General features: G+C 38.4%; 29 protein-coding genes, 1 long non-coding RNA gene and 2 pseudogenes across 70 annotated transcripts; 18 read left to right on the top strand and 14 right to left on the bottom strand.

The window, feature by feature from the left end:
- The first annotated feature begins 8742 nt into the window (after positions 1-8742).
- LOC140763371 (abscisic acid 8'-hydroxylase 1-like) lies at positions 8743-11305 on the top strand. Of its 2 annotated transcripts, XM_073101537.1 has the most exons (7): positions 8743-8864; positions 9040-9518; positions 9691-10077; positions 10182-10359; positions 10583-10689; positions 10774-10892; positions 11054-11305. In XM_073101537.1, exons 2-7 carry the CDS (start codon positions 9054-9056, stop codon positions 11154-11156), a joined length of 1359 nt encoding a protein of 452 aa, XP_072957638.1. In that variant the 5' UTR covers positions 8743-8864; positions 9040-9053; the 3' UTR covers positions 11157-11305. The 2 variants fall into 2 exon arrangements, with proteins under 2 accessions (XP_072957638.1, XP_072957637.1); XM_073101536.1 differs by lacking the exon at positions 8743-8864 and having other exon boundaries at positions 8875-9518.
- Positions 11306-14047: 2742 nt separating this feature from the next.
- Positions 14048-22616, top strand: LOC140761990 (conserved oligomeric Golgi complex subunit 6). Its single transcript, XM_073099569.1, has 11 exons — positions 14048-14360; positions 14447-14499; positions 14788-14935; positions 15039-15146; positions 15552-15619; positions 17437-17560; positions 17634-17780; positions 17862-18125; positions 18201-18485; positions 19391-19534; positions 21893-22616. The coding sequence occupies exons 1-11, from the start codon at positions 14142-14144 to the stop codon at positions 22409-22411; spliced, it is 2079 nt and encodes a 692-aa protein (XP_072955670.1). The 5' UTR covers positions 14048-14141; the 3' UTR covers positions 22412-22616.
- A 145-nt stretch (positions 22617-22761) lies between these two features.
- On the top strand, positions 22762-29898 carry LOC140761991 (pentatricopeptide repeat-containing protein At5g15010, mitochondrial-like). 17 transcript variants are annotated; one of them, XR_012104673.1, is made up of 5 exons: positions 22762-24394; positions 25232-27741; positions 28194-28230; positions 28528-28598; positions 29012-29898. XR_012104673.1 is itself a non-coding variant. In XM_073099572.1 (2 exons), exon 1 carries the CDS (start codon positions 22920-22922, stop codon positions 24357-24359), a length of 1440 nt encoding a protein of 479 aa, XP_072955673.1. In that variant the 5' UTR covers positions 22762-22919; the 3' UTR covers positions 24360-24394; positions 28528-28815. The 17 variants fall into 17 exon arrangements, 3 of the variants coding, with proteins under 3 accessions (XP_072955673.1, XP_072955671.1, XP_072955674.1); XR_012104676.1 differs by lacking the exon at positions 29012-29898 and having other exon boundaries at positions 25232-25323; positions 27703-27741; positions 28528-28815; XR_012104679.1 differs by lacking the exon at positions 29012-29898 and having other exon boundaries at positions 27703-27741; positions 28528-28815.
- Positions 29660-37497, top strand: LOC140761992 (syntaxin-22-like). Of its 2 annotated transcripts, none has more exons than XM_073099574.1 (7): positions 29660-30097; positions 32117-32210; positions 33317-33456; positions 35137-35211; positions 36705-36862; positions 36946-37046; positions 37150-37497. In XM_073099574.1, the coding sequence occupies exons 1-7, from the start codon at positions 29922-29924 to the stop codon at positions 37213-37215; spliced, it is 810 nt and encodes a 269-aa protein (XP_072955675.1). In that variant the 5' UTR covers positions 29660-29921; the 3' UTR covers positions 37216-37497. The 2 variants fall into 2 exon arrangements, with proteins under 2 accessions (XP_072955675.1, XP_072955676.1); XM_073099575.1 differs by lacking the exon at positions 29660-30097 and adding an exon at positions 30122-30527.
- A 666-nt stretch (positions 37498-38163) lies between these two features.
- Positions 38164-40302, top strand: LOC140763099 (uncharacterized). Its single transcript, XR_012104801.1, has 2 exons — positions 38164-38784; positions 39932-40302. It is a non-coding gene; the product is annotated as an uncharacterized lncRNA (long non-coding RNA).
- Positions 40303-41485: 1183 nt separating this feature from the next.
- On the bottom strand, positions 41486-43493 carry LOC140761840 (benzyl alcohol O-benzoyltransferase-like). Its single transcript, XM_073099313.1, has 2 exons — positions 42928-43493; positions 41486-42623 (listed from the first exon to the last, which is right to left on the bottom strand). Exons 1-2 carry the CDS (start codon positions 43369-43371, stop codon positions 41682-41684), a joined length of 1386 nt encoding a protein of 461 aa, XP_072955414.1. The 5' UTR covers positions 43372-43493; the 3' UTR covers positions 41486-41681.
- A 3477-nt stretch (positions 43494-46970) lies between these two features.
- On the top strand, positions 46971-54085 carry LOC140763284 (rop guanine nucleotide exchange factor 14). 4 transcript variants are annotated; one of them, XM_073101405.1, is made up of 9 exons: positions 46974-47427; positions 47523-47682; positions 47791-47886; positions 51222-51638; positions 51997-52151; positions 52233-52307; positions 52437-52712; positions 52848-53195; positions 53481-54085. In XM_073101405.1, the coding sequence occupies exons 3-9, from the start codon at positions 47820-47822 to the stop codon at positions 53832-53834; spliced, it is 1692 nt and encodes a 563-aa protein (XP_072957506.1). In that variant the 5' UTR covers positions 46974-47427; positions 47523-47682; positions 47791-47819; the 3' UTR covers positions 53835-54085. The 4 variants fall into 4 exon arrangements, with proteins under 4 accessions (XP_072957504.1, XP_072957503.1, XP_072957506.1 ...); XM_073101403.1 differs by lacking the exon at positions 47523-47682 and having other exon boundaries at positions 46971-47190; positions 52437-52716; positions 52852-53195; XM_073101402.1 differs by lacking the exon at positions 47523-47682 and having other exon boundaries at positions 46973-47190.
- A 1235-nt stretch (positions 54086-55320) lies between these two features.
- On the top strand, positions 55321-65924 carry LOC140762259 (dual specificity protein kinase YAK1 homolog). 2 transcript variants are annotated; one of them, XM_073099955.1, is made up of 18 exons: positions 55321-55925; positions 56905-57104; positions 57954-58107; positions 58191-58300; positions 58395-58464; positions 58555-58637; positions 58746-58824; positions 58937-58977; positions 59205-59327; positions 59882-60032; positions 60120-60234; positions 60336-60418; positions 60496-60570; positions 60917-60991; positions 61194-61987; positions 62814-62999; positions 63946-64211; positions 65648-65924. In XM_073099955.1, exons 1-18 carry the CDS (start codon positions 55710-55712, stop codon positions 65722-65724), a joined length of 2898 nt encoding a protein of 965 aa, XP_072956056.1. In that variant the 5' UTR covers positions 55321-55709; the 3' UTR covers positions 65725-65924. The 2 variants fall into 2 exon arrangements, with proteins under 2 accessions (XP_072956056.1, XP_072956055.1); XM_073099954.1 differs by having other exon boundaries at positions 63943-64211.
- Positions 65925-67248: 1324 nt separating this feature from the next.
- Positions 67249-67419, bottom strand: LOC140764112 (U2 spliceosomal RNA; annotated as a pseudogene).
- On the top strand, positions 67401-71806 carry LOC140762110 (cleavage and polyadenylation specificity factor subunit 3-I). The gene is made up of 5 exons (XM_073099727.1): positions 67401-67971; positions 68065-68162; positions 69123-69168; positions 69247-69396; positions 69906-71806. Exons 1-5 carry the CDS (start codon positions 67816-67818, stop codon positions 71541-71543), a joined length of 2088 nt encoding a protein of 695 aa, XP_072955828.1. The 5' UTR covers positions 67401-67815; the 3' UTR covers positions 71544-71806.
- Positions 71807-72345: 539 nt separating this feature from the next.
- On the bottom strand, positions 72346-72949 carry LOC140762112 (uncharacterized). Its single transcript, XM_073099728.1, has 2 exons — positions 72721-72949; positions 72346-72648 (listed from the first exon to the last, which is right to left on the bottom strand). Exons 1-2 carry the CDS (start codon positions 72884-72886, stop codon positions 72452-72454), a joined length of 363 nt encoding a protein of 120 aa, XP_072955829.1. The 5' UTR covers positions 72887-72949; the 3' UTR covers positions 72346-72451.
- A 132-nt stretch (positions 72950-73081) lies between these two features.
- Positions 73082-80150, top strand: LOC140762109 (pentatricopeptide repeat-containing protein At3g22150, chloroplastic). 2 transcript variants are annotated; one of them, XR_012104700.1, is made up of 5 exons: positions 73082-73459; positions 74089-74475; positions 74560-74968; positions 75037-75219; positions 75322-75589. XR_012104700.1 is itself a non-coding variant. In XM_073099726.1 (5 exons), the coding sequence occupies exon 5, from the start codon at positions 77062-77064 to the stop codon at positions 79525-79527; it is 2466 nt and encodes an 821-aa protein (XP_072955827.1). In that variant the 5' UTR covers positions 73082-73459; positions 74089-74475; positions 74560-74968; positions 75037-75219; positions 76939-77061; the 3' UTR covers positions 79528-80150. The 2 variants fall into 2 exon arrangements, 1 of the variants encoding a protein (XP_072955827.1); XM_073099726.1 differs by lacking the exon at positions 75322-75589 and adding an exon at positions 76939-80150.
- Positions 80151-80749: 599 nt separating this feature from the next.
- Positions 80750-87780, bottom strand: LOC140762394 (alkylated DNA repair protein ALKBH8 homolog). 3 transcript variants are annotated; one of them, XM_073100164.1, is made up of 8 exons: positions 87289-87780; positions 86334-86672; positions 85260-85361; positions 85063-85149; positions 83790-83915; positions 82658-82942; positions 82368-82433; positions 80750-81282 (listed from the first exon to the last, which is right to left on the bottom strand). In XM_073100164.1, exons 2-8 carry the CDS (start codon positions 86631-86633, stop codon positions 81220-81222), a joined length of 1029 nt encoding a protein of 342 aa, XP_072956265.1. In that variant the 5' UTR covers positions 86634-86672; positions 87289-87780; the 3' UTR covers positions 80750-81219. The 3 variants fall into 3 exon arrangements, with proteins under 3 accessions (XP_072956265.1, XP_072956266.1, XP_072956267.1); XM_073100165.1 differs by having other exon boundaries at positions 87454-87780; XM_073100166.1 differs by having other exon boundaries at positions 87617-87780.
- LOC140764117 (U2 spliceosomal RNA) lies at positions 87737-87924 on the top strand (annotated as a pseudogene).
- Positions 87925-87929: 5 nt separating this feature from the next.
- Positions 87930-93206, bottom strand: LOC140762392 (pectin acetylesterase 8-like). 2 transcript variants are annotated; one of them, XM_073100163.1, is made up of 13 exons: positions 92728-93206; positions 91832-91945; positions 91600-91682; positions 91149-91278; positions 90505-90584; positions 90283-90369; positions 90086-90210; positions 89849-89909; positions 89433-89486; positions 89276-89353; positions 89008-89113; positions 88638-88783; positions 87930-88348 (listed from the first exon to the last, which is right to left on the bottom strand). In XM_073100163.1, the coding sequence occupies exons 2-13, from the start codon at positions 91902-91904 to the stop codon at positions 88226-88228; spliced, it is 1146 nt and encodes a 381-aa protein (XP_072956264.1). In that variant the 5' UTR covers positions 91905-91945; positions 92728-93206; the 3' UTR covers positions 87930-88225. The 2 variants fall into 2 exon arrangements, with proteins under 2 accessions (XP_072956264.1, XP_072956263.1); XM_073100162.1 differs by having other exon boundaries at positions 91832-91953; positions 92728-93205.
- Positions 93207-94694: 1488 nt separating this feature from the next.
- LOC140762391 (pectin acetylesterase 8-like) lies at positions 94695-99707 on the bottom strand. Of its 2 annotated transcripts, none has more exons than XM_073100160.1 (14): positions 99516-99707; positions 99197-99266; positions 98573-98703; positions 98424-98506; positions 97821-97947; positions 97079-97158; positions 96860-96946; positions 96663-96787; positions 96491-96551; positions 96180-96233; positions 96020-96097; positions 95650-95755; positions 95300-95445; positions 94695-95084 (listed from the first exon to the last, which is right to left on the bottom strand). In XM_073100160.1, exons 3-14 carry the CDS (start codon positions 98700-98702, stop codon positions 94965-94967), a joined length of 1197 nt encoding a protein of 398 aa, XP_072956261.1. In that variant the 5' UTR covers position 98703; positions 99197-99266; positions 99516-99707; the 3' UTR covers positions 94695-94964. The 2 variants fall into 2 exon arrangements, with proteins under 2 accessions (XP_072956261.1, XP_072956262.1); XM_073100161.1 differs by having other exon boundaries at positions 99197-99262.
- Positions 99708-102792: 3085 nt separating this feature from the next.
- On the bottom strand, positions 102793-124542 carry LOC140762390 (probable folate-biopterin transporter 7). Of its 7 annotated transcripts, XM_073100153.1 has the most exons (28): positions 124385-124542; positions 124122-124307; positions 123623-123703; positions 122532-122669; positions 121706-121816; positions 121551-121601; positions 121331-121431; positions 120618-120708; positions 119607-119741; positions 119237-119503; positions 118995-119073; positions 118801-118895; positions 118625-118708; positions 118408-118482; positions 118292-118339; positions 117992-118087; positions 117650-117879; positions 113765-117297; positions 113525-113598; positions 113279-113362; positions 111197-111268; positions 110941-111049; positions 110799-110862; positions 110190-110318; positions 109987-110104; positions 108971-109050; positions 107589-108385; positions 107272-107470 (listed from the first exon to the last, which is right to left on the bottom strand). In XM_073100153.1, the coding sequence occupies exons 2-27, from the start codon at positions 124284-124286 to the stop codon at positions 107950-107952; spliced, it is 6546 nt and encodes a 2181-aa protein (XP_072956254.1). In that variant the 5' UTR covers positions 124287-124307; positions 124385-124542; the 3' UTR covers positions 107272-107470; positions 107589-107949. The 7 variants fall into 7 exon arrangements, with proteins under 7 accessions (XP_072956258.1, XP_072956254.1, XP_072956255.1 ...); XM_073100154.1 differs by lacking the exons at positions 122532-122669; positions 123623-123703; positions 124122-124307; positions 124385-124542 and having other exon boundaries at positions 121551-121607; positions 121706-121787; XM_073100155.1 differs by lacking the exons at positions 119607-119741; positions 120618-120708; positions 121331-121431; ... (4 more) ...; positions 124122-124307; positions 124385-124542 and having other exon boundaries at positions 119272-119443.
- Positions 124543-125845: 1303 nt separating this feature from the next.
- LOC140763996 (xylulose 5-phosphate/phosphate translocator, chloroplastic) lies at positions 125846-127403 on the bottom strand. The gene has a single exon (XM_073102400.1). It carries the CDS (start codon positions 127169-127171, stop codon positions 125978-125980), a length of 1194 nt encoding a protein of 397 aa, XP_072958501.1. The 5' UTR covers positions 127172-127403; the 3' UTR covers positions 125846-125977.
- Positions 127404-128329: 926 nt separating this feature from the next.
- Positions 128330-129958, top strand: LOC140762647 (aspartic proteinase CDR1-like). The gene is made up of 2 exons (XM_073100521.1): positions 128330-128357; positions 128721-129958. The coding sequence occupies exons 1-2, from the start codon at positions 128330-128332 to the stop codon at positions 129956-129958; spliced, it is 1266 nt and encodes a 421-aa protein (XP_072956622.1).
- Positions 129959-131257: 1299 nt separating this feature from the next.
- Positions 131258-132556, top strand: LOC140762645 (aspartic proteinase CDR1-like). The gene has a single exon (XM_073100520.1). It carries the CDS (start codon positions 131258-131260, stop codon positions 132554-132556), a length of 1299 nt encoding a protein of 432 aa, XP_072956621.1.
- Positions 132557-133464: 908 nt separating this feature from the next.
- On the top strand, positions 133465-138370 carry LOC140762362 (uncharacterized). Its single transcript, XM_073100106.1, has 7 exons — positions 133465-133854; positions 133981-134135; positions 134578-134826; positions 135290-135424; positions 135664-135846; positions 135997-136158; positions 136748-138370. The coding sequence occupies exons 1-7, from the start codon at positions 133500-133502 to the stop codon at positions 137156-137158; spliced, it is 1650 nt and encodes a 549-aa protein (XP_072956207.1). The 5' UTR covers positions 133465-133499; the 3' UTR covers positions 137159-138370.
- On the bottom strand, positions 137937-141053 carry LOC140762361 (pentatricopeptide repeat-containing protein OTP51, chloroplastic). The gene is made up of 2 exons (XM_073100105.1): positions 140434-141053; positions 137937-140085 (listed from the first exon to the last, which is right to left on the bottom strand). The coding sequence occupies exons 1-2, from the start codon at positions 140965-140967 to the stop codon at positions 138280-138282; spliced, it is 2340 nt and encodes a 779-aa protein (XP_072956206.1). The 5' UTR covers positions 140968-141053; the 3' UTR covers positions 137937-138279.
- A 2410-nt stretch (positions 141054-143463) lies between these two features.
- Positions 143464-148170, bottom strand: LOC140763599 (uncharacterized). Of its 3 annotated transcripts, none has more exons than XM_073101868.1 (7): positions 147947-148170; positions 146721-146858; positions 144726-145595; positions 144463-144621; positions 144145-144254; positions 143955-144023; positions 143464-143811 (listed from the first exon to the last, which is right to left on the bottom strand). In XM_073101868.1, the coding sequence occupies exons 2-7, from the start codon at positions 146845-146847 to the stop codon at positions 143515-143517; spliced, it is 1632 nt and encodes a 543-aa protein (XP_072957969.1). In that variant the 5' UTR covers positions 146848-146858; positions 147947-148170; the 3' UTR covers positions 143464-143514. The 3 variants fall into 3 exon arrangements, with proteins under 3 accessions (XP_072957969.1, XP_072957971.1, XP_072957970.1); XM_073101870.1 differs by having other exon boundaries at positions 143464-143774; positions 147947-148169; XM_073101869.1 differs by having other exon boundaries at positions 144729-145595; positions 147947-148168.
- A 575-nt stretch (positions 148171-148745) lies between these two features.
- Positions 148746-159984, top strand: LOC140762002 (ATP-dependent DNA helicase Q-like 2). Of its 2 annotated transcripts, none has more exons than XM_073099588.1 (20): positions 148746-148909; positions 149769-149989; positions 150106-150252; positions 150336-150551; positions 150822-150926; positions 151031-151135; positions 151219-151341; positions 152212-152300; positions 152732-152768; positions 152902-152935; positions 153758-153810; positions 153872-153958; positions 154031-154096; positions 154188-154254; positions 154336-154389; positions 155323-155430; positions 156398-156480; positions 157779-157857; positions 158621-158841; positions 158925-159984. In XM_073099588.1, the coding sequence occupies exons 1-20, from the start codon at positions 148849-148851 to the stop codon at positions 159120-159122; spliced, it is 2154 nt and encodes a 717-aa protein (XP_072955689.1). In that variant the 5' UTR covers positions 148746-148848; the 3' UTR covers positions 159123-159984. The 2 variants fall into 2 exon arrangements, with proteins under 2 accessions (XP_072955689.1, XP_072955690.1); XM_073099589.1 differs by having other exon boundaries at positions 148747-148909; positions 153881-153958.
- Positions 159985-160125: 141 nt separating this feature from the next.
- On the bottom strand, positions 160126-164505 carry LOC140764064 (thylakoid lumenal 29 kDa protein, chloroplastic). 2 transcript variants are annotated; one of them, XM_073102521.1, is made up of 11 exons: positions 164347-164505; positions 163985-164092; positions 163485-163569; positions 163373-163407; positions 163225-163290; positions 163080-163120; positions 162852-162982; positions 162019-162125; positions 161499-161636; positions 160748-160882; positions 160126-160426 (listed from the first exon to the last, which is right to left on the bottom strand). In XM_073102521.1, the coding sequence occupies exons 1-11, from the start codon at positions 164437-164439 to the stop codon at positions 160316-160318; spliced, it is 1050 nt and encodes a 349-aa protein (XP_072958622.1). In that variant the 5' UTR covers positions 164440-164505; the 3' UTR covers positions 160126-160315. The 2 variants fall into 2 exon arrangements, with proteins under 2 accessions (XP_072958622.1, XP_072958623.1); XM_073102522.1 differs by having other exon boundaries at positions 163985-164096; positions 164347-164475.
- A 148-nt stretch (positions 164506-164653) lies between these two features.
- Positions 164654-169404, top strand: LOC140762922 (uncharacterized). Of its 2 annotated transcripts, none has more exons than XM_073100907.1 (7): positions 164654-164801; positions 165276-165391; positions 166462-166544; positions 167759-167845; positions 168012-168160; positions 168352-168483; positions 168997-169404. In XM_073100907.1, exons 2-7 carry the CDS (start codon positions 165283-165285, stop codon positions 169184-169186), a joined length of 750 nt encoding a protein of 249 aa, XP_072957008.1. In that variant the 5' UTR covers positions 164654-164801; positions 165276-165282; the 3' UTR covers positions 169187-169404. The 2 variants fall into 2 exon arrangements, with proteins under 2 accessions (XP_072957008.1, XP_072957009.1); XM_073100908.1 differs by having other exon boundaries at positions 164756-164829.
- Positions 169405-170706: 1302 nt separating this feature from the next.
- Positions 170707-174993, top strand: LOC140762405 (uncharacterized). Of its 2 annotated transcripts, none has more exons than XM_073100187.1 (4): positions 170707-171874; positions 172629-172829; positions 172956-173060; positions 173887-174993. In XM_073100187.1, the coding sequence occupies exons 2-4, from the start codon at positions 172643-172645 to the stop codon at positions 174414-174416; spliced, it is 822 nt and encodes a 273-aa protein (XP_072956288.1). In that variant the 5' UTR covers positions 170707-171874; positions 172629-172642; the 3' UTR covers positions 174417-174993. The 2 variants fall into 2 exon arrangements, with proteins under 2 accessions (XP_072956288.1, XP_072956287.1); XM_073100186.1 differs by having other exon boundaries at positions 170708-171884.
- A 104-nt stretch (positions 174994-175097) lies between these two features.
- Positions 175098-179276, bottom strand: LOC140762404 (probable tocopherol O-methyltransferase, chloroplastic). 2 transcript variants are annotated; one of them, XM_073100185.1, is made up of 7 exons: positions 178895-179276; positions 177616-177844; positions 176694-176863; positions 176435-176539; positions 175773-175976; positions 175536-175638; positions 175098-175460 (listed from the first exon to the last, which is right to left on the bottom strand). In XM_073100185.1, exons 2-7 carry the CDS (start codon positions 177833-177835, stop codon positions 175357-175359), a joined length of 906 nt encoding a protein of 301 aa, XP_072956286.1. In that variant the 5' UTR covers positions 177836-177844; positions 178895-179276; the 3' UTR covers positions 175098-175356. The 2 variants fall into 2 exon arrangements, with proteins under 2 accessions (XP_072956286.1, XP_072956285.1); XM_073100184.1 differs by lacking the exon at positions 177616-177844 and having other exon boundaries at positions 178895-179273.
- Positions 179277-182211: 2935 nt separating this feature from the next.
- Positions 182212-191812, bottom strand: LOC140762031 (uncharacterized). Its single transcript, XM_073099631.1, has 4 exons — positions 191253-191812; positions 188931-188949; positions 188264-188814; positions 182212-183646 (listed from the first exon to the last, which is right to left on the bottom strand). The coding sequence occupies exons 1-4, from the start codon at positions 191785-191787 to the stop codon at positions 183135-183137; spliced, it is 1617 nt and encodes a 538-aa protein (XP_072955732.1). The 5' UTR covers positions 191788-191812; the 3' UTR covers positions 182212-183134.
- A 2025-nt stretch (positions 191813-193837) lies between these two features.
- LOC140763526 (uncharacterized) lies at positions 193838-196867 on the bottom strand. The gene is made up of 4 exons (XM_073101747.1): positions 196776-196867; positions 196561-196670; positions 195957-196034; positions 193838-195672 (listed from the first exon to the last, which is right to left on the bottom strand). The coding sequence occupies exons 1-4, from the start codon at positions 196810-196812 to the stop codon at positions 193948-193950; spliced, it is 1950 nt and encodes a 649-aa protein (XP_072957848.1). The 5' UTR covers positions 196813-196867; the 3' UTR covers positions 193838-193947.
- Positions 196868-197124: 257 nt separating this feature from the next.
- Positions 197125-198409, top strand: LOC140763630 (uncharacterized). The gene is made up of 4 exons (XM_073101909.1): positions 197125-197264; positions 197351-197462; positions 197538-197610; positions 197747-198409. The coding sequence occupies exons 1-4, from the start codon at positions 197225-197227 to the stop codon at positions 198011-198013; spliced, it is 492 nt and encodes a 163-aa protein (XP_072958010.1). The 5' UTR covers positions 197125-197224; the 3' UTR covers positions 198014-198409.
- Positions 198410-202754: 4345 nt separating this feature from the next.
- On the top strand, positions 202755-207348 carry LOC140762003 (growth-regulating factor 4-like). Its single transcript, XM_073099590.1, has 5 exons — positions 202755-202933; positions 203044-203261; positions 204240-204618; positions 206343-206797; positions 206923-207348. The coding sequence occupies exons 1-5, from the start codon at positions 202854-202856 to the stop codon at positions 206928-206930; spliced, it is 1140 nt and encodes a 379-aa protein (XP_072955691.1). The 5' UTR covers positions 202755-202853; the 3' UTR covers positions 206931-207348.
- Positions 207349-215702: the final 8354 nt, after the last annotated feature.

Here is a 215702-nt window from a genome sequence, read left to right as displayed (position 1 = left end):
CTTAACTAGATGTGTCACATAAATGATGTCCCATGAAAAATGAAAATGTAACCATAATGCCCATATATCATAATGATTAATTATTTGAACTCTAGCTTCAAAGCTGGAGTTTTCTGATAAGATGAAGCGAGAGGATGTGATGGTGGACTCACCAGAGGAGGTCACGCCAATAATGTTCGGTGCTCGAAGGTGGTGACATTGGTACGAAACTAAGTTGAGGGTCTTCTACCAACGAGTTGATTATGGGAGAAGGATTAGGGATAATAAGAAAACGAGGAAGAAGAGAAGGAAAATGAGAGAGAGGGTAGAAAAAGGGCGTTTTAATGTGCGGTGTAAAAGGAGAGTGAGAAAGAAATGAGGGATAGAGGATAGAGAGAAAAGAGATAGAAGAGTAACAGAGGTGAGGAAGTCAGGGAAGCCTGCACACGGGGTTCTAGGTACCTGTGTACATCATCTTATATTTCTTTTGGTAAATATATATAAAAAAGTTGATTAATTCATGATTAATTTTTCCTTAGTATCGACCAACTATGTATACGTATACTTGACATTGTTTAGAGCACTATAAATTTATGGTATTTTTTATAACAATGGAGATGCAAATGCAGAAAATTTAGTACATAGTACAGATCGGCAGATAGAGGGGAATCATTTGGATTTCTAAACAGATAACGTACATTTAATATAGAGTACGACAATACTTTTGAAGCCATCACCAAATCCTTTGATATAGATATTGCGGGTTAATTCTCATTTGGATTTCTAACCACGTGGCGTAAATTTAATATAGAGTACGGCAATACTTTTTGATGCCATCACCAAATTCTTTCTATAGATATCGTACGCATATCTTTCTCTATCCCGATGTTAGATGACACGGTGTCAGCCGACAAGACGTTTTCCGCCTCCCTAATCTTCAACAAGAGATTAGAAAGGATCCGGTCTAATAGCACGGATAGGATGAGATAGCCCGTATGCTATGGACCGGATCTGAGCCCTGCGTTTGTACTGGGCTGTGCTCGTGCCGTGACGGCGAGTTGGGCCCTTATCGTTGCGTTCTATTCTTTGCATTCGCTTTCCAGATCGAATCGATGATGGTTTGAGTTCGAAGAGGAGAGAGAGAGAGAGAGAGAGAGAGAGAGAGAGAGAGAGAGAGAGAGACGATGAGTTGGATCAGCCGTAAGATCCATCTCTACAACGTCACTATGGAGTATGCTCGATTGGCGGGAGCGCCACATTTTTTCAGTATCTCTCTCTCTCTCTCTCTCTCATTTTTACCTTTCCTTTTCTGTTAATTTTTATATGGTTTTCTCCTAATTATTCCCTATTTTTGACATGCTATTTGGGTTGGCCCTGACTTGCTTTACCCGACCTGACCATCGGAATTGCTGCTCACTTTCATTGAGGAGAGGCAAGGCCACTTGAGAACTGATGACTCTCCCTTCCGACGACTAGGGTTAGATGATGGTTTGACACAATAAGCTCAGCACCTTGACGAGAAGAAGCCCCCTTCCTTCACTTTGACCTTACAAGATTGAGGCTTTTCGATGGGGGTTCTCTGGTTAGAGTAACATTGCGAAGACTTGTCATGCAGCAGCATCCTAGTACACTGCATTGGGCAATATCTGGTGCCTAATTTTCAGAAAGTTAAATCTTAATCTGACAGGTTCCAATCCGTAAGTGCAGCATAAAAAACATTGAGAAAGGTTAATTTGTCAACCAACTTGTACAAATAGAAATCGAATTAACTCGTCTTATGAGAAAAGGGCTACCAGGAATCTAAATATTTTTGTTGCCATGAAGTTTAAGCTTGTGTTACCATGTTGGCCACATATCTTCTGACATTAAATGATTACAAGTACTGAAGTCTAAATTAGGATATCTTATTGATGGAGCGACTGCTTTTTAATTAAACGCGTGCATTGCACATTGAAGGGAGCAAGGTATAAAGAAAAAGATACCATATTGCTTCTCCTCTAGAAAATTTTATGTGCATTGTGCATATGTAGGAGTAACATTAAATTGGTAGGTTTGTCCATCCATGGTTCAGAATTTATATTTCTAGGTTAAGATAGATACGTTATTCTCCTATCTCCAGTACTTGTTTCTCGTGATAATCTCACTCAGTTAGTGAATTTTGACTTTTTGGTGATATTCATTCTATAGAGTTTTTTTTTTTTTTTTTTGAAAAGAAAATTCGTAGATTGATAGATATTTCATTAAGCATTAAATCATGATTACAACGTGATACACAAATAAACAGAAGAAAAATGAAAAAATTTTAAAACAAGTCTTACTCTTGGCTAAAGACTAACTGGAACTATGGTATCAATATGTAATTAAACAAGTACTGAGAAGAGTAACGGAAGAGATAGGGCATCAACCGTGAAACAAGTCTCCCTTTTTGTCATCGGAGGCCAACAAGCAAGAATAGTTGCAAGAGATCTGGACTCTGAGCGCTTCTCAATAAAGGGTCGATGTCATATGGTTCTTCTCTTTCGAATTAGACCCAACACACATAGAGATCAACCAACCTAACAAAATCATCAAATCATGCTAAAGCCACAAGAGAAACCTAAAAAACACCTACTAAGTAACGACGAATCCACAGCCAGGCAACCACACACTAGAGAATCGGCAAGAGGGTGGAGCGACTAGGGGAGACAGTATAGAGAGGCAGAAAGAGATTGCTACCTAAATCTCTGGCTCACCGGAGGGGCCAGTGGTTGACGAGGCACAAAGGGCCTATGGCACGATGGAGAGTGAGGCCGGGGAGGGTTGCAGCTAGAGAGGTGGAATGAGGGGCCATGCCGATGCCAAAAAAGGTGATCAGAAAGGGGCCGGCTGAGATGGAGGCTGTGCCACTAAGAAGAATGAGAAAAATTTCGGCGGAGGAGAAAGCAACGAAGGGTAGAGCAAGGTTCCAGCGGAGACGAAGACGAAGGAGGGGGAGTGAGGTTCTAGCGGAGTTGGAAACAAAGGGGTGTCGAGTCATTTTTATTGTTGTTTTTATTTACTTTAGCGGTACTATATTTTTCCCTTGTAATGATTTTCTTTCCTCTCTTTTTTCTTTTTTTTCTTTTTATTCTGAGAAAGGTTTTTCCTCTCCCTTATACTTCCAATAAATATTTTTGTAATCGATGGTTTTCTAACAACTATCTAAAGCCAAAATTCTTGGTTGATGGAAAATTTGTGGTCTAAGAATAATGCGAAGACATTATAATTCAATGCGAGAATACCAAGATGTTGGTGTACTAACTTTCGATTATTATGTATGAGAATATTTAAGCAAGTTTTAGACATCTGAAGAGGAATTACCAAAATGTTTCCTAACACATTGTGTAATGTTGCGGTTTAGCTTGTCTATTACGATGAATATGTACAATGCACATGATGAATATCACTTTGCAAAGCTAAATTAAAGATGAGGTTAGTTATAAAAAAAAATTAAAGATGAGGTGAACAATGTTTTTGAGTTCTTGAGTTTAGGTTTTTGTTACGGAGAAAGGATATCCATGATTTTCATAAGCTTGTTTGATAGGTGGAGAAGATGAAGACTTTCTTACTCTTTATTAAATAAAATATTCAAATACTGAGCTGCTAGTCGCAAGCCTTAAATATAAGAAACAGAAAGCTGAAAAATAGAATAATAGAAAATATTATTAAGTTGTTCCAGCAACTGCACAGCAATAGATAAGAACATGTCTAATATTGTTGACTGCTTGAATAAATTATTTTCGAGCTTGTTTACTTATTCTGGTTAACCAGGGGATGTTAAGTATTCAATATTAACTTATTTCAGAAGTAAGCCTCTGGCAACTTTGGCTTAGCTTGTTTCTTTCACAAATAGCCGTACAGCGCTAATGCGGGGCATTTCATGCATGTCATGGGAAACAAAAAAGGAGCATTTATTTCGTGTCTTTTGTTTAATTCAAAATTTGGATGAGGCTGAACATTCATAATTACCTGGTTCTTGAAGTTCGACAGATTACTTTTGTTTCTTTGTTAGTTTAATTGCTCTTTATCTTTGGAGATCTCCTGTGCGGACACATACTACAGATATTCTTGTATCAGCCGTTGGTTTCCAATGCAATTTCTTATAAAGCAAATTAGCTGAGAGAAATCATACGTAATCCTTGCTTGGCTCTCTCCTGTTGATTATGCCTGATCTGATGGAGGAAGAACCGCGCTTAGAAATGTGAACGTAACCTTCGCTATTTCATCTCCGGCTATTGAGCCAAGTGGAAGAACTGATTGCACAATTGAAAGAATAGGCTCTGGCAAGTCAAGTCGAAAGTGCTTATATGCTTAACTCGTTTTTGTCTCAATGACAGGCCGCTCGAACATTGTCTGATCTTTTTTTTGATGAAGACACGATATCTGGACGCCGGTTTGGGACGAAGAGTACACTTTCCCATTAACCGTTCCCGAATTGGCTGTACCCGACCTCGAGGAACATGAGTATGATATGTTAGAGAAGGATGAGTTTGTGTGGACTGATGTGCTTGCCGGTATCTGAGCTGAGACCCGGAGTCCCTCTTTTAGATTGCAAGGGCATGTTCAAACCGGTAAAGCTTCTTCCCATGCAGTTTGAATTTGTTTGATGATTTGTAATTATCTTTAAAAGGGTGTGGGTTTCCTGATTATTTATGTTATGTGGGAAATAAGAATCATGAGTGGAATATACTTGTCTTCGCGTAAACCAAGTGCATCACGCATGTGTGACCGCATTATCGTTTATATTTATTCCATCCAAACTAATTAACCTCATTATTCCACAATTTAATTGAAAGCAATATGAAATCTTTTTATAGATATGCAGGTCGTCGATTGTATGAATTGAATCTAAAACGTTCTGTTTCTCATCGTTAAATAAGTACTGTATGATCTGAATTAACTTCTCAGACTAGAATTTTCAGAACCGCACTTCTATAATTTGACTGGTTTAACTACCTTTGCTGCATTATAGTATGAAAAATAGAAATAACTCTCGATTAATAACTAACAAGTCGTATTTCCAGTCTTTAAATTAAATTTAAAATGAGTGCTATAAGTTGTTAGATAATGGAAATGGTATGTAAGCAAGCGGTAAATAGAATCAAACCTATAGCCTTTATCATAGATTGGTAAGACCTAATAATTGAGCTACAGTAGTAACTAGATAAACTTTTATACTGAAGGACATTAAAAGGGAAAATCTTCCCATAACGAATTTCAGACTTAATGGGCTGGATTGGGTTAGATCTGACTCATATATATATATATATATATATATATATATAATATAAAAATATTTGTGTTGATGCTAATGTTATCTGTTTAGAGTTTTACATGGAGCAACTAAAATTGGCAATGTAAATGGTCTAAGATTAAGGTAAGGAGTAATAAGCAAATTGATGATACCCACACAGAAGTTTTTTTTTCCTGTTTTGAAAAAAAAATTATCACATTGATATGTTTATTAATTTCATTAATTAGTTACAAACTATATACATAAAAGAAAATGAGGAAATATAGTAAAAATTCTAAGAACAAATCTTATACTTAATTGTATTATAAACCGAACAATAATTAAAAGTAACGTATCAAGAATAAGCTCTCATGTACAATAAGAGAAAGACGAGACAGAGCAAAGCTACATAATTAAGTCTCTATTTGGTCAGGCGCATAAGTGATGGAGTCCATAATTATACAACAATCGCTTGAAGGTTTGTTATCCCATTTCAAATCGTTGTTAATCTCCGAAAGGTCTTATTGTCATGCTTCTTAGCACTTTAATTAGCACAACACAGATCCAATTCTAAGACAGATGAGTTGGTACTATCTAATATATCTTATAGTGATTAATGGACGGGGACGGTCAATTAATCTGCAACACAGGAATATTTAATTTGTTTCAGTCCAAACACAGCAATTGCCTATTTCCCTTAGCTGGATCCCCGCTACACCTCAATCATGAATCACTTCACAAATCCTAAAATATTGGCAGCTCAGCTACTGCGTGTGTGTCCGGGATAAGCTGCACGGGCTAGTGCGCTTACTAGATTCTCGGCCAAATGAATCAAGATAAGGGCTATATATATATATATACTCACTCTAGCTACATGCCCAACCAACCCATTTTAATTTATAGTTAAGGCACGTACTAGGCAAAGAACGAAATTTGTAGGGGCTGGGCCTTCATTACAATATTGGATTCAATATATACAACTGTAAAGCAAAGAAGCTTAACCTATGCATGCCAGGCAAAGATTCAGCATGTGCCATATAATATTAACGATCCTTATGCATGACTTCAATCAACTCCTGTTTCCTAGCATATATAAATTAACCAGCATGGATGGACTTGTTCAACATTGACCATCCGACATTAAGTGCCAAAGCATATATATATAACGTCAAATTAGATTTAGCTCGGTTTCAAATTTTCAATCCTATACGAATTCAGCACCTACGTGCTGCTGCTTTCTGTAGACTAACTTAAGTTTTGATTAATTTAAAAATATTAAATGTATAGAAACTGCTAGGAAGATTCGGGCTGGAATTTGCTCAGTGGGACCTCAAACAATTCTGTGGGAGCAAAGCCTAATCTTAATCTTAAACCGTGTACAGATTAATTAACATATTGATCGAGATTAATCGGTAGAAAGTAGTATTGAACAGGATGGGTGGCTGTGGCTGTGGCTGTGGCTGTGGCTTGCTTGTCAGATGATTGGGTAACGTGGCCGTCAGGATAGTGTTAAGTCGGGATGGTCCTCTTGTAAGAAGAGGACGCATGTACATGTCGGGCAGGCCAGAGGAAGATAATTAACTAGGAAATATATAATTGATCCGCTTGGCTGGCGAGCAGAAGAAATATATTAATGCTTGAAAGCGCCACAGAGCAACAAACTAGTACTGCACTAATTAAGTACCTGAAAATATATTAACTTTACCACCATCCACGCCTTGCCTATCTGGCAATATCGAACAAAAACGAAGCGCATATTTAGCCATTGATTAATTTGCATTCTGATCAAGAGAACCAGAGAGATAGACCAAATTTAAGGTGAATTTTAAATATCAGATTAATTGTGTGGCTTGGACGGCACAATAAAAGAAGAAAGAGCTACTCTAATCTCTCTGACCTCACCAAGTCAAAGGTACTAACAACATGCCCTACCGTACCCACAGTAGGCAATGCACGCACAACACTTCTTAAACAACTGGTTGGACTCCAACTTTCTAGGTGGTCGATCACTGTGGTCTGCATTTTCTATTCAGCTAGATGGCATAAAAGAGCCTTCTCTTCTAAAATGGTTTGAAGAATGATGTAAATCACCGAATTGTATAGTCCGAACTCAGAACAAATGAGTCTTGCATCATATAAATTCTTCGACTATTATAAAATTTTAAATAAATAATAGGAACTTTTACACAATTGTTAATTAAACCTAACTAATTATGATTAAAGATAAAACCTAGATTAAAGAATAGAGACTATTTTGCTCTTTCAAAAATTAATTAAATGGTGTATATTTTACCCAATATCACATTCTAATAAAAAAAAATTTATGCCAGATAAAAATAGTTGATAAATATTTTACGATCTAGACTTCACACAAAAATACTTAATCATTTATGTATATTTATTCTAAAAGTTATCAGTGACAATTATGTAAAAAAAATTTTAAAAAAAATAGACTAATTTTGCAGTGAGAAAAGTTATTAGAATAAAAAAAATTACTATCGACTATATCATACCCTGAAAAGAAAGTGTGTATTTCATAACTCGATTTTTCCGAAATTACTTATAAAAATTCAAAAATCTTCGATGTCATTTGGTAAAGCGCTGAATATTTACTACTGAGGTGGTCTCTAATAAAGATTATTTTATCTTTTACTGTTAAATAGATAATACTGTCAATTTCCTTTTTTTAAAAAAAAATTGACTTTGTTAACTAATTTCAAGGGCCATTTATGCAGAATAAAAAGCAGGCGTTTCAAAAAGGAATATTAATTTTAAAAGAGTATATAAACACATAGAAAAAAATTAAAAGATATACGTATAAAAAAAAAATCTTTAAGGAGAGAGATCTACTAAAGTGGCGGAGAAATATCTAAGATTCACGCGTTTTCACGAGTAAGTCGTTTGAGAAGGAAAAAAGCACTGCTTATATATTTCAGAGGCTGAACAGTCCCAATTAGCTTTGCATAATAATAATAAAAAGAATAGCAAGCACTAATAATAATAATAATAATAATAAAGAGTAGCAAACAAGAGTAAGAGTATGGAAGAGCATTGGACGTGTTAAATGAGTAAAATTAGCTTCCAAAATCCCCAAACAAAAAGGAGAGGCTGCTCCAAAAATGACTCCCTCGCAGTTTTCATACATCAGCCACTCTTGCTAGGATAATGGATTGCAATTACTACGCGACTGTTTTACCTAATAGTTTGGTAACCAAGATCGTTGTACGTTTTGGTGGATTTCCAGCTCTTGATACATCCGTTTTACGTACACTTTTGTTCAGTACAACAATTAAAAGATCCAAACGAAAGAAAAGTTGTAATCTCATACGTCCAAAACGCACCACCTTCCGTTACACCCCCGCTTAAACGCGCCACTCTCCTAGTTCACCTTTTCCTTTCTACGCCTTTGTTTTCAGCTCAACTCCCGGGCCTCTCTCTCTCTCTCTCTCTCTCTCGGGTTTTCTTTTTTCCCAGACCCTCCCTGTCGCCATGACACGTTGGTGTTCCTAGGATGCAGTGAGCTGGAGAAGAGATTACTTTGTTGCTCCTTTTAACACCGCCCCCGCCGCCCCCCTCTCTGCTCCCTGTAGATATTCCTCCACCGCTTATATAAGTACCCATCTCTCTTTATTGCGTACGTCTCCTACTCCTTATCACACCATTACATATAGATATTTGGGCAGTTGTATAGCTAGTTCTTCCGATTGGAACTAATTAGCAAGTAGCTAACATGAGTTCTGCCTCTAGTGTGGGTCCAACTGCCATCTCCTCCTCTTTCTTCCTCATTACATCTCTCTTCGTCTTATTAGGCTTCCTCTGCTATATGGCCTTAAAGGACTTCTCTTCCCCTGCTGCAAAGGGTAAGCTGCCCCTTCCGCCAGGTTCAATGGGTTGGCCCTATATCGGAGAGACCTTCCACCTCTTCTCCGGCAAAAATCCCAACAACTTCTTCGCCCTCAAACAGAAAAGGTATGGCCCTATATTTAAGACCCACATATTGGGTTGCCCCTGCGTCATGGTATCGAGCCCGGAGGCGGCGAGGTTCGTGCTGGCAACGCGCGCTCACCTGTTCAAGCCCACGTTCCCGGCGAGCAAGGAGCGGATGCTGGGCCCACAGGCCATCTTCTTCCAGCAAGGTGGCTACCACGCCCGCCTGCGCCGCCTCGTCTTGCGTGCCTTCATGCCCGAAGCCATCCGTTCGTCCGTCGCTTCCATCGAGGCAGTCGCCGTTGGCGCCCTCCTTTCGTGGGATGGCCGCACGATCAACACCTTCCAAGAAATGAAGACGGTGAGTAGATCGGATGCTAGCCCCTTGGCCTCCTCTCATGTATACAAAATTTGATCCTCTCTTCTTTCAAGAAAAAAAAGGAAAAAAGAAAATTTAAATTTAAAACAAAAGGTCATCTCGGGCTTAGCTTGTATGTATTAGTAGATTATGTGTTCGATCTGTTTTCTTGCAGTACGCATTAAACGTGGCACTGCTATCTATATTTGGGAAGGAGGAGATTTCGTATGTTGAGGAACTGAAGCAATGCTACTACACCCTGGAGAAAGGCTATAACTCGATGCCCATCAACCTGCCCGGCACCCTCTTCCACAAGGCAATGAAGGCAAGGAAGCAGCTGGGTCAGATTGTTGGCAAGATAATTTTATCCAGGCGGCAGAGGAAGGGAGAGGCCAATGACCTGCTCGCTTTTTTCTTGGAAGCCAAAGAGATCCTGACTGATGGCCAGATTGCGGACAACATCATTGGGGTCATCTTCGCCGCAAGGGACACCACCGCAAGTGTGCTCACCTGGATCGTCAAGTACCTAGGAGAGAATCCAAGTGTCCTAAAAGCAGTCACTGTAAGAACAACCCTTATTAATTGATGAGCTTTAATTTCTTCTTACTTACCTATATATTGCAAGTTCCATTTCAATGGCCTTAATTTAATAAATAAATCTCCCAGGAAGAGCAAGAGAAAATCATGAAACTCAAAGAAATGAGAGAGGGGGGCGATGAGGCGCTGACTTGGGCCGACACTGAAAGGATGCCGATGACCTCGAGGGTGATTCAGGAGACGATGAGGGTGTCTTCCATCCTAACCTTCACCTTCAGGGAAGCAGTGGAAGATGTGGAGTACGAAGGTTAATAATAATAATAATAATAATAATAATAATAATAATAATAATAATAATAATAATAATAATAATAATAATAATAATAATAATAATAATAATAATAATAATAATAATAATAATAATAATAATAATGATAATAATAATAATAATAATAATAATAATAATACCCCTTTAATTCGCGTTATGGTGATAGCTTTGATAAGTGGGGTCACATATATTCGTAATACAGGGTACCTCATTCCAAGAGGATGGAAAGTGCTACCTCTATTCAGGAACATTCTCCACAGTCCGGACAACTTTCCCGACCCAGAAAAGTTTGATCCTTCCAGATTTGAGGTGATTAAATAATTAAGAGACAACAAAAACACCTTCTGCTGTCTTGATCAATTCATTCCTCCTCTGGCCTCTCTCTCTTTTCAGGTTGCTCCGAAGCCCAACAGCTTCATGCCGTTTGGAGAGGGGACCCACTCTTGCCCTGGAAATCAGTTGGCCAAGTTGGAGATGCTGGTTCTGCTTCATCACCTCACCACCAGATACAGGTAACCGACCACTCAACACAAAGGCGAAAGGCATGCATGCATCCATCCATCCATCCACAATCTACGGCTTATACTCTCCTCTATCTCTGATATAAGAAGAATTTGGTCTCGTCTCTATCAACATCAACGACATCACTGATGAGATGCGCCTTCTCTTTCAGGTGGTCTATGTCGCGGTCCGGGGACGGAATCCAGTTTGCACCTTTCGTGTTGCCGCTGAAAGGATTGCCCATGACTTTCTATGGCAGGACGACTTCAGAATAGTTCTAACTAGGAGCATCGATCGACTGATCAATGTCAGTCTAGAAACAGGGAGAAGGCAGTTGATGGAAGAGATTGCCATTAGAGGGAGAGAACACCCAAACAGACGTATACATATGTATATTGGGGTGAATGCAGAGCATACAATTTGCATGTACAGATCGTTCAATTTCATAATCAACGAATATTGTCAAATCTTTATGCATTCTAAACTTTCAGCTTTCGAAACAGAAGACTGCGAGCCGACAAGACCGATTGCCTATTATTTTATACTAGTCTATCTAGATTCATGTGAGTTGCCTAGATGGTAACAGGGCAGCATCACCTAACACGGCTGAAACTCAATTCACATGCACTAAAGTTTCACAAATTTGGAGGTAACTTGATCCATACCCAATGAGAGGTGCTTTCGAATTACCACGTCAGAAGGGTCAGTTTCTGACAGGACGGCACCCTTCGAAGAACTTATTACATTTCAATGTTGGAAGAATGCCAGCAAAAACATACACATGATTGAGACCTAGAGAGATTAGTATTCCTCGTGGGCCAATCTGCCCAGAATCAATCACATTAGACAACTACATATAGGTAACTAATATTGCTGCTGGTTATCGCTATTTTTAACTATGGAGTTGACTGCTTCAGAATAGTTGCCAAAAGTTCCACTGCTGCGGATCATAAGCATCCGTGAAAATGTTGTTCTTAGAGAACCCGATGGGACTCGCAAAGGCGATGATTCTCCTTATTTGGCAACAACTACTGTACTTAGAAAGGTACGAATGCATGCCTAAGGATGGTACTCTTGACAAGCCTCACTTTCAGATTTATCCAATTCACTGAACAAGATTTATCCAATTCACTGAACAAGCAAAACAGAACCTTTGACATAGACGAGAATCACTGAAGAAGATACTTTTAATGGCACTCTCCTTTTCCTTCTCGATAGACATGGATGAGGAAACGGTAGGTAGCATATTGCAAGTCAGGTAACTCTTTTTTTTTTTCTTTTTTCTTCACTGTTTCATGGACAAAGAGCAGCGCACAGTGATGAGATACGTAGCATGCCAGCAGTCAAGGGCACAACAGAAGAGGACCAAGGTTCCATGGAACTACTATCACAACACAGATTACAAGAAATCCATTAAATGTCCGAAAACCTCCGATTTGGATATATTCGAGTAAATATATGATGGTTCTAGAATTACTCTTTTTATTTTTATTAAATAAGTAGATTTATATTATAAATATATTATTGTTATAAAATGCTAGTTATAAAATAAGAATAAAATGTTTACTCTTTTTATATAAAATTTAGATAGTTATAAATAAAATATAAGTATAACATAGTCATTGAATATTCAATCATGTATAATAAATAGGCAGTTATATTATTTTATTTATACATAATAATATATGTTTAAATTAGATAACTATGAACTTGAGTAGAAATATACATGAATTTGATTATAATTAATAAAACTATAAAATTAATCTATTAGAATATAGAAGTTATATATATATATACATGTAAACGATTGTAAATATAGTTAATTACTAATTTTACTAATTATAATCAACTAATAATTATAATAGTAAGTGCATAATCTTAAAGTGATTAGCTGCCCAAATAGTTAAATTTTAATTAACTAATTAATATAAAATGGATAATTAACAATAAATAAATAGAAGGAGAGGAGGGACAATGTAGAAGAAGAAAAGGAGAAGAAGGGAAAAAAGAAGAGTAATAAGAGAAAAGAAAAGGGGAGGGAGAGAGGAGGTGAATCCGAGCCAGCAAGAAAGGTATTGGGTGGTTTAGTTTCAACGAGCTTATTTAAAAGAGAGAGAAGAGAAGAGAAAAAGGAAGGAAGAGAAAGCAGGAGGAAACTCACCAGCGCTATTCAGTGGTGAGGACGATAGTGGGAAACAAAGGAAATAAATAAAGAGTTTGAGGGAAAGAAGAGAGAGAGAGAGAGAGAGAGAGAGCCAAATTATAGAATTTTTTTGTTAATTTTAATCTTTCCATCTTGTTTGTGTAACTTTTATTCATATTCTTATCTCTTTGAGTACTCAAGTCAACTTTTTAAGAAATGAAATCTAAACAGAAAGATAAAATATCTACATAATAAATAATCCAAAATATTATTTATAAATCAATATATAATACTATAATACATAAATATTAACAATGGAATCTCTAAATACTAACACTGAATCCCAAAAATACAAGTATACCAATACATGAATTCATAGATAAACTAACAAAAACTTACATAATTTCTCAGAGCACAATTACATGCATAAACTATAAAATCTATATAAACATATATATTCAAATTATATATATAAACTAATAAAATCTATAGATACATTAGCAAAAACTTATATAATTCTATATATCAAAATGTAATCATATAGATCAAAATTAAATAAAGAAGCAATAAAATCGATTGACAAAAAAGAAGAAAAAAGTGGGATTATATCTATTACATCACTCATATTGGGTTTGAAAGATTTTACTAAGGATGAAGATGATAATACATATTTAGGATTTTTTCAAGATTAAACACAGCTCTCAAGCAATGAGAGTTTACCAAGTAGAGATATTTCTCTTAGTATTTCAGATTGAAAAATGGGAGGAAAGAAGAGAAGATATAGTTAGAGAAAAAAGAACTGTTAAAAGCGAATGAAGAGATTGTCTAAATAAGAGAGGATATGAGGAAAATTTAAAACAAAAGTAAAAATAGGGGTAGATGCACCGGTAGAAAGAAAAACTTATGCTAGGATAAGAAGGAAAAGGAAAATTATATTGGATTTTCGCCCAATTGTATTTTGTTTTTCCATTTTATTTTTCTGTCGTCCAGTAGGAGAAACGCGGTCCCCTCCCCCCCCCCCCCCCCCCCCTTTTTTCCGGCTTTCATCTCTCCTCTTACCCGACTTGGAAGCAGGAGGGAAGATCTCGATCCATCCCAACCAGAGAGAGAGAGAAGAATGGCGATGACTACGTTGGCTCCGGGGCTGGCGAGGAGGCTGAAGAAGGTGGTGGAGACGCGGACAGACAACCCGGATCTGGTGGCTTCACTCGCCACGCTCTCCACCTTCTACGGCGACAACACCCCTCAGGCCCGAAGGAACCTCAAGTCCTCTATCGAGCAGCGTGCCCTCGCCATCAACCACCATTTCCTCCAAGCATCCCATCCCGCTCAGCAGGTCCCACCTTCTCCTCCGTCTCTCTTCTTTTGCTAAATAACGAGATCATCGAAACTTCCTATCTATCTATATCTATTTATCTGTAGGCGCTGGATAGAGTCGAGGGGGAGGTGAACGCGCTGACCAAATGCTGCGATCAGTACGTCCTTCAAATGCTTCCTCTACGTCTCCCCTCCTTTCTATAATTCATAAACCCTAATTCAATGAAATGATACTGCAAAATTGGTTTCGATTTTTACATTTTGTTGCATCAAATGGTTAAGATCCGAAAAAGAAAGAGAAGCACGTCAGACGTGGAAGACTAAATTTTCTTTTTTATCTACGAATTGTGACTACTATTCATAAAGATCTAGTAAATGTCATTGTCAATTAGATGGTCTAGCATTCCCTTGTATCCGATCTAGAGCTTACACATTTGTCTTTACAGGATTGAGAAAGTACTGAGCAGTTGTAGTGCAAGTACAGGGGATATAATTAGTACTACCGAGAGACTGCAACGGGAATTAGAGATGACCACTCAACGGCAAGAAATCGTCTCATGTTTTCTTCGCGATTACCAACTTTCTAACGGAGAGGTACTTATGGAAGCTTTATGATGCTTCTCACAATTATTTATCGCAGCTTTTTTACGTTTCCTAATTCATCTGTAACCTGTGAATAGCAAATTTATGATTTTAGATAAATGCACTACGGGAAGAAGAGTTGAATGAGAATTTCTTTAAGGCTCTTTCCCATGTACAAGAAATTCACGCCAACTGCAAGATACTCCTACGGACACATCACCAGGTAATACACTCTTCTTTCAGTCTTTCTGGTTATTTTAATTCGACTCAACAAGTTACATTAATAAACTTTTAAGGCAATGTTGTCTGCAAAGATTAAAGTAACAATTGAGATCTCATACTGCTCGGTTACCTATTTCTTAAGTTAATTTCCAAAATTTCAAGCACTCTACTTGCTAGAAGGATTCCTAGACAACTATCGTCATATAATGCAAATTGGCACAAATAGCTTGTTTTATCAGATTTGTATCCTTCATCTAGTTGTGTTATTATTACTAGTATTGTTATATTGTCCTGATTTAAAGATGAGATGGCTGAAGATATTGAAGTTTCAAGCAGCTTGTTTGCTAAATGATGCCTTTTCTGTTTTTTTCTAAAAATTAGCTCGATTGAGTGTTTTTTTCTGCAGCGTGCAGGTTTGGAACTGATGGATATGATGTCCGTATACCAAGAAGGAGCCTATGAAAGACTATGCAGGTATAATTTAGTATGGAGTCTCTAACTTTTTCCCAACCTATAGAATATTTTAGATCCCCACATGTTATAGCTTGACATACCTGCTAGAGTTTTGAGTCTTGATAATGTAGACGAACAAAGGAGTTTGATGGTTAGGCCTAAGAGATAGTAAAAACATTAAGGATATATAGGTTGAGCAGAGAAAGATGAAAGCGAAGAAGATAGTGTTACTCTCCCATAAGATAGAACGATATTAATTCATTCATTTCCTGTATGCGTTCAAGTTATATCATTTTCCCCATCCTACTTAATAAATAAAGTTGAAATTTATGAAAGAAAAGTAAATGTGAGCAATAAACAATCATTTAAAGTTGTGCCTCTCCATCTTCGCCGTGTTCTACTCTCGTCTCAAGTCTGTATGTCTACAAGATTTCTCAAGATCCCTTGATGTCTTAAAGATCTCCTGAAGATCTCTTTATTTTCTTTGTGACTTTGTCATTCTCTTCTTGTTTACTCTAGATGTTGTTCTGTGTCCTTACAGTTGATTAATTCCACCTGATTAATTCCACTTTCTTCTCTGATTCAATTACTTGAAACCTAATCCTATCAGTTCACTACTAGTTGCCATGTGGCAACCTTGTATTCTGAATTAGGTATCCCTTATTAGGCAAGTAGTCCTACATCATTTCTGGTGTAGGAGAAGGGGTTGGGTGTCAGGCTTAACAGACAGTATGAATGCGGTAAACCCAGTGATAGCAAATGTTGGTTTTGTTGATGTGTTTGGATGCTTAGGGTTCCCTGGCACTCGTCAGTCTAGTGAAACTCTGATGCCATTGTCATGGCATTCTACAATAAAGTAATAAACACATTTGGTTGACAAATGTTGTTTAATACTGGAGCGCACTAATATCGATAGTTATAAATATCACTGTCTGCAAGCATAAAATAGATGCAGTGTGCAAATAAGCATGTAGGGCAATGAAGATGTCTCATGCATGAGCATGAGGTCTGGGTAAATGCTATGCTAAGAATGCTAGAATCAAGTGTGTTGATGGTGGGAGCAATGATTCAGAGGACTGCATTTTGGCAAGCAAGGGGAAACTCATTCTAAGGCAGTGGTGGGAATGGATACAATATTTCTGCTTATTACTTTCAAATCACAACTGTCCATGGGGGATAAACATAAACATAAACATTATGGAAGATTATGATTTATAAATACTATCTCTTTCTTTTGACAAGATCAAGCTTGCTCATGTTTGAGGGAATGTGATCAGTTGACTAATTGGCTAGCCAATTTATCTAGAATTAGGGATACCACCTTTTTTTTTGGAATGTGCTAGGTTACCCTGATCTTCGATTCATTTTATCTAGGTGTTTGTAGGCATTCAATATAAACGCCTGAGACAGATGTAATGTGTTTTTGGGTTTCAAAAAGGCTAACCCAAGAATAACTACATTAGGAAAAAATGGTGAATCCAAGTAAGTTTGTGCATTTGGAACACAAGGGTGGTGCCTTGAGAGCCTAAAGTCAGTAGGTAGATGAGGCAATGGATATCGGTTAGGATACCCTGGTGTTGGATAATGACAGTAGTGTGATACATTAGGAAGAACATTTTGACAGAGACTGTCCAAGTAATTTTGTGCATTCAGAAGGCAAAGGTGGTGCGAATGAGAGCTTGGATGCAGTAGGAAGTAGAGGCGATGGGTTTCTTTAAGGAGCCTTTGTCCTTGAATAGTGATATGTTATCATTTATGAAGTTGACCTTGACAAATTTACTAGGCCCTCTCATTATGCATATGCATAAATATGGCTGACATTTATTTTGTCCTTCTAGGTGGGTTCAAATTGAATGTAAGAAGTTAGGTGATAGTGATAATCCTGAAGTAAGTGATCTTCTGAAAACAGCTATTCGTTGTCTAAAGGAAAGGCCTGTTCTCTTTAAATACTGCGCAGAAGAGGTACGAGATAATATTTTATTGATATCCTTTATGACTCAGACTTACTGATGTAAGACTGAATGCTTGCTATTAGGTTGCAAATATGAGGCACCATGCCTTGTTTAGACGATTTATAAGTGCACTTACACGAGGAGGACCCGGAGGGCTCCCTAGACCAATTGAAGTGCATGCTCATGACCCTTTGCGTTATGTAGGGGATATGTTGGGATGGCTACATCAGGTTTGCTTCTTTGATCTCACTTTTAGATTTTTGTTAGTATTTGTGGCTACACTAATGTGTTGATGCTTGCTTTGTGAGAAGGCTCTGGCTTCTGAAAGAGAACTTGTCTTTGTATTACTCGATCCGGATGCAATGACTGATTCAGGATCTACTGCTTGCCAATTGTCCAAAAATCCTGAAAGTGATTCGTTGAAGCCAGAAACTGACATAACTTTTGTTCTAGATAGAATATTTGAAGGAGCATGCCGACCATTCAAAATTCGAGTTGATCAAGTTTTGCAGTCTCAACCTAGCCTAATAGTTTCCTACAAACTGAGCAATACTCTGGAGTTTTATAGCTATACTGTAAGATTTGCATGCAGTAATTAGTTAAATGCAATATTTTCCTTGTCTTAAATTGATTTTATGCTTCTAACACAGATATCAGATTTGCTGGGTAGAGAAACAGCTCTTTGCAATACACTTTGGTTACTAAAGGATTCTGCTCAGCAGACCTTTTTCAATATTCTGAAGACACAGGGAGAAAAACTATTGAGGTATCCTCCCCTGGTTGCAGTTGATCTATCTCCACCATCAGCTGTTAGGGAAGGAGTTTCCTTGTTGCTCGAGCTTATTGATACATACAACAGCATGATGGTTCCTGCTTCTGGAAAGAAGACCGACTTTGATCCTGTTATTACTGCTTTAATTGATCCAATAGTTCAGGTGTGTCTATTAATTGTTTTCCTCGTTTCCTGTCATTCTATGTTGAGAAGGAGCATCAAAATATCATGATCATGCTAATATAATTATGCTGATGTGATAACCTTCCATGTTTAAATGTCTCGTGAAGTAATTTTAAGGTCTCCTCATGTAAGTACCAGATGTGTTTGGTAGACCTTAAAATAACCAGCGAAAGGAGCAATCGTATAGATGCAAAATAGATGTCTCAACAAAAGGAACTGTATCCATATCCTGTAGCCATATACTCTAAACAAAGCTGCCATAAAGTATGTTCGACATGTGACTGCCCATTTTCAGGTCTCATACAAGTTATCGTGATGCCAGTGTAAATATGTTCAAACATAGTACAAGTTATAGTGATGCTAGTGTTAAGCTGTTCAAACCGGATCACGGTTAAATGTAAGTTCTTTAGACCTGTTATATATTAATGTGTTGATGCAAATTCGACATATGCATTATGGGCTTACTATTTATTTTTTAACATGGTTCTTTGTTGGTATCATTTGATGCGTGCTGACTTGATAGAAACAGCTACCTAAAATCTGATTTCTGTGATTATGGGCGACATGTATGCAGGACTCATGTCTGTTATGTTATATTATGTGCTACTTATGTATTACATAATTTGCATAAACTAGGTTCACTTATTCAAAGATGTGCATAATTTGTTGCTTCATATCTAATCTAATCATCTTAACACCCTTCGTGATTTTCTGAATTCTGATTGAGTGTGTTTGGATGCTATACATAAAGGAATTTTTGAAGCACTGATTGCTACTTTCATGGATCTGATTATCTTTTCCTCTTTTACATGAAGAAGTTCAATTTGCCCCCCCTCCCACCCTAATTTTGTAAGTTTTATAATTTTCTTGATGCTACCTTTCTAGATGTGCGAGAAAGCTGCAGAGGCCCACAAGTCAAAAGGTTCACATTCAAGGAGAAGTAGAACTAGCTCTGATCTAGGCCCAGCTAATAGGGACTCTTTGTCAGTTGATGCAATTCTAACCAAAAGTGCTTCCACATCAACACAGGTTGGTAACTGTTGTTTTGTTTTGTATCATATGTTTAGTGTATTATCCTTTTAGTAATTAGTAAGTCACATATCCTAAAGTTATTCTTTGTTCATATCTAGTCAGAAATAAGCATGTTAATTACATGATTATGATAGAAATAATATTCATAGCTTCCTACTATATTCAATGTTGTAGTGCCCTCTATAGAATGCTATTGTTTAGTGATATTTTGCATGGCCCTAGTTAGAGGTGGCAAGCTGGTCAGTTTAAATTCAGGTCGGGTCAAATTCAACGACATGAACGTGATCCGATTATTAAGCGATTTAAATTTAATAAACATGAACACGACTCGATTATTAAACGGGTAACACAACATAACCCGTGTAACCCGTTTAATGAATTGGTCGGATACATGTGACATGTTAACACAAAATGATTAACTCGATTAACAATTTTTGCAACACAAAATTTGTCCCATGGATCAACCTTCCATTTTTAAAATATAATATAATATGAGATGAACTCAATGTTGCAATTACTCTCGAGGAAGATGATTGTTGATCCGAGTTGCTATTCTGGACAGAACAAAATACGAAACTTTTAAAGGTAATAGGGATCAATCTAACTATTGAAATGATCTGAGATTCAGAAATATTATTTCTCTAAAAGTTAGGAAACCAATGCAACTGGAGTCTAGTCGATCGGGTAGGCAAATCAAAAGATATGAGAGAATTAATGACCAAATGTCAGGAGATGGCGGGATGGACGTGGATGATAGAAGTTGCCGATGTGGTTAGAGTTACGAAAAATGATGATAGTCATGGTGGATGGAATAATATTTAAATAAGATGAGGAGGAAGAAAGGAGTTTATAGGAATGATTGGTTGCTGGAGTGAGGAAGGAAAAGCGACGGAGGATTAATCTCGACCGTAGAAGGAAGTTCGGGGTGGATACCAAGGGAAAGGAAGGAGAAGAAAAAGATTGACTCAAGCCTAGATGCAAAACAAAAGCTCTAATTTACAAAAGAAAAGCATCATAGAATGAGATCTACTTGTCAAATTGAACTTTAAATTGACAAAAAATGGAGAGTAATTTAGAGCATTGGAATGTGCTAGAAGAGGAGCTACATCAACAGGAAATGTAGTTGGAAGCACAGTCATGCACACCACCTTCATGCTTCCATTCATAGTTTTCTTCATTTCTTTTTCCTACTTAGTTCGAAGGAGTTGTCGATAGTTGCCGGCTTGAGCACTTCTAGGAGGAGGGGTTGGAGGAGGGCAGCTTGCAGATCCTTTAGGGCAGAAGGGGAGCTTGAAGGAGGAGGAAGAGGGGGTTGGGGAGACAAAAGTCTTTTGGGGAAGAAAGGGAAAGAGGGTTTGGGTTGGAGCCTTGGGGGGTGAGGGAGGAGGAAGGAGGAAGGAGTGAAAGAGGGATTGGGTGGGGTGGAAGAAAAGGTTTGGGAGAGTGAGTGGCTGCTGCTATTTGGAGATTGAGAGTGTGAGTCAGTTAGGAGTTAGGCATATTTAGAATATATATGGTTGCGGTTTGATCCGAACCAATTCGATTCAACCCGTATATTTAAACGGGTCAAACAAGTTAAAATGGGTCAATAATATAAATCCAAACACGATCCGATTAATAATTAGGTTAGGCGAGTTGACCCATTAAACTAAACTCAAACACGATTAAATGCCAAGTTATAAGATCAGGTCAATATTTGTCACCCTTAGTCTTAGTCATTTTCTGAACATTCTTCATATATCCTAAGTTATGATTGAAAATTTTAAAATATGATAGGAAATCAAAGCAGTGTTCAGATTTTGGAAGTCATTAAGGATGACAACCAGCACCAAGCCTGTAGTCTCCTTTACTTATGGCCGGGTATATAGGTCTTTTTTCTCCATTTATATCTATTAGTACAAAGGGCTGTCTCAAGTCTAGTGATATTTTGTCCTTTTCTGGAACTACATCCTGTGATGTTTTTGGCCTTCTCTTCCCAAAAGAATCCTCCTCTTGAGTGAAGCCACTCATTGCTTCACTGTGTAGTCTCTGAAAGCTATTCTCACATCACTTATGCTCCATGGGTGCTACACCTAATTTGTGTCTAATAGAAACATTTCTTATTTTTATCCTGACCCAGGTACATTTTTGTCCTGTTCTTCACAAATTTAACTGGAATTATTGATGCCAGTAACTCGTTAAACATTTCTATTTCTATAATGGAATCATTAAGTTAATAAAGCAAGGCAGATTGTGTTGACGAACTTGTGCATTTAATATTATTTTTTGTAGGGTAGTTCTTCTTACGTGTGAGTCTGTGACATTGACATTTTAGTTCTAATTCCAAGTTTTTTATGTATTATTTACTGAATGCAGAGTGCTGCTGAAACTTCATCTACAATCTACCTCATCAACTGTTTGTCAGCTATTCAGGAACCACTAATAGGACAAGAAGTAGCTGCAAATTATGTGCATAGCTTGTCCTCTACGATTGAGATGCATATAAATGTCCTTGTTGAGAAAGAAGTAGAAGCCATTCTACGGCGATGTGGGCTGTTGAATAAGATGTCTTACTTCCGGGACTTGATTGTTGATGCCAGCAATAATGAACCTACGCCCTTAGCAAGTTACAGCGACATGTCACCCCAGATGGTATCAGAATGCTTAAGAGCATTCCTTGGACTAGTGACTGGGACTGAAGGTTCTCTACCAGAGTTTGAGCAGTTGCAAGTTCCTCGGTTGCGTTCTGATGCATGTACCAGCATGGCAAGGGCACTTGCAGGATCTTATGAGCTCATATATAAAGCAGTAATGGACCCGAAGAACTGTTACCCTGATCCCAGGTCTTTGGTGAGGCATTCACCTGATCAGATAAGGACCATGTTGGAAATTTGAGGCTCCTCTGTAGGCTGCTTATATCTTTAATCAGTCTAGGCTTTCTATATCCGTGATTCAGTATGTGGTATTTGTTGTTATAAATTTAGAAGTCTAAATTGCTGTCGATTCATTTTTGTATGGTAACAGCGAAATGGTAACTAGTAATTGGATCTCTAGTGGTGGAATACAGTAGTAATATACTATTCATTATTCTGCCTGTTAAGCTTCTTTTCTTATTTGTAATTTGCCGACGATGAGGGTGGTTTGATCGTAGTTATGTTTTATTTATTTATTTGTTGAGGTAAATTGCAGTTACGAACTTCACTTTAGATCAGAATTCAGAAACCTGGAAGGGCCGCTGCAGGATTTAATTCCATTTCCCGGTGATTAAATATGAGCCGTGACAAATGAGTTCGTGTGGACTTGCTTTACAGATCGGGCTCGTTTTCGACCGACTACTGGGCCTGCAGTCCAAACCGAGCCAGTTGTTTTATTCCCCTCCGCTGGGGCGGAACACTGGATTGCGATGGCCGTGCTGAAAGCCGAAACCCTTCTTAGTAGGAACCCTCTCCCGACCGCCGCGGCGGCAATGGATGGGACGGCTCCGCCGCCGGCGTCGTCCTCGGACTCTCGAGTGGTCGCCTTCCGTCAGATCCTATCCCGCGTCCAGCCTTCGGAGGTGGAGGCGGTCCTCTCCGGGTGCGGTATACCCCCCACGCCGGAGGTGGTGGAGTCGGTTCTCCGCCTCTCCTACGCCTCCCCGGCCGCCGCCGTCCGCTTCTTCCGCTGGTCGGGCCTTTCGATCAAACACAGCTCCTACGCCTGGAACCTGATGGTCGACATCCTCGGTAAGAACGCCCTCTTCGAGCCCATGTGGGACGCTATCCGATCCATGCGTCAGGAGCCCATCGCCCTCTCCGTTGCCACCTTCGTTTCGGCCTTCTCCTCATACTGCTCCACCGGCCGCCTCAAGGAGGCCATCATGACCTTCGACGTCATGGACCGATACGGAGTTCCCCAAGACGTCGTCGCCGTCAACGCCCTTCTCAGCGCCATCTGCCGCGAGGACGGCCACACTGCCGACGCCGCCGACTTCTTCGACCGCGTCAAGGCCAAGATACCTCCCGACGCCGACACCTTCGCCATCCTACTGGAGGGATGGGAGAAGGAAGGCAATTTCGCCCGCTCAAAGAGCACATTCGGCGAGATGATCGTCCGCATCGGCTGGGACGCCCGTAACATGTCTGCCTACGACTCCTTCCTCACCACCCTTGTCCGCGGCGCCCAGGCTGACGAGGCCCTCAAGTTCCTCAAGGTCATGAAGGGAAAGAGCTGCCTCCCTGGCCTCAAGTTCTTTGGCGCTGCCCTCGACATCCTTGTCAAGCAGAAGGATCACGCCCACGCCCTCGCCCTCTGGGACATCATGGTGACCGACTCCGGCCTCGTCCCCAACCCCGTCATGTACAACTCCATGATCGCCCTCCTCTGCGACAACTGTGACGTCAATTCAGCCTACCGGCTCCTAGATGCGATGCCGTTCCACGGTGCCTTCCCCAACTCTTTCACCTACAACACCATCTTTGAGTGCCTTGTCAGGAACAAGAGGGCCCCTGAAGCTGAGAGATTCCTTGCGGAGATGAGGAAGAATGAGCAGGTGCCATCGCCCTCCAACTGTGCTGCGGCAATCAGGATGTTCTTCGACGAGTACGACCCACCGTCTGCACTCGAGGTGTGGAGGTGCATCATAGAGGAGTATATAACACCTGCAGACGAGAGCGCCAACGAGCTGCTCATTGGGCTTCGTAATTTTGGTAGGTTGAGCGAGGTGAGGAATTACGCAGAGGATATGCTCGATAGGGGAATCAAGCTGCATTCATCCGCCATGGATAAGTTGAAGAGTGCCTTCTACAAGGCCGGTAAGCACGAGTCATACGATCGCATCGCAAGGAGGGCAAAGCATCATTAGGAACGTCAACACTTGAAGATTCGGAAGTCGATCGGGTATGCTCTTTCTCTAGCTGATTGCTTCAATGATACTTTTGTCTTTGGAGTGCCATGGACGAGGCGGTGGAGGACAAACCGCATGCACGATGCTTTGGCGTATATATGCTTGTTTGGTCCCTTCTTGATAGCTGCCTTGTTCACTTAACAAGAACAATGGTCGTGATGCAGCTCATTTTGTTCCACTCCTGACTGACATGGCATGTCTTCCTGAGTTCCTTCATCATTTTCTTTATGTTCTTTCCGTCAATCTAGCGGTTGTTGCCATGATGACTGAATTTCATTATCTCCATAGTTCACTTCCTTGGAATATCTTGTTGCGGATACATCATTTGTTATTCTTCTTTTTGCTGATTTTGATGTCCTTTTGATTCTTCCTTGCTTTTCTAGGCAGAGAGTTGCACCTTTCTCATTTTGTTATAGCGGCTGCAACTCTTGATTTGAACCCATCTAGACATTGATCAATATTGACATCTATGTGGTCCTTTCTGCATATGTGCCCTTAATATTCCTATTATTCTATTTCCTTATGAACAGTTGCTCCATTGCAACTAGACTTTCTTGTAGTATGACTTTTTCTTAATGTAGATTGTTGATAGTAATGATCTTCCTACTTCAACGAGTATCAAGTTCCTTCTCCTTAATGGTATCAATTGTCATCTTTTATTAAGGTTTTTGAGTTTTGCAGGTACTTGTCCTTAGTCCTTATGGCTACTCTATTTAAGTCAAGTATTTATGTTCCTCCTAGCATTGCTCATGTCATCCAGACTAGATGTTTGACATTTGTACCAACAAGGGAGAGTTTTTTAAAAAAAAATCCCTTTTCATTGGTGCTAGATGGCCAAAGAATGAGCTTCTATGGAGGCACACAAAGGAAGAAGTAAGAGAAGAAGGAGCCTCTCCACTTCTCAAGTGAACGACAGCGGCAAGTATGTGGCTTCTCTACTCTCACTCTCATAAGCTTCTCTCTTGCCACCGCTTCGGGGACAATCAAGAGAGGGAGATCGATGGTTTTAGGGCCGATTGGCCCACCAAGACCGCCTTGGCGGTTCGCCCTCCAAGTGATGGCCACCTTCCCCATTAGTGGGGTGGTCAGTCCGCCGCCCCGCCAAGTCAACCGCCTTGAACACCTTTCAATATCGGTTATGAATATCAGCCAACTACATGTGTTGAGTACTAACTTGTGTTGGCATGGATCTTGATTAGTAAGGGTTGTGTGCTCACCCGTACTAATTGTTGTGTAATTAGCATAGGCATGTCGGCTAGCCATCGATGCACCCATTGTGCCAGATAATCTAGGTTAGATAGACGAACATCATGATGACAACATGCCAGTGGGTATTGCCATAGAGTGATATTGAGCTTGTAGTATGGGTGAAAATGATGAAATATAAATTGAATGGTGGTAAGATCATCTCTCTTTTTTCTGGATATATAAAAGCTCAACTGAATTACCAGTCAGCTCACTTACCATATCCGCAATACAGACACAGAATATAGGTTGTATATTGAATATATCTATACTTGTTTCGTGTATCCATAAAAAGCTTATTATATTATTGAAATCTATAGTATGATCAGTAAGTGTATATATATATATATATATATATGCAAATTTTGATTAGTGATTCATGCAAAAGTACAAAAAAATTATAGCATTATTTTCATAATATTTCAAATTATATGGATATTGATTCGGATGTAATTTTTCAACCTATATCCATATCCTCATAGATTTTATCTGGATCCTAGTACGAATATGAATTAGGATTTTAAGACGATATGAAAGTCCGTACCCGTATTATTAGAAGAACCCAGACCGGAAACCAAATAGGGTTGGAAAAAATTCTACCCATTTTCACTCCAAAATAGTCGATACTGTCTAGGTGTTTATCTCTTATTGGCAAGTTAAGTAGTGGGTGGCATGCCTCAACAATCCTTGCTCACCTATGTGAGTATTGAGTAAGATCCAAATATGATACTTATGTGTTATTACACGAGATGGAAATCAAGAGTATGTTCACACATGCTAGTGCTTGAGGTCCTGCCACCGAGAATCCTCTGAGGTTATCTATAAATATCCATCTAGTGTTAGCTCATGCTGTTATTGGATCACAATGATTGAGGGTTGTATTTTCGGAAGGATTGTTGTGTTGTTGGCCTGTGGATTGAACCTTTAGAATGATATGTGCCGACTGGAAAGGGGCAAAAAAAATGGTTGGCACACATCAGTACAGGTCATTATATCGGCACAGTGAGTAGCATCATATCCTATCAATTCTTTTTGTCCTGTGCTAATAAGTTTCAGGAAGACAGTAATGCACTATTATATGATGTGAAAATCTAGAGCATGGTCTGCCCCTGCTAATTGGCTACAACTACAGTAGACCCATAGTTCATATGCCATAGAAATATAATCAAATCCAAAATTAAGGGCCCAGATATCTTATTTTTCAAGATTAATTCGCTTAGTTTTGATAATTATTAAGTATAGTTAGTCTTTTTATTTATTTATTTATTAATCAGTGATTTAATTGACTAGCACTATTATTTGCAGTCATCAGATCATGAAAATTTCTTAAACAATAGGGCATAAGAAATCTGATTTGAATACTGATACTTCATAGAGAGGTGGTCTTTGAGGAGATTGATAGATTGTAACCAGTTTTGTCCAATGATTGGGAATCTTGCCAATGCTAAATTAGCCATCTCAGCCTGTTATGTGGTTATCATCATCTTCTTCTATGTATCATTCTTCTCTTATTACTTTTATAAATTCTTTCACTATTTTTCCTATTGAATTCCACTATCAACTTTGGGTCTCTATTTCTTTGTCATCTTCATGACATCATTAAACCTAAATTTAGTTAATCTCTCTTGTTATGTTAAAATTTTCTTCTTATATTGATTTGTAGTATTTTTATATTAAAAATTTTAAACTGTTGAAGTTGAATTTGCTGAAACCAAATCTGAAACTGTGAAAAATGCTGATACCTTTTCTTTTATGTGTGGGGTATGGAAACCGAAACTGAGAGACCATCCCTTGAATTATATTACTCTATTCAATCACATCATTAGATTCTTTGGAGTACCTGAGTCTGTTGTATTTTGATTTTTCACTGTTTGGCTCCTAAATTCTTTTAATATCTTCCTTTTAAGTTCTACCATCTAGTTCTGTAATGTCCTAATACTCAACAATTTCATTGGCCTAATCATTTTCATTTTCCATGAATTCTTCTTTCTTTCCAGATCTTGGTAAGTCATTCAGTTTCTTAATAACACTCGCGCCATCTTGTGATGTGTTTCAGGATCTAAAGACAGTGGCAATGCTTGATGGAGTTAATAAGGTGGGAACAGTGTACTATTTATATTGTGGGAATGTACTCTCTTAATGTCTTCTTTTGTTGGTTATCCTGCTTAATTTCTGGCCTCTTCTCCTTACTGTCATCAAAGTTTAATTATTCTTCATTGGGGAATTGGGTCGAGTTTTATGTTACTTAAATATCAGCAGCTCCTCCATCTACCCCTTTATCCATTCAATTGATTGAAAGATACATTCCTTAAGGGGCATTCAAACGATGTTCAAGTGATTTGGGTGAAGAACCTTAAGATATTTTGCTTCTACCAACTGTTTCAGCATGAGGCTTAGTGGGTGTCATGTTTGGTGATTTATTGAATACCTTTTCAGGTAGAACTAGTGGCCCATTTATGCGAGTCAAACCCATGGACTCCCTTTTAAGTTTGGTGTCTACTGTATCTGATCCTAGTTGAAGAAAGGACTAATTCGTTAATGTAACAGGTTGTATTGATGCGTACAAGGGGTGAAACATGGAAAGGTGAAATTTGTCAAATTTCAAAATGCATCTCCATACCTTGTTTATTAAATCTTTTGCAAGGAAAGGATATGTCTCCCAGTGTGCCTTAAGTTTCTCATTGTTTGGCAAAATTTTGTGCGTCTAGATTTTACATTTTTTCACCATTCTAAATAACATGAGATGCTACAGCATATATCTTATCATTAATATGATAATATCTGAAATTTGTCAATGCCTAAGGGAGTTTTTTTAAATATTCCTTACCCATCGAGTAAATCAATACCTGCTTGTTTCTTGCCTTTGCTTCCATTTTGACAGATAACTAAGGAGATTGATGAACTCTCCTTATGGAATGGCGCCGAGTGGCATCTGTACCAAAGTGAGAATTGGTAATTAATTTTCCTTGTAATATTCAGGACTAGTTTGATCAAGTACCGTTGATGGTGTAGCTTATGCAAGGCTGTAGTGTTCCTGTGCCCTGTTTAATATGTTTTACTAGTGAAAGCCGAGTATTTTGGGGGCTTTAAATTGTTGAGTGGAAAGTTTCAGTCATTTAACAGTGGCTGCGGCCTGTTTGGTCCCCAAAAATAAAATTTCAGTTATTTATCTTTGTTGGCGTTCAACTCTATATTATTTTTATTCGTTTTCTTGCCCTGCAATTCTTTTTTTCCTTTTTTTTTCCTTTTGTTTTTCGATTGCGAGAAAGTAGAAATTCTATGATGTTAACGTTTACAGAAACCATTTTACGGGGATTGAACCTTCCTAGGATTCTCATACAAAAGTTGTCTCCAACCATTTGCAGATAGTCCCATTGGCCCGGAAATGTTGTTACAGCCCACATCATTGAGAATGCCAAACTGTACGCTCTGCAAAGTAGGCCTGTTTGGTTTCTTAGCATTTTGTCTTGTTTCTGGGATCATGGGACATATTATTTGTTACATCACGACTAATTATATTTTATTTAGATAAAAAATCTGGTTTATTATGGTAGATGCTTCATTTATATACTTGTGTTATATAGACAGATGGACTAACATACACGTCCAGTGCTCTTCCAGTAAGCATAATTGCTATTCTTTTCTGTTTTAAACTCAGTAGAAATTGATCTATGGAACAGATAAGTATGCGTACGGTAACAGTAACGCACTGAACAAATTTGTTTGTTTAAGGAACTCCACGTAGAATTAAGCAGAGGGGTTATGGCTGGCACATCAAATGTACTTATAAGACATTGATCCATCCATCAAGATTTAAGAAAAGAAATAAATGCGGGATGGCGACGTGTTCGCGCGCACGTTAGCTGAGACGGACCATTGAATTAAATTATTGGGGTTTCATCCTTAGCCGTCCGACGAATGCGCGTGGCTGACCCGCCACGTTAAAGAACTCGGTCTCCTCTACTCCAGTCCTCTTCCCCCCCTACGAATTGCTTCTTTTCGATTCCCCCTCCTCCCCCACTCCCAACCTTCTTTTTTTTTCCTGATAGCGAACACTCCAAAACCCGAAAACCCAAACCATATCTATTCCTTCTCTCCAGCTAAACTACCGAGATCGCGAGGACGTTAGGTTCAGGTCTAGGGTTTCTTCCAATCGTCATCATCGTCTCCTTTCTTGTTCCTCTTGAAGACAGAGAGAGAGAGACAGAGAGACAGAGAGAGAGAGAGAGAGAGAGAGAGAGAGAGAGAGGAATTCTTACGAAGCATAAGAAAAAGATGAGCTTCCAAGATCTGGAATCGGGGCGTCCTGTCCCCGGTCGTAGGAATTTGGTGAATGGGTCGCAGGCCGTGGCATCGGGAGTCTTCCAGATCACGACCTCCGTCGGAACATTCCAGCGCCTTGTCAACAGCTTAGGCACCCCAAAAGACACTCCTGAGCTCCGCGCAAAGCTGTCAGCATCTCTTTTTTCTCCTGCATCCCATCCGTTTTTCTCTTATACTTTTCCTTTTCTGGCTATGATTTGCGTTCCCAAATTGTGTCATTCTATTGTTTTCTTGAGGTCGGTTGTTCCTGCTGGATCTTGATTCTTGAAAGGATTTATCTATCTCGCAAGATTGATTGGTCTATTGAAATCCAGCGATTTATATCTCAATTTTTTTTTCTTCTGGGTGCTTCTTATTGTTCCATCTTGTTTACGGCTTGTGTTTGTTGGATGGATCAATACCATAGTCTTGTAGTCAATTGACTTCTCATTGATAGGGGTGTAGGTTTCTTCTCTAATATATTACAGTGTCATTTCAATTGATGGCAATAGAAGTGGAAGCTTCAAAATTGGACTTCAAGATATCGTGCATGACATGGTCCTGCTTGATCACTTCTAGGTACTTGTAGGAAATTGAAGAACATGTCATGCTTACTTGATGTGCTCTTTAATTGCCTTTGCGTGATATCATACCTTTGTAGGATCAAAGCATATTACACCATAACCTTACTAGTAAGATCACCTGAAGTGAAGTCAAGCCTTGAGAAAAAGTGTAACATAAAATTACTGAATATTTGTTTGTTATACAAGCAACCTATGTGTCCGCATAGCATATGTGGTCTTCAAGCCATTGTACGTACCAAATTTGTGGCCCCTGTACATGAAAATGCTGCAAATGGAGGCTGCATAGGGTCAAGCAGATGTACATGTGGTTTATAGCTTCATATGGATCTGGGTGTGTCAAAATGGTAATATATGAGGATATACTGTTTAATTGCTAAATATATATGCCTACATTACATATGGTATATGTATACGTGTATGTGTATGTCCATATTATTGGACCTAAACTCAGTAGGTTTTTTTCTTTAATATTGGATATGACATTCAGTGTTATTTGGTAATTTAGAGTAGCTTTATTGCCATTTCTGAAGTAGCTTGTTGGCCATAATTTGTTATACTTTTCTTACGACATGTTATATGGCATTCTATACTTAAATATAAGACAATTCTAATAGTCTATCATTGTTATAGACGATATTATCCTACCTTATGGTTTGATTTTTAAGATTTTATTTGGCATTTATACATTTTTTAATATGTCTAAATGTCACTAAATTGAGAATATCATAATATCATAGTACAACCACTGGACAGTACAACATTTATCTATATAAACCTATGAAGAACAGAATTTGTGTATACTTTGGTTATGAAACTTTAAAATTACATATCTACTAATGCATGTCATTGCTTATATGAAAAATATTTCTTAGCTTTACTTTTCAAGGATGTATACATAAGCCTTATACAAGCAAATATTGTAACATTTATGTAATACTCACCGTTATACTTGTAATTGCTATTTTATTTCTTTAATGCAGGATTGCACACAGCCACACATAACATATATGCATGTGCAATGCGCATATGCACTATGCAGTAGCTTAACCAACTTCTGTTTCCGCTCTTTTAGGACACCACATATCCATAATGCAATCTACACTTACACATATATATCTGGTTCCTATAAAATTTTACATGTGGCCTAGCCTATTCTTATGCATTCAAACCCACATTTAGGTACATCGTGCAGTCAAGAGCATCTATGCAGGTATACTATTTGACTTGCTTCCTAAGCACATGGAGAATTAATACTATATTCACACTTTTGTACATATCATCTTGATTATTCATCTTTTTATGGTTGATTATTTGTTGTTGCTGTATTTAAAAATTCAACGCGTCTGTTGTCACATTGTCATATTATAAATTCCAATAGGTCTTCAAATTACTTCCTTCATTTTTCCTATTTTTACTTGAATCTCCTATTATTTGTCTTACTATCTTATTTGCTCTAGAAGCTCCTCTGTTTCTGGACCATGTGATGAGTCGTTCTTGTATGAATTATTTGTTATCACTTACTGCTATTTGATCTAGTTCAAAAATGCCATGAAATTGGTCATAATAAGGTTACTTTGCTGACAGACACAAGACAAGGCTACTTATCCTCCAGCTAATTAAGGATACAACTGACAAACTCAAGCTAGCTAGTGAAGCTGATAAGAACACTGGTATAAGCGTGAGTATCACACATGTGCTCCCCCTTTTCTCATCTTCAATCAGATCTTCTTCAATCTATCTGATTGCTCAAATGAATGTCTACTTGTTTAAATGATCTGTCAAAAACATAACTTTCTGGGGAAGTTCTGATGCAAGTGGGTTAGCACTACGAAATGATAATCCATGCTGTTAATAATAGGTTGTCCAGTTTATGTCATATCATCTTGCTTGAATTCACTTGTCTGGGAGTAGACCTGGATATGAACATGTCTAAAATTGTTCACTCAAAGTTGTATGTGCTAATATTTGTCCAATTTGTTGTCCGGCTTAACACATTAGGCAGACAAAAATATGTAGAAATATGCCTAGTCCTTTGTTTAAAATTTGTTGCCATCCTCCAGGATGTCCATATAGGTAAATGAAGTTCTTTCCTATTAGGTAAAGATTCTGAAAGGGGTGCATGTCCCTTTCTAAGATGGACTTCAGAGTGTGAATATGACCTCATTCTCAATATCTCTGTGGTTTGGGCTTGTTTTGATTAATGTTTTGCAATCTCCTTTCTTTTGACTCTAAATAGAATATTATGCCATTATTTGTACTACACTTCTGCACAAACTATATAGATGTTAAAAATAATGCCTAGAGGCCCTAGACTGTTAGTCAAGAATCTCTTATAAATTTGAGAATTTGGCACTCGAATACACATCTCTATGGTTGGGGCTTGTTTTGATTAATATTTTTTCAATCTCCTTTCTTTTGACACTAACTAGAATATTATGCAATTATTTGCACCGCACTTCTGCACCAACTATATAGATGTTAAAAATAATGCCTAGAGGCCCTAAACTGTTAGTCAAGAATCTTTTTTAAATTTGAGAATTAGACACTCGAATACACATCGTAAACTGATTTTCGTAGTCCAATTTTGTGCAAGGTTTATATTAAGTTGTTAACATCAACGGATATGGCATAAATTGAAGGATGAATGGCTTTGGCACTCATTATGGTTGAGTTCGCCCTATAAATTTTGACTAGCATGCAAACAACTTGCATATCTCTTCTTTTATACTTTTTTGGTGCTCCATATTTGGGTTTTTTCTGCTCAGACATTGATTTTTGCTGCAGGCAAGCAAAAAGATTACTGATGCAAAGCTTGCAAAAGATTTCACAGCAATTATGCAAGAGTTCCAAAAAGCTCAAAATCTTGCAGTTCAAAGGGAAGCAGCTTATGCTCCCTTTGTTCCCCAAGCAGTTCTTCCTTCAAGGTAATTGCAAGTTTATATGTTGCACAAGATCTTCAAGATTTTGATCTAATGCAAAAATTCAAGTATGCTCAGAATCAAGGTTCCAAAAATCGGTATCGGGATCGGGATCGGCCGTCCGAAAAAACGATACGTATCGGCTGTATCGGCCGTATCGGCCGTATCGGCTGCCTGTATCGGATCGGATTATTTTAATTAAATAAAATTTTAAATATTATTAAAAATGTTAGAGAAATTTCTAAAAATTTAGAAAAAATTATAAGAAAATAAGAAATAATAATTACTCACATATAAAGCCTAAAAAGTAAAAATATCTTTTTCTCCTTCTCTTCTTTTCTATTCATTCTCTCCCACATTCTTTTTTTAATCTTTTTCTCTCTTTCTTTCTCACATTTTTTTTAATCTTTCCCTCTCCCACACTCTCTCTTCCATTTTCTCTCTCTCATGCCCCATTTTTTTTAATCTTTCCTCTCTCTCTTACTCTCTCTCTTGCTTTTTCCCTCTCTCTCTCCTTTTCTCTCCCTTCCTCTCTCTCCCTCACTCTCTCTCTCCCTCTCTCTCTACTGCTGCTGACAGCAGCAGCTGTCTGCTGCCTGCTGCAGCCACCTGCAGCAGGCCAGGCCGAAACCGCCTGGATCGGCCAAAACTCAAATCCTTGCTCAGAATTCTCTTAGATGTCATTTTCTGAACAGCCAACACATTCTGTCTACTGATTAATCAGCACATCATATCTTAGATATCATATCATGCCTTCTTTCTTCTTTGATGTAGATTTAGGTTAATAAGAATGAACTTTTCTTCTTTTGGATGTATAAGTTGTATTTAGAACCATCCTTTGAAGTTTCACCTGAATTCACAAAATGAAACTAAAACATTTGGTTTCTGTGCAGTCTGAAGCTTGGGTTTATTTTTGGGCTTGAATGAAATATTTATGGAGCCAGATTTGCTTCTTAATTATGCAAATTTTTGCCAGCTTTCCATCATGAAATGTGAAGAGGCAGTTCTCTTGCTTATTTTTCAGATTCACCACTAGAAATATTAGGTGTGGCAGTGTGACCTTACTTGGGCACTTTCTTTTAGACGTACATGAAAGTTAAAGTTTATCATATGATATGAGAAAATTTTGATGTTTAGAGGAACATCAAATTTTCAGCTTTTCAGTGATATTATGATTAACGACCTATGTTTCCACGATATACAAGTTGAACCTTATGTTTTCAATTTTTGTGCACAATAAATCTTGCTTAGATTTAACTTAAATAGAATCTGTCTTGAAAGGCATCAATTATGGTATATTCTGTTTGTTTGGAAATTATTTGACTAGATAAGTAAAAGTCCCTTTCTAGTCTGTAAATAATTCCCTACAGAGTTGTTTTTATAATTATTGACAGATTGATACTTCTTTTGAAAATAAAATTAAATAAAATAAAATAAGAAGGCAAGTGCAGGATAATTGACCCATTTAATTTTGGATTTCATTACTTCTCTGGCTTCCCTTTTTCCTTTCCTTTCCCATCTTTTGGTAAATATTCTTTGTTCCTTTATTTTGATTGAAGCTAATGCTGTTCTCCTTTTAAGGGTACCATTGATTCTATATCAATGCTTTTGTATATTGCATCACTTATATTGTTATCCGACTGCCTAATATTATCCCAACTATTGGTCCTGGTCATTTTGATGCAGCTACACAGCAAGTGAAGTAAATGTTAGTTCTGATAAAACACCTGAACAGCGTGCAATGCTTGTGGAATCAAAGAGGTCAGTCTCTCAAATCATCTCATATTCTATGTAATTAAGTGCTAACTTTTTCAGCTTGTGTAAGTATGACAATAGGATTTGGCATTTTAGAATATTCGTTTGTAAAATTTGAATCTTGAACCACCATAGCATATATTATTGCCATAGATGTGTTGTGTATATCTTAATTCTGGCTGTATGAATTCATCTAATGGGCAACTTGGTATACTTTCTCCACACCTACTCCTTTACTTTTTCTTGAAAACCATGTATTATGTAAGATCTTATTTAGTTTGAGGCTAAGCTCCGAATTTAATTGGTTAGTCTTATTTTTAAGTCTTAATTTTTTAGAGCGTAAATTTGATTAGCTATGAAAAAGATAAAAAGATGTTTGTTTACTAAATCAGTGGGTTCCTAAACCAGTTCAGAGAGTCCCTAAACTCAAAACAAACAAAGCTAAATTATCAACAACTTGAGGTAGTTGTGTAGTCTTCTATGTTTAATTTATTCTAGGAAAAAAATATTTTGAAATTTAACTGATTATATTCCTATATTCCTATTTTGATGGCTTGTGTGGGTTAAAGTTTGCAGAAACATAAGTATCAGAGAAAGGAACTCGCTGTCCTATACTCTGGTTTAAATGAAATCCAGTTAACTGTGCTTTGTTTTCTTCCAACCATACGGGCTGTTTTTCTCTGAGTTTATGGAATAAAATTATCTTTTTTCTGAGTTTATGGAATAAAATTATCTTTCAGTTTTGATTTATCATTGTCGAAGGACTTGACATCTTTGGCAGTGATCTTTCTTCTGCATTGGACAGCAAAATCCAGTGATAATGGTGGAATGGTTCTCCACCTGCCTGTCTGGTGAGTCCTCAGTGCAACCTACTCGGCATAAAGTGCACTGCTGCAGGACCAACCCTTTCTCTTCATCTCTCTTCCTACTGTGTCCTTTTACATATTCGTCATCTATCCTATATTTTTTTCCTCTCAATTCACCAAAGTTCTATTTGGAAATGTTCACATCCTTACATTCTTGTTCTGATCCTCCTCCTTCAGAACCCACCTGTTGGTGTGATAGCAGTTAGTGTAGCACGTATTTCTCACTGACTATACTCTATCCTCTATTTCTTTTTGAAATTTGGAACAGCAGTCTACTTTCTTCTTGCTAATCTGCTTTGATTATTTCTATTTCTATTGATCTTATTTGTCCATAGATCTTGGACTATTGACAACATTAACACCAATTTGTTTTTTGAAGTTTGGTTTCCAGATGTCTGATAAATCTCTCATTTGGTAAAAACATATCAAAGTATATTTCTGTATCTCATTTGTGAAACTGATAGGCCTCTCATAGCGTAGTAGGTTTTATCCTCCATAGAACTGATTGCTCTTTGATTTCCCCCACTCCAAACATCCCCTTTTACCTTCTTCTGATTGAGGCCCTCTGGAGCTCAACAATGTACGAATGTACTTGTGAATTAGCCTTTTGTTCTGTTTCATGTGGTGTTGCAGACAAGAGGTGCTGCTATTAGATAATGAGATTGTCTTCAATGAGGCTATCATTGAGGAGAGAGAACAAGGCATTCAGGAGATTCAGCAGCAGATCGGTGAAGTAAATGAAATCTTTAAAGACCTCGCTGTACTGGTTCATGACCAAGGAGCTGTTATTGGTAAGTAAGTTTTGTCCCCTTGCATTTGGAGCAAAGTTACTTGTAGCTTGTAGACTAATGTGGCCAACTTCTCTCATCTTCAGATGACATCGATTCCAATATAGAGAACTCCCTTGCAGCTACTGGAGAGGCAAAAACTCAACTTACCAAAGCATCCAAGACTCAGAAATCGAATTCATCACTGGTATGGCTGGTGCAGTTTCTGTATTGTTCTTTGATATGATTTATATTGTTTCTCTGTTGATTCTTTTTTTTTTTTTTGGTGGGGTGGGGGGCGTTGTGTGCAGACATGCTTGCTTTTGGTGATTTTTGGTGTTGTTCTGCTTATTGTGATCATAGTCCTCGCAGCTTGAGAGTTGACTAGCTGATTGTCCAGCTAAGTGGTGTCCGAGAAACTATTTGCGTTGCTGTACATTGTTTGGGCTGTGTTCGTGTGGAACCTCATCAGCAGTCACCAGTATATATGGTATAGAGTTTTGGGCCTGTGTACAAGTTACTTTAGTTGGTGCTTTTTGGTTCATTTCCTATTGTACTTGGTCTCCGCGATATGGCTCGCCTATTTCTTGAGTGAGGAACTAACTGTCGGTCTCTGTAATTGGCACTTAGAGAATAAAATCAAGATTCTTTGATTGGAAGGATGAAACTTGGATCGGCGGCTGATGCAGTATTGGAAGATATTTTAGCGACTTACTGGCAGTCTTTATTTCTGCGCTGATTTATGATCTTATTTTTATTGTTGGTAAATTGTTGTCCATTGTTGGTTGGGATAATTGAGTGGTGATATAGCTAGCCAAGAGTAGGAATAGGATGTCTCTAAGGCTGCTCAACCAAAACTACTAGTTGACGTACGTGAGCCAAGTTTAGTTCAGCCAAAGCTTGAAGTTGAGTGTAATACGTGACGTGAGTCACCAGGCTCTCTGTTAATGCTGCTGCGTTGTTTAATCGGGTCCATTGCACGTGATAAGATTCTTTTACACGAAATTCTCGTGATACCTTTTTCTTTTTCTTTTTTAATTGCTGTCGTAACTCTCTTTACCGTTCGTGATCCAAGAAGGCAAGAATGAGGAAGAAAGCTAATAAACTTTAGCCTATCGTGCATGTGCAATTCTAGTTTGGTGGTATGGGATTGTCAGAGCCATGTTCCCACTTTAAAAATACTTTACAGAGAAGTGCTGAATGGGAGCGTATTAAGACATGCCCGTCTTATTCTATTCCCACCTTGAAAGATTCTATCCATCTATCAGACCAAATATTAAAAAAAAAAAAAAAAAATTTAAAGAAATGGGAATAAGCGTCTTTTCTATCAATAAGACATTGTTCAGCATAGCTCACAACAATAGCCAGTAGCCAATAGTCAATAGCCAATAGCAATGGAGACCCGATGTGATGTGAAACGACCAATTGCTTGCAAATAAAAATAGGACTTACAAAGATGAAGTCGAACGAACTCGAGTCCCGTCCCGTCCCGCGGACTGCCCTCTTTTTACCATGAAATTTAATAAAGTTAATGCCTACTCTCCTCCCTCATCCCTCCTCCCACTGCGGTAGCGCGGTGGACCGTCGATCATACACAGTACATTGTATGCACGAAGTTGGAAAGCCACGTGTCTCCATCTCCAACGTTCGTTAACATTACAAATAACTGACTCCGTGCGCACCGGGCCGGTGAGGAGGGCCCAAATGCAAAATGCTCATTTATCACAATATTTTATAATATTTGGATCCGTAGGATTCACTTCATCTCTGCCTGCCTGCCTGCCTTCCCTGCTGCTTAGGGTTTGGTGTGTGGTCGCCGCCGTCTCGGATTCGCTTGGTGCAGGTCGGGAACCACTCGATCTGCTCACCGATGAGCCGGATCCTGCCTTGCATCAACTGAATCCGAGCCGGAGAGCGACAATCTCCGCCCGTCTCGCTGCTCCAAGGTTAGATCTTTGCCTGGCCTGGTTGAACGAATTCCACTTATAATGAATGTCCAATCGATTCTTTACTTCTTTTCCTTGTGAGCCGGTGTGGTGTGGTGATCTTCATTGATGCTGATTTGTTGGGATAGACACATATGTAACTTTGATCGAATAGATTCTCCGATCTGTTTCATAGGTCCACGTACTTGTTTGGATAATGTCACTTATAGAACCCCCCCCCCCCCCCCCCCCCCTGTTATTAAGAGCTTCTCGAAATATTCAAATTGATCATAACATCGCAGATCAGAAGATATAAAGTTTCTTTCTTTTTCTGTTCTTTTTCTCTAGATGGATCCGGGGAGATATGTGGTGATTCTTTCTCTAGATTATGATATAACGAAACTTTTGCCAACTTTAAATAGACATATTCCCATTTCTTTATCGTCCTTGTGTTATTTCGCATCTTAGCTATAGCTGGTTCTAAACTTATCGATGTTTTTATATGAATCCTCCTGTTTAGTTTAGGTATCAAGTACTTTTCACTTAGCAAAGACAGCTTTGGCCTGATTGTGATGCTACTTCTTCCAGATGAATGTAGGTAGGCAGCCTTCCTCATTGCGCCATCATTGTTCCATATTCTTATTGTTCGAATCATTTTGTCCTGTGCTAGAAAGATCTTGCATGAAGGGGGGAAATTGAGCTTGTTGTCTAATTTACCTTCGCATCACGGCCATGCTATATTTACAAACGTATTTAACGAACCTTCACTCTAGTTTTCTTAAGAAGATAGGATACCCTGGCTCTAGAGTCTAGATTGTTGTTTTGGGCCCTTAACTATTGGGCTTCTAAGGCAAAGTCTATAATAGTCCATCTACTCTTTCCTTTGAGGCCAGCAGGATAGCCCGTGGGCTGGCTGTGCGTTTACTTTCGAAGGTGCCTGCAAGCCCAAGGGTCAAGTTGTTTATCTCAAAAGTCTTGTGTTTGGGATGGGCTTGGACTTGTGCCCAACACCTTCTGCTTTACTGCAAGTTTGCATTTGAGGTTTGGGCCCACTTGGGTAGAATCCTTGCTACTGAAATTAAGTCTATTTCCATTTCCAGCTTGATTTCCTGTAGGACTAATCTTGCATGTAGGGATGGGCTCAAATTGAAGGCTATCATTATCGCAGGTTTTTGGTTGAACTGGAAAGGCTAGAAACTTCTAGTGTTTGGAGGAGAGCATCAAACGCTAAGACAAGTTGCTTGGAGATGCTTGTGCGTGGCTGGAGAATACTTCGATGCAAACATGGGCAGTCTGGCAATGAACACCAAAAGAGCGCTTGTGACCAATTGGAGTCATCTTAAGCTGGACTCGCTGGAACTTGTGGATATTTTAAAGAGGTGCCAATATAGGACAGTGGCAGCTGTCTTAAGATTTTTACTCTTTTTTACAGACTACAAGATTCTGTCTGTTTATAATCAATTTAACACGATAGCAAATCGAGCTGCTAATATAGGACGTCCAATGGGTAGAGGCGTAGTGCTTCTATCTCTTATTAAAGATTTCATTTTGTTTGGCAATGCCGGTGCTGCTGTTGCCGGGGGATTCTGTATACAGCTGCTCCTATTCTTTCTTTCTTTTTTCTTTTCATAGAATGAAACTAGAGAAGGAATAAACTTGTACCGTTGTAAAGCAAGCCCCCTAAAAAGTTTTTTTTTTTTTTTTTAATTAAGGCCCCCTAAAAAATTACTCATTTTTCCTGAAAAGTTTTCTAATAATAGAGACAATCTCTTTTGTTGGAACTCTTACAATGGTTTTGTTATATTTTCTATTGTCATGCTTCTACTGGGTTGTACGGCAGTGCACGCACGCACGCACGCACGCAGCAGGGGGAAGTGGTCTATGTGTTGGCATGAGGATGATGTTTCTGTAGAATTATTCGGGAGACCAATCAGGTTTTCTCTTCCCGATTAGTAAACTTCCATGTTGCTTTTGCATATTCTTTATTTTCCGATATCTATTTGTAGAATTTCCTCAATAAGATGTGGATGAGTTTAGAAACATAAATAAGATTTGGTCCTACTTTAGAAAGAAAAAAACATTAGTGCATCACGTACGCCAAATAGATGCTAAACCAGTTTTCGTAAATTAAGAGGAAAATCAATATAGGAACTGTTCTCATTTTGAGCCTTAAAATATTCTAAAATCTTTCTTATTGGGTTGGAAATTTACATATATATATATACGGATGCTTATTCCTAAACTGCCGGTGCTGAAGCATATAAATATTTAATCCTGAACTCCCCTTCTTACTTTACTATGCTACCTATCAAATTTTGAATAAAGTAGCTGTGTTCAAGAGTTTTCTCGAAAACAGAAAAGAGCTGTGGTTTTGATCAGATAAGTTGTAGTGGTGTGCTGAGTCATATTGAGACTTTGTTCTGATCACATAGGTTGGGCATACTACGGCTCGTCCCGTTGAATAACTGAACCTTAAAACAGGATCAGAGCTAAAGACATGCGAAGATAATAAGACAGGTGAAGAATTCTTAAGTCTCTTGATCTAAAATACTTTCTGCGTTTTTTCCCTTTCCTTGATTCACGTACTGGGGATCTGATCTTAGGATTCTCCTGTCCTGTGGCCATGATGTATATATACACTATTTCGAGTCTCTTTGATTGAGCCGGTTCATAATTAAATTTAGCCTAAATTTATTTTTTAAAACTATTTTAAAGATCATACTCAACTTAACTCATTCTGGAGCTTAGCTTAATTATTTTGACAACAGCCCTACGAAACACATACGTTTCCAATCGGGATAAAGACGAATACAGCCAATCTACGACTTTTGTATTTTACAAGACCTTAGCAGGAAAAGAACGCATCACCTTGATCAGAAATTGAGAAAGTAAAAAATGTACGTACTATTTCTAGCTAGCTAGAGGGCAGACATGACGTGGGGAGATGTGGTAGAGTTCTCTTGGTTGGCCGCCGGTTCCTTGAGTAAGCCGTCGATCTCGGTCGCGAACTTATTCATGGCGGGAGCAGGCAAGCAAACAGGCACCACAATCCCTTTCTCCCCCTTGTCGTTCGTAGTGGGGATGTAGAAGCTGGCCACGCCAGGAATGGCCCCCACCCCTCCCTTGGCGGGGCCGCCGTACACCGCCTTACCCCATCCGAAATCGACGTCGACGAACCCAGCCCGCGTGAGATCCGACACGAGGTAGGCGCGCACAACGGCGAAGTGGGGCCGGCCGAGGAGCACCATGAGGTCGGCGACGGAGCGAATGTACTCGTGGTCTACCGCCGCCTTGGCCTTCTTCACCAGCTCCAAAGCGTAGCCTAACGGGTTTCGGCATAGCTTATCCGCGGTGGAGATAGCCACGGGTAATGCGAAGGCATTGCCGTAGTAGCCGTCGGGCAGCTGGAAGCCACTCCTGCCGCGGACGCTGACGATGCAGATCATGCGCATCTCCTCTTCTGGATCGGGGGAGATGGCGATGGTGCGGCACTTCCAGATGCAGGCGGTGAGGATCTCGAATGTGGAGGAGGTCTTGCGGAGTTGAGGGGGGACGTGACTCCTGAGTGCGGCCATCTCACGGGGGCCGAAGAAGAAGGAGCGGTGGACCATGTCGTCGAGGGGGACGACGGTGCCCTTGGTGTCGGGGACCTCCTCGTACTCGCGATGAGCGAAGGACGGCCGCGGCGGGTTGCGCGCCTCCAGAATCTCACGCCCCCACACGGGACGAACGCTCGGGGCGGGAAGGCCACGAGCTAGCTCGGCCACCGCGTTCATGAATTGGACCAGCCCGGGGCCGTCGCTCATCGTGTGGTTCAGCCGAAGGCCGAAGATGAACCCGCCGCATGCCAATCGGGTTACCTGCATGGACGGGCGCATGAAATGCACATCCCACATTAGATTAGAGATGCAAATTCATACTCTCAACTCTTTTGCTAATATTAATTTAGGCCTTGTTTGATAAATAAATCGGGATATATATATATATATATATTCTTTTTGTATACATACAATTATATATATATATATATATATATATATAATTCTATGTATATAAAAACAATTTTATATGTATATATATAATTGTGCATATATATATATGCGTAATTTTAGAATCTCTTTTTTCGTCTTAATTTAGAAACAATATATATATATATATATATACCTGGATCAAGAGTAACGGGCAGTTAAGGACACCAGCGGAAGCCTCAGAGTCGACGAAGATGAGCTCCTCCAGACATGGGAAGGGAGGCTCAAGTTTGTCACCAAACTGGTCGAGGCGAATGTCGGCGTCAGCTTCGATGAACAACACTCCCTCTCCAGTGCACTCCACCACCAGCTTCCGTCCGGCCTGCTCCCTGATCCGCCCTGCAAAGGGGTAGTAGAAGACGAGCGCCTTCGCCAGGGCCTCGCGGATGACCTTGGCTGGGTCTCGCCCTTCCATCGACGGATCGGCTCGGTAGAATTGGATCACCGGGATTTGGAAGCGCAACGCCTCTTGGTCGTCGATGTCTGACAGACGCTTCAACTCATATGGAGTCGCCTCCGCAGGAGCAACAAGAACGGCCTGCCGTCTCTGGACAGAGAAGCGTACTGACGACGACGCCATTAAACGTACTGTACAGTATTTGGGATTGAGAAGAGGGTAGCTACGCTAGAATACTAACTGATTTAGGAACTCTTTAGTTAACTGTTGTAGATAAATGTGTGTGGGTAGTGGTGTGCTCGGAAGTCGGAAGGTGCCTTTTATAGCCTGATGGGGGGGGTGGTGAGGTGGGAATTGCTGAGAAGGGCTAAAATTAAATTAAACAAGGTTGTTATTTGCATGTCTTGGTAACACCCGTGATACTTGCATGGAAATTGAGTAGTTCTCCTAATTACTTTAGTACGTCATGGGACCTTTAACTAACCACATTACGTTAGCGTTGAAAAACAGAGCAACCCTGTTACGCATAATCGATATTTATTAATTAAGACGCGAAGTAAGTCCTCGTCGAGTCTTAATTAATATCATTGAAATAGGACTAGACACATTTGAGCAACCCTGTTACGTATAATACTGTCAATCCCTGATCCAAAATTTGTTCCCCTGCTGTCCTTTCTATATTGCACATTCATTTTTAGTTTTACTTACATATTACATTTAGCAATATAGTTTTTTCCGTAGTGGACATATGGGACATATGGGAAAGAGAGACTTTTACTTACATATTACATTTAGCAATAAAATTCGTATATATATATATACACGACGAAAATGACTGAAATAGACTTGAACTGGGAGCATGTTTCACGAGCTTACTTGGTCTTGACTTTTCGATAATTCTAGTCCGTAGGTTAGGGATAGACAGTTAAACTAGTGGTTCCAAATATATATAAATAGTGGATGTGAATAATTAGGTTATATGTATAGAGAGAGAGAGAGAGAGAGAAATGAGCCACGACCGGTTACAATCACAAATCACAATACATAAATATTAGTACACATTTTCACTTGTGATACATACCAATATGGAGTAGTCTGGACTTGTCGCGCAAGTCTCATTTTTATTGGGGTGAAGTTGGTTGGCGCGTGGGAATTGCGGAGAAGTGCCATGAAAACTTCCGTGCTGCCCCCCGAGCTAATATAGTCAATGGGTGTTCGCAGTAGTTGACGACGCTGCTCTGAGAAGGAAATATAAGGAAATATATACGGTGACTAGTGAGAGTTATGTTACATTAATTAAAATTACTAAAAGTAAATTCTGTAAAGATGAGGCTGAGGCTAAGCCAGGCCACGTGGATATTATTTGATCCAAGAGAAAGAAGGCCTCTTCATAGCCACGATTGATCCCTAGCGCCAAGATAGGGCTTTCAAGCTACAATCTTGAATTTACTGTTAGCGGCCTTTCCACGCACTATTGCGTCGTGATTAATTTTATTGCTCTACAGCAGTCAAAGTCTCATGAAAACTTTTCAATCGTCGTGGTGCGTTTCTAGTCAGAGCATTTGCTTTCCCACTGCATCAATTACCAGTCAGGTGATGTACAATTTGATGGCAAGGAAGTGTGGAGGCTATAGACTCGGAAGAGTCTTCGATTGGTTACGGTTCTTTTTTTTTTTTTCTTTTGGGGGGTGTATTTCCTTTGCCGGATCCATACGTGCAATTTCCTACTCACCATCAGTCGTCTCCAATGAAATATAGCACCAATAATGTATATGCTAGAGATTCCAAAGTTCTCCAATGACCTTTGATGTTGCGTCCGAGTTAGGTGGCTCATCACTTAATTTCTCACCCTTAATTTCCTCTCACTCTCAGAGAAAGTTCTCTCTCTCTCTCTCGCGCGTTCTGTATATATATATATATATATATTTGACGATGGAAGGTGTCGTGAAAATTAAGAAGCTAGCAGTTAAGTTAAGCAAGAAAATTTAACTGTGATTTTTCTATATATTGGCTTTATCTCATTTTGAAAAGTCAATCTGGCATACCACTTCTCTTATTTGCATCTGTTTTTAAAACATAAAATAAAAATATCTGCACATGAGGGAGCAGATTGTGGTGGTCCTAAATTATCATTGTAGTAGTTTCCCATCAAGTTTGTCCTAGAATTAATTAATAATAAGACCGATAACTGAGGAGGGATCAATAAAAGAGAAGTTTGTCATAGCTATTTTATATTTTTATCTCAAAGAGGACGAATTCCTTCGACTCTACTACGCAACAATTAGGACTAATTAAGCCAGGCCATTTTTGCATATATATAAAAGCTTTTAGAATCTTGTAGTTTCGGAGCCCAGGAGTAGTGCAGTTTGACCCGAGGCCTAGTTTAATCATGAAAGCCCAATTGGCGAAGCCCAAAATATGATGAACCGATAAGAATTCTGAATCAGCATGCGATACGGACATCTTGAAATATATATATATATATATATATATATATATATATATATATATATATATATATCTTAATTATACATGGTTAGTTAATAAGCAAGCATCCCGGCATTCCCTCCTCTTTCTCGGTGCAACTCTTAGCTAGTAGCTTGACAAAGTGAGACATAGCGAGAGAGCGAGAAGAAGCTCTCTCTCTCTCTCTCTCTCTCTCTCTCTCTCTCTCTCTCTCTCTATATATATATATATATATATATATATGTGTGTGTGTGTGTGTTACGCTTACGCTCTTCCCGATATTATATATGTCGTTGTGATATTTAAATATCGAGACAAGTTGGTGTGAACTCTTTCTTTGAGTTTCACCTGCCACCCAGTCTGTGTAGTTACCTAGAGATTCGTTTTCATCCTGTTGGTCTACGAAAAGTCCTTCCAAATCCCAACTGTCAAAACAGCCAAATTGGAGGACAGGAAGGGAAAATTAAAAAACCAATCCAATCGGGACCAAGAGAAGAAGTACTGCAGGCCCTCTGCTGGGACCGCAGAAAAAAGGAGGAGAACTGGGAGGGAATGAGGATATTAACTTATACATCTCATCTTTCCTTTTCTTGTGACCTGGGCATGTCAAGGAATCTTCTTAACCATCCACCCCGCTCCAATTTGGAATGGGCGGGGGGTGGGGGACCTCCGGCCTGGCCCTTGCGATAGCTAGTAGCATTATCAATAATTATCCCCGCCGATGAAGGTGATGTTCCCGCCCCGACCAGTCATGCGATTTACTCGCGTCTCCAGTTGGTTACTAAATAAATATCCTGTTCACTATTCCCTCTCCCTCCCTCTCTCTCTCTTTCTCTTTCTCTTTCTCTGCATTATGTGACACGCCAACTTTATTCCTTTCTTTTACCTTTTCTAACCACTACTGCATAATTGAATCGAAAAGGTGTAAATAAAGCTAGCTACAAAATGCCAAATCCGAGAGTAGACTAGCACTATTTTCCGCTACTGTTCTGTTCAACTTCACACACCACCTCGTGATTCATGGTGAAGTTTTCAGATAAGTGCTTCGCAGGACTTCTAATAATATCAAATGGGCCGGGAAATAATGATTATGAGAAGTTGAAATCAGTGACCAACAATGTAATAATAAGCAAGATGCATCGTCCTCACTTTTCTTTTGAAATAAATAGAAAGAGTATAGAGTATATTAACAAATAAGGGATGGATTACCGCCGGATGATGGTAAGTTTATTTGGTCAAATAAAAAGGGGCCGAGCATGCCGGTCCGGACCGGAATGGGTTTGCTTTTCTACCTACATATATTATATTATATTATATTATATTTTCCTAGGATGCTATGCTGCGGCGAGAGATCTGAGGGTCGTACATAATGGAGGAACATTGGTATTGGTGGGATGAACTGAACCGATTTATTTTGGCCGAACCCGACAGTTTTCGTTACATCTTCCCTCCTATACACTCCCCATTCTTGTTCCACTCCAACAAAACTCTATACCCATGCATTTCTTTTTCCACTATCTCCTTCCTGTATGAAAAGTAAATAATGCTATGTTTTCCTTTCTTTTATTTATTGCCAACAATAAACAAATCGCTCTCTCTCTCTCTCTCTCTCTCTCTCTCTCTGAGGCTCAGGTAGCAAAGAATCGCCCTTCGTCTCTGCGTCTTTCTCCGACTCTTGTTCTTCGCTCTCTCGTTGTTTTCCTCGTGCAGATCTGGTGACCGTTAGAGATAAGTTAATACTAGAGGGGATCGATCTGAGTTCAAGACTTTAAGGTTCGCCTCTCCTCTCCTTTCCCCTCCTTTCTTTGACAAATCTACGGCATTATCTTCTTTTGTTTCCTTGACATTTTGTTTCCCCTCTTTCCCAGGAGCTCTCATGATTTTTTTTTCCTCTCTCTTTTCCTCGGATTCTGCTCCAAAAAGCTCAATAAAAGTTTCCAATCGTCACATTTAAATTTCAAATCTCCTTTCTGCCAACTTTACTCATTGTTTCTGCTGACGGAGCCTTTTGATGTAGATAAATCAAAAGTATTGCTAATATAAACAAACCAAAGAGAAGAAGAAAATATTGGAAGAGAGTTAGTTATTTGCAATTGAATTTTTAATTCTTATTTCGTTAATTTTTGGTGGGGGCAGAGCCGATAGGATTTGCTGATTCGGGCAAGATGAGGAGATTAGCGTGCTGCCGCCGCCGAACCAAAGACATCAGCTTGGACTTGGAAGAGCAAGAGAGTATGTATTCTCCACCCTCGATCCATGCAATCTTCCACCTGATCTTCGTGAATCTTGGCGCACCTTTCTTATTTTATGCATCGTAATGGCCGGATTACTTTCCTAATTAGTATCGCAATATATATATATATATATATATATATTATATGTATTTCGAGTCGAAAGAAAGAAAAGGATATATAACGATTGCGTCCGTAATAAGATTTCGATTCAAAGGTAGGAACTAGGAAGACGGGAAAAAAAGGTAAAAACCCCGAGAATGCTAGAGTAACTGCGCTGTATCCTTCAACACAGCGGACAGTGATCTCGTCCGATCCGAAATGACTATATCGACTGCTGTGCACTGGCACTGTGGCTGCCTTTTTAAGTCTACCTTTTAGAGTAGCTCCCAAATCCCCATCTCTGATGCGAGAAGAAAGAGGAGACGGATCAAAACAGGTTTTCATGGCTGGAGGAATACACCGATTAATTCGGCTCACAGCTAACAGGGTTGGGCTGCTGTCCGTACTTTTGGACGGCCTTTAGGCTTTAGCCCTGTACTACTCTTTATGGTTATGGCCCGTTTCATGTATAACTTGTGTGCATTTACTCTACTTAAAAGCAGAGCTTTTAATATGGTTCAGGCGGACGGGCTCTCATGCTTTCTGCGGTTTTGGTTTGGTCAAGTCTGCCTTCGCCTAGTTTGGTTGGTAAAAAACAATGCATTTTATCCTTTGTCTGACCTTAGGTGATGTAGTAGAGTTACACGTCGTTCTTTTATTATTGTAGATGGAAGCACCAAATGGTAACGATTAAAGTGTCACTAGTTATCATTTATAACCAATATACACTAGGGATAACGCTTAATTCGTACTGCCTTTAATTAAGTGGGTAGTGGGTAGTGAGTAGTAGGGAGGGGAGGGTAAGAACTAAGAAGCCTTTCAAATTTCCATAAAACGGAGAGGAATGGGGAAAAGCTGAAGATGCCACGTTTCACGGGGACTCTCGTGGTTGATATGGTGAGCAGACCATGTGCATCAAGAATGTACACCACTCAGACATACTATTGTTTATTCACCATGGGAAGGGTGGGTAAATGGTGTTCAACGGCCTGCCTCTTACTTGTTAATGCTTGTTTATACTCACCGTGATGCCATGGGGATTAATGGTAGTAGTTGGCTGGGAAATGCTTCTAAGTATATTCTCACCTTAAAGAGTATAGAAATTGTTTCTTTTTTTTTTGAAATTTTATAACACAATCTATATTTTTATCTATTATGTGATTCAAGCATTGTCACTGAGAATTTAACATATTTTAATATATTTAACATCTTGATATAACTGACATTAATCATGTCATATGGTTAGGGGTGAAAACGGATCGGATACGGATCGGATAGTGCTCAATCCATATCCGGATCCGTATTTTTAGTTCGGATACGGATTCGGATACAAATATTGGACGGATAGCAAAATTTAAAACCATATCCTAACTAAACGGATACGGATAATTTTCGAATAAAGGATCGGATCTTAAACGGATATTGATTAAATTTAAAATAATTATAATATTTTATTTAAATATAATTAACATAAAATTATTAAGAGTTTTACAATAAATAATTTTTTTGTATGTCAAATATATAAAATTAGAGAAATTAATCTCTATAAATAATATATAACGTATTATTAGTAATAATATTAATACTTACTATTTAAATAAGCAAACTAAAAATTGTAAATCATTTAAAAAAATATGCGGGTAAACGGATATCCGATATCCGTATCCGAATCCGAAAAATTTATTCGACCCGTATCCGAATCCGTATCCGGATTTTTTTCAAAAATTCTATCCGTATCCGAATCCGAATTCGAGTCGGATAGAAATTTTTTATCCGAATCCGATTCGAGTCGGGTCGGATAGCGGGTCGGGTCAGAGTTAATCCGACCCGTTTTCACCCCTACATATGGTCTATGTAATTCTATTTATCAAATTACTAAAATATTCTTATTACTTTCTCCCCTCCTCTCTACCCCATCCAACGGACCCCACTACCACTTTCCGTTGTCTTCTCCCAAACATCTCTCCACCCCATTCAACTGCCTTCGTTTTGGAGAAGATATTTAGGTATTTTATAATTTTTTTAAATTTATAAATTAGAAAAAAATAGGGGTAAATTAAAGATAAGAACAAAAGTAATCTAGGTATTCTATAAATTAGTTAGTATATTATAGCGGAATATTTTTTTACTAGTATCGTTTTGTTTAGTTACATTATATTAAATTAACTCAGGATGTTAAATGAACATTGTAAGAAAAAAAGAAAGATTGGATTATAAAATCCTAAGGTATGAATTACAAAATAGATAAAATATAAGGTGTGTTATATAAATTTTTTTTTAAAAATATTTGTTGAGATTGTACATATTTGTTTTAGATTTCTCTTTTTTACTCCCAACTCCTTTTTTTATTTTTCCATACAGTCATTGCTGTACATGTAGATTGTCGTTGCTACTTGTCAGTCAACATACAAGGTCCAGTGTCACCGTTATTACTTTTATTTGTGTGATCGTTCGCAGACTGCAAGTTTAGCCTGTTGTTGCCATGCTAAGAATTATAGATTCTTAATGGGCCAAGGTACTGTCTAGGCATGGGCTTGGATATTGAAGCTTTGGAGTATAGCATAGCATAGCATGGCATGGCTTGGATCTGGACCGGCTTAACATCTCAAGTGAACCTTTAATGGCGTGCCGTGGCTGAACCCTCAACTTGATACACTCTCCTTTCAAGCCTGAGCTGAAAAAAGTAGAAAAGAAGTTCTGGCTTGAACCCTTTTTTTTTTCTCTTTGTGGGTTGGTCTAGGTTGGGCTGGGCTGGCACAGTTTATAGGTCTGGCACAAACCTCAATAATTGTGTGTATACTAGTCGTATGATCTAACCTGAACATACTAGTTAGTGTATGCATGGTCTACGTCATCAAGTCAGATGACCATAATTAATTGGTGCAAATCCCAGATTCCAGGACAGGCGAGATATAAATTTGAAGGTAAAAAAACCATGCTTGAATAGTTGGAAGGAATTGTAATCCAATGAAACAGGGCTACCGACGTAGGCCCATCCAAAATGCAATGACTGTCACTCAATTTTAGTACCGATTAAAAGGCTCAATTAGTGGCCTGGACTTGTGTGGCAGTTCCTACAGTGGCCGTCCGTCCATGATATTTAGCTAGTAGGCAGCAGGTGAGGCCCAACATTGCTGGCTTTAATTTCTTTTAGCTGTCTAGATAGATGACACAATCCATCTTTTCTAACTTCTCATAGTAACTCCAATAAAATGAATACTCAATTTTCTGCAGGAGTGATGACATATAATGGCCTTGAGAGCTGTATTCTTAACAGTTGCTCCTATGATGATGTGAGTGGTCCTAGTGAGATGAACGCAACAGATGGTTGTGTTCCCACTGATTCACTTGATGACGAAACCTCGAGCTGTTCATCGAGCAAAGATGTTTCTGGCTCTTCATTTTCCTCTCAATGCCTCTTGTCATGCAAGCAAGAGGAGGATCATCCACTTGATGAATGGGACACCCTTCACAATCTTCGGCATCTCTCTGGCAAAGGGAAAGCATCAATCACTTATGCAATGAGTTCCTCAGATATTGAGACCATGAAGGAGAAGTTTGCCAAGTTGTTGCTTGGTGAAGATGTTTCAGGAGGAACAAGGGGGATCAGTGCTGCTCTTGCTCTTTCTAATGCTATAACAAATCTATCAGGTACTTCTTTCTCTGTATGGCTATTAAATATCGCACACCTGTGGCTGCTAATTAGTGCTTGATGTACATCTTTCCTCCCATGCAAACTACCATTGGGCCAAGCTTGTACAGCTATTACCAATTTTATTTTCTATCTCTCTAAATTTATTATCAAATAATGCTACCTTTGCATTCTAGGTTAGAGAATGATATGTTAAAATAAACGTGCTTATAAAGTGTAAACTCAAGTATTTACCTAATCCATATGTTTTACTCAGATCAGTAAAGGAAGATTGACATTTCTTATAGTATCTGATCCACTTCATGCTGGTGGTGTTCTTTATGTTCCTCGAATATGACAATGAGCTTTGCTTTTCAGCAACTGTATTTGGGGAACTCTGGAAATTGGAACCTTTATCTGAAGAAAAAAAGAGCATGTGGCGAAGGGAAATGGACTGGTTACTTTCTCCTACTAGCTATATGGTTGAGCTCGTTCCTGCAAAGCAAAATGGGGCTAATGGACGGACGTTAGAGGTAACTGATTGCTGAACAGAACCCAACTACAGTAACTTTCCTGCTTAAGGTCAATATCTTATGTGCATTTCTGATCTGCAGATTATGATTCCGAAAGCTCGCTCAGATGTTCATGTGAACCTTCCAGCCCTTCAGAAGCTGGATTCCATGCTTATCGTATGTTATCGTTTAACCTTTAAGTTATCAAGGACTGAGGTTCCCAGTCAGTTGGCATTGTGACTAAAGTTTCATGGTTCCCAGTCAGTTAACTCATCTGATTGCCATTAATAAACGAAATTTTTGCAGGAACTTTTAGATTCCATGGTGGACACAGAATTTTGGTATTCAGAGTGTGGTAGCCGAGCTGAAGGGAGGAGCCAAAATGGTGGCCTAAGACAGAGCAAGAAATGGTGGATCCCATCTCCTTGTGTTCCGGAGTCAGGGCTCTCCCACTCTCAGAGAAAACGGCTTGGTTTTCAGGCCAAAATTGTTCACCAAGTTCTCAAAGCTGCAAAAGCCATTAATGAACAAGTCCTAATCCAGATGCCTATACCTTCTGCTGTCATGAATGCCCTTCCAAAGGCAAGTAGTTATCTCTTATATATCTTGGACTTACTTCCTGTAGTCAGTTTTGGTGAAGAATTATACTTCACGAATGTATGGTACAAAATGCAATTTCTTTATTAAATCTTAATGTTGCCTGTTTTAAATTTGCAGTCAGGCAAAGCTAGCTTGGGTGAAGATATTTATCAGGCTATAACTGCAGAATGCATTTCAGTTGAGGAAATCTTGCTTTCTCTTAATTTTAGAAATGAACATAGTGTGCTTGAGACTGTGAACAGATTAGAGGGTGCAGTGTTTGCATGGAAAGTTAGAATATCTGAAGACGCAAATAAGAGGTCACCAAGGCGATTCCAATGGTACTTTGTGAAGAATAATGGATCAGAACTGGAAAAGATTGCACTGTACATAGAAAGAGTCGAGACACTCCTGCAGCTTCTGAAGACTAGATTTCCAAACATTCCTCAAACTTTTATCGATGTGACCAAAGTCCAGTATAACAAGGTAAGTTCATCCTTCAGCATCATTTGGGTAAGTATTCCAACTTCCCCACAACTAGGATATTGTGATTCTTCTGTTAGAATATCCAATATTATTTAGAATGTAGCAGGATCAGCTGATTTTACTTTTCATCAAAATCTTGGCCCGCATATTGTTACTACTAGAATAATAATATTGTTTGGCGTGACACTTTTCTTCTCGTAATAAAGTTTCCTATATTGTTCTCACGTCCCAGTTACTATGATTCAAGAATATACCTGCTAATTTAGATTGTCCTCTTCTATGTAGGATGTTGGTCATTCCATTGTAGAAGCTTACTCAAGGGTTATCGTTGGTCTGGCATTCAGTATCCTATCAAGAATAGCAGATATCTTGGTAGAGGATGACCTGAAGAAACCGACGACTCCCATTGCTACTCTCAAATTCGACTTCTCATCTGAAGTATATCTCGCTGGTATCACTGAGACTCCTCCCGGTCACATCAGGCGCTCTCTCATTGACCAGATGAACATGGTAGATGGGCGCTTAGATAATGATGCTAGCAGTAAGGGTGTCTTGGACTCCGAGTGCTTCTCGGATATCAAATGTGGAAAAATCACCATAGCCGCAGATAGCCCATTGAGCGGTAGAGCTGCATGGTAATTATGGTAAGCGAAGTCGGTTCTCAGAGCCTTCATTTACCTCTCCTACTGTATGTAGGAAGGTAGTTAGTTGCAGGGCGTCAGTATTTTTGAGCTGACTATATGTATAGGAGAAGATGGTTATTGCACCCCACCCTCTTTAAAATAAAAGGTCTTTTTGTTGTTACTAGCTTTAATCATCAAAAGAATCTGGTATATATATGTATGTGAAACGGTTGTTGAAAACCTCCTAATCATCTCCCGTTACTATTACGAGAAGCTATTTCTATCCTTTTAATTTTTTCTGTCTTTTTCTTCTGCTAATAATAATAATCAGTTGAACGCCAAAGGAATTGTCCTCTGTTTGCTTAAAACCAAGAGAAACAGATACTCTTCAACCGTACCTCATCATCGTTCTCCGTAACGAGGAATTTCATTTCAGACCCATCTGTACTCTAGAAGGATTTTGGTAGGCATGCATAAAAACGTACACCACCAAACGGCCAACAGGTTTAGCCTTTACAGGGAAAACTTGGTTTAGGCTTCCAAATTTTGTGATGTTTGAATTGAATTAAAGCTCGACTATCGGGAAAGGCTGCCAAATTTTGTGTGGTATCTAATTAAGACCACCTATAGAACATATATCATACAAGATGGTCAGCGGCGTAGCTTGTCTCATTGGCCCCGACCGTGGCGCACAATAGTGGGCTCCAGATACACCCTACCCTCCTCTCCTCTCGTCTCGTCTCGTCGATTACTTTGTTAACAACCCATAAATAATCCACACGATAATACAGGCAACAGGGACGTCACCTACACGTATAATCCACGTTGACTCACTCCTTGCCCCGTTGTATGGCTCGATTCTTCGAATTCACACACACACACACACACACACACACACACCTTTATTTAGGCTTTAGACTAAGGTGGACGATTTCAGCTCCCATTTTCAATTATTATTTAATCAATCGGATAATTATAAAACTCTCCGAGTGAAATTTTTACCAGAGCATATTCAGATTCTTAAGACATGAAAGCCCTACAACGATGACATGGGCTGGAATATATTGTCTCTCATCTCTTCGTCCATTTATTTATTATTTAGTGATTATGAATTATGATCCGACGGCAGCTATATCCGTTGATTAACAAATGAACAAACCTTAGAATTATACGTTAACTCCGATTTCGTAACAAGATTTTATTCTCTCTCTCTCTCTCTGTGTGTGTGTGTGTGTGCGTGTGTGCGTGTGTGTCTACAATGAGTAACCCAGAAGAAATCGCGTCTTCTCATAACTCGACAATACGGTCAACGTAACCCACAGCGCTAATCGCACTCAAATCTCTACTATTTACGAGCACTTGTGGGACCGGAAGAGACTTTAGCTATCTGCTACTCGACGAGTCTCTTTCTTTGGTCGAAACCGGTGTGCGGCTGTATGATGGGCGAGCTGCCTAACCAGGGTTAAATCTCCGGCGATATATTAACAATTTCGGCCATTAAAGGAAATATAGAGATAGAAAAAACACAAAAAGAAAAATTAAAAGAGGGAGAAAGAGGCGAAGGCGGAGACGGAGAAAGGAAGCTTTCAGATTACTCTCTCTGGCTCACGAATACCATCCTCCATCAAGCCTAAACCCTAATCGATTTCCCAATATCATCCAGAGCTCGGTTCTTCAATCCAATTCTTTTTATCGCCGCCGAGCCCCCGATCTCAACCATTGTGCGAATCGTCTCCACCACGAGCTCCCGTGAATCGCATGGCTTTGATGGTGTGAAAGGATGGGTGCGGATTCTTTCCATCGGAATCGGCATCAGCATTCGGCATCTGCTGGCGATCGGACTGCAATTCGAGACTCGGGGTGATAGGGGGATTCTCGGTTCGGAGATCGGATGGTTTTGGGCCTCCGATCAAGAATGGAGGATTCTGGGAACAGAAAAGAGGATGGATCTCCCGATGCGACCCCGCCCGCGGTGGTGGAAGAATCCAGCAGCTCTTGTTCGTCGTGGAGGCCGTCCGGAGGAAAGGCCTTTCTTCCTTATAGTGCCCCTTGTTTCACGAATTCGTCGATGAAATTTCGAAAAATCCGGGTCGATGGTGGCAAACCTGTATGTTTTCTGCTCTCGTAACTTTTATCTTTTGCTGGCGTGAAAATTGAATTAAGATTCCCTTTTTTCTAGGCTTTTGCTTGGTGATATTATTTTTCTTTAGATTGGAAATTCGGGTTGTGATTGATCTTGAACTCTTGTTCGTCAATGTGGTCAAAATATGAATTTGAGCCACAATCTATCGTTTTTATTAACAATATGTGCCATAAAAAAAGAAGAAGAAACGATCAATCTTGTTTTTAAGAAACTACATCAAAGTGAAGAGTTAGTGGTAATACACGAGCTGACTGCCTCTTAGCCTAGCTGGCGTGAGTTCCACAACAATACAAGGATGGAAGAGAATAATTTCCTGTATGGGATCTCAAGAGAATAGTAGGTTAACCATTATTCTCCACTTTATTTGATTGGAGTCTGGAGATCAGGGAAACAGGATGATGGCACATAACCACCAAATCGTAGGGGTGCTGTCTGCACTTAATAGTTAATTCCCTTACTGGAGAGACATTTCGTTACCTTTTCCTACATGATTGCAATTTAAGAAACGTGGGGAGTGAATACTGAATACTCACAGTCAGCATTCTTGGATTTGCATCTTTTTCCAGTTTTCAGAATGAACTAGAAATATGATTAAGATATAATTTGAGGATTATTCTTTATCAATTGGTACTTCTCCTAGAATGACATGTAACAATTATGAGCTATTTTAAGAGAGAAACACCATGCTGATGTCCTTGGCAAGCAGGTATGAAATGTATGATACGGAAGGTGGACACAGATTTATGATGAAAACACATATTTTATATCTTTATTTAAATTCTGTTACTTCCACTTGTCTATAATTTGTTATCCTTGGAGAAAACTAAATGAGCTGTTCCTGCATTTGTACTTTCACAACCTCCTTATCATATGTCAGTATATTGGGGGTACAATTATATGTATATAGATGTTGAAGAACTGAATGAGATTTTAATTCATGCAGCTAGTGGCGCGATTAACCAAAGATATTGTTGATACTTACCGAAATTGCAACCCCAATTTTAAATATTCAGAGGCATTGAACCCAAAGCGCTTTCTCACAAATCCATCAGTTGGAGTTTTAAATGATGGCCATGACAATGCAAATTCAGATCTCATCTTGCACGTGAACTCTGTGTTGGTCAATTTGGAATTGAAGCGAAGGTTTGCTTTTATTACTTTAATTTAGATCATGTTATTCTACGTGCTTCCGTGTCCTGCATTGCTTTTCTTATCACTTGATGGCTCTTCAAAAAAAGTTCCGCTTGTTGTTCTCCTCTAGAATAGCTGAATAGATGGCCTCTGAAGAATGCACAATGATTTGGTCAATTGGAACTTTGTCAATCCTTACTTGCGCTTGTAATTTTGTAGCCAGGTTGTATTATATGGCCCTTCACATTCATCTGTGTTTCGTTGATGTTTTTGGTTGTATTAGCTTGAATATTAGCTTTGCCTGTCTAACATATTGCTTTGACCCTCAAATTATGTTTGAAAGTACTGGAATTACAGAAGATAATTGAGAACAAGCAATATGAAACTTCCACGATCGCTGATAATCCATCAAATAATAGTCATGCTGCCGCCAGGTTTACCCTTATAAGCTTTACTTTTGGGTCATCCTACATTGGTTGGCCAGTGTGTTCATGTGCTCTTTTGGAGGAGATCTGCAGAGCATGGATGTTGAATACCTTAAAATTTACCATGCTCGAAAGTTCCTTCACATTACCTATCAGGATAACTTCTCCCACCAGCTCTGAAGTACTTAATGTAAATTTGTTTTGCTCTTCTTTAACTTAAGCTTTTTTTTTCTTCCTTGTACTCTATCTTTCCACAAATTTTGACATTCTTGTGTTTCCTTTTGCGAGCCTTGGTAAATTTCTATAGGAACTTCATCATGCTTGCAACCAACTAGCTTGGAAGACCTACCAAATGGCTTTTCCAATGGCTAAAATTGTAGAAGTTCCTTTTTAAAGCATAGAAGAACTGAGCAGTTAAATTTCTTTCTATATGTAGGTACGTTGTCAAAGATGTTTTGGGACAAGGCACATTTGGACAAGTTGCAAAGTGTTGGGATACAGAAACAAACAATTTTGTCGCCGTCAAGATTATAAAAAACCAGCCTGCATATTATCAGCAGGCTTTGGTTGAGGTCTCAATTTTGCGCATGGTAATGATCTCTGTGGCATTCACATATGTTCATGTTTAATATATAAGCAGAAATTGATTTTGCTATCTTGAACGTACTTGCAGCTGAATCAGAAGTTTGACCCTGATGATCAACATCACATTGTCCGTATACTTGATTATTTTGTATTCCAACGTCATTTATGCATAACGTTCGAAATGCTTGGCTCAAATTTGTAAGCTAGTGATGCTAATTAATTTTCTTTTTTCAATTTGTTGAATGAATTCTTTCCTCTGATTCATGATGGCATGAGAACTTCTCCATTGTAGGTATGAGGTAATTAAGATAAATAACTTCAAAGGGTTATCCTTGAACTATGTCCAGATCTTCTCAAAACAAGTGAGATAGCTCTGCTTTTGTTGTTACCATTCCATGCGAAACCCCAGTTCATTCGCTGTGACCTGAGCTCTGCTTTTGTCATGTTCTCAGATATTGCATGCGTTAGTTGTCATGAAAGATGCTGGCATAATACATTGTGATTTAAAGCCTGAAAATATACTTATATCTGCTAGGTGAGCTGCTCATTGACAAACACTGGCACTAGTATGAATTTGTTTAATTTGTTATACTTTTTTGTTTCTCTCCATTTGAATTTAATTGTAGCATCCTGAACTTTTCAGTGTGAAGCCACCAACAATAAAAGTTATTGATTTTGGGTCAGCATGCATGGAGGGTCGAACAGTTTACTCATACATTCAGGTCTACTTGGTTCCTTTTCTTGAGCTTACTTGTTACATACCCATAGTAATTGATATATGCATGATGGCTCTGGTGTCGTCTATTCTCAAGAAAAACTTGTTTTTTGTTGCAGAGCCGTTATTACAGGTCTCCAGAAGTTCTGCTTGGTTATCCGTATCCAATTTCTCATATATATTCAATCATCTGCCTTATATTTTGGGCAGTATCTGATGCTTTTCTACATTCTGATGTCAGAAGAGGCACAATTTCTTCTGCCTTATATGTTTGCTGAAATTATGTGGAAATGTAATAATTCCACAGGGAAAATCATACCCCTGAATACAATATAGAAACTTTAAGGTTCAAAGATATTCTTTGTTATGGTGCTTAACCCTCATCAGATATAATACTGCAATTGATATGTGGTCTTTTGGATGCATAATTGCCGAGCTATTCTTAGGTTTGCCTTTATTTCCAGGAGCATCAGAGTATGATCTTTTGAAGCGAATGATAGAGATACTCGGGTACGCCATTCTCTTTAATTGCAGCTCCTTTCATTTATCATCTATTATTCTGACATGAGAAGTTGGGTAAAGTGTTGAGAGTTATCATTGTTTCTGTCAAAGTTAGAGAAAAATCAGAAAACACTGAAATTCTTTTAAAAGAAACTGACCGTTGAATCTTGGAAGAACTTCAATCAGCTGCGACACATCCTCTCTCTCTCTCTCTCTCTCTCTCTCTCTCTCTCTCTCTCTTGCCTTTTCCCCCTCTTTGGCATCTGGATTTTTTTCGGCTGAGTGGCATGACAGGGGGAATACCTGTCGGCAAAGCCACTTCCCTACGTTTTCTGTACCATAAAATCATGGTGCCACAACACATATCCTTTATGAGAAGTTACATTAAGGACTAAAAGGCTGCTTCTCCAAATGACAACATTATGATATATTTTGGTTCAACATGACTGCTCAATTGTAGGACAAGAACTCTCGATCTAGTTGTGTATTCTTAAGATTTTATCCTGTCCTGTAGAATTCTGAGTATACAATCACAGTCGCTTTAATAAATTAATACTTTACAGTGGACAGCCACCTGATGATCTGCTTAGGGATGCAAAAAATACGAGCAAGTATTTTACACCTGTTGGACATGTTTATCGTGTGGAGGATGCTGTGTCCTGCAAGGGAGGTAGCAATTCTTACCGAATTTTAACTGAGGAGGAGTTTGAAACGGTGAGTCTTGGATATTTTTCTCATGAATGCATATTCAGTAGTTTTTACTTATTAATTTACTTTCTCTTGGTGCTGTATTGAGTTCAGAGAGAATCAAAAAGACCAACCATAGGGAAACGATATTTCAATTATGTAAAGCTTGAAGACATCATTGCCCATTATCCTTACAGGAAAAATTTGCCTGAAGAAGAAGTTCTTAAAGGTTAGTTGAACTCTCATTTGGTTTGATAAATATTGTTGGCTACAAAAATATACTGAGATTACAATGTTTACCTCTCACCTATTATTTTAATCATGTTCCAGAAAATTTGACCCGCATGGCATTGGTTGATTTCTTGAGAGGTCTTGTTGAGTTTGATCCAAGGAAACGGTGGTCACCTTTGCAGGTCTTTTTGCTAAAAGAATTGTCAGCAGAAGAAATGTATTTGTCAATGAAACTCTTAACTTTAATCATTCCTTTCAGGCTTCATGTCATCCATTTGTCACTGGGGAACCCTTTACAAGCCCTTATAAGCCTTCCCCGGAGACCCCAAGAATTGTAAGTATGACCTTTCATATTGAAACATTCATGATGGAAGATTTTAAGATTTTAGATTGGCAACTCTTTTTCATTCTACCAGGATTCTCTTTCTTCAATGTACTAAGCCTTTCTTGTTAGAAAGATTCATGCTTTGCTTCCACATAAAAACATGCTTCTGGCATAATTTTCATTTTATTTGGTTCTACTGATGCATGTATCTTAATCATTTTCGATGCTTTTTGGTATATACGGTAATATATCCAAGCATGTTGCGCTGAAGCAGGCTAAAGATGAGCCTGTTATGTATCTTTCTCCTGAAGACTGACTTTAATTTGTTGGATGTTACTAACATTTTCCATTGTAGCCTGTTTTTCATCCTGTTGCAGTTGATCACAATCCAGGAGGAGGTCACTGGCTATTTTCTGGTCTTTCTCCTCAGGTTTGTCTGCAACTAGTTTTGTTTGGTTTGCCCTATCTATTTGAACAAAGGCCCTCTTTCACTCTTGCTGATAGGGTTCTTGATCTCACTCTGCTTTTCTTGTTTCCCTTTTTCTCACTATTTGTCAAGCCTCATTTGCTAAGTCTCATATAATTGGATTTTCTTACTATTTGTTGGATTTTCCTTTTTATAATTTCTATAGGTTGGAAGTGTGAACAAGTGTGTACCGTTTAACAGCCCTCATCTTTGGAAGGTGCCCTTTTCTTATGGAAGTAGCTATGGCAGCATGGGAAGTCATGGTAGTTATAATGACAATGCTGGTCTTGGGAGCAGCTATGGAAGTTATGGTGATGTTAGTACTCCACACACATATTATTCACCATTAGGTCCATCCGGAGTCAACTTGCATGCACAAGTTGGAGGGTCTTTCCTTGGATCTAGTCCAGATACTAGACGGAGACCGCAACTGTCTCAGGGCAATGGTTTTGGCTCAAGTCCTGGAAATTTTGGGTCTATGTCTCTCGGTGTTAGTCCCTCCCAGTTTACTCCTCCAAATTCCCAGTATACTCCTCCGACTGCTGGAAAGTATGGTCCCACTTCTCCTGCAAGAGGTGGTGTTCATGGTTCCTCGTTGAGCTATAACAGAAGAACTAGTTGGGTTTATCCCAATATGTCTATGCAACCTCATGAAAATGCATCTCATCATGGTCCTGGGCATTATGGTAATGGCATCAGTAGTAGCTACCCTGATGCTCACATTCGCACACATATTGGTTCTTCTCACAGTGCAGTTTCTGCTTCCAGTCATTCTAACTGGAGGCAACAGGTAGGTGGATTGAATGGCTTTTCTTCAGGTTCCTCTTCAACAAGCCATAGGATTACTCCAGGATCCTGTGCACATGATGTGGTCTCTTCACATTTACCAGAGATTTTGTCTGATAAATCTGAATGCAGTTCGCTGATACCTAATCCAGCAGATTGGGACCCTAATTATAGGTAATATATTCTAGATTATTGCAGTATAGCACTTAATATTACTTTAGCTGATTTCTGCAAACCAGGTAAGTGGTAGGGTTGCACTATGGATGGAGTTTGTACATTTGCTTTCATAATGAAGCAGTGTTGGAGAGCTTGTTCTTAAAAGTTCAAGATTAAGAAACAAAAGCACTCATAGTTACTGCAGTTTCACCTTCACGATGAGAGTAGCAGAAGGCTTTCATTTCTATCATTGATACAGCTCGCCATTTCTTCCATTATCTCATATATAACTGGAATGCAATATAAATCTTTTCAGACTAGATTTTGACTTCTAGAAAAGTTCATGCCTAGTGTATATTCTTTATCTTTGTTGTCCATCTCTTAACATATTTTTGTCTTTTGTGGAAATAAATAATCATTACTTGTCTTACATGACATTGGTTTTCAGTCAAGTGAATCCCAGATTGCATTATTCTTCTCGAATCCCAAGGGATGATTTATGTTTTATGTTTTATTCTCTTATAGTTGATCTTTCTTCACCCCTAAAGCTTCTGTGGCATGTTCTGATTAATATTAGGATTTAATGAGACAATGATATATTAATAATTTTGAACACTATTCTCAATAGTCATATCCCTTCAGTGGTTTTTTATATGCTTGTTGTCTTTTACATGTTTGGCTGAGATTGCATTTGAATATAGTATTGTTGAAACGATTGGAATATTGTATATTATTGTTAAATTGAGATCTTGCCTCAAGTGTTGATTTATATTATGGTTGGGAAGTAGAATAATCTATTCTTGAAGTACTTTTGATTCTGAGTAGAATTTTTCTCTTTTACTAGTGATGAGTCTCTTTTGCAAGAAGAAAATTCAGAAGAGAGCTCCCTATCTTTTGAGTTTAATAATACCATTGCCATTCCCCTTGGTAACACAACGGATGCTGCAATTCCAACAAATGGAGCTAACAGATTTCGCCATGGCCAAAGCCAGGCTCATGCAAGCTCAAATATTGGATCATTAGATCAAAGGTATGAGCATTGGTTGACTGAGTTGTTGAAATCAGGATGTCAATACAATATTGCTTTAAAGTCATAAGAATGTATTCTTTTACCTTGTTTCCATAGTAGGTAAACAAGTTCTTTTTCCAACAGTCTTATCAACAGTTTCAGATAGTTTGTGCTGTTATCATACTAAATCTTCTAAGAGTTTCTCTGCTGGTTCAGAATATTTCAGCAAATCCACGTAGTACCGGATGACCTGTATATTTCTTTTCATAAGCTGTTTGATGCTCAACATGCATACAAAGCTATTCTATATCTGTCATTTTTTCCAGTGATAATAGGATGCTCGCTGCTTGAATCACTATGTATTTTAGCTTTTGGCCTTTTGCTAGTTTTTACATTTTTGGGAATTTGATGTGTATTTCTATGACACTATACCTCTATTGAAGAGCTTGAAAGATTCTGTCTCATTGCAGTCTACAGTTATTCCATTATTTTTTTCTTGAATAGAATTTGCATTACTGTATCAATATTTTATATGAACGTTCTTATGTTTATTGAGCTAATTTTTGTTGTACTGCCGATGTGCTTACTGATGTCATGTCTTCTTGTGGATTGGTCTGGATGCTACAAAAGTTTGCAACAATGATACCTCAACCAGAATTGAGATACAGAAAACCTCAAGTTTGTTTGTGTCAACACATTTTAAAGGTGACTTTGTAGTTTTGACAGTTTACTCTTAATAGACCACCCTGCAAACTATACCAGATTGTAGAATATTCACCCATACATCTGGCGGTGGTATACTCATTGTTTGCCTTTATTAGCTGTTACAGAGGAACAAGTGGACCATTATATGCATAATTCTTGGCTCCTAGTTGTGATGCTTGACGATATTATCAATTGTTAAATTTAGTGTCCGAAGAAAGTGTTTGTTGTTTCCTTCACTTATTCTCTTACTTGAATACAGAAGAGATCGGCAGTTCCAAGCATGTTCACTTGGTGAGAGTAGCCTTTCTACTGCATATGATATGCATGCTGGATATGGACGTTCACATTATTTTCAGCAAAATTTTCCCAGCCGGTTTGGACAGCAATCTGTTCAGCAGCTCAATCATATAAATTCCACTTTTATGAATGAGAGGACTCATCAGTTTGCACAACCAACTCAGTCAAATTACAGCATTGCAGATTCACATTCTTCTGCTAACACCATATTGGGCAATGGAATGCCCTGGGGTAAATTTCATAACTATACTCTGGGCAATTGATGATTATTTGACTTTTTTCTAATTGATCTTTATGATACATTGTCTTGCTCAACCTGAGATTATCATTCTTATCATGTTGTTTAGATCTTTTTATGATGTCACTTAGATGACACTTGAGAGAAGTATAAAGTGTCAGCACCCTCTACTGATGTCAGTATGGAATTTCAGTAGTGCAGTGCCAAGAAATTATGCTGTACTATTCTAGAGCACATTGATAGGAATAGAATCTGAATACAATTTAATGAGCATAGTGGAATTCAAATAGAACTTAAAAGATTGTACGGTTGGAATGTAGAGGGCAACTTGCTTCCTAATGAAAAAGTACCATCATTTCTGAAAACCTGAAAATGCAGTGTGAGTAACATGCCATTTGTCTCCATGTATGCAAAATTCTTATACGTATGCTAATAAACAAAGATGTAAAAAAGTGATAAAATGTTTACTGATGCATGACATCAAATTTGATCTTAATTCAGAAAACATTGGGACTAAGAAAATTCTGAATAAGCATAATTCCTGGAGGAGATAATATAATCACGGCCATTTTTATTTTTTAATTCTTCTTTTGGTGCTCATTCGAAGAGTTTAGCTTAAGTATTTAGCAATTTGCACTGCACGTCATCCATAACATGATGCTAGATACTGTTCCTTTCCATTCCCATGTAGTAATTTGCACTCCACATAAATAAAGCCAAAAATTACTCCCATAATAAAAAAAAAGAAAGAAAATGAGGAAAGAAATAAATGATGTAATGTAAAATGTTTATTTCTTCTGAAGTGATATCTATTGCTATAGATATAGATATTTGTGGGTAATAACATGTTCTGAGGCCTGAATTATCTAAGGTAACTGGCATTACCTGGAAATGTGCATTCATTTATACATATATGTTTCTCATCTTTCCTCAAGTTTCCACTCTTATATTCTGGAGAGCGCCTAGAACAGTAAAATCATGTTTAAAGATGAAATAACTATTTACATGAATCCTTTATTTTTCTAGATTATCTTATTGACTATGAAAAGCTGCAAAAAGTACTTCCACATATTGACCACTCTTTTTGATACAATTTAGTGTGGGATTTCTAAATAAGTTGGCAACCATATTATTTCCTTGTCAATTTTATTCTCTTTTGGCTAGCTGTTTACCATGCCTAACAATTAAATGAATTAATATGTCACATGTTCCTTTCAATTTCTTGTTGTTTCTATTTGGCGAAAGAAATAATCATCATCATTATACTGCAATCTGGCTTGATAAGGTTCTACTTCTAGATGCTCATCCATTATGTTTGAGTGCTGTTCTGCATGATCTTTTGTAGTACTGTCTGCTAAAGTTCTACAATGGAAAATGCCATTTGGGCATTGCCACTTGAGCACTTTTGACCAATCTAGTTTCATCGTAGGACGAAGGGCTGGACATTCCCTTACTACTACTCTACCAACATCCCGTGCAAGAAAGGACTATGGAAAGATCTCATGAAGCAAAGGCTGAATAGCAAGACTGCATATTTATTACTGGCTCAGAAATTTGTAATTGCAATTCCCAGTTGCCTTTCTTTTCTCTCTTTTGACAATCCTCATTTGGATTTCGTGCAGTGACTGCGCTCATTTGGATCTAATTTAATGCATTCTGCTTGCTAAATATAATAGGTTATAGTTATGGTATTTTCTGTTCTTTCATGTGCTGAGCTTCCAATTGCTTATATCCAGCAGGAGGCTAGGAGCTTCTATGCCCAACTACTAAGTTGACTTGCAAACTGATTATATACAAATCAGACTTCTCTAAAATCCTCTCACCATGGGCAATTAGTTTGAATTACTAGATTTTTAGGAGGTTGGGCTGTGTTCACTTGTGAAATAATAATATTTAGTTTAATACTAGCATAACAAGTAATAATTATATTTGATGTAACATAAAATTGACATGAAAGTATTGAGATCGGTGATGTTTTAAATCAAATGATGAAATTACTAGAGTAGACGGAAAATAATATTTAAAAAAAAAATTGTACCGTGCGGGTCTGTGAGGTCATAATCTTGTATTTAGGCATGCGAGGTTATAATTCCATACTAATCCCACACTCTCAAGTGTGTAGGGGTGTAAATGAGTTGAATCGGAGCGAGCCGGCTCTAGTTTAGGCTTGCCTCAAAAATTAGTTTGAAAGCGTAATTTGATGTTAGGCTCGACTCGGCTCAACTTGAGCCGAGCCTAAGTTGAGCCCAAGCTTGGCTAGAGGAGGACGGTGGCTTGTCGGAGGAAGAGGAGATTGATGGAGGAGGAGAAAGCAGCTTGTCAAAAAAGGAGAGGGAGGCTAAGGGAGGAAGCGGCTTGTCGAAGGAGGAGGAGGCTGACGAAAGAGGCAGAGAAAGACGATCAATCACCACCTAGAGAAAGAAAAAAATAATATTTATTTATTTATTTATTTTGATCGTTTGATTATTTGAGAAGTGTGAGAATTAGTGATGGGAGAGAGGAATAATGATGACTAAAAATAAAATAAAATGGAGGCTAGGTTGGTCATATCAAGAGAAAAAGAAGATATAAGCATTTAAAATGATTTTGTGCTCTTAGCCATATGACTAATGGAGATTTAAAAGGGTTGTCCTTTTAGCCACCTTTCGAATAGAGAGCAAATGAGTATATTAAGATATTAATATATATATATATATACCAGAATGAGAAATCTTATTGAACAAGTATATTCCTGTTTCATAGGTAAAGGGAGCTTAGTATATTCTCCTACATTGTAGAAAATATTCAGTTCGCCTGTTGTGCATTGAAAGATTGAAGTTCAAAAATATAAGGTTACTTTACGGAATTTTATATTTTGTTTGCGGTCGGTCGTCGGTCGTCGGTCGTTAGAAGCTTTTAAGTTTTAACCAAGTCGTGAACCTCTTTTCTGGCCACGGGGCAACAAACATCCCAGCTTATAAAGACCCTTGTTTCATGACTTGGAATGTTAACTCCAGTTGAGTTGAGGAGATTTTGTAGTCAAGAGTTGGTTAGGGGTGGTAGTGCGACATTAAATGTAGCAAGCTACCGGGGAATGGGCACCTTCGCCCAAAAGAAATTAATTTAATATCGTGGTGGGCCGATGGCCCACGTATCAGATATTAAACTGATAAGAACAGATACTACACTTGATCTTCTTAGCCAAAAGGCCGAGAAAGGTATGATTTGCTAAGCTGTAGTTGAACGCCGCTGTGCGTATTCTTCAATCCATCGATGTGGCACTAATATCGCATCTTGGAATAATAGTATTATACTATTTCGTTTTTGTAATCTGGGGATTAGTATAGTCCTAAGGTCGCGTTCGGTCGCGCGTTAGGCCGCATCCAGCAGATCAAAGGGTTTTAGATCCCTTCCAAAACCCTAAAAAGCTCAGTTCCGGGGATAGATTGCGGGTTCCATTTCCAGTTTCCAATTGCTCTAAAAGGAAGATTTCGAAGTCCTTGCTCATCCACTCGGACCGAAACAAACCCTAAAATTCTTGGGAATTAGTACTACGATTTGGTTGTTGATTTCTTTGCTGGTGTGATCAAACGCTGGATCTTGGGCGTTTGGGGAGAGATGGCGTCAGCCATTACCGGTCAGGGCTCGGCAATGAAGAGGCGGGACTCAACGGTGACGAGGGAGGGGGATCAGCTCATCATCACCCCACTCGGCGCCGGCAATGAAGTGGGTCGCTCCTGCGTCTACATGACCTACAAGGGGAAGACCATCTTGGTAGGGAAAAGCTAGTCTCTTTCTTACTCTATGTGATATCTTGGTTACATAGCTGTGCGCTGAGATGTGATGTCTGTTGGTTTTCTTTGGCAGTTCGATTGTGGAATACATCCGGCGTACTCGGGCATGTCTGCGCTTCCTTATTTCGACGAAATTGATCCTTCGACAATTGATGTGCTTCTTGTTACTCAGTACGCATTGCTTCTCCTTTTGTTTCCTTTCTCAATTTCTCAATTTCCTGTCGAGTAAGCACATACTCTGATATAATTATGTGTCTATATATATATACACACACACACACGTTATGTATTCTTGGTTTTTCTCAGGGACCACTATTAGAGACATCAACGACATTTTTGTGTGTTATGAGCTCTGAATAATTTGTACAAACTTGCATAGACATAATCTGAAAAACTACTTTGTAATGAATCTTAGCTTGTCCTACATGTAGATACTAATCAACCATTTGACAATGTATACTGTTGATATCTTTAACAACCCATATGATATTTAATAGAATGCCAGGTTGAACTGTGGCCCATGAAAATGTAGTCCTGTTGATTCTAGGATATTTCATGGTTAAATCCGGAAAATCAACTCTTGTGACTAGAAGTGGCAATGGATTGGCATACCTTCAATTACCTTTAGTGTAGGTAAAGGTATGTGTGTAATCCATACATAGATCTGGAACTTTGGACATCAGGTCGATTATGTAATGTATGTACAAGGTAGTTGATATAGATCAAGTTCCATTTGTTTGGCTAGTGAATCGGACAGACTGTCTATTGTAGCGCCAGCTAGGTATATTTCAGGGCAACAATCATTATCTCTTAGATAGAACTAGAATAGATATTTTTTGTTTCCTACTCACACCTCTGCGTCATTGACATTTCGCCATTGCTTTGCTTATTCTTTTTAAGGCTCTCTTGGAAAGATGATTTAACTCAGCCTTAAGGCACTCACCCTCCTCCTTTAACTTTCAATTATAAACCCTCCCAACTAGTTGCTTTATTGCTAAAGTCCTACCTTTGACCTTATTGAATCATAATATTATTTTTTGTTGAGTTTTTTCCCCTTCTCTTGTTATTTGGATTTTCTTCTCATATAACTGCAAATTAATCTGATTTGATGATGTTGTAACTTCTTTGCAGCTTTCACCTTGATCATGCTGCATCACTACCATACTTCTTAGAGAAGGTACATGCTTTTCCTTATGACGATAAAGGTCTTACACTTTTCTATATGCACATTCTTAAAGTTAAATCTGATGCACAGACTACTTTCAAAGGACGAGTTTTTATGACTCATGCAACAAAGGCTATTTATAAGCTGCTACTATCAGATTATGTCAAAGTGAGCAAAGTTTCTGTTGAGGATATGCTATATGATGAGCAAGACATACTCCGTTCCATGGATAAGATTGAGGTACATAGACATTAGTAGGAGTTTCTAGACTTCTAGTCAGTATCTCTAGCTTCTTCTTGAGTAATACTTTGTCCTTTCATCTTTAAGTTGCAAATTATGTTACTTTTATTCCATTTGAGGTGTTTATCTTATTGCTAACATTATTGCAACCTCAAGTAAACCGCCCTCTTGTAGGTATCTACACATAAAGTTCTCCTGTCCATCTTCGAAATTTATTGTTGAGATTTTAAGTATCTGACCATACTTCTTGGTTTCCTTTTAAGATATCAGCTGGTTGCCTTTGCATCTCTGTGTGCTTCGAATGCCTTCAGATGGAATTCTAATTATATCAAGCAGGGAACTTGTTTAAACATGCAGAAAAAAAAAAGTTTAACAAAGAAATTGCACTGCCTGAAAATAAATTTTATTGAACTGAGCAGCTCATTAATCACTAAACAGGATTCTTATTTTCAAGTGTTCTTTAGTACTGTTGAGAAGACTGTAAGACAATTTGCTGATGAATCCTACAGGTCATTGATTTCCACCAGACACTAGAAGTGAATGGGATTCGCTTCTGGTGCTATACTGCTGGTCATGTCCTTGGTGCTGCCATGTTCATGGTTGACATTGCTGGTGTGAGAGTTCTCTACACAGGGGACTACTCCCGTGAGGAGGATCGCCACCTTAAAGCTGCCGAAATCCCCCAATTTTCCCCTGATATCTGCATCATTGAATCCACCTATGGAGTCCAGCTCCACCAGCCCCGCCTTATCAGAGAGAAACGCTTTACAGATGTCATTCATTCAACTATTTCCCAAGGTGGTCGCGTCCTTATACCTGCTTTTGCCCTTGGGAGAGCCCAAGAGCTCCTCCTCATCCTGGATGAGTACTGGTCCAACCACCCGGAGCTCCATAACATTCCCATATATTATGCCTCCCCTCTAGCCAAGAGGTGCATGGCTGTCTACCAGACCTACATAAATTCCATGAATGAGAGAATCAGGAATCAGTTTGCAAAGTCGAATCCTTTTGATTTCAAGCACATTTCTCCATTAAAGAGCATAGAGAATTTTGATGATGTGGGCCCATCAGTGGTGATGGCCAGTCCAAGTGGTCTCCAAAGTGGACTTTCTAGACAACTATTTGATAAGTGGTGTTCAGATAAAAAGAATGCTTGTGTTATTCCAGGGTATGTAGTGGAAGGGACACTTGCAAAGACCATAATCAATGAACCCAAAGAAGTCACACTCATGAATGGGCTCACTGCACCTCTCAACATGCAGGTGTACTACATCTCCTTCTCAGCTCATGCAGATTTTGCACAAACAAGCACCTTCTTGAAGGAGCTTATGCCACCTAATATAATTCTTGTACATGGAGAGGCCAATGAGATGGGAAGGCTCAAGCAGAAGCTCATAACTCTGTTTGCTGATACCAATACAAAAGTCATATCGCCCAAGAACTGCCAATCGGTGGAGATGTACTTTAGTTCCGAGAAAATGGCTAAAACTATTGGAAGGCTAGCAGAAAAGGTTCCAGAAGTTGGAGAAGCTGTTAGTGGCTTACTTGTCAAGAAAGGCTTCACATATCAGATTATGGCGCCAGAGGATCTTCACGTCTTCTCGCAGTTATCCACAGCAAACATCACACAAAGGATCTCTGTCCCTTATTCCGGTTCTTTTGAAGTTATAAAGTATAGACTAAAGCAGATATATGAGAGTGTGGAGTCTCCTTCTGAAGAGTCTGATGTCCTTACATTGATCGTCCATGAAAGAGTGACGATAAAGCAAGAGTCGGAGAACTATGTGACGATGCAATGGTCATCAGATCCAATAAGCGATATGGTTTCTGATTCTGTTGTAGCTATGATCTTGAATATCAGCCGAGAAGGTCCAAAAGTGACTCCTGTGGCAGAAGCTACTAAGACTCAGGAAGAGACAGAAAAGATGGCACAGAAGGTGATCTATGCTCTGTTAGTATCTCTTTTTGGGGATGTCAAAGTTGGAGAGGAAGGAAAATTGGTTATTACTGTGGATGGGGATGTGGCAAGCCTGGATGGAAAGAATGGTGAAGTAGAATGTGAGAATGAGGGATTGAAGGAAAGAGTGAAGACGGCATTTCACCGGATTCAAGGTGCTGTGAGACCAATCCCTCTTTCAGCATCTTGACCAGGGAGCTTCAGCATCCCGTAAGAGGACTGGAGTGTTTTTATTAATATGTTTCGTACACATGGAGTTCTGCTATTGGAAAATGCTTGGTGGCTAAGGCCATTGTATTTTAGTGGGTTATGTGCTTTCTGAGGCTCTTCCATAGGAGCATAAATGTTAGTTGACTAACATCTGATGATGTCTTTTGAGATGCTGGACTTTGTAAATGCTATATACTTTTGGATATGGCAAAGCTACAAGTAGATCTCCTAGATTAATGATGATATTAACTCGACAACATTCAATCTGGCAACCGAAAAACTTCAGATCTTGTTTGTAATGCAAAATATGTTGCATCTATTTGTTCAATTCAAGTTGTGCCACCTTTTCCAATTGAATATGATTGTAGCAAGATGAAATAATTTATTATTTGCTTTGGATCCGATAATTTAAACTGCCAGTGGAATTCATTTTCTGTTTCAGCAAACCTTGCTTACTTTCTCTGTTCAGGATACAATCAGACTGAACTTGTTTGGGTGCTCAAAGTTTTTGCTTCGCTTGTTACCAAAAATTTTCAAGTATGACGAGGAAAGATGGATTGCTGTACATTAACCATTAACGTGCTTTCAAGTGAGCAATCAACTAACTGATCAGGTTTGTCACAGACACAGTATGCAGCTTCTGTAGACAATGATGTACTTTCTCGACTTTACTCTTGTTAATGTCTTCAAAACACATCTAATAAGTGATATAAATCCTAGTTGACCGAGACCAACCAAGCTTATTAGAATGCTCAGAAAGGAAGACGATGCACGGGCCGACATGCCAAACAGAAACGACGTTGATTACTCGATAACGAGGTTTTCGATACAACAAACCAAGAGGAAGAACAAGTAGAGATCTACAAATCACAGCGCTCGCTTGTTTTACTAGACACGACCTTCCCAGAGGCAGTCGAGCGAGGGATTTTTAGATCCTTGGAGGAGGCTGGCGACATCGGCCGGGGGCTTGAGTCCCATGGCGGCGGCTCGCTCCCATCGCTGGAGACGGGTGAGGCCGATGCAGGGCCCGTACCTCATGTCCAAGTCGAACTGCCGTAACCTCTCCTCCTCCTCCCCGTATTCATCTGCACCACAAACATGGGGTTACTGTTAGTGTTAGAGGGATTTAAAGAGGGAGGAGGTCATGTATATAGTACCGTCGAGATCGACGGAGCCGTGGGCGATGAGGGCAGGGGTCGGAGCGGGATCGGGTGCTCCGACGGAGGCGGCACCCGTGTACTTGCTGGATTTCTTCTTTGAGGGCTTGGTGACGCCGCCCTTCTTCTTCTGCCGGTAGAAACCCTTGATGTCACTCGATGCCATTCTCGTCCTTTTTCCTTCCGAAACCAAGGCTTTTGAATTTCGAATGCCACAGCCCAACCTCGCCCCCCTTTCATTTCAAACCTAAGGAAGACCACTCTCCGACGTGGATAGCTCAAAATCTCGCCACGTTTCATGTTAGCAGATTAAATTTTAATAAACACAGTTAAACAATTATCTTACTATATATATATATATGTAGGGTCTGTTTTTTTAACTTGTCCTTGTGAGTTATCTTTATTGATATTTATATAATATTTTAGCAGGACAAAATGCACCTTGGATTACTTCTCTATCTCTATTCATTTCTTTCCTTCCATTCGTGGATTAAACTCTTCTAGAGTTCGGGAGGCCTCGCATTGCAGATTAGGTCGGGGGATTGGAGCGGCATTGGTAGGTAGTAGGATCGCAATTGGGGGAGGGTGAGAGGAGGTGGAAGTGATGGGAACCGGAAGCAGCAAGAACTACTCGGCGGCAGCTGCGACGGATGGCGCTTGGAAGGCAAGAGCGAAGGGTTCGAGACTCTTCTTCACATCTTCCTGCTTTGGCTTCCCATCGACTCTTTCGGATGAGAATGTGAGCATTCTCTCTCTCTCTCTCTCTCTCTCTCTCTCTCTCTCTTTGAGAATATATAGATATATATATATATATATTCTCAAAGAGAGAGAATATATATATTGGGTTCCCTTTCGATTGTTCGTGAAAGTGTTGGATTTTGTTGCAAGTGAACATGTAGAAGAAGTCGGTAGCTTTGTTTAATCTTCTCCTTCCTGTTTGTTTTTATTTATTTTGTCACTGAACAAGCTAAGGGCAGTATGTATTCCCTCAAGGAAATAACACTATGCCTTCTTCTGCCATCGCTGTTCTCTTGACGATTTGCTGAGTTTGTCGCGTTCTGTTTGATAATTTATCCTCTTCTTCTTATGATCGAACCAACTCAGTATTGTTATGCGGTTTACCTTGGAACCCATCTGCAAATAGTGATTTTGATTAGTTGCAGCCACACCACAGTTAAATTCTTGTTTTTATCGTAAATCAGAATCTAGGAACTATTGACGGAATAAACTTCTCATAAATTCATTTGCAACCACTTGCTTCTAAGTGTTGCCTCCTGCTGATCGGTGAATCAGCAATAAATGGCAAGTGAATTGACCAAAAGTTCTCTGAGGTGTTTACGTGAGCGAATTTTTTTTACCCAATTTCAGAAGAAAGATGATAATGCATGGGAAGGCAAGGAGTGGTCCCGTCGCTGCTACGACTGAAGCTGATGATACATCCATTAGAGGGAATTACGAAGGTTGTCAAAAACACGGGCCTGAATGAAGTGGGTTTCCAATGTTGATTTCTGAAGATTGTGAACAAAGTAGAGAAAACTGAGATAGTAATATCACAAGATAATTCAGCTGCCAGTGGCAGCTCTGCTACCACAGCTGTTATTAGCAGGTCGAAGAATTTCACAGGCCAGCAACTATCTGGTATTGGTTTTAACCCTGATTATACTAGTTTCAGGTTAAACGGAGGTGCTCGATTGCGGTCACCAGGGACCAAGTCTCTCTTCTCAGTCACCTTCCCTGTCCTATACTGTGATGGAGGTAACAATGTTCATGAAAATGTTAGCCGTTCCTTCAATAGAAATAATACACAAGACCCTAATGTGGGAACTACTATTTCTCCAGATGCGCTCATGAATAATGAGAGAGATCACTACAAATTCTCGATATTCACATTCAGAACGTAGTATTGGATGGCTGCATGATAGGGTTGTTCTCAGAAGTGCTTCATTCCCTGAGTGAGGGATTATTAGCTTCTCAACTTCTTGATGATAGTGATGGGCCTACAGAATCTAGCTGCCAGGACAATGGAAGACAAGTCTTAGATAGTGCAGTAAGAGCTGCATTTTCTTCCAACAGGAACATTTAATTGCTACCAGTTTCTTCTGGCAACAACCCCTTTCCTATTGCTAGCTCTGTGGATAGCAGCAATTATCATGCCTCAGAAACTCTGCAGCTGACAGGAACTAGAAATCATGATTTACTGGAACATTGATCAACATTTCTTGAAAAGAGGAGAAGGATCAGATCTCAGGTAGTGTAAATTAGATTTGCCATTTCTACTTATTCATGCCATCAATTAAGGGTAACTTCTTTTAGCAGGTCCATGTTCTCCAGAGATTTGGTAGTAGATTTGAGAACTTATCAGGCCACGACAGATCAGATTGTGCATCTTGTCTGGACAACATCGAATAGGCAGAGCAAGTAGCCGACTTGGCAATTCTGATGATGAAATGTGGGCTAGCATATCAAGAATAGTTTTTGTTAGCAGAAGCACTTTTTAAGGTACTTAGAAATCCTCAGAAAGAACTTATTCTATGATTTTCATGGTTATAAATTACTTGTGAAAGAAGTTAAGTTTATTTCTGTATATATTCATTTGACAAGGGTGATTGCAATCTCAAACTCCACAGCATTAATCATGCTGCTTCATGCCAGAAATTTGTCTGATGGAAAGCAAACAATAAAGAAATTAGGTCCTCTGTGGTCTGTGGTGACCCATGTTGGTGCATTGCAATTAAGCATGACATTATCACAGGAAGCTAGATGTTTTCATCTCTAACCTTTAGATTGTGCTTCAGAGTTCAGATGTCTGATTTTCAATTTTGTACAACTTTCACATTTAAATTCTTTTTTTTTGTGTGTGTGCAATGACTGACACATTTTGGTACAACAGAGCCGTCTAATTTTTCCTTTAATAATCTAGATTTTAAAAAAAAAAAAAACTAAAACTTTCTTTATAGTCTGTTAGTTGACTCGTTATCATTTATGGCACTCCATGTTTGGCAAAATTTATCAGTTAGTTGTATAAAAGCAGCATGGATCTTAGATTTTTTTTTTTTTTTTTTTGACTTTTTACTGACAGATGCTGTATATGTCTTGTCGAGTATGAAGGAGATTGCATGGGAGCATTGCCTTGCAGTCATGAATTTCATCAAACATACGTAAATAAATGGTTGAAAGAGATTCCCTGGTATCTTCTTAATCCAATTATAGGCACATTGAATTAATGAATTTGTACTTAAATCTGCATATTTCAAAGTAGTGGCAATAATCTATCCATACTCCAAAGGAACCTACTAAGGATCTTAATATCGAAATCTCCAAGAGTCTACCACACAAACTGCTATATTTGTTAGATGGAAGGTGTAATGGGTAGGTCTGGTCCCGGCTTTTTTTAATATTTATTTATCTCTTAATCTTGCCACTTCTGTTCGCACCTATGAAACTGCATGGGTGGTGATATTCCATATGTCAAATTAACTTCAAAGGGACCTGCGGATTCTCTTCTTTTCACGAAGCAAAGCTTCCAGCGTTCCTTTGTTAGTGTTACTTGTTAAGAACTGCGTTTCTTTTCTTTGCAAGCATCCCCAGACAGATCTCACTCACTCTGTTGTGAGATGGAGGATTACAAACACTACCATGTAAATGTGAGGCCTTAAGAGCCTTTTTTCCCCCCATTTAAATAACCTTGTTTCGTACTTTCCTTAGCTATTGTGCAGCAAAGTTTTTACGAGTTTTTATTTTTCACCAAATTAAACTCTCTTTTTAAAAAAAAAAAAACCCAAAAAGACTGATTTATTTGATCAAATGAGATTTAATTTACTGTATTTCTAATAAAAATACTGATTAAATTCAACGTTGTTATTAGCAGATATTTTTTATAAAGTCTTAACTATTAAAAAACTAAGTTAAATTTTTTTTTATATGCATAAAATGCTAATTAATTTAAATAGGATAAGATAAAAATACTGAGATGTCACCATCTTTGCCTAGAAGAAAAATACTGATTAGTGTAATATTTTTATTAGGATTACAGTAAATAAAACACTATTTGATAATAAATTTTAGAGGACCCTATTTCGATAAAAAAAAAAAAAGAAAAAAAAAAGATTTGAAAAATAGGCTAGTTTGGTCAAAAACTCAGTTTTTACTCATTCGTCAATGAGTTAATTCCAGTCTGTTAACTTTGGTGAAATATTTACCATTATCACACACTCTCAGGACTTGTGGTGATGCTACCACACCACTTGGACCTCTTCCTTCCTGCTCTTCCTTTGGCAACAATAAAAGGGAGAACAAAACGAAAGAAAGAGATGGAGGAAGTATTATTGACACAGCCAAGCCATGACATCTCTCCTTCCGCCTCTTCTCCATCTCTCCTCCGCCCCTCATCCAAGCTCTTCCCAAGCTCAAGATGCCACTACTACCGGCGTTCCTGCCAAGCTCACCGTCCTCCGCTCCCGGCTGAGCCAGCTTTGCAAGGATGGCCGCCTCGACCTCGCCCGCCGCCTCTTCGACTCCCTACCCCGGCCGGCCCCGACCATCCTCTGGAACACACTCCTCATTGGCTACGTCTGCAACTCCTTCCCCGACGACGCCCTTCGCCTCTACCGCCTCATGAACCACCAGCATCCTATCCCCTCCGCCTCGGACCACTACACCTACTCTTCCATCCTCAAGGCCTGCGCCCACTCCCGCCATCTTAGGCTCGGCAAATCCATCCACTGTCACATCCTCCGCCGCTCCCCGGCGCCGCCCAAGAATCGCGTCCTCAATAATTCCCTCCTCAACATGTACGCGTCTGCTGCTTCTGACGCGGAACCAGCTTGCTCTGACGTCGTCCGCTTGATGTTCGACCGAATGCCCAAAAGGAACGTTGTCTCTTGGAATACGGTCATCACCTGGTACGTCAGATCCCGGCGCCCGGAAGATGCGCTTGCGCTGTTTAATTGTATGATCGAGGTAGGCATTAGGCCGACTTCCGTCAGCTTCGTCAACGTATTTCCCGCTGCATCAGCCGTTGTGGATGGTGACAAGCTTTCTTGTGTTCTCTACGGTTTTCTTGTTAAGCACGGACAAGGGTATGTTGATGACCAGTTTGTCATGAGTTCTGCGATATGTATGTTCTCTGATCTTGGGGACACGAAATCAGCTAGAAAGATGTTTGATCGAGCTGAAGAGAAGAACACGGAGGTGTGGAATACAATGATGAGTGGATATGTCCAGAATGGGCAATTCATTGAAGCCATATCCCTTTTTATCGAAATTTTGGGATCCAAAGTGGTTGCTGCGGACACTGTCACTTTCTTGTCCTCCCTAATAGCAGTCTCGCAATTGCAGGATGTCAGACTGGGTCGGCAGCTGCATGGTTATTTGATAAAAGACAAGTTCTTGATACTACCTTTGGTTCTTCGCAATGCGCTCATCGTCATGTATTCGAGGTGTGGTCACGTTCAAACTGCTTTTGAGCTATTTGATCAGATGACTGAGAGAGACATTGTATCTTGGAATACCATGATCACTGCTTTTGTGCAGAATGATTTGAACTTTGAGGGCCTGATGCTGGTTTATCAGATGCAGAAAGATGGGCTTGCTGTTGATCCTGTGACATTGACTGCCTTACTTTCTGCAGCATCAAATCTGTGCAGTCTAAGAATCGGGAAACAGACTCATGGATATCTCATCAGGCATGGCATCAAGTGTGAAGGAATGGAAAGTTATCTCATCGACATGTACTCAAAATCAAATTGCATTGAGACTGCAAGGCGACTATTTGATGCCGAGTGTCCTGATATACGAGATCAAGTCACTTGGAATGCCATGATTGCAGGATATACACAAAGTCGACAACCTGAACAGGCTATCTCACTGTTCCGTGCAATGCTTGAAGGAAAACGGGGACCAAATTCTGTGACTTTATCATCACTCCTCCCTGCTTGCGATCCAGTTGGAGGAATACAAGCCGGTAAACAAATCCATGGATTTGCCATTCGCCGGTATCTAGACACTAATCTTTTTGTTGGTACAGCTCTAGTGGATATGTATTCCAAATGTGGTGATATTTTATCTGCAGAAAGGGTTTTTGATGGTATGGCAGAAAAGAACACCGTCACCTACACCACGATGCTGTCTGGATTTGGACAGCACGGTCTTGGCGTGAGAGCTTTGTCTCTCTTCCAGTCGATGCAACAGTTAGGTGCAAATCCTGATGCCGTCACCTTTGTGGCAGTCATTTCAGCATGTAGTTACTCTGGGTTGGTGGATGAGGGTCTCATTGTGTACGAATCGATGAAGAAGTTTGGAATTCTTGCTACACCAGAGCATCATTGTTGTGTTGTAGATTTATTAGCTAGAGCTGGCAGGGTGGATGAAGCATTTGAGTTTGTTAAAGGGTTGGGTGAGGATGGGAATTTTGTAGTAATCTGGGGATCATTGCTTGCAGCATGTAAATTACATGGGAAACTGGAGTTGGTGAAGTTGGTCTCTGAAAGGCTCTTTCAGATGGAAAAGGAAGAAGGCCTTGCTGGCTATCATGTTCTGCTTTCAAATGTATATGCCTCAGAAGGCAACTGGGATAGTGTTAATAAGGTGAGGAAAGAGATGAGAGATAGGAGCTTGAGGAAGGATCCCGGGGCTAGTTGGATTGGAGTTGAGGCTGCGATGCACAGATTCTTGTCTAGGGATCAGAAACACCGGGAGAATGACCAAGTATACTCAATACTCCATGAACTGGCTTTGGAGATGAAATCTTCGGGTCACAAGACTCCAGTAGATCCTTGTCTTGTGGATGGGTTGACTGAATTTGATTAACGACATATATTTGGGGATTTGTTTTGAGTCGAGATAGTTGTGAGCATAAAAAGGCAGCTAGTAGGGCAGTGGTTGTTTTAACTTCTCCCGAGATAGAAGGCTTTCAACTAATTTGTCCCTAACGTCCTGCACTGTTGTTAGGTAAGTGCGGTTCTCCATGTGGTACCATGATTCATTCACTCCAGATCTTAAAACGGTCATGCTCCTTCAAGTATTTTGCAGTTTGAGGGATGCTGAATTATGATGCAGATGCACCCTGATTGTGTGTGGATAGGAAAGCAAATAATTCGAAGTTATTATTAAGGAATAAAGAATGGACAGAAGGGAATGAAGAATCATAATGATTTATCTTGATTGAGCTGGTTTGTGTTTTAGGACTATTGCACTTTTTAGTATGGTGACGTGTGTCAGACGCAAAAAGGAAAAAAAAAAAAAAGAAAAAAAAAGAAGAAGAAGTGAAAGCAAAAAAGCATAGAGACGGGAACTGAGAAAATGAAGGAGCAAAGCCTTTTGGAAATTGGCACAGCTGCACTAACAACTAACTTGATGCCATGCGTTTTATTGAAATGAATTAAATCAGAAATATTAATCAATGACTGAAGAAGAAGAATTTCCTTATCTGAGATCTACTATTGTTTGATTGATCGTAGCTGCGGAAGAATTCTCTTTATTTGTCTTTGACACTTTATTTTTTTTCTAATGCAGTCGAGGTATCAGATAATCATTACAATCAGCTGAATGGGGCAATTTTGTACTGTATTAGTTTTGAAGTTGAGTACAGAAGCAATTCATGTAAATTGCTTTCTCTTTGGAAGCCTTTAAGATGCTTGAATTATGAACTTGTTCACGGGATACAGTAAATGGTCAATAACACACCACCTGGTTGGCTTTTATATTTTCACTTCCAGTAGAGGATAGTATCTCTTCCATCAGCTTAGTTAAATATTTAATAAATGGGTCGTTCCAATTCTTAAACTGTTCTTGTCATTTTTTGTTGTTGTGAAAAGTTAAATTCTAATAACAAACTCAATTAAATAAATGTTGTTTGAATTCGAACTTAAGAACGCTTGTATATCATAAACCGCACTCACCCATTGGCCTAATTCTTTTGTCATCTCATGTTAACAATCTGTGATATTGGGTCAAGTACAATAACAGCAACAAGAATCTCGTTCAAGTGTGAAGTTCTAAATAGATTCCCAGAGTAAGATACATACAGGCCTGTTCCTTTCCTAAATAAGAAATTTTCATTTATGCGAATCCCTTTTCTCTGCTCTTCTATCAGACAATTGCTTGTTTCCTCTGCAGCAGGGAGCCGGTCAAGAACCATTGAATGTTACATACACCAAAATCAGTTCACAACAGAGAAACCTATTGAATGCCTCAGGAAATTGACCGCCTTGGGTTTTTGCAGCGTTAGCTCAAAAGTCCATAACGACAAAAATAAGAGTTTCCTAGAAATATAATCAAGTTTTACAAAAGGAATATGATCCAAACCGCCCAATGGGTTCGGGTGAATTGCTTCCTCTTGAGCATTGCCGTTTTCTCTGGTTATGAGAAGAGTCCTTTTTTTGGCTTAATTCACGACTTCTCTTAATTGAAGTTGCTCTGAGTGGTTGTTCAGCTTGACAATGTATAGTCATCAAATCAGATTTTTTTTTTGGGTACTCAGTAGCCGCGATTGCTCTACTTTCACCTGACCATCTGAGAGTCACAGTATTGCTTATATTTGCAGCAGCAAGGACCTCTCCTCACCTATAGCGTGGAAGAAGAAAAGCTTGTCAGAAGCAAAATCCTATATACATAAAAGATAACACAACTAACATACTGACAGTAAACAATAAAAAGAGCTTGACTATGTCAATACACATTTGGAAATCAATTACTAGATGTTGCAGACGATGATGATTAGCACACATAGGTAAGACGGAGCAAATCACATTATCTGGAAGCCACTGGCAAAAGCATAACAATTGCTAGCTGTTACAAAAAACAGTTTTCTCTAAAAATAAAGCAAGAGAAAAAGAGCCCAACCGTCAAAGGGTCAAAATTCAAATTAAAAATCAATATTACATCAGAAAAGTAAAGGAATGTGATTTTAAAAAAATGTATTAAACAAATTGACGTGTAAAAGGATAATAGAGAGAGGGGAACAGGCCCAAATCACACTGAAATAACTTCTCATTCAGTAACAACTCATCAAGCTTTGTTACAAAGCAAGAAAATATTGACTCTGTTTTTATCAAAGCAACTAAACTCTGTTTTTCTTATCTGCACCCATCTCTTGAAGGATAGCCATTCCATTCAGCTTTGGTTCCGGCATCCAACCCCTCCAGTCATGAATAAATTTTTTCTAACCCATAAAAGATCACTCAAGCTTCGTTTCCTGTTTCTAGTGAGGAAGCAATTAAGCAAATAAAAAGAAATTAACAATGCAAAAAACTCCTTACAAGGAAACGGAGCCATCTAAGAAAGGCAATACAAGGAAAATAGATCACTAATTCCATGTGTTCCTTCTACATTTACAACAGTATTTAAAATTAAAAGCAAGCATTGAGAGTAGTCTGCAATGTGAGCCAATTGTTTATATATATAAATTCACATGTTTGTGTATATATGCCGGAAAAGTTAAAAAGGGGAAACAGGTGAAGTCTAGCCAAAGTTCTATCAAGTAGCAACCTCATCTCTATAAGTATTTCAAGTGCAATACTCATCATTAAGAGGACACATTAAGCACAGAAAATTGAATCACAAAATACAGTGGGCACCTGCAACTTTTAGAACTTGTATACTACAAATAAATGGATATTCCACCAAAATCAATAAGCATATCTACAGACCTTCCGAAAGGTGAAGGAAACTCTTCTCGAATTCCGTCTTACAACATGATCTCCGACTGTATCAATCTATGAAAAAGAAGACATTTAAACAATCCATCAGAAACCAATTTCCGTTACATTGTTAAAACAGAATGCTAGAACTCTGTTTATGTATTTAACAGAAAATATTGGACACAATAAGAGAGAAAGCATGCCACCTAACTCCTTTCCTAGCTGCAGAGTTGCAGACATTGTGCTTCTTGCAATGTAACATTTGTAAAAATATTAACAGCATGCAGAGAGTTGTGTACCTTATGATGTGGAATATAGTGATGCCAAGCATATCGCCCTTCTCCAGATAATAAAAGCATCGAACGAGCAGGAAGGAAAATGGCTTTCCTTGCGAAAGTTGAACACTGGCTGCTGCTAACCCTATCAATAATCGCATCATCTGGAGGTTTCCAAGTGCCTTCAGGATATTTCCTGAATTCCATAATGCATGGTCCAGCTAAAGAAAGGCTGAAGATCAAATCATCAAATGCTGAGTGGGTGTCAATATGTGGAGATAAGCCCACACCAGATGGATATTCATTGACCTATATCATGAATAAAAGATTACTCCAGAGTTGTAAACAGCTACCTTTAGTAGTTAAAGCAGAAAGTAGGGATCTTACCATAGTAAACAGTGCTTAAGCACTCGGTTTCTTAAAGTAGTTCTTTTTGTTTCTTTATTTTTCTCTCCAGCAAGATTCAGGCAACAACAATATCAGAAACAAATTTAGGAGCTTAACGCAGTCAGTTATAGTTTCCAGACAATTATATATATATATATATATATATATATATATATAACTAAGGATTAGAGTCTCTTCTGTTCTCATCCTGTCACAGCTTCATGTTAACAAAATCATCTTGATGCCACTCCATTGGAATGCCAACATGGAATGACAGTCACTGTTCTCCCAGTCATATATAATTCCAATGGTTTGAAAAAGGCATACAAAATTTACTTAAATGAACATGATAAGCACCTCGGTACAGGTTACGTTAATGCCACTACTCCTCACTAATGTACCTATCTGTGTTTTATTCTTTCATCAACCCTTGCACCCTAATTAAAAGTGAATCAGCATCCTGTGCAGTGCACCTATCTGGATTTCCATCTTTATCATTACATGGGCAAAAGCTATAAAGCATCAGCAAACAGCTACTTGCAGAAAGTTGACACATTTTATATATTCAGCTAATACAAAATGCGTAAATCTAATTGGAACATATGTACAAGACAGGTTTCTCAGCGATCAAATACAGATAGGAAACTAACAGATGTATACTAGCTAAATTCGGGATTGTAAGTGCCAAGTTTTCAATCTAACAGCAATTCAGTAAGAACATCTTCTACCAAGTAATATATCTGTTGTATCAGACAAGTCCGAAATATACCGTCAACTGATCCATCAATTTGCTATTATTTTCATCAAGGCCAGGAAATGACATGATTTTCTCAAGCACATGGGAAACGAAGGATGGAAGTTCACCCAAGAACTGCTTGGAATCAACACTCCTTGTCTGCAGAAAGAAGTCAATATATCCCAGTTAGCATATGTTAGGCAATATTTAGATTAGCATGCTAACTGAAATATCATACTTTAGAACATGTGCGACTGAAATAAGAAAAATGGCAGAAGAAAATCAGGAACTGGACAAATGTATCCTATCTGTTCGACTGGTAAGTTAACACTTAACAGTATTGTCTTGTCATCTTAGATGAGCCATGAAGCATAGTGATGATGCCCAATCAAGTAAAGGTTCTAACAGACAAGTGGATGCAGGAAGTAGGAATAAACAGAGGAGGATGACATAATAATTTAAAAGTAAGAAAGGGAAAGAGAGACCAATTGAAGCACATGAACAGCCTGCCACATTGACAAAGCTCAATATACATGGTCCAAGGAAGTCTGGAGATTGAATGTCATGAATTTAAAGTTTGCATATGCTATTATTGGAATAAGCAAATGACCACACACAAGCAGAAGTCAGGGGATTTTGCATAAAAAGATGCTTTCAGTCTACAAGTTAACATGCAAGGGGCAAAAATGGAGTCATTCCAATGAAAGAACAACATACAGGACTATTGCTGTGCATAGAGTGGAAATCCCAAGAGACACTAGAGACATATAAACACAAGGAAGCTTAGACATTGGACAAATAGATCATGAAAAATTACATAACAAGATAAGGAGGAAAGTATTTCAGGCAGTTCCAAAGGTGCCCTCAATTGAGCAAATGATCAAATTGCCTCATCTAAGGGTCCAATGATAGGAGAGAAGAACAAAACTCTTTGTCAATGCACTGTCATGTCTATTTTTGCAGTGGTCCTTGACAATCTTTTATAATTTTAGAGGTAATAGTTATCTACATGTTCATATTTATGTAGATAGCTAAAAAATCCACAAGTGGCCATATCTAACTTTGGGAAATTAACATGTGTATACATGCTTTGATGTTCTGATGCCTTTTCAGCTATAAGGAAGCACCTAAAGGAACCACAATATACAGATGAATCGAAGGATATGGACTTCAGTGATCTGCATTCCACAAGAAAATTTCTTGTAAAGGTAGATAATTACAAGAATTATTCAAACCACCAAACAGAAAATTATGATGAAATGACCATTATATTCTTCAGATCAGGTACTTACAGGGTTCAACTTACTTCATATAAGAACTCATGACCATAATGCTGAACTCTTCTTTTTGACAGAATTTTCCAAGGCCTAATGTCCACTGCTGCAAGAAGTTCCTGAGAATGGGTAAAAAACAAGATGTACTTGTAAATTACAGAAATTATGGAATATAGTGGTCAAGAACACAGGAAGCAAACCACGGGTTCAAAGTCCTAATGAATCTAACCTCCTCCTCTTTTGCAGTGATGAATTCATGCACCAGATGAATTCCTGGGGTTGCCAGTTCTGAGGCCGAAAGAGATACTGGAAGTGAATAATCACTTTGAACCTATTAATATAAGCAACTTAATTAGAAAAAGTGAACAGCGCTGTACCAAGGGAATGAAAAATGCTAATAAAGACTGAAGAGTACTTATTCGACCAAGCATTGCACAGAAATTTATTTATCTGTCCTGAACACACTCAAATAAAAGCTATAAATGTTCAAAAGATACCCAATTCTGGTAGATAATTTGATAGAAATTTGACCTATAAGTACAAGACAGTGAAAACTCCATTTTTGGTACTTTATATAAAGAAAATTCTTGATCAATTTTGATGTCTCAACAGCAACATCAACCAAGCCTTAAGTTCCCAATTTTGGGCTGAGATAATAATTTGAACTTCACTTTCAAATTTGCATTCAATATACTTCTTAGACCTACTTATTTTCAAATCTTTATATTCTATGTTTTTCTCCATTTCTTATAGATTTATTGTTCAACCCTATTTAGGTACATAATTTAAAACAACATTAGCACTTAGCAGCACATGTTACATACATTATGTCATCACTCTTTTAGTTACTTCATTTAAAATTGAAAGAAAGAAAAACAACCTAGAAGCCTAGTGAAACTCTATGGTTATGGATATAAACTCAATCACTCATCTTCCTGTGATGCACTCAAACTAGCAGTAACTGCATCATATCAATTTTCTCTTTAATGTTATATTTACTAGAAATTCTATTCTTTTTTTATAGCATGAAATTAGAAGCATGGAGCCAATAGCTAAATGAAATAATAAGTAAATATTCACAGATCTTTCTAGAGATTGACAGATCACTTTTGGTGTATGACATATTTATATACAGTATTCAGGACAATGTCTATTGACATGGAATACCAAGGAACTCTTTCCGCATCAATGAACTGCAAAAGGAAGAGACAAAGAAAAAAGGTTGACATGCAATAGTAGATCTGCTTGCACCCAATGGAACAGAGAAAATATTTGAATTACAAAATTCATTTACAATTCAAACCTTCTGCTGCCGAGGTACTGAATAGCGTATATGCAGGGTTCGTCCTCGTAGAGCAGGGCAAGGAAACCCATTCAATGCTTTAATTGCTGATTGAGCAGCAGTAACTTCATGAAAGCAGACAATTACACGAGCACCACTATTGTCAGCAGCATGGACTCCCATAACTTCCCCAAAGGTGCCAAAAACTGATTTTATAATGTCAAAAGATAAACCTACAGCTGGTCCACAATTGGCTACATAGAGATTAGGACTAAATTGATCATCCAACCCCTTGGGACACGTGAATCCAGATTCAGTCATATATCCAAACAGTCAAGAAGTTAAAGTTGCTCTCACCCCCTAAAGAAGAAATATAGTTAGTAAAATTGCACTAGTTCTATCTCACAACATGCAGAGAAGCAAGAGAGCAGATCAAAGAATATGAATGCACTAGGCAAAAAAGAAAACAAAATTCAAAGGTACTGTTGTAATATCTAAATATGCAGTAAGTCAAGTTGTTTGGTGTCTGCTGGACTACCATTGTTGGAGAAAATAATTGCAAAGTAACAATCAAGTAAACGAAGTCATCATAAATGGAGCCAGTTACCGAAATTGGGAAAAGAAATCCAATTACCACTAGTCCACTTGCTTCTCGGTATATTGATATTCTATAGTAAAACTCTAAGATGGATCTTCATCTAAATCAAAGGGCTTGTAGATCAAAGTATCATGTAATGTGCTTCTGTTAATTGAGCAATCTACTCAGCAGGTTACAATGAATATATTATCGTAGCAATAAAAGCAATAGCGGCAAATAATGTGCGACGAATTTTACCAGAAGAAATACGATTCCAAAAACTTTATATGTATATTATAATGGGCTGACGATGACAAAATCTCCAATCGACCAACAAAAGTTATTTCTATGGTGCAAGAAAGAAATTTAAACCCAAACAAAAGGAGTAAAGATGCCTACACGCCACTTCTCCTAACAACACCCTGAGGATCCACACACATTCGCTTAGACGACCTCCGGAACGGGACTGACCTAGGGCATGATCTTGATTCTCGATATTGGGATATGAGATAAAGAAACGGTTAAGGTGGTCTTCTTAAGGAGTAGAATAGGAGATCTACGCACCTTTTCCTTATCTTCCTTGGACTCTTTCCGCGAACGAGGGAGGGAGGGAGGGAGAGAGATCGATTTAAGCAATAAGGAAAAGCTACTCGTAACTCATCGAATTGGGTCTAAAACAGACTGCATAGCCGCCCGCTAATCCTTGACTGAGCAAAAGTTTCCGCACCTTGGTGTGTATGGGTCACCATTCTCTAGTCTAGTCCAGTCCAGTCCAACATCGATGGATTATAGGATACGCACAGCGGCATTCACTGTAGAAAGGAGAGGCAGTATAGCTTAGCGAATCATACCTTTCTCGGCCTTTTGGCTAAAAGATCAAGTGTAGTATCAATTCTTATCAGTTTAATATCTCATACGTGAACGTGAGCCATCGGCCCACCACGATATTAAATTAATTTCTTGTGGGTTGGGGAGGCCCCCTCGAGCGTCGCCCTTGCGTTGCACACTACAGCCACGAGCCTGGCCGCACTCCAACCAACTCTTGAATACATAAATCTTTATTTATCTCGAAAGAATCTCCGTCGGATGTTTTTGTCCTACCGGCGGAATATAAATCAAGATATTCAGTCTGTTTGTGGACATGCTTTTCATCTATATGTATGTATGTATATATAAGCTCTAAGTTAGGCACTAGTACAATTAATTGCTAATGCCTTCCTTGTCTTACTTATTTCTAGGAGAAATTGTTGTTTATTGCATGCTCTATTTTGAGCATTGATCATTGCAACAGGTACAGTATGATGAATGGGAATAGGAGTGGAGGAGACTGTAATTGCTATGCTCCAGAATTGTCCTCGAAGATACGATTATGACAAGTTGAGTCGCAAGGGTAAGGACAGTCGATCTTCTGAACGCCACTGCGATCGTAAAACCAGTTTCCTACTGCCTTTGCAATTGGCTGCAAAACAACAATAATTTAAGGCCAATAAGCAGTAAGAAAACTTTTGGGATGAACAAGTATCTTCCATCTGATGCATAATGAACAATAACGTTTACATGAAAAGCAAAACAAAACGAACAATAACGTACAAAAAGATCTTTTGCATCCTTGAAGAAAGAGGGGAAAAAAACTGGCTTTCCGAATGATTCCAAAACTATACAAGGGTAGGGTGGGGGGGGGGGTTTGAAAAGCAAAGAAGTAAAAAGACTGCGAGTAGCTAGTCTTTAGGATGGAAGTTAAAGCTTACAATCTTGTCAAGCATCGGAGAATCGGATGCCAGCCATGTTTCTTGCATCTCTGACTGGCAGTGAGCATAGCAAGAGTTGATAAACATGCCTCTGGACAAAGAGTTTCCAAGTTCAGCCACAGCATTCAGAAATTCTGTTCTGAAACCTATCAAGCCAAATATAGCAGCATGAGCATTGTTACAATAACTCTAAGAGTCACTAGAAAATGCTGTAGTTTGCATTAAGCATTAAGGTCATTGCTCACCAATATTAAGTGAAATAACTAATAAGCTGATATATATATATAAACATGCGCTTATGTAGTTATATGCTCTTCCAGAAGGGTGTTAGCTTGATATATCTTTCTAAAGTGTCTTAGATAGCACAAACCTTGCATGATTTGAAGTTGTGATGAAGAGCATTGTTTTATGTCAAGCTTACAGTCATGCCAAGTACCATGAGGATCAGCAACACCTGGTGCCAAAATATTCTTTATCTGTAAAATAAATAGTCCAACAGCACTCGGTGAAACTACGGACTCAGATAACCATTCAGGGAAAATTCAAACTCTGTATATTTTCATTATTTGGCATGCATAAGTTGCCAACTCTGAAGATTGTGTTCTATGAATAGAAAATATTGCTGACAAGAAGAAAACCTGCCATGAATCATATGCTGCATTTAATATGAAGAGTGGTGTTTCTATCTGTTGCGCCACGTTTTGAGGAAAGAAACACTGCATTTGCAGAAAACTGCATTGTTGAGATAGTGTAGCAGGGTACCGCAAAGTGTACATGGCTTCATAAGGTACTTACCATGGCTGGAGGTAACCTTGAAGTGCACGAAGATGGCAAACTCTTGGCTGATCCCTAAAGAACATGCATGCAGGAGCTAAGTAAAAGGAACTAAAACCAGACAGAATAAGTTGTGGTGTCATATTCGTTTAGGCAACATTTGCACAAAAAAATGCATAAAGGCCTAAAAGAATAGGGCAGCAATGTTAAAAGAAAAAGATAAAACAACTGTCTATGGAGAATGACTCCAAAAATGACATAGATACTCCGTAATAATATGTTGTACTGGAGGAACTCTATGAGTAAAGCAAGAGTTAAATTACTAATCAACTTAAGGGGAATTGGTGTTGCACTGTCACTATTGTTTCTGCTTTTTGGATACCACTTCTTGGAAAAAGAAAAATAATCACCAGATGGTCGTATAATCAACAACATACATGAATTGTCACCACATCATTGTAGAAAGCTGCAATATGTTCTGTTCCAGTGATGTCCTTCCTGTCATTGAGAAGATGTAAAAGGATGGGGTCATAAGATGCTCGACACGATGAGCTGATAAATAGTTAAAGGCCAACAACCCAATTTGCACTTTACTTGGAGAAGGATTGTGCAAGCCAGGAGTTAAAAGTCCTAAATGAAAAGCTCATAGCAGTTAAAAAATGATCCTATCTTACGCATTAATAAAATAGCCAGCATCTGAGAGGCATTTAACTTTGGCACCCATTGGTAGAAGGGCATGAAAGCTGTCACAGTGTAGTATGGATGCCAATCCACCAGCTGAACATCCTGAGAGAAGAGCCTGCAAGCAATATCAATCTTCTAACGAGAGGAAACAATGGCAGCAAATAATAAGGCATGTTAAAAAGCATACATTTTCGGCCTTGTTCATTCCCTTGGCAAGCAGATCTTCCATAACAGCAAGCCACACCCTTGCTCCTCTGTGGTAAATATTCGTAGCCTAATCCGATTACCAGTTCAAAGGAAAAGTCAGTTTTCAAGTTTGGATATGATGTCACGGCAGCTTAATGAGTATTGCATTGTAAAGTTCATACATAGATAATATGCAGTAGGGAGGCAAGGTTGATCAACTCACAGGATCTACTCTTTCGACATCTCCAGTAAATGATGAACCATCACAGTAACGAACCTTGACCTTGTTCCAATTGTAGAAGTCTGGGTTTTACAGTCAAGGGAATACAAGTAAGAATAACAAATTGCTACTGAAGGCATATTAGTATCGCAAGAATATTATTGAAGATCAGAAAAATTACAATATATCCCTTATGTTATACTTGGGGGTTTGGAGGATGCAAATTTTACAAACAACTAGCATTTAGAGTTTTCTGGCCACACTTTTAGTGCTCTTCTTTTCTTAAAACAAAGTTGTGATCTGTGGCAGGCTGGTTTTTACCAACGTCAGCAATTTCAAACTGTCATGGCTAAGTGTTCAGGAGAAATAACTAGAACAAGACTTATTTCACATAGCGGAAGTCAGTAAATAACATTTTGTGGTTGTTATGCATTTAACAATTCGTAATTGACTAACAAGGATTTAGTTCAGAATGATGATCAAAGTGATTTCTCCAAGGCCCTAATATCTGGCTTGAGGAACCCCATTGTTATCAATATTTGCAGTGAGAAAATCAGAGAAGAAAATCTGTAGATCTTAGAATTAGAAAACAAAATGATATGATGCAGTGGACTTTTTAGTTTAGACATGGTTGCTATAGAACATACCTGGATTAAATGATAGGGTGTTGCTTAGAATCCCAGAAAATGCTAGCTGCTTCACCATTTGTTTGGATGATCCTAAACGGGTACTCTTGCGGGCTAGACACGTAGTAACATTATTGCACCATCCTCCTCCCTGAGATATGAATGGATATAGTATGATATTATTTCGATAAAAAAAAAATACTATTATTAAGCAAGCACAAGTCGTTCTGTTACATGAGAGAGAACAATATAAGTGTTTAAAATAACAAGTTGAGAACATTATTCATTACTACAAATTGGTATCTTGCATTTTACTTGAGACAAGAATGTTCATTCTACAAAATCTAAAAGATATAATCAGTTGGTAGGAAGTAAAACATTAATCCAACAAAGAGATATGCATTACAATGGAGTAGTTAGAATCTAAAAACCTCGGGATATTCCATTGCTACATCAGATATGACATACTGACCTCAATATCTACCAACCAATTGTTCACCCCTGATCCAAAACCCGGAGATAGATGATATGCTGGGGGACTTCCATCCAAACAAACTGCATGTCATACCAGCCACATAAGTAGATTATGGCTAAAAGGTAGAAGATAATTAGAAAATGAAACGAGATAGAGCGACACAAGAGTGGCAGGCTCATGTCACACAATTTTTCTGGGCAATTTGTGATTCCAAATATAGTTATTTCACCTGCTCCTTTTTCTATAGCACTTTCAACATATGTAATATCCACGAAATAGCCCTCTGCTTCCAGAAATATCATTACACAAATAAGGGCGTAGCTCCATGCCCATAATTTAACGTCTGCCATCCTGAAAAATCGGAAGTGAGAGAAAAATTGCACTAAACATAGAGTGCAGTATATAATGATTCATAACTTAAGCATGCAGCCATCATATTTCAAGCGAAAGAACTTGAACCATAGAATGGAAAGAATGAATCATCTCCAAAATTCAGGGGAAAACCGAACATCTTAAGATGCATCTACATTGGTTGTCTTCTCTGATACAGAGGTGAATAATAGATGAAGAATGTGTAACACTTGATATATTCTTTACAAACGTTGATGCTCTATCTTTCTTTGCTTACCATGTTAAGAAAAAGAAAATATTGACAAAATTTACTTAAGATGATACAAACATCATTGGCACAGATGAAAAGTTCTAATTAGTAACAGCAGTGGCAAAACCAGAAGTCCGATTAATCAATCTTATAAATACAACAAGATTCAATCAGGCGATACGAAATCGGTAGAAATAGCAACAAGCTTCATCCTTTTGGAAAATCATATATCCATCTCCAACAACCGAATTAATCCCATATCTCTAGAGACAGACAGAGACTCCCCATTGGGATATGCCTCAGTTTGAAAAAGTATCCAGAAACCAAACATAACTTCAGTTCCAAATCAATACAAACTCCTCCCACAACTATCAAAACTACGTAAAAAAGAAAGAAAGAAAGAAAGAAAGAAAATATGGCAGCGTTTTTTTTTTTAAATCTCACGGAACCCAAGAAAGCATGAGGAAAGGATGAGCAAAAGATTGAAAAGCAACTGAAACCAAAGTGAATCAACAAAGCCCTACCAGGAATTGGGGTGATCCCCGCCGAGATCACCAAACAAGCCTCTTTTCTTCCCGCCGGAAATCTGAAACAGAAACAGTGGGTCTACGATCCTTAACGGGCTTTTGTCCCTTCCCTTTCCTTTCCTTTCCTTTCCTTACCATACACCTATTACCGCATACTTAGAGCTATCAAATGAGTGATCCCCACCACTCACGCACTGCCTTCAAAAGACAAGGTTCCCTCCCTCGTATGATAATTGATACCGTATATAAAATATCTCAATAAATAAATAAATAAAAGACTTCGTCGCTCTTTCGCTTTCCTTTGCTTTGGTGTTGTAGAGGGGTGGTATTTCTTCTTCTTCTTCTTCTCCTCCTCCTCTTAAAAGCAAGCACGCAGGCAAAGTAAGTACACCTCTACAAGCAGAAACACAGAGGAGAGCATCTTTTTTAACTCTCTAAACGGTCTAGGAGGGACCAGGAGGGAGTGCAAGCAAGCATTTCCTTCAATAATGGAGTGCGGTTTGATTGGTGAATATAATCGTGGTGATTTATGTGGGCCCCGCCACACTCGTCCAAGTGACTGGCTTGATCTCGGTAAGGGTAAAAAGACTCAAAGGGGGAATGTCGGCTTAACTATAGGCCAATTAATTGGGTGGGGTGGGGTGGGGTCCCGACGGAAGTATTTACCTTTTATTAATAAATGACTAGGATCGAGATCCGGATTCTACGTTATTTCCAAGTTTTACTAATGAGATGCTTATGGCCCATTCGGGTTGTTGTTTAATTAATAGAGCGGCCAGGCCCAATCAACATCATTCGAGCGATATCTTAACTACCTCTGCTTCCTTCCAAACTTGTAGTATAGCCACTACCACTAGCCAGCCAGGCAGCCTGACGTCGGGGTCATTGTCATCGGTCAATGAACGCAGACGTGGGATTGGAATGGACAGGCTCGGGTTCGGATACTTATCAAGGACCCAAATAGAATCCGATCCGCTAGGTTTCATTGGGAAGGGAAGGGAAGGGAAGGGAAGGGAACTATTTCTATTTCATTTTCTTTTTCTTTTTCTTTTTCTTTTTTATAAGACTCTCCCATTGTAATATTCAGCTATAAGATATCATTTACCTTGGTACATTCGAATATTTTAACTCCTTGACGGGAGGGAGGGGCAAGAAAGAAAAAACACGAAATAGTTCAAAACCAACGACAAACAAGAGCCACGCAAGATCATAAAAAGGAAGAGGTCAAAAAGATGAGCAGTTCTGCTCTTTAGCTACCGTACAAAGTGATGTTTCCAAGTATTGTATAAACAAACATTCCCGAAGGGTTTATAAGTAGTAACATTATTTTAATAATATTGGGATGCATGCAATCGAGTTTGACATGTGATGGCATATACGAAATTATGTACATATATATATTCACCAATCACCATCCTATGAACAGCGACTGTGATAGAGAAAAACCTCATCTTAAAAGCTACATTAATATATGTGACCGACATGATAATTGGCGTGCAACATAGCACGTGACAGCGTGGCGGTGATTAGATGCGGCAGCCACTAGCGTACCCTACTTTATATAAGAGCTACTAGTACCTGACATGACACAAAGTCATACATATGGCTTGATGATCGAACCTCAGGCAGCATCGGCCATCGAGCGACTTAAAATTTAAGATGGCGCCGGTGGTGTGTCATATGTTGTGTGGTCCCCACTATTGTAAGCCAATTAAATAAGGGGAGGTGGCTGTTGTTTTGCTACAAATAAATTCCTTGTTTCCATTCACACGGCACCGACAAGCTCAAAACACCTACCGTCGCTCCCGCGGAACAACATAACGTGCGAATCTTTTCCGCGTCGACGCCTTCCTCTTGCCTCTTGGTACTCCGGGGGAAGTGAAGGGAGGCGCATACCAAAAAAATAAAATATATAGTTTATTATCTATCGGCAGAATGGGCATATGGATGGTGGACAATGGACATGGCCTCAAATCATATTTCTTCATTTATTATATATTTTACTCTTTATCAACGGGTGGATATATGTCCATATAAAATCATAAATGCATCATCCACATTAACCTATGCGCGCATTACCACAGTGAAAAGGGATAACCAGCTAGATTATTAAGAGAACAAATCAACAATTCCTTCTTCTTCTTTTTTATTCGGGTCCATAATTGATAAGCAATAGTATAGATAGTGTACTTTCCTTGTGCTCGATCATTCATTAGGAAAACAATCTCTGATTATTAATCCTGCATAGAATCGTCTTCGCGGTTGCGACATGTCGGGTTGCAAGGATAAGGGCAGTCAATCTTCTGTGCATTGTTTCGATCATAGAACCAATCTCCAACTGCTCTAGCAATTGGCTGCAGAAAGGAATATATACAACAGCATAAATATCTAAGCATACTTATTAATTGACTTTCTAATATACCCCTCTGGTGAATGGTGATACAGATTTAGCTTAATTAGGTGGTTAGGCAGCAATACAATTATTCTATTTGTTTACTTTAAAATGTTGAGAAATGGGTGGCCACTGAGACATCTATTTGGAATAACTAGTAACTGCAGAGGAGCTTACCGTCTTTTGAATTACAGGAGAACCATCCGCTAGCCAGGTATCTTGAGCCCCCGACTGGCAGTGGGCAAAGCAAGAGTCTATGAACATTCCTATAGATGATGAACTCCCAGCTCTGGGAAGTGCACTGAGGAATTCCGACCTAAAATCTGTGATACATTGCAGAATTAGATCTACGCCTATGCATAGCTCACAAAATCTAGTTGATGACAACCAGATTTGAATGTATAATGAGTTCCTAATGTTTTTTAAATCTCCGAAAAGATAAAATTAAACTGCACTTCAGGATGCGTTTCCTGTGCCAGATATATACTTCTGCAGTTCGTAATACTGTAAATGGAATACTATCAAACCTTGCATGGTCACAAGTTGACTTGAAGAACATTGCTTTATGTTCAGCTTGCAACTGTTCCATGTTTTACGGGGATCAGCAGCGCTAGGAGCCAAAATGTTCTTGACCTGCAATGCAGGGGCTAACTTATTAGCTATTCCAATGTCTTGATTACATTAAAAAAAAAAAAAAATATATATATATATATATATAAGAGAAGGTAAATAGTTTATTACTACTGCTTGCTTTTACAAGGGTCACCTTATATAACTCACAATTAAAATGTTTAAACAAAAAAGCAGAGGAGAGATATATGAAGATGCATGATATTCCTATAAGAAAAATAAAAAGAAGCATGATAAGCCAAAGGAACGTATGGAAGAACTAATCACCTGCCATGCGTCGTATGCTGCATTCAGTATAAAAAGTGGTGTCCGCATCTGCTGCACCACATATTGGGGGAAGAAGCACTGCACTTATATTCATATAGTTCAGCAGTCTGTGAGAAAGTCTGTTAAAATTCTCAGTAGATCAACATTCAACACTACTTACCAAACTTGGTGGAAACCTTGAAGTACATGAAGATGGCAAATTTTTTGCTGATCCCTAGAAGCAATGCAAGCACCATTTAGGCATGTTTAAATTGTATACTACTAAATTTTAAGATCAATATATCTATAAGAATAAAAATGTAACATGCTAAAGTATTTATTTGGCCTAATAATATAGTATGAGGCAATATATCTATAAGAATAATTTTTCTATAACAAAGGCCACCTTAGGACACTCTGTTCTTACTAATAAAGTGGAAAACTACTCATGTAAAAATCCTGGTTTGTGGTCTGTTTAAAAGATCGTCTTACATGTGTGGTCACAACCCCTTGGTAGAAATCTTTGATGAACTCTTTTCCAGAAACATCCTTCCTATCATGAGAAGTTGTAATTTATATTAGTCCAATAGTTTCTTTGTAAGGAGCTAAATACACTTCTAATCACTGAAAACATTATAAATGGGAATAACTGTCTGTAGCTTACGCATTGATAAAATAACCAGCATCTGAAAGGCATTTAACTTTCGCACGTGCTGGTAGGATATCTCGAAATCGATCGCAATGAAGTATTGATGCCAGAGCTCCAGCTGAACATCCAGAAAGAAGAGCCTGCATCCACATCTCATTTCGTTAGTAAAATGTGTTATTATATAGAGTACTAGCCACTGTAGAAGAACATACGTTTTCTGCTTTGCTCATCCCCTTTGCCAAGAGGTCTTCAATAACAGCAAGCCAAATCCTCGCTCCTCTATAGTGGAGATTTGTCGCCTGATCAAATAACAACAGGAAAACCACTGCCAAGTTTAAAAACCTTAGTTGAAAGGATAAAGATGCCCTTCTGTTTATGAAAATATCTACTCAAATTCAAAGCAGCTAAAAATAAGTATGCAGCGAACTTACAGGATCTACAGTCTCAACATCCCCAGTAAATGACGAGCCATCACAGTATCGTATCTTGATCCTATTCCAGTTATAGAAATCTGTATGTAGTCCAATCAAGATAAAATGTAAGACAATTAGATCAATTCAGATAGTGCATCACTGCAAATAGATACATGGATCAAACTGTATATCTCAGCAGGAATGTCTGTTGTAAAGAATGACAAGGACCATACTAGCATGAAGTTACAGTTCAAGTTTGTCAAGCAACTTAACTAACTTTTAATCACTTTGCAACTATTTGTGAAGCTCACGTGTAAAGCAACCTGCAAAGTACTAGTGCTTGTGGAGGCCAGTCGTTGTCATGGGAAGCATTTTACCCTTCCTTCAAGAAAAGACATTTTAATTGGACTTGTCTTATGCATTATAGGGATTTAGACTTTTAAACTCAAAGGACAACTAGAAGTTAACAGCAAGTTGGGAGACTATAAGATAATTTGTTCTTTCTATCTAAGCATAATTTGTAGCCAAAGGCATCAAACTAAGGGAATCATCGTGATATAAATTATTGTGTTAAATCTGCAAGCAACACTCTCTAGGCAACTAAGGTGATTCGACCAGAGACTGCTTCTTTTCTTTAGGTGTGCATATGTGAGTGCTAAACTTCCCATTTTCTCAAAACATTGGTTCCACGAGATTTACACTTTGCAACAGATAATAGGATCATTGTTAAATTGTCCAATAAAGGTGAGAGATGCCATACCAGGATTGGATTTTTGATTGTTGCCTAAGATCCCAGAGAAGGACATCGGCTTCATATATTTAGAAGAACCTCGAAAGGTATCTCTTCGGCCTAGACATTCTTGAGCATTCCTGCACCACCCTCCTCCCTGTCAAAGAAGCATGTGAACTAGATGAACCCCCGCTTTTTGGCAAAAATGTTTCATATTTCAGACAGTAGAATTTCACCTAAGTTGATACTTCTCCTAATTAAAGGCATTCCTTTTCCAACTTTCCTGGGGCTTCAACAGGTTAACAACTTAACGTAGTTGCTGGGACAATAAATTTTCAATGCATTCTCTATATTAGGGAGAATCATACTCGGTGGTCTACTTAAAAGTGTTTTAGCTCTCCTCACACAGACAGACATGGAACAATTAAAGATGCCTCTTTAACAAACCACAACCAATCTATCACATCTCCGATCACAACCATCAACCTGAGAAAAATCAAGCATATGGATTCTCGTGCCATTTAAGGATGAGATCTCCTATGGTGAAAGAACAGAAGAATATATATACTTTTTTTTTCCTAAGAAGGCTAGATGAAAATTAACAGTGCGCAAAAGATGAAATTTACCACTAACCTCCATGTGAACTAACCAGTTGTTCACCCCAGAACCAAAGCCCGGAGAGAAATGATAAGCCGGAGGACTTCCATCCAAGCAAACTGTAAAATGTTTTCAAAAGTGACAAGTCAAGTAACAAAAAAATGGAGCAGATAAGAGGGTCAAACCTGCTCCTTTTGCTACTGCACTTGTCAAAATGGTCATAGGTACATCAGCTCCATCCACCTTGACTGATGCTAGAAGATTGCATACAAGGATCGCAGGATAGATCCATGACCATGATTTACTAGTAACCATTCTGTGAGATAAATTTAAACTATTAAAACAGAGAATGCACCATATATTCCACTTTTACGAAACATGAATACATTTTTTTTTTTTGTACATATATTTATAAGACATTCAATGTATCACCATATAGGGTTGACAGGGTTTATCGAATATATAGGAAGAATGTATTAACTTTTTTGTACTAAATCAAGTAAACTAATTCCTTCGTCCTTCAAAGCAAAGGACAGAAACAATTTTCATTTACTTTAAGACGAACAATACATTTCAAAATGCAAGAGCATTCCACAATCGGCGATGAATTGTTTTGGAATTTAGTAAGTCATATCAAGTTCTTTCTGAAGATAGTAAGGAAAATTGATGAATTATGTAAAGTGCATCGGAAAAAAAAAACAAATTAAAAAGAAAAAGAAAACATATGTGACAGCCCATCTAAAATACAACTTTCCAATTAGATACAAGTGCCCATAAACAAATTATTCAAAACTTCCTTCCATTAGTACCTTGAAAGACGATCTTTGAGCTTCTATTCAGGTTTGGCCCCCACAGTAGTAGATTTTCTTTCCTTTCTTCCTTGTGAAAAAAACAATAGGAAGGTGAGTAGATCTAGATCGATCAATCGAAGTAGCAAACGGCCATTAATCCGAGAGTAAAGGAAGTTAGAAGAGTATCGCCCAATGTAAGCAAAAAATAGTAAGGTGAGTGAAACACACTAATAAACCTCAAAAAGGACTGGGAGATGTTTGAGAAGATGCAAGAAACAAATGCGGGGAGTCATGTAATACAAATAATAGACAACGCCATGGAATATATAGTTCTTACCTCACAAATCTCTTTGCTTGAAGCGCAGCTCCACAGCTCGGCAGAGAAAACAGAAGGTCCAAAGTCTCCACGGTACTACGAATATATTTTAATAGACAGCAGCACTAAGAATAGTGGTAAAGAATCTTTTGCACATACATACCTCAAAACCTTAAAATTTGCAGGAACCCCCCCTATTGAAGAGTGAAATTCATGGATAAGACATTTTCCGATAACACGTAGTATAGTTTAAGTTTTATGCATGCACACTTTTATGTTCTTCAGTATACTATATACTGTGGGCGGGGGGGGGGGGACTGGGGAGTGAAATAAGAAGTGATGATGATATGCCTCTCCTCTTTGGAAAGAAAAGAAGTAAAAAGAAAAAGAATTAAAAAGAAAAAGAAAAAGGATTAAAAAGGGGGGGCCATCTTGCTTTGTCGCGTAGTGAAAGCGACGTCTTGTATACGCGTTGGAGATGATGATAAGGTTCTCGTACTCACCCCGCGTTTATGCGTGTCGGCCATCTAAACAATTAATAATTAAAATTCTGATCCTGATCTGCTGTCCGTTTGGTCGGTAGGGCCTAGGTGGGGATCGGCATCGACCTTCGATGTAACGTGATTGGTAAATGTATGTGCTGCATTACGTTTACGATTCACCTATGCCAATTGTCAAGTTGCCAACAAAACAATTGGTAGCTCCAACTGTACGTGAAGCTGATGATGTCAGTAGACAGTAGTAATACAATCAAATCTAAGGCCCGCTTTGTTATCTGTGGGCATCGATACGCATATCCGTGCCGAAAGAAAGCAAGCAGCAATAGCCAATAGGCAGAAGAAGATTATTGGGCCAAATTAGTATATGAATGTAGAGCTCGGATCGAGAAGGGAACAAGCCCAGGAAATTAACCATAAAACGCGCTAGCTATACGCCGGGCTCAAAAAATTAATAAAGCCATATAATAAATACATCTAAGACTTAATATATAATTTACATGTACATCAGAGTATATATATATGAGTTCATTAGATAGATGTAGGTTTTCATGGGGTTTGGTCCATGTGTATATATGTATGTATGTATACATACATCGATGTAGACGACACCTACAGGCTGCAGGAGAATTAATCCGGCATGACGAGTGGAATTGAAAAGTAAGGCTCTATGCTCACCGCCCCTTCATTTAATCCAAAAGCAGTAGTAGTACCGAGGCAACAAAATCTCTTATTAAGCTTTCTCACCATTATTTTCAAGCAAGCTGCAGCTCCAGGGGTGAACCAGCTGATGGTGTTTCGAGCATTCACCAGCCATCGCTTCGACATCTGGAGATCATGTGCTTTCCTAGCTCCTTGGGTCGACGGGTATAAGCGCTGAGGGACGAGGACGTCGATGGCAGAGGAAGAGGAAGCCTTCTCTGCCTTGCCCTTGCGACCACCAACCGAGTTCGACGGCTGCAACCTGGTGGTGGGCAGTACTTGAACACCCATACTAATTTAGTATATATGAAATGTGGTTAACAGTGGTGCTTTATTTGAGAGATGGGGGGGGGCAGACCTACCTCTAGATCTCTCTCCCTGTTCTATATATATAGAGGATGGGATGTAGTGATGTAGAACGTACGCACGTCGTTGGGCCTGTTTAAGCATTAATTGTTTCCCCCAGTGAGTCAGTGAGTCTTGACTCTTAACTCTTGATGTCCACTATGTAACTCTTTGAGGTCAATTTAGTCATTCTCGGGTGATAAAGTTAGTTACTATTTGCGCCAATGAATTATGGAGTCGGTTACACTACCTAGGAGGAGGAACAGGAGTCGAGAACAGAATACGAAAGGGAACCAATATCGACCTAAATCATCTCAACCACTCCATCTCTCCTCACTACTGTTACTCTTACTGTTGCTGCTGTCAACTTGCATCAACGCAATCCATTTTTCTCCTGACCTAACGGGCATAATTTGTGTACATTGAAAAATCAAACCAAGCTTAGCTAGCTTCTTAATTAATTAATCGACGAAAATGTGATATGTATGTATATATATATATATACGTACTTGTTTTCTCTTGGGCCTGCTTAATCGATGAAGCACTCTCGTGGAAATTACATATATAATGAACAAGCTAAGCTACAATTACTTAATAATGTTCTTTTAATTAGCTCATAACAATGAACAAAATTTAACAAGCTAAGCTATATATATATATATAGCTACCACTTGAAATTAACAAAAGAAGCATGCGTACGTATATATCGATTGATACATACATAAAATAGTGAGACCTTTTTACATGAGAGAGACGTGTCACTGTAGTTAAGCTGTAAGATGACAGTGAAGGTACGTCGGAAGGATCGAGATCCGACCTGTGCCACATAAACCTGATCGTATATTGTAGGTCATGGCTAGTTTAGTACGTACGAGCGCACTTAATTTCTCGATCAATCGGCATCCAATTCAGCTAGCCTTGATTTCTCCTTTGGATTGATAAAGACGCGTTCTTCGGCTCCTGGTTGGAGATGTACGTTTCTGGATTCTAGACTTTAATTCCAGTACCTTCTTCTACCTCCGTGTCTTTAATTACCCCAACCGCTAGCAATGCTAGGGATCCATCTTTTATGTATACCATATGGTATATCAGTAATTAGTTCCCTTCTCCAGGCACAAAATTAATCCAAATAACACGCTAGCTGCATGGCATGCATGCAATTCTTGTATAACGTACTCCCCCTCCTCCCCTACCTTCTTCATAGTGTAAGCCAGTACGTACGTACCTTAAAAAGGACGATGTTTGAGGAACAGAATCAAATTAACTTGTCGACAACCAAATAGTGATCATGAAGGAAGGATGGCATTTTGATTTAGTTTCTGTGAAGCAAATGATGCAAGAGGAGCAACCTCTTCAAGTAATTTACTCTATTCATTTCATCTAGCCCTATTTAAGAATTGTCCACTTCAAGGACATGATGTGTATTGTGGTAGAAAATCCATCCAAGTTACAATGACGATGGGTAGAGGAGAAGCCTGACTTAGCATGCCTATAATGTTGTTGGTGGACGTAAGGAGCAAATTGAAAAGATGCCAGGAGTGGTAGGTCATGATGAATGAATCATGCACATAATTTTTAGGCGAACATCTTTGGGTATTTCATTTTCAATTATGGAGCTTCCTAGATTTGCGCGCTTCGTCCAGAGAAATTAATTAAGCTTGGGAATTGAATGAGGGGGTCTTTTGTTATGGTCCTCCTCCTGGAACAGGTAAAAGTAAAACACTACTTGCTAGAAGTGATGTCTGTCTGCTTGATTATAGGTGAAGGTATGTCTGTCTACTTGATTGTCCCACAAGGACAGGATATATGAAAATTATGACAAAAGTTTATATCATATCTCACATAATTGTAGACAAATTTCACATTGACAAATCCACCGAATCTATGTATCAGAACACATCTCTGACGAAATGAGACATTTTTTTTTTAATATAGAAAAAAAGGCATCTCTGATCTCTAGCCACCATTCCCTTGTTATTGTAACACTCACTCTTCTTTCTTCCTGGGTCGTCGTCCGCTGTCCAAGATCCACGACGACCAATAGAGGGGCAGCATAGTGCAAGCAGCCTCTATCAAGATGGCAACTGAGAGCCCTGAAAAGTTAGTTCCCGACACTCCTAAAAATGCAGCAAGTGCAACCCCAAAGTAGCCACTGACAATGGACGCAAGTGCCAATGCGGACATGGCAAAAGCCATAACAGAGCCCTCACATCCAGCAGGGCAGAGTTGTGAGATAAGAACGCTAAATGGCAGAACTTTGAACAAGAAAAGGGCCTCCAACAACCCTGAAAAGATCACAACATACAGGGAGTCTGAAATTCCAATCTTCCTGTATATTCCCTGTACAAACAGGGCATCAGACATCATTAAGAAAGCAGTGCTTAACTGCAATGCCGATAAAACCTTCCTCGCGGAAGTCCCTTGAAAGTACTTGTCATAGGCTACACTCCAAGCCAATAAAGCTGCCTGACCAAATACCTTGGACAAGCCAACAACTGACGAGTCCAGTTTTAAGTGCTGTGTCTGGTAGAAGAACATGGTGCTGGTCAGCAGTGGAACTAGCGCATAAGATGCTGAAAACCACACGATTGAACGGAAGATCTCTGGTTTACAGAGAGCAACAGACAGTTCCGATAGTTGTTTGCTGATGCTAGAAGATTTTGATGGTTGACCTGCTTTCTTAGGAAGGCCGAGGGAGCTCTCAGGGACGGCAACAGTTGTGACGAACTGAATCACAAGCAGGAGGGCAAAAAGGAGAAACATGGTTCTGGGAGAAAACTGATTAATGGCCATGCCGCCAAAGAGATTTCCAAGAGCGCCTGCTATGGAGGCAGATATCCAAGCAAAGGACTGGAGTTGTCCTGACGCTGATGGAGAAGAGGACTGCTTCCCAGCCTCAGCAACGATGGCATCATTTGCAACCTCCACTATGGATGCACCCAGATTACTGAGGAGGAGGAAGAGGGTAAGGATGCCTACAGAAATTGATGATCCGGGCAAGGAAGCGATTGCCAACCATGAGACCGCTTGCAGGAGAGCTGCACAATATCATAAAAACTCAAATTAGTCAGTGGTAACTTCTACGAAAACATGGAAGAAGTAAATTATAAATAGATAAATATAATCTCCTCCTCAAACAAAATCTAACTCTAGTACACTACAATGACGCAACCAGCCGTCAGCTTCTTAAAAGCACTTATAATTATATCATGGAGGTGAAAATGCAACGCATCAGTTCTAAAATTCTATTAGATAGACTGACATCGCAGAACTCTAAATGAAGGATAAATATCACTTCTTAATAACATATTACGCCGCATCCATTAGAATTTTTACACATTGAAAGAATTTCAGAAACCGAAGAAATATGTAGAAGATCGTATTCGGAATCTTCACACACCACAGTCAGCTATATATGTACTCAAAGGGTTACTTGTGTAAAATTTAATACTGGTGCAGAAACAGCTAAGAGAATGGATATAAATGCAAGAAAACTAATAGCAAGCTCAACTGGCTACTGCTTTTGCTACATCATGCTTGCCATTTGCCAACTTTCAGAGATACCAAAAGTAGAAGAAAAAGGATAAACTATTCAATAATTAATTGAAATTGTTGACCTGGACATTACATAAGTATCATTGCACATCTTAAATACCACAGCTGTTTGAGACTGCAACTTTCTCATGAATAAGATATGCTCAGGTTTATGTTGAAACCTCGTCTTTCTTGTCGTTGAGAAGTTATCACTCAGCGCCCTACTATTCATAAAAGAGAATATTTTAGGGAAGCCCGGTGAGGCCTCAACCGATGTTCTCCAGCTGCTGGCTTGCTTTCGCAGCAGTCCAAAACTGCGCTTCAATAATCTAATGGCCAATTTAATCCTCAATAAACATAAGCACAAGATTATGTCCTTTATCCAAGCAAGTCCTTAAATTATGAAAATTAGCTATTTTGGGCTCCAAATTGAATCCCTTTAGGGGCACTACATATTTCTCTCAACATTCTCATCTTAAACATAAAGAACTCTCTTACCGTGTTCATTCATAATCGTGCAACATTTGAACCAATAAACACTGAATCTGTGACACATAAGAAGGATATTCAAGAGCAACGAATGGAGCATAAAGAGAATGCCACTCGCATGAAAAGATCAGTGAGCGTTTTACAGAAAGATTGAGTGAAGTATCTTCACTCAACTTCATCATCAACTACCAGGATTCTATGAGTAGTAGGAAGGTGCTTGAGAACAAGCTTTTGTCAGCGTAAAGCAAATATAATAATAGTACAAACAATCATTCTTAACCTATTATGATTATAAAACAGGACAAAAGTACTTCAAACCCACTCAGAATCCAAAATCCATTACAAAGAACATATCCTAAAAAATCAGAATACAAATCTTACACGACTCAACAAACACCTAAGTTGGCAAGCTAGCTAATGACATATCTTAAGATTAATCAGAATCGAAATCCCCCAGTTGGGATTGCAGCGTCCATTCATTGTGAGATTAAACCAGCATATCGAACAAAATAGACATTAGACAAAAGCTTTCCGGTCATCACTAGGATCAATTAGCTAGTTTTTTAACTTGTCAAATGGGCCGTCAATGATGACGACAGCATCCCCCCCCCCCCCCCCCCCCCCCCCCCATATCACTAATCCCAATAACATAAGACCGACCCGCCCTCCTCAAGTCAGTCCTCTCCAACAAATTCGAGATTAGTAAACTAATAAGCCAATTTGGTAAAAACAAACAGTTCATCAATAAATGCGGATGCAAACTGGGCTGAGTTGCTCGGCCTGGCCCAAAACAAAGAAACGCGAGGACACCAACTCACACGAGGGTCGGCCGCGGCCGACCACATCCACATGGGATATTCTCGTGATTCCTCCTAAAGAGTGATTCCACGTGGCCCCTTAGGACAGATGGAGCCAGTTGCTCCGCAGGAACACCAGAATGCGCCTGGATCCCAGTTCCAGACCCCCGATGACGGAAGCGGCGGACGACAGTTTCAAAGAGACTCGGTGAGAGGAAGCGACAAAAGGAGGGGGGTTAGAGAGAGAGAGAGAGAGGCATACCTCCGATGGCGACGTACGGAAGGCGATGCTGGCCTCGGATATAGACGGCGTCGGAGAGGAGGCCATAGAGGGGCTTCGCGACCATGGGAAGATTGGCTGAGTTCTGAAGGATTTGGAGAGACGACGGCGCCACCCCGAGCCCATCCTTGAGGAAGAAATTGACGCCTAGCCATGGGAAGCATCGGAATCCTTGCATCCAAAACCCAACTCCCACCACGCATCGCACCCAATCCATATCTCTCTCTCTCTCTCTCTCTCTCTCTATATATATATATATGTGTGTGTGTGTGTGTGTGTATACCCAAAAATTCAAATGCACAGAGGGAAGAAGCTTTGGGATCTGGCTTCCTCGTCGATGGTACCTTATATAAGATCGAGTGAGTTTCCAATTAGGGTGCGGTGCGCTTTTCTCTTGTTTTTGTTAAATTTAATTTAAATGACACGTGTTGGCGTCCTGTGGAGATCTGGAGAGGAGAATATCTGAGTATACAGTTGTGGGCGTCGAAACGAGGAAACGATGCTTCTGGGAAGGAAAGTAATAGTGAGGATTTGGTATCGGGTCGGGTCGGGTCGGGCCTTAGCGGACGGAGGTTTCTTGCGAGGAGAAGGATACCATTTCGGAGAGCGACATTTTTCTCTTACCCTTTAGGAAAATGAAGAAATAATAATAATAATCAATGAATATGGAATAAGGTGTCATCTGTCTTAACATTTTTATGAGATATTTTAACACGGGATTCCAACCGACTTATTAAGTTTTTGCAATCTCATGATTACACATCACTACCAGATCAGCAAACCACTAGAGCCGCCTCCATATCAAAATTAATCATCGACTTCCCGCAAAGCTCAAGAGTTGGTTTACTATAATAGATATAAAACAAATAGTAACCACCAAATAATATACGTCTTTGAGATAAAAATAGAATCACAATTCACAGAAGCCGAAATGAGGAACCTGTTGGGAGGAGTCTAAATAGACTGTCGGCAGGACATCAATCCGCCCCTTCACTGTGATTCTGCGACGGAATTGCATGAAATCAGGGAAAGCGTAGAATTCTCTCATTTGCTGTTACAAGGGTTGGTTGGTTGGTTGGTTCGTTAGTGAGTTTCTCTCAATGATCTCTATCGTCAGGCACGGAGCAAGAAACTAAACAAAACCAATTACTCGTATAATACCTGCTTTTGTTACGAACTTTATGTATTCATTTTTACTTTACTATCAATAGTACAACGCACCTGGATTGTGCTATTTTTATTGCCCTATCCATCTGAGCATGCCCTTGTTATGAGTGCAAACATGAGATAGCAATAGGAACAGATGGCAATCCCCCAAATCCAGTGATTGACCTAGTGAACAGGAAGAATACTATCAGTTGAGATCCAGTTGCATGAGGGTAAGGGGCATCACGACGTAAAGTTTGCAGGAATAGAAAGGCATCCACAAAATGTGATGACATTTACTTACAGGAAAAGAAGTTCACACCATTGAGCATGCACTCAATAGTAGCACAAATCTTAGTGAAGCTGTCCGAAATTGTGATCAAGAGAAATCATAGGAAGTAAACAAAATGACAGGTAAACCTTTTCTCTCTCTTCCTTCAGGAACTCTTGTTCACCCCTGCATCTCACAATATACAAAGTTGGCACGCAAACTGATGTCCTCAGCCCCCCAAACGGAACCTTTCAGTGAAGATGGGGGTTTATGCGGCTATAACCACGAGGACAGAAGCATCCCTGACCCCATACTATAGATTTGTCACAGGACAGAGGCCGAGCTATATATCTGGCAACAATACAATCATGTAACAGCTTTGGCCAACAAAAAATCAAGAATGCTTTCTCTCCCATTTCCCCTCCCGCCTCCCATCCCGCTCTCTTCGTTCAACAACTTGCCTTGACTTGCTACCTCGTGACCCATGTCTCGATACAGACCCATACCCTCCTGCCAAGCCATCAAAGGCTGAGCCAAGTTCTGGGTCACCAATGCTACTCGCATCTCCAGAATCCTTACTCCCTTCAATGCTGTCTTCATAACAGACACTACGCTCCTCAGTCCTGTCCCTTGATTGTAGGATTGTAGGAACATGGCCAGAAAATGATCTGGATCCAGCAAGCACTATATTAGGCGATGGAGAGACGCTGGGATTAGAGGTCACCATTTGACTAGTGGCACTCTCACGGCCTCTGCTGCTTGATCTAATGTTCCCTTCTTGTCGCCCAGTTCTGACATTCTCTCGCTCATGGTATCTTTCCCTAGGCCGACTGCACGAAACTACGAAGCATGAGAAACAGATTTCAAAAAGATACTAGAGATGTTGTAACCTATGATAGTGCTATCCAAGAATGTCTCCATTTAATTGCTGAGATAAACTAATGACTGGTCTATCCAATATATTCCAAATGTTGTAACTGCTGTTGTTGCGGCATGAAATCCTAACATGGCGCATTCACATCTCAAATGATGCCAATATAATAACTAATAAGCCAACCCAATATTTATCACATTAACAACTTTGCAATCGAACAAGAAGTGGAAGGTAGTAACTCTCCTATTTGGCTTATCCATGTAGAATTCTCTAAACCAATATAAGTGCCCTCTCTTCTCCCATGAATGCATCCAAAAAATATTTGAATTACTTTAATTTTTAAAGTTTGAGAAAGTATTAAGTATTTGACATGTATCATGTCGAATATGGCATCCAATACAAACATAGGAAGTATCCATGCTTGGAAATGTTCAAATGAATACGTGATATGATGATCAATGCAATGTAATCACAACAAGACAAACACATCGGCAATGAATAATGCATTAGAATTTCAGAAATTTAAAATTGAAAAGACCACCTGTTGGCATTGGATGAGTAATCACGCCGTGATGACCGAACGCCAGATTCTACTTGCTCCAATTCCTGTTGAAGATCTCTCTGCAAACAGAGGCGATGAGCAATATTAGCCCATCTTCTATGATTTAGTGCAGCATAGTCTACTGAAGCAAGTGAATAGGACAAGACAAAAGCAAAGGATACCCCTTAACTAGAATATTGATATAAAGTGCAGAAACAATTACCAGAAATCTCAAATTCACTAGTATGAACTATGAAACTCAGTGAGTTCTTTACAATTATCAGATACATCAGATAATATTAAATTTAAGCTCTAAGTATCTTTTGGGATGATTTGTACAAAGATTCCGTTAAGTCCTACTTATTTATGATACAGGACAAACTCAAGTTAATTCACATAACCAGGATATACTCACTTGATTTTGCCATTCTCAAATATTATAGAACAAACTAATCAAGAAACATACGAGTCCAGGCGACTGCACTTCATAGTCAATGACCACCCAATAAGTTATAATATTTCATAGTACCTAACTTCCTGCTTCCAAGTTCCAATTACAATCACCAGTGAATCTTTAGCACAACTAGGTAATTGTTTGCTGCACAATTGGCACTAGCTACTTTCTTATTTCACATGTTAATTCTTGTACCATTTTACGTATCATCTCACAAGATGTATCCTTATATCATAGATATAGATTTCTCTCAAAAAACAAATGTCTCCAAGAAGTTGACTGGGAAGGAGATGGTGGGAGTATACTATCAAGTATGAAACTTGGAAAGGCAGTAATCTATCCAATAATGAAACAAATCAGACAATAGCAAGGCATACTTGGCACCTAAATCAGACACTTTTAAACCAACTAGAACACATTTAATCCAGAAATCAAGGTCATTTTGTTGTCATCAACACACATCTGTGCCAGCACATCAAAGGACTTGTAATCACAATAAAAGTAACAATGAAAGGAATATCTGTATTGAATGCAATATCAGGGCAGGTTTGAGCAGTAATACTTGAGTTTGCTTTTCTCTTTCCAGATCAAGATTGAACTGCAGTTCCCTAGTCTTTGCACGCTCAAGCTCCAATTGCCTCTGCCTCTCTAATTCACGTTCCATTTCCCTGGCTCTTTCCCTGGATAGAGCTAAAAATGAGTAACATAACAGGATAAATTTCATATTATTTCCAAGAGAACACAAAGAAGAAATAAGAGCATAACCTGTCAAGCTCTTGTAGAAGTTCCATTTCTCGTGAATTTGCCTCTTCCAAATACTTTTGACGAGCATGTTTAATCAGAAGCTTTTTTTGCCTGCGGACTATTATTTCTTCTTTGAGCTTGGATCTTTCTCTGCAAAGAAAAGTTAATTATATGGGTAATTTATACATTCTAAAGAAATTATGCCTACATAAACAAAGCTTAGATTTGTATCTAACTAGCAGAGAAAGAATATGCTACCAATAGAAGAAGTGTCTAACATCAACATTCACATTCTACCAGAGAGTATAATGATACTTTTCTCATGAAACAAATCCCAGTAAAGAACACAAAAGTGCATCAGCACTCGAGGACTGAAATACTAAACATACAGGCATCCACCATCATATTATCTACCGTTGTCTCTGTAGATAATGTACAGACTGAAAGTCAAACAGTGAACATGCAGAATGTTTTATTAATGTCCAAAACTTCTTTCTGAAAAGTACTTTATTCAACAAAGAGACATGAAGAGTGCATACAAAACAAAACAAGCAGGAATGGAGATAGCTATTAGTGCATGTGACTAGCATCCAAGTACTTTAATGACTATTGAGATTTCTAGACACTTACAAGGATCTAATGTTATCCTTAATTTGTTGAAGACGGTCATTAGCTTTTATATCAACCTTATAGTCTGCCAAACAAAAAGAAATGTTAGTCAAATAAGGATAAAAAGAGTAATGCAAAACCAAAGATGATAACTACAGCTTACTTGGTCGAGTTTGATTCTGAAGGGCATCTTCCTGGGTGTGGTCAGATACTTCTTGCAGTGCTTTTTCTTTCTGAAGAATTTCCATTTCAATTTCTGCTTCTTCTATCTCCTAAATATAATCACATAGGATACTGAGCTAAGAGATTTCCAAACCAACAAACACCAAGAAACACTGATGAATGTTCTTGTTGTTGCTGTGTTGGCTCAGAAAGCAAAAAAGCAAAATAGAATAAACTAATAAAGTGAGTTGTGTAACCTGAGATTCCTGGTCAATTCTCCTTGAGAAGAAATCGAAGTATGATTTGACAGAAGTCAGAGAAGATAGGACCTGTAAGAAAAATACACAGTTCTCTATGAAGTGAGTAGAACAGTAGCAATGCAATAAGCTGAAGTTCTCACCCAGCATGTCTAGTAATGGGGATGTTAGTACCCTTGATGAAATAAATTTAACAAAAATACAAAAATATATTGTGCTTCAATCTTGAATCAACAATTTACTTACGACTAAATTTATTTAGGGTGTCTTTTGCTTATTTCTATTGTAAATCTATATATAGACCCGTTGTACTTTATTTTGAGATTAATGAAGATAATTTGATTTGCTCTCCTTTATAAAAATTGGTGTGAAATTATTTTATGGGTGGAGATGTAAAACCATTTTAAGGATAGATGTGCGAAACTTTATTCTTCTTCTCTATTTGTTTCCTCCTCCATCTCCCTCTCTTCACCACGTTTTGCATCAAATATTCTTCCTAAAATTGATGTGGCAAAAAATATATATGCTTCAGCCATCTTAAGAAATTAGATTACAAATTAAAACCTCTTACTACCTTTTCCTAGTGTATATTTTTTGTTCTATCAATTGAATACTAGCCTGCTTTCCTTCCTAATCAAATTCAGTATATATGCTTTGAAAAATGTTTCTTTAATTGCACAACCCACAAATTCAATATACATAGTTGACCAATGCAAAAAAAAGGCTGAGAATAAGTTTAAGATTATCGATAGCATGGGGAAGTAAAAATGGGACAGATCACGTGGGCCATAGTGGGAGGCTATGAAGATTCTAGGGGTGTAAACGAGCCGAGCCTGAGCGAGCCGGCTCTAGCTCAGGCTCGGCTCGAAATTAGTTTCGAGCCTCACAATGTTGCTCAGGCTCGGCTCAGCTCAACCCGAGCCGAGCTCGAGCTGAGCCTAACCGAGCTCGAGCCGAGCCCGAGCAAAGCTCGAGCTCGATTAGAGGATAAGGCGGTGGCGACGTGGGCGGTTGCGACGTGGGCGGTGCCGACGTGGGCGACGGCTTGCCGAAGGAGTCAGAGACGAATGGAGGAGGCCGACGACGGAGGAGGAGGAGGAGGAGGAGGCCGACGACGGAGGAAGGTGTGGCGCCGTGGTGGTGGTTTGCCGTCGTTGCCGATGGAGACCGACGGGGAGGGAAGAATGAAGGTGATCGGGTGGATGAGGGTGAGAGTGAAGGTGAGGGTGGGGGAATTGATGATGGGGAAGGTGATGTGATGGGAAATGTGAAGTAATTAATGAGAGTGGGATAGGTGAGGGTGGGGTAGGTGAGGATGATGAATGTTGAGGTAGGTTACGGGTGAGAATGAGTTAGTGAAGGACACGTGGCAATATTTCCTTATGCCACGTGTCCTTAGTCATAGGGACTCAGGCTATCGAGCCTATCGAGCCGAGCCTGAGCGAGCCGGCTCCAGCTCAGGCTCGGCTCGATATTAATTTCGAGCCTATTATAATGGCTCGGGCTCGGCTCAGCTCTGATCGAGCCGAGCCGGACTCGAGCTTCACCCGAGCCGAGCCCGAGCTGCTCGTCAAGCCTGACAGCCCTAGAAGATTCCCTAGGGTGAACATACTCACTAATCATTAAGTTGGAAAGTGCGGGACATGGAGAATTCCATTTAGGCTAGCATTGAGTTAATCACCATTAACTACCAGAAAGTACCAAACAATATGTCCGTATCTAAGAGAAAATCTCAGTAAATTAAATGTTCTCCAGAAAATATCAAAGTCAAAATTATATTGTAAAGAAAATATCCAAGTCACACCTCATGTTCTCCTAGTGCTTAACCTTCTCTTATCTCCAATATTTAACATACTGAAGGTGTTCACACCTTCACTATTACTAAACTATGGAGACACAAAGAAGTGAAAAGAGTATCTAGAAGTATAGCTGACCCTACATATGTGATACACTATTCAAAGAAGTACATAGAATCCGTAGTGCAAGTGACACTACAATTTCATTGGTACATCACTAATCTACTTGCATCAAAGAAAAAACAGGTGCTTGAAATTTAAGTAAATCATCTGTTTAATAACTGACCTGAAGAATTGACTCACGGGTGTTCTTGAAGCTAGGATCAGTATGTTTAACAGTAGAGCTGGCTGAAAGTAATTGTTTCAGAGCCTACAAAGCATAACAAATAAATGTGAATCCAAATATATGAGATCAGTCAAAAATCACCCAAGGGCAGTGGAACTTTCAACTAGAAAAGAAAGCATTAGGTATAATAGTAAACAAATCTCACAGCTTCTAGTAAGTAAGACCAGCAAGAAAGGGAATACATACTGATTTTCCACCATCACATTCACTTCTCAGTTTGCAGAGAGCTTGACACAACTTTTTCTCCATATAAGCAAGTCCTGTGATTGATATTTCAAGAAAACAAATGTCCGATATTAAACAAAAATAAACTACAATATGAAAAAATAAATCCAACAGCATATGATACGACTTCTCCAAGTAATGCGGATAAATTATGTTAAGCCATCATCATCACAGACAAATTAGAGGAATATATTTAGGTACCAGTTCTTGATTTCCCCATTGTCTCCAAGTTCCTCCAAACACTTTCAGGAATCAAGGCAATATCTTCAGCAGGAGAATAAAGGCAAGCATTTGCAAGGAGAACCAATGAAAGTTGTGTCAAATAGCTTTCTTCTATAGACTGTGAGAGTTTACTAGTACATTGCAGTATGGTGTTACTTGACACAAGAAAAGTGCACAGTTGGTTTCTCTCTGCAAAGGGGATATAGCATGAAAGCAATGCCATTGCATTTAACCTTAACAGCATTGAGGGATCAGATAATCCTAATGCTGCCACAATATCCCATGTCTTAGAAACCAAGGAAGATATAGCTGATTCAGATAAAGAAATAGCCGAGTGAGATCCAACTAGTTGTTGATCGATTCTGTAAGATCCTGTGTTTACTTCAACATTACTGCTCACGTTAGTGATTCTTCCAAGATGGTGCAATGCAATAGAACGTTGTTCTGGTTCTGGATGACCCAACATTGTACAGAATAAATCAACCAATGCAGTCTCGCCATTTCTGAAGTTATCGATTCCCCTAGTGACTAATGAAGATAACCATTTATCAGTCTGCAGTCTCCATGAAATCCTTGGTGCATGGCGACAAAAATTCTTGATTGCAGTGCATATCTTGCTGAGAACGCAATCTAGAAAGATGTTATTAGGCAATTCAAGTAAATAGTCAAGCATGGAATTTGCTACTTGCCAACACTGATTTTGTTGAGTCATTAAGATAAGTCCTGCAAGGTCTACAAGAGCATTTGTCCAATATTGAGATGGAAGCTCACTGGAACCACACTGAAAATTGTGTCCCACATTGCTATTCCCAGAAAGTGTACCTGCTCGAAAGAAGTAATGAAGGCATCTTGAGAATAACATACATTTTGCCGCTGAAACAACGAGTTTCATAGACAACTTATAATGCAGTTTCCAGCTAGCCTCAACTGCTGGGACAAGCTGAGTAATGAACTTTTCTAGTACATCTGAGAATTCTTTCATTTCACTTGCAGATAGGGAATCAATCTCATGACCAGAGAAACCAGCACCCGGCTCTTTAATGTCAAGATATTCTGTTTGCCAAATTAGACTCTGGTCTGCACTATCTGGAAAATTAGAATAGAAGTGTAAGTTGTCATTGGCATTTAAGGAACTAACTGTCTCAGATAATTGCTCTCTCTCAAGTGGGATGTTAATGCCCAACAATTTTACATTTCGTTCTAATACTACGTCACAACTATCCATGACCTTCTGAAACGCAGAAAGATAATTATGAAAAGAAGATGTAGGCTCTGAGGTGGTAAAATCAACCCACAATAGCAAGGACTCCAAAATTTCAATCTTTGTCCTGAGAGACAGGTCAGGAAAGAGGTACCCTAAGATGAAGATCACTAATGCTACCTGAGTGTTGTTCTCGCCAGAAACATCCTTGGGTTCTTTCTTGCACCTCATACTTTTGAACAGTTCGTCAAAGTTTAACAACTCAAAATCCTGAGTGTTGGACCCATTAGCCAACAGCTTTTCATCTTCCGTCATCCTCCTTAAGAAATAAGAGATCAGTGGCCTCAGAAGACATAATACAGATTCAAGGAAGGTCACATCAGAGTAAGAAGCTTTAGTTAGTGATACCAAAATGTGGGCTACCCTGGGCATTTCAGGAATAATAGCTTCCATGTGCTCCCTTACGATTGATTCAATTAAGTATAGAACAACTGTTTTAGCATTGACTGCAGTGTATCTTTTCAAAGAATCAGCAGTATTTCCGTATGGTAGACTATCCTTAACACTTTCAACATATGGCCACAAGCAAATGTCAGAAAACCAACAAAGAACATCTGCTACAGCACTACAGGGAAGACATTTTAAATGTAATCCAACAGCTTCCAAAATGATCTCTTCAAAAGAACCAAATTGATTTTTCATGGTTGGGAAGAATAGATGCATGTCAGGATGCAGAACCTTAAACAAATCCTGGGTATCTGATGGACTAGAAGGCCTGAATTCCTTCTCAGATAGAAGACATTTTGTCTCAAAAGATTCCATATTTGCAGCCTCAACTTTCGGTCTGACTATATTATCTATAAATGCAAGCTCATCTGCAAAAATAGATAGTAACGAAGTAAGCTGGGAGAAATCAGAGGCAAGAAACAACCGTCCACTCAAATATTGCTTTGCATAACGAGATACTGCCATCCACCCGAGGAACCGAGGAAGTGGACAAGCATAGTTCGAAAATTTAGATATTTTTTGCATCCATGATGATGGTGGAACTAAACTTCTGTAATGGAAACCATTCTTTGTTATGTTGAGAAGCTCCATGACATCATCATTTCCAGATGACGCTAAAACTAAGTTCTTAAGAAGGCCCCAACGCCTCTGCAAGCCATGTAACTTTTCCATATCTAACTGCATCTTTCCTTCTTTAACTTGACTGTACAAAGATGCAAGTTGTCCATTAAGATTCTCAGCAGACTGCAGTATTATATCAATCACATTTTCTGGAGCACAAAATAGTTTAGTTGCAGACTGCAATAAAAACAGCAGGCTCCGGAGAAGAACTTCATGAGATGAGTGCTGCTCTCTCTGAAACTGCCGAACAATAAAGTGACAAAGCAAAGCCTGATTTTTCCTGACCAACGTTACAGCATCAGCAAATTGTATATCTCCCTGGGATATTTCGATGGACTGCTCGTCCTCTTCAAGATCATCTGCATAAGGTTCACCATATGATGTCCTTCCATGGTACTCACTGTCCAGCTTGGCAGCTTGTAGGAGTATATCAAGGACAGCTTTGTCTCTGTTTTTCTCAAGATGAGCTACTGTCTCTAAATCAATCTTTTTCCTCTGGAAATTGCTGCTAAGTTCCATGATGGCATTTTCTTGAGTTAGTTTGGCATGAATACTATTCATCTGTTTGATAAGCTCTGAATTGGGTCTGAAGGATATCATAAAGAAGGGATTTACATAGCATTCAGCAGCCAAAAGTAAGGCATCTATTCCAGCATCGTGTCCCTCTGGAGTAATATCATGCTGAGAGCACAAATCCAATGATAATCGTTGAAATTCTGCAGTCCTCAACTCACAGTCCTTGTGGACTATAAGCTGCAGATAATCTGCTTGCATATTGTAGTAATCAGCTGCGAAAACATTATCCAACTGAAAGATTCCAGTTAAGGTCTTCTCCTTGGTATGTTTATCATCTGCAGAGCCATTACTCGATTCTAAATTAATTTTATCAGGGCTAGTTCGAAAAGGATTAGCAAGACTTGTAAGCACACATTGTTTCAACTCTCTAGGAGCAAACAGGAGGTTGGAATCTCCAAAGACATCTGTCTTTAAGGTTCCTTCACATGTATCAATTTTTCCATCAATGTCTTCGCTACTGCAGGATATGCTGGATCCCCCATGAGGGTGGACTGTAGAGCCCGGTGAGGCGGTCAAAGATTCTGGATCAACCTTAGAAGGCGGACCTCTGCAGAGGTCGATGTCAGGAGGCAATGGCATATTTGGACACAGAATAGAAAGAAGCACACTGCAGAAGAGTAGGGAAAGATTCTGACATTAATCCTTTGTCAATAAGAAGGATAAAATCATGAACCTGCATAGATTTCCTAGAATTGAGAAAAACAACCATTATGATTATGATTATATATGTCAAGAGAAGATGATAAGCTATCTATAATACTTGGATATGTAATTAGCAATTAGCTCAGAAGCCCAAACGACTTTTCTCTTAAAGATAGTTTAAGAATAATCTATTTAAACTTTTGAGGATATTCAGAATTTCCATAACATCTTTCACTTTTTTATATTGGTATTTAACATTGGTAAGACTTTGTTACCGACAAAACCTCTAAAACACATAAGAACAGTCTTCAGTAAACCTTGGAGCGACTGATCCTCTACGCCACTCAGACTCCAGAGATGGAAGAACAGCAGGCCTTTGAACTGCCGTGCGAATAACATTTAGGGCAACAGCACATATACTCTCCTGCCTTTCCAAGAATACAGCTGAAACATCACCAAAAGCAATTGTATTCTTCATGGCAGTTATAGCAGGATCAAGAAAAGGTTCTAGCATCTCCAGAAGAAAAAGAAGTTTATGCTTAACTTCCTGAAAGTTAAGATCGAGAAACATAAGTTACAAAAGAAAGTGACACTTAAAATAAACAAGATAATTTCTGCAAGATATTTGCATCCTAAGGAAAAAACAGCAGGAGACAGACCTTATATTTGGCGAGAACATCATCCATATGCCCAGATATGGCTAGTATAACATATTTCAGAGCAGCACGGGCACGATTAATAGATTGTCGGGCACCCTGTCATGCAAAGTTTTCAAAAAGCATTTCGAGTAATTCTTTAATGCAAGAGGCTAAACACTTCTCCAGAGGACAAGTAGAGTACATCTAAAATGAGAAAACATACAACACCCCAGAACAAAAAAAAAATTGAGCACAAGCACATCAAAAGAACTTCTGTGCTTAAACATTCTTTTTTATGTATGTGAAACAAATGAACCTTACCTGGATAACACCCAAGAGGTCCTCCAAGAGTTCAATTGTAAGATCCATCTGCATTGGAGTCAGTAAGAAAAAAAAAATTGTAAAGAACAAATATGGATTTGATTGAAGAGAGGAACCTTTGCTATAATTATAGGTATCCACGGCGATAATGGCCCAGAGCACAAATCAATAAGCACACATGCTGCTTTTCCCTGACATGGCCAATAAGGGGGAAAAAAGAAGAAAAGAGAGTAAATGACTTTCTTAACTAAGCAACTGGTTCTATATTCTCTTTCTAAATTTAGAATAAGGTGACAGTATGTGATTTCACATTCAAAATGTCAGCTGACGAACATGTGATGACATAAATGATGAAAGATAACCCGCGCACGCATGAAGAAGAGGATGGTAAACTGATGACGATGACATGTTAACAATCTGCAAGCAATGTTGAGTGTCAAGACATTGTTGCTGATATAAATGACATCATGATTTCAAAAAAGAAAGATTGAGTTTTAAAATCTGTGAACCTGAGAAAAAGCATGCTGTACAGTAGGATGTTTCCATTGGAAGAAACTATCATCAACTTGATCTACAGGACTACTATTAATAGGAGGGCGAAGTGCTACAAGATGAAAAGTTAGGAATATTATGAGAACTATATTAACATGAAAACAACCATAAAGGAAAAGGGAAAAGGAATCAGAAAGAAGGAACCACTTACCTGGAAGCAAAGCCTGTATAAGTGGTAATATTGACCACAAATTTGAACTATTCTCAGCCAACTTGCAACAAAGGAGAGGCTGTGGATTTAGAAGAGACAAATAAAAAGGTAATCAATCATAAGTTCATAACTAATAAGCTCATAAGCTAAATCAAAGTATCTGACTAAACTATGACCGCTTGCTTTCAGATAACATAAATAATTATGCATGTATATGAATTTACATTTAAAAAATGCTTTACCTGTGATGCAGAAGCATAGAGGACATGAAGAATACCTTCTTCAACAGCAGCAATATCCAACACATTCAAATAAGAATCATCATAGCTGCTTTCTAGTATCTTAAATTCTTCTCCAAACAAGCTTGAGTAGTCAGCAAGATGAACATGATTGGTCACTTGAACTTTAGCTACTTCATCAGAAATGGAAGATACAGTCAGGTCATGATCAGGCACTGATTCATCTAAGGGTTTAATAGGCTCTCCAAGCTTCTGTAGAGCTCTTGATGCCTAAAATCGACAATATAAGCTATAAGAGAAAATTGTTCTGATAGAGGAGAAGAAAGAAAGATTATATAGATACCACAGCAGGAAGAAGATACTAAATACATACTCTACGACAAACTATTCCAAGATGTGCATCTTTATATGCCTTCCTAAGAAGTACAATGACTGCATCAGAACGAAATGCTATGGAGCTTGAAGCAGGTTGAAGTAACGATGGACTGCGCGATCTCCTGGGTTGTGCCTGAAAGAACAGGATGGATCAATTGAAAATTGTTCTGCTTGGAGCTCTACCAACAGGCAAAGTATGTGTACATCTGTCTAGCCAATACAAAGGTATAGCTGGTCAACGTCTTACCAATAGGTAGAGCAAGTTTGGTTTTGGAGCTTGCAGAAGCAAGAATTTAGAAGAATCTATAGGGGTTTGGCTTAAATATAAGGCATGAACTACAGGATTAAAATCAAAACTTGTGTCTCTCATCTCATGAACAAATAAGAGATATACACTAGATAGAAGCCAATAGACATTGTCACCTATATATGGAGTATACGACCAAAAATCAAAGAGCAGCTCAGTAAACAAGGATAGAGTTGGAATACATTGAATATGCAATTAAAGCTCAGGCAGAAAGAAGACTTATGCTACTCTTTGCCATCACTACCCAAAGATCAAATCAGTCTGACTTGAGTCACTTGACAGGTGCAAACTAGCAGCATAGTAATACAGATTTTCCTAATGATTTAGTGGCAGAAATATCCTCAAACTTATCTAGGTTATGCCTAGATTAGTAAGCTAAAGGTGTTATATTGTTATTACAATAGAGAGCAACTTGCAGCAATTTCTCAAAGATATGCAAATATCTGCCTCCTTGGGTTTGTATCTCTGTGGTTATCGCCAAAAGCACAATTATTTATATTCAGGTACATCCACCAGCTATGGAATTTAACTAGTCCTAGCAATACATGTAGCGGGATCAAATGTGGTCGTGATCAGTAACAGTAGGTGATTTAAAAAAGCAAACTATAAATAAACAACAAAAAGAATAGTGTATCACAAAGACGCATATCGTGAATTGCAAATAATTGAGAGAAAGAAAACAACAACGGTGTACTTCATTACCTCAAAATTTGAGGACACTGTTGGCATGGAAGCCTGGTTGCCTTTAGAAGCATCTGACTCAGAAGGGTTAAGCAGAGTTTTCACAGCTTCCCTACAAAATTCATATGAAGGATTGCTAATTATGACCATTACATCAGAGAAACTTGATAGACACTTTCCATCCATTGCAAAAAAAAGTGAGTTTGGGGTGATTTGAAAGTGGATTAACTTAATTTTCTGCATCCACTCACCTCCTAGTGAGAAGTGGCACTTTTTGCAATCAAAAGCTAACTAAAATAAAATAATTAAGATTGAAGAGCTTAGATATATTCTTGACCAAAAAGATACATATTTTACAACCAGTAATGACAAGTACAAAGAATGCATATCAAGTCTCATTCAACCCTTTTCAGATCTTCAAAATTTCTTTTTCTTCCTCATATTTGGTTAACTTCTAGCTCTCATTTGACATTAGCACATGCTTCCTTCTCCCCCATGTATAGGTTTGTGCATATTTAACAAGTATTAGTACATCTCAGCTAAGAAAAAGCCAGCTGATTGAACATGGTTCACCTTTTAGAAAAAGAGCAACTCAACCAAAAAGCATCTGTAGTCATAAATTTGGTAGATAATCCCAGGATACACAATGCATTGAAAATAAATGTCATACACCTTTTTACATAATGTTTTGAAAGAGCATCATTCTAAATTCTGAAAGACAATTAAATTATAACCTTTCATTCACAAGGCGCAGGATCGGATAAAATGGGCCAGCCAGCATTGCAAAAAGGCGTATATTACTCTCAGCTGCATCTGTAAAACTGTTAAGATCTGCCTGCAATAAGATGTAAAAAAAACTGTTAACTACTGCAAATCTAGAGTTCAGCGATAAGTAATAATGGCAATGATAAAACAATTAAATTCCACTTCACAAAAGCAAAACGATGGCTGTACCTCAAGCTGGGGAAGGAAAGGTAGCAGTCTAACTGCAATGTCTTGAAGCAACTACAACTAAATAGCATTAGAAGTTGCAGAAACATTTCAAATATAGCTTTCCAAAAGGGAAATAGAAAAAAGAGAAATATTATGTTATTTGAACTGTAATTTACCTGAAGATGCATATCATGAGCATCTTGTTTGTTGGTTACAATGTTTGGCAACAAGTAATTAACAATAGGTTGAAACTCTGGTTCTAGTCCAGCCACAGGAACTCCAATCAGCTGTCAATCATTTGTCAAGTATAATATATCAAAAACACAGGCGGCAGAGATTAAAAAAAATGACAACAGCGCAGCACATAAAATATCAACAGAAGTTACTAATCAACTTCCAGATGTTTCCTGTTGTACACCTTCATGTAGTTTTCCTTACAAAGGGGAAAAAATGAAGAAAGAGAAAGAAGATCTGGCATGATGCTGCATGCTGCAGAAGTTTTTGAGACCAACAAAGTGCCCCTTCGATGAAAAAGGAGACCATCGATTAGATGTTTCAAGAAATGCAAATGTGAGGCACCAAAGATAGGATTTATGCTGGAAGATCAGTAATACTTTCTTAGGTACTTAATAGTATAATTAAAATCTAGACGTGTTTGGCCTACCTCTGAAGCAGAATACATTTAATTGATCATATCCTACCAAGGAGAAGACAAGTTATCAACTCCAAGAAAATCAAAACTAGGCCAATAAGGCAATAACAGTAATAAAGTACATGAACCCTTTTGTCTCCAATCAGTATTATCTTGGGCAATATCTTCCAGCAATAAAAGGACCATAATTCTTTCTAACTGCTTCTAGCTTTCTAACTTGGTCTTGTTCTCCGCATTGCAAGGCCTTGCATGTAAATTAAACTAGTTCTCCTTATTGGTGCACATTGATGTGCATATCTATCCCCATATTCCATATTAAAAGAGTCCGTATATAAAGGCAAGAAAAGTACCTGTATAAAAAATATAGCTATTGGATTTCCCCTCAAACATGAAATTCGTACATAACGGCAAGGAGTGTAGTTCATGGGATACACCATATCACGCCTAGGTGCTTCACAACGTGGACGAACCTTTACAAATGCCTCAGGCTGGACCCAAAGAGAACAAAATTATTGAGAGAATATAAAATCAGATCCACCTAAAAGAATATTAAGAAAAAATTGACACATATAAGAACTATTCCATGCAATGTAACCTATTATTCACTAAAGAAGTAAAAGCATCTTAGATTTAGACAGAATAGACTAAGATGACTCCGCTGTACTAATGGTGAATATCAAATGATTCAAATCAATACTTTTTAAAAGTAAAACACAGTGAAAGTGAATTTCTGTTACTTCCTAAAGTTTGTTCATGCTTCAAGTAGATGGTAAATATAAATAATGTAATCATATTCACATATAAACGGGCCAAATATCCCACCCCACGAAACAACCCAATTGACTGACAAGCATATCTGTTAGGTACTTGATTCAAAAACCCAATGAAGGAAAAGAAAACAATAATGTGACTCGGACAGATATAAGATACTCGATGGGGTTCCACTATGAGATGACGATAATGAATTCTAGGACTTGCAAGCTAGATCATAATAAATGTCAAATCACAGTTTATAATTTTTGAGATGCCCTTATCATTTATATCGCCAAAATTTTATGTGTTGAGTATCAGTATTGCTTTTCATAATTGTACGAAATTGCGTGTGAATGATAGTTCTTCATTGACAAATAATATCGAGATGCTTGGTAAGTTATTCAAAACACAGAGTATACATTTTCTAGTGATAGAATCATACGATAGAATCATACAAGTAGATATTTTCTTATATTTTGAACATTTTGAACGACATTGCAGAAAAACTTGCTGTTTTCCTAGATTATCTTCTTCTCAACTGATTCGTTTGGTTGAATTCTCCGAATATGAAATGCACATAATCAAGTGAAAAAATTTTAAAAGTGAAACTATTCTATTTTATACTTATAAAACTTAACTAGGAGACAGACAATATTGAACAAAGAAAATATGAACAGATTCCTCAAACCTTATACCGCAATCCAGCTGTGATTTCCCATTCAAGAACAGATTTATTATAAATCCGAATATGTGAAAGCAGGCAAGCTTCCTGCAGGAAAAAAAAAAAGAATAGCTGGAGGAAATAAGGCATGTGCCATTGAGTTATTAATGCAAGCCCAAGATGGAAACAACTCCCGCATGCTTGTTACAATGACTAATAAAATTGAATCCAACAGTAAAATTTCATGAGAAGACAAGTCGACCAGCTGGATTTTACAAAAGTCGAAAGTAACAAAGCTTTGTGGAGAACGAAGAAATCGCAAAAAAACCAAAATAAACAGATTCCCAGGATCGAGATGGAGTGAAGGAAGGACCGAGAGTACCTTGAGAATTGATACTCTCAAAAAGAATCTTCCTCTAAAATAAAAAGGATACGCGTATGTGCAAGCTAATCTACTGAGTGAACCATAAGAAGAGGACAAACGGGCTTGAAATTAACAAGAAGAGAGTGTTCCTAGGTGACGTACGTCGAGTTCCAGGAGGATCCACTCCTTGGTGTTGGTGGCGGTCGACCAGTGGGTTCGGAGATCGGTCTCAAGAACGTGGGCCGCCTTCTGGGCGGGGTATTCACGCGACATGGCCTTCACCTTAAAGGTCAGAGACTTCACCCTTGGCTCCAGCTCCATCTCCATCTCCACCTCCACCCGCAACCCCTGGGATGAAGGTTTCGGAAAAGGGGTAGGGTTAGGGTTAGGGTTTAAGGGTAAGGATTAAGACAAGAGCGTATCACCTGTTTTTTGAACCACTTTATTGCTTTCGAAGGCTCGTGAGCGCGAGAGGAAGACAGAGGGAGGAATCGCCGCTCCAAGGTCACCCGTATTTTCCTTTACCTCTCTGGCTTCACAAACCAAGGGCCGTCGGCCGTCGCACGTCGCACGTCGCACGTGACAGTGAGTGAACGATAATATAATATTAGACACACTCTACTGGTTTTCTTGGAAAATGTGTCGTGTTATTATGTTTTCCATTTATTTTGTAGACACACTCAGACAAATTAAGGCTTGATTTGTTATTATGTAAATTTAACCTCATCACTTTTTAAAGGAACGGAAGTTGATTATAATTTAAGTAAGTTTAAATAACACTAACCCTTTTTAACAAAATTATAATTTATATCTTATATTCTCACTATCTATAAATCAAGCCTTATAATTTAGTAAATATATATTTAAAAAATATATATTATTAAATCTATTATATTCAAATTTTTATGTTAAGTTAACTGTACCAAAAATGTTATAAAATTATAATCGGCTAAGTTATACTTACCCAATTTATACTTAATTAAATCTAATTCAGCACAACCTAACTTAATTACCTAATATAATATAACTTAACTCAGTCTATACTAAAATCTTTTTGTGTGAAATATTACTGTTTCTCTTTATACAAACCAAAAACCCCTAAGGCCCTAAATGAATATTTAAACCTATATAAAATAAAAATACTAAGCTTTAACTATATCTAATGCGCGGAATAGGAATAGAAGAGAGAGTGGCTGAGAAGAAGATAATAAACTTACATTTTCTTAATTGAAAAAAGTAATCAAGTTCTGCCCAAAACGAGATAAAGAAAGAAGAAAAAGGAATTGTCAGTATTTAATAGTTATTTAAAAATATTTAAATTTAACATATTATTTTCATCTGCCAAAATAAAATAAAGGTCGACTAAAATTTGCATTTAAATATCAATCTAAAAGGCAGACCGTCGACATTCTCTAGGCTTTTAATTCCAACAACTGAAGTGAATATTTTATAGCTTATTCATCGTATTAATGGGAATCGTTGGTAAGTGTGAATAGAAATAGTTGTCCTCTAATTCAAGAAACTCCTTTCTTTTAAAGAAATTTAATATTTTTTACACCTCCAACTTATAAGATAAACTTATAAGAGAGGTATGAGATATCATAGAAGTTCATCCAACTCCTATCTAACAAAACTCTAAAATAAATTCTCTTTTCTTCTCTTAGTCTGTAAGATGACACCAAAATAAAGAAGATGAACTTAAGTTTTTCTTGACATATATAATGACTAAAATAATTTTGATAGTAATACACCAATTAATCAGACGAAATAGAATGAAAAAAAAAATGATAACTAAATTTATCACTAATATTTTTTAACAAGACGGAGGGAAATATCATGCTGCAGGCGTTCGACGGTTGGATATAAATCAATTGTAGGCAAAACTCTGCTAATTAAACAGTCAACTCTGCGGTTCATAAGTTTTAAAAAACTAAAAGAACTCGTTATCATCTTATTCACAAATCACAAACGGGAGTAGATTGCGAAGAAGGCTTCAAATAATAAGACTCTGCTAATTATTAGCTCTTCTTCTGGGAATCCCCATTGTCTTTCTTGGCCGTGGCCTGGGAGTACAAGAAGGTCCCCAAGACGGCGATAGCCGATCCCAGAGCATTGAGCGGCCTGATGGGATTCCTGAACACGATCACAGAGGCGACGATGACCACGACGCGCTTCATGGTGTTGCCCACCGAGAAGGTGAGCGGGCTAATGTTATCGAGCGCCTGGTACGACGACTGGTTGTAGAGATGGTAGAAAACCCCCGACACCATCACCCATAAGTAGAAAGTCCACGGCGATGCCACCCTCTCGAGCGCAACCCCCAACCCGGCTTTCCACTGCGACCCCTCGACGAGCACCGCCACGGGGAAGAGGTAGAGGAGGGACAGGAAGGTGATGCATCCGTAGAGGTTGAGGCCGTCGATTTGGCCGAACTCGCCGAGGCTCTGCTTGGAGTAGAGGTTGCGGAGCACGAAGGCGACGTTGCTGATGAGGGCGCCGGAGAGGCCGCCGAGGTCGAAGGATGCCTCGGTGACGGCGGCGAGGGAGCATCCAGCGACGATGGGGAGGACGGAGAGCCAGACAGGAAGAGGGTAAAACTGGCGGAGGAGCGCGGCGGAGAGGACGACGGAGAAGACGGGCTCGGAGGATTTAATGACGTGGGTGAAGGATACAGCGACCTTGGAGAAGGAGACGCAGGCGGAGATGTGGCCGACAGCATGGAAGAGTGCGGGTCCGAGGAGAGCGACGAGAAAAGGACGGGAGATGACCGGGAAAGGCTTGAGACGGAGGAACCAGAGGGAGAGCATCCAGAGAGCGCCGGCGAGGAGTTGGAAGGAGGCGAGGAGCCAGGGGTAAGGGAAGACGTTGAGGACCTTTTTGTTGTAGATGTTGAACACCACGTTCTGGGCGTACCAGAGACCGAACACCACCGCTAGCTTCACCTTGGTTGCGTCCGACTCCTTCTTCTCGACGGCGGAATTAAGGCTGGAATCTCCGACGTCTGGGCTGGGATTGGAAGCAGCAGCTCTGGGAAGGTACCTAGTGGCAGTTGGAAGGGTTTTACTTCTACACACTCTTATTAATTGACTGGTATTTGGGAAGAGGAGGGGGTGGGTTGTGAGGCGGGTGGACGTATGTGGGAGTAAGTGAGTGCGGAAACGGGTGGTGGTGGAGAGGGGAGGAAGCTGCAGATGATGGTGTGCCGAGAGCATGGCTTCAATTGATTGGGTTAGTTCGCACTTGTAGATCTAGTACTAGATATGTTCGATTCTTCTAATGAAGAAGAGAGCGGGGAGGAGGAAAGGGAACAGAGATGCACATCGAGGCTGTGGGAATTGTTGGAGAAAAATGGAGGATCTCTCGCCTTCTCCTTCTCCTTCGGGTCTCAACTTCCCAGTCCCAGCTCACACCCCGCTCCGCTACCTAAGCGAGTTTCCTGAATGGGAGGATAGATATTTTACTTTGTCAATAATATGGAGGAGCTAGCGCTAGCTAGCTAGCGCTATCACATATCTGTGGTGGATTTTGCACTTGGTTAGTTGACTTGTCAAACTATCATCCGTACGAATAGTCGCATAAATTAACAGGGGTGATTGGATGTCGATAGATGATGAAATTAAGAGTATAAAGGGAAGTTTGTGAATTTTGCAATCTTAAAACCGATGTAATTGGTGATTGATTTTTTATTTTGATTTTGATTTTGATTTTGATTTTGATTTTTTTTTGGAAATTAAATGGTGTTTGATATTTAACAACTTATCTAAAGTTAATCAAATTTAATTTGTATAATGCCAAGAGATCTGATTTTAGTTAGATTATCTTTTAAAAGATATACATGAGAGAGAGAGAGAGAAAGAGGGGAAATTAATTTCAATCAGATTCTCTCCTTATATTTAAATCAAATACCAAAAGAATAGGAAAGATAGTAATCAAACCAATAAAGACTTCATTAATTGACTAATCTACTCTTTAGTGGGCTCCAATGATGATTAAAATAGGTAACGAGAAATTGACACGTTATGTAATCATTATTTCTGAATGGCTAGTATAATTTATAACCCTTAAATTAGGATTTAAAATTTAACATAGGGTACATATTTTTGAAAAATATGTATAATGCATGATGCCTCACTATTCTAATCGTATTGTAAGAGTATTTGCTCAAGTTATCCAACAATTAATTTCATGTGAAGCTCCTAAGAGAAGAACTTCATCAAGCATATTAACACAAAATTAATCCAGCCTGCTTTGCCGGTGCATGACTCGGAGAAGTGAATTAGATTGGTGACCACAGAAGGAAACAAAACTAATTTAAAGGCATGGAAAGGAAAGATAATATTTGCTATGATCTCCTCATATGATTTCGAGATATGGCTGCAGGCAGGGAGTTATTTGCAAGTGACAGCTTAATTTATTATGTTGAAGCTCCTGTGCATGTTAGGAATAAAAGAATCCCATTTGTGCCCGCCAATATTAATTTCCAAGCAAAGCAGGTTTTGTTATATCCGTTACAAAATCTCCTGTTGAATCGTTTATCAACGTTGTTAATTACTACAACGCCACAAATGGAAGTTGAAAACCACCGCCCCTTCATGTCCTCCCCCCACTCCCTCACCAATATATAGACCAGAGCTCCCCCCTACTTCTCCGTCATTGTTCCAAACCAAAAGCCTTTGTTTGTCATGGCTTCATCCTCCTCTCTCCTCATCTTCTTCCTCTTTCTTTTTGGTAATATCTTCCTCTCTTCTCTTGCTACAAAAGGAGGAGGCTTCAGCATTGAACTTAACCGCCGCGACTCCATCAAATCCCCACTCTATGATCCATCTAAGTCCCTCTTCGATCGCATCCGAGATGCCGCACGCCGTTCGCAGGCGCGCGCCGAGCTCCTAAGCCGCTCGTTCCTCCCCTCCTCCTCCTCCTCCAATGGCTCGTTTAACTTTGACCTCATCGGCTTAGCAGCCGAGTACTACATGACCTTCCACGTTGGCACGCCACCGAGAGAGATTGTCGCCATCGCCGACACCGGCAGCGACCTCGTATGGGCAAACTGCAAGCCATGCGACCACTGCTACGAACAAAAGGATCCCTTGTTTGATCCCAGCAACTCCACCTCGTACATCAACTTGTCCTGTGACTCAGCATCCTGCTCCGATCTCCCCGCCATAGACTGCGCCCCGCGGACCGATTGCAAGTACATCTACTCATACGGCGACAGCTCCCAGACCATCGGCAACCTCGCGAACGAGACCTTCACCTTTGACGCGACGAGTGGAAACAGCGTTCGGATCCCAGACATCACCTTCGGTTGCTCGCACGAGACCACGGGCACGTTCAACCGAATGGGGGGTGGGCTCGTCGGACTAGGAGCCGGCGAATTGTCGCTCATCTCCCAACTTGGCCCCACTATCGACCACAAGTTCTCCTATTGCTTGTTGCCTTTCACAGAAACAAAGCCCAGCCAACTCAGATTCGGCGCCGACGCCGTAGTCTCCGGCGACAACGCGGTGACGACTTCTTTCACGCAAGCCTTCGCACAGAGCTTCTACGCCGTTTCCCTCAACGGGGTTGCCATCGGAAACGAGAAGATCCATATAAATAGCTCGAACATGATCGTTGACTCCGGAACAACGTTGACTCACCTCGACCCGAGAGTGCTGGACCCGTTGTCAGATGCGATCGTGAGAGCCGTCGGCCTCCCAAGTGTGGAGGACCCTGAGGGGCTATTTAGTGTTTGCTTCAACACTACCTCGAAGGCGGCTAATCCTTCCTTGCCGAGCATGACGATTCAGTTGGGGACGGCTGCGGTGAAGCTGGAGTCGTCGAACGTGTTCGTTGTCCGCACAACCAACGTGGAGTGCCTCGCCATCCTTCCCGGCCAGGACGGCCTCTCGATCCTGGGGAACATAGCTCAGTCAAACTTCCATGTTGGATATGACATCAAGGAGAAGACAATCACCTTTGCGAAAACTGACTGTTCCGCACTCGAGAGCTTTAGCTAGAGCTACTGCAATCTGCATGCTTGCATGTCTGCATCTTTGGATTGTCTAGGTTTCGTCGTGTCCTGAATTAGTTCTAGGTTCCTGCATCATGGATGGATGTGCCATTCCTTACCGTAGTTTGTTGGTTCTGTCTACCCATGTTATTGCTTGCATCTTTTGCTTTTCAATATTAATAACTAGTTAGTCAAAGCTATGTCATTCTCGCCAACCCGGCAAATCTATCTGCATCAACACGAATAGGCAGAAAATTTTACTTTAAAAGTTAGCACAATTTTTTTGGCAGAAAATGATTAAAATATTCTCTCTGTATTCAACCCATAAAATTTTCTTTTCTTTCAGTTACCCATCGTTGGGTCTTGCTCCGTTTGTATAGATTTCATTTTTCTCGGTTTGTTCTTGTGGTTTTTTTTTTTTGTCTTGGTCTTTCCTTATAGATTTATTTATTTTTCCTACGTCTACCATTGTGGATTTTGTTTCTTCCTTCTTGACCTGCTCTTGTATATTTTCATTTTTTTTTTCTTTTTGATTTACTACTATCTATTATCAGGGAGGTTTAGCCTTTTCATCTTCTTATTGACTATACTATTCACAGCTTAATAACCAACCAAAATTTCTTACATAAACTTATATAAAATAATAATTATATTTTTATTCATATTTGTTAACCAAATAATAAAATTTAAATAACTTATAAAAATATCTTATTTATATTTATGAGATGCGAATAAAATGTCCTTAAAAAAACCTTATGTATGAACCAAATCCCTAAATTGTCTGAAGAAAGAAAGTAAGTTGAGGCGTACGCGGAAAGATATTAATTTCGCATGCACCTGATTTTTGCGGTATGCCTTTTAAGTCGTTGAATATATACCCGTACCACTCACCCTATCTCTAGTTGTATCACTTCTCTTCATATATATGCAATGCTGTTTATGTCAGGAATAATAGAAATCCTATTTGTGTCTCAGGCCACTATTATTGTTTCATCTTCTGAGTAACGACCCTTCAGAGATTACATATATATATATATATATATAAACTTACAAGGATGCCATGAATATTTCGGCAGAAATGGAAGGATTGCAATCAATAGTAGAATAGTTTGTTCGGATTCCGCCAGCCAATACTACCAAAGCTTCGTTTTCACGCATTAGTTAATACATCCCCTAACCCCCTTTAATCTCTTCCAGTAATCGAACCTTTTCATCTTCTTACACCACCCCTTCATTTCACGACCTCCCTCTCCTATATAGACGACCCACCACCCGTACCTCTCCTTTCTTCATATAGCCCACAACCATGGCCTTTTCATCTCTTCTCCTCTTCCTCTCATTTGTTGGCGCTCTCTCCTTCTCTTCTCTTGTGACGAAAGGAGAAGGCTTCAGCGTCGAGCTCGTCCACCGTGACTCCGTAAATTCCCCACTTTATGACCCTTCCCAATCTCCGTCCGACCGCATCAAAGCCGCCGCACTTCGCTCGCAAGCGCGCGTCGAGCTCCTACGGCGAAAGCTCTCTCCCTCATCGTCCTCCTCCTCGAACGGCTCGTTCCAGTTCGACCTCTTCAGTGCCTCCTTCGAGTACCTCATGTCCATCTACGTGGGCACCCCGCCTAGGGAGATAGTCGCAATCGCCGACACAGGCAGCGACCTCACGTGGGCCAACTGCAAGCCATGCGAACACTGCTACAAGCAAAACCCACCATTGTTCGACCCCAACAAATCTACCACGTACCAGAATTTGAGGTGCAACTCCTACCCATGCACCAACTTCCCGGAAAGAGTCTGCTACGAGGGGACCTATTGCAAGTACAGCTACGGGTACGGCGACCAGTCCGAGACCTCAGGTAATCTCGCGAACGAGACCTTCACCTTCAAGACGACGAGCGGAGGCAGCGTCGAGATCCCAGACATCTCCTTCGGTTGCTCGCACGAGACCACGGGCTCGTTCGACAGCAGCACCAGTGGTCTCGTGGGGCTCGGCGGGGGGAAGTTGTCGCTCATCTCCCAACTAGGCCCCACCATCGGGCGTAAGTTCTCCTACTGCTTGGTCCCACCCAGCTCGGACAACTCATCGAGCCAGCTCAGATTCGGTCCGGACGCCGTGGTCTCCGGCGCCAACACGGGTACGATCTCGATGGTGCCGGGGAAGTCGGGCACGTTCTACACGGTGACTCTGGAGGGGATGGCCGTGGGGGACACGAAGGTCCGGATGGGAAGCATGGACATCATCATCGACTCCGGGACGACGTTGACTCTTCTGGAGAAGGGGGCGCTGAATTCGTTGATCGATCTGCTGGTGTCCACCGTGGATCTGCCCCGCGTGGAGGATCCAGAGGGGATCTTCGATCTGTGCTTCAGTTACAAAGGGGAGTTGGCCATGCCGACGATCGCGTTGCACTTTGGGAGGGCCTCCATGCTGCTGTCGCTGTCCAACGCGTTCGTTTTCCAGGAGAACGGCATCGTCTGCCTTGCAATGGTTGGAGGGACCGACTTCTCCATCCTGGGCAACATAGCGCAGGCCAATTTCCATATTGGGTATGACCTCAAGGAGAGAACCGTCACCTTTGCTAAGACCAACTGCTCCCACCTCAACAGCTAGATCTATGATCTATCTACGGGATGGATAGATGGATAGATGGATAGATGGATAGATGGACCGATGTCTATTCTCTAGCTCGTCTTGTTTTATTCTAGCTCTTATTTATTCTACCCGCCAAATAATATCTGCATGGAATATAATCATATTTGAAAAAAATAATTGTAAATTTAAATATATGCTCTAATATTTAGACTAACTCTAATATATAAAGATGACGACTTACCGCAAAAACAGGCATATAGACAAAAATAATAATAATAATAATAATAATAATAATAATAGGAATCAAAGCAAACGCAAACTATTTTAGGTGAAAAACTCTAATTCAATTCTAGTTCGGAGTTTCAAATGCAAGGTTGTCCGACAAATGCTCTGTGATTTTATGCTCTCTATTAAAAGCATTCGAACGTCTAAGAATTCGTTTGAACAGCTGAGGGATAAATGAATATAGAGTGGCCGTTTTCAGTACCCGTGAGTTTTATTTAATATTTTTTACACGATTTGATAATTGAAATTTCTGACACCATTATACTGGGATAGGGTTAATGCGTAAACACAATTTTTGGCCTTAAAACGCAAAGGAAGAGAAATGGGAAATATTTTTATTAGCTCATGTTTCCTGTTAACATATTTCATTTTGGCTACGGATACCGAACACACACATGAAAGATATATATATATATATATTTGTAAAGATAATGTAACATTCATGGAGACTGACTGACTCTATTCTCCGTGGATGAAGCGGAGATTATTTTCAAAATAGATTGGATATTTATATATATATCACAAGGCCACGAGGATCTTTAATGGACTTTATCCAACAAGGCGACTCCGGCCCAATTGACAAGATTCGACTCGTTCGGCGACTCAACTCGGTTTGCGCATCTTTAGTCTCGACTCGTTGCTCCGCCTCTCGTCTTTTCCCCCAAAGCGCACTCGAATGGCTCTCCTCCTCCCACCACTCCCACTCTCCCCTCATCTACTCCTCCACCTTCGAAACCCTAACCCTAACTCTAGATTCCCCCTTCCCTGCCCCCGAAAGGTAATTCTATCGCATGACCGGAGCCGCCTTTTCCTGTTCTCCTCAAGCTTCCCACGCGCCTCTGTCGGCACGCCGTCGAACTCCAGTCCTTCGCCTTCTTCTCCATCTCCCTCCTCTTTGGATGCCATTAGGCGCAATTCCGCGTTGGTAATTCACTTGGTTGTCTCCACCTTCTTCCTCGTGGCCTTGGGAGCACGTGCCTGCACGCTTGGTTCGAGCCCAATACCCTCCCCTCCCGTCTCCACTGCCTCAGGTTTTTTAAATCTACTAATGCGTTTTATGTTTTCGGAATTTCTTTTTGATAGCTCTAGTTTTGATTGGTTTTGATTTGGTTGCTTCTGGATTGCAAATTGATCTCATAGTTGTTAGCTTGCACCAGAAAATGCTACCGTGAGCTCCAACTCGGCTGCGGAAGGAGTTGAGGATGAGGAGTGGAGGAAAGCCCTCGAGAATTGGAAGTCGAAAACTTACGCGTTGACTGTGCCCCTGAGGATTGTGGCCCTTCGAGGTTCCATACCTCCTTCGTGGATCAAGGTTAGTAGGGAATTATATTCTTTGTACTCGTTGTGTCCAGTTGATTTTGGTTACTGCATAGAATTTCTATATTCTCTGATGAGCCATTTGAGTAGGAACATTTGTGGCCATGGATTCTGCCATACATTAGATTGGAAGCAATTGACTGTCGCAGTATTTTTCTGTACATTCAAGTGTCTTGCTAATTTGAGAGGATCATGCAGCACATAACTTATAGGGTGTCCCTCGAGTCATGTAGGAGCACATAGAGAACTGTCGATCATACCATATGTTCTTTTGTCCAGCTATCCAAATACTCGATAAAGATGGCATGTTATCTTAGAGTTTACACTAATTGGTCGTGAGTTTATTAATTATCTAAGGCATTCTTAATAGCATTATGTTTCTTTCTTTTCTCATTATCCTTTATGCTTAATTTTCAGTTGCTTTCTGTTGCATATAGGATTTCAGTCAAGTGCAAGGAAGGAGGTTAAAGTTCAGTCCTGAATTCCGTGGAAGTCTTGATTTGATTATGTCTGAATTGTCCTTGGCTTCTGATAAGGGTCTTGTGCTGCCTAAGTCTGCAATGGCAGCTGATATTGTTTCCATAGGTGACTCTTGGCTTAGCTATGCCATTTGCAGGGGCTTAATTGAACCTATAAAAGATGTCGAGGAACAAGATTGGTTTAGATATTTAAGCGAAAAATGGAAGGTGAGGACTTGATTCTTCTTTTGTTCACTAAAATGTTGATACTCTGTAATCACCATTCATCTTTGGGGCAGAGGCATAGAATGAGGTATTGACATTGTCATATTCCATACGTGTTCTCTTGTTGTCCCCAAATTCTTTTCCTGAATTGCATCAAATATGTTCACACCCTATTCATATATCTGTTGTTACATGGGCCTATATGTATGTATCCAGTTCTCCTGCTCATGTAGTATTATCTATGAAATTGCAATGTTAGGTTTTTGTCTTTAACCAATTTAAGTTATTCACCCTTTTCTTTAGCTTTGCTCTTATTACATTTCCTAGCAGCTCAGTGAGCATACTAGATAACCATGATTATCGTTTTAACTTCCATTTTACAGGATCATCCATAAACTGCTATGACTAAGATCTTTAGTGTGAATGAGTTACTTCTGCAGTGTCGACTTTCATCAAAGTCTCTCAGGTTTATTTATGCAGGAACAGTAATGGAGAATTAGATTCTGGTGGCTATATATGGGGGGCTCCATACCGCTGGGGAACCATGGTTATAGCATACAGGAAAAACAAATTCAGGAAGCATAACCTGAAGCCAATTGAGGTAACTTTAAATTTCTCCATCTTGGCTTTCCGTTGAAAGATCCTGAATGCAATTCAATTTGTATCCCCATAATTATAAAATGAACTTTGTTTTGCGTCTTATATCTATTTGTTATTGGTCTGCTCAGAGACAGGTTGCTTCTGAATTTTAAATTTAGATTTTCCATGTATAATGAGGAAGGCTATACTACATGCTATTTCTGTTCTAAGTGTTCTAATAGGGTTTTGTTATCATTGCAGGACTGGGACGATTTATGGAGGCCTGAACTTGCTGGAAAAATTGCTATGGTTGATTCTCCTAGAGAAATTATTGGTGCAGCTTTGAAGCATCTGGGAGCATCATATAACACGAGGGACATTGAATCACAAGTTAATGGTGGGAGGAAAGCAGTCCTGGGAAGTTTAATGGAACTCCAAAGGCAGGTATGCCACGAAGAGTATGGCTTAATGGTTGTTGTGTTGCTTTCCACAGTTAATAATGTGGAGCTGTACGGTTTTTCTTTTTGTTCATCCAGTGTTCTCATTACATACTGTTTCATGGTATTCTTCTTGATGTTAAATTGTTTCTGGTAGGTTCGACTGTTTGACAGTGTGCACTACCTAAAGTCGTTTGGGATAGGAGATGTATGGGTGGCTGTAGGATGGAGTAGTGATGTTATCCCTGCTGCCAAACGAATGTCAAATGTTGCAGTTGTTGTTCCCAAATCAGGCACTAGTCTTTGGGCAGACCTTTGGGTATGATCATGTTTGCTCTAGTCTATTTGAGGATCTTAATTCCATGCTTGAAAGGGTGTTATGCTAGTGCTACCTGTTTTCATTTATTTGGCGTTTGATTATGCATAAGGAATATTTATTCATGAATTATGATTCCCTTAAATATGTTTTACAATCAAACACTCAATTACTCATATTTTAATCAAACCAGATAAGTCATGTGACAATTTCTCTACAAAATCTTATCAAAGGTAGGAGGTGTGATAAAATTATGTATATTTTCTAAGCCTGATTTTTCGTACAATTAGTATACTTATTTATAGTTAGTAATTAAATATAAATTTTTGTATAAACTTATTAAAGGTAATCATTACGTTTTACAACCAAATAACAAAATATAAATAAAGTTAAAGATAATTTATGAGACATCTACAAAGTTATCTTTATAAAATTTTATGTCGCATAATAATCAGCAGCTTAGTGCCTTACATTTTACCATAATGTTGGAAATATTCATTTTTTATTTCTAGAGTTTGAGATGTCTAACAAAGTACTGTCAGAATAGAAACTCCCTACTCTTAACGTGGTCTCTTTTTTCTTTATGTTCCAGGCAATACCCTATGCAACAAAATTTAACACAGATCGGATTGGTGGCAGAGTCAGAAGTCCATCCCCACTTATTCATCAGTGGTTAGAATTCTGCCTGCAGACTGATAGAGATCTGCCTTTTCTCCAAGAAATTGTTCCAGGAGCATCACCTGTGAATCTCGAACACCCTCCTCTTGAAGGGCCGAACCCAAGAGAGTCAAGTAAAGGAAAACCAAAGCTCGATACAAATCTGATGTACGGAGTCCCCCCAGCTGAGATATTGGACAAATGTGAATTTTTAGAGCCCTTGTCCGGAAAGGCATTAGAAGATCACCAATGGTTGATATCCAGTATGCAGAGAACGAATTCCAATTGGATGAGAAAAATAAGAGACTTCGTATTATCTATATATCCGACAAAACGGAGGTTATAAAATTCTCTTGTCATGTACTTTCTAGCTTGTACCATTTTGTACTTTTAGACAGAAAGGAATAGGGAAAATATTTTGCTTTTGTTTACCATGAAATTACTTGTGCAAAGCCGTGATTTTATCAGCAAATGCCCCGCCATCCGATTACCCTTTCTGGATTTTTCCTCTCTTCATGTGTGTTTGAGACAGTCAAACCATTTTTAAAGAGTGGCATACATAGTATTTCAGCTTGAAGATATTGAACTTTATTCTGATTATGAAAGATAATACAGAGAGCTGAGATGGCAAACTTTTCCAAATTTGTAGGTCAAAGATTCTCCGCCATGATTAAATTTTTACATGAACGCTCGTCATGAGAAATATCTTCTATTACTTGTATCAGCATACATAACAAAGGAAAACTCAACTTTAAGGCACCAATATGTCTTCTACATTTTATCCACCGATCCACCAGTAACCCAAAACTTGCTCTCCCCTTTTGTGAGTTTTAAAGCCTCAAAGCAAATTCAAGTCCAATAACATACCATCGTCATCTATTGCCTTCAGTTGAAAACTTTGAGGTGTCTTCAACTGAAATCTCCCGTTAATGAGAGTTTTGTCTATTGGGGTGTCTAAGAAAAATGAATTGTGTGACCTTGACTTAAAATGTACACACTGCCATAAGGACCAAATCCATGGAAAGACAATGGTAGGCCCTACTAGAAGTATGAAGAGGGGAAAACAAGATGGCACAATCTAGAAAGCATACTGGAAACCTTGCCTGGTATTAGGTAGACTCTGGTTCACTATAACTAGGTCCAGAACTTATATAAATTAGAGCATCATTTACAAGAACAAAGTTCAAATAACCCAACATGTAGCAACTGACAACAATTCGAACTTAATAAATTTAAGACATAGTTAATCCCTGAATCCTCTGGGGTTATAATCTGCACCGAAACCCCTCTTTTACAGCAGATGCTCAAGAAAACTATTTCTATGCTACAAAATTTGGGTCTAAATTTGCAAATTTTTCCACTCTTGAGAAGCCTCCAAAATTTTCTTTGATGTGATCAAATGATTTTCAATACCTTCTCATCAAGCTTCTGCTCATCAGAATCAGATTCAGCATAGGAGCTATCAAATTAGCCTTCTTCTTCCTCAGTGATACCCTTGTGCTCAGCTGTTGCATCTTTAACATTGCCCAAAACATAAGGTTCTATCATTTTCCAGAACCTATCTGCACTGCTTCCTTGAAAACCTATCCATAACACTCTACCTTTTCTCTTGATTTTACAAGCTAAGGACTTTGCCAGCAATGACTTGACAACCCTTTCGACACCCTCATGATTTCCACCCTTAAGCTTGAGCAACATATCACCTGATGAGAGTCTGAAGCCCCCATACATGTACCAGTATGCTAGAACACGGGGTGATAACCATCTATGGATGAGCTTAGGAATAACAGGTCGTCCTTTCAGCCGAAACTGGTCTGCGAAGAAGCCAAAATAAGAATGTGCAATCGTAGAGAACTGGTTAGGAATTTCACTATCAACATCAATCAACCTATCTGATGAAGTCAACCATTCATAAAATCGTTCATGAATGTGCATCTTTAGAACAGAGTGGACATCGGAACTTTCATGGAACTTAAAATGGATAACATGATTCCTTCTCTGCTCATCAGATTCTATCTGCAAACCACCGAGAAACAAACCAATCAATATCTCACGTTGTTCTTGGTCCAGTTTCATACTCACTGTTTTCTTGACTACCTTCTTGTCCAGGACAGGACCATTCTGAAGTTTTTCCAATGACTCAGACTGAATGTCATATTTCTTTTGGCGCATTATATCATAAACTTTTTCAGCCTTTTCATACTCTCCTACAGAAAGATACCCTGTCAAAATGATGTTGCATGACTTTGCATTAGTTCCTATCATTCTATTTGCATGCATTTCATTAAATATCTCCTCAGCCTTCTCAATGTTACTAACTTTTACCAGAGATTCCAGATAAATGTTATAGATAATTCGATTTGGACGGCATCGTGCAAGGCACTTTGAAAATGCCAATTCCAATTTCTCGTGCATGTCCAAATCAAGATACATATACATCAAATCAAGAAAAGCAGGCATGAGATGCTTCATACTGCTTCCAATGAACTCGTCCATAAGTGCTTCTACAATTTCAATCTCCTGAAATTTTGACATGACCTGAATTATCTTGTGATATGCTGCAATACTCAGGGGCACCCCTTGTTGCTTCATACCTTTGAATATCTCCAGTGATTTCATTGGTTCCCCAGCCTTTGCGTAAAGCTCCATTCTACAGACAAAAGCCTGCGAAGGAAGATCACAACCTAGCTGAAGTAGCTTAAGCCATGCCTTTTCTGTTTCATTGACATCTCCTTCCTTGGAGAAAGCTCTGATGATGGATACCAGTACATCCCTGCCCTCTTCAAGCCCTGCCAGCTTCATTTCCTCCCTCAGGGTTGTAATTCGTTCTCTATCAATTTCATCTTGATAGCTATGGAGCCATATCAACCCGGCGTAGATGTCCTTATGTATCTCAAGATCAGATGTTACCAGATTATGGAAAATAAATTCAGCTTGTTTGAGATAGTGTTTTGACGTCCCTCCCGTCTTGCTGATAAGTGCCCGGAAGAGGGAGTTATGCAAACTAAGTCGTGGCCTATAACCGCCTGACTGAATCATCTGATTGTAAATAGAGCATGCCTCCTCAAGGCAGCCATCAACAGACGCACTAAGATAAGCCACAGTCAGGATATGAAATGTAGACTCACTGGGCACACGACCCTGTTTGGTTATCTCATCAAACATCTCTCGGCATTTTGCAAACTTGCGATCTTTCCCCAGGTAATCCGCCAGCTTTGTTGCAAGAGCGAAATTAAAATGGTACCAGTGCTGCTGCGCCATCCACTTGTACACCTGAAACCACCACACCCATCCATTCAGACATGTGAAGATAAATGACTAAACCATGCGGACTAACTGTGTTTTGGAAACATATACAATTGGGAGACTTACCAAGCATGCAATCCTAACAACCCACAAAGTAGCCAACCTACCAAGTGATGAATACCAAATCGATACATATACTGAGTTTAGTGAGATGATAAAAATGCCACAATTTGAGACGACAGAAAAAAGAAGGTCTAGAAAGTGACTTCAAAATCACATCTTAAGACGAAAAATAGGGTTTCAGCAAGTGATATGTGTACCTACAAAGCAATTAAACAAACAGTTCATAGGCGTGCAGCGAGAAGCCATACGTACCCGGAATGCGGCTTCGTTCTCCCTGATTCGCATACAATGAACAGTGACATACGTGGCATCCTGCTGAGTGATCCACTTGCGCTGGGCGTTGAGGATTCTAACAAAAGTCGAATGCTTGTAAGACGGCAGCTCCTTGCAGAGCCACGCGATCTTGGACCTCCGCCACTGCTCGGGGAGATCTTCCAATTCTATCACCTCAAGCTCAGGGGATGGCAGGGACCTCATATCCCTCTCCGCCGACACATCCAAGAATGACCCACCCCCAATTCTATAACCCACCTCCTCCTCTTCGTCTTCGTCTTCGTCTTCTTCTGCTTCTTCTTCTACCTCTTGTAGGAGAGGCTCCATAGCGATCGGAGAGGCCTTGATAGGGGAGAAGATAAGCAAGGAAGAGGAGCGGGAAAGAAGAAGAAGGCGGCGGAGAGTAAGCGGAGGTGGGATTCTGAAGAGGGTGGAGGAGAATTGGGGGCAACGAGGAGCGAAAGGGAAGAGGAGGGTGGTAGAAGAAGAGGTGGAGCATGTGGCGGAAGCCATTTGGGGGAGGAGAGCTACGCGGCTACGCCCGAGAATGAGCTCCGTCGTCGATTGGATAAAATCATAAATGGCAGAGCTTGCTATTGCTATTGCTATACAATTGAATTTTATTATATGTAGTTTAAACTTTTCTTTTATACAGGGATAATTAAATTTATCATATCTCTTTTAACATGTACATCTTTCTTCTCTTTAATTATATTAAAACCAAATAATAATAATAATAATAATAATAATCTGAGATATCATCATATATACATATATTAAAAATAAGTTATATGAGTGCCATATAATTAATTTTAAGCCACCACTTTTATTCTTATTTTAATAAAATGATCATTTAAATAAATGTTTACAGAGTTTTCTGAAAAAAAAAAATAAGAATTTATCTAATGAAAACGAGCAATAGGCAATAGTCCATGTCTCCTAAGTTTTTATTAATCCTTAACCAAACGCCGTAAAAATAAATACTCTTTATACATTTCATCTTTTGAATGGTTCTATGGACAGACGTTCGATTTTATTTTCTCATCTAGTTTTTGTGTTTCAAACAGGGAATATACTCTGGGTTTAAAAAACTTTTTTGGTCAGTTACTAGCTATTTATTATTTATTTATTTTATTTATTTTTTAAAAAAAAATTAGGTACACAGGGCCACTACGACAAGATAATTAAATTTCGTTTTAAAGAAAAATCCACGTTTCGAATTAAAAAAAATAAAAAATTTAAGTTGTACAACGGAAAGTCTGACATGCATGCATAGTATTTTGGCATCCCGGAATTGAAGAAAGAAAAACAAAGTTTTAGGCCAAGGTCGACCCGGGTCCGGTCAATCTGAGATTACGGTTCGAACTAGCGGGCCTCCGACCACGGGAAGTAAATTTCCTCCTTTATTAGGAAATTAGCAACAAGCAAAATAAATTAGCACAGTAAGGAAAGAAATTGGCCGCAATATTCTAAGAAGGGTAATTCAACGAATTTGGTAAGTGAAACGGTGACGACCAGGATCTGGGAAATCTTTAGCATATATACAGTCTAAAAATATATGCCTACCTTAAATTCCTCCCTCCCAACTAAGTAGTTTACTTTCAGTCTCTGATCGACCTCAATACTATGCACTATGCATACCACCACCAAGCCCACGACGTCCCTCTCCCTCTCCCTCTTCCTCTTCCTCCTCTCAGTGTACATGATCTCCGACCCCTGGCTGTGTTCTCCCACTAACTAACTGATTTTTTTATTTTATTTTTTGTTGATCTTAATATTGTTATTATTTCTTCTCTTTTGTTTGTTTGTTTGTTTGGTTGGTTTAAAGATTGGTCCTGGTCCTTCGGGGATGAGGAGGGTTGGGCGTCACCTCCCTCCGAAGGGACACCTGGTGGTGCGCGTGGGGGCGGTGGGAGAGGAGCAGAGGCGTGTAGAGATACCGGTGGGGCACCTGAACCATCCCATGTTCGTGGAGCTGCTAGAAGAGGCGAAGAGCACGTATGGGTACGAGCACGAGGGTGCGATCGCCATACCATGCAGCGTCGAACACTTTCGACATGTTCAGGGACTTATCGAGCGTGAGAATAGCAGCAGCGGCGTGCAACACCAGCGCCGCCACAGTACCCATCTCCATCTGCCGCGCTTCGCTGGCTGTTTTAGGGCTTGATGTCCGTCCTCCTAACCTGACTGCCTTTTTTATTTTATTTTTATAAAATCTTCTTCTTCTTGGCAATGATGATGATGATGAAAGTTTTTGGGTTTGAATGACAATGTCAGTTTTAGATTTGTGTGATTTAGATCTCGTCTTGTGTATGCAGCAGCGATTGACTACGTGATGAAGTTATATATATATATATATATATATATAGGGCCTGTCCATAAAAGAAGCGCAACTATGGTGATTGCTGAGGGCACCAAAATTTATCCAACCAAACGACACGAGAGCCCCAGTTACAGACCAAAATTTCCGTGACCAGAAAATATTTAATATCACACGTAGTGATGACACCCACTAATTTCATGCTTAGGAAGAAAATAAGGAAAAACCTTGAATGTAGCTGTCCACAAACCTTCTTACGCATTTTCACTTTATATAAATATTAATAAATTTCCTATATATATATAAAAAGTAATAAAATAAAATACTAATTTTATTAATAATTTCTATACGTAAAATGCTAAACTTATTTAATTTATTTACATTTTCTTTTGGAAAAATGACACTGATAGATTTGACTAAGTCTATCATAATTTGTTATTTTATTACTACACATAGAACATCTGTCTTATATGTTAAAAGAAAAAAAAAAATTTATTGAACATATTAATATTTTCTCTTCTTAAATAAAATGCTGAGTATATATAATCTGATATTAAATTAGGTGTGACTAGTTTGGTTAAAAAAACTAAAAACTCCCAGCTGAAACCAAATTTGCGAGGATGCAACTTCAGTCTCACAAAGTTTGGAAACGGGTTCAGAACTACGTATGAATGATCTTGTACTCAAAATTGAGTTCGAAGGTGATACTTTCAACAACCAAATAAGTTTTAGATGGTTCTTCAAAAGCAACCAAGGAACAGTTCTCCCACACCCAAATAGAGCACATAAAATTTGTACAAAGTATTTTTCGAGGTTCGTTTTGAGTTAAATAACATGAAGCCTGAGATCATTAGAGACCAAGACCAACTGTTCGACCGTCTCTTCTGCGCAGTCCGGCAGTGTATTGCTTTTCTAAGTCCATATCGAGCTCCTCCCGCTTCTTGACTTTGACATTGTCGTCGACAGGCTTGTTCTCCGGAACTGTGTTCCCCTTCACACCCTACAATTGGCCATAGGTACCAAGGCAACCTCAGACTCTAAAAAAGTGTCAGTAAGGAGTGAAATACAAAAGAAAGGTTTACAGCTTGGAAATAGTCTTGTAAAGAAAGACGGCTATCAGCTCTCTTTTTAACCCTTTCTTTATAACTCCATGACTAGAGAAAAGGGAGTCAGAAATTACCATGAGCTTGTTAAACTTCTCCTGGCGCTCACGGTCAGCAAACAGATTTAAATCCCAGCGATTAGCAGTCTGCAACATTGTGTACGTTCAAGATCTAAATAAAAATGAGGTTCTTCGGAAGTGGTGATAAGTCATCAATATGATAAACTAACTAAACTTTGTATGCAATACAGCATTTTAGAGACATTACTTCTTCTGCTGAGTTGTTCTTTTTGCTACCCCACAGCAGCTTCTTCTTCTGATCAGTAGACAAGTATCCACTGCCTCCAACTGCTCCAACCCCTACAAGATTCCTATTTACTGCAGCACAGGGGCAGCCGGTCATGTAAACACAACATCAATGAGCCCCACATTACAAGGAAATGGTGGCAGGCTGTTCATTTAATATGCAACTTTTGCATGTTACAGAGAAACAATTATAGATTGATATCTATCTTATAATGGAAAATGGAAATCGTATATTTAATATGCAGACTCCATTTAATAGCAAGAAATAAATAATACCCACCTAATTCAGCAGCTTTCATAGCTGCAACTTTTGCCGCATCAACATCGCCCGAAGCTCCAGCCTGATTTGCAGTTGAACTCAGAGTTTCAGAAGTGACTCTCTCAGATCCCTCCTTGACCAGTTTTGAACGTGAGCATGGCTTGTCATCGATAGGATTTCCTAAAGTTGGATCATAAGAAATACAAGAAGGATCGATGGTTGTTAATGAAGAAAAGCTTTGAGCACAAAAGGTTAATTAGATTTAGAGCTGATAATCTTCTCACCACCTTCTGAAGTAGTAAGCTTAAATTTTTCTGCTGAAGAAAATGAACTTTCATTCTTATTGGAAGATTTCTCCAAGTATTTGTTTCTCCCATCCCCCTCATGGGAATCAATTAAACCTCTATTCTCTTTTTCTATTGCTCCCTCCTTAGTCCTGGAGTTATGCTTTTCACTTTCCTGGTCATTTTGCTTTCTCTTTAGCAGATCCTCTTGCCCGTCAAATTCCTTACTCTTTCTAGTTTCTTTCAAGTGACCCCGGGACTCCTCATGCGAAGATGCATGATCATTCCTGTATTTTCCCGGGCTCCTGTAACGATCAGTCTTGTCATCTTCAGCCCCTCTATCTCTGTATTGATCACGATCTCTGTTCTTACCATAATCTCTGGTTGAGTTCATCTGTCTGCCTCCAGGCATAGATTTCTCATACCCTTTCTCATCATATTTGTGATGCTCTTGCATAACAGGTTCTCTATCTCTATCCTTGCTCCTGCGCTCCATATTGTCAGACTTTTCTCTAGAGTGATCATCAATGCTTCGCCAACTATCACGAGATCTATCAGATATGGCATCATGCCTCTTGTTATCAGAACGTGTGTCAATCCTTGATTCTCGGCCTGATCGTGAAAACCTGTGATAACCCCTATCATCCTCATCAGCACGACGGTGGTACCTGCCATCATGCTTACGGGATTCACGGGAATTTCCATACAAATGCCTATCATTATGAGACTCATGGCCTCTGCTGGACCTGTTACGAGTTGACTCCCTGTCAATTTCTTTTTCATTATCTTTGCTCCGCCTATCATCAGACATCTTAGACCGCTCTTCCTTGGAATGGACTGGACTGCGACTCCTTTGACGCTTAGGACTGCCTGTCAGTGACAAAAATAAAATCAGTGAACTAGGTCAAAACCCATTGTTGAACAAGGTTAGCAACCATGACAGCAATGTCATGTAATCATGTTCTTGTCAACTGAGAGTAATAATTGACTAGCGCTGATAGAAGTTCAAAAGAGAGTGGCCATTTATTTTATGGTGATTTTCAAACAATATCGTAAAAGAAAAAAAGTTTTATTACTAAAAATGAACAGAAGACCTGCAGCATGATGTGCAATAGTCAACCAAGTAGGTAAGATTTTGAGTTACAACTTAAAATATGCTTGTTCACTAATCTTCCACAAATTATCCCATTTGATAGTAATTAGATCTCTCCACGGAGTTCACATGATAAAAGTTCCTATGCTTAGGGATGTCACAGAATTTTTTCAAGATACAACATGTTTCTTTTTCCTTTAAGAAAAGGATGGCAGTCTCACTGTTAACCAACACAAATTATCAGGCATATAAGGAAACAGAATAAAGAAGAGGCCACATGCAGATAATTCTCAAATAACTATGGCGATCAACATGTCCAAATTCCAATACAATGACATGATATAATATTCAATCACCTAGCTAACTCAAATAAAATATAGTAGCATCTAAGGCCACCCAAGTTATGTGCCTTTAGGTAATAATCAATGATGACCTTTCAAAATAATTCCTTCACATGTATTATCTGATTTCAAAAGCAGCCAGCAAGTGCATGTCGAAGCAAGAATTTAATTGTTGTGACACAGTAGAGTGCCAGCAATATCCAGCAACAACACAAAAAGCAAGCTTGTTGTAGGGAGTTTCAAATACTTACCCATTGGGTGCTAAGAAACAAAAGAAAGCAAATACGAAGGCCCCAGAACATTATAGAAACCACAATCTTTGAGTTTATACAGTGCTATTATATATGAATGCTTCTAACTTGACCAATAACAACAGTCCGCAAAGATCATACATGATATAAAACACCAACTTAGAAGGTATCTAACCTAGCCTAAACAATCTCATAAACAAATTAGCTAAACTGACACCTTAGGTCATACCAAAGCTGCATAACAGTTCAAAGATGGGAAAACAGGATTGAAAGTATGCTACAATATAGCAGTCAAAGTGGAGCAACTAACCATCAGAGGAAGATGACTCTAATCCAGCTGCAGGGGAATGGCGTCGGTATTTTCTGTTAGCTGCATCATTTGTGAGCTTACGAAATGATAGCTTATCAGGAGATGATGATTCTCTGGGAGGATCCATGGAATTAGCACCTAATTGTTGAAAAGCAAAAGTAAGATACTGACAACATAAAAAGAAAAAAATTCAAGAAACAATGCAGACAAATAACTAGGCACATAAGAAACAGCAAGAGGCTGCATAAAGTTATCCGTGATGAGATGATGGGGAATCAGGGAAGCTAAAATAGATATGAAATACAAATATTACATAACTAGTTGCTGCTATGCAGGACTTGTTTGTCCATATTTGAAACTTTATATCTTGTCATCAGGCTGCATGATTTCTAGATGTGAACTTCAAGACTTTGTCAAATCTAAACTCAGCATCCGTGTGCACAGATATATGTGTTCTATCTCATAACGTTATATCTTAAATTCCCCAAAAAGGAAAAGCCAAGAATTATCTCGCCAACAAATTCACATCATCAATATTCTCTGGAAGAGTTGTTTGACTGGATCATGGTCCCGAGAAGATGAGAACACACAATGACAAAGACAAATTGAACAATCCTTCATGGATATATAGATTGGAGTCACTCATATTCACACTTGTAAGCCTGCGGCAAGGCACCCATATACACATGGACCTTTATTAAACCTGATTATTACTTTTCTTGGCCAGCCACTAGTTAGTTGCCATACCCGGTATTAAACATATTACTCAATGTATGTGAGGTTTAAACCATTTATCAGCTACATAATATACAAGACCAACATTTTAAAACACCATTAAACGACTGACAGCTGATATAAACACTTAACCAACTCCAGTCATGACAAGTTCTAAGGAAGTTAGCAGACTGCTTGTGCCCTATGAAGCATTAGGGGAGCAATAGTCCCGTATTCGCCTTGTATGGGAAAATAACCATGCTTTTGGAAACTAAACGCACATCAATAAGCATTGGGAGGGATAAAAAAAAGGAGAACTATACATAGAAGGCTGATTCCTGATATAGATCAAATGATAATATAAAATATATAGCATATAAACGCTTGGGGGAAATAACTGAACGCTACCGAAATTTTACAATGATAACAGAAAAGGCACATATCTGGATCAACCACTAGGACCAAACGGAAACTTAGATGTGGAGAAAACGCAACCAAAAAAAAGAAAATACCAGGCTATTTGAGGATTGAGGTCGGATTCGAAAGAGTAGTGGTTCTTCCTCACGAAATCCCCATATAATCTGACGTTTACCACCTCTCGCGAGCGAGAGAAAGATCGGGTTAGGGTTTGAGAAGTAAAGAGAGACCGATAACGAAGGGAGAGAAAGTTGAGCCAATCCGAACGGTGGCTGTGCAAGGGATCTTCTTAGGTCATTTCCTTGCTTTTGTACCCCTAAATGTTTGCGTATTTTCTTATTGGTTATATTTACATATATCTATCCCATTTTTTCTTGGGTTAACCTTTGTTTTCTGATGAGTTGATCCGGACTACCCGATCATCAGATCCGAATCAAATTAGATGAATCCGGATCCGTTTACTAATTATTTTTAGCTTTTGTAATTTAATAATTTAATTTTTTAATTTATAATAATAGGCTCTAGTTGGTATGGTGTATATATATATATATATTATATTATTCAATTTCATATGTTGAATTAAAAAGTTAAATATGATTAAATTATGAAAGCTATCGTATAGATCACAAGTATTGTATGTTATAGTTATAAAGTAGAATCATTTTAAACAGTCCTAATTTACAAGTAGGCGTCCCTGATGTATTTATAAGGTTGATTTCTCTTGCATATGATTTATTTACTGGCTTTGCTAAAAGATAAATTAAAAAAAAAATCCTCTTTTTAATCGGAGCCCATAAATTTTAGATCAGGTGCGACCCAGCGTACCGCATTGACGGGTTATCGGATCCTGCTTCCGACCTGTACCTGTTTTAAAGTGTCGTCCTCATCGCCAAAATGCCAGAACAGGAGGCGTTCAGCGCGAACGGCCGTTTGCCGGTCGGAAATATCTTCTTCGAACGCTCCTTGAGAGATCCCCCGAAAGAGATTGACTTAGGTCATGGAGGCCGATATCGAGGAAGAGCTCCTCTGCGTCGAAGCCGAGCTCCAAGACGTCCAAGGTAACATCGATTTTTCTTCCCACAGATGAAAAACTAATAGGAAAATAGAGAAGGTAATCAAGGAGTTAGGACTTTTGTTTAAAACCACCGGGTTTGTTTCTTGTGTACTCTTTTTCTTCGATCGGTGGCAGGTAAAGAATAGGCGGATCATTGGTTAGGTTTCTTGAAACTCTTTCTTCGTCATTTAAAAGAAACTTGATATTTGATAAATTTCATCCGCCTCATGTCTTGTGATCTCTTTTCCTTGGCTTGGTGGCTCAAAGTGAGAAGGTTGATGACACTTGGGTGGTTTTCCTGATACCTTTTCCTCTTTAATTTGATCATTATGCCCACAATGCAAGAGGATGCAAGCTGATTTGTACCAAGTTCTTAAATTTCTATCAGAACTCGGTATTTCATGTGCATCTTTTGTGGGTGGAGCTGCACTCTGTTTTCGGTCACCCGAAGGATCTCATTTTGGGTCCATAGTTATAGAAAAGGTTGTTTCAAATATACATATTTTTTAATTATTCAAGTTTTGTAACTTTACTAGCATGTAGTTGTCAAATAAAGAAGGATCACCAACACGAAAGCAAATGTAGCATGAGAATGACTTGTATTTAAGAATTTAAGTAAATAGACAACTTAAACCAGTGATAGCAGACATATTGTGAATTACATGAACAAAATCAACCGTCTAGTTTCTTTTTTCAGAAAAAATTGTGATTTGTAATCATGAATTTTAGGTTAGAAAGTAAAACATCAAAGTTTCATGCTAAAGAAGATGGTGAGATGCCAGTTTTTGGAAATCCATAGTTTAAAGCAGAGATTCTTACTCCATGTTGTCTGGCAATATTCGTATTGAATCTGTGTTCTTCAGACCAAATAAAAGCACTACTTGATCGCCAAGAAAAGCTGTATGAGAGACAATCTGAACTGAAGACATTATTGGATGAAGTTAAATCATCTGAAGAAACAGGGAATACTACTGCTCCGGTTGCTGCAGAAGATTGGTCTGGGAGTTTTGAGTGGGATTCTCATGCTGATGATATTAGATTCAATGTTTTTGGTATACCTTCCTATCGAGCAAATCAGAGAGAAGTAAGTATATTGCTGCCAGTGCTTGATTTCTAGGTTCCTCATCTTTCTTTTAAATAAAATATTCATCTGAACTTTACATTCCTGAGCCGATGTGGTCTGTCTTCTACTACTTCCAGATTATAAATGCTGTTATTAGCGGAAGAGACGTTTTGGTTATAATGGCTGCAGGTGGTGGCAAGAGCTTATGCTACCAACTTCCAGCCATGCTTCACGATGGAGTTGCCCTGGTTGTCAGTCCTTTGCTTTCTCTTATTCAGGATCAGGTTTGTTTATGTTCTATTGCAGTATATCATCTTTTGTCCATGCTCTTTTTCTGGTTTCTTACTCTTTGAGTCTATTGTTTCAGGTCATGGGGCTGTCTGCTTTAGGTATTCCAGCACATATGTTGACTTCAACTACTAGTAAGGAAGATGAAAAATTTATTTACAAGGCCCTTGATAAAGGTGAAGGAGCACTTAAAATGTTATATGTAACTCCTGAAAAGATATCAAAAAGCAAGAGGTTTATGTCTAAAGTTGAAAAGTGCCACCATGGTGGGCGTCTCTCCCTTATTGCAATTGATGTGAGTAATGGTTTTCCTTACCTTAATTTAACTTAATTTATCATTGATCCATCATCATTCACGATCATTCCTGAAAAAGACAATTTTGGAGGCTGATTAAAAATATAATGTAACTGTACTTACATAAACACAATCCATTCACCTTCAGCATCTGAAATCCATTCTGCCATTCATAATTACATAAATAACCTTTTTTTTTATGAGTTCATGATTTTAAATTTTTATGGTCTTTATCTTGTATACATTTCATATTCTTTGGTTATCATGCAGGAGGCACACTGTTGTAGTCAATGGGGGCATGATTTTCGTCCTGACTATAAGAATCTGGGTATTTTGAAAATTCAATTTCCTAATGTTCCTGTAATAGCCTTAACGGTATGTTCCAACTGTCACAATTTATTTAAAATCACTGCAATTTATTTTTATGCAAAGAGAAGAATGATTGCTAATCGCGCTGATCGGTGACTTCCATTTCACAGGCAACTGCTACTTATAAAGTCCAAACAGATCTGATGGAGATGCTTCATATTCCCAAATGTGTCAAGTTTGTTACTACAGTTAACAGACCTAATCTGTTCTACAAAGTACACACTATTCTCTAAGGATTAAAACAGGGCCTTGTTTCTAGATTAGTTTAATGTATCTTATAAATATATTGGTTACTTAGGTACATGAGAAGCCATCAGTTGGAAAATTTGTTATTGATGAAATTGCAGACTTTATTCGTGGATCGTACTCAAATAATGAATCTGGGATTGTCTACTGTTTTTCCAGGAAGGAGTGCCAGCAGGTTTGAGAACTGGTTTTATTTCTTGTGTCAAATGATATCTCTTGTTCCATTGTTCTGTTCAATGTGATGATATGACTGCAGAAGTGCAAATAATAATATTAAATATTAACTTTTGGTGTTTGTGCATCACCGATATAATGTCCCAGTGGGTTTGTGTATCAGATGCCCTCTAGTCAGTAAATATGTTAAAAGTAAGGCTCATGCTTGTACAGTTCTTTGTAGACTTGTAGAGATCCTCTGTCACAATCTTTTTGCTTCTTATTTTACCTCCATGGACTGTATCAACTTTTCCTCTTCTTACTACAATATTGTTTAATTTCTTACATTTGATACCATATACATTAGGCTCATTGATCTTTCTGCAATCATTCTAATTACATAATTATCAGGTATAAGCCTGTCGAGTTGAGTTGGTTTTGCTTTGTTATTATTATCTTCTCTTTACATTTGCCGAGGGTGAATGCAGCAACAAAAGCTCCTCCATTCATATTCTAATGACTAGTTTACGTGGTGGTGTCAGCTTGCACTTAGATTGGAGTTTTATTCCTAGTCCCATAGAGGGAAAGCTTGTGTTCAAATTTTTGATTTTTTTTTTCTTCGCCAACTCATCGTCACAAAGCAATCTGCTGTTCCTTAAAATTTCTTTAGGAAACACAATCTTAGTTTTAGTTTTTTAGACCTTCAATAACCAATAGAGGTGTTACCGGTAATCAGATAACATCCTTTGCAATAAGTTGCATTTCTTTTATACTAGTTTTATTGCTAAAATTATATTGTTCTGCTATCTTCAGTGTATGCCTCATTACTCTGCATTTTGGGTAGTATTGTTGCAAGTGAAAATTTGAAGTTCCTTACACCGTATATATATAGGTTGCAAAGGAATTATGCGAACGTGGAATTTCAGCAGATTATTATCATGCCGATATGGAGGTAGTTGCTCGTGGGAAAGTTCATATGCTGTAAGTTCATCCTTGAGTGTTAGTTATCATTAATATAGCTTCTTTGTTTCAGTTCTTTTTGTTTCTAGGCCATTTCATTTCCACTGTTCACTATAGTAATTGAAAGTTATTTTGATATCTATGGATGATCAAGAGGAGTGGCTATATACTTTTGTAGCTAGCAAGATGCTATTTAGATTAGGTTTTGCTGCATGATTTTATACGTTTGCAACCAGCTGAGGGAAAAAAATATTCTTGGCAATTATCTATTTATGTACTCAAAAGAAGTGCAGATAATCTAGGTTACATTCTTTGCTGATGTTGCTAAAGTACTGCTTGTCACAAAGCGCGCGCACACACACACACTCTTTCTGTTATGAATGGGCATTTTACTTGGGAAGTCCTCCAAACCTCTCTTACAAGTGATGTTTTTGATTGTTTTCGTCCAACAGCTGGAGCAAAAACAAATTGCAGGTCATTGTTGGTACGGTATGTATAATCTCTCTCCCTCTCTCTCTCTCTCTCTCTCTCTCTCTCTCTCTCTCTCTCTCTCTCTCTCTCTCTCTCTCTCTCTCTCTCTCTCTCTCCACGTTATTGTTTTTATGAACACCTACTTTTGCAGGTAGCCTTCGGTATGGGCATCAACAAGCCAGATGGTGGGTTGATTGTGCACCTTTTCATTTGATGATTGTTTTATTTTCTCACATACTTGTGGTTATTTAATTAACTAAGCTACTTTATTTTTCATGGTCTATTAGAATTTGCTCTTCATGGAGTTCATAAACATTTTCCATCCTTGGTAGCCGCAGGTGTTACTTGCCAATTATTAGTCAAATGTTCAAATATGCAAATTTTGATTTTTTTTTTTAAGTTTTTTATTTCTTAGTGCATTCATACATTCAGACTATCTGATTTACCTATTGAATCAACTATAAATGTGAGTAAGCTGCTAACTTACATTCTATTTAGGTGATTTGATACATTTAAGTTAAGTGTTAGTGTGAACTCTATAAGGGCTTGCTGCCTGATCAAAATTTTCTAAGCAGAAGTTATATGTGGATTAATTTTTTTCTAAACTGTCTTATGCGGGTATTTATGAGTAGAGAGGTTTAGAGACAAAAGATACTAGAACTCTTAATCATGTGACATCAGAGTTTGCATAGTATCATTATGCATAATGCACAAGCATTCTGCTCACATGCCGGCAAGTATCTGTATATGCATATGTGCGGTCTTATTCATAATATCATCTCTTTTTTGGGGATTAAGATGATTTTTCCATCTCCTCGATTATGGAATAACTTGTTAACATATAAATAGCATATAGGTACAAGTTGAAGTGCAATATACTTGCATCCTGAAGCTGTTAATTTTATAATTTTGTGCTTAGATTATTCTATAGTTAGGATATGTTCTCTCTTTACGAGTGCTCCTCAATTAAGCTATTTGATGGCTAATTAATTCCTGATTTTCTCTAGTTAGGTTTGTGATTCATCATAGCCTTAGCAAGTCAATGGAGACATACTATCAGGTATACTTGTTTACAACTTTACATCCTTTGTACTCTAGAATATCAATTCATAAAATTATAGACATGTCAGGAGAGTGGTAGAGCTGGAAGAGATGGACTTCCTTCAGAATGTGTTTTATATTATAGACCAGGTGATGTTCCACGTCAGGTAAATTTTAATATCCCTCTTTACCATTAGGTTTTATTCTTCTTTCTTTCTTGACCTCGAGTTCCTAAACAGAGTTCAATGGTCTTCTATGAGAATTGTGGCTTGCAAAATCTATATGATATAGTGCGATACTGTCAGGTAGACTTACATAATATGTGCTTTGTTAACAACACAGTACTTTGATTAACTTCCAGAAAGTTGGCTTAATCTCTGTGTTCTTAATTTACAGTTAAAAAGAAACTGCCGTCGAAGTGCTTTCTTTCAGCATTTTGGGGAGACTATGCAGGATTGTAATGGTAGTTTTTAATGCTATTTTGTGGGAGCTGATAAACCGCCTCTATTTTGACAGACATAATTATGTAAATTTTATATTTCAGGGATGTGTGACAACTGTGCTTATGGATCTGAGATAAGGGAAGTTGATGCAACTTGTATGACTACTTGCATTCACTAGATTGCATTCCATTACTAGTTTACACACCTTTCTTTTTGGGAAATAGTTACTAGATTACTCACTTGATTTTTCTGTTCCTCTTCAATTAATTGGTTTTGGAAGAGCAACTTTTTGCCACTAGTAGACATATGGTTTCTTGAACTCAAATGGTATACGCTTTTCTATTTAATTCCCTGTTAATACTGTTGTTTATACTATGCCTTTATCTGAAAAAGCAGGTTTTGATTCAGCTTATTGAACTAGTGGAGCGTCTTTTGGGTAAAACTTCAAAAGACATCTTTTAGGGAGTTGAATAAGCTACACAGTAGCCATAAGCTGATCAAGTATAACTTATTATACAAAAGTGTTTGGCATGCCAGCCAGTTGATAGCGGGTATTATAGGGATGCCTTGCCCATAAAATGATCTTTCAAAATATGTTGATTCTGTATCACAAAGCATCATATCTTTTGACGGATATTCTATTGGTCCTGACAAATTAAAGATATGGGCATCCTAGCTTCTATCAATTGGAACAGTTAAAACAGGATAAAAATGTTAGATGCTATAATTGTTTTGCTTGTAGTATAAATGTATGTTCTATTTGATTCCTGAGAAGGAGCTAGTAGGAAAAAGTAGTTCTCCTTTTCACCCTGTAATAGAACAATGAGATATAAGGCACCCTAGTCCACAAGGATCTTGCCAATTAATGTAGGGTCTGGGAGGAAAATATAGAAGGTGTGCAGAAGGTCGGGACGCGTCTTATGAACCTTTAAAAATTTGATCAAGATTATTGTTCTTATAAGAAGCTCAACTGTATGGCATATATCATCATTTCTGTTTCTATAGATGCACTGTTTTTGTATTTCTTTCTTCAGCATGTCGATCCATAATATGAAGTGCTGTCTGATGGTTATCTATATTCTGTTCAGACCATGCAAAAATTATTGTCTCATTGTTACGTGACATGCAATTGAATGATCAAAAAGCAACGTTGTTACAACTAGTCGACAGATTCAAATCAAAAATTAAGGAAGTAGGTAAGTTTTCTTTCCAGGAAAGAACAACGCTGTTTTATTTATCATATAGTTGATAGATCTAGGTTAATCTTTTTTCCTATCGTATATAAAGAGGTTATCATCCTCCTTTATTCTTCATACTTCTAATACCAATAAAATTGACAAACTGAATTGCTAAATGGTCCATGGATGATAGATCTATTGCTGAGCTGTGAAAATATTAGATGGACTTAGGACTTTTCTTTAAAATATCATGATGGTGCTGTCTCTTTGAATAATTCTCAATTGTGCATAAATTATAGGACATCCCCAAAAAGTTTGGAGTTTTGGTGAAATTCTTTGTCAATAGATGTGTACAACTCTACATTTGATGTTTAATTTCTGTGCTTCTTTTTCCTGGATCCAGAATCTATAACAGATATGCTTTCAATTTATCTTTAAAGTTTAACAATGATCTTAGAAGCGGGAATCTAATTTCTGGGGCTACTGTATTTTACCTGTTCTTGGATACTATTAGACTTCTGTGATAGAATTTCTGGACAATTTTGACAATTTGAAACAACTTGTCTTCTACTATCATTTGGATTAGCATAATCTAATATTTAAAATTTAAAATTACCATGATTTAATAGTTTATTCCAATGTCTTTCTTCATTTTGTTAGGAAAAAGAATTTGAAATTCTACAGTTTATATGTTGAGTCAAATTTAATTTTAGGGGTCAACTGTACATTTTATACTAGAAAGTGAAACAACTAAAATTTTGTAAATGATAACCGGAATGCTCCCATCCAACCCCCCTAATCTAGCTTTCTCGCGTCAATCATTAAACTGTTTAATGACATTGCTTTACCACTTGTGATGCTTAGTTTGATTACTGACACATTCTGAAGCATGTTAAGTATGCCCATTGGGAACCATGTTTGAATAATACTATAAAGATGTATATTCTTACTTGACAACTGAGATTGGAAGACTATTATTTATCAGGTGCTTCAAATCCCCCAGTTTCTGATCTTAAGAAAGAGGAACTTGAGAAGCTGATAATTCAGCTTATATTAGACCGTGTTTTGGTAAGATTATCTCATTAATGTACTTAACTGAGTAATAGTTGTTGAAAATTGAAATAATACAATACCTTGTAGAACCTTTACATGGTTTGAGTCTTCATAACTTACTTTGGTCTACGTATCGTAGTGAATTAATTCCTTTCTTATCTGATTTACAATTCATTTAAGCATTCTATCTCATTTAATTCACTTCTTGCTTTAAAATATATTTCAGCTCTTAAATCTTGATCTAACAACTAAAATGCTTACATTCTTGCGATTAAATTGTGATATATAAATATGTTTTAGATGGAGTACAAATCGATCTGAGCCTGAGCTAGTAAAGCTGATTCTGCAGTTCTTACTGATAGTGTCCAAGTATATTTGATATGGTCCATGCCTCCATGGTTCATTTCTATTGTCCAATCCAGTCAACAGAAAAAAGAAGTTCAAATATTTTGCTAGTTGATTTACTATAATTTGTAATGATGTGAACAAGTAAATCAAAATAATCTGATTATCTGTTAACTTAAAAACTTTGTTTACTTCTAGAAATTCATGAAAAGGACTTCAACTTATGATGCTGTATCCTACTGTCTTGACGACTATTAGGATATCAGTGAATACTGAATAAGATGCACAGATCATCAATTAAGTAAATTAAAGTATGAAACAACTATTTGAAGTAAATTGTTGAGGTTGCACATTATATTGCAGACTTTTGATATAATATCCTCACTACTATTCTGGCTACAAATACACAAAATTAATGACATTACAAATATAATATTGAAAAGATTATGGGGTTTTATTTTTACCCGATAATAGACTAAATACACTTATATGGTTGCATGGATATATTTACAGTACCTATTGAATTAATATTTGACATATGCCATATCCACATATGTACACTATTATAAACAAATAAAAAAAATTGCAAGATGGATTAAATAAATGTTGTAGAAAAATATATGTGAATTAACATTCAGGTTATGTGACATTAAAGTCTTGGTTGATTCTCAATCTTATAGAATTTTTTAATTAAATACCTTAGCCTTAGATTAATTTATACAAAATTGCTTCCTCATGTACTGTAAGGCTAATTGTTTTGTTTAGTTCCTTGATAAGCACTTAATGCCCATCTTGACAGTGTAAATAACAATTAGATTAGATTCAGCTGCATAAGCTCCATTATGTATTTATGTTAGATTTGGCGCACAAATGCAATGTCCTTTTCTTCGTTTTCTTTCCTTTGTTGCTTTACTACCAGTTTTTTTAATATGTCCAACATATACTTATTAAAATTATTCCTCTCATAGAAAGAAGAATTTCAACATACAGCTTATTCTACCAATGCATATGTTGCTCTAGGACCGTTATGGAAGCTAGCAATACAAGGTGGTACCTTCTTCTTACCCTACTTCTGGAGCAAGTCTGTTAGTATTTTAGTCACAGTAATAGAAGATTTACTTCAGGAGTATGTTCTTCTGCTTTAGTTAAAATGCGTACCTATTGATTGTTATTCTTCTAGAACTTGTTTGGTTTGAAGCTAAGCCCCGAATTTGATTAGTTTATCTTATTTCTTAGTCTTGAATTTTTGAAGAACGAACATAATTAGATATAAAAAGAATAAAAAAAATATTTGATTACTAAATCAAATTAGGGGTCCTTGAACTGTAACCAAACGGCCCCCTAAGTTCTAACCAACTAGAGAACTAGGATACTTATGCAATCAACATTTTACGCACAGGCGCTTGGCGCTTCAAAGATAATTTAAATATCATAATGGTATTGTGTTACTTACTCAGGTACTCCATATGCATTTACTGTGTTGTAAAAGCTAATTTAAGAGGCATCTTCCTTGTCTTTATAAAAGTACAAAGAATTATTGCATTCTCATGAAAAAAGTAGAAGAAAAAGTCAATTGCTGTAAAATGTTTTGTGCATCATATGAGAATCATCTTGGGTTATTGAACCTGCTCAATTTTGTGCACAATCTAGGATCTCTCCCGGAGTTGCTTCCTTTTGCACTAAATCCTTGGGTTCCAATAAAATTGATTGATTTATAACCTACAGTTGAATTTAGGAGATCTATGATATCAGGTTGGCATATTTGCATGTCATTGTGGTATCTTAGAATCTTATATTAATCACTCCACAGGGAAGAAAGCAGTTATGCTTGAGATTAACATTGCTCCGCCCGGTAACAACACTAGGAGTCCTAAGATCGCCAAGCGCAGCCACCAATCTGCACTGGAAACTAAACTTGATGAGCTACGGAAAGAACTCTCTTCCAGCCATGGTGGAATATTCCCTCACGCTGTTTTATCAATGCAACAGATTAGCATGTTAGGCACCCAAAAACCAACCTCCATTGAAGAGGTGAGATTTATTACATCCTGAGGTACTGCTTCCAATTTATTACACCATTTTACCAATTGTGAAGTTTTTCGCAACTTCTGCAGCTAGAGAAGCTTATTGGGAAAGTGAAGGCTGAGAAGTATGGCTGCAGAATTATTCAGCTAATTCAGCATTACATCATGTCGGAGCAGCCTGATGTTAGTATGCAGTCCGCAGCCAAAGCTACTGAAAATGGTAGTAATAAGAGGCAGAAAAAGAATAAAGCTATTGTTCTTGTTGAAAGCAGTGAAGATGAAGAATAGGTCATTTTGGGTTGGTGGAAGGGTATGATACCAAGCTTCTATGGATGGTGGAACAATTTTGTGAATTGTCTTCAACTAGAAGCTTTGTAAAGGGAAGTTTTTGTGCCGAATGAAATTACAAGATTGCAGTATGAAAACGAATGTCCAGTAGTTCTAGAGACCAAGAACTATCTGTGACACTGAAAAGTAGAGGAGATCATTGATCTGCATTGTATTCTCATTTATTAGATGCTGATTTGCTGTCTGAAATGAGCATACTGGACAGCCTCTTGGTGGACTTCCCAGTTTTTATTAGCTATCACTCGTGACAGAGGTGAAATCAAAGCAGGAATTGGAAAAAAAATGGTGTAAAATCAGATAAGTCTTCATCTCAAATAGTGGAGAAAAGTGTTACTTATGAAGATGCATCCCTCATGAATCTTTCTTAAATTATGAATCCTATGCAACTAGGAAGGATGTCAAACTTGTAGCTACACTTGTTTGAGGTGCCATGTTACGAAAGACTGAAGAGTTGTACTTTCTTTGTTTAATTATTGCTAGTAATTTAGTTATCCTCTACTGATTCCAGCGAAGATTTAAGGCAACTATCTGAAACTGCCAATGTCTAGGTACAACTAACAACATTCCAGGTAACTGTTACTCTGTCAATTTGTCTTGTTTGAAGGTTATGTTTTTGTCCTTAGTGGCATGAACTATGAAGTTCATCGGAATATTTCAGGTCAGATATTGAAATCTCGGACGCTTTTCTTTTTGTCAGCTGATTCTGAAAGAAAATGTGTCTGTCTTCATAAAATTGATGGAAATTTTCTATTTTACTGGATGTGCTTGTGAATAATGTTCATGTATCAATCTTCAATTGTCACTATTCAATTCGGTAAAGAAAAGTAATTTCTCATACTTATCTTTTTAAGACATGGTTCATCATCTACGTATTGTGATGCTCGATTACCACGTTCTGAATATGGTATTTACGAGTAAAACATAAAAGAGCCTAAAAAAGATATTAGGAAGCAAAACAGGATTGAACTTTCCTATAACTTTAGATGTAGTGTGAGCATTTCAAGACTGCAATATCCTCAACAACTGTCTAACATGTTGCCAAGTAAAATGTAAAGAGAATTAATCAAAAACCAGTTTCTCAAAACTTGCAACTTGAATCCTCAAGAATTCACAAATGATATAACACCTGTTCCTCACAATTTTAGTTTACTCAATTCGATCTTTTTAACTGGGTATGTATAAGCTTCATAGTTGATTTGCTGCCCGAGGGAGCCTAGCTTTGTAAATGTGGTTATCAGGTCAACCTGCCATATGAGCATTAATCAAATCAGTATGGAGTCATAAGAAGAGAAATCTAGAAGACCACAAATCCTAAACGACACTAGAATTCAGGCCTACTGAACTGACCGAGGTATAAGAAGGCTCCAAAATTCGTTGCCAGAATCACAATGTTATAAAATTGTTTTTTATCAACTATTCTTGAACAGCTTTCTCTGATCTCTTTATTATGCTTGGAGTAGCTTATAAAACTCACCTACCAAACTATTTGGGGCAATCTTCTCTCTCTTATTTTCACCCTTTCAGATGGAACATATCTAAGATATTAAATAACTGATAATGCTTACCTCATAATCAGTTTGGGACACAGTCTCTCGGCTACGTTGATACTTCTCAACCCATGGACGAACATCTGGATCGGATGCTAAAAGACTCTCTGTAGCCAATTGGTCAGGACCGAGAAAAGCAGACATCACAGCAAGCTGCAATCAAGTGATCTTCACTGTTAAAAGTATCAGCACTGATCTAATTAAATTAACAGTTTGGGAATGAACTGTTAAATGAGATTCTCTTTTCTAACAATATTGGAACACAATTGAGTAGATTGATGTATCACGTATCAACTTCCCCATAAAAGTTGAATTCGCCAATCAGGTTATATAAGATCAAGTTCTATTTCCAATCCTCCAATATAAAACTGAACATACTGGATTTTATTTGAACTTACAGGTGGATATCTTTATATTGGCAGGAACAGAATGCAATTTTAAGCCTTCAAAGTCCGTCAGCTTTATAGTGAATTGGGATACTCACAAGTTGCTAGGGTAACTTAATATTAAACAATGGCTAAAAGCAAGAAATTAGGTGGAATAAAGAATTTACAAATGTTTTTTCCTTGATATATGAGAGCACAACACAGCCATTGATGCATGTGACAAAAAGTCCAGGTGTGCAAAATATCTTTATCTAGACTCCGGTACGCTCAAACTTTGGTATCGAAACAGTAAAATACAATAGAAGCTATAGAAAAAATGATTGCAAAATGAAATATATGAATGAAAATTAAATGTTATAATGCTCAGAATACTACAATGGTACCTGACGGGGACCAAAACCAAGAGCAGTGAACTTATCCTTCATTTCCTTAACAGAAGCTTTGTCCCACTGAGGGATCCTTCCCTCTGGATCCGGATCTTGAGCATCTGTTCTCCCAAATTGTCTGTCAAATAAGCCCCACTGTAGACATGGAAGGAAATGCAAATATGTTACACTAAGATTGATGATGAAATATATATGATTGGTGCCGTCTAGGAAAGCATATAGTCATAAGCTCTGTATTTCTGCAGTAGTGCTTGCATAACCAGCCTAAGAACTAATGCTTTCAAATAAAATAAGGAAGAAAATGAACACGGTAGGAAAATTCAAATTCCAGCAACTGCGTGAAGGAACTCTACAGTATATAAGACTGATTCATGCAAGATAAGCCATAGTATCAGCTAAAAGACTCTTAATATTAGCACCGCAACTGCACAAATAATTAGTAGAGAGCAGAAAAGTAAAGGTATTTTAGATTAGATCATAAAGTCATCAACTTATTTTATATACAAAGTAGTCATACCTGACCATTTGAACCATATGCAGTATAGAGTATTCTCCCCTTCTCTTCATTTCCACCACATTTTCTAATTGCAGAATCAAGAAAAGTCTTCTTTACAGCTGCTTGTGCTGTTCCAGAAGGAAGGGTGACTTAGAAGGACATGGTATTTGAGCAATACACATTATGGCACTATAAATAACTTAGATATAAGAAGGATTACAACGTAACTTAACAATTACAATTTAAAAACCAACAGAGTATAAGCTTTCAGTGTACATATATGTATGTTGCCATTTTCTTTGCATGCATGATGCATGTAAGGAAACAAAGTAAGGTATCTCCCCTGAACTTTTTAGAATTTAACCAAAGCAGGAAGGTGCCACAATTCCTGGAGGGCTTACATCAGGTAGCCAGATTGTAATGGAACATCATCCTACACGCTTTTATTCCCTCATTGTAGCCATACCCACATTTATTAGTAAAAGTCTTGCACGATAACAAGAAGGATCTCTCCCAAATCGTCAGTCAGTGATAATCTTTCTAACAGTAGGTCATAGAGGAATTTGAAATGCATATATACAGCTGTATTCTTCTATATTTACATTTTCCAAATTGAACCACAATAATCAATAAGCAAATTGTAATACCATTTATATGCAAGTCTTATTAGACAAAGTGCGATACAGTTCATTAAATTGTAAGTATGCAAGTCAGATAGTGCACCAACAGGTCCAACATTCTTATAGCACTTTGTTAGAAAATAAAACAGGAAAAGCATATTTACCAGTAAATCCTTATTGGTTCAGATAGAAACAAGATAGTAATTAGTTTCTGCAGCAAGAAATAAAACCTACCTGCACATTGGATGAGGTCTGCAAATGAAATAGGTCCTCCCTTGGAATAAGAATCTATTTCCTTTTTTGCTTCTACTAACATGTCCAGAGCGGCAGAAAGCCCACCATTTTCAGGTCTGCTCATTTCTGGACTTTTATTGAAAAACAGACAAAAAAAATAAAGAATAACATCAGGTTATTACTGCCGCAAATTACATAAGCTAGAAGGCAGCTGCATTAATTTTGTACCTTAGCCTGATCGATCCATTTGGGCCTCCAGATTTTGTAGCCTAGAAACTTATTTGAGTAAATAAGTCATTTATGAAATTGGTATAGAAGTCCACCCAAAAGGAAGGAGAAAAGTCCAATTCTGGGAAAATTTTGGTCAGCTTACCTTGTCATATGTTGTGGCATCATTTAGTGCTAAGGTCAATATGGATGTGACTAGCTCAGGATGTTCCTTCAGGTGGTGTGACAGATATTAGCCAAGAATAGATTCACTGATAAACAAAATGAATCTGCAGAGCCATGAATTTTCTTACTTTTATGGCTGTCGAGAGAGTGCCTTTGATACTGGCTGCAGGTGAGATTTGAAGTAAATTATTTTGACCAGTCAGTATATATCAAAAGATATCGTGGTGCCAAAGGACCTACACTGAAACTCAGAGCGTTGTCGACGTTGAATTAAATCAGCAGCATCAGCCGCTCCAGTGAGTTTCCCTGAGCTTGTAATGATTTCCTAAGAAAGCAAAACAAACAAATAGAGGCCAATGTCAACATTTTATCATTAATACTTTTAAGTTCCTATAGAACAGGGAAAATTGCTGGGATACACTTGATATAACAACCATTCATTGGACGATTGGTAAGTTTTTCACAGTTAGAGCACTTAAAAAATTCACAAAATTTGACAAGTTAACATCAGTTCCATAATTAATTTACTTTTAACTTAGAATGTAATAGGTAGCAGGTGAATATGAATTATACAGTGTTACTGTAATAAAAAGAAGCAACTATATGCTTGCATATTATGCAGTCACCTGAATACATGTATACACTTTTAAGCGAGTGATTCTAATGATGTTGATACCGTTATCCTTTTCGTATACATTTGCAAGAAAACATCTTTTGATGGTGTTTCAAGCAGCACATACCATGCCAACAACAGTTCCAAAGCAACTGAGAACATCCCTTCTCTTAATCTGCCATTGTCCATCAGCAACACTAGCTTTCTCTTCCACAAAATGGCAGCAGATCTCAACCTGGCTTCACAAGAACTACCTTACATGAATCCAAACTTAGGCTCAAAGGGAAACCAAACTACATTACATGAATCCAAACTAATTTTGCTCTCATTCCCGATTGTGTTGCAAATCCAAACAATAGCTAAGAAGAAGCAAACCGAAGTGCTAACACAAAACTAAAAACGGGCTGGTTTTAGAAGAAATTGGTAGTTTCCAACTGTAGCAAGTGATGAATGAGTTGCATGTGGAATAGAGAAGTAGCAGAGACATACATGAGCGCGTCTGGACGCCGGTAGCGAGAGCAAATGCTGAGGCGAGCGGGAAACAAGAGAAGGGAGAGTGGAGAAGAAGGAAACTCCCGCCATTTCTGAGATTTTTCTTCTTTTCTTTTTCACTCTATTTCTCACTCTCTCTCTCTCTCTCTCTCTCTCTCTCTGCCTCTTTGTATTAGGAGGAGAGGGAAGGATAAGGTGGCCAATAAAAAAGCGCTTCCTATCCATACGACGCCACATATCGTTCGGGTTTTATCCGGATATCCCATCACATATTAGTATAAGTTTATTCGGATTATTTGAATCCTGCTTCAATATCTTCGGATCAGGAATAGTCTGACCCGAATCCGCTAATTCCACCACGACCGATACCGATGCTTCTCGAACGCTACTTTGTACTTTCTTCTTCCTTTCCCCAAATTTTCGTTGCTGAGCTAAACCATCGGTACCCACAGGTGTGAATCCTCTACTCCTCTTATACAGGTTATCTCCATTTTCATCGTTCTTGACATTAGATCTTGTTGATTGACATCATTTCTCTGTATCTTAATTCCGCCATCTTAATACTGTGATTATGAACCTAGAATATTATGATGATTTTTCTCCATTCGTAAGCTCTTTTTCCACTTTTTCTTAATTTTATGACATAATCTAGCTGATAATGTTGACTAAAATTTTCCAACAGTTCTCCATAACTCTCTTGGCGCACTTCATCCAGACCTAATGTTAATTGAGTTTTGAAATGCTATAATTTTCGGATTAATCCTCGTTATCATGATATGTCATCATTGCATATAGATCCTTATCTCTGCTGTATATAGTGCACATGCAGACTATAGAGCTCTAGCTTTATGCAATTTATTTTCTTCTTTGTATTCTGACTTCCCTGCACCGCACCCTTTTGTATGACATTGCCTCACCAATTGCAGTACAAATATGGAACGATGGACAAATCAGCTTGAGCAGTGGGTTCGTCAACAACCAATTGAGCAGATATATATTGCTGTTGCTGTTTTGACACTAACAGTTGCTTTCTTTGTTCTCTGTAAGTTTTTTCTAAGAAAGTCATATATGTATATTAAGTTTATAGAACTTTTTAGTTGCCCTTTTTGGGCTAAAAGGCTATAAATATGACATAGAACCATTGAGAAGGCTTTTGCAGTAGAAATTGTGTTAGGATTTGGGTTAAGGAGGATAGCTGTAATGTGAGCCCAAGATTAGCAGGTCTGTTCACTCTGTGAATATATAAAACAGGGAATATAAGGAAATCTGATACAACTCTTGTAAATTTGCAATTAAGTGAAGAAGCATGTAATTTACTTGTTAGATATAGCTACTGGTCATCAGAATTTACAGTTATTTGAATTCATCAATTGTTATGTTCAAGTTTGGATTCATCAATTACAGTTATTTGAATTCATCTCTTATGTGTGATCAAGTTTCCCATTTCCCTATAAACCCCCTCCATGTTCAAAATAATCTCTTTCTCGAACTCTCCATAGGTTAAGGTTAATTTCCTGCTCAGCAACTTATTTCGGAATATTACCTATTAAATTTAGTAAACTTATAAAGCAATATTTAGATGCATATCATTGTGATTTTGGTCTTGCACATTATTGTTTGACCTACAGGCCAAATTATCATTTTCTGATGATTTGTTAATGCACAATTTGTGAGTCATATTGACCCCAAAATTTAGAAGAGAAAAGAAGAATCGAAATGCAATATTTTGATGGCCCAAGATGAAATAAATGGAGAAAATTGATCCATCTCACCTACCCAATTAATAGGGATACATGTGTTTATGTTGCATTCAGTGACATATTAGTTTCTAGGATCATGCCCCTTTGGCACTCATGGCAGATGGAAATTTTTATACTGGAAAGAAGGATGTTTAAGAATTAAGAGATTATAAAAGACCTGCAAAAAATAATAATTTGCAAAGCATGCTTTCTTAATATATTTTGTGAATGGATTCTGCAAGAAAGAATAGGAAAGTAAGTATCCTGTTGGATGAGATGTCAGTGAATCTTTTGCGCGAATTAAATGCAGTTTGTTCAGCAGTACTGAATCCAACATACAATTACTAATCTTTTTTTTCCTTTTTAATATTAGTCTCTTTTTTGAAGACCTCCAAGTCTAACACTGTTGTGCTTGCTGGACTAAGCGGCAGTGGAAAAACTGTTCTTTTCTACCAGGTAGCCATTTATCTCATCCAAAGTATCTGTGAGAAACTTTTCTTTTATGGCTATTAGTAATATGTTTGATACTTAAATCAGCCCATCAAAGTAAAACACTAGATGAATGAGAGCATACTACGCCAAGGCTCAAGTTTAATACATCAACAGTATTGAATTTAATAATTTTATTAGATCAAAATTTTAATGCTAAATGAACTCAAATATTAGAGCAAAGTAATGATGATGGAGATACTTGAATGACTTATAAGTAAATGACAAGGGATAGCTTGGAGAATATTTGTTTAGATTTGATTCTAAGTTTGATTGAAGTTGAGTTGCTTCTCCGAGGCCCGAAGGTAACAAGTCTAGTAGAGTAATGTTTATTCTTGATTTCAAATATGTGCTTTTGCATGCCTTCTGATCCTCAATTTATGTTATATTTGAGCATCATCATCTAAGAGCATGCAGAATAGTTCTACTGCAATTTTGACCATTAATCAGTGGCACTTCTTGACTTCAAAAAAGGGCAAAGCAATATTTAGATGCATATCATTGTGGTCAATAGTACATAAACTATGCTATAGAACGATAGACATCAATAAGGACCTACAACAATGCTGGTGTAACAGAACAAAACTCTCATACATATTCTGGAGCTTTCTGTTTCAACTTTCAACAACATATTTGGGCCTTGTTTGTTTTGAGTTTAGGTTCTTCTTTGAATTGGTTCAAGAACTACTAAATTAGTTCAGTAACGAAATACCTTTTTATTTTTTAAAAAAAATCTATTCAAGTGTACCCTTCAAAAAATCTACACTAAGAAATGAGACTAACTAATCGAGTTTAGGGCTTAACTTCAAACTAAACAAAGCTTTTGTTCCTCGATAAAGTTTGCAACTTATGATTTGTAAGACTCTTTTTCTATTTTCACTGGCTAGCAAAATTGGGCCTTCCCAAATATGTGAGAATTATCATGTGCATATCTAGGATGAGTGATGTTATCTTGCACAAGTAATCAACCAACACTTGGGGACACTAGAGGGTGTGCATAAAGAGATATCTTCAGCACTCTATTTTTGAGGTGTTCCTACTTCCTCGGAGAGACATGCCAGTTCTCATATCCCTTTTTTTTATGTATTTTCTATTTTATTATATTCAAATCATTATTAAATAGTTTTCTCAATTAGATCACTAACTTCTATGCTTTTTTTGTGTGCATGTGCATCTACTAGCTTCGTGATGGCTCTACGCATCAAGGTGCTGTAACTTCACTGGAAACAAATGATGATACTTTTGTGCTCCATTCTGAATTAGGAAAGGTAACAATATCTGATTCATTATAATCTAGATGCAGTAAAGAAATGAATTTGTAGTACTTGTACTGCCTCATTGTTCTAGAGGTAAGACAGATTCATTCATTCATCATGATTAATGAAGGTAGCATATGTTTTGTTGTGCCTGTGCTGATTACCATGGTTTTCACAGAAGAGAAAATCAAAATCTGTACATTTGGTGGATGTTCCCGGGCATTCAAGGCTCAAAACCAAACTCGATGAGTTCTTGCCTCAAGCAGCTGGAATCATATTTGTTGTGGATGCTCAAGATTTCCTCTTCAACTATCAAGCTGTTGCAGAGTAATTCATCGACCTGCTTTCTGATTTTGCATACAAAATTTTGTAGTCCTACTGATGGATGGTTTTGACAGTGATAAGGTTAATTGGATGGAAGCTTAAATCTTAAATTACTGATTGATGTGCTTAATTCTGTGCTCATCTAAGATGACAATAGTAATTGGTTTTGCATAATGTTTTTTCTTGTGTGGTAGGTACTTGTATGATATACTAACCAACACAAGCATAGTGAAGAAGAGAAGTCCTGTTCTCTTATTGTGCAACAAGGTGGATAAAGTGACTGCTCACTCAAAGGAATTCATCAAGAGACAGTTGGAGAAAGAAATGTATGATTCTAGTTTCTCTCATCTACTGTAGATGAACATGTCATGCATTTGACTATGAAGGGCATCTTTCAAAAAACACAATATAGATTTAGAAAATCCCTGTTTTGCAGCCATAAGATAAGAAAATCCTACATGTGTAAATTTCGGAGCTTTTGCTTTTGTTCAATTTGAGGATGTCTTCTGGGAACTCTGGAATGGCATGATATCCATGATATCTAGGAGATCTACATAACGTTGGAACCCTATAGATATTCCCCTTTAACATCATGGTTATGCTTTTGAGGGAACCACATAGAGTAACAATTGGACTTCAGATCTTTCTTATTTATTTGATAGGCCAGTTACAGTGAACTTGCCCAGCTTCATCTGCTATTACCCTCTGAAACAATGTTCAATGACCATCTAAATCGACATCTCATAATTAAATAAATCACTCCTTGTGAGATCTGGAAACAAATGTAGACATTTATAAGGGTTAGTAATTTTCTTAAGATTTTATGTTGTTTATGGCAGAGATAAGCTTCGGGCATCAAGGAATGTGATTACCACTGCTGACATTAGCACTGATGTTATGCTCGGTGTACCTGGAGAACCATTCAGTTTCACTCAGTGCCAGAACAAGGTAACAGTGGCAGAAGCATCTGCTTTGACCGGTGATGTATCACAGGTCGAACAGTTTATAAGGGAGAATGTGAAGCCTTGAGGTTTGGCTTCTTTCGAAGGAATTGCAACAGCTCTCTTTTCTGTTAATATGCTTGTGCGGTATTTTTTTGTCAGGCTTCATCTTTTTTATTTTTTTGCATTAAATGTTTTGCATTCTTTTCCTGCATCAGCTCTGATTCTTGAGCTGCATGTGATAAAACAAAACAACCCATACAGTGAAGTGCTCTACTAAAGAAGATCCATACCTATTTCCCTTAATAATGTCTCTGCTTTGCTTTACTTCACGACCAAACAAGTCAATTACTTTTTATCTCTGCTTTTGGTGAATTTTCTAATACTAATGTACTCTTATGTATAACACCTGGTATATATATATATATGATGTGTACTTGTGGGCAATAAATGTGGAGAGAACTGTAAGCTCATGTTCACTTGTGCATAGCTTGGCTTGAGGCTATGCTACTAACTTGATCAGTAGGTCTCATTTATTAATCTTGATATTTTTGGAAAGTGAACTTGGAGATATTTAGTTAGTGAACCGGAGAGGGGTGAGGAGATGTAGGCCTATAACTCTGCATTATCTTGTAGTGTCTATTTATATTTTTTAGTGCGTCGTTATTTTACATAGGTGTGGGTTTATAATCCCGCATAATCTCATAGTGTTTTTTTATATCTTCTAGTGTATGATTATTTATGTAATATGCATAGTTATTTTTTCGCACCGTGGACTTATAAACTCGTATTGCCTACATGGAATGATTATTTTGTCATAATGCTGGTATATAAAGTACTTTAACTCCATAGTTGTAATAAAAAATATAAGATTAAATATATTTTACCTCATGTACTTATGTCTAAAATTGTTTTACCCTCTTATAGTTTAAAAAGTTCCAAACCAGTTATCTACTTACAACTAAAGTGTGATGTTAGTTTTTCTATCTAAATTAATAGAGTGAGCCCAAAAAATTTCAAAAATTAAATGGCTGGCCGAATTGTCTCTAGTTTTTATTTTTTATTTTAGAAACAAATGTCCTCTTATATGAGGGTTTTCTTTTTCTCTCTCCAAAGAATACTCAGATATTTTATTCTTTTACTTTTTATATTGCGTTAACTATATAGTAAATTTTATTAAACTTAGATTTTTATGAGTTTAATAGTTATATCATATTTAAAAATAAGATAAATATGGGCTAAAAAATCAAATGAAGAACTCGCTTATTTTGCCTAATAAATATGATGAGGGTATTTTGATTATTTAGGCATGTTTTATTAACCTTGATAGAAAAATTGATAATTTTATTTTAGTTGTAAGTATATGAACTAACTTGAAACTTTTTGAAGTATATAGGGTAAGTGATTTTAGGTATAAGTATAGGAGGTAAATATATTTTATTTTAAAAAATAATATTATTTTAGAAAAATACTATTTAATAGTGCTTTTGACATAACTAATTTCTAATACAATTTTATTATTATTTAATATTTTAATGTTAATTTTATATCATATCAAATACACAAACTAAATAAAAATTAGAATAGTTGAGACTATTCCATCCTTATTTCACTTAATCGTAGAGTTGCAAGAAGAATAGTTGCGACTATTTCATTCATAGATCCAGTGGTCTGCTCTCCGAGAATGATCATGCAAGGTAATGTGGAATTTTTATTTTATTTTTTTGGCCTAGCAGGTAAGTTATTGCTCTCTGCTTTGGTAGCATTCTGGTAGCTTAAACGTAGAAAGTCGTATAGATAAGTCCACAGCAGAATCTCAAGGGCACGCATAGGATTTCTAAAGCATGAGCGTCGATAATCTGTGAGACATGCAGGGAATAGATGGACGGCATAGCAAGTCTTTCATCCTTTAGGAGCTGTATTATGTTTGATCAATTTTCGAGTACTTGTGCATGCAGTTATTCTACATCCTTTTATACCTTGTATAGGAACCCATATAGTCCAGTCTGAAGCATGAAAGCTGTGTGAGGTCGAGATTTTTATTCAAACCCTATTACATAACAGGATCCTATATACGTATTCTGCTAATACATAATTGTCTTTTTGTCTTCTTTTTTTGTGCTTATTACTTGTCATTAATACTCCATTAAAAAATAAAGTTTAGTTATTTTTATCTAAATCTTGGTTTAAATCCAACTTGAATCTGAGATTCGACGTGCAAAGTCATAATGGGATAATAATATTTATTTTAAATTTAAATTTAAAAAAAAAAAAAAAAAAAAGGAAGAGGCGGACTTCAAATCCAATATTTATATCCCATTACCTCGGTTCTTCCTCCAGAGGGAAAACCGGGAAAAGCCGGTCGCGCAAAGGGTTTAGGACTTGGAGGTTACGATGAGTCACGAGGACAGCGCGGCGAAGAAGTACACGTGTCGGTGCTGTGGTGCATCGGCTTTCCGAGTTGGAACCCTTCGCACTAAAAGGCCGCCAAATCGAACGGCAAAAGAGTTGAAAGGGTTCTTCCTCCTCCGGCCTCTCCCTTTCTTTGTTACCAGTAGCCCCAAAACCTTGGGAAAATCCAAATTTAAAAGAAAGGGGAAAAAAATAAAAAAAATAGACGGAATAAAGTAGTAAAGGGTAAAGTGGAAGATTGGCTAAAGAAATGCAAGCGGAGCGTAGAAGTAGTAGTCGAGAAGAGATCGAGTAGAGGGGAGCAGAGAAGGAAATAGAGTAACTGAGAAGCTTTCGGTGATCAAAATCCGATTTCTTCATGCAGGTTGATTGAGGTTAATCTTTTTTTTTTTTTTCTACTTTTTTCTTTTTCTTTTTATCCACCGATTAGCTGTTCTTTTTGTGGTCTTATTTTTTTATATCATTTAACTGATAGTTTTTTCTTTTCTGTAATAATTTTGTTTCATATGGATACATGGATTGGACTGTTTTTTTTTTTTTCTTTCAATTTATTGTTTATTTATACTCAAGTGTTTGTTAGTTAGGGTTTTACCACCAAATGGACATGACCGGAAAGAAACGAATGTCCGGGGTGGTTTTAAGACTGTAGTTAGAGGAAATTGGTGTTAGATTATAGTTCTGGAGAGAACTATTTCTTTTATAGTGTCTTGGGCTTTTATTTGGTTCGAGGCTAAGCACTCAATTCAATTAGTTAGTCTCATTTTTTTAGTCTTGATTTTTTTGAGAGTAAATTTAATTAGATATGAAAAAAAAATTAAAAGATGTTTGATTACTAATCAGTTTAGAAGTTTTTGAACTAGTTCAGGAGGGTCTCTAAACTCAAAACAAACAAGACCTTGACAATCGCCGGTGAAATTTCGCATAACTGTCTCTCTTTGTTATTTACAATATGTATGCACAAGGAGCATCCGCACTATGTTAGGAGCAATGCTTTAGTTGCTATTTAAGTCCTTATATTCATAATTATTTAGATCTTTCTCCCAAGTAAACCTATTTCCTAGCTCGTATGGTGGTAATGGAAACCTGAATTGATTTGCAATATACTTGATGTCCAACAGAATCTGCCCTTAAGATGAAAGAAAAGACAAATGGGAGTATGCAGAGAGCTCACCAGCTGAAGCATATTCAAAGGGAGGGACCAAATTGGGTGTTTATTGCAGGTGGTGCCTTGCTGAGCACATTGTCAATCAGGCTGGCATGCAAGCTGAAGCAGATCTTTGAAGCTAAACAATCAGATATCACTAATAAGGCTACCAAAGGTCTTGTCAATAGTTTTATATTGATCTGTTATAACAGGAGCTCAATTTTTCTCTGATTATTATCAACCAGCAGATCAGCATTGTTTTAAGTTTCAACTTTCAACTCCTTTTTGTATGCCCATGCAGAGAGAGGAAAAACAGCAGCTAGAAGGAGATCAGGCACATGTCAAGTACAATCAAATTTATATTGCTACATTCCAGAAGAAGATGGATGTTATGACTGCAGCTCAGGTGTAGTTTCTTACTTTCTTTGGTACTATTATGACTTTCTTTAATAGCTTTGACAAAAGAAAAGAAGATCTACGATCTTGATCTTTTATGTGCACAAATTGCTTAGATAATGTTCATAATTAAAAAGTGATTTGTGGGTCAGTATAATTTGCTGAAATAGTAGTCGAGCATTGATACACTAGTCATCCTTGTCCTGACTTTGTATCATAACATCCTTTGTCATCTTCCTCAACCTTTAGAATAGCAAAGCTACGACAGTCTAATTTGGTGCAATTTTCATCTCGTGCTTGAAATAGTGCATAAAAGATGCCACAGAGAGTTTGCTTATGAATTATGCAACTTAATATATCTAAGAATTATTGAAGATTTGAGCAGAGCTTCGTGAGAAAGGATAATCTTTTAGTGGAGAGGTTGGAAACTGGAGATTGCAACTGTTATTTGCTATATATATAAGCAGGGCACTTGTATGTGTCCATCTGAAGTTGTAGCATAGGTAACCTGTTTAGGCCATTGATAGTCAGAATTTAAGTCTCGGGGTCCTGTTAGTAGGTGGAGGCATCGGAACCACATGAAGATGAGATTAGACATCAGCATTGTTAGGCTTATTATGGGGAGGTGTTTGTCAGACTCTGGAGAACACAAAGGATGGGATCCTACCTTAGTGGATCATCTTTTATGGCATCTGTCATAAGCTGATCATTTTACATCTAACTAAATTCAATACTTGGCCAAAAGAAGAAAGAAAACAGCACATAGAATGGAAGCTTCCCTTAATATGGATTTCCTGCTGTTACTTAAGGCTATTGTCCTATTATGGTGAATTTAGATGTTGCATTGGATCTGAAGCTGGCACATACCAACCCGATGCCCAAAGAAGCAGATGTGTCCCTTCCACTAGTAAAGATAGCTACATATGAATCAAATAATGACAGCACTGTAATGTGGTCTTCTTCACCTGATCTCCTCGAGCTGCCTCAGAAGCCATTTTATCAGTCAAACAGTTCAGACTCCCCTTGTGTCTCAGAATCTGGGTCAGATATCTACACCAAGCGAGAAGTTATACAGAAGCTGAGGCAGCAGCTGAGAAGACGGGACGAGATGATAGCGGAGATGCAGGCTCAGATTACAGATTTGCGGAGTTCTCTGAGCATCCAAATGACCCACTCAGCTGATCTGCAGACTCAGCTTGATTCCGCAAACAGGGACTTGTTCGACTCTGAAAGACAGGTCCAGCTGTTAAGGAAGGTCATTGCTGATCATTGTGTTGCAGAGGCAGGTTCTCCAGAGAAGACTGGAAGCAGCCAAAGCTGGCGATTGGTGACTACCAATGGGCATGCAAATGGATACCTGTACTGATTACATGAATTAATACCTGTACTGATAATGCGACTGACGTAGAGGTGCCCTTTTGTGATGTTAGAAAGTGATGTAGAAGCATTACATGTGATTGAATTAATGCAACTTTTGCTTCAGAAATACGAGAAGGTAGAATTATGATCCTTGCAACTGAGACATCCTTCTCAGGTGCCTAATATTGTAGTAGACTCTGATGACACTGTAATTTGTTCTCCTGAAAATTTGACTCCATTCCGAGATTTTTGCTAAAGTTTTGTTTAGTCTCTTGTTTCTTTTATCGGATGTTGAGTTGTGTTGCAGTGAAGGAATCCGCCTGTGGTTGAATAATTAGCCTCATTTGACTTCACATCAAGCATGTGGCTGGCTGACACTATATAAGGTCAAAGATCATCAATAATGCTCCTGCATAATTAGCAAAACGGATCGACTCCACAAACCGTTCTTTTAATTTCTGTTCTCGATTAACAGCCAGCTTTTATTTGTTCCTTTACCTATTCTTATTTGATTTTTTTGCTGCAACTGCTCTATTTCCCTCAAGCCTTTTGGCTTACAACAGAGTTAAAACATGAGCTTTTTCACTACGAACCTATTTTTCTTGAAACTTTTCCAATAGTATTGGCAGATGAAGACAAATTTTTTTTTTTTTTCATTTTTTGGAAGGAAATGAATATGAAGCCAAAATTATGAGAACAGATTTGAAAAAGGTAGAACAAAAGTATAATGTTGAACAAGGAGGAGAGCCTTCTGAGTTCCATGGTGATGAGCTCAACAGAGTAATTTATTCAACATAAGTGATTTTTTTTTTCTCACTTAGTTAATTAATGATGCTTCTCGTATAAGCCCATTATCGAAGAAGCATCCACCAGTTTTGTTTCGTTCATACTACTGCAAGTGTCGAGCTGAAGACTGCACTGCCTTCCTAAGGTGAATGCTCTTGGGCTTATTCCGGCTTGCGACATGTAATGACGGCGAACTTGATCAGATCCTTCTTGAAACCCTCAATCATCAGAGGCATCACCAGTGCACCTTTTATGGTCTTCCATCCTGACAAGCCAAAAAAAATTAAACGCAGCAACCAGCAAAGTACTGAAAGCACCCCCTTACAGGGAAGAATTTTACCACTTCGTAACAGAGATGTGAAGCCCGTCCATGTCAAAGCTGATCGTATAACAGCAGGCCAAAATGGTGCCACATTCTCAGACCAATCTGTTGTTCTGATATCCTAATCACATAGGAAGAACCATGAGCATCAGAAACTAAGTATTACTTCATCATGTACGCTTAGCTCTATTCAAAATTCAATCCTTTTCAATTCAGTTGCCTATTCTTATAGTTACATTTGTATTAAGTATATACCTGCAGCGAAAGAGATTTAGCTATGTTGACATAATCAGCAGCTGAGCACCAAGCTGGCAGATAATATGCATTGCAAATCTTGTTCAACAGTTTCAGCTCGTCAGGTTTTAGCGAGTCTTCAGAGGGTGATAGATCTCTGTGGCACCATGTAACAATGATGATAGTGGCTCCTGGTGCGGCAACACGGGCCAATTCACTTACAAACTGAAAAAGAATCAGCACACTTCTTAGTGGGAGTTAGGTTATCCCATTAAAACGAAAGAATATTTAAATAATTACTTAAGATAATGAAACACATAGGAGCTGCTTGTTTGTTCGATTGAGAACTTGTTTAATGTATCTGAAAAATAGTATTTTGAAAAACTAATAAGGATCTGATATAATTTTTTGACATCCACTTGAATTAAATGGACGTCAAAAGACTGTATCTAATCATTTCAACTCTAACTCATCTTTCTCTTCTCTATTCTCATTTCCATCTTCAACTCTAACTCATCTTTCTCTAGATACAATATTTAGAAAAAAAAAATGTATCGACTTAATACGTATGCATTTCTAAATAAAGAAAACCACGCGATCCCTTAATCTATGATTTAATCTTGCAGTTCTGAAGCGAAACAAGGCATAATGTCGGCACGAAGATATGAGTATAGGATACCTACCTTCCTCTTGTCTGGCATGTGCTCACCACTTTCCATTGACCAAACCAGGTCAAACTCCTCGTCAGGGAAAGGTTGCTCCAAAGCATCTGCTACTTGAAACGAGGCCTGCTTACACAGTGAAGTGGAATCCTCAGTAACCTTTAACAAGTTGTAGATATTGTAACCACAGTGACCCAAATTTGTTTTCAAGAGATAACAAGCCTCTGTAACAAAGAGTAGGGCAGAAGAGGAATAAGAAACAAGCTAGATGCAAAAATACCTGCTCTGCTAGTCCCTGAGCAGCAGCAAGAGATGCTGCCCTCTGAGCTTGGACAGGGCTCAAGGTGATGCCTTGGCATTGGGCTCCATACTTCTTTGCCAGGTATCTCGAGCTACCGCCAATTCCACACCCCACATCAACTATTTTCTTGGGCATCTTCTTAGGATCGTCTGCATTCATAAAATTCATAAAGAAAAGGAATTCTATCCTAAACCTTCATATGACTTGGCATAACTATAAAATCATTAAATTACTATATTCGTCCCCAAAAGAGAAAAGAAAAGAAAAAAAATCCTTTGCATTAGAATTTGATTAGAGAAATCTTGATTAAGATGGATATGGTTTTCTTACATAAAATAGTATTCTGCTTCAACAGCACAAGCATGAATAATTGAGATGTGTAGCTAGGCAGAAGGAAGGCAGTAGGTAGAGTAATCCAAATCGACAGAAGGGGGCGAGAATTGTTTTAATACAATTAATGCTGATGATGAATGATCACATTTTAACAGCTGACAGTTGACGGATATAAATCTAAAGTACCCTGTGACATCATGCAACTCGACATAGATACGGATGCAACAAAAGTACACAGACTTCACGGAAGAAGAATATATCTGCAGCCTACTTTATTCGCAAATCAATCTTCAAATGGGTATGGGGGGTTGTAAATTAGATGGCCTCCTTTAACTGGTGGATTCTCTCTCTCTCTCTCCCCCTTTATATATATATATATATATATATCCGAGAAAAGAAAGGACTATAGCATTTATATGTTTCATAGAAAAGGGAAGAAAAGAACAAATGAGTTCAAACTCACACTCAAAAGCTCGTAACCTAAGTCCAAAAAAAAAAAACCTCTTAACCTGCACCCTAATAAATAAAATCCTATAGAGAGAGAGAGAGAGGAGGTAGAGAAGGTGACCTGAGAGGCCAGAGAAGGCGAGGGTCTCTTCGATCATGCGGACTTGAGCCTGTCGGTGATGGGAGAGGGGAGCCACGTCGACACCCGGATCGTAGAAGCCGTGGTGCATGTGCTCTCCCCACAGCTGCTCCCACGCCTCCGACGACTCATCGTACAACTCCGCGATCCCCTTCCGGAGCTCCTCCGCCCCACGCCCATTTTGATTCGCCGCCGCATCCATATCGCACGCCTACGCCATTCGTTTCGTTTCCTTTCCTTTGGTTATTCTAAGTGTATGATTGGTGGGGACTACAGAATATTTATTAAATAATTTCCGGCTAGGAGGAGCATATAACAACAACAATGCACGAGGTACAAGCTGGAGATTTCAGAGTTTTTGTCCAACCCACGCCTCCTCCCATACTCATCTACACAAATCATTTATCTCTCAAGTTTGCTGTCTAAAATGAACTATTTTGAACACGAATCCACATAAAAAATATTAGTAAAAGAAGATTTGATTTTATATTTATTTTATCCAAATCTAAATTTAATATTCTCTCTAGCTTATTATACTAATTGTGACATAATAAACAGGTCTAATTGTGACATAATTTTCTCTATCTTTTTGTATATTTATAATCGGAAAAAAAAAAAAGTCTTATTAGTTCATTTTTTTAATGCGTAGAATAAAGTAGTGAATTATAAGGTGACATTAACTAACATGTCTATATATATTAACTTTGAAAGATGAATAAATTCGATAAAAATAATTTTTGTGGACGTGGGTTTGGGAGGCCCACAAATCTAATTAGCCCAACAACTTCTTCCCAAAATGGTTGATCAGAAGGTAATTTTTGTGTTACAGGCGGAGAGGAGTTAAAAACTATGAAATTCTGTGGTAGAGGAAAGGCATCTCTCTATCTATCTATCTATCTATCTATCTATCTATCTATCTATCTGCTTGCTCTTGGTGCCTTCTCTTGGGAATTTTAAATGAAAGAAGATCCAAATACTCTCATGAGTGCGGCGTCTGGACTCTCCACCGTATCAGTATGTAACAAACAACTAGTTTTTTTTTTTTTTTTTTTTCTAATTAGCTAGCTACGAGTAGCGTACGATTACCTTAGAGAGCTAGCTAATTAATGAGAATAGATCAAAATAGAATAGGAAATCAATTGGAAGAGGGAGCGAACTAAACTAAATTTGTTTTGGGGCCTGCCGGGTGAAGATGAAATTAACGTTCCTCCCTGCGGGCGGGTTTATGTATAGAAAAAGAAGTAGAGGTAGGTTTGGTTACCTGGTACGGCGGCGAAGGCGAGGGCCTCCTCGATCATGCGGATTTGGGCGGAGCGGTGGTCGGCGATGGCGGCCTGCACGTTCGGGTCGTAGAAGCCGTGGTGCATGTGCTCCCCCCACACTCCCTCCCACACCCCTGACGACTCGTCGTAGAACTCCGCTATCCCCTTCCGAAGCCCATCATCCCCCGCCCCTGCTGATGCTGCTGTTGCCATCACTCGACCTCGCCGGCGACGTGTGCTCTGCGGCACTTGCCCCAAGAGATTTTTGGACGACGGCAGCTGGAACGCGTGGAGGAGAGCGCTCATTGGACAAGGCCGTTTAAGATAGACGACTCCTAGATATTTGTTGGGGCCTAGCCTAGGAGGGGCGCCCACTGCCCAATGACAGTGGTGGTACTCTATACCAATTATTACCCCCAAATAGGCCAGCACTATTACGAAGTTGCCCTCTCCCCTCTGCATGAGATCGGAGGACAATTGGGTCATCAACGACGGCCTATGAGAGGCCCATCATCATAGCATCTTGTTTTTCATTAAAAAAATAATAAATATATATATATATAGATAAGGGGCCACTCCCATTCACGTCACTTGACTAATTTGGAATAGTCGTTGTAAGCCAACTGCAGTTTCCAGACACACAACTAAAGCTAAATCTTTGTTTATTTGTTTAATGCTTCACATCATACTGCGGACATTCACGCACTCGCAAACCCTAATACAGACACGACGATTTCGTGCGCGCTAATGATTATAGCCTACTGCAGACACGAATGACACACAAACAAACGTACATATATTATATATAGAGAGAGACAGAGAGAGACGTCTGTCCATTGATTAAATTCCTACACCCATGCACTTGTTTAATTTCACGCAGATGGAGAGCAAATAATTAATTATAAAGCAATTACATTAGCGATTGCCATAGAAAACGGAAATGGCTACAGAACCTGCATATAAAAGCCACACTAGAAAGTCGACAGTCAAGGAGTTTCCCACCTGCGACACATTGTAAGTGAGCACCAGCAAAGTGTAGGACAGGAGAAAGGAGAGTTTCACTCGCCGTTATCCCGATTTGGTAGGTGAGGGCGGTGATGAGTGTGACCACCACAAGGAGAGTGCCCCTATCCAGGCTTCCCCACCCTTCCTTGCTTTTGTTCATCTCTTCTTCTTCTTCAGGACGCTCAACTTGCCTCCTCGCCATCTCAATAGCTTCGGACTCCATATTTTGCTCTTAATTAATTAGCTAGTGAACGTATGTAGTGCTTGGGTTCCATTCCATACTATTTCCATTTGATTTATAGAGATCATAATCTTCTTCTTCTTCTTCTTCTTCTTCTTTTTAAAAAATAAAAAATTCATTCTTTCTTTTCTTTTCCGAATTAGTCAAGCAAAAGTAAATGGGCAACGGTATTGTTTAGTGCTGCAGAAGGGCATCATAATGACAAGTCTACTCACGAATTTAAGAGCTTGCGTGTCTGCCATAAATTATTAGCAACCTGGTTTAGCTCTGAACACGACGGGTGATCTAACTAAACGACGAAGACTACAGGCAAATAAAATTTAAAGCAAATACTTTAATTCACCTTTAAAAATTATAAACTTAATCCAACAACTATAATAGTCATTTTTCATACACGGTACCTATTCCAAAACCACATTACGTATGAAAAATAGTATGTTAATTAAGAAATTTAATTATGTGTATCTAACTTCCTAATTTACTTATTATATCCTTGAAGATCTTAATAATTAGATCTTTATCAAACTGATTAATAAATAATTAACTTTATATTACAGAATAAGCAGTCTATATGTTTTTTTTTTCTTTCGTTAAGATTTCTCTCTTAAATATAACTATACCTTAATTATAGGAGATATTATTTAATATTAAATAATTTAAATTTGATTATTTATAGATAAATTTTAATTTAAATATAATTCTCTATCTCTATCTATTAAAATTTAATTTAAATCAATCTTAAACTAACAAGAGATATATGTAAATAATAAAAAATAATAAAAAAGTTAAAATATAATTAAATTTTCATCAAGTTAATTGTAAAAGACATCAATATTCTTCTTTTGATATATATGTCTTTTACTTGATAACATATTAAGATAATATAATTATCAAAAAAATAATATGCAAGATTATATATCTAAAAAAAATTATCTACTAAACCGGTAATATCTTTCATTCCTATTATACTTTTAAATATCTTAATCGTTAGATCTTCGCTGATAAAAAATTAACTTTATGTCACTGAAAAAATGCTCAAAATCTAAACATACGACATAAATAAAAATTATATTCTAAAACATAATTTAATAATTATAGTAGTAGAAATAAAATCTAATAAATTCATACGCAATGAAATCACCTACTACGTCTGCCGTAAAAGAAACATGCGGCATAAAAGGCGTTAGTATATAATTAAGTTATCTACGTACATATTCGGTGCTTTCACTTAGTTTCCTCTGATGGCTCGGCCGATGTGCCTTGGTAAGCTCCAACCTGAGACGTGGCTTCTTACTATTGGTCAATCTGATACCGCCCCCCCTTCCTCATCAACCTCTGCCACCAGTGCAACTTCTTCGCCTGATCTCGGCTTCTGGCGCTCCATAACCGAGCCGTCTTCCTTCCCCTCGTGCTCCACACGTGCCGCAGGACAGCCTCCAGAAGTGCGTGCAGGTATCCCCTTCGTTGTTGAGCTGTCGCTCTCTCGGCCGCACGTTCTCCTTCGATCTTCCTGATCACCAGCTTCCCGTGTTCCCCTTCGCCCATATGGCGGAGAATCCTCCGGAGGTACTTGCACGGTGCTCTGTGCTCTTGGTGGAACCCATTATCTCCCGTCGAACTGTCGCCTTCCATGTCTCCGCGATGGTGGTAGTGGTGGTGGTGGAGGAAGATGATCGCAAGCTTATTCTTGAGCTTCTTCAGCCGTCCCTCTTGGTGATCGCTCAGCTTGCGACGTGGAGGTACGACTCGCTTGAGCGGGCTCTTCCGACGAGTTCCAATCGGTCGACTGGTGGCGTACGCTGTAGTACGATCTCTCCCCCTCGATTTCTTAGTCTCCTTCTTCTAGCACTCGTTCTCTGACCCAGTGACGAGTCGGATGAAGCCGTACTCGTCATCCGAACTCTCGTCGAATCCGACCGAGTCGTATTGAACTTATTCAAGAGATTTTTGTGACTCGGAATTCTAGAATAACTCGGCGGCTTTGCTGCTGGTGTAGCGAGATTACGTCCACTGAGTCATCAACGACGGCCTATGAGAGGCCCATCATCATAGCATCTTTTTTTTCAAAAAAAAAAAAAAAAAAATATATATATATATATATATATATAAGGGGCCACTCCCATTCACGTCACTTGACTAATTTGGAATAGTCGTTGTAAGCCAACTGCAGTTTCCAGACACACAACTAAAGCTAAATCTGTTTTTATTTGTTTAATGCTTAACATCATACTGCGGACATTCACGCACTCGCAAACCCTCATACAGACACGACGATTTCGTGCGCGCTAATGATTATAGCCTACTGCAGACACGAATGACACACAAACAAACGTACATACATTATATATAGAGAGAGACAGAGAGACGTCTGTCCATGGAAAAAAAAATCCTCAGCCAACAAGAACATAGATACTAGAAGAAAAAATACAGAAAGAAAATAAAATAAGATGTGTCCAACAGAGGGAGTGAAGCCACAACCCCTATCGATGTCCTCCCAGCTCGGACTTCACCAGCAACGCATCATGGAAGAAGTGATGTTTCGTTCATTTTTTTAAACATTTCTTTTTCATGAAAAAAATTAGCATATCGTTACCCATCGAGAAATCTTTATGTTATTATTGAACTTCAAAACTTCATTATCTTTTTTTACCCGTTTTTTCTCATCAGTCGGGCTGACGTTTGTGCCTAAATGTTAGCTAGGGCATATAAAGGATCTAAGCTCTTAATACCCTTTCTAACCTCATGTGCATTTTGATTGTATAATCTTATTTAAAGACAAAAGAAACAAAAAGTAGAAAACTTAGCCAATCTGTTATTACTTGAATAATATGCAAGTCTTCTGGAGACACGGAATTGAACCTAAATCTTTGTTCATTTCAATGTTCAACCACAAGTAGGACATCAGAGCATCGATACATAGCTAGCTAGCTATCCCTCCAGTTGTTTTACGCTAAATGGAGCACAGCTAATTAATTAATTATAAAGCAATTGCATCAGAGACCACCAAAGAAAATGAAAACAGCAGCAAAAACTAACAAGCCGAGCCATATCATTAAGTCGTCAGTCAAGGAGGTTCCCACCTGCGACACATTGTAAGTGAGCACCAGCAAAGTGTAGGACAGGAGAAAGGAGACTTTCACTCGCCGCGACGTCACGGGGACTCCGACGAGCAGCCCTAAGGTAAGAATCATCGAGTTATAGAACCCTAACCAGTTAACCAACATGAGAACGCGGTACCTCTTCGGGTGCTTATCACGCATGACGGGATTCCCAGCTAAGTGGTGATTGGAACCACTTCCGTCATCTTGCCAAAAGCCGCCGGGTGGATTTGTGGATATTTGGTAGGTGAGGGCGGTGATGAGTGTGACCACCACAAGGAGAGTGCCCCTATCCAGGCTTCCCCACCCTTCCTTGCTTTTGTTCATCTCTTCTTCTACTTCTTCTTCTTCAGGACGCTCAACTTGCCTCCTCGCCATCTCAATGGCTGCGGACTCCATATTTTGTTCTTAATTAATTAGCTAGTGAACGTATGTAGTGCTTGGGTTCCATTCCATTCTTTTTCCATTTGATTTATAGAGATCATAATCTTCTTCTTCTTCTTTTTAAAAAATAAAAAATCCATTCTTTCTTTTCTTTTCCACATCAGTCAAGCAAAAGTAAACGGGCAGCGGTATTGTTTAGTGCTGCAGAAGGGCATCATAATGACAAGTCTAGAAACGAATTTAAGAGCTTGCGTGTCTGCCATAAATTATTAGCAACTTGGTTTAGCTCTGAACACGACGGGTGATCTAACTAAACGACGAAGACTACAGGTCTTCGTCTCGGTGTAGGATAGCATCTCCAAATATGGAGCGAAAAATGGAGCAAGAGATATTAAAAAATAATATAATATATATTATTATTTTAGTTATTTTAAATTACTTAATATGTTATCTTAGCGTTATTATTTTTTAATAAAAAATATATGGTTATAAAACTCTCATCGAGATTTTTAAAATAAAACTAATATTTAATATTTTCAGAAGTAATTTTAAATTAAACGTATCGAAATTACATTACATGAAATAAACATCAAAATAAACATTATATGTCATTAACTAAAAATATCAAAATTACATTACATAAAATAAGAAGAAATTAACCAAATATAATAAAAGCAATAGATGTTTAATATTCTGGTAAATCATCTCCGTAGCCACCGGTTTCGATTCCGTAGCCACCTTCTCTTTCTTGACTGTATCCACTTTCCTGCAATGAACCTCCGACTTGAAAATAAATATTGCTTCTTCTATAAATTATTTGTCTTTTTCTTCAAAAGAAAGCACGTTCATCCGGATCTTCAATTTTATTTAAATCAATTGACAAAATCTCTCTATCCTCGCGATCACGATTAATGTAATTTTTATTTGATATATTTCATTTTTAATGTATTTCATGTTTGATGTATTTTATATCTAATGTATTTTAATTTTTAATATTTACATTGGGAATAATTTTGAGTAATTATATTTTAGGACACATAATTTATTAGACTCATTTTTATAAATAATAAAAAATTTAAAATTTAAATTAACTCAAAAATAATTTAATATTATACTCATTTTAAAGGTCTTGATGAGACCTTTCCAATGGTATTATTTTTATTAAAAACTAATTAGTAAAACTAATTATATACTCAGTTTAACTAAATAAATTATTTAATAAATGATACAAAAAAAATTAAAATTATTGAATATAATAATTATTGGATAATTTTAGTATGTTTAAAATGTTGAAATGACAAATGGAGCCGAGCTCTATTTTCATGGTGGGGCTCCAAATTTGAAGCCCCACTACTCCTAACTCCAAATTTAAAACTAGTTTTAGAGTCTTATTTGAGCTAGATCAGGCTCCAAATTTAAAATTTGGAGCCCGGTTGGAGTTGCAAAAGTGACTTGGGCCACGAAGAACTAGGGCCACGAAGAACTAATTTTGTAGTAAAGGGACTTGGGCCACAAAGACTACTTCTTTTTCGTTCCCTATTTTCTACTACTTTAACACTATTTAAATACTTCAATAATAATTCTAAAATTATTTTAAATATTTTGATTTTAAAATTAATTTTTTATTTAAAATATCTCATGTCATAAATATATCTGTATACATAGAATCTAAACATATTACATAAATAAAAATTATATTTTAAAATATAATTTAATAATTATATTAGCATCTCCAGCCGAGTTCCAAAACTCTAAATTTGGAGCCCAGTGGGGCTCTACAAATGCTTAATCTAAAATATAAATTTCGTCTGTATCCTTTATTAAATAATCTAATTAATTAAACTGAATATATAATTAGTTTTGCTAATCAATTTTTAATAAAAATAATACCATTACAATGCTCTCATCGAGATCTTTAAAATGAGTCTAATATTAAATTATTTAAGTTATTTTAAATATTTTATTTTTATTTTATGTAATATAATTTCGATGTTTTTAATTAGAAAAATAGTAATTTAAAATTATTTCTGAAACTATTGAATATTAGTCTTATTATAAAGATATTAATGAGAGTTTTCTAACCATATATATTTTTATTAAAAAATAAAAAACATTAAGTAAACTTATTAAATAATTTACAATATAATATATAAATATATATTATATTAATTAAATAATAAATAGAGAGTCCGGTGCATTAGAGTGCACCGGACTCTTAGCTCTATGTTTGGAGCTTTTGGGCTCCAATTATAGAGCTCTCCATTGGATATAGTAGAAATAAAATCTAATAAATACATACGTAATAAGACCACCTACTATGTCTGTCGTAAAAGAAACATACGTATAATAGGCATTAGAGCAACTTCAACCGAGCCCCAAATTCCAAATTTGGAGCTCGTTGGAGCACCAACCAGACTCCATTACTAACTCAGTGAGACTCCCACAAAAAAATGGAGCCTGGCTCCATTTTTTGTAAGCTTTTTAAAATTTTTAACTTTGCCCAATAATTATTACATTTAATAATTTTAATTCCATCTGTATCATTTATTAAATAATTTAATTAGTTAAACTAAATATATAATTAGTTTTACTAATCGATTTTTAATAAAAAAAAAGTACTATTAGAAATGTCTCATCGAGACCTTTAAAACGAGTCTAATATTAAATTATTTTTAAGTTAATTAAAATTTATTTTTTATTTATAAAAATGAGTCTAATATTTTATTATATATAAAATAAATATGTTTATTATTATTTAAAATCAATGTGTTCTAAAATATAATTACTCAAAATTATTTTTCAATGTAAATATTAAATATTAAAATACATCATATATGAAATGCATCAAATATAAAATACATCAAAAAAAATTACATTAAAATTTATATTCCTCTATTCCCGTGCGTTTGCTAAGTGTTCAATGAGTGCATTTCGAAGCTCAAAATGAGCCTCTTTATTTTGAATCTTCTTATGTCGAACAAGGAATCATTGAAATCGTTCATCTCTTCAACAACGGGAGGTTGATTATTTTTGATATTTTTAGTTAATTACATATAATGTTTATTTCGATACTAATTTTGTGTAATATAATTTTGATGCGTTTAATTAAAAAATTAGCAATTTAAAATTATTTTTGAAACTATTGGATATTAGTCTAATTTTAAAGATCTCGATAAGAGTTTTTTAACCATATATTTTTTATTAAAAAATGATAACACTAAGAAGACCTATTAAATAATTTAAAATAATTAATATAAATATAAATATATTATATTATTATTTTAATAAATATGAAACCCGCTCTTGTCTCCATATTTGGAGGCTCCAAACATTTGGGATGGGTTGGAGATGCTTTTAGTATATAATTAAGTTATCTACGTACATATTTGGTGCTTTCACTTAGTTGCCTCTGATGGCTCGCCGATGTGCCTTGGCAAGCTCCAACCTGAGACGTGGCTTCTTACTATTGGTCAATCTGACACCACCCCTCCTCCTCCTCAACCTCTACCACCAGTGCAACTTCTTCGCCTGATCTCGGCTTCTGGCGCTCCGTAACCGAGCCGTCTTCCTTCCCCTCGTGCTCCACACGTGCCGCAGGACAGCCTCCAGAAGTGCGTGCAGGTATCCCCTTTGGTGCTGAGCTGTCGCTCTCTCGGCCGCACGTTCTCCTTCGATCTTCCTGATCACCAGCTTCCCGTGTTCCCCTTCGCCCATACGGCGGAGAATCCTCCGGAGGTACTTGCACGGTGCTCTGTGCTCTTGGTGGAACCCATTATCTCCCGTCGAACTGTCGCCTTCCATGTCTCCGCGATGGTGGTAGTGGTGGTGGTGGAGGAAGATGATCGCAAGCTTATTCTTGAGCTTCTTCAGCCGTCCCTCTTGGTGATCGCTCAGCTTGCGACGTGGAGGTACGACTCGCTTGAGCGGGCTCTTCCGACGAGTTCCAATCGGTCGACTTGGTGGCGTACGCTGTAGTACGATCTCTCCCCCTCGATTTCTTAGTCTCCTTCTTCTAGCACTCGTTCTCTGACCCAGTGACGAGTCGGATGAACCCGTACTCGTCATCCGAACTCTCGTCGAATCAGACCGAGTCGTATTGAACTTATTCAAGAGATTTTTGTGACTCGGAATTCTAGAATAACTCGGCGGCTTTGCTGCTGGTGTAGCGAGCTTACGTCCACTGAGTCATCAACGACGGCCTATGAGAGGCCCATCATCATAGCATCTTTTTTTTCAAAAAAAAAAAAAAAAAAAATATATATATATATATATATATATATATAAGGGGCCACTCCCATTCACGTCACTTGACTAATTTGGAATAGTCGTTGTAAGCCAACTGCAGTTTCCAGACACACAACTAAAGCTAAATCTTTGTTTATTTGTTTAATGCTTCACATCATACTGCGGACATTCACGCACTCGCAAACCCTAATACAGACACGACGATTTCGTGCGCGCTAATGATTATAGCCTACTGCAGACACGAATGACACACAAACAAACGTACATATATTATATATAGAGAGAGACAGAGAGACTTCTGTCCATTGATTAAATTCCTACACCCATGCACTTGTTTAATTTCACGCAGATGGAGAGCAAATAATTAATTATAAAGCAATTACATTAGCGATTGCCATAGAAAACGGAAATGGCTACAGAACCTGCATATAAAAGCCACACTAGAAAGTCGACAGTCAAGGAGTTTCCCACCTGCGACACATTGTAAGTGAGCACCAGCAAAGTGTAGGACAGGAGAAAGGAGAGTTTCACTCGCCGCGAGGTCACGGGGACTCCGATGAGCAGCCATATGGTAAGAATCACCGAGTTGTAGAACCCTATCCAGTTAACCACCATGAGAACGCCGTACCTCGTCGGGTGCTTATGACGCATTATGGAATCTCCAGCTTTGTGGTCATAGTGATTCATCACGTAAGTGGATCCTGGATTGTCAGGAACAGGGTCGCCGGCCTTGACGAACAAGTCATCTTGCCAAAAGCCGCCGGGTGGATTTATCCCGATTTGGTAGGTGAGGGTGGTGATAATTGTGACTACCACAATGAGATTGCTCCTATCCAGGCTTGCCCACCCTTCCTTGCTTTGGTTCATCTCTTCTTGAGGACGCTCAACTTGCCTCGCCGCCGCCGTCGTCTCAAAGGTTTGAGGATGCTCCATATATATTTTGCTCCTATTATTTACCTAGCTAGTTAACGTATTTGGTGATTTGGTGCTGCTGCTAGCTACTAGCTACTGCTTGGAATTCATTGGATTTATAGGGACCAGCTGTGGTTAAACTGAGTATACTTGAGAAGTAAATTGAATGCTGTTGAAAGATATGCAAGTGTGAAACGGAGAAGAGTAGTCTTTATTCCTTTTCTCCTGCAAGTGGGGCAATTCGCTGTCTGGGGAAGGAACTCCAAGGATAATAGCGACTCCTCCTATTGCTTGGAAGCTTGGCTGGCTACCATACATTCTTATCAAGTTTTCTCTACTCTGAAACAATGGGTGGAGATCGACGATCTATGCAAACTGGCAAAACGATTACAAGTTTGTGTCTTTTTCTAGGTTTGTTAAGGGAAATTAGGCTGCACAAAACTACTAGTATAGCATTAAGGGTTATTATCTCACTAGTAAGTGTATGTGTCTAATATAAAACTATCAATTACAATCTAAAATGATGGACGGAGACGATCTAAGTAGAGGACGAAAACTCCAAGTCGTTGCTTTTGTCTTAATGTAGCAATTAGGAGACTTCAGCTAGAAAAAAAGAGCTCCATTATTGGGAGATCGATGTATTCCCAGAGAAAAAATAAATTGAGATCCATAACATCTATGTCAGTTTTTCTGTCTGAATGCATTCAAAGCTACTCGCTTTCTATAGGAGAGAGATTATACCGAATCCATCCAGTCTGATTACTTCGTTCCCCTATTTCTACTCACCGGATCCTGAGCTCTCTGTCTATTTCAGTCTGGAATTTGGGGCAGGAAGGAAAAATCTAGGCGCGCGCCCTTCCTTAGCCATTTAGCCAAAAGGGTATATTTCAGCTTTATATAAATTTCTATAAGATTCTCTGTCCTCAAACACCAAAAAAAGATAAAAAAAAGAGTAAATCATTACTAATTAGCCCTTTTTTTTAATGTAGTAGTAAAAACTTCTCAACTACGTTCTTGAAAGTTGAAACCGGAAAAACTGGGTGTCATAACCGTGGATTAAGATTAAGAATTATAGAAGGGTACTAAAGTATTTGCCTAGAAAGAACTATTAGGATATATAAGTCCGATTTTTCATAAAGATATATGTCTAATATAAAACTGTCGATTACAGTCTGAGACGATAGACGGAGATAAAACTCCTACGGAGAGATTGCTTCTCAAACAAACAAAAAATTGAAAGCAATCTTTTCTCAGAAGAAAAGTAAAGAAAAGAAAAGTATAGTTTTATTTGGTTAAAGATATGTATCCGATCGAAGAGAAGGATTTTGATCTTGGGAGATAGTTAAATTAAATTTCAAAGGACCAAAGAAATTTGCTAGAAGAAACCAAAGAAATTTAAAAAAAAATTAATTATTTTTATAAAAAAAATTTTACTAGTTATTACTTTCGTACGCTTTCTTTATCTTCATTTTGTAGTATACTTCTTACGATTAATTTATTTTATTATCTAATTTCTTACTTTGATAGTAAATTTTGGGTCTCATATGTATCAAACTTATATGATTTGAATCTTAATAAATTATCCGCCTATAATTAAATTCCCTTGAAAAAAAATCATCGATCCATTGTTACTTGAATAATATATTAATATGCAAGCCTTCTGCCGATACAGAATTAAAAGTTATTTCAATGCTGAACCACAAGGCAGCGTTTCTACAAAGTGCACATCAGACAGACATACACGCTCTCATAAACCTATGCTGACATAGAATTAAATCTAAAATTTTCTTTTTTCTATTTCACTTTTTCTACTCATCTAAAATCTATTATTCATATGTATAACTCTGTAATTAGTATCTATATCTATCTCCTTTAAAATCTTTAAGCTTTGCATAAATACTCTTTATACTTTTATTAAACATTGAACCTCTTTATTATTTTATTTTCCTATACCTGTACTCTTTTTTTTTTTGTCACCCCATGTTTTGCACCTGGATGGTAGGGCTTATGAAGGATCTAAGCTTTATTTCCCTTTTGTAAGTTGTAACCTCATATGCATTTATATTGTATAATTCGAAAATATTAATAAATTATCAACCCACTGACAATTATCAGAAGAGGGAAAAAAAAAGCTTCGGTGATCCGTTGTTACTTGTATAAAATATGTAAGCCTACTACAGACAATGGAGTTGAATCTAAAATGTTGGTTCATTTCAATGCGGAAGTAGTCAGCGTTTTGGCCAATAAACTGCAGAGACAGACATGCACAGACACATTCACAAATCTATGTAACGAAGATTTCCCAATCATGAGGAAAGCCTAATATTGCAGACACGAACGACACAGAAACGTACACATAGGGACATCAGAGCATCGATACATAGCTAGCTAGCTAGCTATCCCTCCAGTTGTTTTACGCTAAATGGAGCACAGCTAATTAATTGATTATAAAGCAATTGCATCAGCGACCACCAAAGAAAATGGAAACAGCAGCAAAAACTAACAAGCCGAGCCATATCATTAAGTCGACAGTCAAGGAGGTTCCCACCTGCGACACATTGTAAGTGAGCACCAGCAAAGTGTAGGACAGGAGAAAGGAGAGTTTCACTCGCCGCGACGTCACGGGGACTCCGATGAGCAGCCATATGGTAAGAGTCATCGAGTTGTAGAACCCTATCCAGTTAACCACCATGAGAACGAGGTACCTCGTCGGGTGCTTATCACCCATTATGGGATCTCCAGCTTTGTGGTCATAGTGATTCATCAAGTAAGTGGATCCTGGATTGTCAGGAACAGGGTCGCCGGCCTTGACGAACAAGTCATCTTGCCAAAAGCCGCCGGGTGGATTTATCCCGATTTGGTAGGTGAGGGCGGTGATGAGTGTGACCACCACAAGGAGAGTGCCCCTATCCAGGCTTCCCCACCCTTCCTTGCTTTTGTTCATCTCTTGTTCTTCTTCAGGACGCTCAGCTCGCCTCATCGCCATCTCAATGGCTTCGGACTCCATATTTTGCTCTTAATTAATTAGCTAGTGAACGTATGTAGTGCTTGGGTTCCATTCCATACTTTTTCCATTTGATTTATAGAGATCATAATCTTCTTCTTCTTCTTTTTAAAAAATAAAAAAAATCCATTCTTTCTTTTCTTTTCCACATCAGTCAAGCAAAAGTAAACGGCCAACGGTATTGTTTAGTGCTGCAGAAGGGCACAGGCCACAGGATCATAATGACAAGTCTAGACACGAATTTAAGAGCTTGCGTGTCTGCCATAAATTCTTAGCAACTTGGTTTAGCCTGAACACGACGGGTGATCTAACTAAACGAAGACGAAGACCTGGACGAAGACTACAGGTCTTCGTCTCGGTGTAGTAAAGCGACTTGGGCCACGAAGAACTAATTTTGTAGAAAAGGGACTTGGGCCACAAAGACTACTTCTTTTTCGTTCCCTATTTTCTACTACTTTAATTATTATGACACTATTTAAATACTTTAATAATCATTCTATAATTATTTTAAATATTTTGATTTTAAAATTAATTTTTTATTTTAAATATCTCACGTTATAAACATATCCGTATACATAAAATCTAAACATATTACATAAATAAAAATTATATTTTAAAAGATAATCTAATAATTATATTAGCATCTCTAATCGGGCTCCAAAACTCCAAATTTGGAACCCGATGGAGCTCCAATCAGGCTCCACTCCAAATTTGGAGCCCCATCTAAAAATCTAGAGCCCAGCTCCTATATTATTTAATTTTTAGAAATGCAAATTTTGCCTTACAAAAGCTTAATCTAAAAATTTAAATTCCATCTGTATCACTTATTAAATAATATAATTAATTAAACTGAATATATAATTAGTTTTGCTAATTAATTTTTAATGAAAATAATACCATTACAATGCTCTCATCGAGATCTTTAAAATGAGTCTAATATTAAATTATTTATATTATTTTAAATATTTTATTTTTATTTCGTATAATATAATTTCGATGTTTTTAATTAGAAAAGTAGTAATTTAAAATTACTTCTGAAACTATCGAATATTAGTCTTATTATAAAGATATAGAGTTTTCTAACCATATTTTTTATTAAAAAATAAATAACATTAAGAGCATTTCGCTTGGTGCATTGGAGTGTACGGAGCTTTTCGCTTTATATTTGAAGCATTTGGGCTCCAATGGAGCCGTGCTTCATTTCTTTTTAAGCTTTTTAAAAATTTTAAATTTATCCAATAATTATTATATTCAATAATTTTAATTTCATCTGTATCTTTTATTAAATAATTTAGTTAATTAAATTAAGTATATAATTAGTTTTACTAATAGTTTTTTAACAAAAAAATAGTACTATTAGAAATGTCTCATCGAGATCTTTAAAATGAGTCTAATATTAAATTATTTTTGAGTTAATTTAAATTTAATTATTTTATTATTTATAAAAATGAGTCTAATATTTTATTATTTATAAAATAAATATGTTTAATATTATTTAAAATCAATGTGTCCTAAAATATAATTACTCAAAATTATTTCCCAATGTAAATTTTAAATATTAAAATACATCATATATGAAATACATCAAACATAAAATACACCAAACATAAAATAAATCAAATAAAAATTACATTAAAATTTATATTCCTTCGTCCCTGTGCCTTTGCCATAAGTGTTCAAAGAGTGCATTTCGAAGCTTAAAACGAGCCTCTCTATCTTGGATCTTGCTCATATGTCGAGTAAGGAATCGTTGAAATCATTCATCTCTTCAATGACGAGAGGTTGAGTAATTCTGATATTTTTAGTTAATAACATATAATACTTATTTCGATGTTTATTTCGTATAATATAATTTCGATACGTTTAATTAAAAAATTAGTAATTTAAAATTACTTCTGAAATTATTGGATATTAGTCTAATTTTAAAGATATCGATGAGAGTTTTCTAACCATATATTTTTTATTAAAAAATAATAACACTAAAAGAACCTATTAAATAATTTTAAATTATATATATATTATTTTAGTAAATATAGAGCCTGCGGTGTTGGAGTGCACTGTGCCATATTTGCTCCATATTTGGAGGCTCCAAATATTTGGGATCTGTTGCAGATGCTCTTAGTATATAATTAAGTTATCTACGTACATATTTGGTGCTTTCACTTAGTTTCCTCTGATGGCTCGCCGATGTGCCTTGGTAAGCTCCAACCTGAGACGTGGCTTCTTACTATTGGTCAATCTGATACCACCCCTCCTCCTCCTCAACCTCTGCCACCAGTGCAACTTCTTCGCCCGATCTCGGCTTCTGGCGCTCCGTAACCGAGCCGTCTTCCTTCCCCTCGTGCTCCACACGTGCCGCAGGACAGCCTCCAGAAGTGCGTGCAGGTATCCCCTTTGGTGCTGAGCTGTCGCTCTCTCGGCCGCACGTTCTCCTTCGATCTTCCTGATCACCAGCTTCCCGTGTTCTCCTTCGCCCTTACGGCGGAGAATCCTCCGGAGGTACTTCCACGGTGCTCTGTGCTCTTGGTGGAACCCATTATCTCCCGTCGAACTGTCGCCTTCCATGTCTCCGCGATGGTGGTAGTGGTGGTGGTGGAGGAAGATGATCGCAAGCTTATTCTTGAGCTTCTTCAGCCGTCCCTCTTGGTGATCGCTCAGCTTGCGACGTGGAGGTACGACTCGCTTGGGCGGGCTCTTCCGACGAGTTCCAATCGGTCGACTTGGTGGCGTACGCTGTAGTACGATCTCTCCCCCTCGATTTCTTAGTCTTCTTCTTCTAGCACTCGTTCTCTGACCCAGTGACGAGTCGGATGAACCCGTACTTGTCATCCGAACTCTCGTCGAATCCGACCGAGTCGTATTGAACTTATTCAAGAGATTTTTGTGACTCGGAATTCTAGAATAACTCGGCGGCTTTGCTGCTGGTGTAGCGAGCTTACGTCCACTGGGTAGTCTAACGATTTCCTTCCCCCGTTCGACTCGCTCATTAACCATTTGGCGACTTAGAGCCGTCTGATCTACGCACCCAATCTTTAATGGTCGACCGTCCTTCTGGCTCCCAATCCGGCGTGGCTGGTGCGTAACGTCTTTTAGCTCAGCCCGAGAAACTCGGACTGACTTTGACGACCCATCACCCGTTACCTGTGTCGAATTGGGTTGCCCCGGAGCCCGATTCGGTCTATCTGTGGTCTCAACCCGAATTCGCTTGTGAGCGGTCTCACCAGAGTTGTATCCAGCAGCTACCATTCGATGCTTGGTGGGACTCCGACGTGGCTGCTCTCTTTGCCGTAGATCTGGTGGAACCCTCATCCCCTCCTGATCGATTGCATGGCCATTAGTAGCTCCACCAAGACCACGATGAATCGGAGGGGAATGATGAGTTAACCCGTGCTCTGGTGTCCTTCTGATAGAGTTTCGCAACTCGAGCCGCTTCATATCGACTCCCTCGCAAGGTGGTTTCGGATTTGGGTCTATCTTCGATTCTGCCCGTGATGACAACCCAGGCATTTCTCCTGCGTGGGTCCCTGTTCCTTTTAATGACCGGTTGATACTAGCCGGACGGTGATGGTGAGCTGACCCAGGTTTGGGCGACATCTGTGCCTTCTCGTCTCGGCGGCTTCTGGTTGAGTTTCGCGAGTTAAGCCGCTTTAGATCGACTCTCTCGGAAGACGACGGGTTAGGATTTCCGTCTATTTTCAGTTCTGCCCCTGCTGGTAACGCAGGCTGTTCCTTTGGTTGGCCGGAAGTAGCTGTCGTCGTGGATGGCTCGTTCTGCGGTTGGTGGCATTTTGGCGAATAATCCGGACTTCTGATCTCTTTTACAATAGTATGGCAGCTTAGCTCGGTTTTCTTCGCAGGCGGAGGAGATAATAGAGTGCCCGATACCATCTGGCAAAAGACATCATGGCCTATCGTTAAGGGCTAGCGAGTTTAGCGTAGCACTCACTATCTGAGAGGAATTTATCTATTACACAATGATATAATTCTATCCGTCTGGGAAAAACATCAAATATAATATGAGGTTGGGAATAGAGAGAGGGATAAAGCTAGTGTATAGATAGATAAACTTATGTTGTCGTTTAACTTTTTAGCTGTGGTTGGTTCTGTTCCTATCCTCTGTTTGATAACACTAGAAAGTAGGTAAATTTTATCTAATTTATGCATAAGAGTACCTTAGCCTGTCGTTCCAGAGTGCGCCGAGTAGCCTCATCCAGCAACTTCATCAAGAAAACTTTTGCTTTCTCGTCAAGCTGGAAATCACGAAAACAAATAACACCACGCTGTTAAAATAGTTGTGGCATTTGATATTATCAACACACTTAATTTATTTCTCCAATATATATAATATCCTACCAAAAATTACAAAGAGTAGTATGATATTTAGGTGATCGTATTTGATCTTCTTTTAATTCAATGCCTGCAGTATTTGGTATTTGGTCAGACATTTCATGCATTGTCCCAAAGACTGCCTGCCTGCCTGCTCATGAGTCATTACACCCCAAATCTCTAACTGACTCTTCAAAACGTGACCATGTAATTGTTTTCCTAGCATTGGAATTTAGAAACTGCTCTCTTGGCAAAATGAAGGACAGTGCTAATTGTTTAGTTAGGTTTTTCTTGTCAATCTTTTGTATGCGCATAAATCTCGACCCCAAGATTCCTTATCATGTGCTACTAGTCGATCCATGACTATCGTAGGAAGACAAAGAAAGTAATGGATCAAATATAGTTAGAGAAAGTCACAAGTAAATTTCGAACTGAAAAAGGTTGACTTACCGGATCTTCACTTCCGCTGTCAGTAGTCTTGGCGTTGCTCTTCTGGAGTAGTCCGTACAACTTCTTCAAAGCATGTAGATCCGACCATACGTCTGCAAGTTCCAATTCCTCTGCAAAAGAAAATACATATATGTTCAAAAGAAAAGAAAAGAAGAAGAAAAAACCATCACCACCATCATTGGGTTTAAAGAATTATACGGGCTTAATGTTCTCACCGTCATCGGGCTTGGAGAATGTTGAAGCTTCCATCATCTGCTTATGCGTTCCTCTTACTAGTATAATAAGCGGATAAAAAGAAAAAGTGAGAATTGGGGGAAAAAAAGGATATGAATTGAGTTGGAGAGAGAAGCAGTTAAAAAGAGAAACTAACCGACGCTTCTTTCGCGGGACACACTTGGTTGATCGTCATAGACTTCAGGTCAAATTAATGGCCCACGGGCCCATTACTAAAGCTCGCGAGAAAAGTGTTTTATTCTTCCCTTGGCCCGTCGCCCCTGAAGATTCCAAGAAAGAAAGAGGGAAGGGAGTTAGTTACCAACGTGACAAGGAACCACCACGATGCCCATCGCTTTACCTTTTCTTCAAGCAAAAAAATAAATAAAAAGAAGCAACTTAATTAGCTCTCCCCTCAGTCTGTAGGTATTAACAAATCCAGACGTTGCCAATGGCCCAATTCTTCCAAAGACTCTGGGATCGAGCTCAAGGCGAGGAGAAGACTTTCCTTTCGCTATTTCCTTTTGTTTTCCTGAAATTCTCATTCTTTTGATGTTTTTGTGTCTATATTTTGCAGGCAAGTGGAATGTGCAAAGAATTTGCGACAAGGTTTTCGACGACTGCGCTGATCGTGATAAAAATTTAATGGAACTAAGCAAACTTCACCTTGCAACCTTGATGGTTTATAAGTAAGGCCTCTTCTTTCAAAGCAATTGCTTTTAATGCTTCTACTAATGTGCTTTCTGCTATTTTTATGATGGCAGTTCTATAAACAAGCAATTACTTTCTCCTCACAAGGAACCTCCTTCTATGGCAACTGTAAATGACACAGTCAATGTATGTTTTCCACAAGAATTAACAACGCTCCTCTGCTCATCCACATGACAATTACGCATATTCTCCAACCACTTTATTTCGTTTTCGATTTGTCACTTGTAGTATATATAAATTTGGTGTTCGATGATGAATACAGAATTATCGCTTGGAAAGAACTGATGCAATAAACCGCGAAGAATTCCATCAACTGATCATGGAATGGGTGAGGAAAGACCTGCGCATCGTTCTCGTGAACAGAATTATCCTCGCGTTTCTTGGAGCTCCTGCCCTGGCAGTGATGACGAAGAAGGCAGGGAGGCGAGTGCCACGGATTGGGAACGCGGTGGAGAAGGTTCCTGCTCCTCTTCTCTTCTCCTTATACTCTGTTGGCCTTGTCCTGCTCCAGGATGCGAGGGTAGATTGACCTGTAAATACAAAACCTGCACTACTCCAGTCCATTCCGCCGTGAGTTATTTCTCAGGCTCGGCTCTAATTAATTACGTTGTAGTTGTAAAGATTGAGAACTTGGTACCCGGATTATGAAGCTACGGCTAGGCCCAGACCGCTCCCAATCTGGGCTTGGGCCGGCCACTGAGCCTATGGGCTGCTTAGCTAATTAAACATAGAATGATGGGGTTGATATTAATTAAATATTAAACTAAAAAATCGCATGCATGCATGCATGCCTCTTTTAAATCATAAAAAGTACACACAGAGATATATATATATCTAAACTACGTTTGAAAACAAATTAAGTTTGTCGTTAAGTTTTACTTTATTTATACCATGATATGATATGGTCGTTATTGTTAGCATGTGATCCGAGTTCAAACTGTAAAATTATTATTATTTTTAATTGGCTGGAACACGATGGTGTCATGCTAAGCTCATAGTCTATCTATATACCATTATTTTTGTGGAGGCAAGTAAAGTGTCAGAAATATAGTAAGACATACAAGCCTGTGTGAAATAACGGGCCAACATTGTTGGAGATTGCGACGCAAGTACGGGGACCAGATTGCGTGCAGAAACTACCGCAGTAATATCGTACAGATTATGTACCTGTTAACTTTATTTTATTTTTCTTCTTTCCAAAGGTTAGGGAAACCACCAAACGAAAGCAAGCAAGCACGAACCCATCCAGTTGTATGATATGTTTTGGTACATAGGTATTTGCAGGCAATCCTAGTCATGGTAGCACACGGGAGCTGCGGCAAACTCTTCCGCTCACGTGAATGGACCTGTCTCTCTCGATCCTCGATCCTCGATCCTCTATCCTCTATCCTCTATCCTCTATCCTCTATCTTAGTCTCTTTTTTTTAGATCTCGTTAAAGAAATAAATAATAGATGGATGGATGGATGGGACTTTCACCTCAACTCTGTCTCTTGTTCCCCGAACACCCCATTCTAAATTGCGTTCCTCCGTCCCAGGGAGCAGTTCGCTCAAATCAATCATATGTACCAATTTTATTTTGGGATGTCCAACGCCAAACAGCAACCAAAAAAGGTTTCCTATATAAGAGTTTTTTTCTTTCTTTCTTTCTTTCAGCTCTACCTAGTTAATTAATTAAGTTAGCAACGGTGCCACTGACCCATTTATTAACCCACCAACCGGAATCTGATTAGTTGCCACCATTGGCTCAACTACCTACACTAATATTTAGAAAAATATTAACCGCTTGTTGACACATTAGTGTACATGACGAACTATATTTTCAGTTGTAAAACTCGGTAGTGGAACTCAAAATTCAGCCTTTTCTTTTTACCAGCAAAAAGTAACAATGAATTTCCTGCCGAGGTCGTTATCTCGAATTCCGGCCGTTGGATTGTTAACGGACAGCAAAATCTTTTTCTCTTTTTAGTGGGCTTAAAAAGAATTATTAGTTTTTTTTTTTTGGAAAAAAAAAAGAAAGAAAAGAAAAGCAAGGGGAATCCAGCAGTGATTGCTTCCAACGACTTGGAAGGCTGTAGGGATCCAGCTGTATTGGTAGGCCCAGGTGCACACATTGACAAGACTAGTCGTATTTCTCTCTGGGTAGCCTACACAGTGGGGCCCCTTTCCAAGGCCAGCCTTTATGCCCTCGGCCTTGGGCTTCAACCGTCGGCCCCTCGACCAGCTCTATCCATTTTTGCAAACCACCACTGAAAGCACAGTGTTATTTGCAAGAGAGAGAGAGAGAGAGAGAGAGAGAACTCCACTCCTGGGCTCTCTTTTTTTTTTGTCATCTTCTTTCTTCTACCTATTAATATATAGTTGATAGAATTTTTGAATAAGAATCTGTAAAATATAAGTGGTGATGTGGAGAGAGGGGGCCATCGTAGCTCCTTACCGTCTGATCTGAAAGGAGGTCCTGATCCTTGCCTCGGTTTCTCAACCACCGACAGCCGGTGGTGGTCCCGGCGCGGGTCCGGCAGCTCGAAAGCTACTTAGTTTGAACCCTGGCTAGCTGTTAGAAAGCAAAACAGTAACTGTGATATCTATGTAGTGATCATGGGTAAGTAGATAACATCTACTTAATTTAAAAAATATTATCTCGATCTGTCTATGGCGGTTGTTATATATTAGGAAGCCTAATTTGTAGGATAAATATTATCCATTCGCGAGCAGCTACAAGACTTGTAACGGCGGAGTTATCCAAACGTCGTGGCTTGCTTGGTCACCGTCCGCTTGGTCACGTGCGCTTCCCGCCTGTCAGGTAAAGAAGAAGCAGGTGGGATGTGGGGCTTAGCTAGTCATGTTATAGTGTGGGCTTCTTCTCTCTTTGCCTTTTTCATTAATCTCTCTCTCTCTCTCTCTCTCTCTTATATCTTTCCTTTGTAAACTGGAGGAAGTGTGGCCCGGTTTCTATAAAGTAGGGGAGGAGTTGGTTGCTTGGAGTTGGGCTGGGTCAGGAAGAAGAGAAGTAGGCAAGTTGTAACTCAAAAGAAACAGTTGGGGCCCCTCTTAGCTTGAATGAAAGATGAGTGTTGCTTAAGCTATGGCCTTCTTGGTGCCATCTGAAGGGGCAGATAGACCTACTAGGAAACTACACAAATGATTGCTCTTATATCTAATGATCCCAATCCCCAAAATCACATCGAGCGAATTACAAGAGATATTTTATTGGGTAAGGGTGACCCACTAATAAGTTGTAACACAATGTGAGATCGATGAAGGCAAAGAGGGAGAGAGAGAGAGAAAGAGAGAGAGAGGAAAAAGTAACTACAATGAGCAAAGTAGGAAGGTTCCAAGTTGGGTTCCAGGGGAAGCTATAGTACTCAAAGTAAAAGAGAGAGAGAGAGAGAGAGAGAGAGAGAGAGAGAGAGAGAGAGAGAGAGAGAGAGAGAGAGAGATAATGTGATACAAATGGTGTAGGGAAGTGGGCACTTCTGGCATCCATTGGGCTTGGGTTTATAAAGCTAGGGAGTGCTCTTCTGGCACCCACTTGGTTCTAGCTTCTAACCTATCCTTCCTTGGAGGTATAAACCAGGATTCCTTTCTGATAACTAGAAATAACCCCCCTAGTGGAGGACACTTCCGCCAGTAGAATCCATGCTAATTTTTGTGCCATCTTGGATACAAGTCAAAATACTCTCAACTTAGGCTGCTGTACCTATTATGCATTCTTATTTTAAAGCAACACATTATTCTGAATTACCAACCAATTCCCTACATATATAACAAATGTGTTCTTACGTGTTGTGCCGAGTAAGTATATGACCAGGCAGTGTATCTTTGTATTTGTGCACGTCGAATTATATATACTATACTATACTATACTATGTTTGAGAGACGTTCTGTGACCAATTAGCGGTACAATTAATGTTTTCTAGCATATGACTTTCCTTAAAAACACAACAGAGGTATAAAATCAAAATTAACAAATAACAGCAAATATAGCTTAAAATCTAATGCCCATTCAAATAAAATATATACTTATTTCATACTAGGACATACATTTTGCATACCTGACTTACATATCTTTGAATAACTTTTATATTTTAAATATATTAATATGCAGTACCCTATAACATTCATGTACCTATTTGAATACTTTCTTTCTAGAGTTTAATTAGGCCTCCCCCCCCCCCGGTTGGGTGTTAAAAATGACGAATGAATAGACTCTTGTATATAAATTTTATACTTTTTGTCAATCTAGTTATCTAGTAAATCTATCAGTATCACGCGTATACTGGTGTCGGATACGATAATAAAAATTAATTAATTGCCGGTCAAAATGAGTATTTTCGGGGTGACAACGACAACTGGTCCTTTTTTTAAACTTAATTTTCAGATAATTATAATAAAAAAAATTATATTATTATTTTGTACTACAGGATTTAATATTTCGGTTACGAATTTTCTACAATTGAGTGGATATACTTGCAAGGAATTGGAAAATGGTAGAATATTGGCAACTTCCAAAATTTCGTTATGGTCTTCACTGCGACCAACAAAGACATCACATAATGATTGCGGTGAGTTTTCCATTGTAAACGATGGGCAGTCGGTTACAGGAACGGAGTCTACCAGTACGGATAATACGTGTCATCCCCTGGCCCATTGACACTGCAGCTTGTTCATACCCTCCTTACAGCGGATCCCATCACGAACCGGTGGGCTTCCATTTAAAATGTGCCCCCTCGGTCGTAACGTTATCCCCCCACCCTCTCGAACCGTAACGCTTTCCCCACCGTCCGATCCATCATTCCACGTACGACCGTATAATTTGTTACCCATCTTCTCATCTCAGCCGTCCGAAGGGCCACCACCATGATAAAAATATTGAGATCGTTAAAATAATAATAATTTTATCAGAATAGATACTGTCTCCTTTACCAACACACGCTCAGAAACCCAAAAGCATCAGAGAGAGAGAGAGAGAGAGAGAGAGAGAGAGAGAGAGAGATCTAAAAATAAATTATATTAAAGAGATACACCGGCATCTCTCTTTCCCTCTGTATATTTTTTTATATGTTTCACTTCTTCTTTTTTATTTCAAGGAAATAAATTTGAGTTTTAAGGAGCAGCAAAGGCCAAAGGGGGATGACAAGAAAAATAATATAAAGGTATTATTTATTTTTATTTTGAGAAAAGAAGGAAATGGTTTTAATTATTCTCACCGCCTCAGGTCTATAAAAAGGTGGCCTCGGTCACCGTAACAGAGAGAGGCCAGTCTCTTTCGCATACACATTACCTACATCTCTCCCTCTCTCTCTCTCTCTCGACTTGTGTCTGTCCTTCTCGCGGCCCTCCCCCTCTCTGTCCTCTTCGCTGCTTGAAATGGCGAAACCCTATGCCTCTTATTCACCGGCAGGTGACCAGACCGTGCTCTTCTCTCCCCTTTTCTGCCGCGCGCTGGGGTAATGTCTCCTTTCGGGGTGCCTCGATCCCCCCCTCCTCTTCCTCTATTTTCTAAATATCTTTCTCTTTCTTCGTTTTCTCTTTTGAGATTTTTTTGATACGGTTGCAGAGGGGAGAAGGGAGGAGAGATGAACGCTGCGGCGGCAGCGGCAGCGGCGGGGGTGACGTGGCGCGCTCCGTTTACGGCAGCGCAGTGGGAAGAGTTGGAGCAGCAAGCGCTAATATACAAGTATCTGGTGGCAGGGGTACCCGTGCCACCGGATCTCCTGTTATCTATCAGGAGGAGCTTCGAATCCATGGCGGCGCGATTCTACCACCATCCATCTCGTAAACCCAAGTTTCCTTACTCGGATTAGTTGATCTGATTTGGTTTTGCTGATGATGTTTTACTTCTTTATCGTGCTTTTGATCATTCTTTTGGTTCACATTGTGAGGTGAGCTGATAAAGGTTCGATCTTTATAGGTTCCTTCCTCTGTTATTTGGTTGTTTTGTTTGTGGGTGCGATGTCGGTCTATTGGTCCATAAAGTTTTTACCTTTTCTTCCATCTCTTCCTCTGGTATTCTGTGCCTTTCGCTTGGAGGTCTGTATTTCCTTATGTGGGTTCATGAAGTATCTATTGACTTTTCTTTTTGATCCGTTACTCTTGTTTGTGGTGGTTTTCTTTTCAAGGTTGATGATAGATTTTTCATGTATGTTTACAGAGTTTCTATCTTTCTTATTTTCCATCTCTTCTTCCTTCTTCCTGAAGTTTTGATGTCCATCCGGTTCATTTTTGCTCTTCCATTGGTTCCAAGATAAACGGTGCTACTGTTACTTGCCTCTCCTTTTCAATGTTTACATGAGCTTATTGAAGAAGACTATATTTGATTTTATAGTTTTCTTTTTTCGGAAGTGTTTTTTATTCACTCAAGTAGCCATCCACCATCTATATCATTCTTATTTGAGGTTTGTACCATTTCTAATCGGAGTCGTTAACCTGTATGGTATTTGACTGTTCATGCGTGTCTCTGTATAGGAAGTCTCCCCTGCATTTACTGCGATGAAGTTGCAATCGCTTTCGTTGTTTACTGAAGACAGTGTGTTGTATTGGGTTGGGTTTATTTGGAGATTGTATTTTGATTCTACTTGGGTCTCCTTGACATTATATAAAATCCCGGATGCTTTTTAATGCAGGGTTTTATTTAGTCCTATTTTTTGATCTCTGATAGATAGATAGATAGATAGATAGATAGATAGATAGATAGAAAAGCTGGTATTTTTTACTATTAACACCTCTTCATTGATTTGGTGTTTGGGGCCTCAGTCGGTTACTGCTCCTATTTCGGAAAGAAGCTGGACCCTGAGCCAGGTCGATGCCGCCGGACGGACGGAAAGAAATGGCGGTGCTCCAAGGAAGCGTACCCCGATTCCAAGTACTGTGAGCGCCACATGCACCGAGGCCGAAACCGTTCAAGAAAGCCTGTGGAAACGCAGACCGTCTCCCAGTCCCAGTCGCCTTCCGCTTCGACCGTAACATCCCTCCCACTGTCGGGGAGCAGTGGCAGCGGAAGTTTTCAGAGCCATCCCCTGCACTCTGTCGCAGGTAGTAGCAGTATAGCGAATTCATTCGCTGCTACAGGGGCCAATGCTTCTCAGTTGCAGATTGAAACTGGTGCATATGGTGCTGGCACCAAAGATTTCAGGTCTCTTCTATTGCCTTTTCTCTATTGTCACTCCAAGGATTGTACTGCTTGTGTTCTTCCCATATTGAGTGTTTGCTGCATCTCTCTGCAATACCATTGACTTCTGCTATATCATTCCTTATTTGTTGGTACTATTCCTGGATTGGAATAAGTTACTGATCCTTCTTTGGAGCTATGGATAAATAAACCCATACTTAAATCTCCAAAGCGCTGTGCCTTTCTGCATTTAAATATGCTGTGCCTTTCTGTATTTAAATATTTAAAGTGTAGAAAAGCCTTGCAGAGTATTGCTCAGTGCCTTGTAAGGGACTAAGGGCTATATATTTGCCTATATATCAGTCTTTTCTGGCTTCTGGTTGCTCTGAGAATTTAGTTAATTTGTGCTCATATGATAGTCTCTCCAGAAGATTGTGCTCTGGGTAAGTGCAGAACTTTTCCCTCTGACATCCTGCAAGTAAAGAAGGAAGAACTACAGATTTCAGATCGTCACTTGCTGTCTCACATATATGCTTGTCCTAGCATTTATTCCTGTTTTTTAATTCTCAGTGCTCTGCCCTTGCTCAGAGTCAGGATTAGAATACTTTGCTTATCTAACATCTTTCTCACATGTTGGAGATTCTAAGACTTTATTTATATCTGCTGAAGCATCCAGAAAGGCTTACGTACTTCTGGAGAATCTTTCTTTTTTGGGTCTGTACTAGCTATTGACATCTTTCTCACAGTTATACTATGCTATTTTATTTTGAGTAGAAGATCATGTAGTTAACAAATAGTGATATAGCTATATGCATCAATCACTTTTTCTTATTGTCTTTTAACTCTATAATGAACTGTTATAACAATTTATTATTTAGATTTCAGAGTGTTCTATCTGTTTTTGTTTTGTACTATCTATATTATGGCATATGGTGACAGGTTAAATTAGATGATTAGATTAACAGCACTTTACTGTGTGATAGTGAGTTGTGAATTCTGTTAGATATCTCATACTATTTTTGTTTACTTCCTTTTGTTTTATTGGATTTCTGGTAGTGCACAGCACTACATGTGCGTGTCACTGCAGAAATGGGTAAACAACTATCCTATTTGTCTTAATCTTCTTCAGAGATTGGTATCTGCTTGTCTTTTCTTGTACTTCACTTTATGCTATGCAAATTAGCAATCTTTCTGTTCAGTATATAGTATATTTTCTCATTGTTCTTTAAAATCCACAATTTTTGAAGCCGAAGTCATGATATGTTGAATCTTTTAATAGCTGTGATAAGAGGTACAGAATTCTGTTATGAACACACATAAATTGTGGCATGATACTCATTGCATTTTGGTTTCAGTCAGATATTTGGCATAAGTTGTCTTAATTTTGTTGTGGTAGAAATGTGCTAAGTTAACTTTATTTATCCATTTTATGCATTTACAGATACTGATCTATTTGATGCAATTCAGAGTATTTTGTACCACATTCTTATTTTTGTTAGCTTTCCATGCTTGTGATTTCCAATGTTTTATCAGAGATTCATGGTGTCTTGAGATAGCATCTTGTTTTCTCAAGTGGATTTTCAGATGATTGTTTTTTTAGCTTCACCTGAGTCTTACATAGATATTGAGTTTAATGAGGATCTTTCATGTTGATCTATCATAAAGCTACTAAACTTGAATGTGCATTTCTCTTTTGTTAATTCTCATGCTTGTGACCAAACTAAACTGTATATTTTTGCAACAAGCAGGTATTCTTATGGTGTCAGAGCTGCAACCGGCGAGCATAGTCTTTTCTCAGATGCCTCTGGAAGTGTAAGGGGTCTTGGAATAGACTCTTCACTGCTGCCATCTCAGGTTTCGTCATTCCCCCTTTCAACATCAAGAGGTGGATCTGCATTAGAGATCAATTATCCTCCGTTTACATCCCTGCAAGATCTGGAGCAGGCTACTGTTGGCTCACTATCAAAGCCTAGCCGACAGCAGCATTTCTTTTTCGGCAACGAGCTTGGATCAGTTGACTCAGTGAAGCATGAAAGCCAGCCACTCCGGCCTTTCTTTGATGAGTGGCCCAAGCCGAAGGATTCATGGCCTGACCTTGAGGAAGAGAGATCAAACCGGACATTATTTTCCACGACCCAACTATCAATGTCCATCCCAATGGCATCCTCTGACTTCTCCACCACCAGTTCCAGATCTCCTGATGGTATGTAATTTCTTTCCAAGTCATGTCATTCTCTCATTATCTGCTTCTTGACGACCTTGCTGATCTATTAATACTTTTATTATTATTATTATTATTATTATTATTATTATTATATATCTTTGCAGATGATTGAAAACCTGGAGCTTTGGGCTGCCAAGTGAGCTTGCCTTGCTTACTGATCGTGGATCCTTCGTCTGGACAGTAGTTTAAGATCTTTAATTATATGCTTTCAGAATTGACTCTTATGAATTTTCTGAGTTGACATTGTCTATTATGAATATGGATGCGACATGGGTCACCTCCATGGCTCCTTTGGTGTTGGATTGGTGATTTGGCATTTAAATCTCATGTCTGGATAAGTATATGAAGGTGTGTTTGCATAAACTTCATGTAATCATTAATCAAGCCTTGAACCTAGTTTCTTAGGGCATTGCAGATAAACTGCCTTCTTCTTCTTCTTCTTCTGTTCTTTATTTTTATTTTTAAACTATTTCATGCAAGTCGCCTGGATGGATAGATGATGTATGCTTCGAGTTCAAGGCATATATGATAACAGTAGAATATATTTTTTTGTTTCTGCCAATTGCATTGATTGTCCTGCAATCCTTTCCCTTTATTCTTATCAAACTGTATACTGTGAAGGCTTGAGTGGAACCATTTCCACTGCTGTGACATAGTAAGGGTGATGGGCTCCATGGATTTTTATCTCTATGTAGGAAACTTGTTGAAAATGATGATTTGTAACACGGGATAGTAGACATCAATTATTTATACTGTATATTTATATTGATATTATTTCACATATAACTTCAATTATTATTTTATCCTTGATTTAACTAAAATTATTTAAAAAGTCCCTCCTTTTCTATCATCGATCTATTACATTTCATAAATCAAAATCTTAACCTCAATTTTATGCTTACATATATATATGCAGTGCGGACCTTTTTTTCAAAAAAAAAAACAACACTTTAATTGAAATTTATATATATATAAATCAAAATTATTTGAATTTATATTAATTTCTTATTTATATTTTACATTAATTTTATATCATATAAAATTAATTATTATACTATTATTTAGACTATAAATAATATTATAATGCCATGCTCTAGATTAGAGGTATAATGGTTGGATAAGAATATAAAATAATTATTCTTAGAATTTTTTTTAAAGAAACCTAGAAAGGGAAGCAATGCTCGTGATCTGGTAAAGCTTCCAAAGCTGGTGGAAGAACAACTGCATCTGTTCCCTTGTTAAGTTGTTAGGATAAACTCTACTCTCTCTCTTTTTTTTTTCTTTTTTTTTAAAAAAAATTTAATGAGGATTTCTAAATCGTGTACATGTATGTCGTACAGTAAAACATATATTGCATGGATTATTATTTACTAACAATGACTCATTTGGATTGGGTCCATTTTGTGGGATCCGAATTCGATTAAGTTAAGTCGCTCTTTAAAGTCGGTGGATTTGCAAGCGTGTGAGTAATGAGGAGTGGATACTATCAGTCGACAGTAAACGCCGGTGGTAAGATCGACTTCGCCGTTGCTGGATTTATTCCTATCTTCCTTTTCTCCTTTAACCATCGCGCTTGTAATATCTTCTCTAGTAAAAATGTGTATATTGAATGAGAGCAAGATAGCCCAGTATGAGTTCTTGATAATGGTTGGTCATGGAGCACCAAAATCGTCAAGGTAGTTTCCTGAACCAAGCATAATTTTGGCGCAAAAGGACGGGCTGTGCCTTGTAGTGATCTTGTTCTTGCTGGGATTTCTCTATGCCTTCTGGCGGACTGGGGGCTCAAATCCCTATGCCTTCTCCAGAAAGAGGTTTGGACAAATGGTTTTCCCTTTTTCGTGCTTTGTTGATATGATACGTTAATACTGTGTTGCTCTCCCCCGTTGTTTCGTTTTGGTAATCGTTACTAGCATCCAAAAATGATGCCCCAGTTAGTTAGCCGGATTAATTCATGCCCCTCCTCTCCTTTCTGGATTTGGAACCGTCAATCTACCTTACCGCTATTTATCCCTTTGATGATCAGGTTCGTAGTATTAATTGTACCTCGGCTTGTTTTCTTCTTCCTTTTTTCAAGTCGTTCATGAAGTTATTTATGCATAGTATATGTGGTGTTGGGATAAATACTACGAAGCAACTAGAAACAAAGATCAGTTGACTTGGAGATGTCATACTTATGAGTCAAGCTGCCCAAAAGTAAACGATGTTAACTGCATTTATGCAATTATTAATACTTTTAGAAGCATCCATATCTGTTTGTTTTCGGTTTATATGCATCTTCAGTTTCTTAGATCAAAATTGATAATTTATATACTACTCTCCAGTGTCCATCTGTTGTCCGCCTTGTTTACCTGCCTAGACTATATCGACATCGTTATGCCTTAATACACGCTAACAATTGATGCCCTGATATTAGTAATCTCGATATGCACATAAAATCCTGATAACCTTGTTGTTTCGCAGATAACTTTGAGCTAATGATCTGAAGGACATCTTGTGTTTAAAACAGTGCAGCACATGATCTTAACAGTTCTGTCTAATGAAATGACTAAGAGGAGCGGTATATCATGGTTACAATTTTATGCTCGACCCTGATGATGCTTTGTGCTATTACAATTATTTTATGTGTTATGAACAGGGAAATTGAGCCTTAGAAAGACAACTCATGCAGTCAAGAAAGACCTGTTTAACAAAGAAAGAGAAAATTCTTCTGTCCCAAATCGAGATGGAGAGGGTTCATGGGTCGGAAGATGTATGTGCTGATTAGTAGTTTAATGTGCCAATAAGTTTGTGAAAAATGGCATAGCTTCTGTTGTAACCCAAACCCCATGAAGGAAAGCTTATCTGATTCGAGATTGATTAAACTAAAGTCTGGGGAGATGGTAAGAAGATATTAGAAGGGTTAATTTACGAAATAGAGGGAAAAAGTGTTTTTTATTTGTTGGTCAAATGCTGAAACAGAGCAAAATATTTGTGATTCAGGAGAGCAGCTTAGAAAAAAGCCCAAGTAGATGAAAGAAGAAAGAAAATAGGAGGAAAGGGTAGTAAACTCCACATCTATTCCAGTAAAGCTGGACTTTTATACATTGATTTTTAAAAGAAAGAACCCAGCGAACTTGCTTAAGAAAAGTTCCATCAGTCACCTGATTATTTAGAAGGAAGAGGAGATTGGTCATCATTGCTATTCATGCTAAGGTTCTTTTTAACACGAGCACTCCCTTATCTTTTTTTCTTCTTAATTGCTTATTCCTAAAGTTGGCCCTTAAATTTTAATTAAAAGAGGTTATCTGAGAGCCTCGTGATCTAATCTTGATCTGCCATAGCTTACTGTGTTAATCTCTTTACCTTTTATGCCTGAAAACCTTTCTTTTTCCACTTGCCGTCGAGTTAAAATTCCAGGAATTGCCAACAAGAAGTGCAATTCAGAGTGACGACATGCAATAGCTTTTCCGCTTACCTAAGTCAAACATTGATCTTAATATCTTATTAGTTTGATGGATTGTTCTTTTTCTTCAGCTGAGGAGTCAAAGAAAAAGATATCTCCTCGATTGTCTTCACCATTTGCTACTTTCTGTTAATTCATTTTTAGTTCCACAACATGTTAGATGAAATGGTATTTGATCTGAATTATTTCCGGACATGTATTCATCAAGAAATGGAATTATCTATGCTGGTTAGGTTTGACCTAAAATAACGGGCAAGTGTATATCTAAGAGGAGAGACTAACATAAATTGCTGAGAGCTGAAGGATCTGCTGATGACATCATACTTCTAAGTTCTAACTAATTTTTTTAAAGTAAAATTCTGTTCTCATCATTTTTCTGTTGCTTTGAGGAATAAAATTTTGGAGGCAGAGGTGCAAGCGTTGGAGGAACTGTCAAAATTGTTATTCCTTGAGATGTATGAATTCCGTCAAGGGGGTTCCTGAACTCAAATCAAACGTGGCCTAGTATCTTCCTAACTTGTTGTCTTCTTCAATGATAAAACTTACTGGTTTGTTAAACCTTGTTCGTTAAGAGTAAGTTTGTGCTAATGGATATTAGGTAAGTATATCACTTCTAGAAACCCAGGTGATGCACGAGTTGCTAGATGAGTAATTTGAAAAGCAAGAGTCTAAAACTTGCCACAAAGTTGTTAAGCGACTACTAGATCAAGCCCTTAAGAATTGCAGAGTTGCAGTAGAAGAAAGCATCTTATCGTAAATTTTGATTTCATAAACTAAAATCTGAAGCTAACCAATCTTTAATTAATGAAAACTTTAGCAGAGCAACCTGTAGTCTAACTCAAGACTAGTTTCACACTTCCATCCATTTTGAACTCTAGCACAAAGTTCACAACTGCACGTCCATCTTCAGGTCAGAGACTTCCTAGCCCAGTTCTAGTAAGTGTTCAACCTAATGGTACGGCTTAATTAGATTGGTTTATAGAAAGAATTGGTCAGCAACCAATAAAAGGACCTTAATTGCTTTTGACTTCTAGTTTAGAGAAGACCTTACCTTAATTGCTTGAGATGCACACATACCTATTGGATACTGTTCATTCAACCAAACAGTAATCATATGGAAGAAATAGGAAATAATCTAGTCGATTTTAAAAGTTTGGTAAGGAACTAAAACATTAGAAAAATGTTCTTATGGATGCATCAAAGTAACCTAGATCTTCTAATTGAGGCATATTTGAAGCACTGTTAACTGAGCGAGCGGATCTTTCTTTCTGTTTCTCGACTTCATCTAGATGAGATGGATTATCTTGTTGTAGAGTTATTGTTTAGATGATGAATGTCTATCATCTCTCTTCATGCTTAAAGACACTTAAAATGAGTTGTATTTTTGCCTGGATAAGTAAGTAGTTTTTCTACAATATTATATACAATTAATTTTTTGACGGTTGACTGTCAGACAATTTGCTACTTTTCAGATTACATTCTTTATAACTTGTATAACCATTCGAGTAGCTGCTGCATTTACTCAGACATAAAGAGGGAATTGGCGAATGTTCTATTAGGCTATGCTTTGTCAATTTACCGTGTTTACAAAATCGTTAAGGTACAGCATCACTAGTCTAGGTATTGTTTACACTTTCTTGAGTATTAAGTATCTACAGATGCTAGGAAGGGAAACTGATTTAGATTTTATGATATGTCAAAAAGCAAGTTTTGACTTGCACTAGCCAAACAACTACAAAATGGCGTAGGTAAAGTCTGCCACCAACTGGCCTTGTAACAGATTGAATGCAAACCCTTCCATTACCTGAATCTTCTTAGAACTTGCAGCAATTTTTGGCAGTTGATATCAGTAAGACAGATAGCCTTGATGGTTCTTATATATGGTGACAATTTTGTGATGTCTCTTTCAATAGCTCTTGCATAACTGCAGTTCTTTTTTTTTTGGTTGATTTAACAGAGCTGCATGCAGCTAAAAAAAACTTATCAGCTTACACCATCAACTGATAACTCTGAATACAACAGCCTACGGAGCTTCACAAGGAGCTCCACGGTTGCCTCCAGCACGAAAGAGACCTAGACACTGGCTTACCCTGGTTAGCCGCCCGCCCAATTGGCAATCCTATTGCCTTCCCTACGGAGATGAGGAAACTCTGCACCCCGTAAAAGGAACCAAGGGTAGCCCAGCACTCCTCCATCAAATGATATAATCCGGGAAAACCCTAGCTAATTCTAGGGAGTCCAGCTCAACCCTCTAGCATCCCATTGTCCGCCCGAACTGCTGTTCTTGCACCTCCTTGGTAGCTAGTAGGAGTAGAATCCACAATTGGTGTTAAGCTTCTACCAGCTATATGCTACGGCGATCTCCAAGTAACCTATCTCCGTCCTCTCTTCGCCGGCGCCTGGGTAGCTGGTTTAGCATGCTCACTGGCCAAACGAAGGGCTAGTCTAGGTACCACCGCGCCTGCATCCTCCCTGCAGAAGTTTCTTTTGTGCTCGGTACCAACAAATGAAATTAATATGTTAAACTTTGTAAAGAATAATCCAGTCATTATTATCATTTCCTTTCTTTCTTTCTTTCTTTTTTTTAATAATTTTCCTGCCCGGGGAGGGGGGAGAGGGAGGAATGAGTGCATCTTGGTCGTGCTATATACAGAACTCCACTTTATTTGTTGTCGTGAAATTGATATCCTTGTGCACGTAGTTGTCAGTAAGACAACTCTTACTTGTCCTGACTGCGAATATTGGGGACCAAAATGCATGTCAACTTGTTTGTTGGTTTATTTGCTCGTACGATGATTTTACATTGGACAGGTAGCGTGGAAAGAGCCTAATAAATGGTAAGATGGACATGAAATGATCGAGTCGAAACTTACAGATCTTGCAAACACTATATTCGTATGCTTCTTGATGATCTCAGGGATCCATGATAAACTTTTTGCTTGGTTCAAGTGTTACCGCTGTATGTTGTTCAATTTGTAGTCAGTGATCAATTGATTAGCAGCATTAATTGTGGCCCAAAACAAGCCAAATTTACTTCGCTCCATGCAACCATTGACGTATGACATATAAGAAGGCCGCTTGACGTGGATGATTCTTTAGAACCTAATGACCTATCATAGTAAGTGGATTGCTCAGATATCAATGTAATGATTTTTTTTTTTTTTGGTCTCATCCTCCTGATATCATCTACTATATATTTGAATTCTCTTCGAAAGCTACTCCGTTAATTCCATAAATTATTATGGAAATATAACAACATCTCACTCTTTCTAATATTGATGATCTGCTTAACGAAGCATGCCATCACTTACCCTAAACGAGCAATTAATGTATAAATAGCAACATCCTGAAGATAGATACCAAAACGGTTGTTAATGAGCTTTTGTCGTTATTTTTGTAATATTAAAAAGAACATTTTGACAATTGCGTCCAGATCAAGATCAAGATCGATCTAAATAAATAAATTATGATTTTTTTTTTTTTATAGGAAGATTGATTGGTAATAAAAGATGGTGACTGATTGAAAGACCCATCCTACAGCTTGCTCCATGCATGCAGAGATATATTTTAATCAGCTGAAAAGCAATTCGATTTGGGGATATCTTAATCGGATAAATTAATTGGTATGCGAAGTAGAACAGTTTGATGCACAATTTCTAATATTTCCTTCAAAACCTATGGAATATTTAGCAGCAATATGAGGGACCTTATTTACTCGTTCCATTCCATCTAACATATATATATATATATATATATATATATATGTTAACTTTAAACCCCAGCATGAAGAGAGGAAAAGCTTAAAGCATGGTCTTATTTGAAAACGCTGTTAAAAATTAATTTGTATCTGTTTAAACGGATGAGACAAGTAATTAAAGCCAGTGTATCTGTTTACTTATGTTGGGAATATCTGCGCATACGATATAATATATAGGTCCGCATCCGCAATATAGCATTATTGCGGGTGTGTTTTCACAAAACAGAAACCAGAATTAATTAATAGAGTTTAGTACGCGTGCCACGTTGTCTTGCTCTCCAACGAACTCGGTAGTTGGAAAACGTGGAACCCCTTTTTTTCTCTCCTAAGGCCAAGGTTGAATGATATCTGACGAGCCGTCTTAAGCCACACACACTGTACTGCCAACCAAGGCGACCAATTTTTTTTTTTTTTAATTATTTTTTTAAAAAAGAAATGTAGGTAAGTAATTCATGTATACCGGGATGTAGAGGATCCGGTCGTGCATAAAGCCGCATTTGTTCCCATTCCCGGATTCCTCTATACCTTGGTGCTTACTTCTGACATGCACGTGAAGACCACGTACACGCTGCACAATTCCCAAAAGTATTCGCACGCCGGTTTTGTTCGTCCGACATATTGTGTATTCGGAGATCGAGGTGCACCAGTTCTTCATGGACACCTGTCAGTAGGATTATCATGGCAGAGTTTTCTTTTTATTTAAAATCATATATTACTTCCAAATAAATGTTACCAAGATTTACTCTAATTTATTGTGCTGCCGAGCTATACTAAATCATTAATTAAATCGAATCAAACCATCAAACTATCAAATAATTTATCTATAATATTATTTAAAATTGGAATCAAACTCTTAAACTTATTTAATCATAAAAAAAGTTACATACTAATTCCACTAAAGTTAGATTGGTTATTCCGACGTCACTATCATCTATCTGGTTGCTGGTCTTACACAGACTGAGCGTCCGATCATATACAACTCGAAGTTACAGGAAATTCCTCCTGAGTATAGTATATACTAGGTAACGAAGGAGAATTCGTAGAAGCATCGATCAGGAGAGGGAGGAACAAGAAGGCATGAGTAGTGCGTACGTACAAAATCCTTATTAAAAGGGACATGTAAGTTTTAATAATAATAGATAGCAATTGATATATTTGCAGAAGAGCTAGCAATTGACATACTTGCAGAATCTGTCTGGAAATCCAGGCCAGCAATCAATTTTATCAAATCAAATAGACAGAACAATAGTATAACTCAATGATTGATTTCTATACTACATGGGCATTAAGGTCAGGTTAGGTGAGGATCCACCAAAAGTAAGAAAAGGGACTTCAATTAATATTAAGGTTTACACCCCAACCCCACTTGCTTTGGAAGGTAAAGGGCGTTCGTTAGATTGAGCAAACCACATGTTAACTACCGGTCATATCATCCGGGCCAATGGCCGTAAGTGTTTTTGGTTTGCTGCACGTACTCTATAATTAGGTGTATATCTATACATAATATAATATAAGAAGAGTCGCTGGGTATTTATAGCAAGAAGGACAGTTGAGCAACATTCTGATCGACCGAGGGAAACGGGTACGTTCCTCTCAAGTCCTTTTCACACGCCTTTATTGCTTACTTCTCTTAGCTGCCTGTGATTAGCACGTGCCCACAAATCGATCCTAGTAAAAAAAATGAG

Source organism: Typha angustifolia, chromosome 7, assembly GCF_048772165.1.
Source record: "Typha angustifolia cultivar Huaian chromosome 7, ASM4877216v1, whole genome shotgun sequence".
Taxonomy (NCBI): Eukaryota; Viridiplantae; Streptophyta; class Magnoliopsida; order Poales; family Typhaceae; genus Typha; species Typha angustifolia.
This window is presented reverse-complemented; position numbering and strand designations above follow the sequence as displayed.

Excerpts from the sequence above, each read along its gene's own strand:
- LOC140762109 (XM_073099726.1), top strand. The coding sequence starts at position 77,062 with ATGACATCTCTCCTTCCGCCTCTTCTCCATCTCTCCTCCGCCCCTCAT.
- LOC140761991 (XM_073099572.1), top strand. The coding sequence starts at position 22,920 with ATGGCCGTGCTGAAAGCCGAAACCCTTCTTAGTAGGAACCCTCTCCCG.
- LOC140761990 (XM_073099569.1), top strand. The coding sequence starts at position 14,142 with ATGGCGATGACTACGTTGGCTCCGGGGCTGGCGAGGAGGCTGAAGAAG. Across the intron at positions 14,500-14,787 it reads CTGACCAAATGCTGCGATCA|GATTGAGAAAGTACTGAGCA; the intron begins GTACGTCCTTCA and ends TTGTCTTTACAG. Across the intron at positions 19,535-21,892 it reads GTGCTTCCACATCAACACAG|AGTGCTGCTGAAACTTCATC; the intron begins GTTGGTAACTGT and ends TACTGAATGCAG.
- LOC140762110 (XM_073099727.1), top strand. The coding sequence starts at position 67,816 with ATGGCGTCAGCCATTACCGGTCAGGGCTCGGCAATGAAGAGGCGGGAC. Across the intron at positions 68,163-69,122 it reads GATGTGCTTCTTGTTACTCA|CTTTCACCTTGATCATGCTG; the intron begins GTACGCATTGCT and ends ACTTCTTTGCAG. Across the intron at positions 69,397-69,905 it reads GTTCCATGGATAAGATTGAG|GTCATTGATTTCCACCAGAC; the intron begins GTACATAGACAT and ends TGAATCCTACAG.
- LOC140762405 (XM_073100187.1), top strand. The coding sequence starts at position 172,643 with ATGAAAGAAAAGACAAATGGGAGTATGCAGAGAGCTCACCAGCTGAAG. Across the intron at positions 172,830-172,955 it reads CACTAATAAGGCTACCAAAG|AGAGAGGAAAAACAGCAGCT; the intron begins GTCTTGTCAATA and ends ATGCCCATGCAG. Across the intron at positions 173,061-173,886 it reads ATGTTATGACTGCAGCTCAG|ATGTTGCATTGGATCTGAAG; the intron begins GTGTAGTTTCTT and ends TGGTGAATTTAG.
- LOC140762647 (XM_073100521.1), top strand. The coding sequence starts at position 128,330 with ATGGCTGCAGGCAGGGAGTTATTTGCAA. Across the intron at positions 128,358-128,720 it reads AGGCAGGGAGTTATTTGCAA|GAGGAGGCTTCAGCATTGAA; the intron begins GTGACAGCTTAA and ends TTGCTACAAAAG.
- LOC140762112 (XM_073099728.1), bottom strand. The coding sequence starts at position 72,886 with ATGGCATCGAGTGACATCAAGGGTTTCTACCGGCAGAAGAAGAAGGGC. Across the intron at positions 72,649-72,720 it reads CGGCTCCGTCGATCTCGACG|ATGAATACGGGGAGGAGGAG; the intron begins GTACTATATACA and ends TTTGTGGTGCAG.
- LOC140762392 (XM_073100162.1), bottom strand. The coding sequence starts at position 91,952 with ATGGCAGACGTTAAATTATGGGCATGGAGCTACGCCCTTATTTGTGTA. Across the intron at positions 91,279-91,599 it reads ATTGGTTGGTAGATATTGAG|GGAGGAGGATGGTGCAATAA; the intron begins GTCAGTATGTCA and ends TTCATATCTCAG. Across the intron at positions 89,910-90,085 it reads GCTGGCTATTTTATTAATGC|GAAGGACATCACTGGAACAG; the intron begins GTAAGATAGGAT and ends TCTCAATGACAG.
- LOC140763630 (XM_073101909.1), top strand. The coding sequence starts at position 197,225 with ATGGCCCAATTCTTCCAAAGACTCTGGGATCGAGCTCAAG. Across the intron at positions 197,265-197,350 it reads ACTCTGGGATCGAGCTCAAG|GCAAGTGGAATGTGCAAAGA; the intron begins GCGAGGAGAAGA and ends TATATTTTGCAG. Across the intron at positions 197,463-197,537 it reads GCAACCTTGATGGTTTATAA|TTCTATAAACAAGCAATTAC; the intron begins GTAAGGCCTCTT and ends TTATGATGGCAG.
- LOC140762394 (XM_073100164.1), bottom strand. The coding sequence starts at position 86,633 with ATGACTGAATCTGGATTCACGTGTCCCAAGGGGTTGGATGATCAATTT. Across the intron at positions 85,150-85,259 it reads TCACTGCAAAAGAGGAGGAG|GAACTTCTTGCAGCAGTGGA; the intron begins GTTAGATTCATT and ends ACCCATTCTCAG. Across the intron at positions 81,283-82,367 it reads TTTCCTTCACCTTTCGGAAG|GTGAGGAGAGGTCCTTGCTG; the intron begins GTCTGTAGATAT and ends TCCACGCTATAG.
- LOC140763996 (XM_073102400.1), bottom strand. The coding sequence starts at position 127,171 with ATGCTCTCGGCACACCATCATCTGCAGCTTCCTCCCCTCTCCACCACC.
- LOC140764064 (XM_073102521.1), bottom strand. The coding sequence starts at position 164,439 with ATGGCGGGAGTTTCCTTCTTCTCCACTCTCCCTTCTCTTGTTTCCCGC. Across the intron at positions 163,570-163,984 it reads TTGGAACTGTTGTTGGCATG|GAAATCATTACAAGCTCAGG; the intron begins GTATGTGCTGCT and ends TTGCTTTCTTAG. Across the intron at positions 163,408-163,484 it reads ACAACGCTCTGAGTTTCAGT|CCAGTATCAAAGGCACTCTC; the intron begins GTAGGTCCTTTG and ends TCTCACCTGCAG.
- LOC140762002 (XM_073099588.1), top strand. The coding sequence starts at position 148,849 with ATGGAGGCCGATATCGAGGAAGAGCTCCTCTGCGTCGAAGCCGAGCTC. Across the intron at positions 148,910-149,768 it reads CGAGCTCCAAGACGTCCAAG|ACCAAATAAAAGCACTACTT; the intron begins GTAACATCGATT and ends TGTGTTCTTCAG. Across the intron at positions 153,959-154,030 it reads CAGGTGATGTTCCACGTCAG|AGTTCAATGGTCTTCTATGA; the intron begins GTAAATTTTAAT and ends GTTCCTAAACAG.
- LOC140762003 (XM_073099590.1), top strand. The coding sequence starts at position 202,854 with ATGGCGAAACCCTATGCCTCTTATTCACCGGCAGGTGACCAGACCGTG. Across the intron at positions 203,262-204,239 it reads ATTCTACCACCATCCATCTC|TCGGTTACTGCTCCTATTTC; the intron begins GTAAACCCAAGT and ends TTGGGGCCTCAG. Across the intron at positions 204,619-206,342 it reads GCTGGCACCAAAGATTTCAG|GTATTCTTATGGTGTCAGAG; the intron begins GTCTCTTCTATT and ends TGCAACAAGCAG.
- LOC140762922 (XM_073100907.1), top strand. The coding sequence starts at position 165,283 with ATGGAACGATGGACAAATCAGCTTGAGCAGTGGGTTCGTCAACAACCA. Across the intron at positions 165,392-166,461 it reads AGTTGCTTTCTTTGTTCTCT|TCTCTTTTTTGAAGACCTCC; the intron begins GTAAGTTTTTTC and ends TTTTAATATTAG. Across the intron at positions 166,545-167,758 it reads AAACTGTTCTTTTCTACCAG|CTTCGTGATGGCTCTACGCA; the intron begins GTAGCCATTTAT and ends TGCATCTACTAG.
- LOC140763371 (XM_073101536.1), top strand. The coding sequence starts at position 8,961 with ATGAGTTCTGCCTCTAGTGTGGGTCCAACTGCCATCTCCTCCTCTTTC. Across the intron at positions 10,690-10,773 it reads TTGATCCTTCCAGATTTGAG|GTTGCTCCGAAGCCCAACAG; the intron begins GTGATTAAATAA and ends CTCTCTTTTCAG. Across the intron at positions 10,893-11,053 it reads CACCTCACCACCAGATACAG|GTGGTCTATGTCGCGGTCCG; the intron begins GTAACCGACCAC and ends CTTCTCTTTCAG.
- LOC140762362 (XM_073100106.1), top strand. The coding sequence starts at position 133,500 with ATGGCTCTCCTCCTCCCACCACTCCCACTCTCCCCTCATCTACTCCTC. Across the intron at positions 134,827-135,289 it reads ATTTAAGCGAAAAATGGAAG|GTTTATTTATGCAGGAACAG; the intron begins GTGAGGACTTGA and ends AAAGTCTCTCAG. Across the intron at positions 135,425-135,663 it reads ATAACCTGAAGCCAATTGAG|GACTGGGACGATTTATGGAG; the intron begins GTAACTTTAAAT and ends TTATCATTGCAG.
- LOC140762259 (XM_073099954.1), top strand. The coding sequence starts at position 55,710 with ATGGTTTTGGGCCTCCGATCAAGAATGGAGGATTCTGGGAACAGAAAA. Across the intron at positions 59,328-59,881 it reads CGAATGATAGAGATACTCGG|TGGACAGCCACCTGATGATC; the intron begins GTACGCCATTCT and ends AATACTTTACAG. Across the intron at positions 60,419-60,495 it reads AACGGTGGTCACCTTTGCAG|GCTTCATGTCATCCATTTGT; the intron begins GTCTTTTTGCTA and ends CATTCCTTTCAG.
- LOC140763599 (XM_073101868.1), bottom strand. The coding sequence starts at position 146,847 with ATGGATCCTCCCAGAGAATCATCATCTCCTGATAAGCTATCATTTCGT. Across the intron at positions 145,596-146,720 it reads AGAGTCATCTTCCTCTGATG|GCAGTCCTAAGCGTCAAAGG; the intron begins GTTAGTTGCTCC and ends TGTCACTGACAG. Across the intron at positions 144,255-144,462 it reads TATGAAAGCTGCTGAATTAG|TAAATAGGAATCTTGTAGGG; the intron begins GTGGGTATTATT and ends CCTGTGCTGCAG.
- LOC140762391 (XM_073100160.1), bottom strand. The coding sequence starts at position 98,702 with ATGGTTACTAGTAAATCATGGTCATGGATCTATCCTGCGATCCTTGTA. Across the intron at positions 96,788-96,859 it reads GGATGAGCAAAGCAGAAAAC|GCTCTTCTTTCTGGATGTTC; the intron begins GTATGTTCTTCT and ends ATGTGGATGCAG. Across the intron at positions 95,085-95,299 it reads CTCCTGTAATTCAAAAGACG|CCAATTGCTAGAGCAGTTGG; the intron begins GTAAGCTCCTCT and ends TCCTTTCTGCAG.
- LOC140762390 (XM_073100153.1), bottom strand. The coding sequence starts at position 124,286 with ATGGAGATGGAGCTGGAGCCAAGGGTGAAGTCTCTGACCTTTAAGGTG. Across the intron at positions 119,074-119,236 it reads TCTATGCTTCTGCATCACAG|CCTCTCCTTTGTTGCAAGTT; the intron begins GTAAAGCATTTT and ends CTAAATCCACAG. Across the intron at positions 110,863-110,940 it reads TCAGAATCAAACTCGACCAA|ACTATAAGGTTGATATAAAA; the intron begins GTAAGCTGTAGT and ends TTTGTTTGGCAG.
- LOC140762404 (XM_073100184.1), bottom strand. The coding sequence starts at position 179,201 with ATGAGCGCTCTCCTCCACGCGTTCCAGCTGCCGTCGTCCAAAAATCTC. Across the intron at positions 175,639-175,772 it reads CTAAATCTCTTTCGCTGCAG|GATATCAGAACAACAGATTG; the intron begins GTATATACTTAA and ends CTATGTGATTAG. Across the intron at positions 175,461-175,535 it reads CACATCTCTGTTACGAAGTG|GATGGAAGACCATAAAAGGT; the intron begins GTAAAATTCTTC and ends TTGGCTTGTCAG.
- LOC140761992 (XM_073099574.1), top strand. The coding sequence starts at position 29,922 with ATGAGCTTCCAAGATCTGGAATCGGGGCGTCCTGTCCCCGGTCGTAGG. Across the intron at positions 35,212-36,704 it reads ATGCTTGTGGAATCAAAGAG|ACAAGAGGTGCTGCTATTAG; the intron begins GTCAGTCTCTCA and ends GTGGTGTTGCAG. Across the intron at positions 36,863-36,945 it reads TGACCAAGGAGCTGTTATTG|ATGACATCGATTCCAATATA; the intron begins GTAAGTAAGTTT and ends TCTCATCTTCAG.
- LOC140763526 (XM_073101747.1), bottom strand. The coding sequence starts at position 196,812 with ATGATGGAAGCTTCAACATTCTCCAAGCCCGATGACG. Across the intron at positions 196,035-196,560 it reads ACAGCGGAAGTGAAGATCCG|CTTGACGAGAAAGCAAAAGT; the intron begins GTAAGTCAACCT and ends CGTGATTTCCAG. Across the intron at positions 195,673-195,956 it reads CTCTGGAACGACAGGCTAAG|ATGGTATCGGGCACTCTATT; the intron begins GTACTCTTATGC and ends GTCTTTTGCCAG.
- LOC140761840 (XM_073099313.1), bottom strand. The coding sequence starts at position 43,371 with ATGGCGTCGTCGTCAGTACGCTTCTCTGTCCAGAGACGGCAGGCCGTT. Across the intron at positions 42,624-42,927 it reads GCCCGTTACTCTTGATCCAG|GTAACCCGATTGGCATGCGG; the intron begins GTATATATATAT and ends CCGTCCATGCAG.
- LOC140763284 (XM_073101403.1), top strand. Across the intron at positions 51,639-51,996 it reads TGCTATAACAAATCTATCAG|CAACTGTATTTGGGGAACTC; the intron begins GTACTTCTTTCT and ends TTTGCTTTTCAG. Across the intron at positions 52,152-52,232 it reads CTAATGGACGGACGTTAGAG|ATTATGATTCCGAAAGCTCG; the intron begins GTAACTGATTGC and ends TCTGATCTGCAG.
- LOC140762031 (XM_073099631.1), bottom strand. The coding sequence starts at position 191,787 with ATGGAGTCCGAAGCCATTGAGATGGCGATGAGGCGAGCTGAGCGTCCT. Across the intron at positions 183,647-188,263 it reads AGCCATTTCCGTTTTCTATG|AACAAAATATGGAGTCCGCA; the intron begins GCAATCGCTAAT and ends TAATTAATTAAG.
- LOC140762645 (XM_073100520.1), top strand. The coding sequence starts at position 131,258 with ATGGCCTTTTCATCTCTTCTCCTCTTCCTCTCATTTGTTGGCGCTCTC.
- LOC140762361 (XM_073100105.1), bottom strand. The coding sequence starts at position 140,967 with ATGGCTTCCGCCACATGCTCCACCTCTTCTTCTACCACCCTCCTCTTC. Across the intron at positions 140,086-140,433 it reads AGAACGAAGCCGCATTCCGG|GTGTACAAGTGGATGGCGCA; the intron begins GTACGTATGGCT and ends TGGTGGTTTCAG.